The sequence below is a fragment of the Micropterus salmoides genome, unplaced genomic scaffold (assembly GCF_014851395.1).
Source record: "Micropterus salmoides isolate LMB-PRFRI ecotype aquatic unplaced genomic scaffold, ASM1485139v1 Ms_hic_scaffold_9, whole genome shotgun sequence".
In the NCBI taxonomy this organism is placed as follows: Eukaryota; Metazoa; Chordata; class Actinopteri; order Centrarchiformes; family Centrarchidae; genus Micropterus; species Micropterus salmoides.
In genome coordinates, this window is record NW_024044681.1 from 9,716,641 (window position 1) to 9,996,470 (window position 279,830).

At 39.8% G+C, this 279,830-nt stretch overlaps 3 protein-coding genes across 5 annotated transcripts; 1 reads left to right on the forward strand and 2 right to left on the reverse strand.

Annotated features, from left to right (window-relative positions):
* Positions 1–3,231: 3,231 nt before the first annotated feature.
* LOC119894808 (proline-rich protein 7) lies at positions 3,232–29,324 on the forward strand. Its single transcript, XM_038707481.1, has 3 exons — positions 3,232–3,502; positions 12,566–14,518; positions 27,713–29,324. The coding sequence occupies exons 2-3, from the start codon at positions 14,173–14,175 to the stop codon at positions 28,336–28,338; spliced, it is 972 nt and encodes a 323-aa protein (XP_038563409.1). The 5' UTR covers positions 3,232–3,502; positions 12,566–14,172; the 3' UTR covers positions 28,339–29,324.
* Positions 29,325–50,417: 21,093 nt separating this feature from the next.
* On the reverse strand, positions 50,418–199,187 carry dbn1 (drebrin 1). Of its 3 annotated transcripts, none has more exons than XM_038709614.1 (14): positions 199,051–199,187; positions 83,836–83,891; positions 79,276–79,388; positions 76,310–76,384; positions 73,577–73,720; positions 71,856–71,933; positions 70,206–70,357; positions 68,914–68,971; positions 66,936–66,992; positions 66,328–66,442; positions 55,499–55,624; positions 54,322–54,812; positions 54,133–54,232; positions 50,418–53,937 (listed from the first exon to the last, which is right to left on the reverse strand). In XM_038709614.1, exons 1-14 carry the CDS (start codon positions 199,131–199,133, stop codon positions 53,882–53,884), a joined length of 1,704 nt encoding a protein of 567 aa, XP_038565542.1. In that variant the 5' UTR covers positions 199,134–199,187; the 3' UTR covers positions 50,418–53,881. The 3 variants fall into 3 exon arrangements, with proteins under 3 accessions (XP_038565542.1, XP_038565541.1, XP_038565543.1); XM_038709613.1 differs by having other exon boundaries at positions 76,295–76,384; XM_038709615.1 differs by lacking the exon at positions 199,051–199,187 and adding an exon at positions 130,808–130,888 and having other exon boundaries at positions 76,295–76,384.
* Positions 199,188–219,062: 19,875 nt separating this feature from the next.
* Positions 219,063–267,257, reverse strand: zgc:77151 (uncharacterized protein LOC337153 homolog). The gene is made up of 12 exons (XM_038707636.1): positions 267,102–267,257; positions 249,953–250,105; positions 246,519–246,626; positions 239,740–239,920; positions 238,026–238,256; positions 237,255–237,361; positions 234,943–235,090; positions 233,511–233,563; positions 231,092–231,189; positions 229,872–230,061; positions 228,536–228,742; positions 219,063–226,815 (listed from the first exon to the last, which is right to left on the reverse strand). Exons 1-12 carry the CDS (start codon positions 267,120–267,122, stop codon positions 225,571–225,573), a joined length of 2,742 nt encoding a protein of 913 aa, XP_038563564.1. The 5' UTR covers positions 267,123–267,257; the 3' UTR covers positions 219,063–225,570.
* Between the last annotated feature and the right edge of the window lie 12,573 nt (positions 267,258–279,830).

Consider the following 279,830-nt stretch of genomic DNA (forward strand, 5'->3'; position numbering starts at 1 on the left):
CTTCGGCCAAGAATTTTCATGTTGGTACATCCCTAACTTGGATGGCTGTGGCAAAGGGGATAGAGAGGTCGTTCACTCATAAGAAGGTCTGTGGGGCATGCCCTTTTTATAAGAAATGGGCAAGATACTGAACCACCAACTCTGCCATTAGTGTATGAATGGTTGAATATGACGTAGTGTAAAAGTGCTTTGAGTGGTCGGAAGACTACAAAGGCGCTATACAAATACAGACCATTTACCACAGGAAGCAGCATATCACATATCAGGTCATAACTTGCTTCTAACTGCCCAGGGCTCTTCAGTGTGAGTATTTCACTTGCAATTGCCCCTAAAAATAAATCTGCAAACTGGAAAAATAATTTATGATCAAAGTAAAGATTACAATCACTGTAATCATTAATAAGAGGTTGGCATGCAACAGTAAACCTTTGAAATGTTGAACCCATTGTTATGCATGAATGGTTTTATGGTTTAAAATTAGAACCTAACCACAATGTAGACCATTTCAGTCTTGCACAAGGATTGAATGAAACAACCCACAAAGAAGTAAATACTGTATTGTCCAACTGGAATGGAAATCATTCTAGTGGTAAGCTATATAGTATACTATTATAAATTTATGATGGATATAGTAACATAATGTTATATTGTACTATCAATATACTGTTGTATTAACATTATACTTTATTTAATGTTATTAATATATTCAATAACATACCACAAGCCGCAATGCACCAGTTACAGTAGAGTTTTCTGTGACGAGTGTTTTAAAAAGTTGTGTCCATGTTTTAGGCGTTTTTCAATGGGTTAAAAGTTTTTAAAATATCAGCTTCAATGTTTTAAAAAACTTTGACAGTATTGTAAGGCCTCTGCCGAGTGTTCGGTTACTAGGGTCTACACTTCTCTAGCCCTGCATTGGTTTTCACATCATACTTGCACACAAGGAGAACACACACACACACACACACACACACACACACACACACACTTGTGGTAATTGTTTGTTAATAAACTTTGTTCTTGAACATTTTTCCCTGTGCTCCTTAATTTCTTTGTGTGCTCCAAAAGTTTTAATGTCAGAGCACATGTAAGTACCCCTTAGGGGAAAAAGGTTAGCGTAGAGCCTTGCTGCCATTTGCTAGTTAGCTCAGGTAGCCGTGCAGATAACTTAACAATTGTATTTGCAAGCGGGAAATGGAACTGGGCTCAGCAGCCTCCCAGTAAACTGGGACCAAACAGCCTTCGAAACCGACAGAGGCCAGTTTGATGACAGCGAATGCAAGGAAACCAAGCCAGGAGAGAAGGAAATATGTTATATGAGACATGAGACGTCCTTTCCTCCGAAGCTGTTTCTGAAGACGGCGGCAGCTTTTGATGGAGTTTGTGTCTGCACACGTGCACTGTTCTAATACTAATGAAGTCTCAGTCATCAATGCAGATGATTCTCTCTGTAGCTTTTACCTGTTCAACAAATACCTGCACATGAATAATTATAGTTTACTGTAGGCCTATGTCCTGCTACTGGCACAATGCTGATATTATCTGCAGTTATATTTATTGATTCTGAATGTAAATGAAAGTCACATCACTCATCACCGATCGATCACTGCGTTCCATTAAAGCAATCGAACGCTTTTTTTTCATCAGCTTTTCTTTCATTCATTCTTTCAATCAGCTGATACTGATTACTCGCGGAGCTGCCGGCTGCTTTCTTCAGATGCAGTCGGTGAGCTCGGCTGGATGAGCGGATTTATTTTCCTTTGCTTGCTTCATTAGAGACTTTAGTGCAGTTTATCGACTTGTCCGGCTAATAACTTGTTTAATATGTTTTATTGTTGTCTATTGGACTAAACACAGAAATGAGCAGCCTCACATGTGACTGAAAAGGAGATGATAAATGATGTAAAACATGTTTCTTGCTGACAGATTCTGACTCTCTCTGACTTTAATTGTCTCCATAATAAAAGTTGATGGGGGAAATAAAAGAAAAATAAAATCATTCTAATAGAAGAAGGCCAGGGTCACGACTGGGGGTTTGTGACATTTTAAACACTGCAGCAACACGACCACAGACAGCAGCTGGATAGCACTTTGTGTACAAACATTTCTATGAGAAATAAGTACACAGAAGTGCTAATAAACAGTATAAACTAGAGCTTTCACTAACTGTTGATACCCCAACAGTCATCTTAGATCACAAAGTCGGGGCAGTGCGGTTCTCCTGACTTCCCAAGTCGGAAATCCGACTTAAGGGGGCCTTCCCTTCCCATGTCAAATGGAGCGCACAATTAAATGTGAGTAGGAGCTGTAATGTGTGTGTGCGTTAACAGCGACGTGATCGATGTTTAAGGTATTTTTTCACTTGCGCTGTCACCTTATCTGGTTCTCTCCATTACAGAGGATAATTTTTATGCTACACTTTAAACATTTTATTACGATTTATTACCGTACTGTTGCTGTTTTTCGAAGAATCACACGTCTTTATTCTTTAAACTTGAATCCAGAAGGTGTGCGGTTGTATTATTCTGTTCTGACATGGAAAATAGAAGTAAGAATATTTCCTTTCTTGATATTTTGTTAACTTATCAGACTAGCATAATGTAGAAAACAGCCTGAGCTATACTAACGGACTATTGCCTCTTGTGGAACAATGTGGTATTACAAGACAGACTGCGTCTTGCTCCTTAGCATGATAACATCAGAACTGTTCACATTCTGTTGATAGTTAATGTTTGGCTGGCTGTATAGACTTAGAGTTTCTGGTGGTTGACCACCCTGTAAAAGCTGGCTGACCATCTTGACCAACAAAATAAGAGCATAAACTATCACTGGGTTTAAAATGGTGTTTGTCAACAGCCCTAAATAAGTAAATAATGTCTCAATCTATATTGTGAATTCTACATTTCCACTTGTAACCCACAATGTCAGAAGTAAAAGCAGAGATAACATTTAACAGTCCAAAACAACCATATACAAGTATAATCGAAATATTTTGTACAGCCTACACATGTAAATATCGCCCTAATGTTTAACATGTCTTTCGTCCTCCACAACGTCTGTCGTGCGTCCTTGGAAAACCCCTGCTGGCAGGTTGATTTGTATTCTCATCATCCAGACAGACAGACTGTCGGCTGGGTGTCACGAAACGCTCCTTCTCCTGTGATGAGAAAGGAAGGGAGGGACTGGATGAAGGAGAAGAGAGAGAGAGAGAGAGAGAGAGATTGGGAGGAGCCAGGCTGCCAAGGTGAACCGATCAACCTCTTTATTAGACATCCAAGGCACGACGCGCAGCTCCCGGCGGCACCGCGCAGGGAGGAGAGAAAGAGAGAGAGAGCGGAGGAGCTTACATCCTTTAACAGGAGATAATCTAATCGTTAGAAAGTGTTTTTTTTAACACTAATTTGTTTTGTTATTTCAAAAAAAAGGACTGAAAACTTACAGGCTAAATGGCACGGAGCGAGCTGAGTGCGTCATTTCGCCGGAGACACCAGAGGAATTGAAGGTGAGTTTTTCATCAATCACATTCAAACAGGGACCTGGAGTGTGTGTTTGGAGAAATAACCTGTGAGTTTACAGCGACGTGATTGTTATTTAAGGTATTGTATCACCTGCACTGTCACCTTATCTGGTGATATCCACGTAGAGAGGATGTCTTAGGCTACACTTTAAACATTTGATTGCAATTTATCGGCATACTGTTGCTGTTTTTCGAAGAATGACACGTCTTTATTCTCAGTCTCAGGATGAGAAACCCCCCCGCTGTTTCTCCCATAGAGGAAATTAAAGAAGGGACATTTTTTGAAGCAGCAGTGCGTCTGAGCGGTTGCGTAATGTAGGAGTCGTTCAGCGTGTTTTGGGTGACCTGACACCGAGATGATTCAGTTTCATTATTATTAAAAGACACGGAGCTGCTGAAACAGACTCTCCGTGTTTATTTTCTAGCAGTGAAGTGGGATACAGCCTGTCAAAACACAAGGACTTTTTGGTTTTGTTGGCAGCAGCTGTGCAGTTTATAATTTTCTGTAGCAACAGATAAGGACATGCAGGGGGCCCCAAACACCCATTAGTCCCTGGAGATGTTGCCATGTAGATAATTTGCAGCTGAAGTGGGTGACAGAATAAATCACTGTGTCTTAGACAAATCCCTTTATAAAATGTAATACACCAAAAACTGACTTCAAGTAGACCCTGGACCACCAGGTGGATATTTCATATTTAGCCCATTCAGTATTTCCCCACTAACTTGGTGGGCTTACACTTTTTATTTCTATTCTAATAAGTGTTTATCAATTTCTTATAAAAAGGACATGTCACTCTGTATTTTCACATTTAGCATTTTAGACATTTTGCTAATATGACTCAGTGTGTAAGCAGACCAGTGCCTTGCTTAAGGGCACTTTGGCAGCATGACGTGTTGCCAAGGACAAGACAACACATGATAGTGGAAGTGGCAGTGAAGAGGTGTTGCTTAAGGCTTTGAACATGTGTTAGTCATATTTACACATAGGACACACTACCAAAACAAAAGCTTTCATTTGCGGGTGTTAACATTCACATTGTTGACTCAACTCAAATAGGCTCAATTTCAATTTTATTTATATAGCGCCAGATCACAACAACAGTTATCTCAGAGCGCTTTTCATAAAAGAGCAGGTCTAGACCGTACTCTATGATGTTATTTACAGAAGCCCAACAGTTCCCACCAAGAGCAAGCACTAGGCGACAGAGGCAAGGAAAAACGTCCTTTTAAGAGGCAGAAACCTCGAGCAGAACCATGGCTCAGGGTGGGCGGCCATCTGCCTCGACCGGTTGGGGGTGAAGGAGAGAGAGAGAGGGGAGGGAGGCAGCCTACACATTATCCACACAGAGGTACAGACAGTAAAGGTGATGTGGCTATAGACTGAATGAAAAATGGTACAGATATTTATAGTAGTGTTAATGATAAATCAAAATAATGAAGATAATAATAATAATAACGATCCCCACGACCCTGTACGCAGGATAAGCGGTTGACGATGGATAGAATAATAACGATAGGACTAGTAACAATAGTCGTTGCAGTAGAGGGTGTCGAGCAGGAACACGGGGGCAGCAGGTGACCCGCAGCCACAGATCCAGACTCCACAGCTCCAGAGCCAGAAACACCTGCAGGAAGTGATAGGAGGAGAGAGGAGAGGGACGAGAAAGCACAAGACTACCAGAAAGGGGAGAAGTCAAGAGGAGGGAAACAAACTTCTTAGCCATGCTTGCAGGGTCTGTCATTCCAGACAGAAATATCTCAACAAGTACTAGAAGGATAGCCAAGAAGTTTGGTTCCCAGAGGAAGAATTCTAAAAAACATTTAATTTAGCCATCATCAGGTCAGAATGATTTAAATGGGCGATCCAGACCGGTCGGAACAGGGAAATTTCCAAGTTGAAATATTCTACTTCCGACCTCAAAGCCTGTCAGTTGCTTGACGCCAAATGTAAACAATAAACATGGCTGACCGTGACAAACGTAAGTTTCTTTGTCAAATTTATGCACAGTTAAACCCTCAGCAGTGCACTTGGCATAGGTGTCATTTATACAGGGGACGCTGGGGACATGTCCCCATCACTTTTTGGAAGTGTTTGTTAAAATGGTTCTAGCTTGCAACAAGAAATGTTAAATAACAAATGAGAGTGCTTTGAGAAAGGTTTATTTGCACAATAAGAAACATGTAATGCAAATATCTAAGAAACAAATGTGCATTGTCCAAGAAAGTAACTTTTATTTTTTTATTTTGTCACCTTACACCTGAATTTTGTGTTGACCTTATATGTATATATATATATATATATATATATATATATATATATATATATATACATACACACATACATACACACACACACACACACACACACACACACACACACACACACACACACACACACAAATTGAATTGCAAAACTAACCACGGCAGCTTTGTGTTTACTGCAAATTAGCAAAGGTTACTATGCTAACATGCTAAACTTTGACAGTGAACATAGTAGGAGTGATATCTGCTAAACTAGGGTGACCATATGTCCTCTTTTCCCCCAGACATGTCCTCTTTTAGGGGCCTGAAAAATACTTAAGGCCGGGATTTCTAAATCGTGTGAAGCAGAATGCATGGCCTGCAAAGCTGCTATGTATGTGTCAGTGTCACATAAAGGTGCTAGCAATCTAGAAGCCCACGTAGGCCCTATTAAAGATAAATGCCCCCCGCCGACATAAACATAGCCACCATGCCACCAATTAACCTTCCACCCACAGCAGGTGCACCGTCTGCCTCCTGCCCCCACTGTCCTCTTTTTTGGAAACTAAAACATGGTCACCCTAGCTAAACACAATCACGTTAACATCGTTAGCTGAAGGTAGCACTTCAATCAAGGCAATGGCGTGCCTTCATAAAGCCTTGTCTGTTATCTCTTAATCTCGTTAACAGAAAGAAAGAAGCGTTGGAAAGACATGCTGGTCAAATTTAACAAAAAGAAGAGAGGACACCGTAACTAGTCACACAAAAACCACCAAACAACAAGGAAAAACTAAATGTTGTAAAAAGAAACAAAGCCGTGAAAACATGATTGGACCCATCTTTGCAAAACTAGGTGGCTGCATCAAGAAACAAGAAGCAGCAAAGTCACAACAACCTGATGAGTTTGCTACTTTTCCTTATATAGACTTGCACAATGAGGCCAGATTAGAAACACTTGAAGAGGAAGGACGATGAGATTAGAAGAAATGCTACACAGGACCAACAGGGGGAGCCGTTTTAGAGGACAGAAAGTAACTGAATAACAAATACATACATACAACAAAGAATAAAGAATAAAGTAAGTAAGAACTGCTCCTTTACTGTGTGAAAGGTCAGAGAGATCTTTGTGAAACAAGTGTGTTGTAGAGTTTCAAAGAATGCAAACCAGGAAAAACAACTTAAAAAGTTTGTGATTTTAAGATCTGACAGCGGGCTCACGTTGATCCAGGGGCCATGTGGGTTTTCCGCTCTTAGTGAAATGTGATGACAGACATGCTGCTTTTCTGAAACCTCAGAGGAGGTAAAGTGGCCTGCCGTGGCCCGGAGAGTGTCCTTGAAGCAAAACATTGAATCCTCACATGTTCAGCTGCTGGATAAAGAGATTAGCCTGAAACTGGACAGTCACAGATTCTATAATTCAATTCAATTCAAATAAGCTTTATTGGCATGAATGTGTAACAACAATATATGTATGTATGTATGTATGTGTATATATATATATATCCCTGTCAAAGTGTGTGGGAGGAGGACATTTTCGTTTTTACAGGATAATTGAAGATTCAGGTGGCACTTTTAAGTTTATTTCTTTGATTACTAATCATAAAAACTGTACAGTACACAACGTACCATTTCCAAAAATTGGACCATAAGATTAAGATTTTGACATCTTCCAAATTTAGTGTTTATGATGATTTTTAGAGCTGCACCAAGTAGTCCACTAATTGAATATTTCTGAAAATAGATTCATTGGTTAGGGTTTTTCTAAAGCATTTGATAACATTAGGTTAAAATGGGAGGATCTTCTTCCTGTCCTCGTGTGCAACGTAATATTTCTGAGGATCTATCGACAGAAATGCAACATAAGATCAATAACTGTTTTCAGTGGTGTGTAAAGACTTTGCATAATAAACCATTGTGTTTTTATTACCATAGATTGAGACGTCACCACGTTGCATCGCCATGTTTCTACAGTAGCTGAAAACAGACAAACAGCGCTACAGAGCGCGTTTCGTCGCTACGTTTTTCTTGTTCTGCTTCTGGTAGAATTCAGGCAGTGCAGACACTCATCATTGTGTTGAATTTGTACGTTAAAAGAAGACCCCTAAGGCTTGAGGGTTCAATCCCACCTTGGGATAACTTGTTGTTTTGTTTTTTCCCCCTCTCTTCAACAAATAGATTCTGCAGCGAATGTTTCTGAGATCACGGCATGTGCTGCACTGTTTTAGTTTTGGTTTTTGATCCTCATCCATCAACCTAAGGACGCTTTTGCATTTCCCCAGGAAATAATGAACTGTGGTGCAGAAACAGTGACAGTGTTTCACACTCTTGGCTTACATTTTCCACGTGGTCTGTCAGTGGCAAAGTCACTATAACATGATTTTATTGAATAATTAAGTAAATATACTTTGTTAATAAATATACCTAAAGAAACCTCATTTCTTGACTGGCCACTCTCTGCTGTCTCAGAAGAGAAACCTTTTGTTCTATGTCAGCCACCGTAGCTGTCCTACGCTCTTTGAAAGGTAAGGGGGGCAGTGGTAGACTGGACAGATGGTTGCAATTCATAACCCTCACCACTAGATGTCACTAAATCTTACACACTGAACCTTTAAATTGAATACCGTTGGGCTCTTTTTCAGAGTTTTCCTATGCAGGTGGATTTAATTGTACCTTATCTTTTGAATATCTGCTCAAATCACATAGATCCTATCATGAAATCCTGTAGCTGGTCTATTCTGCTTTCACAACGAAGCGTACCTTACTTTTCAGCTGGCCTCAGTTCGTTTGATAGGTCCACACCAAACAGGTTAGGTGTGAAATTTAGTTGTTGCAGATCCCTGATTTGTTTGTATGGCTCACACACATTCACATCCTGCCATTCTGCTGATGGCCAGTCGGTGGGGTTAATGTGCTAACAATGAAGCAGTGAAGAAGAAGACTGCTAGATTGTAAACATGAACATAAACAATGCACAATTAAAAAAATAAAGGGTGGGTTATGTTATCACTATATAAATAAACATTATTTAATTGATATATATCACGATAAAAAATGTCTGATCTATGATCCTGATAGGCTGCCCTGAATATTTTGCTAGTCTGCATAATTTAGCCTAGTGGCTAGCAGCCTTTCCACTATGATTGACTTTCAGCATTACGTAACGAGTTGTCGTCAGCTGGAGCGATGTTTACTTCTTCTCTGTGTGTGCTGAGCACCGGCCAACCCAACTCTGCATATGTTTTGTGAGGAAGGAAATGCATTCAACATGTTCCTTAAGGTGAAAGCATTTCAGTGAGTAACTTTAATTAATTAAAATAAATTGTTTGTTTGTTTACAAGGCCAATTTTTGTTCTTTTGGGTCATTCAGGAAGATAAGAATGGGCTGATGACTTATTTTCTTTTTTCCTACAGTTTTATGATAAAACGTGTAACTGGTAAAGCACTTTGAACTGCTTGTGTTTGGGATTGTGCTCTGGAAGTAAACAAACTTAAACTTGAACTCGTAATTTGGTTAGGTTTAGGAAAAGATCATGGTTTGGGTTAAAATAAATACATTATGTAAGTCACGTGACGTAAGCTATCTACAAAACATTAAATAATTTAAAACATGTCTACTTTGACTCGAACCTGAGTTTACTTGACTCATCCATCCACCCCACCACCTTCTTACATGGTCTTTGACGCTCTTTATACTACATCTTCTTCTGCCACTAGAGATCGTGGCCTAATTAAAAACGTAAATATGGGTTGTAATTAGCTGCCGCTTAATCAACTTATATGGCTGTTTTGGTGTGGACGGGCTGTTGTTGCGCTGTCTATGGATAAAAAGCCCCAAGTGGCTTGTATTATACTGCAACATGCCTTTTAGATGTTTTAATCATATAATGTCCTTCACTATTACTGCCTTCATATTTTGCCTATTCACATTTATTGTCTGCCAGTTCTAAAAGTTCAAATTCAGATCATTCATACATTCCTCTGGTGTCCTTTAAATTGGAGAGAGGTCCGTTTTATTTCAGACTGTTGTGCATAAGAGAGGAAGATAAAAGACAAGAGAGGGATATAAATAGTGTGAGTATGTACTGTAAGTGTGTGCGGTTGTTCATGTGTGGGTGTGGAGGTTGAGGTCTGAGTATCGCTGAATGCTCCTCTTTGATGGCTGGATCGGACAGGCAGGAAGCGTGGGGTGTAAACAAAAGATCTCAGTGCTCACAGTTTGAAATACCAGCGGCTGTGCAACCTCACCAAGGCCCTCTGTTGATGAATCACCTCTGCTGAACAATTTCAAATTACAATAAACATAGGGGTGTGATTCCCAAACATTATATGGCAGCGGAAGATGAAAAAACATCACATAGCTACTCGAGTCGTGCTGTAAATGAAACTGTAAAACAGTACCCAGTTAAAAAAAGAACAGCACGAGAAAATTCACAAAGGACAGAACATTTTTGAAAATGCCATGTTTTTAGGTGACTCAGTAGCGATAGAATGAGATGCAGCTGCCGATGGGATGGGATGCCGATGGGAAAAACAAAAATTCCTCTCTTGTGATTTTACCATCACTGACAGCTGGAAGAACCACGACTAGTGGACAAAGACTCATTGAGGGTAGCTCCCAAAAGGTGATGTAGAGACAATCAAATTTAAATTGTTATTCACATTTCAATCTGGAGAGTCTCATCATAGAGGGTATGAAATGTTGTGCCTCACAGAACCCCTAGCATGGCTCTCAGTCTTGTTTAAACTAAGGGGGCTTTCACACCTGAAAGTCCGCACCGAGGTCCGAACCAAAGTTCATGCTTTGATACATTTTGATCAATTCAGTTAGTTTTGGTTTGGTTTCACTGCAATTCTGCGACCGCACTGAAGGACTTTACATGACAGACCTGCGTCCTGTCGTCATCATCGATGTGGGCTGCGTCTCCCTGTACTTGACATTGATTGGTTTATTAAACAGTTCAATGGGTATCTTTGACAAGAATGAATGAATAAAAAATGAACATATGCATGTTTGCCACCACTATATTGTTATTATTATGGCATTACTACCTGCAGCACCAACTATACTGAAGGCTTGTCGCAATTAAACGTCCTCGTAGTGTGGACATTATAACGTTGCCCACAGGACAGGAGGAGAAGACGATCCTTTTGCATCTCCGTTTCAGGAGAGATGCAGGAGAATTCAATGCATTTCTCCGTGCATTTGTTTGTTTCCGGTTTAGACCGCAAACGCCAAAATTCCTGTAAATAGTCTGAAAGTCCGAACCATCCAAAAAATGCTTTCACACCAGAACCTAACCGTGGTTCAGTTTGATCCAAACCCTTTTCGTCTTTTCGTCGGACAAAATATCGTCTGTTTGGTCCGGACCAAATTGAAAAGTCCGAAAGTCCGGACCAAATGAGATGCTGCACCAGACTTCATGTTAAAGAAGTGAAGTTTTAGGGGGTTTCACACCTAACATTTCGCTTAATAAATGTCAAAAATACTTCACTAAAACTTTCTATTCTTAACCTCCCAACCACTATTGTAAAGCATTTGTCAGCAGAAATCTTCAGACAGTTTCTGAGTGTCACCTCACAAGATGGGGGTCAGCGGTCTAATTAATGGTCTGTTTGGGGTCGTTGATATGAGAAACATGAGGACCTTCTCTTTCTTCATCTTCTCCACCACCGGATCCCATGTGATTTTACTGGAAGTCTGAAGGAACAAAACATCTTGGTGTCCATAGGAGTGTCTGTATCCTCGATGGGAATGACATGTTTTGTTCCTGTCACTGCAGTGAGGGATAAACACAATCATTTTGCAAACTCAGTGTTGGTCCAGCTAAAATCTTGCAGACATCAGCTGCTAATCAAGATGCAGAAATCCCACTCAGACGTAGCAAATGAAAAAACCATAAACAATGAATCTAACCTTGAATCTAAGATATAATGTTTAATTTCATTTCATTTACTGTTTATTTGACAAGGACAGTGCACAATTAAAACAATTGCACCAGAGTTAGCTAACAGCTAATTTGCATCTGTTATCCATGGGCAGGTAGACAAAACAAAAGACACAAAGCAACCACTAAACAGCAAATACAATACATAAAATTACAAAATACATATTATCCATCAATTCAAAATTTATAAAAACTGAAAATACAGAAAATACAATGCAATGTATATTGTGCTGATTTTAGCCAAAGTTTGAAGCTGGCTTTTTTTTCCTGGTACTTTTAAAATTTGTTTGTAAAGTGAATACATAGGCTTGAGCGTAGTCACACCTGCCTGTAACCAGGTTGTTATACAGTGGGACAGATGGGGAAAAATCATTGTGTTTGTTGCAGACAGTGACAGATGATGTTTCCCTTACCATAACCAAGAAGTTGCTTTAACCCAAACTATGATGCATCTCTTACTCACTAATCAAGTCATTTTGTACCTAAACCTAACCAAACTTTTAACCATAATGGCAAGAGATTTATTTTATTTCTTTAATGTTTTTGCACTGACAAAGTACTTGGAGTTCTTAACTATTAATACCTTGGCAGTGCAGTGTGGAAGGAATAACTGGAATAACTCCGTGTCTTTCACAACATCACTGTGAATATTTTCTCTGTGAGCTGCTCTCTGAAGTGTGAAACTGATACTCACCCCCCGAGGTCGGCGCCATAATCCTGCCTGAACAGCTGAGATTCATAAGCACAGGACCTCTTGCTGTTTTTACTGCTCCGAGTTCTTGCTGTGTTGAAAATGTTGTCTGAATTTATCCCCTGATAATCATGACGATGGTCTTGTCTCCTCCCCGTGTGTCTGTAGGGCAGCGTGAGGCCGAGGAGTCTGGCTGGGATCGGAGAGGGAAGAATTCACCGTCCCCGCGGTGTAGACGGACCCCCTGACTTTGGTCCCCTGAAGGGACAAGCTTGACTTTACGTAGACCGTTTTTTGCCGCTTCTCATTGGTTGTTGCGTCAGTTCATCTGTCCCAAAAGACGTTTCTTCCAGCTTCAGCTTTTTTTTTCTTTCCCCATGTCTCCTGGATTTGAGGTTCTGCCGGGAAAAAAAATAAAAAATTCAGGTGATGATGCCAAACTTTATTTTCCATCAGAAAAGTTGGAGAAGTTTTCAGCCTCCACAGCTTTAACAGCCTTTCAAGAAATTTGAGAGTCTGGATTGTTGAAAAGAGTCTGGTGGAGCCTTTTGGACAATTTAAATGGATGTTTGCTGCTGTGCCACCTTGTTGCAGCCTTATGGAAAACAGTGTGTGAATGTTGGTGTTTATCGTGGGATTCAGACACGTCTCCATGTAAATCAGGAGTCCTGCAGGGGAGCTGCATTCTAAACCACCTGGATGGATACAGAAGATTTACAAACAGAAAGAAACTGTTTTTTTAGATTTCTTGCAGGTTAACTTTTCTGATTCAATTATCAGATTTGTGACTATTCAGTAACTTTGAAATATATAGAGACTTTATAAATTAAAATGAATGTACCTTCAATATTTCAGAAAAGCACAAGATTTCTTTTAGTTGAATGCAACTCTAGCACGGCAGCTTTCTAATTTCCAGACACATAATTTGGACAAAAAGCATATATTTAATGCCCAGTTTCTGCTGTCACACCTTGAAAGTTTAACATCCTGTGATTTTATTTCACTCTAATCCAAGTGGAAAGCATCGGTTTTGGTGAACTAACGAGCTGCCTCCGCTGCTGTTTCCAAGGAAATTAACCTCATTATTAACTTTTTACATTGAAGTCCTTTGTGCACCTTCTTCTAGGAATGTATTTTTAATAATTTATGTATCACACATTTTATGTCCGATGTGTCTAATACTCAGACGTGTGACAGTTCTGTTCTGGAAAAGATGCAGATACAACTGAATCTATCTGTGTGAAGTGTTGAAATTTAAATCATCATCATTGTCTTTTTTTCTTAATGAAATGAATGCAAAAGCCATTTAAGTGACTGTTGAAATTTTGTATCTAAGTATGAAAGAACTGCCAATTTTAAACATACAAGTCACCGAACACAGATTCTTTTTTTTGTGATGATTTTGAACGATGTTGTTACTTTAACTGACTTAAATTCATCAGCATTCAAGTTAAGTGACTGAACTGTGGTTGCCAGAGAAGCTCTCTCTGATTGCCGTTGACACCCTTTATCACCTGCTTTTATTTTTTTTTAGTTCCCACCTTGGATTAAATCCTACAGGATGGCAATGACAGCATTTTAACTCACGCCACAGAATTACATAAATGTGCCAGAATTTGGCTTATTGACCCTGGAGAGTCGAGTCACAAGTTTCACGATTTCACAATAGCACCTAACGTGCATCCCATCTTGCGCTTCTGAAATCACCTCTTCCGACCTCGGGGGGGGGGGGAGGAGGGGGGGGACGACGACTCTCAGCCCGTCCCATCACCGCCATGGTGATGTCTCAGGGGACCTACACCTTCCTGGCCTGTTTTGCCGGCTTCTGGTTGGTCTGGGCCGCCATCGTCATGCTCTGCTGTTTCTGCAGCTTCCTGCAGCGCAGACTGAAGCGTCGCCATGAGGAGAGGCTGAGGGAGCAATGCCTGCGAACTGTAGAGATGGAGCCACTCAGCTGTCACCCCACAGGATACCCGCCTCTTCCTCCTCCTCCGCCCCCACCACCACCTCCACAGCTGCCCAGGGAGCCACCGCAATTCTGCCCTCCCCAAACCCTGTCACCGCCTGTTCCTCTTCAGGTTCCTCATCCCATGCCGCAAGCAAACTGGGTCACCTTGCCAGGTAATGTTGCATTTATTTGTTTTCTTGTTCTGTGCATCATTGTTGATTTTCCTTCCTCCAGAAGTCACAACAACATGATGTGAGCCCTGCTGTGTCTTTTCTTTAGACGGTTTCAGCAGATTCAGGGTTGTGGATCTCCACAATTTTTCATGCAGTAGTTTGTGTACTGTTGAATTGTTCTTCTAATAGTTTTGAACTATTTTATTATGAAATATATTCACCTCCACTCTCAGTGTGAAATGCAAGCAAAACCTTGTCACACAGTACTGAGCGAGATTGTAACACTGTTTAAAGTTGTTATGCTGATATTTCGTTCTCTGGCAGTTTGGTAACATATAAAAGAAGAGGAGGTGGGAGAAGGCGAGAGTTTGAGTCAGTGTGTAAGGCTGTGGTTTTTCCTCGAAAAACCTGCTACTGTGTACCTGGTGCAGATCCAGTACACGCTGAAAAAATCTCTAGTGACACAGGACTAAATTGGAAGCAAGAGAGAATGGATGGTTGTAGGTTTGATTTGCGGCCGGTATTAGAAGTGGAAATTAACATTCTGTGAATCAGATCACTTTGTTTAAAGGTGCCGTAGAATGGAAAACTGTATTTTCCTTGGCATAGTTGATAAAAAGAGTTCAGTGCATGTAACTGACACACTGTGAGCCTCAATCTTCTTGATTCCTCCTTCATATGTAAATCTTACAGATCCAAAATACGCTAGATGTTACGTAACATATGGGATGTTTACGCCCCCACAGTTACATAGACCAGCCCACGTTCTAGAGTGGCGGTAATTCAAGCTCACAGCGCTAAAGCTGTAGGTTGTGCAGTGTGTCTCACAGAAAGTGCTTTTACAGTTATGAAGGAAAGGTAAATATTTTCTAGTTTTCTCTCTGATGTCCTCTGGCTGCTCTGCCTCAACTCTGTGATTAATGAAGTTTCCTGATGGACAGATAGCTTTACATGTTGCTAATGCCACAGGTTGCTAACCGCTAGCTGTTTCTTGTGGCTGGCTCTGAACCAGCGGTCCAAAGCTTCTGTACTAATATTAGAGGTGTGAACACAAACACCCCCTTGGAGAACCAAGTTTCCAGTCGGGGCAGAATCAGTAATAGGACGGCTAGCTGCACGGCTAACTGAGTAGATAACTTAGTAGAAGCTGCTATTAGCAGTAGTTAGCTGCTGAAGTAACCTGTAACATATAACAAACAACCCTCAAGTCAACATGTGACCAACCAAAAACTATTTGTTTGGAACTGCGCACAAGCAAATCCAGCTGTCTTTGTCTTCAAGATATTCACCTCCTATTGTGAATGAAACAAACGTCGGTAGCCACGCAGCACGGTGTTTTCCTGTCAGCATTCAAACTACTGCATCCATTAGTCTCAAAACCAAAGTCTTCTCTTGAGCAGAAGATTAATCATCTTCTCTACTTCTGAGAATAAAATTATATAACATTACTGACAAATACCAAACCTGTCACATCTTATTTTCTCTTTGTTTATAGACCGAAAGCATATTTCAGTCAGACTCAAGACATAATTTGAACTCAGTCTTTCAACAACAAAAAAATACAACAAAGAATAAATGAATTCACATCGTTCATATGAGCAATTCAGATGACAGAAAAGCAGAGGACAGGAGGAGGATTACATTGTGCACTGTGTCAGAATTTTTTTAGACTCTTCGGTTCGCAGCTTCTCCCTGCCTGCCGGGCAGCGTTCCCCCGCGGGGCGTCATGGTGACAGCTGCTGCTGAGGCGTAGGTGGTGACTGCGGAGGCTGAGCGGTGAGGGAGCGAGCGCAACAACATGGCTGGGCTAAACTAAAAGAAACGGATGAGGAGAAAGTCAATCTAAGGGAGGGAGTAGAGTCAGCAGGAGCACAGCTGTGCGAGGGGGGGCTTCCCCCCGCCACCCCAAGTCTCTATCTTAAAGCATAGTTAAGATTTTCTTATAGGCCTATGTACGTCCATATTGGCCATGAAGCCTTCCCATCCTAATTACCTTGTAAGAAATGGGGACCTTGTTCTGTGTAAAATGGATTCTTAATTTCAGCTAATTAAGCTTCAACAGTCTGAGTTAGCCGAATCAAGTTGGTATCTTCGTCCTGATCATTTGCAGGGGGGGGATACAGAAGCGGTGTTAGCCAGCATGTTGTCATTCCCAGGGCATCAAATAGCTACGCTTTGTCACATACTTCGGCGTCTGGAACCAACGCACATGGCAACGTTTTGCATGACAGTTCACTGCACTGAGGGAAGCCCTTTAGTGTAACAGTAAACGCTAAAAGTAGGCCTACTATAAACAACAGAAAAGTCAGAGTAAGGATGTGGTTGTGGTGGATTGGTGGGTCAAAAACCGGCTAGGTCATCCAGTAAGCCACTGTTCATTTCTTGTGTGGGAAAAAAAAAAAGAGTCAGCATTGACAGGTCAAGTAAGTTACGTCGCCCAAACGATGATATTTTCCTAAACCTACTAAGTAGTTTTGTTTCCTAAACCTAACCAAATTGCGACATTTCACGTTTACTGCTATTTTTATTTTGAAAGTCTTAACTGGACGATGCTGGATTTATTCTTGTTAACTTGAGAGAGGAGCCATATAAACACAGAAATGATGCTCAAAGCGAAGCCAAAGGGTCTGGACTTCAACGTGTCTATGTTCTTCATCGATTGCTTTTTATTATTGTTATTGCAGCCACAGACTGACCCTGCAGGTCACTGAGCTGCTCTACTTGTGCAGTTGGCAGTCAAGTGCCTTTCTCAAGGGCACCTCAACTCTGCAAATTCCAAAAAGGAGTTTATCCTTTCCAACATTACACAACTTTGCAGTCCAGCACACTTCCTTTTTTCCCCACCCCAAAATCTTGCAAATTGCTTCTGAGCCCAAGGTCAGTGTATACAACAGTGAGTTTTGCTGGCAGAGGTAAACACAAAGCGACTTCTCAGTTCTCTCAGCTTAATTTTTAAGCTTGAAATAAGCTTCCACCACTTGAATTGTAAAGAAATCTGAAATGACAAAAAGTGCAACTGAAGTGAAAAGTATTGTCAGTGCTGCACAGCATTAGCATAAAGTAAAAGCACAGGCATATGGCAGTGGAGGATGAAATGAAAATCCTCCACGCTCTAAGTGACAATAGCGCATTGACATGTACAGCAGATTTGCTCTTTACAGAGGAAAAACAATAAAACAAAAAGCAACTAAGAGAAGAATTAGAAAGCTTTGATGGAGGAGGAACAGCGTAAATGACAGAATCAAATCCTTCAAAAAAAGAGGGATGAGGCAAAGAGAGGTTATTGGAGTGTAAAATGAAAACTGGAGTGAGTAAAAGAACATCAGCTGCTGTCAAAGATGGTTAATGAGCACAGACAGACAGTAAAGGATAAAACAAAAGGTTGCTGGAGTCTTGGTCACAAAGCAGACTGATGAAGAGGTTTAGTATCCAGGCAGCAGCAGAGCTAAAAGAGAAGCAGGTGCCGACCAGCTGAGCGCGACGGGACGGAGAGAGGAGCCAGGAGCTGTTTCAGTTTAATATACGAGAGGGGAGAGAGGAACGTGGAGATGTGGATTTCACTTGTACCCAATTGGGCATCGTGGGAAAATTAGATAGCTTTGCAGTATATAAAAAAAGCCAAGCGTAAATGCAACTAAGAAGCTTTAGAGATGGGCTGATAACTCACACCACTAAAGCTCACTAATTAACACACTGTATCTTATTCGATTAACCGCTCAGTTGACAGTTTATTAGAGAGACCTAGCTAAAACTAAAGCAACAGCCCTGCAATAAATCCTGCCTTCATAAAGGCTATAATTTCCAGATTTACCTAATAAACTGAATTTAAAAGGAACTTTAAAAGGAAAAAATGAGAATTAGGTTTTAGAAGACCATTTCTCTAGGGACCTTTTTAGCCCCTTTTAGCACATTGTTTTGATTTCACAGCACGTTTACTGTTTGGTTCGGTCTCAGTTCTCTTATCAATCCTGGTTTCTAGCTGCAGGCTGCTCTGATCCACAAATGAGCTGTGATAAACTCACCGTGCTCTACTTGCCCAGCACCAAACAGTGACACCAACCAAGTTGGATGTAAAAAAATAACAAGACCAAGAATCTACAGTCACGCTACTGGGTCTATGAGGGTGTACCTAGGCTTTTAGTTAAATGCTAATATCAGCATGCTAAAGCCCCTTTTCCACCTGATGGTATCAGCTCAACATGCCTCGACTCGCCACATGAAACACACTTGACGTAATCTTGGTGGTGGTTATTCGGCTCCTGGTAGAACGGTCTCTAGGGACCTTTTTAGCCCCTTTTAGCACATTGGTCAGTTGCTGAAGGAATCCTAAAACCTCACTGAACACCTAAACCGCGCTAACAGCAGCTCAGCTGTTAACACACCGCAGGACTAGCTGCACTAGCTAGGTTATTTCTGAAATGCATTTGTTGACAATTCTCTCTGACCAATCAGTAGCCTGCTGTGTTTTCATGTCACTTTTTGGTGTCACCTCAGCTCGCTTGGAACCTCAACGGAGGTGAAACCAAAAAAAAAGTACCAGGTACCAGATTTCCCCAATGGAAAACCAAAAAAGTAGAGTCAAGGCGAGTTGAGCTGGTACTCATAACGATAATGCACACAATGCTGATGTTTAGGAGGTGTGGCTGTAGGGATCCTTTCTATGATAACAATCTGAGTCTGTCAGGGGCAAAACAAGCACTTTAGTGGACGCACTTTGACAGAACACAACTGACCTTTTGCTAAGCCACGCCTCAGACACGTGGCTGGCCAATCGCAGCGCAGTATAGGACTCGCTCTAACTGAGGTCCAACACTTTCATGGCTGAGCTGCATTGAATCTAATGCAAAAGGCGTTGTTTCCTAGCTTTCTTTTGCTGTATTTTTCTAAGATCTTGTCAACGTATGTCACATAATAAAGCCCTACTGTTCTGCTTTTTAATTATTGTAATAGTGAATAGAGGCCGACCCAGCTGTACAAGAACAATGTTTATCCTTAATATGGCTGACCTCTTTCTCAATCGTCAGGTACTTATTATACAGGGGTTCACTTGTACTGTCTGATCGGTAGGTTTTAGCTTCTGTCTTTACTTTTTTCACGTCAGTTTGACAGCCTGAATACAACCTTCAAATGTATGATGCAACTGCAAAACTGTCTGCTTCTGTCTGAGATCGCTTTTTCCAAAAATTAGACAATATTTCTCCAGGGAGTGCTGTAATAGACAGTGGCAGCGCCGTGATAAAAGTCCGACAGTAACTAAGAGGGGTGTGGCTTAGCAAAGGGTCAACTGCCTGCAAGGATGACATTGCAGACCTGTTTCGCTGACGACTGTAGCAGTCTTGCTCAGTAAAGATCAATTTAATTTAGTTCATTTATATTTGTTTTCATACCCAGGTTTATTAATTAGTAGGCAGCACAAGATGGTCTTGAAAAAACTGTCTCTGTGGCACCATTTGCTCGCTTGCTGGTGATTTAGTCTGTTATTACTTTCAAGAGAGCGTTGGATGATTACAGCACAGAAAATATACTTTCAGACATTTTAAACTGTGAAAAGAGACGGTAAAAGCAACATACACACATAGAAACTCAGCTGTCATCCCACACAGCCAGCATGTCTTTTATTCTGACAGGCTTTGTGAAGTCCAGACCCACACAGGACGTTCACACTGGGAGCAGCACTGATAAATCACTCACTTCAGACCAGTAGTGGGTGATGATCCGTCCTCTGCAGCCGTCTGAAGCTACATATTTGTTTCTGCTCTCGGTTTTACCTTTCATAACATTAAATTGTTTTATTGAGTCGTTTTTTGGCAGCCACAGTAGTGTCATTAAGTACCGGTTGATCTGCTTAAAGTGAAAAAATTGACGACAATGATTATTCCTATGGGAAAATCATAGATGAGAGAGCAGGGGGATAGATGGAAGATAGGGGAGACATTAAATGAAATGAGCTGAGGATATTAAGAGATAACACATGATGAGACGAGGTTAAAAAAAAAAAAAGAGATGAAGGTAACAAAAGAGATTAACAAAAGAGATGTGAAACAAGGTGAGAAGAGAAGGTGAAAGATTAGTGAGGAGATGAGATATTAGAAAAAAAAAGATGAGGAGACAAGAGGGGAATGGGATAGAGAGAAGAAAGGAGGGGAGAGCATTAATGTTTCTTCACGAGAATTGTTTTCCGCTTGTATCAGGCTTGGTAATAGTAGTACAAGTATGACCCTCTTTACACCTGGCATTAAAATGCGTTATGAGTGATCAGATTGCACTTGACCTCATGAAAGTACAGGTGTACCTCCGGAGGACAGTGGCGCATCGTTACCACATCGAACCCAAGTTTAAATGCAAATTTGTTGTCAATCCACATTCAACAAGTATGTCGTCCGCAAATAAAATTAAAAGTTTGACGGTGCATGCAAGCAGCGTGTCCATGCAGTGTTGTGCATGAATGAGCTTAAAGAGCGCCGTTCGTTGAACGTGCTCCTGTTTTTGTTGAACATTGAACTGAATGCATCCGTTAAAGTGAAAGTGAACTTGTGCACTGTTGAGTTAAACTCGACATGAACTAATAAAGCAACAGAAAGGCGTACACCTTGTGAAGAAAGGTAGCACAAAGAAACAATGCCAGGCGGAGCTTAAATTTCACTGCCACTTTCTGGTCGAGCTGTTAGACCACTGATGAGAGAGCAAAACGTGTCTGTAATCGACTGTGGAAAACAAATGACTGTGTAAAGCCTGCTCAGAGGTGGTTGAGAAAGATTTTATACAGTCTATATAGTTACAGAGCAAACGAGAGGAGGATGTGACGTTTGGTTGTTTAAGCCGAGTGATCGTATGTCGACCAGATCTCAATGTGGACGCTGGAGATGCATATTAATACTGAGTGTGAATGTATGAGACGGTTTTTAATGCCAGGTGTAAAAGGAGTCAATAAGAAATGAAAGATGAGATAAGATGTGAATAGAGAGGGCTGAAAAGAGGATTTTAGGATAGGGATTAGGAGAGAGACAAAGCGAGGCGTAGAGAAGAAAAGAAGGTGAGAGGAGCGGTATGAGATTATATTAGGAAGGAGGGATAAAAGAGAAAAATTACTACTTTCCAGATAAAATAGATCCTAATCTCACTGTTGTGCATGGTTGGCACCTGAGTAAAAGGATAAATTTTACGTTCAACCACACACACCATGTTTCTGTGTAATCCTGTGACTCACATTGACTATACAATTATAATCACTTTTATAGTGTCACAGATTACATTTTCTGTCATATGTAAGGAAATCAGTGTATCACATAATTTATCCTCGCAGAAGTGGCTCCTGCTTTAAATGAAAGCCCTCTGATCAGTCCCTTGTGTTTCTGCTGACATTGTTTCTGCGTGGCTGATGTTTATTTAAAGCTGTCCTGGCAGCTGGTAGGATTGTTTACAGCACAGCAGATTGACAGGAGCGTTAAGATGGAGCTGAGAAACAATGGGAGTCTGAGCCTGTAGGTATCTGTGAGCCTTGATGGAGGAGTGATGGATGCTGGCCAGGTACACGCACACACAGAACAACACACATTTGCATCTATAAATACATCCAGCTCCATGGAAACAGTTCAACAAACAGCTGTTGATGTACACCCCTGTGATGTTTGTTGCTGTGGCTGTAAAAAGGTTCAAGCCGAGGAGTGATATGTGGGTTGGTTTTGTGTAATTGTCAGAAAGCAAACCCGAACACCAACATACTGTATGTCACAGCAGCTACAGCAACTCAGGAACACAGCATGAAAACGGCAAGGAGATGATGTGAGACAGCACGTGTGCATGTGGCCAAAAGATGTGCGTGAATAAGGTGGTTAGCGTTTCAGTCAGTTATGACACAATCCAGTAGCATTTATTTAAAAACATAATCATGTGCTCAAGAATCTGATCACGTTTCTTCTAGTGAAAAGCAGTACTTTCGTTGTACTGACTGTGTACTGCCTGATTGTACAAAGCAAAAATGACCATGCCCATCTGGGTAAGCTGAGTATAAATCCAGTCCTTTCTGTACCAAACTCTACGATGTGTCGTACATCTCAGCCCACTGGTGACGCAGTGCTGCACTTCTTTACCACACCTGGGCTCTACACTGCTAGCAAATCACTCCATATAAATATTTTTTGGGTCCTTACAAGTCCAACTCTGTTCTGACACCCAGACTGGCACAATACACAGATTTGTAAAGCTCAGACGCTAGCAAATCTATAATCATACCCAGCCTGTCAGAACCCAGCTGTAAGGCGATCACACGCATTGCAAGCACAATAGCACAGGACATCACACCGCCACTAAATCGGCACTTCATTCTGCTACCGAATGGGAACCTCAGGTACAGGTCCCAGAGGTGCAGAAGGGACCACATTGGCACCTGCAGCCATAGTATCCCTGAATAAGATGTCTCGATGAGGATAAAAATAAGTTCCCTCTGGGGACAATAAAGTCTGATCTAATGTAATTTTATTAACAGTGTAACAGGCAGCGCTACCTAGGAAGCAGTTTCTCGTGTTTAGCCAGAGCTAGTCCACTTTCACCGGCTTTCAGCTGCAACAGGTCAGATCAGCTGTCACCGATTAACATACTCAGTGTTTGAGGAAAAAGAAGCATGACTCTAGCTGCAATCACATGCGCCTCAGATGGTTCTTCCGATTTCTGTTTGTTCATGAGCTTTAATTGTGCATTTACGTGGTGTTGGAATATTCAAAAAGTTATTTCTCGACTGGGAAAATTCACATGAACACATCCAAAAAGCTTGATTTATACTCCTGCGTCAGGGCTAAATCAGCACGTAGCCATGCATTTATACTTGTGCGTCGGTGTCTCCGTCATTCTGCAATTACACCGCCAAAAGCTAGCGTCCACTGTGTTGACTTTTGCCAGCTGAACAGGCCAAGCCAATTTCCGGTTTAGCCCTCCGCTAACGCAAATGGGGGTAAATTTTATACGTGCGGCTGTGAATGGATCACATTCTGATAGTGAAACAAGTCTTTTCGCTCGGGTTGTGACGGTCAAATATATTGATCCACAGTGTTACAGCCACTAGTTTGGCTCGACGTGTAGTTACGTTTTTGAGGAGTTGCCTGTTGGGCTACGGCATAGGCGACTGTGTAGGCTAAGGGTCTATGCAGAGGTTAAGCCGTCAATTTGAAGCAGAAGTATAATTTGCACTTTAAAAGTCGGAACAACATCTCTGAAAGTTGGTACACAAGTTGCAGAGTTGCTGACATCATGCACGCAGAAACATGGCGGAACCAGCACCTTTAGTATTTAGATCAAGTAGCGCAGATACATATAGTCAACATTTAGGTATTGATTGGGAGACATCCTTAGAAGAAAGTCCCAACTGTCTTTTAACTTGTGGCAACGCATCTTATTGTGTTCGGTTCTGACTTGTGTTATTTGAAACTTCCTTCATGTTCACTCTGAACACACTTTGAAAAAGACAATGCCATTTTAGTTTGCAAGCTGAGAAAGTGTGAGAGACCCTGTAGGGAAACTAATAATTCTTATTTCCCACCAGCCTGAGTAGCAGGGACATCTCAACAACCACAGACCACTTTCATAATTTTGCAGAGAAACAGTTCTTAAAAACCACAGCATCAAGCAATGAGTTCAGATGCTAGTCATTTTGGAAAATAATAACATGAATGATTCTTGCATGGGGTAAAGACGTAGCTCTTAAGGGTGCAGCTCCCCCCGCCCCAAAAAAGCCAGTCTGTGTAAGAAGCTGACAAAACCAGTTGTTGTTGAAGGTCCAGCGATGTCTTAGAAAGCAGGAGAGCTTGTGCAACATTCGACAGATATTGATCACTCATCAGCCTGGAAATAGAAACTGTTTTCAGTTGTTCCAAAAAAACTGCTGTAAGACTGATGTTTGTTGCCCAAGACTTTTTATCCGGCCACAAATATTTTTATTTTATCTTTATACTGACAATACACTGAAATATAGATCCACTGTCTTATATTATGCCCACAGGCTCTCAGAGGTGTTTCAGAAATGTTCCAGGAGCAAACTTGTGTTTTGCACGCAGTTGTTTCTTGCTTTAATGTCATCCTGAAGAACATTTCTATTTCTATTTGTATCATGTGACAGACATGTCCATAAAATGCTACGATGCTATAATCAAACAAACCTGAAGTATAATGATTTAGCACTTTGCTTTCTCTGTTAGAATGTCAGCTGTAGCAGCATAACACAGGGAGTCTGTTGACTATGATTCATGTGTTCCTTTAAAAGCACCTAAATAGCTGAAAACAGCTGCAGGTGTTTCTGCTGAATACCCCAAACTTTCTTTTCTGCATCAGTCCTAACATTGCACTGCAGATCTTTTTAATTGGTTGCAATGATAAACAGAGTTTAGTGCTGTTCCGAGTGCTGCTCCGAGTGCTGCTGGCCAGCCCTTCAGTGTAATTAGCAACAGGTTCAATTAGTGGAGCGCAAGCAAATAATCTGCAACTGCTTGTGTATAAAGTATTTAGAGTAGGCAGAAAATATCGCTAGGATTTTACTTTGCTGTGCTCACATTGTACAACTAAGGGCAGACATCAGCAGACAAACATGAAAAATGTTCTTCTGTGTGAAGAAGTCAACAGATATAAAGAGGAAGGAAACCCACAGAAGAATAATAAAATAAGGCATTTTTACAGATATCCAAAACGACTCATTTCCAACTAAAATAAGCCGCAATTTTTGTCTGCTACAGCATACATTATCTGGGGCCTCATTTATAAACGTGCGTACGTACAAAACAGGGCTGGAAATGTGCGTACGCCACTTCCCAAGCAAAGGTTGTGATCTATACAAAACAAACTTGACGGGAGAATGTGCGTCCTGTAAGTAAGCTCTGAAACATGCCTATGCACATAAAGAGCAGAAATGAGAAAAGGCTACTCACATGGCAGAAGGATGAAACGGTTTGAAATGAATAAGCCTACTATTGTGTAAAATAAATCGAAATATTACCCCTGAGTATTACAGGCTTTCTGAATAAACAAACATCCGAATAAAAAAACCCAACATAATTTAAGATCATTTGCAGCGCACACAAAAAGAACCAGATTTAGGATTGTAAACGCAAACGGAGATTCTGTTTCTGCAAAAGAACGCCTCAAATAGGTTGTACAATTTAATCAGGAATCATGATAATTAATACTTGCATGCAGTGCAATTTATTCTCATAAATAAGGTGAACAGGAGGACAAATTACATTTAAATTGATGCCGTTTTCAATGAGTCAGTCGAGCAAATAGAAGTGCATAGTTTCGTATATTGTTATCACATGTTCGTTGCCATATCGAGCCAAACGCTGTGCGCCAGTGTGTGGATTTAATGCACTGCTTGTGAAAATACAACACTAGTTTATTAAGTAAATCTTTCAGCTATGTAAATCACTTGTCACGTGTTCTGAGAAAAAAAAAATCAGCAACCAAACTTATATTTTATAAATTTTGGTTTCATGATGCGTTCTGTCTAAGGCATAGGATCACACTGAGCCAATCAGCAGCTAAACAACACAACATTAGCTTTCCTGCTAACTTCTCCTTCTTATCGAACTTACAAACATGAACACACGTCTTCTCCTGCACCTAAGCAGCGCTAACATCAGTTTGCAGGCTCGACTGCAGCACAAAACATGACAACATTCACTCTTATTAGAACCATAAATCGAAGGTACTCTTGTAGAGAAATTCTGTCTGTTGGGTTCCTAAGAAAAGACTAAATCAATTTATGTTTGTTTTTTTACTCACGTACACAGTGCATGCAGCAAATTGAACAGTCTATGAATAATGTCTGTCTCATTGGAATTTCTTATCCTTTTATAATGAGTGACAAATACTTTGCATGTCTTGTGGGGCAGCTTGACCTTCACATAATTTAGATTTAATCTCTCCAAAGTAACTGCTCACATTGGTACCTGCACACTAAGGGCCTGTGTCCACCAAAGAGTTTTTTCCTGAGGCAACATGGTCGCGCAGCGCTTGTCACGGTCACATTTTACCCAGCCGTCTAATCACAGTGCAGGAGGGGCGGGACAAACACCACACCGAGCCATCTCAGCTCTATATATTAGCTCTAATATTAATCTTTTGACTGTGAAGTCACAATATATTCCCTTTCAGTCATTATTTTAAGCTAAATTTGCAAACATAGCTTTTAGGATGTGTGTCCACAGGGTGTCTTTCATGGGCCATTTATACTATTATGCTATATCTAGCACATTGTGTAGTTGTATGAAAAATCGGTATGAAATGAATCAGGGTACATTTCAGTGAAAATAACTTTACTGATGTCAAACCACAACCAACTCTGTCTCTAAAATAACTCCCCCATTCATTCAGTCACTGGTCCACACATAATAGAAGTAAATGGAGATTTCTCATGAATCATCATGCTGTGTCATTACTGACGCGTGTAGTGTTGCATGACTCTTACTTTCACATCTATAAAATGCATTTGATAATGGGTGTTAGCAGAAATTAGTTAGCATTAGTTATTTCCCCTAGTTTAATCATGTGCAGCACACAGGAGCACTAAAAAATGTCACTTGACGTGAGAACCACTACCTCTTCTGTTTACTGTCTGATCTGAATAAATAAATAATGAACGCATGATGAATGTGTATTTTATGTATCTTGTTGCCCAACATGCTGCAGTGCAGTTCCTTCACTAGAAGAGTAATGAAGTCGAAATAGAGATGCAGAAACACGGAACACAAGTGCGCCTGAAATAGGAGAGAGTGATGAAGGGAAATAAAATGTGTGTGTGAGAGAGAGTCTCTCTCTTCAGACCAAATGTGCTGTGAGGATTTTTATTCCCACAGCTGAACACATTGTCACATGTATCACTAGGACTGTGCAAATTACAATCGTTTGGGTTGTGACCTGAAAATGAAGTGTGTTTGTGCTGCACAAGTATTTTAGGCTGCATTGTGTGTGTTTTATGAGAACTGGATACCAGACTGCAAGATGGTGTCCATTCATTACAAGAGTTGTTAACCCTGCCGAACCAAGTCGTTATGCAGCCCACTGCACAGACTCATTAGAGTCTCTTTCCCTCTCCCTGCTCCCTTGTCACATGTAAGTTGGGATTTTTTAGGTGCACTTCTGCGGTTAGTTGTATGCAGCAAAAATTTTGGTGTACATTGTGATTAATCCAGGTCTCCTTTTTTTTCCCCCCAGACACAGATATATTCGGGAAGCCACCCTGCTATGAAGAGGCAGTTCTGATGGAGGATCCTCCTCCACCCTACAGTGAGGTCTTGGCCGATCCGCGGGGGGGCACCTTCTTGAAGCCCGCCCCGCCACGAGCCACAGCGCTGCCTCCTCCCAGGGAACACCAGGATCCTGCTCCGGTGTTCACATCAGAGACCAGCAAGCCTCCCGTGATGGCTGTATTCCCCGAGCGAGGTTACTCCTCCCTGATACGCCTACCTTCGTCCCAGCGCTGGGACTCCCTGGGTCACCTCCTATCCAACATGGACCTGAACCACAACAACCTCACACCACCGGGGGCCCGCTCTATCCAGGCTGCCACCGCAATGGCTACCATGCCCCGCAGAGAGCCCAGGACTCACCATGATGGACTTGGGCTCCAAGGTGGAATACACGGACTCCAAGGAGGCATACAAGGACTCCAAAGAGACATACAGGGGCTTCGAGGAGGGATCCCAGAACTGCAAGGGGGGTTACAGGGGTTCCAAGGAGGGTTACAGGGGTTTCAGGGTGTCAGTGGACTGAGGGGACTGGAGCCCGGCTGTGGCCTGCCAACAGCCTTCCCCCTGCTGGGTCGGAGCACTGCTGTCTAGACCTGGCTGTTTACTGGAGGAGTCTAACCAACTAATATGTTGGTCCATCTATGAAGAGCCTTCAAGCAGGAGATCTATACAGACAGACACATTTCCTGTCTGTGTGCCTCCTTTGCGGCTCAGTGTTTACAGCACAAACACCACTAGAAGTAGAGATTTAATTCCCTAAAGAGTTAAAAGAGTGTGAAAGTGCTGCAAAGATGTCAGGAGTTCAATTCCCCTTGCAGCTGCTGTGGGCGAAGGGTGCCGCTTACTCTGCTGGGATCAGCTCTGCGTGTAAATAAAGGAGAAAATTACACACCGTTTCAAACCAGTGTTGCTGATTCACAGAGGTATCCTGGTGTCATATCGAAGCTAAGCTTCTTTTGAACAGCAGAGGAAGAGAGAACACATTAACAAGGTAAAAGGATGAAATACAAGCCCTGCTGTTCCTCTACCTTTCACACAGACTCCCATGCCCTTATTTTCATCTCTTCCTCCCCTTTTCGTGTCGCCCTCTCGTTCTGCTCGTCCCTCCTCTCCTCTGTCTCTGACTGAGCCACCTATTGTACCAGTCTGCCGTTGCCATGGCTCCCGGGAACTGTCTGTTACCCACAACGACCTCTCCTCTTTTATCGGCTCTGATTTTTGAAGACTGTTCACAGCTTGTCTCCTCTCAAGGACTGTGAGTACTAACACTTACAAAAATGAACACGTGGTGACCTTCGACGTCACCGTTTTCGTGACATTAGAGCCCAAAAGGCCAGTTCTCCCAGTGACAGCCAAAAAACATACAAACAGAGTACAAGAAGCTAGTCAGAGAACCAAGTGTGCATGGATTGCATTTTGTAACATGCTTCATTGTTTTCAGTGTCGTAGTTTGGCCTGGAAATTAGGGCAGTTTTGGAGATCAGAGGATGGTCTGATTGTTTTTTCATGTACAAATTTATTATCATTCTTTTAAGCTTTGTGACAAATTCCTTTTCTCTTGTGAAATAAAGACATCTTCACCTACTAGGCTTCTTCCAATCATTTATGGAGTAAAAAAAAGGCCAGAATTAATGTTTTTATGCTCAGTGCCTGGAGTCGTATTTCTTGTAACCAGTAGGAGATTTGAGGAATCTTAAGGGGAGACCATAACTTTGGGAATATCAATAAATTGCTTTTGCATTATCTGATTTATTTGTTAACATCCTAACTTTGAGTGGATGTAAAACGTATTGCTTTAAATGCAAACAATAACACTAATTAAAAATGTGTTGCTCCCGTTAACGACCCCCTCCCAGCAATGGTAAGCATGGAAAAAGGAGCGTTGAATAAAGACGCTTATGTTGATTTCAGCTGTTAGTGTTTGTATGTGGGTGTTTTAATCAGATCAGTTTGAGAGGTACCTATGATCTCGTTCCACATTTTATTGTGTGCGGAACTGGTCTTGGTCTCGACTTGGTCTCAGCCCCTAAAATTCTCGGTCTTGGTCTTGTCTTGGTCTTGGTTTGGGTGGTCTTGACTACAACGCTAGCTGCTTGTAATAATCGCCCCAGCCTCGGACCATATGAGACATACTGGTTTTGAGCTGCCCGTGGGAAGGCTAAACATGTAACTCCGAAAGTCCTCTGACTCTGTCAGTCTTTGCTCAATCCTCTGCCGTCAACTTCCACTGGAATCGTCTCAGAAGCGTTTCAACAGCTGAGCATGTAACCTGCCAACGTTACTGACTTGTTGTTAATTTGTCATTTTTGTGCTCCCACTACCTTCTTCACAGCTCTCTGTGACCTCGTTTTGTTCCGTCATCTTCAGGCTGCATATCCCACAGGGAGCTTTTTGCCTGATTTTGCTGACATGTTTAGATTTCTTTGATTTGGCAGTCAGTGTATTTTGCAGGTTAGCCCGTCGAACTGGAGTTTTGTTGGAGTTAATATTGAGGGATAGCCAAGAGAAACTGTGTGAACGTTAAGCCAATTACCAGAGTAGTAGGTCTGATATGTGAAACTTTATATGAATTGGAGGGCTGACATAAAACTTAATTTAAAACCAGAGAAGCTTTGTTTGACCAATATTGCAACTGAAAATTAATGAAGGCAGGCAGGCAGTTGATCATTCTGCAATGAAAAAAAATGAACAAAACTCCTTAATTTAATTGTTAATTTTATATTTGAAAATGTCTTGGACATTGCCAATTTGCTGCTTACTTTTATACCATTTAAGGTTTGTCACTGGACTTGAACTACGTATAAAATATATCACAGGTGCTGCAAGAAGCGGTCACTCATGGGTTGGTCATTGTCTTGTTTTGTATATGATGATTATACCAGTCCCCTCAGGCTGATGATTCACTGATGATCAAACGTTACATGTTCACACCTTCAGAGAAATATTTCTTGGCCTTGAAAAAAAAACTGTGAAATGGGTTGCGCAACTGAAGAGGAGCATCTCAGTTTTAAGATGTGCATTTCACCACAGAGACAAACACCTTGATGATGATTCAGCCTGCGAGGTTATATAAAGAGAGAGAGTAACTGACTGTTTCCACACAAGCAAATGTGCCCCTGAGTTATAAAATATCTGTGGAGAGAGAAAGAGAGACAGCCCCTTCACCGCTTTTCAGTAACCGCTGAGTGACGTCTTCATGTGTTCTCGTTGTTTGTTGTGTTGTGGGGTTTTTTGCACAGATTTGAGATATTTTTGTACCAAAGACTGACATTCTTACAAAACCATGACTCGATTATCCCTCCACTAGTCTAGCATCTTGTTAATTATTGTATCTACTGTATCTTTTTATGAAAATGGCATCACCAAGTAAGTCAGATTTTCAAACATTTCAACGATATAAGATCAGACTTGGTTCTAAAATTATGCACACTCCTTTTTAATAATGTTAAAAGACGAGACCACAAAGTGGATAAGACACCTGCTTTTGGTGTGAGAGACCCGGGTTCAGTTCCCCACTGTGACCCATCCACCAATGTGTACCTGAGCAAGACACTTAACCCCTAGTTGCTCCAGAGGTGTGTGACCTCTAACATATATAGCAACTGTAAGTCACTTTGGATAAAAGCGTCAGCTAAACGAATAAATGTAATGGAGTAATCCATCACAGCGTAAAACATGACACTGCCAGTAGGTGGCGCTATGACTGAGGGAATATTGGCTCAGGGCGGTAGTAGTGTTATAGAACATAAATTTTTGTGCAAATTTAAGCATGTGGCCCGCCACGCCACAAACATGGCTTTCATCAAAAACTCAGATAGCACACTACCTTGAGATAGCACACCGAATATTTGAAGTTTGATTAATTCTGTAGGAGGAGTTAATGGTAAATGGTGAGTTTAGGGTATGGGCCCCTGAGGCTTGACATGATACATGTCCCATAAAACTTTTGTGCAGGTTGGTCAAAAGTGGCGCAGAGGGTGTTTTTCAAAAAAAAAATTTTTAAGGAGGCGCTGTGGAGCCATTTTTCCATGACGAGACCCATCTGGGGCATAAATTTTTGTGACTTCTGACATGCGTGTCATGTTTCGTGAGTTTTTGAGCACCATTAGGCCGCCAAAAATGCACTTCATTTGGGAGAAAGAAACAAAGAACTCCTTGCATTTCTATAGACCAACAGTATTGGCCAAAAGTATGGGCATGTCTTTTGCATGTCTGTCACATAATGCGTTACTTCTAGTGTTGAAATTACAAATGCTTTGGTATTGTTGGTATTTTTATTTCTTTTGTTTGCATTGGAAAAACAAGCAGAGGAAAAAAGCCAAATCTGAGACATTACACACAGTCCTACTAGAAAAAATGGACTGGACAAAATTATTAGCACCCTCAACTTAATATCTGGTATCATAACCTTTGGAAAATCAGTGACTGAAATCAGTCGCCTCCTGTAATCTTCAATGAGTTTCTTACAACTCAGTACTGGAATTTTGGACCCCTCTTTTGCCAACTGCTCATGAGATTTGATGGGTTCCTTCTCCCAACTGCTGTTTTGCGATTTCTCCACAGGTGCTCTCTGGGATTTAGATCTGGACTCATTGCTGGCCACTTTAGAACTCTCCAGCACTTTGTCTTAAAGGAGACCTATTATACTGCTTTTCCAGTCCTATATTGTAGTTCTGTGACTCCTGTATGGCAGCTTTGCATGATTAAAAAAAATAATTTTCGATCTTATACTGACTCTTCATACAGGCCTTCATTTCAGCCTCTGTCTGAAACAAGCTCTAGATGCTCCTGTCTCTTTAAGGCTCCCCCCTCTCAAAGCCAGCTGTCTTCTGATTGGCCAAGACCATGTTAACTATGTTACCAGGCTGTTGTGAGCTGTACAGACAGAGTTGCTGTGGGAGGAAATGACCATATATGGACCACCGGCTCCGTCTGGCTCCGTGTGTCGTAGAAAAAGCAGTTGAAAACAGAGCGTTCAGAACAGGAGGAAATCTGAGGTTTTGTCTCACAGGATTTCTTTTAAATACTTTAACCTCATTATTTGAAGCTTTGGCCATGTTTAACATGAACATCCAACATTGCAGATATGTCAAAATAAGGAAAAGCATAATGGGGCTCCTTTAAACCATTTTGGGTGCTGTTTGTTCACCACCCAAGAGATCAGCTACAGCACTGTGGGCTTCTTCACAATGTTGTGCGCAGTGGACACAGGAACATTAAGATCTCTGTACTTGGACTTGTAGCCTTGAGATTATCCATGCTTTGGTTCTAAAATCCTCAGACAACTCTTGTCCATGCTCAGTGTGGTAAACACAGACACCCAACACAAAGGTTGAGTCAACCTTTCTCCATTTTAACTGGTTGCAAGTGTGACTTCTTTATTGTCAGCACCTGTTGCTACATGTGAGCTACAAGCATTTGTAATTGCAACAAGTTTGTGTGAGAAGTAGTGCATTATGTGACAGACATGCAGTGATACCCATAATTTTGGCCATGACAAATTTTTTTTGTCAAGACATGAATTTAGCCGAATACAAGAGTGTTGGAAAAGTTACTTCATCAGAAAAGTAACTTTCTGTTACTCAATCTAATTCTGTTAAAAGGTAAGAAAACCCACAGATGTCACATCTTCTGTATTTAACACATGTAGAACAAGAAATAGTGTCATTGTGTTTAGTTAGTACAGTTTGGAAGTGTCCTACTCTCCATCAACAGCAACAGCTCATTATATATTAAAGTATGTGTTTGCGTACAACTTTTTTCATTGAAGTTTGTTTATCTATCTACAGGGCCTGACTGACTTAAATTTTACTTTTCCAACTGAATGGTCAAAGATTGTCTTTTACTTTTAAATCCGTCGTATCTGTCAGAAGAGTTTGTCCTGACAGTAGTTGGTGCATTGAATACTGCTTTGAAGTAAAGGGTGACCTCTTGAGCAGTGTTCTGAGAGTGTATGTGACACGAACAGCACAATGACTTTAAATATTTCTGTTCACGTCTCTGGGAGTAAAGCCTGAGGTGTGAGGTCTTGTCTTGACAGGTGGCATTTATTTATTCAAAAAGGTCAAGACATTGATGACAAAATTATGAATTTACCTTGGCAACAATCTGAAAGTTTGACATCTCCTCTTGCTGCCACTGGATGACATATTTCCTCCCAAACACCAAATAACACCGCTGACATTTTCCTGACTCTAGTCTCTACTATCGAGCCTCGGATGGTATCAGTGAGTGTATGTGTTGCCTGGCAACCTACTCAACCTTGTTTACATGTAGTAAAGCGAGAACATCAGCCCACCCCTCCGACGCTCTGTCACATGGCCAGAGCTCAGCACTGGGCTCCCTTCCTCCCCCTGCTGCCGTCCTCTGATTACAGTGCTGGCGACCAAATCGTCTGGCGGACCTTGCTGACTGTTACATCAGTTTCACAGCGGGAAGTGAGCCGTCACAAATATGCATAAGAGAGGAGGTGGATTGCCATTTTGTTTAATGACTCCTTCCAATGCAAAAAGATGTCTTATGGGAATTTTGTGGTTCTTCAGCTGAATTCCTCTTCTTGAGCTATTTTTCTAAATATCTCCAGGCCCCCTAAATACTGTGCAAACTTTTTTGATGACTTTGGTGAACTGCTGTCTATAATCTGTATTGACTTTGACTGTGTGGTTATTGTTGGTGATTTTAACATCCATGTTGACAACCCCCAGGACAGAGGGACTAAAGAACTGTGTTGTGTTCTTGATAATTATGGACTGACCCAACATGTGACGGAGCCCACACACAATAAGGGACACACTTTGATTCCTGTGTTTTCTCTGAGAGTGCTATCTGCGTGCACACAAATGTACAAACAGAGGTAATCACAAAACAGCATATCACTGAAAACACAAGTGAAAAATTTATTTTTTCGACACCCGCCCTCTCACAGGTCTCAGTCAATGAGCTTGTAGATAATTTCAGTTCTAAAATTACAAATGTTATTGATGCCATTGCACCAGCCAAGGTGAAGGTGGTCTCTGGTAAGAGAAGATCTCCATGGAGAAATGCCACGCTGGTTAGAACTCAAAAAAGAGAGTCGAAAAGCTGAACGCAGGTGGCGGAAAACAAATCTCCAGATTCATTATGACATCTATAAAGAGAGACTTCGCATTTATAATGTAGAGCTGAGAAATGCAAGGCGGTCCTTCTTCTCTGACATCATCACCAAAAACACTAAAAATGCACGTGCCCTGTTTGCTACTGTCGACAGGCTAACCAACTCTCCTGTTTCTGTAGCCTCTGACCTTCTATCCACCAGGGCCTGCAATGAATTTGCCTCCTTCTTCACAGACAAAATTCAAACAATTAGACAAGCAATCAGTGCCTCCATGCCCGTAACAGGATATGTCTTGTCCCTGTGTCCACTTAAAAACAATTCATATAGCATGAGACAATTTGATTCTATTAACCATAAAAACCTTCAAAAATGTTTCTAAATGCATGGCCTCAGATCTACTACAACTTGTAAACATGTCTCTCCTCTCAGGTTTTTTTCCCCACAGGCCCTGAAAATTGCAGTCATTAAGCGACTCTTAAAAAGGAACAATCTGGACAGTTCACTGATGAGCAATAATAGGCCCATATCAAATCTCCCTTTTTAAGTAAAATCATAGAAAAAGCTGTTTTTCAACAGCTTAGTTCTTTCTTGGCACTAAATAACTGTTTTGATGTCTTCCAGTCAGGTTTTCGACCACACCACAGCACTGAGACGGCTCTTGTTAAGGTCTTCAATGAATTTAAACACTGACAGTGGCAGAATTTCAGTCTTAGTATTATTGGATCTCAGTGCTGCATTCGACACGGTCGACCACAACATAGTACTAGATAGACTTCAAAACTGGGTTGGACTTTCTGGCACAGTACTAAACTGGTTTGAATCCTACTTAAAGGACAGGGACTACTTTGTGTCTATAGGTAGTTACACATCTGAGCTGACAAAAATGACACGTGGAGTTCCCCAAGGCTCCATTCTGGGGCCTCTTTAACATTTACATGCTTCCACTGGCTCAGATTATGAAAAACAACAAAATATGTTATGTTATATGTTACCATAATTATGCAGATGACACACAGATTTACATAACCATATCACCAGGAGACTATGATCCCATAGGGTGCTGAGTAACTGTATTGAGCAGGTCAACGATTGGATGTGCCAGAATTTTCTCCAATTGAACAAAGTTATTAAACTGAAGTTATTGTTTTTGGAGCCAGGGAGGAACAAATGAAAGTCAGTGCTCGACTTCAATCAGTAATGTTAAGAACCACAAATCAAGCCAGAAATCTTGGTGTAGTCATGGAGCCACATTAAGACAATTACAAAGTCAGCCTACGATCACCTGAAGAATATATCAAGGATTAAAGGACTTCTGTCTCAGCAGGACCTGGAAAAACTTATCCATGCACTTATCTTCAGTCGACTTGACTACTGTAACAGTGTCCTTACGGGGCTCCCTCAGAAATCCATCAGACAGCTGCAGCTGATTCAGAATGCTGCTGCTCGAGTCCTCACTAAGACCAAAAAAGTGGATCACATCACTCCAGATATGAGGTCTTCACATTGGCTTCCTGTACGTCAAAGAATTGATTGCAAAATCCTGCTGTTAGTTTATAAAGCACTAAATGGTTTAGGGCCATTTACATTTCTGATCTTCTGCTTCGTTACGAACCATCCAGAAATGAGTAGGTAACTGAGTGAAAAGATAATGAGAGTGAGATTGAACAGAGTGAAAGAAGTGGTCTTAAATCTCACGCCTGAGTGATTTGCAGGAACCTCTGTCCACCTGTAAATGTGCAGGTGGGTCCAGAGTATAACTGGATCAAAGTGACCTGATGACAGACATGTCCTGGTTTCTCTGTAGTGTCAGAGGGTTTTTGGAGTTTCAGTGGACCCAAAGATTGCTGTGGACCCAAGTACAGACTAGCTAGAGAGAGTAGATTAAGTGTACTTCTCTGTTTATTCTCTTTTCAAAATAATTGTAACTCAATTATTTGCTCAACCCCTCAGCCTGTTTTTATTTTCTATTTAACTCTTTTAACCCTGACTGTACACTACACTGTAAATTATATTTTAGTGTATTTTTTAAATTTCCTTATGTTGCTTTTAAAAAAAATGTATATTTCCCTGTTGCTTTTATGTTTCATGTAAAGCACTTTGAATTACCTTGTTGTTGAAATGTGCTATACAAATAAACTTGCCTTGCCTTCAAGTCAACTTTCCATGAACATGCTTTGATCCAGCACTCAGCGAAGAGCCAGCTCTTTCGGCTTCACCTTCTGTGGCTTATATTCCTTGTGGACGGTGTCACTGAGTGTCTTCTGGACAACTGTCTAGTCAGAAGTCTTCCCCATGATTGTGGTTGTGTGTACTGAACCAGACACAGAGATTAAAGGCTTTTCTCAGGTCGACATGTAATTCTTAATTCTAATATTTTGAGATATGGATTTTTGATTGCAATAAGCTTTAATCATAAAGATTAAAACAATGTGTAATGAATCTAGAAAATATGAAAGTTTCATTTTTTGAATTAAATTACAAAAAAAAAAGAGAACTTTCGATATTGTAATATCTGAGATGCACAAGTATAGTGTGGTGGCACAGAGGCCCAGTAGATAGAAATGTGGCCTCCCCAGCACGAAAGTCATGGGTGTGAACCCCAGTTGTCCCAGGTCTTTCTGCGTGGAGTTTGCATGTATCTCCTTAGTCTGGGTGGGTTTCCTCGAACATCAAAAACATGGTAGGTTCTCCAGTCAGTGCCATTGGCCAGTGACACTGGCACAGAATTGGAGTTGGTCCCCGGGTGCTGTATAGTGGCTGCCAACTGCTCCCTTGATGGATGGGTTAAATGCAGAGAATGAATGAATTTCGCTATGTGTATGTGACAGCACCTTTAAAAATTCAGACCAGAAGTACTACACCAGACTGTTAATTAAGAGTCCTGCATTGAAAATGTTACTTGAATAAAAAGTGTTTAAGTATTATCAGCAGGGATGACCGAGCACACCAATATGTATCTGTTAAACAAATTATATGCATCTGGATCCGTACTCGCAATGGGTGGGTCTTAACCCAGATGTGGGTGGGACTCACCCGGTGTTATTTATTTTAGCCTGAAATTATTGGCTGATCAGAAGTTGCTATATTTATTAGAAAACTATTTACAAAACAGCCTCAGAATTGAGATTCAAAACAATGTTTTGAAATTCAATGGTAAGATAACAGTTTTTTTATAAAGAGGTTCCTATATTTAGTTTTAGAAAACAGATATTGGCACATTTTACTATGATGATAGCCTACTCTCAAAAAGTACATTATCTGTACCGGATATTCGTTTCAGCAGAGTGTTTGCTCAACCCTAACCCTGGATTTTACTGCTGTAGTGCTCATAGCTCATTTTGAAAAATTCTTCATCAGACTACAATTAATGATTATTTTCACCATGAACTGATTGTTTGCTATGTAAAAATAGAACATTGTGAGTAACACAGCTGCTGCAGGAGGCCTCGTTTTCTTCAGCTCGTTATGAGTTGACAGTCGTTCGGTCTCCAGTTAATTATGGTGTCTCCCTCACACCTCCTACATTCAATCAGTCCTGCAGATGTTCTGTCCTGACTTTTTCCACTTTTCAGATGAGCCTTTGGAAGTCAATTAAATCCGAGTGCCTTGTCTAACAATCAAAAACCCAGAAATGTGTTGTTTTTTTTAGTCTTGCAGTTTTAGTGATTTCAACTAAGTTGTCTGTTTTTCAAGCAACAGCAGAAAAATCTGGAAAAATCCGGCGTGACCAGTAAGAAACTTTAATTTCAATCAAATTACGATCATTATCATTAAAATTATGTTTTTTGACTGGTCCACCCTGCTGCCATGACGTAAACTCTCTCTCTCTCTCTCTCTCTCTCCCTCCCTCCGCACACACACACACACCTGTGACCACCTTGTGGTTGTCTGTGTTGTGCTGGTTTGGTGTGTTCCAGGGTGAAAATGGTAATAATTGCGTGAATATGTCAGAGCTCGCGCGCCTCTGGAGCAACTAGGGGTTGCGAGCAAGTATCTTGCACATGGACACTTTGATGGACGTCACAGTGGCAATTGAACCCAGGTGTCCCACACCCATGGTCATTTGTCTTATCCACTTTTCCATCACTTTGGCTCAGGAGGTAGAGCGGGTTGCCTGTTAATCGGAATGTAGGCGGTTCAATCCCCGGCTCCTCCAGGCTGCATGTCAAAGTGTTCTTGGACAAGATACTGAATCGTTCCACCAGTGTGTGAATGTTAGTTTCTGTCTGAGCATTTAGGCTAGAAAAGGCGCTATACAAATATAGAGCATTTATGATGGCTGCCAAATCTGCCCTGGTGTCTTTTTTTGGTTTCCCACATCACCCTCCAGTGCTTTATTTTTGATATGTAGATTTTCCTTTTATACTCACTACATTTTACACTCACCCTTACTTACTCATGACACTCCTGATATTACTGATTTCCAGGACTGCCTTAAGTTTATGTTCATGCGTAGTTTGGTAAAATAAAACCGATAAGCACTATGTTTTTGTGAGATTCATCTTTTCCAAGCATGAGTCGTTTTTGAAGCAAGTTTTTAAAATTTCGATTTTTTTTTAAAGCTAATTTCTGTTGGTTAGTTGGGTTTCACTGCAGCACATGGGTTATTTAGGACTTATTTGAGCAGCTTTTTTAAACTGCTAATTTTTTCATGCTAACATTAGACATGAGTTAAGACTTTATATATCCTCGTGGGGAAATTGACATGTTACAGTGGCACAGAAAGACAGGTGGAGAGGCATAAAAACAGAACTACGTGAAATAAATTCATATAAATAAAGAAATTAGAGTGGCAACATTAAAAAAAAAAGTTACACAAATCATAACACCTTAGACTACATATGCAAATTGTTGAAAAGAATAATAGTGTTATGTTACGTCTTCTGTCAATCAGGGAGTAGAGAGCTGGTCTGCTCCCTACTCCTTGCTGAGGTGATTGGAGAGATGAGGGACAGGTGCGTCAGTGGTGATTGTAATCAGGTGTGTGAGTGAGAATGCCAACCAGGGAAGTCGAAGGACACGCATGCCATCTCCATGCTGAGCACAAGAAAGGAAAATGCAACACAGACAGACAAAAAAAACAAAACAACACAAAGCAATCCTCCCAGGCAAGGCAAAATAAATCAAAACACACACACTCTCATACCAGATGACACTCACGAGGTGTCACGGCCTCCCTCTCGTGACACCCAGTGAGTTTGCATTTTCCACATTCTTCCTGTAACACATTTTAAGAGCGACCGAAAGACTGAAATATCCCAGGAGATGGCCCACGATACATAGTATGACTATATGACAGTCCTGGATCAGGGCTAGGAAAGTTCGATGTTGTAAATGTAACAAGTTTCATAATATTTTAGATTATATTAGATTCTTTGTCCTTTTCAGGAAACAACATGTACATACCTAACAACATACTGCAAATTTTATACACAAATTGACACCAAACCAAACATGCTTTTTACTTAGCAAATACTTCTGTTGAGTAGGTCAGAAAAGGTCAGAAAACTTCTGAGGATGACGAGTATTATCCAGATAGTTTTGTGTAGTTCACCCAAAGCAATAGACAATACTGAACAAAAGCTAGACAACCAAGACAACTACACACACACACACACACACACACACACACACAGCAACAGTACAGACGTTGTCGTCGCAGCAGATCATGCGCCGGGGAACATAGAAAAGGTAACGTATGCCGTATAATAATAATAAATCATTTTATTTATAGGCCTCTTTGAAAACACTCAAGGTCACCTTACAAGATAAAATAAAAGAACAGTGTAGCAATAAATCAGTAAAACTAAAGACTAATAAAATTACAATGCATAAAATCAGGGTACATTAACAAGTAGAAATAAAAGATTACTGTGACCAGATGAACAGTGATCACATTGGATTGTCTAGTTTAAAAAGATGTGTTTTAAGTGAGATTTGAAAATAGAAAGCGTGTCAGTGTTACGGATGTCTAAACCCCATGGTGGTCAAATGGGCAGGAGGTGCAGTTGGGTGAATAGAAGAAGAATACCCAAGGGTACGGGTGGGTGTGTTAATGTGAAGGTGGTCAGTGAGGTACAGAGGAGCGAGGTTGTGAACGGCCTTGAAGGCGAGGAGCAGAATCTTGAAATCAATGTGGTATTTAACTGGGAGCCAATGAAGCTGCTGAAGGACAGGAGTGATATGATTAATAGAAGGTGTTCTGGTGATGATCCGAGCGGCAGAACCACTTGACATTTATGCAGAAATCTGAAGACCAATGAGAAAAGAAATACAATTATCAATGTGGGATGTAACCAGGGTGTGAACGAGAATGGCTTTACTAGTGGGTGAGAGAGACGGAAGGAGGCGATAAATTTTACGTAAAGAGAAGTATGCAGACAGAATGATATTATTAAGGTGACCTTAAAATAAAAGTGTGCTGTCAAGGATTACACCTAGACTCTTAACCTGAGGGGTGGGAGAAACTAAGGAGTTATCAATGTTAAGAGAAAACTGTAAAGTTTTTTTCAAAGTGGATTAGGTGCCAATGAGGAGAACCTCGGTTTTGTCACGGTTAAATTTGAGGATGTTGAAGGAGAACCAGGGTTTCATTTCCACAATCAGAGAGGCAATCAGAAAGGGAGGTGGGTGGGAGGGTGGAGGTAGGTTTGGTGGACAGGTAGAGCTGGGTCTCATCTGCATAGCACTGGAAGTGGATGTTAAATTGACAGAAGATATGGCCAAGAGGAAGCAGATAGATGATGAACAGAAGGTGCCCCAGGACAGAGCCCTGAGGAACGCCGGTAGTGACAGAGGATAGCTGTGATTTCAATGTACTCGGTTGGATGAACTGAGTGTGGCCAGAGAGATACCAGTATCAGTGTATCAGTGATACCAACAGAGACTAATCTGTCAAGGAGGATGTTATGAGAGATGGTGTCAAACGCCGCACTCAGATCAAGGAGGATAAGAATAGTTAATAGTACAGAGTGAGCTGCCATGAGAAGATTAATCGTGATTTTTACCAATGCTGTTTCGGTTCTATACCAAGGGCGGAAACCAGATTATAATTGTTCATAGAGGTTATTGTCACACGTGTTCATGAATCTGAGATGCAGTTGTTTTTTTTGTTATTCTTTTCTAGGATTTTAGAAAGAAAAAGTAGGTTAGAAACAGGGCGGAAATTGCTGAAATTGTTGGGGTCTGCACCACGTTTCTTATATGTATGAGTTATTGCTGCTGATTTTAGATATGAAGGAATAATACCGAGGGTGAGAGAGGAATGTATAATGATAGTTATTAGGGAGTAGAGAGACGGTGAGCAGGCTTTTTTTACCAAGATGGTAGGAAGACGGTCTAGCTGACAAGTAGTTGGTTCATATAAGGTCAGATATTTCAGCAACAGAAGGAACTGTGAAACTGCTGAGAGACATGAAAAGGACAGACTGTGAAAACTATTAGCAGTCAGTCGCTGGTAAATCTTCTGTATTTTGGCATTAGAAATTGATATTAAGGTGTTACAGTATGCAGTTGAGCACAGATGAGGCGCAAGACAGTCTGGTGGTCGTAGTATGTTTTTTAACTGTGGAGAACAGGGCTCTGGTGTTTCCTTCACCTGAACTAATTATACCTGCATAATGAGTGGATTTGGCTGTAGAAAGAGCATCATTGAGAATGTGATTATTGAACATTTCTTTGTGAACGAGTCCAGTAAGGCGTTCTAGGCGACAACCTTTTACTGTGAGCTGGCGTTGTTCGGCTGTAAACCATGGGGCAGAATGGGTAAAGGAGCTAAAGAATTTAAAATATTATGTTGGCCATTGTTGAGATGAGCATCCTGTTCATACTAAACAGTTTATACTGGGGAGGCAGTCAATTCCACTAGAGAGAGTGTTTAAGTTAATGTCTATGTTAATATTAATATAATATTAATATGCCCTTGACTTCAACCTTTGTTGGATAATATTAATATTAAAATATATTAACATGTGATCAAAAAAGTCAGCTGCAATGCAACCACGAGAAGTGACGCCAGAACATCATATCAAGTCCAAAACATGACCTGAACAAGTTTGTGGGAAAATGAATGTTGCTCCAATCCAACACTGTCCAGGCAAGATGTGAAATCCTTAAGTATATTAAAATACCCCAGCAAAATATTATGTGAGGGGAAAGAGAGCAAATATAGGTGGCATAAGCAGCAAATTAATTTATAAAGTCATTATTGAGTTTGGGTGGAGGATAGACAGTGGCCACTGTGGTAGGAGTAGGTCCATTAAGTTGTAGGGCGATGGATTCAAATGTTTCTGAGCAGGCGCAGAAACAGGTGAGACTTTCCGCTTCTCGCGATAAATTGTGGCAAGACCTCCCGCTTTGCCTGAGTCGTGGGATTGACATATGTAAACAAACCCTGGAGGAGTAAATTAATTTAGGTGAGCACAGACCATACAAACAACTTGTCAATCCACATTGTATAGCCAGAGGGGGGTTCCCGGGCAGGGAGAGCAGCCAGCAAGTGAGGAGCGGGAGCCAGGCAGTATGCAACAGGTAGGCTAGTCCAAACAAATACACCAGATCATCTAATCATTTTCCACTATGGCCAGATTAGTCAGTAGAGACAATGGGAGAAGAAATTCACAAAAAGGGAGCTGGGGAGTCAGCGTTCATTCTCAGGGCCACCATATATTTAGGGTTCCTTGTATTAGCATACCTACTAGGATACACTTAAAGCTGAGGGGAGCATTTTACTTCCTTGCAGGAATGGAGGAAAAGGGGAGGACAGTCCTCCCTTTGATTCACTTGCAGCCATCTTTCATTCTGGCCTTTTGGCATTCCCCCTTTGTTTCTGCATGTTTTTCCCCCTCGAATCATACGTTTAATGTGGAACCAAATGCAGTCCCCTCAGAGATCTGCAGGTCGCATTACGAAAACCACATCCATGTTTTTCTACAGTCCTGTTTTTCCTGTCACCGCCGCATCTCTTTTCTCTGAAGTCGTACTGTGTGAAATGAGGTGGAAGAAAACCTGCAGCCTCTCGAGCCTCGAGGCAGCTCGGTTCAGAGTCACTGTCAGAGTGTAATCAGAGCTCATTTCCACTGATTAACAAGATTAAAGGAGGCTGCTCACCAAGCGGCCGAACCAATTGATTGAACAACCTTTGGAGTATTCCTCTGTCAGTTTAATTGCAGTTAACGCATCCATCTTCCCTCTCAGCCACCACATCACGTGAGGATAAATGCCTTCTGCTTCAGACAGTAACTCTGTAGTTAAATGAAAGATTCCTACTTAAATAGTTTCCTCCCTTCTCTCTGATTAGACTTTGGCTGGTAAATATTTGTGAGAATTGCACCGTGAGACATCTTTTCTAAACATCAGCAGAGGGAAAAGTGCTGCAGAGGTTACAGATTGTCCTTTATGACAATCAAACAAGACTTAGTGGTGATGATACATCTGTACTGTATGTTGTTTATTAAGACCAGAGTGAAACGTCACAGAGAAGAGGACAGGAAACATCCTCTCAGGAGGTGAAGGTACAGAGGTGGTCCAGCGAAAAGGAAATACAGTGGGTCTATCTAGTGGTGGAGGTGGGAACTACAAGAAAAATTAAGTAACGAGTGCATAGGATGTGGAAACGAGCAGATTCTATGCTCAAAACTGACTTTCATACATCGACCAGCAGCACTTCTCAACTCAGCAGGAGCATTTAAATGCAGGAGGAAAAAACCCAGAGATATAAGCCACAGACTATCCAACAGGTAATACGTTTTTTTGAATGCAGAACATGTACTCATAAGATTAGGTATTTTCACACTGTAGTATTGCTACTTCTGCTTGATCCTGATTGGCTCACAGAGCACCTGACCTTGGAAAACCTCAAATCAGCAGGTTTTTGTTCTGTTTAAAAATAAAAAAATGTTTTTGGACTTTGGGGACACTACTGCAGCTTATTTCTGACATGGTGTCAGACTTGAGACGAGGTTGATCATACAGTTTATTGCAACACGGTGTGGAGGTCCATGGTGAGCAGCATGGCAAATAGCCAGGCTCTCGGGAGGTTGGGTTATGTGATTGCAAGGAAAGTGACAGAATCAGAACAAGTGGTAAAACAGCTCAAGGCCTATATGTACTAGAGTTGGCCGTGGCTTCCGCTTACATAAACTGACAAGCTGGCAAATAGTGCCGTACTGCTGAGTCTTGATTGCTGGATAATAACAGGTGTGCAGGAACCGATTGGAGCCCGAGTGGATCCCCACGCCCAGACAGACAGATAAACAACCAGGAGACGGACAGGAACATAAGGAGACAGAGAACAGCTGAGGACGCAGGGATACAAGGGGGACAATTCTGGACAATGTCATAAATAAATGATCCGACTACTTCTTCCAACCACTTCGGTATTAACACATGGAAGAGATGCTGTATGCTTTGAAAAATAAGGTTAAGAAAGAACATAATTTGCTGCTTTGTCTTTAAAAAGTGAGATTTACCATTTTTACCCATTGATCGGATAACATGAACGACTGTAATGTCTGTTTTGTATTTATGGTCATTTAATTTTATGGTATAAAATAACAAAAAGTTTTGATTGGTGGGTAGAAAACCAGCCAAGACAATAGGTTGTATTGACCCAGGTTATATATAAACTAAAATGTGGGCTGTGAACAGTGATGATCTACACTCTTTTTAAACTTCTTCGTTGCTGTTTGTGACTGATTGATAATATGTGTAGCCTATCAGTGTCAGGTTTATTATGCGATACAGAGTGAGAACACAATGAAGCACTGCCACAACCACATCTGAAGGATTATTCCTGTCTGGAGGATATTTATCCCTCCTACACCTACTGAGATTCACTAAGTGTACAAATAAGGAAATTTTTCACCCCTCTATACATGTGTGAAGATTCTATCCGATATTAGTTCAAATCAGGACACTTTGCTTTTCTACGTTGACCTAAAATCTTGCTGTGTGTCATTCAAGGCGCATACAAAACTTTATAAAGACAGCCGGTCAGTCTGTCTGTTATAAAACTAAATAAAAATAATTTCGACCTAGCAAAGGGACCACAGAGTGCATACTTATCAAGACAGCTGTGTTTGAAAACAAAATGAAAGAGTAAGTAACTGACTGCCTGTTTCTGATGAGACGTACCTCGACCCAAGTTTTCACCTCCTACATCTATCTGAAATATATTTAGATAATTTTTACGCTAATAAAATTGATTCTTTTCGCCATTTTTCGCATTTCACATGTGAACATGTTGAACTGATTGGTTCCCGGTAACTGTGAAGAAACTCATTGTTTTAAAATAACAATACCTTTAATACAAACGTGTGTTTAACTATGTGTTCTGACAGTGAAGCCAGATTTCTTCTTGGAGTCGAGATGTTTGTTGCTGCCTGAGCTGTGGAAATGTATTCTCCCCCAAATTAAATGCTAAAATGCGTAGTTTGTTCTTTTGATCTGAAGCCTCTATCCATAGGACAACTTTCTGATTTGCGTTCCAAACCTTTTACAAATCTCAACTGCAAAATAAAACCGTTTTCTGATCTTACACGCTTAGCGTTAAGGATAAGGTTTGGTTAGGCATAAATTTCCTAATATACTTGCATTTTTTTGGCATTTTTAACGTTTTCCTGAATACATTTAGTGCAGAGAAGATGCCTTTCAGAGATTGTTTAGGCTACCAGCTACCTGATAACATTGGCAAAATGTCTACATCAATTTACACGTGGAACAGGTTTTACTGGTTTTACTAAATTATAGTATTATCTTGCTTAAATACAGGCAAATATACTTTATGTGGCCTTTTAGTTGATGCTCTACCGGTTGCAGCGTGCGCTTTCATGGCAGCTGCCATTGTCGTGTGACGTTCATTTGGCTGCTTCTCATGAAGTCGGGGTACAGAGTTTACTAGTGGAAACTTCGTGTGGCGTTCCATGGTAGCCTACTTTTTATAGTTGGAGGAACGTCTGTCGTCTGATGCTGTCCTTTATCTTGGTAGAAAGTCTTTGCATTGGCTTCCACTTAATTTCAGTATTGATTGTAAGATCTTCTTACTAATTTATAAGTCCAGATTTGCTGTTACCTTATGAACCTACTGGAACCCTCAGGTCCTCTGGTAGTGTTTTTTTTTTTTTTTATATTCCTAAAGCCTCTCGGGTTGAAAACTCATGGTGAGGCGTCCTTTCAATATTATGGCCTGATGAGTTGAGGGAAGCAGGGAATCCGGACATGTTTAAAGGCAAACTAAAGACATAACTATTTAACCAAGCTTTTGACTGAGCTGTATTTATTTGATTTAGTTTAAACTTTATTTATTTATGATATTATGAGGGTACATCCAGGATTAAGACCTTTTTAATACCACCTAGGATGAAATTTTATACCAACTTCACGGCTGTATAATGGAAAATTTGTATGAATTTTAAGCCAAAATTTTTTTTTTACAAAGTTACATGAATTTAATAAAATATTTTATTATAATACATTCATATTTAACACACTATAGCTTTTTAGGGTGTGTTTATACTTTGATAAAATGAATCAAGGACATCACTTTGTGCTAAAAAGTGGGGGAAACATAGGGGTTCGGATTAGGGGTGTGACGATACACTTTGCTCACATGCACGATTTACAATATTGGGTTCACAATACAAGAAGATATTTTAACACTATTTGATGAAATATTCAATGCTGAAATATTCAAATGGGGTCCCCTAGAAAATTTTGAGCACTAAACACTTAATTTTCTGCATTCTGCAGACATTTTCTGCACCAATTTATGGTAGAATTGTCTTTATTTATATAAAGTGACAGATATAGAATATAATATACATGTTTTCTTATTGTGCAAATAAACCTTTCTCAAAGTATTTTCATTTGTTTGTTTTTTTTAACATTTCTATTTGCAAGCCAGAACATATTTAACAAATGCTTTAAAAAAAAGTGATGGAGACATGTCCCCAGTATCCACATTGTAAATGACAACTATGAAATGAGAACAATATTTGTGCAATAACAACTCTTAAGGTGTGAAATCAAAAATACCAAAAAATTGTGTGGTTTAAGTTCTGCAATTAGTTACACCGTGGCTATATAATGTAATGTGATGTAATTTAATATGCCAATTGTTTCAGTGATTATTAAATCTATTCTGTGTCTGCATCTAAAGGCTGCTTGAAATATAATATTATATAGTATTAGCTTGAAGGCAGCGGGATAAGAAGTTGGGCTCTGGTTTGGGTGAGGTAAGTTTAATGTACGTTAACGTTAGTTGGATGTTTCCACACAGACACGGTGCTCGTCTCATACACACCTGTCTCTCCGTTGCTGTTGACCAGTAACCTGCAGCGGGTCTTCCAGCTCCGCTGTTCCATAAGCGCTCGCCATAGTGTGACTGACTCACAGGGCTGGGCTAACGGCCGTTATATGGTGTGGTACTATAACATTATTGTAGTTTTTAAACTATTGTTTCTAAATGGCTCTGTATTGTGAAGCACTTTATGTTACATGTATTTGTATGAAAAGTGCTATATAAATAAAGAATGATTGATTGAACAGCCTCAAACATCAGTTAAATCCCTTAAAGGTAATTCAGGAATTTCATGCTGATCAACCTATATTGAAGCAACAAACAAAAACCCACCTTGCTTCACCTGGGAGTTTTGCTTCAGCTGATTTAAGCTCAAGTTCCTCCAACTAGATGTCACTGAAGAGAAGTCTGACTGTGGTGGTGATTTTGAAAGGTTTTGTTCCACGTGTTTCAGGGCATATTTGCCTTTAACGACGGCTGTCTCTGAAGCAAATCTCTGTCTTATTTTATTTACTAGAACTCTTTTTGTAGTCCATGTCCATTAGTGGTTCCGGGTTCTTGTTCAGCTGACTTTTCTTCTCCTGTTGGCCAACAACAACAACTCAAACCAATTTCAGAACTTACCAGGAACTCAAGCTGGTTTTTCACCCAGCTTCTGTTTTTTTGGGGTTTCATCTCATTCATTCATCACATGTTCACTGCCATCTTTCTTTTTAAAGGTTCAGTGTGTACGTTTTAGTGACATCTAGTGGTGAGGGTTGCAAACTGCAACCAAAGGCTCACTTACCGCTCACCCAAAGTCCTTATGGGTAAGTCCTGCCACTTGTCAGTCACCTTGGCAACGCCTCCGGGCAGCTATTTCGGACTAACAAGACCAGGCTCCTGTCTGAAGGAATGGGGATGGAGCCAGATCTGCGCTTTCACAGGTCACCAGGGCATTAAAAACTACATGAATAGAATCAGCAATAAAATCTAATAAAAACTGCAGAAAAAGTTTGATGACTTTGCCCCAAAATAAGGTTTAAAAAGTGTTTCTTCCAACCGGTTATAATTCTACTGCGCATGCGTCACAGTCGAAGTAAAACAGACCCTTACGTCTAGCGGGAGCGGCGGGCTTTTCCCCATAGAGTTGTATTAAGGATGTGATTGAGTGGCGTGTCTCCTCTATCCAACTTCTCTGGCTCACCCCTCCCTTTCCAGGCAAGAAGCTACGGTGGCCGAGATGCTCTGTCGGCTCTTGAGCTAAATAACACGTGTGGTTCATTTTTCTTCTTACTTTTCAGAAGTTTTTCAGATGTTAATTTTTGAATGCTTTCACCATACTGTCATACTGTCACACCTAAGTTCCCACTGGAGAATTCAGCTGGTTTTAGAAGTCACATAATTAAATTAATGGAGATCAGCTGTGTGTAGTCGAGGGGTTACAAATCCAAATGTATCTAGAAGGTCCAACTTTTGATGCGTCAAAAGGGGGATGGGCACAAGACAATTTCAGTCACTTAACATCCCCATGGAGTCCAGTTAAATCGATCATTAAGAAATGGAAAGAACAGGTTGTCCTCAAAAGCTGAATTGATCTTACTGGAGACTAGTGGGGGAGGACTGAAGGAGCTTCAGCGGGTCCGATTGGAGAGACTGTATATACAACAACAGCTGGCCGGGTGTCACAATTGCAGTTTTATGAGAGAGGCAAAGAGAAAGCCTCTCACGTGACGACTTGGCTACAGTTTGCCAGAGGGCACGTGGGAGACGGAAGTCAGCTGGGGGAAGCTTCAATGGCCTGATGAAACCAGGCAGCTTCTTGGAAGCAGCCCTGGAAGGTTTGTGTCACCATAACCTTCTATACAAACTTTAAAATTGACCCTAATTTATTCCACTTTTAACCAAAAAGATTCAAGATCAAGATTTCTTACTGCTTACTTACTTATTACACAGTAATGAACGATGAGACAAAATGGCAGAATAAAATAAAGAGTTGCATATTTATTCACTAATTGGGCCTCAGTAATACAGGATTTAATCAAATTTAATGTATGCTGGATGTGAGAATGTCCTTTTCCTGCTCATTCAGGATACAAAGGCATAAATCAAAACCAGGTCCCCCAAAAACCATCTGAACACCAGGATCAGCTGGTCTGTGAGCGAATGAGCCAAATAATCAGCAGATGCTTCCTATCAGGTGAACACACACACACACAAAAAGTATCCAGGTGCTCTACACACACACACACACACACACACACACACACACACACACACACACACACACACACACAGGTGTTATTATTGCCTAGGAGTTTTTATTTTCTACAGGAATTTACAGCAAAAAAAGACTAACACTGTTGTTGCTAATATTCAAAAAGGTCCTGAAAATAAATTCTAGCACACTTTTTGACAGGTATTAAAAAGACACACACCTCCCGTGTCAGCCCGCCCCCATCTCTCACTCCAGTTTCCAGGGCAACTAAACATCACGTCAAAGAATTAAAAAAATAAAAATGAAATACATACAGTATTTTCTGCAATGGCACAGAACAAAAGAAGTCGGGCAGCATCACCTTCAGTGTTTGTTTTAGGCTGCTTGGAGACCCAGATGTCAGGAAAGCTTTGAAAAATGTTCACATATTTTCCCATAGTTGCTGGAAACTTTCAGGCATTTGTTGTAATGTCCAGCATGGTGAGTCTCTCCCACCTGCACAGACGTTGGCTGGGACAGATGGGGTAGGACTACTTGCTAACTTTCCAAATTTAGATTTGCAATTCTGCTCATCAGCTCAGTGCCCTCTGGATATCTGCAAATCTTAATTTCCTCCTTAAGGTGCTATATTGGGTTGTGTATGGCATTAGCTCAGTCCATGGGGACTTGTTTTGGGAGCCAGAGGGTCCTACAGTGTCTGAAATCTTGTAAAAGCCTTAATGTGGTGTTCTTGTGATTCTGTATCAGACTTTGGAGAACTTATATGAGACACATTAATAAAATTGAATTGTCAAAGTCAGAGCAGAAGAGGCTGAGATATGCTAACTTTTAGTCACTAGCCGTAGCACATGAAGGATTCACAGGGCACTTCACATTTTACCATAAAAAAAGGGTTTCTGATTGCTGTACTTGTGAGCTGTGATGCTGCAGAGTTCAGCTGGTAGAAAAAGAATTAAACAAATCAAGCAGTTATCTTCCAAAGTTCCCTCTTTGTGCCTCAACATGCAGAGTCTGCTTGCTGAGGCACGAAAACGAACAAAAAGGAACACAGAGATGATATTTCATGCTCAAGACTCTGGGAGATAACCTCTTGATTTATCTGCTGAAGCCTCATATAACAATTTTACGACAATTAAAATGTGAATCTATCCTTTAAGTAAAAACTAAACCTAAAAAATACTCAATTTCAAGAAAAAGTCATGACTTGAAAATGTTATATTCTAGAGTCGTTACACATGAACTGAAATAAACCTTTTCGTTTTAATTTTGATGATTCCGGCTTGCAGCTCATGGAAATCAAAATTCTAGTATCTCGAAATAGGAGAATTTAAGAATAAAGAATTTAAATGTTGACCTGAGAAGAGATCTAATCAGCGAATTAACTCAACACACCTTAAAAGGTTTCTTGAGCCTTTAATCTCTCATTTCAGTGAAGTTTAAATGAACTTTTCCACAATATTAAAATGTTTTGAGATGCACCTGTGTTATTAGCAAAATAATACTTTAAATACTAAAAGTAAAAGCATGAAATTGCTCCCATGAGTTTTGTACTGACATACAGATGTATATTTTATTGTTAAATTATTAATACTGATGTATTAATGTTAAGATTTAGGGTGATCTATTGGCAGAAATATTAGCAGCAACTGAATGTAATAATCCTAAGTATGTTTTCATTAGTGTATAATCACATGACAAAATAAGAATAATTTTATTTCAGTCCAACTTTCAGATGACTGAAATCTGCAGCCTCACTGCTAGATGCCATAAACTGCATGTATACACTTACATACTGTTGGGTGCATCATATTTTATTAACAGATTATATACTGTAGCTCAAGCTCCACAAACACAGGATCCTACGCTTCCCATAAATCAGTCTTCTCTTAGACCCTTCTTGTCTGGTAAACAAAACCTTTTGCTATGTTTGCCATGTTTTAAAGAGTGAACACATTGTTCACATTGGAAGTTCATTGGTGCTTATAACCCCATAAACTCTCAGTTTCCAGTAACTTTTTAGGTTACGGAGTTTGTTATCTCTGTCTTTCCCTTCAGGTTTCTACATTTGTCTGTTGTGCAGACTGTGCAAAGCCCTCAATAAATAAAATTTACTTGAACATCGGGTTGTCCATGCAGATTAAAACAAAGACAAAAAAAATTAATACTTGCAAGCGTTGGTGGCTCCAAGTGATTCTAGTGGTTTGATGCCACCTTCCCTGTGTCAACCAGGATCTAACATCTGTCCCAGTGCAGCCTCTGTCTGTCCGAGTGGGACAGTAACTGCCAGAAATGTTAAATGTTAATGTTAAAAATCATTTATTTTATTAGAAAAGGCAAGGCATCAAGCATTCCCAAACATCTGTGAGCAGTAACCGTGCCAACTGCTGTCCATAAATGAAGGACCTGGTGAAAACTTCCTATTTTTAGCCTTTGGGGACATTTTAGAATAATTAGATTCATACAAAGGACGAAAGAAAGTATTTTTATTCTACTGTGCACAAGCTGAAGGAGGCTTCATGTTCATTACCATAAAGCCAAACTGTCCTAAAAAACTGTTAACACTTGGAAAAATATCTACAGTACAGTCATCTAGATTAGATGCAAAAAATGCTTTTATTTGCTCGTGTAAATATATAAGTGGGGTAAAAATTGTGAACTTTATGGAACCAGAGGGGAGGGCTGATTGAGACACTGCAGTTCATCCACAAGGAGGCAGAAGAAGAAATAAAAGTGCACTGAAAAGAAAGCAACCAGATTTACAAGCCGTTTAATCTTGAATTCCGTCTTATAATCATACAAAAGGGAGTGAAAAGGGTCAAAAGGGGGCCACAATTTGACTTTCACCTTGAGAAAAGATTGGATGTCTTCAGGATCCCATCAAGTGTTAGTGAAAATAAAAATTCAGATACACCAGAATAAATAGAATATTTCACCTTTTTCCAATAAAGTGAGGGCTAAATACAAGATTAACGGACTTGCAGAGGTGAACATTTTGGGAGGAAGGCAGAAGGAAGGAGGGAGGCGAAAAAGGGGTAAGAAAAGAAACAGAGAATGAAGATATACATAATAGCTGTAATGATCCACTGTATTAGTTAATAGGGTGTTATTAAAGCACTACAGACTAGGTGTGTCGGCTGCCTGCCACACTGAGCGTCATTGTCTCTAATATGCAGCAGTGCGCTACGTTAATGTGTAATAAATCATTTACACAAACAAAAATCCCCCGCTTCTAGCTATTACATCTGCTTAGCAAAAAAAAAAAAAGAAGAATAAAACAAATAAATAAAATAACAAACACAGAAAAAAAAAAACATAAGTGAGCTTTCAAACCGCATCTTTAATGATAACTCAAACCCCGTAAAATTTGATGGCTACTGTTTTCTTTTCCTCTAAAAGATAATACAGAAGTAGTTTTGATGCAAGATTTGTTATTACTTCTTTTTTTTTTGCTTGTTTGAGTTTTGTTTTTTAGAAAAAATTTTTTGTTTCTTCATGAAGCGCACTTCCTACTTCCTCTTGGTCCGGTGGTGGTGTCTGATTGGCCCCGTTAGTCATCGTCGTCGTCGACCACGGGGTCCGTGTCCCAGCACGTAATGTCAATCTCTGGACACACAAACATATTTTTGCTGAGTTACTCTAAGACAATATTTATTTCTGGTATATTGTTGAAATGGGGTGGTTATACAGAGGGGTGTTTCTGTTATTTTGTCTACCCTTGTTGATATAAATGGGGTGGACAAAAGAATAGAAAACCCTGTCAACACCTCTCTAAATATGCCAGTTAAGATGGTATCTCACCTGGTGGCTTGTTATAAAAGACCGGTGCAGGTTTAGCTGAGGACTCCTCTGATTGGCCAAATTCTTCCTCCTGTGATTGGCTGAAATAGCCCTCGCTGGCCTATAAAACCCAACGGAGAGAAAAAAACTGTTAACAAACAGAGAGAAAGACAGAAAACCTTTTTTGAATGCAGCATTAACCTGTCTGACCTGAGTCCCTTCTTTCAGCAGCGTCTCCCCATTGGTCATCAGCAGCTCCTGCCCATCCCCGGATGCATGCTGCAGTGCATGCTGGTAGCTGAGGGTCATCTGGTCGGAAGCCGTCACGTCCACCAGACTGGAGGGGTCGTCTTCGGTGCCAGCGGCCGAGCATAAGGTCCCGTCCATCATGTCATCGAAGCTAAGCAGGGGCTGAGGCTTGCCGCAGGCGGCGGCGGTGGCGGTGGCGGTGCTGGACGGGACGTCATCATGAAGGTTATCGGCGTCGCCCATCAGGTCCACCAGATTGGAGGACTGGGAGGTCTGGGAGGGGTTGGGGGGAGGGCCACAGTTGCTGTCCCACAGGTTGACCAGACTGTCTTGCTCTGACTCCCACACAGAGAAGCCGGAGGAGTCGCGGGCCTGCGGGGCGACGCTCTGCACGGGCTTGGTGGGTGTCGACTCCTGGACCGGCGGTTTCTTCTCCTGCTGTGGCACCGAATCTGTTGGAGAAAACAGGCAAAATACCAATTTTACTATTTCCTAATATTTTGTTTTAACTCAGTGCAGGTGCAAAACATAAACAGCTGCGTTGACTGGACTACATGTTTCTGAACGTTACTAACATTTCTTTCAGCAGCATTTCAGTTACTATATTTCGACTATAACACGTAGCTAGTACCTGCTTTCGACTGTTGCGGTCACAGGTTGTCATTTGTTACAGATGTTGGCACTGCAACATCACATTATTGAAATACATAAATAAAAGATTGACATAATATATAAAATATAAAAGAATAATAATACGTGCAATACGTTATTGGTTATATATAAAAACATCTCATACAGCCCAGCAGTTTTTCTTTTACCACAGACGAAATAAATGAAACAGCATAAGCTAAAAAGACAGCTTAATTTGTTTTCGGCTCTACGGTGTGACTGCACACTCACGGTCAACCCTGTTAAAGATGGTTTGCTGCTGCCTGATGGTACGAATTTGTGTGTCCAGGCAAAGATCACCAAACTCATCTCGAAAGCTTGATGTGGATTTACTGATCATGATTCCATACATGTGCTCATGAAAACGTTTGACCTAATAAATGCTGGTGTGACCAGGCCTTTAGGAAGACAGCTCGATCCCCGCACAGAAACCAACACTGAAGTAGAAAACAAACAGTTTTATTCTTACCCCACTCATCTCTGCAGTCCTCCTCCTCCCTGCTGAAGTCCTCTTTGATGGGCGTGGTGACTATTTTAGGAATGGGTGACACGGCGGCCATGTTGCGCTCTGTGCTCACTTCGTTGTCATCGTCGCCTGAAGGGACAGAATAGCACAACATCGAAAAGGTACAGAGCAAAAGCCTTCACCAAAATCCCCCTGGAATGACACAATTACACTCATAATCCAGCTGTGTTGAACTGACGCAGAATGTTGCTTCTTATCTGAAATTAATTACAGATGTCAATTTGTTTTTTGTCGCCACAGACACCAGATTTAAAACCTTTGGTAAACTGCAAATCCAGAGAGATTTACCTGGCGATGAGAGGCTTAATCAGCATCGTGAGAACTCGGGCTTGAATGTAATGGACGTTCATTTATATGTCCCCCCACTCCATCCTTAAGTTAAGTTTTCTTCTTTGAATATACCCTGAATCAAATTATACTGATTGAAGGCTTCAAAACGGTCTGATTTTCTAACATCCACGGTCATGTCCTGTGTTAATTCAACACCACAGTGCACAGAATCACAGCAATCACATCACTTTTGTCGTCACTCGACCAGCAGACAGACATTTACAGTCACAGAGCCTGTTTCCAGACCTTTGAACCGCTGAACTCTTACAATGCCTCTATAACTTTTCCTCAGTTGAGGAGCCAATCAGACTGTTTGTGGATGAGACTAAGTGGGTGACATTATGAGGCAGTGTCAGGCAGAAGTGAAAGAGGCAAAACTCCCAAAGTTTCCTTTTGCATACTGTAGCGGAGAACGAATCATGGTGCAAAAATATGAACTTTAATGTTCAGATGTTGTCCTGTGTGCAAAGGCAGTCTATTTCATAGATTTGTAGGCATGCTAGCAGCTTGGCTCTATGGATGGCAATGTCAGTCTGCAGATGTATTCAATTAAATTTTATTTATTAAGTAATCTCACTGCACTTCTCATAGAGCACGTCTAGACCGATCAGTCGGCTGGTCTACCTCTTTGGTCCAGACTGAAATATTTTGGTAAGGAGTATGAATCCTTGCTTTGACTTTTCATCTAACACCATCATGACGGATATTTCATCATAACAGTTAGTGAGATGCTAGTGTGCGTGTTAGCCTGTTAGCTTATCGGCAAGGAAGGTTGCATCTAAAAGGTAGGTGAGCCATGAGACAGGTTTTGGTAGTGACTCCTAAACCAAAAAGGTTCAAGGCTCAGAGTGGCTTTGTTTTTAATGTACTACAGGTAGAACACAATACAGACACTGCTAGCATCAATGTTAAAAATGATTTAGTCGCTTTTCTGACTTGATATTCAAGGATCCTCACTCTTTTATCGCTGAAGTACTTTGGCAGTAAATTGGTTTATGGCCAAATATCTGCAAAACTAATGACATTTCCATTAGCCTCAGCTGTACTTTCTGTTTAGTGCTAATTTGCAAGTGTTAGCATGCTGACAATAATAAACATCAGCATGTTAGCATTTAGCACACAGTACCGCTGTGCCTAAGTACAGTCTCACAGAGCCGCTAGCATGTCTGTAAACTCTTGCTCATGAAGGAGTGGTTTTGTTGCTTTGTCTTATTTGGTTTGACGTTTGTTTGAATATCATGATAGAAGGCCTGAGCAACCCCGGTTTAAAAGACGTAAGTGCAACAAACATGGGGCGCGTTGCCATGTAACACTTGTGAACTGATGCCTACTACACACACTGGACATGTCATAGGAAGAGTAACCGGGAAAGTTGAAGCAAACCGATACTGGATACAACAAACAAGGAAAGGGTATCCAAAACCAAGACACAATCACTTTAATCCAGCAAGTCACGAAACAGCCATCAGATATCCTCTGAACATTCATCATTATGCCATCACTGTATACTAACACTTTGTGGGTGAGCCACTGTCACAATACTGACACCACATCTAAGAACACAACTCAATGTGACAGACATCAACACAAGTGTCAGTTACAGTCAAGAGAATCACAATGACACTGTCACTCTTTTTTAGATGTTCGATGATTTCATGCTTGTTGAAGTCAGACGTCCTGTTCAGAGAGTAGAACAAGATTTCCCAGAGGAACATGAACACAGTAGACCACAGATGAAGAACGACAGTCACTTGAAACAACGGCTGACGGAGATGTATGATCCAGCTCTGCAGGGTCTTGCATGGGTGGGTTCTCCAATTCACCTCGTAGTGTTTCATAAAACTGATCTTTAACTGGAAACCAGTTTAGAACATTGCCAATACCCTTTTAATGTGAAAGAGAAGCATTGAATTTAGAGAGAACTGTCTTTGTTGACATGGATGAACTGGTTCTGTGCCCACCCAGCATAATATCTGCCATTACAGCACCTACAGACATGCAACAACACGCACTGCAGATCATAAAGGTTGTCTGCATGATTTTGCCCTAACTCTATTATTGCTGAACATTTTCCAAAACATTTCATATGTTTTTTCAAGTCTTGAGTCATCCCAAAACAACACAAGTAGCTTTAGTGGTGTCTAGCCATGTCGTTAGTTTGGGGGTCTTTTATCCAGGTTTTGAGATATGTCTCTCTGAGATGTCTGCCCCCATCCTGAAACAATGGACCACCTGTTCCAGAAACTGTCCTTGTTACACTGGACAATCCAAAGTAAAGGGATATCTAATTAAAAAAACACTTTCACCACTGTGTTGGTGTGGAGGCAGAAGTCTCAGAGGCTATCTATCTGCATGGGTAGCTACATTTATTTTGTTAACTGAGCCTTAAAACGAATAAACATTTAATTGCCTTGACGTTCATATTATTGTTTTCTACCGCAGTTGTAAGAACAAACAGTTTGGAAAACTCGTCTTGGTTGATGCATTTAGGGAATTTAGAACATCAGATATTTGGAACTTGGCAGCAAACATTTAAACACAAGAAAAAAAGTCAAATTACCCTTTTTTTTTTTGTAGGCTTTTCGACAGCATTTTGTAAAGCTACCATAAGTCAGGTTAAATGTAAAAACATATGTCATGGATGGAAAATGGTCTGCAGTAACTTCAGGTGTTTGATACTTTGACACTCTAAACAGATTGACAACTAGATCAACTCCACACAAGTCAAAGGGCAAAGATCCAAAATCAGTCAAAGGCCAACAAACAACGGTGGCGACTGACGGACGGTTTGACGATGTCACATACAAACATTCGTATGCAAACACTCACAGGTTGGTCAGTTGGTCAGGATTAAAAGCAGCAGGAGGAATGTGTTTTTGAGTGGGAGTGTGCAGGGAGGTGATGCAGTCCAGGATCAGAGCCATGAGATTGAGGGTCAGAAGGAGGTGAAAAAAAAAAGATTATGTAGTTGAAGTCACAGCTCTTTATCCCTGAGAGAAGTAAAATGATCTTGTTGGTAATTTAAACCATAAAATATCGGGGAAAAAACAGAAACATTTACAAAAATAATTCAAAATCAGCACCTGACTGGACGACATCTAAAAGGATGAAGACCGAGTGGATGACAACATCTATCACACAAACCGACAAACAGCTTTATGGTTTACAACCATAAAGAATATTTTATTATTTACTGGCAGTTAGTGAGATGCTAGTGTGCATGTTAGCCTGTTAGCTTATCGGCAAGGAAGGTTGCAAGTGGTAGGTGAGCCACGAGACAGGTTTTGGTAGTGACTCCCAAACCAAAAAGGTTCAAGGCTCAGAATGGGTTTGATTTTAATGTACTATAGGTTGAACACAATACAAACACTGCCAGCATCAATGTTAAAAATGCATGTACCAAACATTTTGTTATAAACACAAACCAAAGGCCAGATTTAGTCAGATTTAGTCGCTTTTCTGACCTGATATACGCTCTTATTGCTGAAGTGCTTTGGCAGTTATTTGGTTTTTAGTGTTTGATAAAGTTGTGAGCTACTGCTAAATGCTACAACTGTTACTGTACTTCCTTAAATGCTATTTGATATTGTCAAAAAATCCCATGGAATGACCAAAACCAAAAAGCACACAGATGTATAGTTTCATTCTGTAAAAAGACAAAGTTTTGTGCATTTTTAGGGGACTATTTTCAGCGGCAGATTACTCCACATTTGGTTCTCTAGTGAGTATTGAGCAGCAGGACTGTGTGTGTGCGACACACTACTACATTTTTGATAATAAACAGAGTTTTAAAACAAGCAATCTCCGTCCAGATCAGCATTTTAGCTGCGTATCAGATTTGAACTCTATATTAAAACAACTAAAAACACATCTGGTGGCTGTTCACGTACACTGGGCATGCGCGTGCCGATGTAAACATGAAACAGATTGTCTACTCCGCAGTTGCAGAAGATTTGGCGAAAGAAGAAAGTTCTACTAGAGATGGATGACCACACCAGATTTTTGAGGTGAAACTGTTGCTGAAAGTAATACGGGAGTCCAAAGCGACTGTGGGGTAAAACTACAGTGTATGTGCGATGAAGGAACACAGCACTCAGTGCAGCAGTGATGCTCTCTGATGAGTTTTAACAGTTTCTATGGCTCAGAGGAAGAACATACATATCTGGTTTTGGTTAGTTATGCATTTGTTTCTTTGTTTTCTGTTTACTTTTGTTAAATTCATCCTTGTTTTTTAAATTCATCCCGGTTTTGGATTGTTCTGCCGTGTTTGGTTTTACTTTTTTGGATTTAATGCTTGTTGGATTTCAGTGTCTTCTTGTTCTTTGGATTTGTTTTTCCATGGACTGCCTGCCTCCAGTTTTCCTGTAAGTTACCATGAATACCACTGAAATGTACCTGCTCCACCTCAGTGCCTCACACGATCCTGTCCCGAGGTTGTCTGTGCTATGTTATTTTGGCCGTGCCTTCGCTGTATTTTGATTCTTGTTTCTCTGTTTCTCGGTTTTGTTTTTGTTTCTGTTAGTCCTGTCATCTGTTCTGTTGTTTAGTTCTCTGTGAGTTTATTTATTGATCAGTTCGGTATCTGTTATTTAGTATGTGTCTTGTGTTCTACTGTTTTCGCCTTGTTTATTCTTGTGGGGATTTGTGTGTTGGTTCTCATCGTTTTCTTGTTTTACTACTTAGTCCTGAGTTCCAGTTCTGTGTCTTAGTTCATGTCTTAGTGTTTACTCTTGATCTGTGTACTTATGTGTTTGTTGTTAGTTTGCCCATCTCTGCTCTGTGTTCTGTTCTTGTCGGTTTTCCCTGTTAACGTTGTCTGTAGTCTATTTGTATGATTAGTTTTTAGTCTGTTGTGCGTTCAAGTATGTTTCTTCTCCTGTGTCAGTCGCCTGTGCATTGTGTTCAGTCTGCTTGTTTCAGTTCTGTTCCTGTTTGGATCTGTGCCGGCCTAAGTTCTTGTCTTATTCTGTTTCTATCTGGTGTTGCTTCATGCTCAGTTTCTGCCTGTCAAATGTTATGTCTGTTCCCCCAGTAATCCCTTTGCCTGCCTGTCTCTGTTTTCCTTGGTGTTTCTCGGCCTGCCTGTCTCGTTAGCCCTGATCCCTGTCACCTGTGCTGCTCCCACCCTGCTCGTTAGTCCCTGGTGGATATATGTTTGGTGTTTCTGTTCAGTCCCCGTCTGGTCATTGTCATTTGATGGGTGTTCTGCCTGTTGCTGTACTACCAGTTCTGTATTTCGAATTTTGCCAGTTTCCACTACCCGTAGGTTTTGTTCATCCCTGAACTGTATGTCCGCTCTCCAGTGTCTTTGTCATTTGGGCTCTCTCCTGCTTTGCATTCACCAAATCCTGACAGTGTCTGCATTGGGGCCCAAATCCGTTTCCAGTGTCTAAGCTTGACATAATATAACAATATCAAGCTGTAATACACACACAGTACTTGTTAGCAGGATACATTGCCTTTTGGTTTGGGTCTTTTTATGGGATTTCTTGACGAGAAGAAAAATATGAAATATCGCCAGACTTACTCTTTAACATCAATCATTTCAAATATGAGAATCAGCTACTTTAAATTGCAATGTAAGGAAGTCAGGGGAAGATGCAAATTGTCGTTCAGTGTAAGGGATCGGAGGGTAGAGTTGGGGGTAAATTCAGTGGGAGGTGGTGAGGTGATTTTAACGGGTAAATGTGTGAGAAAAAGTGCATATGTACTAAGTGGAGTGGATTATAAAAATGAAATGCTAAAACTGAGATGATGAAAATGCATGTGGACTGAAAAAGTGATAAACCATGTTGTGTCTGAGAGGCGTCATCTAGCGCAGTGGTTCTCAAAGTGGGGTCTGGAGACCCCCAGGGGTCCGTGAGGGGGTTCCAGGGGGTCCTCAGCAAAAAGGGGAATCACTTATTTTCATAAGTGACATAGTGACTGATGGATTTCATTCACTTTCTGGAATAAAACATCTAAAAGCCAAAATCCTACCATATGGGCGATCCTGGAGCAAAATCTTAACAAATGGGGGTCCGTGGTCTAATTTGGGTCAGTTTAGGGGTCCTTGAAGAGAAAAAGTTTGAGAACCACGATCTAGCGTTACAGCCTCTGTTTCCAAGTGGAAATACACACTGATTCCTGATTATTCAATATACTTTGGAGTATTTGGAGGTTTACCTGAACACTAGGATCCTGATGTGATCTGGTTATTGGTGTTTTCTGGTTGTGTTTTTGCATGTAAACATCATAACCTGGTCTATTAAACTGGATAGGTTTCGAGAAACAATGGGACTTATGCAAGAAGTTTTTCATATATTTGTATATTCTCATTCTCACATCTTATCCTCGCTTTTCTTTAGCTTTGTGTTCCAAGTTGATTTATCAAACTTGTTCATGTGAGATTTGAGCCCCTAAAACTGCTACATAAGGTTTCTGTTTCATTTCTAGATTCAAGTCTAGATTTTGTAGCATTAAGCCAGTTTTAATTTGCTAGTTTAGACATTCAGTATTAGTCAATTTCAAGTTATCAACAGTTAGCAATTAAAGATTAAGTTATTTATTTATTTATTTTAGAACAAAGCTGTTCCATACTGATGGGAAAAAAAGTAACTTAGAAATAATCGCCTGTTAAGTCATAACACAGGGCAGAGGAAAAAATCAGACTTAGAGAATGCATCTCCAGAATTTATTTTTCCTCACTTGTCTCTCAGGGCTTCTGTACATTTGAATTTCAAGGTCAAATATGTATTTCTTCCTGTGGAGAAAGCAGACTATCTGCACGACTCGTACGACAGGTTTCTAACATCTACAAATTTGCTGAATATGTCAAACTCTTTTAAATCGCTTCTACATGGCAATAGAGAGCCTAAGTCACTCGCTTCCGCTTCCCGGCCCATGGGACCTTATTTTGGAAACAATATGCACGGTAGTCAATGGTGAGAGACAACTTGTTTTTTGATCCTGTTGATGATCCTGTCCATGATGCTTTTGCGTTTGTGGTCTTTTGTAATTATGTATTTTCACAGTCTGATACCTCAAACTGTGGCTGTCTTGATTTTTAAATGTACATTTTAAAATCATCATCATCATCATCATCATCATCATCATCATCATCATCATCATCAAACTAATTGTCCCTTGCCTTTGACTACTGTACATATTTTTGAAGCAAGGTCCCATGGTGGTCCACCGGAAAGGGATGGACTTAGGCTCTCTAACAAATCTTTTCATACGAGTTATACTTGCATGAGGCCCACTGTCAGAGTACTCCAATGGATCACTAGACACCGTCTTGTCATGTATAGGATTTGTTTCTTTTGCAAAAGACACAATCAGGAACCAAGATTAAGTTAGAATCATGTATACAAGAAGACCAACAACAAGATTACTTGCGTTTCATGTCAACGCGAAGTCCTGAGCGTGATCAAAAAACAGAATAAGGCTCAAAACTGAGACACTAGTGTGCATGTAAACATGCTCGTTCACATTTTTAATTCACATGCGTTTCATCCTCTATTTGTTATCTTTTTTTGGTTTTTCTGCCTCCGTATTTACGGAGGGGATTCATGTCTGGGGAGAGATGTTCGACCAAGCTGTTGTCGTCCATCTGCCTTCTTCTTCAGCTGTTTATCGGTTATGTGCTGTACCTACCGGCTGCAGCGGCGGGCTGCGTCCGTGCATGTGGCGGGGTGCGGAGGGGCGACGCGCCCCGGGGTGGGGGAGTCGGACTGGGACTGCTGGGACTGTGCTGCTGCTTCAAGAACGGGCTGTCCAAACGGCCTGGCGGTCAGGACAACACACAGCCACGCACCCCCAAACACGGAGATTCAAACACACACAAACATGTAACAAAGACACGAAGCGACGCACCAGGACAGAGAGATGTGGTGAAGACGGACAAGACAAAGACGGACAAAAAGCAAGAGGGGGAGGGAGAGTAGAAGGACAAGGGAAAGGTCCGAGTCAAGACAAGAGGTTCAGCCCCCAGAGGAAGAAAGTTAGAAGCAGAGAGGATTGTGGAAACCCATGAAGAAGAAAGAAACACGTGGAGAAGTGCCAGAGAAGGAAATTAAAGAAGTCATTCATACAAAGTATTACAAAATGGAGAAATCAAAGAGTGGAGGAGTGGGTGAAATAAATAAATAAGGCAGGAAGTGAGTGGAATAAGAAAGAAGGAATGAGGATGGTGAACACAAATGTGGGGTCAAATGAGTGTAGAGGTGGCAGAAGAAAACCCGCAAGGAAGAAAGAGACAGAAAGAAAAAAGAAAGGACAGAGAAAGAAAAGTGGTTAGTGTGGCTTTCAACACACTGACTGTAGACAGCTTCCAGTTTGGCAGAAATTAACTGCTGACGGAGTTTGTTGAATCTCAGAAAAGGAAAAACATGATTTTGAGTCCCTGCTTAGAGACAATAGATGTTGGTGTTTGGACGACATGAATCTCCTGCTTCTTTGCTTGTTAGCAAATAACATGTTGTGATGTTGTCATCGTATGCTTTGCAAAATAACTGCTTCATGATTAATGCATGATTATTGTGGAGTAGGGATTTCTAGCACAACTTCACCTACTTCACCACCTACTGAAGAGGTCAAAACTGTAGAACGTAGAACAACTTATATGTAGCCTGAGAGGTGAAATCAAGGGCAAGAAAAAGTCTGTATTGCACTTACTGCTGCTCGTAAAGCTTATTGAGTCAGAGGACGCCGTTTGTAGAGATTTAAGTGAGAAATCAACTGTAAAAGTGGGACTGGAGGAGGGCCAGTTTCCACCCATCACCCAGTGGAAATTACACCCTCGCCACTCAAATTATGGCTCTCTGTTGGAAGCAGGGTCATGACAAACACTAACGCTGCAGACAAACAACGTACAACAATATAAATAAGCAAATTAAATTCAAAATCACATTAAAAACTGGTCAAAATTTGTTTGCAACAGTGAGAAAAGAGATTGTTTGGTGGTTTTACAGCGTGAGAAAGGTCGTTCCTCTTGCTCATGAAAAACCTTTTGGGATAAATGAAAAATTTAACGTCTGGTTCTAATAAAGCAGCAGCTGAGGAGACGTTGAAACAGGGCTGAACGATTAATCGTTTTCAAATTGAAATTGCGTTTTGAAGGAACCCAATTAGCTAATCGTGAAGACTCCGATTAAAATGTAGGTTAATTATACAGCGCATCTGACCCGTTTTAAACAGTCATGCAGTTACTGAAAAGAGTGTTTTATTTTGAAAATCAATCGTATTCTCTGTCTGACTTCCTGCCCGGTTCATCTGCTCTGTGCTGCTGACGTGGCTTCAGTCAAAAATAGACTGGCAGTGAATATTGAACTTTAGCAAAACTTCAATAAAAAAAAAAATTGCAATATCTGGCAGAAAAATTAATTTTCCCCAAATCATTCAGCCCTATGTTGAATGTAATTAATGGCGTGTTGAACTTGACAAACTCTCAGATCCACCCACTGCCTCCATCTTTCCGCCACTCCTTGAGTCTCCCTCAGGTGCTTCATCTCTCCATCACAGACTTCATGCTGAACCTGGACAGGAGGCTTTTCATGCACGCAGATCTAAGCAGTCTGTACTTTCAGCAAGTTATTAGTGGCCGGTGGTGGAAAGTAATGTACATTTACTTAAGTACTGTACGCAAGTACAACTTTTGAGGTATTTTTTGTTTTAATCTATCTCTTTTTGTATTCTATTTAAATGTGTTTTTATATCACTCTATGTTGCTTTTGTGTTTTATGAATTGCCTTGTTGAAATGTGCTGCACAAATTGACTTGTGTGTAGGTTGGGAACCACTGGACTAACCTAGCTAAAGTCATATGAAATATTATCTCTCTTTACTGCTCAACTACTACTTTGAGCACTTGCACTTCATGTCCATTTGGCTGACAAGACTTTTGTAGGTATGTTTTGAATGCCTGTCTTTACCAAAGTAAAGGATCTGAGTACTTCTTCCACCACTGGTGGAGGCAGATGTTTGCTTTTTTTGAAGACTTAAGTGCAACTCTGTTATCTCGCCTTGTAAACATATGACAAAAATGAACTTGGAATATGCATTCTTACAAAACACTTTCATTGTTTTGCCAGAAAATGTAAAATGTTTCAAGTAGAAGAGGATGTAAACGTGTTTGTTTACTGCCGACGTGTCCTTTCCTGTCCTGTTTTAATACCTTTTTTGTTTTTTTTAAACTGTGGATGGAAAGATGAACTCAGCTTTCCTTATTTTGAGTTAAGCTTTTTGCTCATTGTGATTGTTCTCGTTTTCTCCACAAGAATGTATAATTAGCATAAACTTCTTAATGGATAACAGATTTTAGAGCTCTATCACCCCCGTTGCCTGGTTTTCAAAAAGCCTTGTATGCTGTTTTTTTATTCTCTTTTGTTCAGTGTTTTGTTTCTCTCAGTTTTACATGGAATGCGTAGAAGATAATTGTTAGGTGAGTTTTAAAGTGTTTACCGGTCCTGTGGATGGACACGGGCGAGGTGTCGACGCTGATGGTCATGGCTCTCTCCTTCTGCTTGAAAAACTCTCGAGGGTTTCCTGACCGCTGAGCGATGATGGCCTTTGCCTCCTGGAAACACACACACAGATAAATATAGACTACACAGCAGTCTGTATTCCACTGATGTTTAGCACAAGGAACAGCTAATAAACAAGGCTTTATCATATCTTTACAGAGACCACATTCATCTTTTTATCCTTTAAACGAGTGGCTATTCCAAAAAGACATTGTTCCAGTCTGAAGTATTCGGTTGTCCTTAAAAATTATCATCAGGTGCAGTTTTATTTAGTATTTAGTTACTGTTATTTGTGTTTTTTAATATCAGAGGATCTCCAGCTTTTATCCTTTTGCTGCCTATATAAAATATTCCTTTTAAATTTTCTGCACAGATCAGATTAGTGTAGATTAACATCCTGCCACTAACTCCTTAAAACATTTGTCTGTAGATTTTGTTGCTGATTTTAATGAAGTAGTTTGCAGGTTTTTCTTTTGTGCATTTTTTTTGTGTGTGTGTGTGTTTTTTTAAGCTGCTAGGTTATTACTGTATGTCTTTCAGACTTACCTCCACCTCAGACTCCTTCTTGTCCAGGTTGAGGTCCTCGATGCTCGGCTCTGCTGCCTGAAGCGAAGAATAATACAGAAGAAGATTCAAAATAAACCTGCAAAACGGTAATTTAAGGATTTAAACCTAAAGCGGAGGCGGGATCATTCAGATGCGCTAAAACACATGACAAATGTTGAGACTCTACATGAATCCTGTATGACTGAACACAAATCCAGCTCATAAAGCAGAAGAGAGTGATCACAAGATGCCACCAGCGAGGGGCGACAGACGCTGCGTTTGTTTCTGCCAACTTCACTGGACATCACACGGAGGTGCAAAGATCACACAGAACACCACAGAGAAACTATAGAATCGACTGACGTGGAATGAAATCAAGAAGGAAGCTTTTCTGGGAGCAATTTTTCACATTTTCAAGCCATTTTGAGCTGTAACAGCTGTAATCTTTATGTCCCAAGTTTTAATGAAAATTAATTTTTTTACACACAGAACTCCTGAGGACGTGACATATTGTCCGACATCATTGACTTTTTATTTTAGACCTTTCTGAATACCAATTAGACTGCAATTTAATACCCGTTTCATGAACATGATATAGAACAAAAACTGGAAATCGGTAAGAATGGTGTGGCCTAGAATTAGTTATTATTAGATTTCATTGTTTCAGTACTTCGCAGTGGTATTTAACAATAATTCCTAATGATATAATTTAACTAACGCAACCTGGACCTGGATTAGTGGCAGTAAAGGGATCAATGGATTAACCATTTTAGAATGATTCATTAAGTTCAATTAAAGTATTTGCAAAATCAAATCTGCCTAGAGCAAGAGAAAACATTTAATACTTTTTTGAATTTTATTTTCGAGGAAACTAAATTTAATGCTTTTGAAGACTTTTCAAGACCTGTAAATAAAAGAAGCATCAAAACATTATTTTTCTGTAGTCTTTTAATTATGATAATTGTATCTTGTATCAAGCATCTTTCTTGTTGTGGTCTTTTTATATGAACTTTTGCCGATGTGTTGCTAGAAACTTCACCCGAACTTCTCTTACCATAGTTGTACATGAACCCAATTATTTGGACAAACAGTTCCATTTTAATCAAACAGAAAAGAGATGTATAGTATCAATTAGAGACTCTGCTCTCTTGTTGCAGTGCCCCTAGAAAACAATTATAGTTCCTGGTGGTGTGATTATTTGGGGAAGCAGTCCAGTCACTGACAACCTACTGGATTCTTCTCCACTTCCATCAATAACAAACAATGCATAAAATTCCTTGTGCAAGGCAATCGAACCTCTGTGTGTATGAACTCACCACAGGGATAGAGTTTAAGATGTTCAGAAGATTAGCTGAAATATCACAGCTGCGCTCTGACGCAGCAGGAAGCTGATTGCAAGATGTTTTAATGGTTTTATGTCTGCTTGTAAAAATAAACCACACACGCACACTGACAAACTGAATATACTGACACTGCCAGACTTTAAATTTTTGTAAAGCACACACTGCATATAATCACTCTCTTCAAAAACAAACCCCGCTGTCAGACAAATTGATTTCATTTTTGTGTCGCGGCGTGACTCCAGAAAACCAGAGCTGTGAAAGTAACGTCTTCATGGTCTTCTGGGGGCGGGGAGTGATGCTTTGATGGGCAGAGGAAGCAGAAACAGGAACAACTAAAATCAACTACAAAAACACTTGCAACACCAAGAAACGTGTCTCCAGAAATAAGGAGAAATTACTTTGCTATCACACAAGAGTAAGAAGGAACGAGTGTTATCTTGAATAAACTCAGGCATAAATGCAGATATGTGGTAGAACAGAAGTGTATATATGTTCTGGTGAGACGGATGAGCAAGATAAATTGATTAAACACTGAGTAAACTTAAATTATGTTGGACACAGCAATGAATTAATGACCAGCACAGTCATTATTACTGATTTCATTGAAAAAAAACACACAAAAGACAGAAACTTACCATGGAGATCTGGTCCCGCAACCTCTCTCTGGCCTCTTCCTCCTCCTGCAGCTTCTTCCTGTTCTCACACACATATACACACAGATTAGATCATACTTTACACTCCTGAGACTTAATCAAAACCTGATCATTAAAACACTACAAGTCATTTTTTAAATCGAACATGTGTCAAACCCAACCAACCCAACCCAGCGTCCCGAAAAAGTTAAGTCTTAGAGGTTAAGATAATTTTCTACAAGCAGTCTGCACGTTTCCCAAAGCAAATATTTAGAACAAGTGTATGCTGTTTAAAGTCAAGGATGCCGAAGATACTTCGCATATTTAACTGCTGTGCTGTATCTTAAACATACTGACATCACAAAGAGGTAACTGTTGTAAAGGCACAAAGACATGTCTTCAGCTTGCTGCTATTTATTTTATTTATGGTTTATTTTAGTAGGGACTGATACAGCCGACATAAATATACCGAAAACAGAAATCCAATGTTAATTTCTCTGTTAGACCTGCTGTATATTTGCTTGTGACAAACACCATCTACACATTGTCCTAGCTAGTGGTTTTTTTCCAGCATGTTATTACAACCCACATTTACGTTTACTGTGGCAGTGACCTTTAATGACTTTACAGTGGTCGCAAAAGAGGACGTCTTGTGATGAATTATTAATAACTGACTACTAATTAAAGCTTACGTGTCATTTTGGGAGGCATGGACAAACGCCATCTTTAGGGGACGCTAATTTAGGAAAATTTCCTAAATTACTGGGAGGTATGGCTAAACGGGATAAATGTATTGGGAGGCACTGATAAAGGTATTGGGAGGCACGGATAGGTCTTACTTCCTGTAGTCTCCAAATAAGGACGAGCGTCTCGTCTCATTCGCGGCCCTTTAAATTCATTGTTTATGATAAAAGCATTGACTTAAAAATGAACAAAAACAATACAACCTTCAGTGAAATTAAGTTTTTGGCTCCTTTTTAAGACACTCTCAGTCTCCTACAAGTGGGTAGGAAGCATTCTATACGAGGGGGGTTCAGATATGCTGCTGTAGGGAAATCAACTCCAACTAAACCACAAAATTACTCGATCATTCACTCTCTTGGTAATTCTCACAAGTAAGTTCAGTAATTAAAACAAACAGACTTGCAGCTTGTGCAGCATATTTTAGGTTGTTAGCTTCTCTTGCAAATTGTTATTGGTGAAACGGGCCCCAGTTTTGCAGAAGTCTGCAGATGTCAGTCCTGAAATAGATGATTTATTTTTTAGTATGATGTGTTTGTGCATCTGTTCCTCACCTGTGCTCCTCAATCTGCATCTCCCTCTCGCGGTACCTCTTCTCTCGGTTCTCCTGCTCTTTCCTCTCCAGCTCCATCCGCTCCTCCTCGTAACGCTGCCGCTCTTCTGCTGCCTTCTTCTTCTCCTCCTCCTTCCTTATCTCCTCCTCACGCTGGAAAACGCGACATAAGTAAGCTGAAGACTGCAACTAATGGCATAAAGGTTTCACTGTCCAACACCAAAAGATGAAAGATATTCAATTTACAATCATGAAACAGAGAACAGCAGAATATTTGGGATTTTTGCTTGTTAATGGTCAAACTAATTAATCCATTATCGTCCATAAGTTGATAAATTATCTGTCGCTTTGAGTTTCTGAAGCTGTGAAAGGCAGAGCCAATGAGTAACTTGCAGCTGGATGAAGCATGTTGTCATTTTGCATTTTGTTTGAATGTGCTGAAGGCAACACAGCTGGAGGACGCAGACATCTGACTTTGTTCTTTTCTTCGACTACATAAAATACCAGTGTGTGAGGTGGATGAAGTATTCAGATCCTTTACTTAAGTAACAGTACTATTACATCACGGTAAAATACTCACTCAAAATACATATCATCATCTCATATAATTACATTATTATTCCTTATGCATTCATGTAAATGTCGGATTTTACTGTTGTATCAGACTCCAATGATTATTTTCATTATGGATTAATCTGCTGATTGTTTTTTCCAATAATCGATTGTAAGAATTCTGAAAATAGTGAGAAATGTTGTTACAATTGCCCAGAGCCCAAAGTGACTCCTTCATAGTGCTTAAAATATACACAAAATGATTTAAAAAATAGTATAATTAAAAGGAAAAGCAGCAAATCTTCACATTTGTGAAACATGAAATGTTTTTACAGGAAAAGTAACAAACTATTATCGAAATTGTTGCCAATTAAATTTCAACTAATTTTCTAGCTGTACTTGAATAAACTTTTGGGCAGTTTAATTTATAAGAAAACATCATATTTTTAAAACTCTTAACATGTGTTTAAAGTAGCTGAAGCTGAAAAGAAACATGAAAAGAAAACACTCAAGTAAAGTACACTCTATACCTCTAATTTCTACTCAAGTGCAGTACTTGAGTAAATGTACTTAGTTACTGTCCACCACTGTACATAACCGGAATTAACATTGACTGTATTTATTTAAAAGAGTGATAACACTGTACGGTAAATATGAAGTTACAGCCAGTAGCAGGTTAGCTTAGCACAAAGACAGGATGTTAGTGTGCCTAAAAAAACATGTTCACAACTAACACCTTGCTTTGTTACAGGGGTTACATGCCAGACTAATTAATGGCTGGGCAGACTGACATCTTGCAGTCTCTGCGGGTTGTGTGGCAACTGCGCAGAGTCAAGTCATAGTCTATCACCCCCCCCAAAACACAGTAATGTGTTGGGGGTTTTTTTATACTTTTTTTGTACGGATTAAGAAAATGGGTTTATTTTGTTAACTTTGCCAGGCTAACTGTTTCCCCCTGCATACAGTTGTTGTGCTTAGCTAAGCTAAGCTATGTTTTAGCAAACTATTCGATTGAACTCTGCAACTGGAAATAAACTCCTTGTGAATGGTGAAAACTGTTTGTTAAATGTCATTGCCTCCTTTCAGATTCCACACCTACCTTGGCCTGCTCCCAAAACTCCTCTCTATTGATTTTCTTCATCTCGATCTCTGCGTTGGTCTTCTCGTACACCGTGCCCTGCATCGGGAGAGAAAGAGGGTAGAGAGAGCTTAAGTTTCTTTCGTCACAAGTAGGGCTGTACATAATCGTACATAACGATTATTTTTCAAGTCGATTAATCTAACGAATAATTTTGCGTATTCTAAAGAAAAAAAAAGTTGCCTATTACTCGATTAACGTACCAATTTATCCAAAATAAATATCAAAAACATGTCTAATCAATAATATGTTATTTAATCATCCTCACATGCACATTAGAATAATGACAATAGCAGCAAATCTTAAAATGAATCCAGTTTCCACGTCACTGATGTTTTGTGATAATAACAATAACAGACATTAATTAGACTACTTTACTTAAAACTTTAAATGTTTCTGACATGGATTCATTTCAATGTTGAGTAATGCGGTATGAGAATCAAACGTATTTCTGTATCAGTGTGGGGCAAAGAAAACAGATTGTGTGTACTGTTAGATTCAGCTGTTTTCTCGCTCATACGTGGCTGTTAAAGAAACAGAAAATATGAAACGGCTGAATGTTAGATGACACATGGTGTAACGTTACGTTACCATGACAGCAGCCTGGCCGGAATTACTTTTAACATGAAGGCGATGAAGAAATACTTTTTTTTCCGATTACATTTAAAAATACATTTTAACGGACTACGTGTCCTCGTGCTGATTATGTGCCGTGCCTGTGTGGAGACAGAAAGTAAACACGATTTGCGGTGCTGCCGTCGGCGCTATGGGATACTTTCGCTCCACGTGCTCATGCTGTTGGACAGCAGCTGTGCAGCACGTTATTGAGTGTCTGTCTAAAATGCTCCCAAACTTTAGATGGTCGAAGGCGCGGTCTGGTAGCTGGAGCTTGTCCCACTAACACCGAATGCAGCGACGCTTCGATGCACGTAATGCGAATCGCCCCAGCCCTAGTCACAAGAACAGCCAATAAGGCACAGTCACAAAGTTATTTCTGCATGAAAAAAAATAAAACATGTAGAAAAAAGTCCTAATTTAGCAGTATATTACATTAGTGGTATTGACATTACTTCAGTTTAAAAATGATGACATTCAAAAGTCCTTAAAGGCCAGTTTTCACAGTAATGACACAGCAACAGTGTAGCTACTGAAGCTAACGTTAGCTTCACAGCTCTGAATCCTGGAAATCCTGATGCAGATGTTCAGTTTTCACCAGCTGTCTGTCATTCACTAGACCCTCCTTGACCTTCTGTAGATAGTGACCCACGCTGTTCTTGGAGAGCATAAAGACAGAGTCCACTCTTTATAGTGACTGAAAACAAACACAAGTCCAGCTCTGTTAGTCCTCACTCCAGTGAATACCTTAGTATATGATCGCTTGTGTGGCAGCATTTTGGGTCCCCGGTGGAAACAATAAACAGCGACGAGACGCGAACAATATGTAAAGCAACCTTTCAAAATACACCTGCGTTGTTTGAAGAAAATCAATATTTTCCAGTCATATATTTTATCATTGAAGATTTCCTAAATAGTGTTAAAATATCGTATCGTGAGCTATGAGTGTCGTCACACCTTTTAATGCCGAGGGAGGAGAGGAAGATCGAACTTCACTTGAAAAGGCACTGGTCTAAACACACAAATTATTTTCTACGCGTGTGTGAGTCGACTCTCGTTGTTCTTACCACGTCTCTGTGCTCATCCTCCCGGGTTCTCAGGCGGCTCAGGACCGGACTCGCCACCACCACTGTCCCGTTGGTCAGGCGCTGCCCGATGGCTGACGGGTCGATGTCGTCCAGACTGCTGGCGTTGATAATGACCTCCACCCCCTGGAGAGAGAGAGAGAGGAGAGTTACCACATGAGGGAATCAGACTGACTGGCTAGATCTACACTAGCCCTCAGATTTACTTATTTATTTGTGTGTATATATATATACACGCACCTGATCCTCGCTGTTTGTGAGTTTCCAGAATCTATTTCTGTTTTACTAAATAGGACATCAACAGGAGGGAATTCACACGGCAGAACTAGATGAAGACCTATCAGGTAAAGTTATGTAGCCTATAGTTTTAACTTAAGTTAAATAGGCTACAGCAGAGCGCCTGCCGTTTACTCGTAGAGCACTTATATACAAACACACACAAAGTGAACTTCTGTTATGTTTAGTTTTTCTTTCTAATGCAAGTTTTTGCTAATGTTTTCAAATAGATAAGTAAAATATGATGTTGCAATAAGGTTTTAAAAGTACTTCCCTCCTTTTTTCTTAATATATCTGACTATATGTAAGCTAATATCAATATTCAAACAGTTAATCAACACTAATTTCATCTCGTAATTGTATTCAACACAAGATTTTATTAAATTTTATTTGTGATAGATTTAAAACACGGCACATAGATAAGGTGGTTTGGTGTGGGAGAACTGGGTTTGATTCCCACTGTGAGACATCCACCATTGTGTCCCTGAGCAAGACACTTCTGACATGTATAGCAATTACAAGTCGCTTTGGATAAAATGAATAAATGAATAAATAATAATAATAATGTAAATGTAAAACGATCTAATGTCTTGTGTAGTATATAAACTAGTACTACAGTAGTATTTATAATTTGTTCATCATTGATCATATTACAGATTATTCATGCCATTAAAGACTGTTGGGACTGTGTGTGTGTGTGTGTGTGTGTGTGTGTGTGTACTATCCCCAAAAGGGTCATTGAAAGCACCGTCGGTGTGAAGTTGAGGCTGTGTGGGAGACAGAACTGCCACTTAGAATAATGACACTTCACACACACACACACACACACACACACACACACACACACACACACACACACACAGACTTTGGCATATATATATATATATATATATATATATATATATATATATAAAAATGTCACCTCTGCTTTAATCTCGATCTTTTTATCTACTCTACAAATCCAAAAATACACACTCAGCCAGGTGTACAAGTGTGAATACACTGCTGTGTATGACACACACACATACACGCTCAGTGGGTGAGAGGATTGTCATTCAGCTCAGAGCTCTCAGCACAGAGAGATTACTTTAAAAAGAAATGGTATTAGTCATGCACTGTAACACACACACACACACACACACACACACACACACACACACACACACACACTATTGTTCCTCCTCTTTGATCCTCCTACAGGTTTAATGTGCTGCAGCTTCTTTTTTCCACGGAGAGTTGGTTGAAAACAGAAGAACATTCAAACATTCTTCATTTGACAAAAAAATACAGAAAATTGAAGCATATTATGAAACAAACACAGATCACATCAGATCTGCTGCATTAGTTCATACATGTACGTGCATCTGATGACACGATAACATGAGGCGGGAACCTGCGGGTCTGAAAAGGGAAGCCAATGCAAACACCTGCGTCCTCTCTAGCAGCCAGCAGGGGGCGACTCCACCGGCTGCAGAAAGAAGTGTGACTTTATCAAAATCTATGAGAAAATGTTTCTACTTCTCAGCTGATTTATTCCCTCAGTAAATACTTTCCTGATGAGTTTATGGTCTCAGTCGCTAGTTTCAAGTCTTCTTCAACACAGCATGATGTTCATTTAGTAAATTATGGTCCCATTTAGAGGAACAGAGACCACGAAGCAGAGTTTATTTCAGGGCGGGATTATCCATGATTGATAAGATGTTACCATGGCGACCTGTCAATCAGGATAGAGGTGACTCGTATCCGCTGCTCTGTGTACATTTAACCAGCTGTGTTGAAAAACTCGGCTATTAATTTTTTCCAGTAAGTAAATTTTTTTATTAAGCCTTTTCGCGAGCCAGTTAAAATCACAGTTAATGTGAATTACGGATGCTAACCAAGCTAGTGCCACCCACTTGTCCAAATCCCGCCATGTCCGGTGCCTGGTTGCAACAAATCAAGATGGTGTCAGCCAAAATGCCAAACTCGAGGCTTCAGGGTGACGTCACGGTGGCTACGTCCACTTCTTTTATACAGTCTATGGTTTCAACGTGACAAAGGGTTGCATTCATATTGAAGAGTTTGATTTGTGCTGTAGAAATCCTCTCTTCTAATGCACTTTAGGACCTCACCTCACTTAAACCTGACTTAAGTTTAACCTCAAATACAATGACCTCTCATGGTGTTCAGACTAAACCAAATGTGGACTTTAAACCTCAGCTTCTGAGGTTAAGCCTGCCTTAAACCTTAAACTGCAGCTAAGCTAATGGCAACAGCAATTTGTTATTAATGATATGTCATTATTTCATGAACCAAGTTACAAAAGCGGCAGCAGAAGCTAATAAGCATTCAAATAAATGAACAATAAAATAAAAAACATGCTAATACATATAAAAGATCATTTGCACACTTATTGAGTTTTTAATTAGTAATGTTTAAAAGTACCGTCGTAGGTCTGACCTGGAAGAAATCTGCGATGGTGGCGACGTGGCTGGCACAGGCACACTTCCTGGCATCCGGCACGTCTTCCCCGACCTGGGAGAGAGTGAGCGAAAGAAAGAAAGAAAAATGGAGGGGGGAGAGGGAAATCAAGAATCCAAACGCAGCTGATATGTTTTCTTTGCTGGTTTCTGTTAATTCAAGTGATCAGATTCACAAGGACAGTTTTCCCCCTCCGTTGTGGTCTCATTAGGGCTTTTGTTCAGCCGTGGTCATGTTCAGTTACTGACACAGTTGTATTATAACAGGCTGGATGTGATTCAATAATCACAGCTCATTCAAACCAACACAATGCAAACACAGTAAGCAGCAATTACAGAGAGAAAGGAACACGGGAAAACAGCCTCATCTCATCTGAATTCATGGCAATTTATCTCTCAATAGCAAAATTGAAGCACTTTATCTATCTGTGTGTGTGACGGACCGAAGAGGAGAAAGAAGCTTGGATGTTCTTGAAGTATACTTAAGAATTTGCGGTTCATTTTGGCACCATTGGGTGTATTTTTGGGTGTATTTCTGTTCATTTTTCACACTTTTTTTGTACACTTTGTCGATTTTTGGCCCATTTCTTAGAACAGTTCGGCCTGCTTTGGCCCAGTCTGTTTCGGTCTGGTGCTCTTTTGGCTGTTGCTGTGTTACATTATGATGGGACCCCTCTGGCTCTGCTCCCAGAATCATTTAAACCACCAAATGTCTCTTTCTTTCTCTCTCTCCCTCTCAATCTCCATTCAGTGCAATTACCGGATCTTTCTGTCGCTTTCTGCCCTTTTTTTCATTCAACTCTTTCTCCTAGAAATCCCATTTATATTCTACTAATTTGCAACAGCAAATAGCTTTTGAGAGAAACGTAATGCCACCCAGATTAAGTTTTTTAGCAACATAGTGATGGAACAGAACGTGCAATCTGCAATATGTCTACTGACAACATGTTTCATTATGTAATATCTGCTCACAGCAACAGAAGTATGATTATAATTTTTTAGGATTATGTTTAGGGAAATATAGTGGTTTTGGTTTGATATTGAAAAGGTTTACAGTGACTTCAAACTCTGAAATCACTGACCAGGGCAGGTCATGTTTAAAATCCTTGCACACCACCTAGGGAAATATGTCCAGTCTGAATATGCCTTTAGAAGTTACAAGTAGATACTGCAGGAAAATAAATTAAACATCTCAGTAAACAACATTAGCAAATGCAGCAAATCATTTTACTTACATTAATATAGATTATATAGAACCACCTCATTTTCGATAGGCGGGGCCTGGTTTGACTGCCAGTCGAAACCCTCGCAGAGGCGTTATGAAACGAGGATCATACTATTTGGGCTCTATAGGGGTGCTGAGAACTACAACTACCTGGTTTTCTCCCAATTAGTTAATATACAGATAATTTTGATATAAATATTCAACATTTCATGCTGTAAATAAACATGTAAAAGATTGAGGCTTTAAATAAATCTTTTTTAAAGAGTTGTGTGTGACATGTGAATCATCACAAAAAATCACAAAGAATATTATATCATATCATTATATATCATTTTTAAGCAGTACTAGTGCATGTAATTGCTACTCGGCGAACATGCACAACTGCAGAAATGCAGAAAAGTACCACCATTACACATTATAATTTGATTATTAGATTTTGTTTGTTGACAAAGAAAAAACACTTTGTTGTTACAAATTTGTTGTATATAAACTGAATTTTAAGGAGACCACGTTGTTTCATTCTGCCTCTGTGCTTCTCTTTTCACATCCCTCTCTCATTACGTAGGTGCACTCTCTCAGGGCGCTCCTGCTGTTGTCAGAAAGCAAAACATTCATCTTAAGGCTCTCAGATGAACTGTGTTTAAATGCACTCACTGCATCACAAATTATTCATTTCTTCCTGTTAAGCTTCTTTTTCATCATGAATTAAATGGTGGGCAATTTTCTCCGGCTCTGTTTATTGTGCAGTGACTTGATTCAACTTTTTCTCTGTTTGGCCGTCGCAGGAAGGTCACGAGTTCAATCTCTGAAACGCACATCAGGCTACATCAGCCCTCTTGTTAAAATCCCCATATAAAATCCTGTAAAGACGCCATCTGTGCTCTGGATCCCTGACAAGTCAATGACTGTCCACTCCAAAATGTTATACTTTCCTGTCGTCTGATGAGAAGTCTCGGTGTGGACACCCTGGAGACACTGTCTTCTTTTTGACATAAAAATGAGGATGGGGCAGTGGCTAAGAAACATTCCTTTGGTATGAGAGACCCGGGTTCAATTCCCCACTGTGACACATCCACCAATGTGTCCCTGAGCAAGACACTTAACCCCTAGTTGCTCCAGAGGCATGAGACCCCTGACAGATATAGCAAATGTAAGTCGCTTTGGATAAAAGCATGAATTAAATTTAAAAATATCAAGGTGTTTAAAATTTTTTGTACTTCCCAGGAAGCAATTTTCAATTTAACGCAGTCCAGTACAACACCGTCACTAACTACGACCTTAGCGCTAAAAAATATAATGGAATGAACACTTCCATAATAACATAACAGACATAATAAAAGTAGACTTAATAGCAGAACAATTGTAGGTTATGGATGGCATTAGATTGCACAGGTGTACCTAATAAAGTGGACGCTGAGTGAACATCTGCAGCTTTAAACTGCTGCTGCTGTTACTGTCTTTGCTGAGGCTGCTGCTCTGTGATTGGATGATGTAGACAGAGTCTGGATTTAGGTCCTGCACCAACATGGCATGTCCTTGTTAAATAAACTGTTGAATTAAAAATATGCTTTTACCCTTAATGACTCTGATATTTTCATTTAATACCTTTGAGGACATTTCAGTGTGTGTGTGTGTGTGTGTGTGTGCGCTGCCAGGGGTGTTTGGCGTAGCGCCATGCACCGCCCCTCCCCTCCAGTCTCCTGTCTGACGGGGCGACTCACCCAGTTGATAAGGATGTAGCGTGGCAGAGCGGAGGTGGGCTCCTTCAGGCTGCAGAAGCCGTACATCACCCTGCCGTTGTCAAAGGTCAGTGTGATCTCTGCCAGACCGCCTCCTGCACCACAGAACAAGAGACCTGTTTTGATATTTCTGTTAGACTGTCCTCTCTCAGGAAGACGCTGTGAACATCCAGTTAATCATCTTATGAAAGTAACTAAAAAGCAATCAGAGCTCATATAAGGTAACTCTGCCGAGACTAGACAATCCTTTGAATGTGTTATTTTGATAAACAATCATTAAATAAATACCTAAATCCTGTCTGGGAACATTGAGGCTTTGTACAGCGTTGAATTGCAAAACATTTGAAGATACAGAGTCAGATTATCAGCATTTAAATTTATCATGTTACTGTTGCACCACTTGTTTTGTGAAATGCCATCAAATTTCTCAGGATCACTCAGTTTAAATCAGAATCAGTTTATTTGATAATAAAAAAAAGGTATGTGTACACATACGAGGAATGTGACTCAGGATTGTCACGATGTGCTTACTCATACAATAATACAATAATAAAATCAGACACAGGCTACAGTATCGAGAACACATATTTACACACTATAAAAACACAAAAAATATAGACAGATTGAGACAATAGTGCAATGAGCGGAGTGCAAAGGATGCAGGAGTAAAATTATTATCATTATTATGAACATGCCAGAGGTGGATGTGATATAGAGGTGCACATACACATACATGCATACATGTACACAGTGTGATGGAGAACAGTGCAAAGGATGCTGGAATAAATAAGTCTGATGTGCAGGTGTACTTGAGGTAGGTGGATTTGATATATAGTATATACAAGATACAAAATGACAATATAACAGTATGAACAGCTCTGAAATAGAGATTGATGAATAAATGATAAGTGGTAACCAGTAAACAGGTGGCTGATTAGAGGCAGAGTTACTGGGTTATTGCACAGGAATTGTTCCTGACACGGTGAGTCAGAAAACAGCTGTTCATCAGAGTGATGGCTTGTGGGAAGAAACTGTTCCTGAGTCTGTTGGTTTTGGCGTACAGTGCTCTGTAGCGCCTACCAGAGGGGAGGAGCTGTTTGTGTCCGGGGTGAGATGGATCTGCAGTGATGTTTCCTGACTCTGGAAATGTATAAGTCCTGAATGGAGGGCAGGTTGGCACCGATGAGCTTTTCTGCAGTCCTGACTGTCAGTTGTAGTCTGCTCCTGTCCTTTTTGGTGACAGATCCAAACCAGACAGTGATGGAGGTGCAGAGGACAGACTGGATGATGGGGGGCAGAGGACAGACTGGATGATGGCTGTGTAGAAGTGGATCAGCAGCTCCTTAGGCAGGTTGAGCTTCCTGAGCTGACGCAGGAAGTACATCCTCTGCTGGGCCTTCTTGATGATCGTGTCAATGCTGGGCTCCCACTTCAGGTCCTGGGAAATAGTGGATCCAAGAAACCTGAAGGATTCCACAGCAGACCCAGGGCTGTTGAGTATGGTGATGGGGGGCAGAGTGGGGGGGCTCCTCCTGAAGTCCACGGTCATCTCCACAGTTTTGAGCGTGTTAAGCTCCAGGTTGTTCTGACCGCACCAGAGAGCCAGCTGATCAACCTCCCGTCTGTAGGCCGACTCATCACCGTCCCGGGTGAGGCAGATGACCGTTGTGTCGTCAGTGAACTTCAGGAGTTTGACAGATGGGTCTCCTGAGGTGCAGTCGTTGGTGTAGAGGGAGAAGAGTAGGGGGGAGAGCACACACCCCTGGGGGGCGCCAGTGCTGATAGTCCGGCTGCTGGATGTGATGTTTCCCAGCCTCACCTGCTGACTCCTGTCAGCCAGGAAGTCTGTGATCCACTGACAGGTGGAGGCTGGCACAGTGACTGTTTGAAGATGGCGTTGGAGTGGGGGAGAGGTGTGACTGTGGGCTTTTCAAACCTACAATAAAAGCCATTCAGCTCGTCTGCCAGTTGTTGAGTACCAGCAGTTTTGGGGGATGGTTTCCTGTGGTTAGTGAGTGTCTGCAGGCTTCTCCACACTGACACAGGATCATTGGCTGCAAAGCTGTTATTTAGCTTTTCAGCGTAGCATCTCTTTGCTGCTTTGATCTCCTTAGTCAGTGTGTTCCTGGCCTGGTTGTACAGGACTCTGTCCCCACTTCTGTAGGCCTCCTCCTTGGTCTGACGAAGCTGCCTAAGTTTGTTTTTGGTTGTTGTATGTGCGGAAGGTTTTAGTCGGCACACACCTCACAAAAACTGATGTAAGATGTCACAGTGTCAGTTAGTTCCCCCAGGTCAGTGGCTGCAGCCTCAAAAACACTCCAGTCAGTGCAGTCAAAGCAGGCCTGTAACTCCAGCTTTGACTCGTTGGTCCATCTTTTCACAGTCTTTACAACAGGTTTAGCAGATTTTAGTTTCTGCCTGTATGTCGGGATAAGATGAACCAGACAGTGATCAGAGAATCCCAAGGCTGCACGGGGGACAGAGCAATATGCGTCCTTTAATGTTGTGTAGCAGTGGTCCAGTGTGTTAGTGTCCCTAGTGGGACACTTAATATGCTGTCTGAGATTTGCTCTGTTGAAGTCACTAAGAACGATGATCAGGGAGTCTGGGTGTTTTTCTCCATGTTAGTTATCTGGTCGGCCAGGTGTAGTAACGCCTCACTAACACAGGCCTGAGGTGGAATGTAAACAGCGACTAGGACAAACAAGAAAAACTCCTGCGGTGAGTAAAAAGGTTTACAGTTTCTAAATAATGTCTCTAAGTGAGGACTGCATGATTTCTTTAACACTGTGACATCTGTGCACCAACCTTCGTTTAAGTAGAGACAGAGTCTGCCTCCCCTTGTTTAGCGATCCGCACGGAAGAGATTATATCTCGGTAAGTGAAGTGCGCTGTCCGGGATGTGAATCAGCTGACTAATTTGTGTTGCATGTTGTCAAGAGGTATTTACTTTTATGTCAAATAGAGCAAGCAAAGAATTTAAAATGTAAATAATAACTAAAAGAAAAGATTTATCATTTTTTTTCTGGATAATTCAGAACTCTTAGTTTAGTTTGGAAATTTCTGTGATTTCTTTTGATTTGGGGACATTGAGATAAACAGCTCAGATAATTCTCCTCTCAGCTGTGATTAAACCATCACAGAAGAAGAGTGCACAACGAGGTGACGTCATTAAAAGATGGAAAACCATGTGGGAAACATGATGGAAATATGACATTTCTGTTAGTTTCATGTATTAATGTGAGGAAGGTCTCCTCATCGCTCCACACTGTTTTTGTCTCTTCATGTTTCAGTCACATGCTTTATTCACTAATACTACTATACTTTCACTTTTTCACCTCAGCCAAGTAGTTTGTTTTTAGTGATAATTACTAAATGTTAGCATGCTGATAATAATAAATCTGACAGGAAACCAGTTAACAGATCACTTATTCCTGTGATCACCCAGATAAAGGTTCAAGGTCTAAGGATCAAGGTTAGTTTCAAAGTGGTCATATTACACTCATTTTTAGGTTCAAAATCATATGTAGGGTTTGTACCAAAACAGGTTTACATGGTTTGATTTTCAAAAAACATTGCTGCAGCTCCTCTTTTCAGTCTGTGTTGAACGCTTCGTTTTAGCTATGGAGTGATACATCTTGTCTCTAAATGATCTTTGTTAGGAGTTGCACATGCGCAGTTCCTAGTTAAGGACTACTAGCCAATCAGAAGCAGAGTAGGGCGGGTCCAACAAGTCGGTAAACACGGCTTCGGTTCAGCTGTACATGTTCCCCTGACCAGCTTGGCAACATGGACTGGAGCGAGAGTTTCAGAGTGGTGAGTTATTAATCTGTAACAAAAGTATCTTTCATCCATAAAGTTTTAACTGAGCTCTGTCTCTACATCACAGGAACAACTTTATGTCCACTGACTGCCTGGAGGGTAGCTAGTGTTTGGAAGGGAGAGGAGAGCTGTTCAGCTCAGTGTTTTTGAGGGCGTGTCGGACAAGACGCTTGGCGAGCGTTATATGAGGCACATTTTGCTGTGACGTCACAGGGATCCAAGGGAAAAGGCTGGACTACAAACAAGCTGTTTTCAGGCAATTCAGAGCCAAATTTTGTCTTCCAGTGTTTACATATATATATATGTACATATATATACACACACACATGTTCACACAGTATGTATTTTTGCCAATGCATGCGTACTTGTGATATTATTACATTCTGGAAAACTGCATGTGTGTGGATCAAATATGCGGGAGTCTAATTAAACTGTAATGATCATGCCATTAACTGTACTAATAATGAATCCAGCTCTCCTGTGGCCCAGTAACAGTAAAGAGACAAAGAACATGATAATTTTCCCCCCAAAGCAGCAGAACCTGCAGAGCTCATCAGAGTTACAACCGCAGTGCTACACCAGCAAATTACAACCATCTCCACACATAATGTTTATAGGCAGCCACGTTCATCAACACACAAAAAGAACAACGGCAAGGTGTCACATTAGGGGGAGATTACATTTTTGGATTCGACTGGTGACAAAAAAACATAAACTTACCTCCTGACGATGCGAGCGTCAAATCATTGCTATCATCCTCATATGTGTACAAGGCCCTGTTAGAAAAAGACAAAGAGAAAGAGAGAGTGTTAAAAGTAAATTTTCACCTTTATGAACATTACAGGATCATGTTTATAAAGGCAGAAAAGGCAGATATTCTGCGGTCTGTCAGGTCTGGACTCGAGTCATAAATCTGACAGTGGTGGACAGTAATGGTAAGTCCATTTACTTAAGTACTGTACTTAAGTACAAATTAGAGGTACTTGTACTTTACTTGAGAATTTTCTGTTCATATAAACTTTCTACTTCTAATCTACTTTTACTTCACTACATTTATCTGACAGTTTCAGTTACTTTACAAATTAAGATTTTAATACATATAAGGAATTTATAAATATGTTTTGTTATAAATTATACTACCCAAAGGTTTATATGAGCACAGCTGAAATGATTAATCATTAACTCAATTGACAGAAAATTGGCACTATTTTGATCATAGAGTCGTTTTTCATGCTTAAACATTTCATTGTTCCAGCTTTACAAATGTGACGATTCGGTGCTTTTCCTTTTAATAATTTGAAGAAATTGAATTTATTGTTTATATTTTTGATGGTTGGACTGTCTTTTGGACAAAACAAGCATTGTGAAGGTGTCACATGTATGTATGAGGAATAATAATCTAATGATGGAATGAGTAGTACACAGTCACATGGGACATTTGAGACATTGAGTACTTTTAATACTTTAAGTAGCCTACATTTTCCTGGTTATACTTACATACTTTAACTTAAGTAACATTTTAAAGACTACTTTTACAGTGGGGTATTAGTACTTTTACTTAAGTAAAGCATCTCAATACTTCGTCCACCACTGAAATCTGATGACTATAGACGTAACTGCAATATATTCCAGATTTGCATTTTTCTGTACCAACAATTAACAACATGCTGATGTTTAGCAGGTCCACAAATTTAGCACGTTAGCACAAACATTTGGTAATTAGTACTAAAAACAAAGTACTGCTGAGGGTGATGGGACTTTCATTACTGTCAAGTGTTTTGTCATACACTGAAGTTTCAGGGCAAATTATTTGATTTGATTATCATTCCCTCAAATATTGCAAATCAAGTCACATTATCAGTCAAAATAATTGTAATTCGTTATTGTTTCAAAATTGTTTAGCCCTAACAATCCGTCTACTACTAGATGGTATTTTACGGGATAGGTGAAAACCTTGGCCTGCTGTTGGTGGACGAAACATCAGGGCATCGCCAAAGTAATTTGGAATAATCCTCTGAGCACCATAATTGTTTGTTCAAGATTTCATGGCAATCCTTCAAATAGTTTCCCTGATATTTCACAAAAAACTAAAGGAAAAGTTTCTCTGTTTTGTTGCGTACTGGTTTTCTGGACTGTTCTGTAAGACAAAAAAAATATTGTGACCATAATTGATTTTAGTGCTAATTAGCTGGAATGCTAACATGCTAAATTAAGTTGGTAAACATGATACCTGTTAAACATCAGCATATTAGCATCGTCCCTGTGAGCGTTTTAGAATGAAAATGATCATTAGTATTTAGCTCAAATAACTGCTGGCCTTACTAGACTTTTTATTGTTGTTTTCACATTACATAAACACTTCTGCTATATCTCTATCAACACTCTCTGTGAATTTCGAAACGTTGGCAGTGTTTCAGACTGATCTTGGTTCAGTGCGTTGTCTGTTAACACTATGCTGCTACTACAAAATACAACCATTCTGCTGTTCACCATTCAATCACATCTTAACTGATTAACATCAGAGAGCAAATCAGCTGCTTCCCCGGTGGCCACGGCTGAGGACGAGTGACTCCAGTCGTCACCAGACAAAAGTGTTACAAACCTCTTTAGGATGACTGATTGAGCTGCATTATCTGCTCGAGTGTTTGTGTGTGAGTGTAAAGCAGATTACTAGGTTTGATTAATGACTGTGGGAACTCCATCTCGGCCCACATCATGAACAAACACCTACTTTCAAAGCACGTACAGTATATACTCACTGCATTATATAAAATCAAATATATGCAGGCCCCCACACATCACTCACACACCTTTGGCTGGGGTTAAATGAAAGTGATAGAGATTACAGTTTAGCCGACATCTCCAGATTAAAACATTTTGACCTCCTGTTACGACCCTGTTTCACCAGCGGTGGAATGTAACTAATTACATTTACTCAAGTACTGCACTTAAGGACAAATTTGAGGTTTTGAGATTTTTGAACACAAAACAAATGAAAAACTTGATAAACGTGATAAATTACACTATGCAAAAGTTTATATAAGTACAGCTGGAACGATTAGTCTAAAGTTTAAATGATAATTATATTACTGGATGATTATTACTGATGCATAACATCAATGCCGCCCCCCGCACTATTCTCATCCTCAAGGAACTAGTAAATATTATAACATTAATTACAATAAGTAAAATAAGTTTGTATAATATTAATATATTTACAGGCCACACTTTATTTGGATAGTCTGCCTGCCTGTTCCATTCATTAAATTATTGTGCAAGACAAATGCTCTACATGGTCGTTAGTCTCTGATTTGTTCACCATTCATGTGAGAACAAGTACAACATTTAAAAAGTTTGGTGATTGCGTCACTTTGTGTTGTAAAGTGGTGAAGACATAAGGGCTCAGATTTGGGGTGTGACGACTTTGAGCATTAAACACTTGATTTCCTGCATTCTGGAGACATTTTCTGCACCAATTTATGGTGGAAAAGTCTTTAATGTATGAAGTGAAACAAAATTATGGTGGCATGTGAAAATATTCACACAATGGAATATAATGCAGTAATCAGCTTTTGGACAATGTATTTCTTTCTTCTATATTTCAGTTGCATTGCATGTTTTCCTATTGTGCATTGTTTAATTTGTTATTTAACATTTCTTGTTTCTGTTTTTCAGAACATTTATAACAAAAGTTTTCAAAAATTGATGGAGACATTCAGATTCTGACTTGTCCCCTGCGGCCCCAAGTGAAAATGACACCTATCTGTCAATATTTTAATGTCCCACCCCATCCAGGCTGTGATTGGGAGAAGTCCTGGTACGCAAAAAAAATGGCCCGGTACGCCAAAGAGTAAAATATCGAGGTACTTCAAGCACTGTGTGTATTGTAATCTATAACAATATATTTTTAAGTAAACTGATCATATGTTTTTTATATTGAACCATATTCTAAAAAGAAACTGGTAGCTACAGCTGTCAAATCAATATAGCTGAGTAACACAAGTACATTATTTATCTCTAAAAGGAAGTAGAAGTGTAAATAAGCATCCAACGGTAAAGCACAAGTACCTCGAAATTGCACATTTACAGAAGTACAGAACTTTCCACAGCTGGTAGTATCTTTAGATATATTTCTATGGATTTGATGAAATAATTTATTACAATATTTTTAAAATAAAAACTCTTCCTGGATGAATGAAAGATATTCGTGGCCGACCGACTCTCCATCAAATCAGTAGAGGCTGTGAGGGCTGAAGACCAGCAGGAGGACATCAAAATTGATTTTTCTACATTTTAAATGCATACTGGGATTGAGGTTAAGAGAAATTACCCTTTAATCTATCAGGGTTTAAAAAGGAGATTATAAACTGGAGATCAGTGCACGGTCCATTATTGAAGATTATTATTATTGTTATTACAAACAGCATAAAATCTCCGAGCTGCTGCCAATGATTACGTACAACTATGGATGTAGTGTCTGCATGTGTCATTTAAGTGTGAGTGTTCATCTGAGACACTACAGCTTTGGCCATTTGTTTAAAATACCCTGTGCTGAGAATATCTTGGGGAGAAGGTTGCTGTCAATGGATGATGTCCAGGATCCTGTCCACACTGGTTTCTTTAAAGAATAATGAAAATCTTTTTTAAACAACCATAGTTAAACTTGGAAGAATAAATAAGGTCGTGTCTCTTGTCCCATGGAATTGTTTTGAAATGCATTTTTAAAAGTTTTAAGATTTTATTATTTATGTAAGAAAATATGTTGGTTAAAGGTGCAGTAGGATGTAAAACTGTGTTTACTTTGGCATAGTTGGATAAAAAGAGTTCAGTACATGGAACTGAAGTTGAAATTCAGAGCCTCTAATCGATGTAATTTATAAATATTTTCCTTACAGAAATTGACACTACACTGTACATTTACTGCCAGACTGACAACAAACTCGCTAGCTTTTTCCATCACGTTCTGCCGCTCGCTCTCTCTCATTCGCTCCACCACTCACTCGCTACGCAAACACACTGCACTCCTTCAAAGACCTGACGTTAACTCTGCAGCTGTCGGAAGCTAGCAAAACGCATGTTGCCGTGCTTGTACAGTGTGCGGGTGAAAATCAATAGTTCTGCATTGACATTAATAATTGAGTGAAATTTTAGTAACAACGCTCATAATTCAGCAGCGGCGATGCGCCGAATATTGGAGAACCATCTCTCCATAATGTGGACTTCAACTGCAAGCTGCAAGGTTAACTGAGTAGCTAGCAGTAGCTGCTAACATACAAACACACTGTAAATTACCCGAAGTGAAGGCAGAGCAGCCGGAGGACATCAGAGGGAAAACCAGACAATATTTCCTCCATCAACTGATCCAGTTTTAGTAAAACCAAAGTATAAAGTTGTGTTTATGCAAAGTAATCAGTGCCTAGTCTCGCATAGCATGCCTTGATTCAGTGTGGTAACGCTAGGCCCCGCCCCTTTTCTGTGCTCAGGAAGTTGGCCAATCAGAAGCCAGAGGGCTTTCAGGGAGGAAGAGACAGAAGCTAAAAAGGACTGTTCAGAAAGAGGGAGAAAAGAGGTGCTGAAGCAGTGGACAGTATGTGAAAAATAATGTGTATTTTAAACACTGAAGCAACATTTACTAGTAGAAACCCTAAAAAAAAAATAAAGTATGAACCTGAATATGAGTATTCTACGGCACCTTTAAAGCCCAGTATTTGAGATCCTGGGCTAGGGATTTCTCCACAAAATTCACCCCCATTCACGAGGAAAAATAACTGTGGAAGTGTATGCGAAAGCCTACTACAGCTACTGAAGCAAAATGACCTTCTTTAAACAACATACATTTACTGTAACATCCTAAATATTGGTCTATGGCCTTAAAAGTTTTATTAGAATAAATGACAATAAAGTTGATAGAAGTTTAAAGATAAAATGTGCACAAAGCCTTCAATAAGAAAAAGAGTGAGGCATGTTTTCTTATATTGTAACTGTGTCATTGAGACTGTGTGTGCACTCACCACCTGGTGAAACAAGGACTAAATGGTCGACCCGGACACTCAGCACGCTGTAGTAGGCTAGAGACATAGGTGTCATTTACACTGGGGACATGTCCCCACCACTTTTTGAAATAGCTGATTTTGTCCCCATCACTTTCTGAAAGCATTTGTGAGAAAATTCTCTGATAACTAAAAGTGCATGATTTGCACTAAAAGAAAACATGCAATGAAAATATAGAAGAATTAAATTAAGCTAAATAACAAGCTACTAATTATTGCATTATGTTCAATTATATGTTTAAATTTTGAATTGTCATCTGCTACCTGAATTTTGTGTTTCCATTTAAAGTCTATAAATAAAGACATCTCCACCAAAAATTGGTGCAGAAAATTTCTCCAGAATGCAGGAAATTAAGTGTTTAATGCTCCAAATTTTCTGGGGGAGGACCCTCAGACCCCCCCACTCATATATCTCAGGATTGATTATTTCTTTAAAATAGTGTTAAAGTATGTTCTCATCCTGTTCTTGTGACCCCCTATATTGTGCATCGTAACATCTTGAAGTGTATCGTCACACCCCTAAACTAAGCCCTTACGTCCCCGCCACTTTTCAACACAAAGCGACGCCCTTAGCTACAGAAGTAAACAAGGAACAACAGAGGTTAGCTCACGGGAATCTCCAGTTTTTTATTGTCCTCTCAAGGGTCACACTTCTCCCGAATTATGACAAGTGTTCGCAACTTTCAGTTCTTTTCATTACGGTTTCTGGCGCTGGACAACGCAACTGCCCCACAACTCTCTCCCTCCCTCCCTCTCTCTCCCTCCCCACTGTGTCCGCTCGGACAAATAGCATGCACATAACTCAGAAGAGAGCTTGTGGTCCGGTGGATTTCAGGTGTAAGAAAGGGAATTTGTGAGCAGATGATAGCGAGGTAGAGGAAGAAGAGAGCCACATGTTTAATTATGGCTTTATGTGAAGCTTTTTCATTTGCCGCGGCTCCGTCTACAGCAGAACTGTGACAACAGCTGCTCTACATTTACATTTATTCATTTAGCTGACGCTTTTATCCAAAGCGACTTACAGTTGCTATATATGTCAGAGGTCGCACGCCTCTGGAGCAACTAGGGGTTAAGTGTCCTACTCAGGGACACATGGGTGGATGTGTCACGGTGGGGAATGGAACCCAAGTGCTCTAGAGTGACGTCAAAGTCGCTTCAATTTCTGACCTGAGTGTCGCATTTAAAAAGATCCGATCTGTATCGGATTTGGACCACATTTGAAAGTGTCCCAATTCCGAACTGGAAAAAGATCAGATTCCATGTGACTTGGCCTGTTCACACTGTCATAAACAGATCGGATCTGAGTCACATATGAGCAAAAAAAAAATATCAGATTGGGGTCACATTGGCCTGCAGACTGAACGTAGCCTCAGAGTTCTCGCTTGAACGTAGCCTCAGAGTTCTGGCTTGAATCTCTACGACAGCGCGACACACAGATTCACAATGACCACACTAATTGTAAATATGTCAGAAATTCCTTTTAACGTAACAACAAAGCTTCCCGACCTAAAACCGCCAAAACATCTGGAAGACATCTTGAAGTAACTAACGGCAGGTTAGGGTTAACTCGATGCAGCAAAGGTCGGACTCAAACCCCGGGGGTTGCGATAACATAGTATCATGACACCCAAAATAAAATGGCTGTTGTCCTTGACTCCTTTTGGTATTAGACATGACAGTGGTCTTTTCTGAAGGGGAACCTAGCTTGTCTATGTGATTCTGAACTAAACCGACAGTAACACAAACATAGTAATGTCCCCTTATTTTAAAATTGCACTGTTCTGTCGTGTATGAAGTCCTGTTACAAAATAAAGACATATTGGGATCTTACAATGGTTCATGTACTTTTACATAAATGTAAAGTCTGTGAACTGGATGCGGCTTGTTTAACAAGTGAACAGCTACATGTGCCTTGTAGAAGTCCATGTGCCTCTGAGTGGTGTTAGTGTGTGACGGGTATTACCAGTTGGGCTGAGTCCAGATGACCTCATGTTGTTTTAGCCTGAAGCTAGTCTGGCCTCCGTCTGACTTTCTGCTGACCTAATCTCCCCTCCCTCCCGGCTGTCTGTTTCTGCCGAGTCACTCTCTGCTCCCTCCCCTCTTTCCTCTCCCTCAACGCCGGGCTGCGTATTTGCCTGCTATTAACATCACCGAAATCTCCTCTCTTCTCCAATCATCTCTGATTCTCCATCCCCTTTCCCACTGTCAGTCTGATTTTCCGCAGAGAAACAGATCAGACTTCTCTCTACATCCCCCAAATTCCTAAAGATCATACCGGGATATAATCAGTCATAAGCGAGGTACCTACAGGAACTACAAAAAGGATCAGAATGCATTGCAGCAATAACACATTACAGTTGGGGTATTTTGAAGTGAGGTTATATGAGGTACTCATCCATGGTCAGTGTTTTACCTACTATAGATAGGAGAGCAAATGCGTCCTCATACCTAAATGACTAAATAGGTCGTGTGACAATTGTCCCAGAAGACCATTCCCCAAAACAACATGTATGAGGGTTGGCAAGTATCAGTCCAGCAACAGGCGTACGGGACCTTAAGTCCCTTAGGTGGGTTAAAATAAGTACATTACGTAAGTCATCTACAAAATGTTGTTTAACTTTCACACGGGTCTCGAACCTCAGTCTCTTGAGTGAAAGTCCCAAGTTTACGTCACACATCCATCCATCCCCCTCCTTACACAGACTTTGTCGCCTGTTATACTACGTCACCTGACTTCTTCTGCCACCAGAGGTCGCAGCCTAACAAGAAATGTAAATATGTAATATCTTTTCCTTCCTAGAACTCACATTATCCTACGCATAAGAGCAACTGTTAAGATCTGAGTTACAGCGGGCCCAAAAAACACAAGCATGCACCATCTTTGAAATTATGCTGACCCCCGTCTACTGTAGGCAATACACTGACTACGTATAAGTACCTAATACAACCTCAATTTAAAATACCTGAACCACCTTTTTAAGCCGTAACATCAGGCCTACAATTTCAAACTCATGCTCTTCTTACAAGTTGAACAAGTAGGAGTCCAAACGTGCAAGAACATGTAGACCTAGTCTAACAGTTGAAATGCATGCTGGGATACTTGTCTACCCCCAGTCAGCTCAGACTTCACAAATCTGAGGTGGAACATTCAAAACTATTATGATAAAATCTGTTTTCAACAAATATAATTAGTTAATATTTTTTTCAGGGATCTTTTTCTCAACAAAATAAATATTTTTAATAGAAAAATTAAGAGCTAATTTGTCCATGATTCAAATGAATTAAACCAAATATTTATTGACAATATATTGAACATTTATTATATTGTTATTGAGGAAAATTATATTGCGATAATCATCATTATTGTTATATTGCCTAGCCCTATGTATATTCATACTCCAACTGTATATATCTAGATATTTATATTCATCTGTGTCACATTGTATATATTTATATTTATTTTCACTCTACATGCTCCGCACACCCATGTAAGTATTTTTTTATCTCGTATTCCTACGGTGTTTTTAATTGTTCCTGTGCTGTTTTTTAATCTGTTAACTTTGACCTCAATTTCGTTCTACAGTGCACTGTAGAATGACAATAAAGAAATTTTGAATCTTGAACAATTATAATCCAATAATATAATTACTTCAGTAATTTTGGTGATTTAAATAAAGTTTGATGCTAATACTATTTTTGCTAAAGTAAAATTTTAAATGCTGGGCTTTTACTTGTAACAGAGTATTTCTACACTGTGATATTGGTACTAAAGATCTGAGTACTTGAAGTCACTGACAACAAAAGTACAGACAACAATGCAGACTGAGACCTCATGTTACCAGATCCAGAAGAGGAGGCTGGGCTGTGATAAAAAAATATCTAGGTCAATATTGATCACAGTGCCCACTATTACTACTACTATTATTACAGTGACAGCAGCAGCAGCAGCAGCAGCAGCAGCAGCATCACACCCAACCAGTAAAAAAAAAAAAATTCCTTGATGCAGGACAAAAAAATGATGGGGGTCGGGGATTATAGACAAAAATAAAAACCAGAGAGAGCAAAAGTCAAGGATTAAAAAGAGGACAAATAATAAAGACATCAGGGTGTAAAAATTTTGGGAGGAAAGGGGATAAGAAAGAAAAAGAGGAAGCATTTAAGATTGAGGGAGTGATAGAGAGAGAGAGCATACGTCTCACTCGCTCACTTGAGGCTCTATAAATAATTCTCTTTAAAGCAGACAGCTGTTTATTATTCATATAAAGCCATCATGACCTAGAAACAGCTCTGTGTATGTGTGTGTGCACAGCTGGACATAAAAGATGATGAAGGAAGAGAGGTGAAGAGAAGACAGGAAGACAGAGGAGAATAAAAGAGGAAAGAGAAAAAAGGACTGAGAGAAGCGAGGGCAAAGAAGAGACAGAAGAAGACGATCAGGGGAGGAAATAGGAGGCGCGATGAAACGCAAGAAGATAAGGTACAAAGGGAAAGGGATGGCGAAGGACTGGAAAAGAGAAAAAGAGCATAAGAGGAGGAAGGAACGGGAGAGCGAAGAGGGCGAGGAGAGATGCAACTAAGAGGCAGGGAGGTTAAAAGTAGAGAGGACGAGTAGGAGGAGGGAGAGAGGAAGAACAAACAGCAAGCACAGAGAAGAAAGATTAGAGGAATAATGAGGGATTGAAGAGGACTCAATTAATCAACTAATCAGAAGTCCGGAGCTCAGATGAAAACAACATCAACGAGCTCTCGCTGTATCGGTCAGGACAAAGTTCATCTGGGTGCCACCCCGACCTTTCCCGGGTCTCATTCACACAACTGCGATACAAATAAGTGTGCGAGAACAGGGTGGAATTTTCCGCCCACATAGGATGTGATACATCTCTAGTAATCGCCTTCCTCACCAATCGGGACTCGCAAGTCTTTTGTCATGCTAGTCTGCTGTTCTCCGGCATTCTTACTGGACATATTAACTATGTTATGCTATGTAACTATTTTTTATTATTCACTGACAATGTAAAATAGCAGGCAATGGAACAAAAAGCTAATATGCTTTCCACAAAGGAGCGATAGAAGAAGACCAATATATTTCTGTCCACACGAAACAGTCTCAGTTTCCTTTTAAAATATAGATACTGCAACCCTTTCACATAAAAAACATCCGTATTAAAATTCCAGCTTAGCATTAATTATTATTCCTAAGTATTTATAATCATCTAACATTTCAATACTCTCTCCATCCCTATTAAGTGGTTGATCTTCCTGCCCTTCATGGGTACGAAAAATACATATTGGAATCCTTTGTAGACATCATTCGTTTCCCTTCAGTACAAAAGGTGAACGTCAGCTCACCTGTGTTTTGTACCTGAGCATGAGACATTGCTACTGTTAGCGTTAGCTGTATCTGAGGCGGTATTTTAGCTGGGCCATTGTTGGGCAACGCGTCCCAGTAACTAAGTAGTGTAACAGATTACTTTTCCAAAATACTAATAATATAACAGTTACTAATCCAAGTAATGCTGCGTTACTGAACGCACCATCCTTGATGTGAATGCACAACTGGACCTTCTGTTGTTCAAGTCTGCTGTTAGCCAAAAAGCTAAAAGGAAGAATGGAGAACGAAGGAAACAGACGTTCTTTCTTGCAAATGCAAAGATGAAAAGATGATTGTCGTCTGTTATAAACTTTATGCGACCAGCAAGAAGCTTTCAACCGCAACGCCAACAATTCTCCATCTAATTCATTGAAGCATCTGCTAAAGCAGCACAGCAACGTGAAACTTCTAGAAAGAAACTCCGGTTGCTGCAGCCTGTGATGCATGCACTTGTCAGGAGAGAGTGGCGTGCAACGTAAGAAGAAGATATACTTAAAAAGATACATCATATACTTTATTTAATCCTGCGAGGGGAAACTCAATGTTTTCACTCTGTCATTATGTTAGCGGACTGAGCTACTGCAGCCCCAACAACAACAACCACCACGTTTTTAAAATATACTGAATAATAGGCTACCGCTCTTATAAGTACATATGCTTCAAAAGTAGGGATTTACTTGCTTTATTATATTTTATAAAGAAATGTTAGGCTATAGATGATAAAGTCGGGAGAGACTGCTTTGTTTGGGGGTGAAGGGTGGGGGGTTGTAGTGAAAATAACAGTAATGTAACTAGTTACTTTTATCACCCAGTAATAAGTAAAGAAATATTACTTTTTTAACTAGTAATATATTACAATTTTTGAGTAACTTGCCCAACACAGAGCTGGCCGACCCGTTCACATCTCAGGCGTCATATATACACGACGTTTTGCGTACATTAGCCACAGTTTTGTATGTATGATACGCTGCAGTTTGCTATTGCGTTGCAACATAAAGGAGGCCGGTTCACATGCAAATATTTACTGACTGAGGTTTAGGCACAAACTTCTGTGAGGGTTAAGGTTAGGGTAAGTTGCCTCGGGTGACTGTCAACGCCTTAAACACTAACTTCGCTAGCAAGCTAGCTGGTTAGCAACCAGAAGCGCTACTAGCGGGTGTCATATACACACGCACCTGGGGCGTCTCCTTCACATGCAGAATTGACGTTTTTGCGTAAAATAAATGGCCACATTTTTCTCAAAGTGTGTATATATGATGCCTGAGCATGAGAACAGGCTGAGCTGGGAGAGCACAACCCATTGAATGGTTCAGTGAGTATGAAAATCATGTGAATCATAAGCTACAGTATGGCCTTCACAGTCACCTGAACATCTATGGGAAAAATACTAACATAACAGACTGTATAAAGTCACTGCTTGTGTATGTGTGTGTGCTTGCCCACGCTACCTTTGATGTACAGAAGAATCACTGTAGTGCTTTCAACCGGAGGCGGCACAACAGCTTTCCACTCTAATCTCCTCTTTACCGTAGGAGGTTGTCTGTGTGTTTCCTAACAGTACGAAGTCAACTAACAGTGACTTTCATGTAACTCATAATTTTATTATCCGTATTTAGGTTTCTCTGTAGCTGTGTCATCTTCTGGTGCTGCACAGATGTTAGATGATTATGTTAACATTAGTTTTTCACCTACACAGCAGTAGGCTACCAACATACAGCCTGAGAGAGGCGCAAAACGTTCACAAATTAAGATAAAGAGACAATTTGTCAATTCATTACGTGTTCTCGGCTCCTCAGCATACTGAGTCTGGACTTAATCAAGATCAGTGAAGACAGATTCAACACAACTCAGTTAAGATTTACTCAATTAAACAAATGAACCTGGCACTGCATCTTCAAGCAATTATTTTATACTTTTATCTTTCTCTGTAGTCTCTCGTACACACACACACAGCATGAAACTTAATTAGTGCTGTTGCACTTTGTTCGTGCTGTTGTTAAAACAACAGCATAAAGCTACAGAGCTGACTTATTTTAAGCCGACAGCTGATTAACACTGCGTCAGACAAATTCTCAGGACCAAGAGGCAACTAACAGAGCTGATTTTTAAATATTTCAGAAGATTAATAAACATGATTAAGATGGAGGAACAACAGCGACATGTTGAATTTCCTTCATAGGAACAGGACGTCACCAGAAGTAAATAAACAGCTCTATGACACAGTCTCAACAAACACAGAGCAAAGTAAACTTTACAAATCTGAAATGACTAAAGGGAAACAAGTTGCCCAACACGGAGTCAGAGGACTGGCAGCTCTGAGCAGAAAAATAAAATGCAAAGACGCCTTCGGCTGCTCATTTCTACCGTTTCTGTTACTTTGTCCAGCTCCTGTGTGTAGGATCAGCAGTGCACAACATAGACTTTGGTGCACACACACACCCATGTGGAGTGTCACCATAGCAACCGGGCAGCATCCCCCATCGTTATCACAGCAACAGCAGTTTGTGACCTGAGGCGAGCGGAGATGTTAAGATCTGGATGGTATCTGGGAGGCGTGTGTAAGAGAGCTAAAGGGCAAAACACACACAATCTGCCGGGTGTGTGTTTCATGTTTTTCATCTCGGTGGGGACTTTAACCTGAATAGACACCAACGGGGGGACAAAAATTAAGGTCCCCGCGGATAGAGACTTCTTTTTGGGGGTTAAGACGTGGTTTACAATTGACCCTTCACTAAGCCCCGCCCCCCTTAGTTACTGCTGCTAAGTACGACAAACTGTCGGCGCTGCCACTGTCTATTAATGTAGTGATGGCAAGTTCGAGTCTTTTGACAGACTCGTTCATTCAAATCTCGTTCATTAAAATTTACTAATCTTTTTTTGAGTCATTTCATTCATATGAACTAGGCTGGTTATTGCGGTGCTGCAGCCCTCTAGTGGGAACAGAGCCGTTCTCAAACACAGAAGGCTACTCAGCTTAGTATAATGCACAAATTCCCCTCTTGACTGTAGCTCATCATTATATAAACCCCCCTGGGCCCACAACCAAATTCAAAGCATGTAAAAACCACAGAAATATGTTCTCTATACACTACTCCGGCTAAATCCTTCCATTTTCACAATCTTTCCCGAGTAGTATACAACCAAACCAGCCATATAAAGGCTTATGTATATAATTATTATTATTTTAATTGTTTTATTATAAGATTATCTATAAAGTGCTCATTCATACAGCAGCCTAATGTCCTTATCCATGAGTAAAATATTAATATCAGATTTGCAGTAAATATATTGAACACACTCTTATTAAAATTCAACCAAGAGAAGACCTCTGAGGTAATTCGGCTCCAGGTAGAACCCTGTCAGGGCTCTACCTGACCCAACTCTCATCAGCTGTTAGCTGTAATGTTAATAACTAGCAGGACTAAAGTTACGGTGCGTCTGTGTTAAAACTATAACTTAGCGTTACTGCGCTGTAATAACGTTATGCTTTATAAAATGTCACATAATTAACAAAATAGCTATATAATATCAGTCCAGTGACTGTTACCTGACAGCCGACCTGCCTCTCATTCTCCGGCGCTGGCAGTCACTCAGCCTACCGAGCGAACGAAAGACTGAGGAGGACCCATGTCGTTCATTCCTGCTCCACAGTAGGAGCTGTCACGGGACAAATGAACCAACTCAAACAGACCCACAGTTGAGAGTCGTGAACTAATCAGTTCTGTTTCCTGTGCTGAAGGAGCCCATGCAGCTGTGAGTCCAAGATCCTTCACGCATGCGTGAACATGAACGAATCACTCACTGAGACAACCCGTTCCTCCCGAGTCATACACACGATTAGGTCTTATGAACGAAACGTTCTTTGAACGACACAACACTATATTACTGCACTCCCCGGAGAAATATTGTCAAATTAGTTGAAAAAAAAAAGTGATCTCAGAAAGAAACAGACAGTTTTGCAGTTGCATTACACATTTGAAGGTTTTATTCAGGCTGTCAAACTGACTCAAACTGACGTGAAGAAAAGAAAGATAGAAGCTAAAGGCTACCGATCACAGAGTAAAAGTGAACCACCGCATCCCCGACGATTGAGACAAAAGACAACGATATTAAGGATCAACACTGTTCCTGTAAAGCTGGGTAGTCCTCTATTCATTATTACATTCATTTAAAAGCAGAACAGTAGGGACTTATTAGGTTACATTGAGTAGGAGGTTAGCTAGCTTTAGCTAACTAACATTACATTAGGAACAATCCACAGCCGACATTTCTGGATTTATTTCAGGCTTTGGAAAGAGAATAAATCGTATATCTCCTTTAAACTTCTCTGGATAAATGGCAATAAAGCAGAGACCCCCAGAAATATCACAACTGATGCTTTTCGGGGAGCTGATGTCTAAGCGCCTCTTTCTCCCGAGCATGTTGTGTTCATCACCAGAGTTCGCATCCTCCACAGTAACGTTTTCTTCACGCACCAGGCGTCGCCGCGGTCGGCCAGCATTCAAAGCACAGGGAGAAAAAAATACCGCTGAATGAACACTGTTCAAGTGAAAATTTAGAGGGAGAAAATATGGCTTGTAATATGTTTTTATTTTATGAATTACATTTTAGTCTCGTCATTTTTCGTCAACAATATTGCATGTTAATATAGTCACAGTCAGCGTCGAATGTTGTCGACGTCTTCGTCTCGTTTTCGTCGGGGGGAAAAAAAGGTTGTTGACGAATATACAAGCATTTCGTTTAGTTTAAATTTCTTTAAAGTTTAAAGTATAGTTACTGTCTTAAACTGCCTCATCCATGTGTAAGAAGACCTTTGATAGTATTTGATACCAGCTTTCAGTACTTTAAAGTGATAATCTGTGCAACAACACAACACATTTAAGTTTGTACCAAGAAAGTGTTAATGTTTGATGCCCAGTTTTATTTGTGCTAGCATGCTACAAGCAAACAGTGCTAACACAGTTCTTCAAATTTCTCTTCTAAGTGGGGACTGGCATTTTGAAGGTTATAATTTTGTAAATTTAAAAGTTTTGTATGCCAGCAAAGTAGGCCAACATGTTAGAATGACATTTTATGTAGTTGCTTTGGGATTTATCATTTCACCAGCAAATGGACGACCTGTCCAGAAATTTGAAGATAAGTTCACAGAATTGCTGAACGTAATGAAATATAGACCAAATTTATGATGAATAAGTTTGGAGTACTGAATCCTGCTTTGAAAATAACAAGGGCAACACTTAAATGACCAAATCAGCGATGTGGGTGTAACAATTTTAATGTCACTAAATCTTATAAAAGAGTATCTGTGAAGTCAGTTTTACATTCCAACTGTGTAAGAATTACCCCAGCTGCCCTGACCACGATGGAAACTGGAAATATTTACCACTTTGTAGAGGTTAGAGAGCACATAAGAAGACAGTAAAGCCGCCAGTGTTAAACGTTCGCGTTTAACAGTGGAAGACGTGCACACTCGCTCTACTTTCGGGGCCTCTTGGACAAGCGTCACCAGACAGCTGATGTTATGAATCCTGCCAGAAAGCTCTTTGCTGCTCAGAGCTGCTGTCAGCCTTCCTACTGACTCAGTGAAGACAAAACACTAGAGAGAGGTCGACCACAGAGGCTGTTTTAGACAAGAAAAAAGCAGATTGCGTCGAGTCAGCAGTTAAGATGAGACTCCTTGAGCCAAAGAGACGTTAACTCAGTGAATGAAGGAGAGAGAAGAAAACACAACATAAGGTCACTGCTGGTCATCTCATCATCCAATAATCTGCAATGTTTCCATATTAAAAGACATCAGTCTCGCAACTCTATTATGCAATTAAATTACGACAGATACAGTAAAAATTGTGAAATGTTTCCCTTTATGCTGTTATTGCTTTGTTCCTCAATCCAATTCAACTTGATTTATCCAGCACCAATTTATTACAGAATCTCCTTGCCCTTTTCATACTGAGCAGATCTAGAGCGTGCTCTTTGTATTATTATTTACCATAAGAGACCCAGCAAATCCAATATTTATCCTCGGGGGTTTAGAGTTATGGATTCCTCCTGGGGTTTTAATGGCCAGGGGGAAAATAAAAATATGTGCGGTTGCAGAGATACCCAGAACAAAGACTGTAAATACAGAGAACGAGCTGTGAAGACAGAAGACGGCAGACAGAGAGTATTGTGGGATGAAACAGAGGGAACTATGGGGGATGATTAAATATCCTGGCAATGACTGTTACTCCTGTGGTCGGATAACATCGTGTGATTTATTGAGCAAGAGTCCTACATGGTGACTTAATGCAAAAGAAATGAAGCAAACAGACACGAGGACGGAGAATTATGGCTAATGTTTCAGAGGGAGTGGAGGAGGGCTTTAGGAAACAGCCGTGACTCCTGTTCCTGGCGGTCTGGGAATGCAGAAATCTGCACGCCGATCCAATGAGTATGACATGAGTGTGAGTTGTGTGAAAGGCAGAGATGGGAAAACAAGATCAATAACGTGTAGCCGTGCTAACGCCACCACAAAGCTGTTTTGCTCATTATAGACCAGAAACATGGAGGAAAGACCACGTTTTTACATCATCTCAGACTCCACAGGTCAGGGTTGAGCTCCGTGCTGTTAGAATTGGCTCAACCTTCATCTGTATAAGCTGAATTTTGTCAGCCTCACCTACACTTCTGATGCTATCTACTGAATGAGTGCAAAAGAGTTTGTGCAAAAGAGTTTGTGCAGTAGGAAACGGTTTATTGGCTGACGGATGCCCTCTCTCAGTAGGTAGCTGCGAGGTTCTGCAAGTTCATGAGGGATATCCTAGAGTTTGATGAGTCTGAGTCAAGCGGGAACCTCCGGGTCTGAAAAGTGAAGCCAATGCTGAAGTGCCCTAAACCTGCAACCTGAAAGAAGTGCAATTGTATAAAAGTCTATGAGAAAATGTTTCTACTTCTCAGCTGATTTATTCCCTCAGTAAATGGTCTCAGTCTCTAGTTTCAAGTCTTCTTCAACACAGCGTGATGTTCATTTAGTGAATTATGTACCCGTTTAGAGGAAAATAGACCATAAAGCAGGGGAGGCTTTAGGGTGGGGCTACCATGTGATTGACAAGTCTCTACCACTGCATCCACACACACACAAAAAAACAAAAACAAGATGGCGATGTCCAAAGTGCAATTCTTGGGGCTTCAAAACGTTTTTTTCCCGAAACCAACTGTATACTAATCTTCCCTTTCTATCCAGACATGTTATCATGTTAACAGTTAGTATGTTTCCATGCACGTATGGTAACATTAATTACAGGTGTTACAAATAATGAGGACCTCAAAAAGTCTAAAAATGCTGAAACACTTGCTGTACAATTTCAGACAAAGTAAAGTCATTATGATTCATCCTCAAGGGGGCATGAGTGTGTGAATATCTAATCTGCATCTATATCAAGAGATGTTGAGAGCAGACTGATGATGCCTCCCAAAAGTAACTTTAAATAGTAAGAATCATAAAATATAAGAGCTTTATTTTAACATTATGACACAAACAGTGGAAATGCAAAGGACAGAGAAAAAAAGTGGGAGAACCTTCCAAAATAACAGAAAGAGATAAATTTATCTCCAAGTAAATAAGAGAGTAGAAGAAGGACAAAAGGATGGCTTGAACATGAGTCTGCATGTGTCTGGGCCTGCATTCAATTATAGTGATGAGGGCAAGAAGACTTCAGTAGTAATGGCTTCCCTTGGGTATATCACCATTGCGCTGTTGAATGGTGCAGAGAGGTGGAGGCGTGACAAAGAACAATATATCACAGTTATTTACAGTTTGAAAAACAGACACAATCCAAAAAGTTCATCATACAGCCTCCTTTTTTATTTTTTATTTACTTTGTAAGATTCATTCATGATTTAACCTAAATAAAGGGCCAAAACATTTTCTAAACACAAGCAACTGTACCAGAACAGTAGCCATTATAAAATAATACAGTCTAAAACTGGAACTATCTTATCAACAGATAGGTAAGATTAGAAATCTGACCAGACTTGATGGTAGCTTTTGGTACTTCACAGATTTAGATACTTGGTACAACCAAGCGGAAATGTCCGGGTCTGAAAAGTGTCACCAATGCTGAGGGGCCTTAAACCTGCATTCTCTCTAAAGGCCAGCAGGGGGCGACTGGGGGCACTAGTTTCAAGTCTTCATCACAGCATGATGTTCATTTAGTAAATTATGGTCCCATTTAGAGCAAAATAGAGGAAAAAGTCACTACCATAGCGACTCTTTGTACATGTAACCAGTGCCGTTGAAAAAGCATATTAGGAGTCGGCTGTTTATTTTTTCCAGTAAGAAAAAAACATTTGCATACCGGTTAAAATCACAGTTAAAGTGAATTGCGCCATGCACCGTGGTAACAAGACTAGATAGCACCACCACCTCATCCGAATATGGTCATGTCCGGTGCCTCGTTGCAAAAGAAAAACAAGATGGCGACGGCCAAAATGCCAAGCTTGAGGCTTCAAAACGGTGGTCCATTAACAAACAGGTGACGTTACTTCTTTTATACAGTCTGTGGGTACAACAGACACAATTTCTGCCAGTACCAAAAAAAAAGGTTCTATGTACACCCTTAGTTTCAGGTTGCTCATCTGAAATACTGTATCTGTTGAAATGCACTGTCTTTCTATATAAGCACAAAACGCACAGACACAGATCATTTCTGCTCTGTGAGAGGTTATCCAGCGGTCACGTCTCAAACAGAGTCAATGTTAGCAGCTTGACACATGTTCTTTTACCCAGCAACAGTGAGACACGAAGTTCAGAAGAGACAGGTTTAGACAAATCTACATCCTACACTGAAAACAGATGTGGCCAATGGCAGAAACAAGCTTCCAAAATTAAATTGTATAAATTATTATTGTATGTTATCCAAGATAATTTTATCATCTGCAGATGTAGCTTTTGTCCTTGTGTGCTGAAAACAATTCTCATTTTGAATGTATAAAATATATTTTTGTATTACAAAACAAAACACTGGTGTCTGTATACTATTTTTGAGACTGAGCATGAAACGTTACTTGTTTGATGTCAGGAAAGCGGGCGAACAATACCTTTCAATGTGGAGGTCAAAGTGCAGCAGAAACTTGCTGTATGAGTGACTTTATGTGCTTTATAAAGAGTCTACAACTCTGCTGCACATGTCTCCCAACCCATCCCCGCCACCATCTTACATGCTCATGGCTAATAATGGATCCACCAGATGGAAAGTGAAATTATCTTGCCAAACCAGTAGCTGCTGATGAGGCAGAATTACTGAGGGAACATTTTCCATCAATACTCAAACAAGAATTTGGTAAGCAAACCAGCAGGCTTACCGCTCGCCTAACTGTCTGTCTCCATGTTTGGCAGTGGGTTCTTGTGTTGAGATTGGGAAAAGGCTGAGTTGTAGAGGGGTTTTTTAAAAGATACCGCCTAGATCAGCAGTTATTGTGTTGTTTGAAAGAGCTAAGTAACTTCAACAGCAGCAGCACTGCCATAAAGGCCTGACATAAACGTGTAGGTTTGTCATTAAAAGGAATATAATTTCTGAAAATACTGATCTGAACCTAAAATGGGTTACATATCAAATCTACTGGGCTTTCCCATAAAGTTCAGTAATGGAAAAGCAAGAATAGAAAGACAAAACAAGACATCTGCATTAATAAAACACAGAAGCTGAAACTGGGTTGTGGAGCGATACGTCTCATGAAAATGTGTACAGGCCTCCAAACTGAACTGAAATGAAACCAGCGAAACTAAAACAGAGAAGTTAGATGTAACTTTTACAAACAAAAGTGACACTGAAAAAAATAAAAAAAGGCAATTAGCTTTTGGTCCCTAAACAATAACTTTCATTTCTCTTTTGGGCCCCAGGCTTTTAGGCGGCCATCATGTGATCCTACATTAACTAAAAGCAGATAAACACATAAAGCTAGCTGAAGAGGAATGTAGAACATTACAGAACTGCATCAAAAGCGAGTCAGGAACCACAAACTAGGACTCCTTACAAACCCTTAATGTCAGCCAGTTCAACACTGGGAGTAAACAGCTTAGAGTGAACACAATAAACATTTCATCACGCAGGGAGTTCTACAATGTTTATTTCCCCGGAGCACAACAGTTTTGAGTTCTACAATATCTGCTGCCAATATTAAAAACTCTTTATCTCTCAGAGAATTGCAGAACACTTAAGGGTTCTGCAAAGTAATCCATTGGCAGAGATCTTGAATCGGTTCTTTAATTGATTCCTTATCATAGAGATTTGCAGAAACCTATATTGTCAAAGATGTACAGAAAAATATCAACATTGAGAGCTGATTAGCAATAATAATATAATAATATGCAAATAACAATTGTTTCAAATACAATATAATACATGCATTTTCTTGTGCTCTTCGTGCTTAAAATCGTGTAGTGTGAACTACGTATTAAAGAGGTGGTGTTCTGCTCATTTTCAGGTTCAAAATCCTATTTAGGGGTTGCACCAGAACAGGTTGACATGGTTTAATTTTGTCATACTGCACATTACAGCTCCTCTTTTCACCCTGTGTTGAAGGCTTCGTTTTAGCTATGGAGTGATACATCTTGTCTCTAAATTATCTTTGTTGGGAGTTGCACATGTGCAGTTCCTAGTTAAGGAGTACTAACCAATTAGAAGCAGAGAAGGGCGTGTTATGTAGGAGGAGGTTATGATTTTAATGACACATCATAACAATCTTGGACTAGCTCCATAAATTTCCTTTTTTAAAGTCTGCAGCTGACGTTCTTCTGTTTTTGAGTTAAATGGCAGTTGGCAAACCAACTGTGTACTGCCACCACCTGGGCTGGTGTGTGGAACAGGAGATTGCTGCTGACCTGCTGGTCAGGTCGACATACTGCCCCCACGTTCATGTGCTGAACTGCATCTTGAGGACGCATAGCGTTAATTTCTGGAGACGTGCACAACCTACACTCCAAAGGAACACAGGATACGCTTAACAGCCGCCCCCCCTGGCCCCGCGGAGGGCGTGCGAGTCGGCCCGGGCGTCTCGCCGTGGCTCGGGGGCCCGTGGAGTATAAATAAGCAGAGTTAGAAATTAAAGGGGCTTGCGGTTACGGAGATCAGAAATGAATGTATGTCTATAGGAATGTTATTTCATATCTGATTAATAGTGCCACCTAGAGGCGGATTGACACGAAATTTCACACAGTCTCTCGGGAGGGCATGCCACATAAGGTCCCCGAGTTTGGTGTAGATCGGCCATTGCAAACGTAAGATCTGACATGACATCCTGTTTTAGCGTTTGCACAAACATTTGTTAGCTTGTAATTAGGACGTTTTTTAGCGGATCAAAATTCCCTCTACAAACTTTAATCGGCTCGGTCCAGAGATCGTCCGTGCCAAGTTTCGTGGCGATCGGACTTGTGGCTTCGGAGGAGTTAATTAAAATAGGTTTTCCAGTTTTTGCGATTTAGCGAAATGAAAACGTCATCGCACAGAGGCGTTTCCGACACCATAGGAATCCTCAGCATCCCTCAAACACGTAGACATAAGATATTTTTATCCTATTACTCGATTATTCGATTAAATAATCTGTAGAATACTCAAATAGTAAAATAATTGACAGCTACATCTCTAAAATGTTTACCAGCGGTCAACAACGTTTATCTATCAGATCCGACTGGACTGCTTCTCTGAAATTCCAGACAGAAGGACGTTTTGTTTGTCCTAGAAGTCATCAAACACTACTGCCATTGTGGAGTGAGACAGAGTGCTACAGACGACAGGACAGTCAAAACAGCCTCAGCTGTGGCCCAAAAGTCTGTCACAGTCACTTAGTCGGCAGAATGGGGTTTTTTTTTCTTGTTCTGGGCCCTGAAGACACATCACCAACACCCACATGCACATATCACCATCCCTTCCCAGGTCCTCGCACACTCACCCTAATCAGCTCTCTAGGGCCAGGAACGAGAGTTTAGGTTTGTGTGTGTGTCTCTCTCCCAGGACTCTGGTTAACACTGACTCAGCAAGAGAGACAGCAACACACACGCACACGCTGTTTCTCTGACAATGTGACAGAGGCATTGCATTGTTTCCAAGGTTTCATTGAGCATTCAGTACTCATCCATCCTCAGACTACTCATTCTCTCCTCTACACTGAAAAATGCAAAAGTGCCTAAGGGAGAAGTCAGGATACTGGCCCATTATTCCAGAAATAGTCAGAATACCCTGACAGATGAGTTCAAATTCTCTGCTAAAGCTTCTGCTCGAGGTTGAGCAGTAAGAGTGTGTCTTTAAAAATAGTATAGAGGGGGGTAGTTCAACATGTGCAAAGGGTGCGGCAGTTTGCATACAGGTGGCAATGCTGACAAGACGCTTGAGGCAAAGTTGTGGCGGTTGATGCTGCAGAGTCACTAATGAAAAACAGTTTAAAAGTTTATGCTGCGCTGGGAACGTATAACAGTGCTGGCACTTTTTCCGCTTACATTGTGCAGACAGGATGTCGGTGGACAGTCTCACACTTCTCAAGTTAGATAGAAGGAGTTTCATTCCTTTAAAGTTTTGCATTACAATATCACAATAGCACAAATTACTGTATTAAACCTTTCCCACAAGTTATTGCACATCCAAGCTACATAATGTTGACCTTTGTTAAGGTTTTGTTTTGTTTTTTTTGCATTTACTTTTACTTTTGCATTTACGTTGATGCCGCTGCTTCTTTTCAAATTCAAATTCAAATTAGCTTTATTGGCATGAATGTATAGCAACAATATTGCCAAAGCTATATATAAAGGACAATTAATTTCATTAGATAAGGAAATAAAACAGCAAAAGTTGTGTTTGTGTGTGTTAATACGAAATAAAATAATAATAATAAAAAATATAATATAAAAATTCCGTAAAAATTAATACTTTTTAAAAAGTAAATAAAGAAAAAAATAAGCGTGTGTTAGTATGTTAGAAAATGAAAGTAATATAGTAGATTCAAATAAATCAGTAAGTGTGTGTGTGTTAAAAAAACAATAATAATATAAAAATGAGCAAATGACACAGTAACGTGTGTTATTATAATAATATATTAAAAAATGAAAATAAAAAGAACAGATAAAACCGTATGTGTGTGTATATTAATGGGGGAAAAAATATTAATTATTATTATCATTAACATAAATTAATTAATTAGTTCATTAACAAAAAGACAAAAAAAAATCACTATCAAATGTAAGATTTAAAAACACAATAATTACTAAAATATCAAACAACCAAAATAATAATAATTTGTTTATTAGTCTAAGTTTCCACTGGTTGTCCTCAGTTCATGGCATGATGAGATATATTTTGCAGCAATTATTTGACATTTGGGCATTTCTCCCAGTAAATAGGGGAGTTTCTGTGTGTCTGATATAAATTTGAATTCGGGCATGAGGTTAGAAAGTGCAGCTCTGTCTCTACCAGCTTTATCTGTGGCGACCCTTTTCTATGGCCAGGCTTTTCTCTTTCTGTGGGATTTCTGTTAGTCTGTTGTCCATCAAGAAGTATTTAACAACTATTGAATTTATTGCCATAAAATCTTGTACAAATGCTCTTGGTCCCCACTAGGGTTGGGCCAATAGACGATCAGTCTTTTTTGGCTCAGTAAATCAGGGGGCGAGTATTTAGTTCTGACTGATTGTATTTTTATTGGCTCTAGCTAAGGCTAATGATGCATTCCAGGCAACTGGGAACTGGGAAATTTCCAACCTCCAACTAGAAAAAGTACCGTGGAACGCCACCTGAAGTCTGAAGTCCTACATGTGAACTCAGAGAAAGAATATGTACCCTGACTTCACGAGAAGCAGCTGAATTACGTCACACAGCAATGGCAGCTCCTATGGAAGCACACAGTGTAAAAGGTAAACAATAAACTAAAAGGCAAAGTATAGTGTTAAATTAAAATAATACATACTAGTATCAAATAGTAAAACTTGTTCTGCGTGTAAATTGATATTTTGTCAATCTTTTTAGGTAACTGGTTACAGTAAACAATCTCTGGTAGTCATTAAAAGTTATGCGATGTCAGCTGGGATTGGCTCCAGCCCCCCCGCGACCCTGTACGCAGGATAAGCGGTTGACAATGGATGGATGGATGGTTAGAGAGGCTGCTGTCAGTCATTTAAGCATTTCCATCCGTAAAGTCAGAGCACAAATTGTGGGACAAAACAAAAAACCTGCTGTAATAAACAGACAGAGAAAACAGAGGAAACATAATTTAACATTTAGCTTCTATAATCTATGTTTAGACGCTCAGATGGAGCTCAGGATTGATCAGGCGGACGGTTGCTTTACTGCAAACACTTTCTCTGTATGATCCTGGACTGTGTGTGAGACCTTTTGGATGTGTAGAAGAACACAGAACATGAATTAACATTAAATCTTGACCGATCCGGTCGGCGCGTCGGGTGATTTAAATATTAATTGATGTTGCTGTGGCTCGTGCGTAAATGCGCACAGCGTCTCTGGGGAGACGCTTCATCATGCCAGCCGCTATTCAGTGTTCATCTTTATGATCCTGCTGCCCATCCACACATCACATTCAACAACATCAGTGATATCAAAGTTAAATGACATTAAGGAATGCGGTTAGAACGACGTTATGAGGCAGAACTTTTGATGGCGCATATGATCATTTTTAATAGGCTTAACTGATACAACTTATGAAAACAACAGCTCCGGTCATGGCCTGGTCCAGCTGCGTGTCACGCCTCTTTGAAACATCACAGCGGCTGAAAAGACTTCCGCAAAGTGTATCCTCGCTTATAGCACCTCCGGGAAGCCTCCTCCATCCTCGAGGTGAATTTTAGGAATTGAGGTGTCCTTCAAGATGGCGCGCTGAGATCGATTTCCGGGTCACAGGCTCGAGGAGGCACATATTTGGGAAATGAGAAAGGTCCCTTGAGTCCCCACACGATGAGCTCTACTGACTTTGGTGATCACCAGTCTTTTCATCTGGTCTGTTGCTTCCATGAACTATCGGCTGGATTGTCATGAAAATAGGTTCGGATGTCAGTGGTGATTATATCCTAATGACTTGGGTGAGCGTCACCAGCAGGTCACGTATCGTCCAATGTATGAGACATTCAAAATAAATTAAATTCCCATCAGCCTCATGTGTGCTCACTACATCTGGGACATTTACAAAAGACACCATTTGGCGTGCTACTATTATGCTTCGGTGGTGAAAACATGTACTGAGTGAGTTAATGAGTGTTATACTGAAAGTAATCGTGTTTAAGCAACTAAATGTTCTTTCAATCCAAAGTATGTATAATCAGATTTTCACCTGTTTTCCAATATTCACAAAGCACGGGGATACATTCCTGGCTTGGTTTTGTTTTATTTTGATTTTATGTGGCACTGGCAGGTCATTACTGCCTGGACTCTGCATGGAGGCCACAGCCGCTTTTCACAGCCCTGCTTTGTGCGCTGGACGGGTTACAATGGACTTCCTGTGGCTGTGGAGCCGCCGTCTCCTCTGCACCAATCAGATCTCAGCACTGACCAACACGGCGTCCAGCACAATGTTGGGCCCGTTGCCATGTGAGCAGCGGACGAGTGTAAACAGGAGGGAAAACAGAGAATGTTTGGACGGGCGAGGGGACGTTTAACTGGGACCTGATGGTTTGCAGAGATAGTCCAGGCCACTGAAAACAAACGTACACAAGTTTTCTATTCTAAAACATTTTCTCTTAACTGATGTATGAGCCTGAAACAAGTTGTTTAGCTGAGTTCTTCCTGTGCTGATTGTCATTTGTTTGTAGTAAACATTTACTTTACCACTTATATTGAAAATGCAGCACGTCTGAGCATTTTCTTTTTTCAATCCTGGAGGATAGAAATGATAACAATCCTGTTTTTTCCTTTTGCTGTCACACCCTCACAAAGGTGGCAAGTCACTCAGGACCAATGGCGTCTTCTCTAATATTTTTTCTAATATTGAAAGCTCAAAGTAAAACAACAGTGACACAGGATATCCACGGTATTAACACGGGAGACTGGCTGCTCGTGACCCGCAGTGCAGCAGTGAAATGTCAAGAATCATTTCTGACATTCCTGCTGAGTTTTGCTGGTCAGTAAATGTCTCTCAGACCCTCTGTTTCAGTGACGTCACACATCAGCCTCACTATCAAAACGCTCCTGTTTACTCAGGCAACATATGGTATTCAGAACAAAACGAACACCATCCACACGGCATGACACAGCTAGGCGTTAATAGGCGTGCACACGATATTATAAAAACGTGACGTTATTTCTCACCTTCTGTTGAAAAGTGGCGGGGTCAAAGGGGCCCAGATTAGGGTCGTGACGAGACACTTAGCTCACAAGACATCACGATACGCGGCATTAGGTTAATAAAAAACAAGACAAAAAGATCCTCAAACAGTGTTTTAAAGATATGCTGAGATATATGAGCGGGGGGTCTGGGGGTCCTCTGCATTTCCCGCATTCTGGTGAAAGTTTCTGAACCAATTTATGGTGGAAATGATTTTACTTATGTGAAAGAACGTGACATTTCAAAATATATAAAAATAACAGAATATAATGGAGGGAGAGAACAGAAAACTTTAATCAACTGAATGTTATTCCTTCATTTAGAGCATACATTTTAAAAGTGGCAGACAAAAAAAAAAAACTTGCCTGCCACTCAAAAAATGAATTTCAGAGCAATCTTTCAAAAAGCACCTGCGTTGTTTTGCATTTTGTGACTTGCAGTTGAATAAAAGTCATATTATTATATAGTATCGTCGCAGCCCTAACGGTTCATTATTCTATTCTATTGTTTACAGGGAAACTTAATCTAAATCATCCATCTATGTTTAAATCAACTTGTTGTTATTATTGCCAAAGGTTATTTGTAAATTAGGTACCTTTTAGAGGAATATTTTACTTTTTGTTGTACTTCATTCCTGCCAGATGCCACTGTCCTGTTATGATTGTATTGTATATTTTGTTTGTACAATACTCCACACCATGAAACCATAATCTTGAGTCAATAAATCTGACAAGGTGTCTTGTGATTTGGGTCCTGCTGACAACTCAAACTACACAACTCTTCTCCTGTGTTTTTTTGCCCCACTGCTGAGCTTCTTAACCCAGTCACCTCCAGTAGTAGGAGGAAAGAGACGCCCTCTGTACTAATTAAGAAACAATATCATCATCATTATTATAATTAACTGAAACCCTGCTAATTTCCCATTCAATGAGTCATCGTCAGTAGTCTGATGCTTTTCTTTCAGTGAGTTCTTTATGCTTCTACACTTCCCTCAGCCCCTCATTCTTTGTGAATGAATGAAAATGCTGCATGCTCTTTGTCATTAGGATTTACATAGCAGTTATTGTTGGTTTGCTTGTCTGCCTGAAACTTATATTATCTTTTAAAAGGATGCTGGTGTTACTCGATTTTTTTTTTGTATTATTGCCAACTAGGGCTGACCCCTAAGTCCTAAAAGGTTAATATACAGCCTATTATGATATAAATATCAACATATAATGCTGTACATAAAAATGTGAAAAGAAAGAAGCTTTTAATGAAGGTTTTTAAAGCGCGTTAGGAAGGCGGCTTCTCAAGAATAAAGCGGAGCTACCATGTGACTTGACAATTCTCATTCGACTTTGTAAATCCTTAGGACTGCCCTATTGTCAACAAATCAGATTAAAAGATTAAAACCAACAATGTGTTAGTCCATCTCTCTAAACTTTCTGACTTCCTGTCAGCTCCACGGCCTCCACCGAAGACGTACACCTTCAAAAACACCTCACAAATATATAGTTTAATTTAAAAAAAAAAAGGTTCAGTCATTTCCTAAAACAGCTGTATAGTTTATCAAACAGGAGGCCAGAGTTCATCCACTGAGGACTATTTTCTGAGGTGGATTAATTAACACTGGCTGCACCACATGTGTACCAGTTTTCTTGTTTTATGCAGATTTAAATCATCCAGTAAAATTAATATATAAATTGGTGTAACAGAACAGATCGTTTTTGTTCTGGTAATCTATACTGGACACTGTATGAAGGGTTAGGGCTCATCTGGCTGTGTGTAGTACCCTCAAACAGATATGTCTGTGAACACACACACACTTGTGAGGTCTGTGGTGGCGTGTCAGTGTGAGCTGTCGGCCAGCTAAACCTTTCATTCTGCCTCTCTCTCTCTCTCTCTCTTTCTCTCTTATGTCTCTCTGCCTCTAATTCACTCTCTCACTATTTAAAAACACACACACTCCTTTTTCCTTGCTTCTCTATATCTCCATCTCTTGCTCACCGCGCCTCCCCTCATCCTCTGTCTCTTTCTGTCTTTATCTAATTTCCGGTGTGAATGCGAGGACGGACAGGGACGTGCCAAAGTAGCCCACACATCACACATCACACACACACACACACACGAGTACACTGAACGCCGATGCTGAATGTGAAGTAGGTCATGATGGCATGTGCCTGCACACATTCACACACTGCAGCAGGAAGGGCAAATTAAAATACATTTCCATAAACATATTTAACATACAGTAGATGTTACGCAGCTTTAACTGGAGCGAGAGGCTGGAAAAGAACGGACATCCGATTCCCCAGAGTTTCCCCCGTAAAAAGGATTTCAACTGAATAAACTGCAGAAAAACACGATTATGTCTTGTGGTGCAAATGCTCCACTGAGGACGATATTATTTATAGCAAAGCAGAGGGCACGATGAGTATATCCATTTCTTTTATATAGTGTTTTGGTGTAGAGACAAGACAGTTGACTTTGTCGCAGGAACTTCAATGTAGAAACAAATTCCCTTTGATTGAAAATTTTACTAAATTTCTAAAGTTCAATCAGGTCTGTCTTTATTGCTCTGTGTTTCGTTGGGGTATTTAGACATCATCAGCACAAAGACATTTGTGCATTGGTCCATCATGATGGATACAAATGTGGCTGTTAGATCCGTGACAAGACTGATATGATCTTCCTACATTAATAAGGCTTTGACATCCTGTCTCCACCTGCCTTCTGTCAAACCACATAGTGAAATGATGTCAAGCTCCAGGGAACAACTGCACCCCCCCCCCCCCCCCACCCACCCACCCACACACACATAACTGGTGCACTCACTATCTACTGAAGGGTCACAAAAGACTTCTACCGAAAATCCTCTTTCTAAAGATGAATTTTGTGGCATTTTGTTTAAAGGTTGATTCTCTTGGCTGCTTGACAATTTTTAAAAAGGCATTTAAGGATCTGCGATTGAAATGTGTCTGTCATGTACTAAAAGCTGCCATCCAGTGCTTGCTCAGATTTGCAGTCATCGTTATTTATTTTTTGATTAGGCCATTTTTTTATTTAAATAAAAATGTTGCCAAACTGTATTTTAATTATATTAACTGTCTAACATGTTACTGATATCATTTTACTTGTGAAAGCTGATCGGTTCGGAGCCTGTGCTGCAGATTAATCTGTGTGTTTCTAAAAATAAACCTGGACGATGATAAAACTGTATCTTTCTTGTATAAGTGGCTCAGAGATGAGTAGCAGCTTTTGTCCAAAGTGGACCTACACATGTGTGTCTGTAGGCTGGATACAGCTGCTCTGCATGAGCACATGGATGACGAATGTGTGTGTGTGTGTGTGTGTGTGTGTGTGGGAGGTAGCTACATATGGGAAAAGGAAGAGGTGGAATGAACAAGGTTTTACATTCTCCTTTGTGTTGTAACACCTTTGTCTTTTCTGTATTATGCATGCGAGCTTTTCAGTACTAATATTATCATTACTGTCGTGATTTTGATATCAAATGTGTTCATACATTTGGATCCATCTAAAAAAAATGGTGGTGTTATTGCAGGTCAATTTGGGGATTTAATAGTAAAGTGGTTTATATTTTGACTTTGCATGTTTAATCTCAATTCATCTTCATCCCTCTAGAACATAAAGACACACACCCTGACTTTTGTTAAAGGGTCAAATCCCAAAATTTCCTCGCAGTTCATTGTTTTGAAACTTGACACAGTTCCCTTTCGAGTGAAACGCCAACAGGATTTCCGGGCACCACTGGAGTGGTTAAATAAAGCAATGAAAAGGCTCAGTAAATTCCCTAAAACAGCCGGGCACTGTAGTATTTCAGCAAACATCACTCAAACAGGAGGCATTTGTTGGGACATATTTTCAGTGGTGGATAAATCCATATTTGGTGCTCTAGTGAGTATTTGGGGTTAGCAGGACGGTGTACGTGGGACTAAGTCAAACCGCAGTGTGTGCTGTGAATATTACAGTGATGTGAAAGATGCCCGGATCCTAAAAAGTCCACCACAGTGGTTGGGGTATCACTTCTTCTTCTCCTCAGGAATTGTTTAAAAAGTTCAGCAGACAAACTCACAGTTGTAGCATCATAGCTGAACAGTCAATAATCGTGATCTCTAATGAAGAAGTGTGATCAGCCTCCCATAGCCTTGGCAACCTCCACATCAGAGCCTAACTGGGAGGCCAAACTGAAACTGGGATCTGTGTCCCCCCCATAAACTGCGAGTCGACCCAGATACTGTTTTCTTGCATTGTAGTAAATATATGGGGTGGTTTTCCTGAAATGCAAGAGCATTGGTTTAGTTTCAATGGTGGAGGGGACAAATGAAGAGGAGGGTGTGGCGGTCCTCCCCAAGGAGATTTTAAGCATTAAAAGCATTGTTTAATTTCCTGCATTCTGGCGGACATTTCTGCACCAATTTATGGTTTATCTACGTAACTGGAAACACAATATTTAGGTGGGAGGTGACAATTCAAAATATAAAAAATTAATAGAATATAATGCAGTAAGGCTCTCTGACATTCTGTAGCTATTGATTATATGATATGTTTTCTCTTGTAGATGAACTTTTCTAATTTTTGAGTCTCTTTTTGGGGAAATAACCCCAACCCCCACTCCTGGACTTTAATATCTCCTGTGTTTCTGCAGGTTTTCAAAACTTTCTGCACGTTCAGAATCTCTCCCATATACAGTATGTGCTCTCTGATAGGTCCAGAAAAAAATTGCAATATTACGAGACTAATGAATTCATAATATTTTTAATTCTACCTGGCCTTTACTCCACAGTGCATTAGGTTATTTCTTCGCTGGTTGTGGTTTAGACCATTTGACCGACACAGTTTAGGAAACCGAAACCAACCAAAAACACTACTGATCAGGCAGAAATCTCACCACAAATCCACACACGTTAACTTTAGCGGCTTTGCGATAAAGTGCAGCACACAGTCTCAAACACAGCAAGGCTGCGCTTCAGTTTTATTGCAAAACTCTACCAGTTCCTTCACTCTTTGGACTCTGGACTGATTAAAATCACCGGTTGATTCGCGCTCCCCCTGACTTTTTGCGTCCTAGGTAACCACCTATGTTGCCTATGCCACGGGCACAAGTATAAATGCTCATGCTCCCGTAGCTAACTGTGTTACGCCATAAGCTATGGCGTGGACTCAACTCAGAACTATATATCAGCCTTAAGTGCCATGGTGGTAAAACTGAAAATGTCGGTTCTCAAGTTAATAAACCATTTCACATCCCGTGTTTCATCCAGCAACAGACAAAATGGCTGCAACTGAACCAGTGTCTTGCCCTCAAAACGTGTTTCTCTTCATTCTGTTTCTCACAGGTATGCCAACAAGCGTGCAAGCCGTGTAAGGTTACAACAAGACAGTGATGGCTATCAAAAAGCAGAAAGAAGCAGAAGAGACAGAAGGAGCTGTGGTAGCCTGCCATCTCGCTGGGTTGTTGTCTCGAGGTGACGCAGACGGTGAAGAGCTGTAATTAATGGCCAGAGAGCGAAGGCACTCTGACATTCTGCCCACCGGAGAGAAAAACACACACACTGTCAAAAAGATGGGCCCAGTCTCCAATTACGTAACTCAGCTGGGGGTTCAGCCTCTACGCCTCAAGGTGTGAGTCTGTGTATGTTTGTGCTATTAATATATTTGACATAAAGCACATTTTGTATTTAAAGTCATACATTTAAAGGGGGGATTTTATATTAACACAGCTCAGGAGAAGACGTTACTCAACAATGAAGAGTGACAAATGCTTTAAAAGTGTGTGGTGACTGGTGCTCCTGGATATTTTCCCAGTGCTGCGTTGCTCCCAGAGGAACCATCTGTGGCTCAGTAACTGGAAATTCTGAATCATGACCGGTGCTGTGAATAACCCACCTTCTACAGTTAAATAACTTCAGGATGATTAATTAAATGCTGATCAAGCTGTGGCTTCGGTAGACGACTCAGCAGTAAACCCAAAAATGGTGCCATTGGTGTAGTGCTGGAATTGTCATGCTGTGGATGTCATTAGCTGGACACCTTGTATATTTATACTGTTCTTCAGCAGCAGGATAAATATGACTGTAATTTCGGTTAAGTTAGGAATGTCCCGGAGCCAATCTGTGGAATCGGGATTGGGCTCAGAGCCAATTGACCCTTTGCTAAGCCACGCCCCTTAGTTACTGTTGCTAAGTCTGACAAACTGTCGGAGCTGACGGACATTTATCACGGCGCTGCCACTATCTATTACTGCACTCACCGGAGAAATATTGTCTAATTTTTGGAAAAAGTGAGCATGCATTTGGATTGTATTCAGGCTGTCAAACAGACTCAAACTGACATGAAAATTTTTGGTTTCCCATTGTGGAAAAGTTGTACCTGTAGCTGCTTCAAGGTACTTTTTTTTTCATATCACCTCCGTCGAGGTTCCAGGCGAGCTGAGGCGATACTAAAATGTGACGTGAAAACACAGCAGACTGCTGATTGGTCAGAGAGAATTGTCACTATTCACTGCATCATCATTGCTGCACCAGACAGAGGCCATCAACAGCAAGTTTTATATTTTACAATTTTCATACGTTATTTCATCACTAAATCCACTTCAGATTAAGAATATTGGCAGTTTTACGAGTTTTCGGAGTTGAGGAGCTCCGCAAGTGGCGGCGGGGGAAGCCTGCGCCAACCCGAGGGAGTGGCGTGTGAGGCCGGCCAGCCGCTCGCTCACAGAGCCCTCTGCTCCCGCCGTCACACAGACCGCTGCAGCAACAACGGCAGAGGAAAACACAGCTGGAAGGTTTTCATACCGCTTATCTGTCTTTACATTCTGGGGAAGGTTGAAACGTTTTAACTTTAATCCAGAGACAGCTGTGTGCGGCGTCGCTATGACGACCAGCTACATTGAAGGGTACTATCTGCAATGGAAAATGGAACACGACCAAACCGAGTCGAGGCGAGGCGAGCTGGTAGTGGTAATGGAAAAATGGCAAATGATAGAAGCTAAAGCCTACTGGTCAAAGAGTAAAAGTGAACCACCATATTACCTGAAATTAAGGATCAACATTGTTCCTGTACAGCTGGGTCGGCCTCTATTCACTATAACAATCATTAAAAAAAGAACAGTGGGGCTTTATAACTTTACATACAGTAGAAAGTTAGCTAGTGTTAACTAACTAACATCACATTAGGAACAGCCGGCATTTTTCTGGATTTCTTTCAGGTTTTGGAAAGAGAACAAATCACACTTCTCCTTTTAACCTCTCTGGGTAGCTGCTGTAACTCTTACAAGTGTCCCAGGAACAGCATTTGACCAGATCTTGGAAAAATACAGCAAAAGAAAGCTAGAAAATGACTCATCCAACGAAGGTTAGAGTCAAAGGAGCGCATCCATGAACGTGTCAGATCTCAGTTAGAGCGAGGCCTATACTGTGCTGTGATTGGCCAGCTGCATGTTCATGGCGTGGCTTAGCAAAGGGTCAATTGTCCACATTGTTCTGTTCTTCAATCCAGATATATTTTGATAAAGCCAAATCCACATTATTCTTCTATCTTCTTCTTGTTCATGGAAATATATCTGTGGGACTTGGCTGGAATATCATTGTAGCCAATCTGTGCATCTAGGTTTTATAAAAACAAATCCTTTTCTATTCCTTCATTTGATTACTCCAAAGATTTACCCAGTAGCCAGAAGACAGTGCTATAAAGATACAGAAAGTTTAAGGTCGATGATACATGGATTTTTGAGAGTTTTCAAAAAATCCAATAATGACATATTTGTCAATATTCAGGTTTCCTAATACTTGATATAGATATAACAAATATTTATCAATAAGGATAACTTAAATTTCGTTATTATTACAGATGTTTGACAAAGATATGGTAATTTTAAAACTTTTTACAGTTGAAAAATAAACTTGCAACATACTGTATCTTTGATATTACTGATTTTCTGTGCTGCACATTTGGTTACTATATGACATATCTGTGATGTATAAGTTCAGCTGACCGTACCTGACAAATGTTTCAGCAGTTCTACTTTTACTTGAAAACGGCATTTGTATTTCACTATTTCGTTCCTTTTCCCGCACATATTATATAAACTCTATAGAAAACTAAAGCTGTGGGGTAGGTGTTTACTTTAACGGCAGAGGTATTCAACAGTCAGTTCAAATTATTTCAGTAATATACTGAACAGAAATGTAACTGATCAGTACCAGAAGATAATGAACATTGAAGAACTAAAAAGCCCTAACCAATTGCTGGTTCCAGCTCGACTCGCATGTACTCAACTTGCTTTTGTGGCCTCGTTCTCCGTTTCCCATTGCAGATATAGTTTCCTTTTGCAGATAAAGTACGCCTTCAAAGGATGTAGCTGGTCATCATAGTGACGGCATACAAAACTGCTGTGACCCACACACCTCTCCACATGTAGGACAATGGAGGATACCAAAGGGATGCTGTTTTTGATTCTCGGTATGTGGCTAAAATAATAAAGTACGGAGATTACCGTTACAATCTCGCAATCTCTGGTTGAACTATTTAAAAATGGTGAGTTTGCTCATGAGTTTTGCCCAATGGAAAACCTAAAAACTCGAGGCGAGTATTGCTGGTACCATCCAGTGGAAAAGGGACTTAAGATCTCTATTGGGGGATTACTGTAGCATGTAACCTCAAACGTGCATGTTGATAGAAGCTTTGCCAGTCCTGCATGGTAGCCTGGTGTGTGAAGAAGGGTGCTGTTGAGAAACAGCGAGGCCAAAAAAGTGTATTCCCTCAAAAAAATATATTTTAAAAAAGACAAAACAGACGGAGCAGGATCATCCTCTTGTTCAGGATGATCCAAGCTTGAAATAGATGCATCATTCTGCTGCTGACACTGTCCTGGCAGCCCAGTGATGATAGGGGATGGAGAGTCTTTTTCAATATTTAGCCTGACATGAAAGTCATCGCTCACGAGAAGGGTAAGAGAGGAAGGAAGGCGGTGATGGAGTCAGCGGTAGCTAAAAATAGTGTTTCTCAACAGGCATATTCTGTGTTATGTAAGCACCAAAATAATTAATTCCTGCTGAATCATATTTTTCTGTTTTTTCTCTAAATACTGACAGATATGGAAGCAGAAAGCCACAGTTAAAGCTTAGCATTGGAAACATATTGCTCATAGTAAACTTCCACATGAGCAGTGAGACAGAGAGAAAGAGGAGAGAGAGGCGACAGGAAAGGAAGTGAAAACCCTCCAGTGTAAACACTCAGGGAGAAGGTTTACAGGCAGATACTGGACCACCTGCTGTTTTTTGTAATACATAGCGGCAGCTTATTCTGCATGAAAATATTTACTGGAACAACTTGCTGACACATTTACTACCCTCTCCTGCTCATCCTCATGTTTCCCTTGAATCAATGTACTGGATCCAACGTCTTTTGGTGTGTATTGTCATTAAAATGGAACACAAATTATTCTAATTTGTCATAGCCCCTTAGCATCATTTACAAACTCTAAAAGCAGGTGTAGTAGCAGTTTGTAATAAATTAGCAGACAGAGAGTGATGGACTTCACATGACAATATTCACAACTTGGATTCATTTTTGCTGGGTGAATGCACAGACAGATTAATTTTTGTGTCAGAGCAATTGATTTATTGATTACTGTCGGGATGCTGTCAAAATGCTTCTGAAATAAATTGCCTACCGAAGCTTTAAAATCTCATGAACACCCTCACTCTCCAAGCTCCAGCCTTCTCTTTGTGCACAGCAAGAGCTAGAGCAAGTACTCTACTTTGTGTTGACATTTTTACATCCAGTAAAATTAGGTAGCCTACTCGCAACACATCAACGCTGTGGCTCCATAGCGCACCCTAGTGCTCCCAGCTAGGCGTTTTCAGAAGAGCAGCTGGTGTTTTCAGCTGGCAAAAAACGCTTTGGTGGACACAAGCCTTAAGTCAGTGGTTCTCAAACATTTTCAGTCAATTAAAATAAAACAAAAGCTTCAGGTTAGCAAAATAGCCTTGCTAGCATCAGAGCCCTTTCTCTTTGTTTATGAATCACATTCATTCACTGTAGTTCTTTTGCGACACCGCCATCTTGTGGAGTGGCAGTGGTAATGCACAGCAACACGAAGAAGGTTAACCCTGTCTGCTAGCACGGCCAACGTGAGGCTGATGTGCGCAGCTGTAGGGTTAACCGGTCGAAATGCATATAATCACTAACTTAGGTTTAGGCACACACTCGGTGATGGTTACGGTAAGGGTAACTGGCTTCGGGGGGCAATGCAAGCTAGCCAGCTAATTTGCAGTATCAAAGTAAACAAGGGTCCTAGAAAGAATTGCGGTCCTGAAACTGCAGCCTCCAGTACTGCAGCTACATACTATTCAACCATGACCACAGCGTCTGAGTCGACAGGATGGATATGTTGGTCACTTCTGATTGGTGAGGGCAAAATGCCCTGCTAAAACAGAAAGCAGCTTATATCAACACAGCGTCTGACTGAAGAAGGAGGTGAAAACAAAGAGAAAATCAGTCTGATTATCAGGCTACTGCTGAGCCTAGCTTCATCTTGGAGTTGGATGCAGTACCTTTGACATGATTTAGGTAACAACATAACCTTTCCTCTGGTGTCATCCTGAGGACAAACATTTATTTTTGCGCCCCACTAGTGCAAATAACAAAGTTTGCTTCCCAGCCAATCCACCCAATAGTTTTGTTTTCTAGTGGAGTTAACCAACAGAGGTGTAAAAGCATTCAGCCTGAACTTTGAGGCTCTATATGAACCTGTTCTCTCTCTCTGTCGGACTCAGCTGCAGTCCAGTTTCTGTGACGCAGGATTCAGGATGAATGAAAAGAGGCTGCCAGTGTTTTTGTTGGCTGAAACCTGCCGCTGGTGTTGGGAGTCCATTTCCTATGCTCAGCAGCACAGAGGACAGGACCAGACAGGCAGACCCCCCGTGGTCAACACTTTCAGCCAGAGTTAAAAGCTTTTGTACAGGTGGAGAGCTTTCATATCCGCTTTCCACCTCCTCCTCCTCTTCCACCATCACTCCTGTTCGCCTTACTACTTCCTCTTTTATTTCTTCCTTCCCTTTTGTTGCTTAACCTTCCCCATTTCCCCATTCCTGCTGCTTTTTTCTCCTTACCTTACATCTGCTTTTCCACTTAATGATTCTGTTCTTTCATCTTCCTTAACATCTTCCTCTCTTATCCCAGCTACTAATCTTTAAGGGAGGAACAAGCATTATTAATAAATAAAAATCCCATCTTGTTTCTCTATGGCCCAACAAATCCCATGAAAAGACCCAAACCAAGAATGTGTTGATGATGATTTTTTACGAAGCATATAACGTTTTTTAGCGCCACTGACTGAGATAAATTAAAATCATCTGTCTCTACTTCAGAACTAACTGTTTTGCACATGCATTTATAAGGGAAGTATTCAGTGCTTTTACAAAACACAAAACGTTGATTAACACCACTCTCTCCTGCCAAGTGGATGCATCACTGGCAGCAGCTGCCGGAGTTTCACATTGCTGTGCTGCTTTAGTAGATGCTTCAATACAAAATTATTTGCGGTTGTTTTTGCTGGTCGCACAAAGTTTACAACGGAAGACAATGTTCTCTGCAACTGTGAGTGTGACACAGCCAGGACAAATGGCAGTACTTACAGCTGTGGAAATACACCTCTCTCCCTCGCTCTCCATTTAGCCTTTTGGCTAGCAGCTGACTTCAACAACATTACCTTCGGCTTCACTAACCTACAGCATGTTCGCGCATTTTATATGAATATTCAAAATTAAACACAAGCAAACATCCATCTCTGAAATGGCAGTTTATTATTAAGTCAACAATAATTTACAAACAATGCGTAATCTATGATGATTACAGTGGTTGAATACAGTCTTCTGACCGGCTACCAAAGTGCTTTTGTTGTATACAAGGAACTGCTGCGTACCTTATATTGTAGTTCTGTGAATCCTGTATGGCAGCTTTGCATGATTCAAAGTTCAAAAAAAATCTTTTCTGTCTTATACTGGCTCTTCATGTGGGCCTTTATTTCAGCCTCTGTCTGAAACAAGCGGGAAGCTTCTGGTCAGAGAACATTGTCGAATGTGGAAGTCTATTAAACCTGCATTCTATTGATCCAGCAGGGGGCGACCACCAAGTGTGGTACCATTAGAAATGATGGTAAAATGTTGCCACTTCTCACCTGATTTATTACCTCAGTAAACTCTTTCCTAATTAGTTTATGGTCTCAGTCGCTAGTTTCAAGTCTTCTTCAACACAGCATGATGTTCATTTAGTGAATTATGGTTCCATTTAGAGGAACATAGATCAGGAAACAGAGTATGCTTCAGGGCAGGATTATCTATGATTGACAAGTTGTTACCATGGCGACCTGTGACTCATACCACTGTGTAAATTTAACCAGCGCCATTGTAAAAAATTATTAGGAGTCGGCCGTTCGCTTTCTCTGGTGAGTACATTTAGTTTTAAGCCTGTTGTTTGCTAGACAAAGTTATCAGCCCTGTTAAAATGACAAATGCACCTAGCTAAGCAAGCTAGAGCTAGCTCCACACACGGCCATTAGGCTCCACCATCTCGTCCAAATACGGTCACGTCCGGTGACGCTCGTTGCAAAAAACTCAACATGGCGCCATCCTATCAGCCAAACTCGAGGCTTCAAAACGGCAGTCCACAAACCAACGTGTGACTTCACGATGACTAGGTCCACTTCTTATATACAGTCTATGATCTGAAACAAGCTGTAGAACCTCCTGTCTCTTTAAGGCCCCCCCCGTCTCAAAGCCCACTGTCTTGTTCTGATAGGCCAAGACCTGAAGCATGTTACCAGGCTGTTGTTGTTGCTGGGCGGTACAGGCAGACTGCTGTGCCGTTGCTGTGGGAGCAAATTACCATATATGGAACACCGGCTCCATCTGGCTCCATCTGGCTCCGTGTGTTGTAGAACTGAGCGTTGTTAGAAAAAGCAGTTCAAACAGCGGATCACTTAACAAATCTGAGGTAGAACAATTAAAACTATTATGATAAAAATCTTTTCCAACAAATATGATTAATAGATCTTTTATCAGTCCCTTTTCATCAACAAAATAAATATTTAAATTGAAAAATTAAGAGCTAATTTGTGCTTGATTCAAATGAATTAAATCAAATATTTATTGACGATATATTGAACATTTATTATATTGTTATTGAAGAAGATTATATTGCAATAATTCTCATTATTGTTTTATTGCCCAGCCCTATTTGAAGCTTTGGCCATGTTTAACATGAACATCCATCCAACACTGTAACATTGTAGATAATTCATAAAATGTTGAAAAGCATAATAGGTCTCCTTTAATCTTCATTTGGTGCTCGAGTGAGTAGTTATGAAGGTCATGAAGGAACATGTTATGTTTTCTTTTGTTGTTTTTTTTGGACAACAATGAAGCTCTATAGCACAGAGGAAGAAGACATGTCAGGCTTTGATACACAGAAAATACTTACGTTAGTAGATACTATCACTGTTTGTTTGACAGTAAGAAAACTTTATAATATTACCAGACTCCTCCAGTAGCTCCATCTTGATTGTGAAAATTGTGGTTTAAATAAATAAGGTTATTATCAGGCTTTCTATAAACTGGATCCAGTTTAAGATGTTTTGGATGGTGTGTTTATGTTTACATATTGTACACACACTAAAGCAGCAATGACATTTCTCTCCTCATATTAGTTTCCTCTCTCCCTCCCTCCATGGCTGAGTGCAGGGTAGGTATTGATTGGCGCTGTCAATATAGGCCTGCCTTTTAACTCGGTTAACTTTGTTTATGGCTCGACTTAAATGGCTGGTCCCGCTGCTGCTGCTGCTCGGAGGAGAAAAACAACAGAGGGCATCTGTGTCCCCTTCTTTCTTTGAAATGGAAGACGTAATTTCATTAAACTGGTCTGCTGGACGAAGGCTGAGCTGTAACATACATTTCAATTCTAAAATGAGATATACACCATCTGAAAAATACTGACAATCTGATGAGATGATAACAGTTTTAGCATGTCAATATGAAATAATGGAAAACATCAACCCTTTCATTCTCTTAGCATCCTTAGGTGGGATTTTATCTTTTTATGTATTTGTCTAATATTTAGGGCACCATTTAGGGCAAAACCTATTGTTTTTGCTCAGATTAGTATTTTTTTTCTCCCCGGAGAACTCATTTTTGAAGGCCTTAGGATACTCGAATCCTTCCTCGAAAATTTGCACACACCTCAGGTCTGGTGGGTAATCCAATGTTCTGCAGTGACTGGGGTGGGGCAAGGCCATTGGGCTCAATAGTGCCCCTAAACAAACAATAGGTTTTGGACAAAGTTTCTTTGATCTTAATGAGATGTGGTGGGATAATTGCTCTCATTACAAAGTCCACATTTCTGCTTTTTTTATGATATTTTGCTAAACAGGAAGTGAGGCATTTTGCGCTTCCTTCCTTTTAAATTTTTAAAACAGATATTTGAGGCCTTTATGATGCTCAAACATCCACAAAATTTTGCTGCCAGACTCAAACTGGTAACGTTTCAATTTGATGTAATTTGTGCACGCTCGTCAAAACGATTGGTTTGTATTGGCTGATATGGTTTAGGGGCGTGGTTCTGGAAAATTGGCTCAATAGCACCCCCTACAAAATTTCAAAAAAGAAGCCCCGCCGTATGTTGTACCAAGCTGTACGAAACGTGAGTCACTGATGTATCTTCTCCAGACATAAAAATAACCCTCTTGGAGTCATACCCTAAACGCAACAGGAAGTCGGCCATTTTGAATTATTTACAAGTGTTTTCCCCCCTTCACAGGCTCCGTACTTTAACGAACTCCTCCTAGAGCTTTTACTCAAATGCCTTCAAATGTGGTTAGCCCCATCTTAAGAACCTTGCGATGTTAAATTGCAAAGCTGTTTTTGATTGCTCAAACGGCATGGCCACGGCGTGGCATTATTTTGATGTTTCGCCATAAATAAAACATTTTCATGGTCTTAGGATACTCGAATCCACACGAAGATTTGCACACACCTCAGGAATGGTGGGAGACCCAATGTTCTGCAGTGACTGGGGTGGGGTAAGGCCAGGGGGCTCAATAAACTCCTCCTAGAGCTTTAACCTGATCGTAGCGCCATCTTAAAAGCCTTGCGATTTGAAATTGCGAAGCTTTTTTTGATTGAACAAACAGTGTGTCCATGGCGTGCCATTGAATTGATGTTACACTATGTAAGAGGAAGCATATAAATGGACTAGACATGGTCAGATCTGTCCCAAAATTCACAAGTGAACCTTTTATAGACTTACATGTCAATCTCCAGTCATTGTGATAGCGCCACTTACTGGCATCTTGAAAGAACACGTTTTAAATTTTTTTTCTTATGCCTCTTTCATATTTTTTAATAATGTCCATAGTGAGGCATCTATGCTCCTGATAACAGGTTGACCGCATCCATCTCAAAGTTCTTGTCAAATGCTCTTGCCTTGGTGAGTAATTATTAAATTAAACAGGAAGCTGTTTTTTGAGAGTTATACCCTAAACCTTACCAGAAGTCACCTTTGAATTGAAAAACTAACTGACACCTCAACCAAACTTTCTTTTTTTTTTGCATCGATCCCTCAAGAGCAGTCCCAGCTGTCGCTGCACCCGAGGCACGCAAGGGGGCGAGGGCCCGCTCAACGCTGCTTGCAGCTCTACTTTACTTATGTGACTTTCTTTAATATCTTGTCTCAATAGAGAGCCTAAGTCACTTGCTTCCGCCCCATGGGACCTTATTTCGTAAAAAATATGTATGGTAGTCAATTGCGAGAGACAACTTATCTTTTTATCCTGTTAGAATTGAGCCCTGAATTACACATATGATGTTGGTCAATTTAAAATATAATTTTGCAATTCAAGAAAGTCGCAGTTTGTTGTAAATCAGTGAAGTTACATGTCGTTTTGTGTGAAACCCGTTCAATGAACTACATCTGTCGTCTCACACAATATACGTCACCAACATGTTAACGCGGTAATGCTAGCTAAAGTTCATTGCTTGGTTGCTACTAGCTAGATAACTCAGCTATGTTCCACACAGAAATATATCTCACCTGATATGTTTTATCCAACGACTCCTGGTCCTTTTTATCACATCATCCTCTCATGTAAGTTTTTTTGATGTTAGCTTCAGTAACTTTAGCTTCAGTCATTGACAGAAACAGTTACGACGTCACGTACGCATATTTTAGGTTTGTGGTCTTTGTAATTATGTATTTTCACAGTCTGATACCTCAACAGTATCACAACAAATTATGACTTCTTGACTTTAAAATAGATTTTTTATATTGACAAACATCATATGTGTAATTCAGGGCTCAAACAAGATCAAAATATTTGTTGTCTCTTGACGTTGACTACCGTACAATATTTTTCCAAAATAAAAGGCCCTCCCTTTCCAGTTGACTACCATGGGACCTTATGTCTTATGTAAAGCACTTTGAAGTGCTATAAACCTTATGAGCATGTCTCTGCGTTGTTTCACTGTTCTTATTTTTTATTACATCGTCTATTGCCATTACTTTTGTGAATCACTTTTGCATTTACTTCTAAAGTATTTTGAAGTGTGCTAACCTGTAAGAAAGGTTAGCACAAAAATAATAAATAGTTGCAGCTTAGTCTAAAAATGTATTTGCTTTCTCCTGAATTTCATCATCCACATACTGTCTTGTTGGGTTTGTTCAGTTCCTCCTCCACATCAGTCAGAAACCTCCAGTTGTACTTTGCTGTGACATTCAGCCTGATCCATTTTATAAAATATGTCTCCCAGTGTTCCCAGCAGGGCTGCAGACTGGACCTTTAAGTACTGGATCCTTGCAGAGATAATAAACACTCCTGCTGCTTCTAAAGCCACAGAATCTGAAAGCAGCTGGTAGTGTGTCTTCTGGTCGATACTGGTGAACAGAGCTGCAGTTTAATAACCCACCCGGCAGGAGAGACGGACTCTTAAAAATACTGCAGCACGGACGCAGAGTGCAAACAAGTAAATATCACAGCAGAAAGCAGCAGGAACACTGAGACCACAGAAAGAAAGAAGCCAAGACCTTTCTAAAACTTGCCTCTGTGGCGAGCTGAAGATAAGGCTTGAGCATAAGCAGAGATAGCGTGGGTGCATGGGGGCGGCCGACCCATGGCCCTGGCTAGGTAGGGGCCCCGCTCCGTGGGTCGCAAATGTGTTGTCAGTTACTTATAGACACAACCGCACAACAGAATTGCTTACAGGTATCATCCATTGTAAAATTGATGAATGCAGCCGTTCTTATCAAATGAAACAGGCACTTCATTCTTGGTTTCAGTAGTAAATGTAAATGCTCCGTACTTGTATAGCGCCTTTCTAGTCTTTTCGACCACTCAAAGCTTTTACACTACATCTGCATTCACCATTCACACACTGAGCCTAAGTGCTCAAACAGAAACTAACATTCACACTCATTCATACACCGGCGGAACAGCCGCCAGGGACAATTCGGGGTTCAGTATCTTGCCCAAGGACACAAGAATGACAACTACCAACAAAAACACTACATTCTAAGCAGACATGTTAAAACATAATTCATGAAGTCAATTTTGTATTTCAAACAAATAATTTTAACAAAACTCCCTTCACCGCCATGCATCGTCGGAATTCTGAGGGACGGACTTAGGCTGCTCACCCCGGACTCACAGAGGTGGCGTGTGCGCCGCGGTTTAGTTCTGTCCTCAACTTCCACTGGAAGCCTAATGTTTCAGCAGTGGAGCGTGCAGCCTGCTCACATTAATGACTTGTTTTTAATATGTCCTTTTTGTGCTTCTACTAGCTTCTTCACAGCTCTATGTGACCCGCTTTTGTTCCGATCTGCAGATCCCACAGGGAGCATTTCAGAATAAGCATTGCCTGATTTTGCTGACACGTTTAGATTTTGTTGATTCAGTGATTAGTGCTTGCTTTTTGACCTTCTACTATGATTAAGTAGGCTATGTGGTTAAACTGTTTCTGTTGATTGTTATTATTGTTGATATACGATCGGGAGTCTGCAATGGCTACTTTATTTTGAAAATGGCTGCGTATTCTCTCCAGAGAGATTCGGAGAGACACTTCTGGTGTGAGCACAGCGATCAGCTAGGCAGGCGTGACCCGCGACGCAGACGAACGCAGGTGGGCCCCGTGATGAAGCTCCGCCCCCACTGTGCTGAGAGTCTAGCTCTGAGAGAAACTATAATGGAAAATGGAGGAGCTATAAATTGTTTAAATTAAAAGAACAATCCCATACCTTATTTTTACCCCTCCCCCTTGTTTTTGAGTGTACACTTTGTGTAGCGTTTGAAATCTGAAATGGGACAACCCTTCAAGTACCAAACATGTCATCGGTGGTGGTGGATGATGGATGATGATGATGATGATGGCTCTTGTGCTGCGTTCCAGACTGAATGAAATTGAAATTTCTGATTCCGACCTCAAAGCGTTTCAGGTGCTTGATGGCGCATGATGCCGAAAGTAAACTAAAAACATGGCTGTTCTTGACAAGCTAATGTTTCTTTGTCAGGTGTGCACACAGTTGAACCCCCAGCAGTGCTTGGTGTTAATTAAAAAGAACAGTTTAATGACAAAAAGTGACATAAATTTACGTTGCATGCAGTTGGTAATCCTCATAAGTCAGTAAATGTTGTAGGCTCTACTTGCTAATTCTTTTTTACCCTTTTTTAACATTTTCCTGATTACGTTTTGTGCAGAGAAGATGACTCAGAGATTTGTTTACTGTAACCAGGAACCTGATAACACGGGCAAAATATTTCTACATAAATTTACATGCAGAACAGGATTTACTAGATGATTGTATGTATTATTTTAATAAAATACAGGCAAATATACGTTTTGTTGCCTTTTAAGTTTCTGGTTTATCATTTACAATGTGTGCTTCTATTGTAGCTGCCTTTCTTGTGTGACGTCATTGAGCTGCTTTTCGTGAAGTCGAGTTTTTCCCGGACTGACAACGTTTCCAACATGCCTTCCCCTGCTGTGGTGTCTCATGTGAGCTATAGGCATAATTCTGCGGTTGTCTGCCGCAAATCCGACACCTGCGAATGTTGATGGATACGTTTGTGGTATGAACAAGTTTATTGTAGTTAGCCTATATTACATTGTGGCTGGCTTTGCTAGATGTGTCACTGATAAGGAGACGATAACAGCTGCTTTCATTGCTTCATGTTGTCTCTTCTCTCTGAACAATCTCTACCTGCATCAGAAATGTGCACAGGGTAAATACAAGCAGCCCAAGCTGACCAATCATAGTTCTTGTTGTCCCCCACATGGTTTTCTCTGTATCTGTATAGCCGCATAAACTTTTGAGGGAGTGCACAGAACATACGGCATGGCTTCTCCTGTCAAATCACTTATCACCATTAAGCTTCCAGCATTTTTCACAAGTTAAAAATAACTTCCAGACTCAGCAAGTGTTTGCAAAGAAAGCAGGAACACAACACGTCTGAGTGACAGCCTAATTAATGCTCACAACCTGTAGTTATAACCTGAAAATAAGATCTAAGCAGCAGAAGAACATGAAACTGCTGCAGTACCAGGCCTGTGAAGGCCTCTTATTAGCTTCTACTACTTATTTATTCCTATCATATTTCATTGAGTATCTCAGGGTGAAATCTGAAGTTGTGTGTGTTTACCTCAAAATATTTCTGTTACATAATATTTCTCTATCATACAGCAGCAGCTAGAGCAGAACCTGATTAAAGCCCACTGAAGCTGGTCCGTCCAAACAGCACCACACCCTCAGCTTTCACTGGAATTCACCAAACTTCAAAGACCCCCAGATGTAATCTTCAGCTATGACAGCGATAAGCTTCAGCTGGGCTCCACCCAAACACAAGCAGGAAAGGTCAACTTCTCACATCTGCAACTTAGTGTGGGTGTTTCTGTGTGTGTTTTTGTACAAAATAATACAACTTTCTTACCTGGTAGGATCACACAGCATCACAGGACGACGGCAAACATGGGAGAGAAGAGAGAGAAGGAAGATCAGTCAGTTGAATGAAACCAAAACATGAACTCTGTCACAACGTTCTGCTTGTAACCAAACATTTGCTTTGCTTATCTTTATCACAGAGTGTATATATTACGCAGCTGACTTTCAGTAAGCAAGTATCCAACCGTTCATTTATACATTTACTCAAGGAATTTCGCTCTCACTTGTATCATGAAATAAACAAAACAAGACATTGAGGCAACAGGGACCATGCACTTCCCTTGAAGCTTAAATCCCCCAAATCTGAAAATACAATCTGGTCAGAGGTCTGTGGAAAACAAATGGATTTTTGTTGTAATTACGACTTCTGCATCTCAATTATTATTTGTCGCCTCATAGATTTCTCATAATAAAGAGATGCTAAGTCATAATAATATTTCACACTTCTTTCCTGTCATGAATTTGGCCATTTGGCCAACCAAAAGATAAAGAATTTAATCAAATATTTAATGGGCAGAAATCCACAGTTGTCCACCTGATGAGCTTTAATTCAAATCCCCCATTCGAACCACCCGGATATTTGAAGCCCATTACAGAGACTTTGTAATTCTAGTCGATAAGTTAAATTAAATTAAGTTTCTAATGAAGCAGTGACAGTTGGTTCTTCCTCTCATTAACAGAAAACGATTGTTCTTCAGGCCAAGCAGACTCATTATGGAGGAGTCAGCATTGTGTGAGTCCAGTTGGCATCTTTTACAGAGAACCAGCAGTTTTTTATTTAATCTTATCAATTCATTTAGAGAGCCTGAAGCCTGCCGGATGCTGCAGTATTTCTCTCTTTTTGCCAGAGCGGCTGCCTTACTCAGGTAATAACTGCATAATCATTCATAAATGTTTGCCAACGTCATCTCTAACAAACTGACCAATCACATTTCAGGAGGCAGGTGAGGACAACTGGTTGATAAATGACAAATACAGGATCGCTGGCATATATATATATATATATATATATATATATATATATATATATATATATATATATATAAAACCTTTAAGTCTGTTAGAGATGACTCTCAGCTCTGATCAAAGTCCACAACAGTCTCCTAGAAAATTACATGACCCTTGCCATATTCTGCACTACGAATATGAAGTATTACATTCAGGGAGATGCTACGGAGCTAGTGTATGTTAAAGTAACTGCTATAAGATATCTTTCCACATTTGTGCAACTTTATATTCTTAGTATTGTTTAGCATTTTATCTTTCTTGCAATTAGTTTGCAGTATTTTTCTACCTTGCTCTTACATAACAGAATCATTTTGTGTTTATCTTTGTTGTTCTTTGCATTACTCCTCTTTAAAACTGATTTTTGTCAACAATTACTGATATGTACTATGTCTACTTGTGCAATATCATGTTAAATGTTTAGAATAGACTGTGTTCATGTGTGACTCTGAAGTCCGTGTGCGGTTACTGCAGCGTTGTGTGGCACTTTTGCACAAGACAAATTTCCCTCAGGGGATAATAAAGTTTATCTTATGTTATGTATATAATAGTGATTTGTTTATAATAAACAGCAAACATGTTTTAAAAGAAAGGTAACGCCTTCCAATTATGTTTTTTATCAACATAAAAAGCACAGTACTTCCTTCTCTTAGTAGTCTAAACTTAACTGGACAAAAACATTTCCAGTAAACACTATCCAGATACCTTTCCTTTAAAACTAATTTGACCATTTAGTAGTATTTTTAGGAGACAGGGCTGCACAGTCCTGATGGCTATCAGACGGAACCAAAGGAGAGCAAGGAGGAAATTCTTCACCATCTTTGATTTAACTTGAGTTGCACTCTTTTCATCAGAGGAAGTCATAGTTATTTCCACTTGATGATGTGCTCCTTTCCTGAATTCAAATTTTCATAACAAATTGTATGAATGCCTGAATTACAGTTCTAGATGAGGATCGCAATCAAACAGCATGTTAGGTGGACAGTGACAGAAAGATTTAGGGGAGGAAATGGTTTGAGTCCTGAATACAGCTACAGAAAAGACAGGGATGAGTCTGCTATGCTGGGAACAACACAGTCATCACACTGACTCTGATTTCATTCTGACGTTCCTTTGTCGAGCAGCCAGGAAGCATTATTGTGCACTTTAGAAATAAAACAACAGTGCTGGCACGCTCCTAAAGGAAATCTGGAAATAAGCTGCACTGACTCCCAGAGTTAATGTGGGTGGATCGTTTAGCGACAGAGTGGCCTGCTAAGTGGGAGAAACTACTCAAAGATACAATATCTGTCTTAAATCAGCCTTTGTTCTGCTTTTTCATCCACACTAACAGACTTACTGGAAGCCTCCATTAACTGTTTCATCTCGAAATATAACCGCATTACGTTGTGGACACATATATTATTCTAAACCACATTTTTATGTCACATCGTTCACACAATTAACTAAAGTAAAACCACAGAAATATGCTTAACAACGGTTTAAACCCTTACAGGGTTTTTTGGGGGGGGAATTATAGTATTTCTTTTTGTTTACTAAGACAAAAAGTAGATTAACCCTTTGAACTCTTCAATACAACTGGTCCGCCAGTGCCTACTTTGGTATTTGTGCCTATCGTGATGTCATTTCTTGGAGTATCTTTAAATGCTTCAGATCCATAAAACACGATAGCTACCGCGGCCAGTTCGGGAAAAACCTCTAGCGTCACCAAGCGTTTTCACGCGGTATTCTACCGGAAGCAACTTAACGTGATGACGTCATCGAGAGCGAAAGACAAAAACATCATCTTTATAAACATCATCTGTAGCTTTGGAAGTTTTTATTTTATATCGATTTGAACATGATCATGTAAATAACATTCTCCCGTGGTCAGATCGAGGCCACCCGCGGCCGGCCCGTTTTCAAAGGGATAACTCATTACGGGACTTAATGTGTTTGCGTGCAGTTGGAGGTGTGTTGAGCAGTGAGCTTGGCCTTTATTAGCTTAGCTCATTTAGCAGAAGTCTATCGGATCCAGTATAGTAGCGCTGAGAGTATAAGACTTTCAAGAACATACTAAATGCTAACAATCCTAATTAGCTACTTAGCATTAAACACCATGTGCAGGTGAGGCTGATGGTGATGTTTTGCAGGTATTTGTCAAAAACAAGAATAAAAACAAGTACAAATATTGACCTGATGGTGGCGCTAAAGCAACAGTTAAGGGATCACCAGAGTTTTGCCAGTTTTAATGGCAATCCATCCATTAATTTCTGTCTGGCTGCCATGCTGTACTGTGTATTGTAAAACGGAACCAGGCTACCACAACAGCACGGCGGCAACGCTTCAGCATCTGACCAGAAAGTGCCCGCTTGACGTATCGAGCCCACGGATTGGACCCCAAATAAGGTAACGGTAAGGTTAGCATTTAACGTAAATCATGATTGATAGTTGAGATGAAGGCTTGCAAAGGTAAGGCACAAGTCTTAGTTTTAAATGTATAAATGTGTGTTTGTCATTGTTTTCCGACTGGTTAGTCAGTGAGTTTGGGTTGCACAGGTTGAGTTACACAGCTGATGCCGGTACCGGGGGCGCCGAGCAAAAATATTTCTTATCCGATAACTCGATGAATCGATGGAAAGATCTGTAGAATACTCGATGACTAAGATAATAAATAGCTGCAGCCCTAGTTTAGACTGGCGGTCAAATAAAACAAGCAATGAAACCACAAATAAAACTAACGCACACAAACAAAATTACTTTCTCATCAGCCTCGACTGCTCTTTGTGTTTAGTGATAATTAACAGCAAATAAAACATATCAAAGGTTGACATGCAAACATGCTAAACCAAGATGGTGAATATGGAATACATTAAACCTGCCTTGAAGACTTGAGAACATTTATTGGTATAAATTTAATGCAGTTTTACTTGTAACCAAGCATTTGAGCACACTGGACCTGAAACCTCCCAGCTGTAACCTTTAGCTACAAATCCTTCGACCAGACTGTGTTTGTCACAGCTGCAGTGTTTACAGCCTCGTCTTATCCTGCAGGATCAACATGCTCGATTTCATTAACACGCATACATTCACACCTCTGAGCTGCCATATGTAGACAGAATGTGCCAATGCAGATCATTGTTAGGGAGATATTTCATTGCATCGTCTCAGTTTCAGTAAAAATCACTATGAGGAAAGAAAACCGTGCCACTCCCGCTTTATAACGGATCACATCAACCATTAGCATCTTTGACAAGGAGGCACTCTGTGCTTCAGTTGTGCTGTTAGCAGAGTACAGAGCGTTGAAGAAATAATTCATCCCTGCTGAGGGAAGGAAAACCCAGGTTATTCCCCTGGCAGGGCAGAGTAAAGTAGATTAGAGCAGAAAGAGCCGGTGACCAGAAAAGGAGAATGTGTGTCGGGATGTTTTTAGCTGGAGCACAAAGAATGAGTCAGACAAACCTCGGCCTGCTGGGATATCACGTCTGCAGACACAGATACAAGGATAGAGGGGTGGAAGGAGGGGCTGGAGAAGGGATAGTTTCACCTTTTAGTGGATAGACAGTATGTGTATGTGTTCTTGCAGCTAAATGCAATTACAATATTTTATTGCAGCCCCACAGCATCACCATCTAATGGAAAAATAAGTGTTTTTGTTTTATTGTAGATTAGAGGCTGTCATCAGACAGCGTGGCCGTGCCAGGACGCCACATGGGGTCCCAACATGCTGTTTTCCCTGCAGACAGATGGCCGCTCTCGAGCGGACAGAGGGCCAGATCCTGTTTGTTTTCTTTCTTTACGTCTGTAATTGTTGACAGTGAAGAAGAGGAAGGGCAGCTGCTGGCCGGAGCCCAACATGACGGTATCCTGCATCGTTTGCTTCAGAGCACTACAGCACTGCTAAGATCAGGACAGGCTGCTGCATTAGAGCATCAACACATTTAACAGCAGCACAAACCACGGCAACAGTGCAAGCACTTGTAATTATAGTACCAGAGACAGGGACGGTTCTTTTGAGACAAGTCTAAAGTCAAGTTATATGCATTCAATCAGTTGACTGCGGATCATCAAAATGACACAGCTTTTTAACATGTTTCTTTCAAAGCGGTTAAGTGAGCTTTTATATTACTGAGAACAAGACCTTTCAATGCAGAGGCCCTATAATTAAATATTCAAGCTGTGTGGCTCTGCGTGGCCTGTCTGTTGCTATATTATTAATATTTTATAATAGCAGGCAAAAACCTGAGACTGCAGTGTTTTTGCCTTTAAAGAGTTTGTACAATATGTGAAAAACTTCACAGAGTAGAGGTGTGGCCTTGTGACGATATGAGGAAAGACATGCTACACTGACTGACTACTGTACAGTGTAGCATGGATAGCAATGTACAGTCACATGGTGCTGGTAGTCAGAATTTACCCAAAGCCAGGCTAACATCTCTCCTACCAGAGGAGCTCTCACTGTGTGTGTTTGAGTTCCCGTACATAATAGTCGTCACGCTATGTTACTGTTTGTCAGGACTAAATGTCTAGAGAATATTAAAGATATATCAGTTGCCAGTGGGCATGTGTTGCATTGCCTGCCACAGAAGAAACTACTTAGTATAATTTTTTTCCTCCAGTGTCTCTTGTACAGTCCTTCTTGTACATGCAAATGTCTCAGAGAGAGCTCCTTCTGCTTGTTCCATCCACTGACTAGAGCACTGAGCCAGATTTGGAAATCACATTATGTACTCAGATGTTGGTGACGTTACCAGCATTGTTTGAATCCATGCGTGATAAGTGATAAATAGACTTTTTTTGCATGTAGTTACTCTTTATGAAGGGCAACATTTTATGCCCGTAGCACACACTGGTCGTGACACACAGACAGAAAAAGTAGTCAAGGTACAGCAGCAGGGAAGCAAATGTGATGAAATCACAGCTTCTCTGGATGCGTCAGTGTTGCGTCTCTATGCCACCATTATGTTGAATTCATGTGTTTTTAAGCGAGTGTGATAAAACACATTTCAATGAAGCTGCTGCGTTGGCAGGATTGTCAGACAAAAACAGACAATGCCACATCATCTGTGATGGCCAATCAAATACGTTACATGAATATTAATTCTACAGTTTACCTCACAAATGATAAAATGATGTGATATAAAATATTGTCTTACAGTGTAATAACCCTCTGTACAGTGTTTTGGTGTAAGCTATCAAACCCATGGATCTATTACTCAAACTCGCTTTTCTGGTTCATATATTGTCTCACCTGTACCTGAAGTAACACGCCCCCATCAATCCAGAGCCTCACAGGGTTTTGTTTTATTTTAGCGCTGTTTTTAGTCTGAACAACAAGTCCAGTCGCAGAGCAGTCGAGACCAAGTCTCAGCTCTGGTAACAGCGGTAGTAGTAGTAACAGCAGTGGCAGGGGTGCCAGTAGTAACAGTAACAATGACATCAGGAGTGGTTTTAGTAGTAGAATCATAGTAGACGGAAGAATTATAAGCCGTTGTTAGTGTGCAATTACTTGTAGTGGGAGCCGCAGTACTGTACTAGCAGTCGTTGCAGTAAAATGAGAGCTGTCTGTTTAAAAGACTGTGTCACTCGTCCTTATGTATGTGACAGATCACTTTCTGTAATCTCCATAGTTCACTATGACGCTGTATACCCAATGAGAAACTTTCCATCAACTCTAATATCACTTAATGTAAGACAATTTATCTTATACCATAAAAATAACTATGGAAAACCACTCTAACTGTAATCATTGTGTCCTATTTAGATCACATAAAAGCATCACTTTAAAAGATAAAATGCATCCAGAGCTGCAGTATTTCGCTGAGGTCATATGGTGTGAGACACATTTAGAATACTGTCTGGCTTAAGAGAACAAGTAATAACATCGCTTTTACTGAAACTCACAATATTGGAGTTACCTAACTAAGCAGTTTTTTCATGTTTGACACAAGTCCGGCTTTGTGAAAGAAAACAACAGGTCTATAAAACAAGCCCCTAAAGCTACAGTAATTCCACAATGCAAGTAAAATTATTTGTTTCCTCCAAAGGGGATTAACCGACCTTTCTGACCACATTACACTTACAGCTGCTTTCTATTAGTTTACACAGATTATCTGATGTAACTCTGCAGAAACCAGGACATGACAGCGAGGTGGGCATGGGTGGAGTTAGAGGGAGAAACTGCACATCAGAGTTTCCGGTACAGTTGCTATTATTCAGGTTTAATCGAGAGGCAATGACTCTGAATGGAAAAACCATCACGTAGTTATGATTTGTCAGAGGAAAAGACTCAAATCACAAACAGATGTTAGTTTATTCAATATACAGAGTTGCGTTTCATGTTTTGTTTTATATACACTGTATTGACAGTTACAAATGAATTTAACGTCTAAAATGTGTAAGTCAAGTCACATATGTGACAGGACACAAATAAACAGGGGTTTAACACAAGTTTTAAATTAATATATGAGTTCTTGAGGTCATCAAAAGCAGACTGTAACCTGGTTCGCAGTGGAGCCGTATAATATATAAGAAGGTATCATCAACATAAAAATGGACATTTTCATTATGCAAAAGGAACATCAAAGCTCTGTGCTCCTGAAATACAAACCTTATCTTTTTTGAGTTTAGAACAAGCCTTGAATTAATAAGACTTCTCAAGTAGGGTAGGTTACTGAGAACTGGACAACAAGTCAGAAATGGTTCCCACATTTCCAAGAACCGTGGATTCGATAAGACTTGCATTTAGATTCCTAACTTTTAGCAAATTTTAGTGGCGTTCTCATTTGAAATGCAGTGAGCAATTTACAGTCCATAAAAATGTGTCACTGTCAATCTGCAAGGACCTGCTACACTGACCTAATGTCACTTCATTTGTTACACAGTTCACTAAAAAAGGGAAAGACACAGCAAAATGCAACACCTGCAGTAAAGAGGTTTGGTGCGAGGGAGGAAGCAGCTCCGACATGACGAAGCATTTACTTCAACACGCCGTGAATCTGAAGGAACACACAGTGCTCGTCCTAAAAAGACTTAAGATATGACTCAGACTCAAGGTGCGGGACTTGTGAACAATGTTTATTTTTAGGAAATGTCTGATGAGATAGCTGCCATACCTATAACTTCCCTATGTAACATATACAAGGTATCTGCTGCGCACGGCCACACATGAGAGAGGACAACAAACACCGGCAGCTGCTGTGCCATTAATCATAAACTTTGTTTTTAAAACTTTCTACGACAAGGCTGCAGCAGCAGGTGATACAACATTCATTATAATGACGAGTGACTTGAGACTTGACTTGGACTCTAGCTCAGAGACTTGAGACTTGACTTCAGAATCAGAATCAGCTTTATTGCCAGGTATGTGTACACATACGAGGAATTTGACTCATTGCTCGTGATGTGCTTACTTATACAAAATTACCATAACAATAATAATAAAATAATAATAACATAAAATCAGACACAAACTACAGTATGGACAACACTAATATACACACTATGAACAAAACAATATAGACATATTGACAAATAGTGCAGTGATCAGAGTGCAAAGGATTCAAGAGTAACCTATTATTCTCATTATGTACATGTTGAAGGTGGATATGATATACAGGTACACATACGTGCATACATGTACACATGTACACAGTGTGATGAAGCATAGTGCAAAGGATGCTGGAAAAAATAAATAAGACCTATGACCTTATGACCTGAGGTAGGTGTATTGGTATACAGTATATACAATATGACTTAGTATGAACAGCACTCACTTGGACTCTAGCTCAAAGACTTGAGACCTGACTTGGACTCTAGCTCAAAGATGTGAGACTTGACTTGGACTCTAGCTCAGAGACTTGAGACTTGACTTGGACTCTAGCTCAAAGACTTGAGACTTGACTTGGACTCTAGCTCAAAGACTTGACTTGGACTCTAGCTCAGAGACATGAGACTTGACTTGGACTCTAGCTCAGAGATGTGAGACTTGACTTGGACTCTAGCTCAGAGATGTGAGACTTGACTTGGACTCTAGCTCAAAGATGTGAGACTTGACTTGGACTCTAGCTCAGAGACTTGAGACTTGACTTGGACTCTAGCTCAGAGACTTGACTTGGACTCTAGCTCAGAGACTTGACTTGGACTCTAGCTCAAAGATGTGAGACTAGACTTGGACTCTAGCTCAGAGACATGAGACTAGACTTGGACTCTAGCTCAGTGACTTGTGAGCATCTCTGTCACAATATCTACCTTTGTCCAGGTTTCCACTGGAGTCAAAAATACACAGCAACAAACATTAAAACATTACTAGCGTTTCCTTTAAGACATACTTAAACTGTCTTCTACCAGTGCTATTAATATCTGTCTGTGAACATAGCTGGGATATTAGCTCAATATAAATTAGAGTGATTTGTAAGGGCAATTAAAAAAAACTGCATATTTCTTGTGTTTGTAGGTCTGTCTGGAGGCTGAAAATAGTTTCTCTCTTCTTCTCTCACACACTTCTGCTACTCTTGTACAGCTCTTAGGATATTTTGAATTTCCCATGTTTTTCCAGCTGTGCTGATGTGATTACTGTGACCCGGTCTGTTGCTCTTTATTGACCACCTCTTGTCCAATAGTGGGAATCACTGTATGTTAGATGATATTTACTTACTGGTGGATGTATTGAACAGTGTGTTGTAAGGTTTGAACTCTAACACATTTTAATAATTTTTACAAATGAATTATATTCTCTCTTAAAATTATTCACTGTAATAGGTAGTATAATGGTACAAAGAACCTGTTGCCTTGGTACTTGGTTCCTAGTACTACATAGCACTTTCACGCACCGCTAGTACCATGAAAATTTGAACATGAACCTGCAATATATCAATAAATATGACTTCTTTTCAGCTACCATGGCCTTTTTCAAAACGTGAAAACTTAAGAATATAGTTAAAAAAACACTAAGTCCAAATCCAAAGATACTACATTTGTTTTCATTAATGTGGACCACCTCCAAAAGGTGGGGGAGTGTTAAAGGAGATTTTGTTTGGTTGAGAACTACTTATTGTTGTAAAACAGTAACACAAATATAATAATATTTTCTATAGCACTTTTCTTAACATAGTTAAAGAGCGATTAAACAAATAACATGACAGACAGTAATCAAATAATACAGCCAAATGTAAAATCAGTTAAAATAATGGCGACTTGTCAATCAGGAAAGAGGATACTCGTATCCACTGCGCTGTTAATTTAACCAGCGTTCTAGGAGATTGCTGTTCATTTCATGTTTCTGTTTATTGTAATTTTAATGCAAATATGAAATAAAATAACGGTGACATTAAATTGTGTGTGATCAGGGCTGCTGGGATGTTCATACAGAACAACATGTGCAAAGTGGTAATGAAGGGGGGGATGGTGTGATTTTCTAGCATGTGAAATATGTGTGTGCGTGTTGCAAGCCACGCTTGAAAAGCTTTTCGATTGAGTCAGTGTGACACATTTATGAATAAAAGACATGAAATTGGAGTGACTGAGATGAACAGGGGAGGGCAAAATCTATCCATCCACCTCTTCCTCTCTCTAAGGGACAAATCCATTACTCCTTCAGCTCTGAAGCAAGCTACCATCATGTTTTATTCCACACAAAATCCTGAGCGGTTACACTGTGTTGTATATTTCACTGAGCTGTGCAGAGCTGAGCAAGCCGACGGTTTGGCTGCACAGTCAACAGAAGAAAAGACCAACAAAACAAATAAAAAAACAGCCCAAACCAAAACTCTCCTTCAGCAGCGGAGCGTGAAAACACCACGCTCTCCTGCCGCCTTATCGCTCTGCTCCAGACCTCCGAGATCTCCCAGATCTGAAAGCATCTTTGATGCTCGCTGCTGCATGAACTCCAACATGTGCTCATCATCTTCTCAGTGTGGCTGCGCGGTACAGTGAGGGTCAGAGCACAGAAAAGCAAGCCAGGAGAAACCCTGGAGCCTGAGAGCGACGGCTTCCACTGCTGCTGAGGCCTGTTTCGAAAACTTTACAGATCCCATATAAGTAAATCTGATAGATTTTGTTTCCGAATCCTGATGTTTCTCTTTTCCTCGGTGCCATAGAGCTCCATCATTGGCCAGAAACCAGTGGTGGACAGTATTTAAGTACATTTACTCAAGTACTGCACTTAAGTGCAAATTTCTTTTCATGATACTTTCTACTTCTACTCCATCTCAGAGGGAGATATTGTACTTTTTAATTCACTACATTTATCTGTCAGCTTCAGTTACTTTACAAATTAAGATATAAGACATAAAACATTTGAAGAATTTAATAAACATGTTTTGTTATAAATGAATCTACCAACAACAAGTACAGCTGACAGGATTATTAGATTGACATTGAAATTAACTGGCAACAACTTCGTGGATCGTGGAAGACATTTTAAGAACATTTCATGGCTCCAGCTTCACAAATGTGAGGATTTGCTGCTTTTCCTTTTAATTATTTAAATTTATTTGTAATAATTTTGAGCTTTGTGCTATTGGTTAGACTAAGCAAGCGTTGTGAAGGTGTCACTTTGGGCTGTGGGTAACTGTGACGGCATTTCTCACTATTTTCGGAATTTCTAAAATAGTTTAATATAGAAAATAATCAGTAGATTAATACATAAAAAAATAATCAGTTGCACTCCCATACAAAATAGTTAAAATGAGCTCCAGGTCAAAAATTACAACAGATTAGAAAAAATGAAGAAATAAATAATAATAATAATAATATAATAAATAATAGCATAACAATCACAGGACATGCATTTTTCTGCAATGAGTTCTTTTACTTTACTTAAGTAACATTTTAAATACAGTAAAAGTACTTTTATAGTGTGGTAGTACTTAAGTAAAGGATCTGAATACTTTGTTCATCACTGACACAGACACACACGATTATTAAAAGAATAACCTGTTTATAGTAAATGCCATTGATTAATAAATAGGAAAGTTTTCCTGTTGTATTTTTAAATTCTGCTTGTCATGTCAGAAACCTCTGACAAACAGAACCACGCTATTAGTACTTTTACTTTTAATACTTAAGTATTTGTTTATTTTCTACTTTTAGTGGAGTAATATTTAGCAAAGGTATCTGTACTTTATACTGAAGTACAGGATTTGTGTACTTGATCCACCACCGCCAAAAAGTATTATAAACTTATAAATGAGTCACAGTGCACTGGGTGACATGTTTCTAAAATGCATCCATGTTTAAGTTTGTCAGCCCTAATAACGATTTGTTGAGACGCACCAAGTTGTCTGTTGCTGAAACTGTCCAGTAGGACCTTAACAATATGTGTGTTACGTCAACAGAAAGCTTCTGTACAAGCGCAAAGTCAAACACCTAACCTCTGCGATCTCTCTTTGTCTACCTCCCTCCACCTCCAGTCCTCTCAGATCCAATCAATGACTTTCACTGAAACGTTTGAATGCTATTAATCCCCGAGGCTATTACAGAATCAAACAAAAGCACTGAGATAAAAACTACAAAGGGCAGCAGGATGCAACAGTGTCTGTCCTTGAAACAGAATGAGCTGAAGTGCCCCTGAGCAAGGCAACCGCCCAGGGCTGCCTTTACCCCACGGTGTCGGGGCGTTTCATCAGCACCTCTGTGTCAATACTGTCGCGTTATCTCACTCATAAAACACACTGACTGGAAGCAAAATGTCAACTTATAAAAGTAATGAGCCGCCAGACGCGTGAGATTAGCAGACATCTTCAAATCAGCTGCTTTAGCAGAGAGCTCCAGTCTGCTAATCCCTCCAAATCTGTGATTCCTCCCTGATAATTAGATTAATGGTCGGACGCTCTGCGCCTTCAGGCTGCTCACAGCAAAACCAGAGGACGGCTGGAAACAAGCACACAAGCACAGCGCGACTAGAGGAATGTAACTAAGTACTGCATGTACAATTTTGAGGTACTTGTTATTTCCATTTTATCGTAAACTTTTATCTTTATAGATTTTACATTAAAAAACATAATGATCTTATGAAATACGATACCTTGTTCGATTATGTAATACTGTTGTTTAAATGTGGCTCCACTTTGAAAATATAAAAATGCTGCCTACTAGTGTTCTGGTACTCGAGATCGGTCTTACCACTTTTTGATGTTCTTGGTTTCATCTCGGACTTGACCGCATTTATACTGTGTCTTGTCTCAGTCTCGAACATTGAGGACTCTGGTCTTTTATTTCAAGACCAGTCAAGACCATAACTTTGGGAATATCAATAAATTGCTTTTGCATCATCTGATTTATTTGTGAACATCCAAACTTTGATTGGATGTAAAACGTATTGCTTTAAATGCAACCAATAACCCTAATTAAACTTGTGTTGTTCCGTTAACGACCGTCCCCCCTTCCCACGATGGTAAGCATGGAAAAGGAGCGTTGAATAAAAATGCTTACGTTGATTTCAGCTCTTAGTGTTTGTTTTAATGGGAATGTGGATCTTTCAGATCAATCTGAGACGTACGTATGATCTCGTTCCACATTTCACTGTGTGTCATGTAATGTGGGGAACAGGTCTTGGTCTTGACTCAGACTCGCCTAAAAGTCTTGGGTCTTGACTTGGTCTCGGTTTGGGCAGTCTTGACTACAACGCTACACGTTAATGCATCAGTAATAATAATAGCACTCTGTATGGTGCCACTTTGCCGTACCTTTGCTGCTATCACAGCTGCACCTACTAAATGCAGGACTTTTATCCCAGTGTATTTTTACACAGTGGTAATGCTACTTTTACGTCAGCAAAGGATGTCAGAACTTGTTCCACCACTGCTGATTTCAGACACATTTTCCATCTAAAATTTGCACCTCTGTGTTTGCACTGCTGGGGTGCTGAATAACAGGGCTATGGAAAGCCAAACGGCTGGAGAATTCATGTGTTGTGGCAACTTTTAACACAATGCAGCATCACCCGGCAATGCATTAGCCAGTCGAACACATTTCTTTGTAGATCACTTTGTAACCAGTCTTATATCTTCTCAGCTGTACCTGGTGCAACAAACCCACACCAACGCAGCCTTGTGTTTATAACACAGCGCTATTTTCAGCCTGAACACCTGCTAAAGTGGCAAAGAATTTTTTCTTTTGCCAGTTTAATCAGCTTTGTGCCTTCCAAACATACAAATTGCTGCCATATATTATCTTATCTCATAAATGTATGTCTTTGATGGTTTTTAACATACCAACTATGTCATGAATTTAATATTTCAGGTGTTTTGTTCTTGCTGGAAATTAAGCTGCATTTCATTTCCTCCAGAACATATTTTCAGTTCTCCCTGATTGTTTTCAATATGTCACCGTCTCACACAGCAGATTGTTACAACCTGGCTTAGCACCTTTGCCTCTCAGTGGGAGTCTGTCAGAAATAGAGTCAAGTGTGGCAGCCTCCTGCAGCCTGATTCTCTGTTTACCTGCCTGTATGACTCCGTCTGTCACACCGAACCTGCTTGGACGGATTTATTAAGAGCTCTGTCTACTGATTCAGGTGGCTTCAGGTGAGAATGACGCCAGTCCAACTTGTGGGGCACCAAATAGAGATGCTGAGCTACAGGAAGGAGAATATAAACTGTACTAACAGCAGGAAATTACTTCACAACTCAAGGGTTAATGGGCAGTAAAGGACTGATGTAATCTGATAAGCAGCATTTCTTTATGCTTGGAAAGGCAAGCGAAAACAAATAAAGACGCGACTCTGTCTTACTGAACTTCATAGATGTTGGGGCTGTTGTGTTATGCAGGGGCAACAGACAAAAAAACTTGTCAATCTAGTGAACATATTTCCAATAATACCCTCCTTACATCTTCAACTCCACCCAAAATACATCTTCTGACTATACAACTAAAACAACTTCCATATCTCAAATCACGTGGCAGCATAATCTTCCACTTCTCTACTTTCCACATGTGTTCTTGGATGTATTTAGCCAAAATACAGCTACCAACCTTTGTTTCTCACAGACAAGAGTCATAATTTGGCGGCCACTAGAGGTCCTTTAAAGAAAATATAGCAGGGATGTGACTGAGGAGGTCGTTTTAAGGGTATTAACTTCAATATCAACTTTATGAAACAATCACTTACAACCAAGAAAAGAGTTAGAGGAAGTAAACTTAGATTCTTCCTGTGCTTCTGGAGAGAAGTTTTTCCAAATCACTTCAATGCAGTCTGAATTTTCTCAGACTCCCCACCCAGAGGCCATTAGACGAACTGCATCTTAATGCATTTGCTGTTGGCCACAGTCTTTCTGCTTTTATATGAACCCAATTTGAGATTCAGAGAAAAGAAAATCCTGCCTTTGTCTGTGTATCTGACCACTTCCCCGCCTTTCTCTATAACTGTCTCCTTCTCTGTCTTTGTCATTCTGGACCTCTAACTCTCCGACAGGAGGCGAAACTGAGAAAAAGGACTGGAAGGGAAAAGACACAGACCAAAAAAACCTTCTCATGTTCTTTTCCACCGCATCCATTTTCAATTACAGGTACCATCCTGCAGGGTTATTTTTAGCCTGCAGTGGATATCTATAGCCTCCTTTCTGAAGCATCCGTCACAGATGCTGCTGCTGGTCCTTCACCTTTTCTATTATTTACATCTCCATTTAAATTTCTGCTATTTCACTGATGCGCTCATGCAGATTATTTTACCCCTGCAAAAGCAAAATAAGCATCATATTTCTTTATTTTAGATAAAAAGCAATGATTCAATTGGTTTAAACAGGGGCATATTTGCAGTAAACCGACTCTACTCCCATGTTGTGTACCAACAGTGTGGATTGGTGCATTTTATATTAAATAATTTGGAGACCCAAATTCCTCTTTTCTCTCCCAGAGAGAAGGAGGAGGGAGTTGATTATCACACCTCTAGCCAAAGCGACCCCAAAGGAGGGGGGTTGAAAGGTTTCTCTCCCTAAGTGCTGTCTCTGAGCAGCCTGATCGTAAAACTGGCCACCTTTTGATGCCACAGCCAGATTACGCGGTGTTTGACTGTTAAACTGACAATGGAACACTGACCAGCGATTAGCCTTTTCCTGAACAGCCTATCAAAACTCTGTAACTCAGTAAGAGAGGGCAGGAAACCCTAAACTGACCTTCCTCTTCGTTTAATTACCTCACATCAAAGGAGATCCTCTGTTTCACAGCCAGATGCAAATTGGAGAAACTCCAGGACACCAGGGACAGCCCTGAACTTCTTTGTATAAACAAAGACTGCTGTCTCCCCAAGACTCAAAGCATCACCTTGTTTAATTAAATAATCTTTTAGTTACTTGGTTACGTTTGCCTCCATTTGAGTAGTTATGTTACCATGTTGTTGCTATCTGTTGTTGAAATTGTTGCTGAAAAGAATCTAAATAAGTTAATTTTTGCAGTGTTTTAATTTTCATCAAGGTTAATGACATTCCTTCATTTTATGTGTAACCAATGTTTTTTCACAGTACTTTCTGACAATTCCTTTAGAAAGGATATGATAAAGAAATGTCATCCTATACTCGATTACTTTGGCAGCTTGAATTTAAGGTTAAATAACTGAATTTCCCAGCTCCTAAGCAAAGATTGTCTTAGGGTTAATCCAAGCTATCCCCATGTGACCCGCAACAAAAGCTTTTGTTCGTTTCAAGCTACTCACGTGAAGTGCCGCGATCTCAGCTTTCCCTCGTTTCAGCAGCTTACTTGTTTTATTTGCTTTGGTTTTGTTATTTGCTTTGGTTTTGTTTTTTTAAAGTTATCAGTCCATTAAGTTACACTAGTTTTAATTCAAGAACGACCAAGTTTTAAGCTTTATTCCGTCAAGCTAACTTCCACTGATCCCTCCTCGGACCCAGGCACGTGGTCCGCCAGCAGTAACAAAGGACGACTAACACCTCTGACCCGAGATAGGCTTGGGAAGGCCCCACTGCGAGTTTCTCCATATAGCATATTTAATCCTTTAAACCCCTAGACAAATTTAACCAAGTTATCATCTAATTGCATTCATTAGTTGAAACGACAGATTTATAGATGAATATTTTTCTGAATATTAAAATATTATAATTGAGTATTAATTCTCATAAATTTATTAAATCAATGTAGTTATGCTACACCCATGATATATGAGTGGTTACGTGGGAGTGAGGAGGTGTTGGTGCATAAACAAGAGAAATTAGACAGAAGTTTTTTTTTATTTTTACTTTAAGATAGGAGGTTGTTAGAGAAAGTAAATCAGACAGCTGTAGCAGGAGGTATTCCGTGGGGAAAAGGTGAGGTGATTTGTGAAAAGATAAGAGTTCAGTGATTACATTATGGTAAAATAAAACGGTCAGAAACATGACGAGAAACACCACCGAGACAAAAATATTTCTGAAAAACACTAATTTGAATATTTTTCTCTGAACATCCCAAAACACTTATAATAACTGGTGCTGCGTTGCATTTATGGACCCACAAACAGGCTAGTGTATTCTTCTTCTACCCTACATGGCTCACTAATGCTCTTGTGGCTGAACTGGAGCAAATCCCTGCAGCAAGGTTCCAACATATTGTGGAAAGCCAGCCAAATGTAAACACAGTTTCAGAAGAAAATGTTTCAGCGAGGTAAACCATAAATGCAAAACATAAAAAGCGGCTGTCAAATGATAATAACATCGAGTGAACACATCTGAGGGAAATCAATCTCCAAGCCAAGATTTGAGAGCACATGAGGGCAGATTTATGAGAACAAAAGTTCTTTAGGGCTTTGTGACGTTTGTGTTTGAGAAATGTCTCGCTACAGAGCACATGAAGCATATGAGTGGAGCTACTGGTTCTAAAAGTACTTTTCTCGCTGTAAATTTGCATATGAAAATTGACTCTTAACCACAACCTCTGTGTCTGACAACTGAGGAACAAAGGAGTATTTGAAAAAGATATATATCCCCATCTCTGGTTTCAGTCTTTCCACCAGATGTTGAACTCTCAAATGTTGCAGCTCCCTTTCAGCAACAAGAGCGTTAATGAGATCCAACACTGATGTTTGGTGATAAGGTCTGGCTTTCGGTCGGTTATTTCAGTTTATCCCAAAGGTGCTGAGGTCAGGGCTCTGTGCAGGCCAGTCAAGTTCTTCCACACCAAACTGGGGAAACAATTTCTTTAGCAGGCTTTGTGCACAGGGGAACTGTCAACCACAAGCTGTTGACACAATGCTGGGAGAATGCTATTGTCTAAAAGAGAACTGTATGCTGCACCATTAAGATTTTGCTTCATTGGAACAAAGTGGTCTAGACCAAAGCAGGAAAAACAGAACCAGACCAAAAGACAGGGTGAGGACAATACTACAGTACCCATGAGCTTTAGCAGCCAAAAGACAATCACAGTTGTATCATGTTCAGAAAGCTTCATCACTGCACCAGGAACAAAAAACTACGGGGACTAAACAGCTTTAAATCAAAGTGGCGAACTATTTATATGCCGTCCCATGATATCACATTGCTGAAATAAGTCACTTTCACATTGCTCAGCAGGTCTTGGTATCAGATCCAATACTAGCCTATTTTGGTCTCCTCTCCGCTTGATATCCAACACCAGAATTTGCAACTGTGCCTAAAAGCCATCGAAGATGTCCTTGTTTTGCAATAATTTGACAGCATACACACTCTTTATCTCAAACAGCCGAAGTTTCAAACACAGAAAAGATGAACGATGCCCTTGTTTGACAAAGCAATTCTTAACAATTAAGTAAAAGTCATAACATGATGATACTGAACTCATCTTGCATCTGAGGCAGCTTTTAGTTTGATAATATCAACATTGTGAAGGTTGTGAAGGAGTCTATCAGATAACAGTTTCACTCCAGCATAGAAGTACAAAATGTTTGGTTTGACCTTAAAAATGCTGCAGATATCTCTTCATGCAGCGTGTGTGTGTGTGTGTGTGTGTGTGTGTGGATGCTGGAAATCAGGCACAAACTGTCCCAGAGTGCAGAGTAAGCTTCATATTTTACATAATAGCATTTTCCTCCGTTATGCTCCAGCTTCATGCTTTGCCAAAAAACCATAATCCCTCTCTGTGGAGTGGGAGTTTGTGTGCCAAAAAGCTGACGAGATGAAACCACCTTAAATGACAGCGAGAGGCAAGGCAACGAATTTTAGAAACACGTTTCCTTAAAGAACTGAAAAAAAAATAAATGAAATAAAATGGACAGGGAGGAATCTCTGAATGGAGAAACAGCTCCTAGTATTTTTTTGTTTTTTTTATTTATGCCCTTACCACTGATTTGCTGTAACTTTCTTGACTCAGAATTTTACTATTCGGAAGCTACAGGAAGAGGTTCGGAGCTTCAGAGCAAATTCAATCAAAATTTTATTAAAGACTCAGGGTCCAAATCCAACTAAAACAATACACAAATACATGCCCACATTCTTTACACACATTAATACATAAATATAAAAACACCATCACCATAAATCACGGTTTTAAAGATTTTTTTTACAAGACAATCAGTGTCCTATCAGCAGACAATTGTACCAATATTTCCACATACAGGATTGGTAGTTAGCCATTTGTTTGTCAAGCCCAGAATTATTTCATTTTCTGAACCTTTAGGCCCGCAAATGCATTTATACATGAGGTTTTTTAAGACAGCATGAAAGGTCTTTGCTCCTGCAGCCACAAACATCTCACTTGCACTACACCATCTTGGTCTCTTAAGTAATAATTTCATTGCATCGTATTATGCTAAGTGTCTGTATATTTATAATTATTATTCAATTTTCTATAATTTAAGACGTTTATTATTCAACATCGCCAAAATATTTTTATTATTTAACACGACATCATGTAAAACTGTGAATCTATCTCAAGTTAATTTATTTTAGATATACTTAATTTGATTGCATTAATTGTAACTTATTGGGCTGAGCAATAATTTTATAGATAGGACTATATTGCATTAATATAATGATAATGGTTTTCGCCATATTCTCCAGTGGAAACTGTCTATTAACATCCAGCCACCCAACACCCAAAAATTTCATGAATCACAATCTTTTAAGAATTACTTAGAACTATTATGCTCTCCTACATTTTATGACTTATCTACAATGTTATAATGTTGGATGTTCATGTTAAACATAGCCAAAGCTTCAAAAAAATGGTTAAAAGTTAAAGTATTTATAAGAAATCACTGCAAAAACCTCAGATTTCCTCCTGTTCTGAACGTTCTGTTTTGAACTGCTTTTCTACCAATGGCTCCGTTCTACCTAATATGGAGCCAGATGGAGCCGGTGTTCCATATATGGTCATTTGCTCCCACAGCAAGGGCACAGCAACGCTCAGTCTGCCTGTTCTGCCCAGCAACAACAACAGCCTGGAAACATGCTTCAGGTCAGGAGCATCTACAGCTTGTTTCAGACAGAAGCTGAAATGAAGGCCTACATGAAAAGTCATTATAAGAAAAAAAAAAACATTTGGTACTTACCCTTATTGTCTTTCTTGCCGTGCGTAAGATAACACATTTGTACAGTAAATATAAGGCTAAAACCATAGACTGTTTATAAGAAATGGACGTAGTCATCGTGACGTCACCCGTTGGTTTGTGGACTGCCGTTTTGAAGCCTCCAGTTTGGCCGATAGGACGCCGCCATGTCGAGTTTTTGCAACCAGGAAGTGCCCGGAAGTGACGACATGGCGGCGCTAATGGCCGTGTGCAGAGCTAGCTAGCTTGCTTAGCTAGGTGCAACTGTAACTCACGTTAACTGTCATTTTAACAAGGCTGATCATTTTGTCTAGCGAACAACAATCTTAACCTCACCAGAGAAAGTAAACAGCCGACTCCTAATACGCTTTTTCAACGGTGCTGGTTAAATTTACACAGCGCCGAGGGTACGAGTCGGCTCTAGTCTGATTCACAGGTCGCCATGGTAACGACTTGTCAATCATAGATAACCCCGCCCTGAAACATACTTTGCTTTGTGATCTATTTTAAAATAAATGGGACCATAATTTACTAAATGAACATCATTTTGTGTTGAAGAAGACTTGAAACGAGCGACTGAGACCATAAACTCATCAGGAAAGTGTTTACTGAGGGAATAAATCAGCTGAGAAGTAGAAACATTTTCCCATTATTTCTAATGGAGCCAGACTTCTTTTTGCAACTAGAAGAGTCGCCCCCTGCTGGATTTTCAATAGAATGCATGTTTCAGGGACTTCCGCATCTGCTTCATATTGTAGACCGGAAGCTTCCCGCTTGGCTAAAACCAAAAGCTGATTAGCTTAGCTTAGCATTAGAATTAGCAAGATTGCTTTTTTTTTAAAAATCTGTAAATAAACAAGTGTACTCAGTCTCAAGAAACAGCAGGAGAAGAAGGCAGTGAGGGGTTAAATCAGGCAGGATCATTCGAACTGATTGATAGTTGTGAGGTCTTAAAATGTCACAACTGTTGTCCTCTGGTCGTCCTTGTTTAGCCCCCGTTTGTCTTTCTGATAGATAAAGTCTCATAAATGTAATCTGAGTCCCGACAGGAGGAATTTTGTGGTGAGGAGAATCAGAGGACAGCACAAAGAGATTAAAGGTCACCATCACTGATTCAAATTTTGGCCTCCGCTCCTAAACTCCACTGAAGGCATCTTAGGGGTGAAATGTGCTCGAAACAGGATGAAAGGCTGATTCAAAGCTCCTGAGTCAGAGCGCTCGCAGACCCAGTCGCACATCCGTCTGTTTTAAGTTGTGAAACCGAGACCTGTTGGACATTTGGTGCAAGGCGTCACTCATCATCGCTGCTGCAGAGGAGGAAGTGACACGCTGACAGCTGAGGGAACCCACTGACCAGAAACAGTGCAGGAAAAAGGCAGATTTCTGGGCTGCGACTTTTAGTTCACTCTGAATACTGGAATAAGATTTTGGGCTCTGAGTGAGAGCTCACAACTGTGGTGTGAAGATTCTTAGTTCATTCTTAGTTCACAACTTGTATTTCTCTGCAGGTCTGACGGTTCACAGCAAAAAGACTTGATTCATGTAAAAAGATGGAGATTAAATACATGTAGGAAGCAGGGAGGACTGATTTTGCATGTTTTTGTCACATTAACTATAAATCACAGCATCGTAAATGCTGACTATTTTGTTTCTGGATAGATTTCCCACCATTCTTGCAACCTATGTTTTAACGTCATGCCAGAACCCTTTGAAAGATACATGACTAAGATATTGTACGTACAATTTCTCTGCAAATATCAGATGTATGTGAGAAACACACAGTTTAACATTTCCCTATTAAAAGTGACCATGTTTATTAAAAAAAAAATCTTTTTGATTGATTTCCAGAAAGCGCAGTTTGAGGATCAACCCCGTCTTCTAGAAATTATGTTTATATAAGCTACGTGTAACTTACAACATAAACATTTTAGAGAAAAACGTACTACTGTGACAATCCATGTAAGAGCTGTCAACCTCATGGTGGCTTTAGAGGAAAAAGTCAGGAGATCACTAAAGTCAGAAGGATTCATCCTGTGGAAACAGTGAATGTCCGTACAAAACTTCATGGAAATCCATCAAATGGTTGACGAGATGTTTTTGTCAGTACCAAAATGTCACTAGCATAATGTAGCAGAGACCGAGCTATTCTGACTTCAAACTCCAAGAAACACTGGACTACACTTCCCATAATGCAACATGACAGTGTCTTTCGTTAGATCGCATCAAAGTCCTTATAGAGTCAAGTCCCACCACAAAGCAGTTATTTCGGACAAACAAGATCAGTCCCGTATCTAAATGAAAGAAAAAGTTTGATGACTTTGCCCCAAAATACCCACAGGACATACTTCTACTACGCATGTGCAAGGTTTCACAACACAGACTTCATTTACCGCTCTATCCAGAGTGCCGGTGACAACCATGTGCTTACAACCGCCATCTTTGGCGTTACGGGCTTTCCCCATAGACTTCTAGTCAGGATTCTTTAAATGGTGTGTCTCTTTCTTAAATCACCTCTGACCGTATGCAATATAAAATGCGTATCTTCCATATATTATTTGAGCTCCTGTACTGTGTAAGTGCTGTGAAACTGCATGGCTGTCTTACACCAGTTAGCTTAGCTTAAATCCTTTCAGCTTCCATACAGTATTTGTCTCTGACATTAGTGCACAGCAAAGTATTTTGAAGCTGTGTCAGGCATAAGGAGAGAGAGGCAGCAGGGTTAGCTGTACCCCGCCAGCTCCCAGATGGTCTGAGAAGGATGTGTGAAGCGTGAAAGGAGGACGAAGGAAATACAGAGGGAGAATAATATCTGTCTCTCTCTCTCTCTCTCTGGTTTCCTTGGAAGTTTTGGTTCTGTATACATCTGTCGACCCTCAGAACTATGATGCTATTCTGCTCACAAAGGGCAACTCAATTAACCAGAACTCATATAAAAGATTAATACAAAATAAAATGTTAAAAGCAAAGGCTAGACTATAAGGATGGTTTATGTACAGAGAGCTGTAGATCTGTCTCCTCTGACTTGGACAGGACTTCTGTAACAAAGCTATGTACATCGGGCCACTATGATGTTCAAATAGCTGCGAGGCATCGAGCGTCAGGGGCTGATTTATTGGAAGCAAACAGCCGGAGAAAGCAGACCGCCGACTGTAAGGAGCTGCAGGCAGAAGATGTCTTCCTCTGCACAGTATGCAGGAAGAAGAAACATGAGGTTCCACCCCGCTGTTTTCTTTTTGTAGAATTGAGTAATGCACATTAATTGAACTGCCAAGTGGAAACAGCATCAATCTTTACAGTTTCACAAGAATGCCAAAACATGTTCACGCTTGCTTAAAAGCAGAAAACATTTTTCCTGTTAAATATAAAATGGGATAAATTGCGACAAGTAGGCTCATCAGATAAATTCTCAAGTATTTATATCCGTAAACACCACAGGAAGCTGACTCTTGATTAGGGGTGAATGGCAGCTTCGTTTGGGCAAATAAACACTTTTGACTGTTATTTTATATAGTATATTAATAGTATATTATATATAGTTTATTACTGACTGGAGGGCCAACACATCGTCAAAGTCCACACTGCAATGCTGTCAGCTGCATTACATCAGCAGTTCTAGGCCCACAGTCATGCAACTTGTATCTTGGTAGGATTTGGCTGCATCTTCTGTGGGCTGAACTGAAACATGTAAACCCACCACCAGACAGCCGTCTTGATTTATAAACGATGATGTTATCTGGACTCCACAAACCCAATCAACATTTCTCAAGCAAAGTACAGTGCATCGTGTTTCAACACACACTACCATACAGCTCCTGTCACTATATATTAGTTTTAAAGCCTGAATTAACTCCTTTTTTAGCCACTTGGGGCTAAGAGCAAAACACATATGACATATTATCCCCTAATAAATTTGATATAGCAAACTTGTTATGATACATGTGCTTATTTGTACGCTCAGCTGACACAGAACCACATTAGCATTTACATTAGTCAATATTTTTTATGTCTGGTTTGGTGTTTACCAACTCCTGAGGGAAATATCTGTCTCTGTAGTTACTGGATGTTCAACTTTCTTCACCAGTTAACTGTCTCTGCATGTGCATGTGTATGCTGTGTTTTTGCTGTGTTTTTGCTGTTTTTTTCCTCTGCAATTAGTTGCCTGCTGCTGCTGGAAATGAGGCTGATGAGAACAATGAGACTGAAAGTTGTTAGCCATAAAATTAAAAATAAGGAGGTAGTGAGAAGACGCTGAACACCTCTGTAAAGCTGAGACTGGTGACAATTATCTGTGGGTTCATCACTGTGGGCGGCATCTTTCACATGCATGTAGTCATTTGACAATGATAGTATAAAAAGTATTGATTATAGCAGCTTTGAAGATTTCAGTTCTTATTGATTTGGTGACACATTTGGATTTTGGTGCTAACAGCTGGTGTATTTTAGTAATCTGGTTACAAATGACACGTGCATGTCACTAAGAAAACTATCAAGTAGTGTATAAACAGTGCTGGGCAGTAACGCGTTACTCATAATATTACTTTTCCCAGTAACTAGTAGTGTAACTAATTACTTTTCTAAAACAGTAATATTATTAAAGTTACCAATGCAAGTAACGCTGCGTTACTCGCTACTGAACGCACCATCCTTGATGTCAATCCACGACTGTGCAGCAGCTCAGCGGCACCGGACCTGCTGTTGTTCATGTCTGCTGAGAGCCAAACACGAAAGGATGAATGAGGGGGAAAGGCCATTACTGTGTCACAGTCTAAAGTGCAATTTATACTTCTGCGTCAAATCGACGGCGTAGCCTCTGCATAGCCCCGTTCCCTACGGCGTAGCCTGACGTGCACCTCCTCAAAAATGTCGACGCAGACCGTAAGCTCTGTGATTGGTCTGCTGGGTAGCCTTGCAATGCCTCGAAGCTGACAGGAAGTGCCCTGTGCTTTGAAGTAACCTTTACTAGCGACCAAAAAGGCAGCTGTAGCACGGCGGCTCAATATATTTGTCCGTCGCAACCCGAGCAAAATGACTCGTTTCACTATCAGAATGTGATCCATTCGGTCGGTAACATTTGAAAAGGCTAAACCAGCCGCACATTTACAATTTTACCCCCATTCACATTAGCAGAGCGCTAAACCGGAAGTTAGCCTGATCGGCTGGCAAAAGTCAACACAGTAGACGCTGTAGCACTACTGCCGACTAGCGGTTGGGGGTGTAATTGCTGATTGACGGACACATGGACGCACAAGTATAAATGCCTGGCTACGTGCGTAGCCTACGGCGTAGCTACACACGTAGACCCTACGCAGGAGTATAAATCAAGCTTAAGATGTACAGAACATTGTCGACATTGTGAACATTGTGAAAGTTTTCAACCGCGAACATTTCTACATCTGATTTATTGAAGGATCTGCTGAAGCAGCACAGCAACGTGAGACTCACAGAAGGAAACTCACTGATGCTTGGATTCGCCGGGAGAGAGTGGCGTGAACATTTTGTAACTGCTCTTATAAACAGGCTACATGTGCAGAAAAATAGTAGTTCAAAAGATTTACTTGCTTTATTTTTTATTTCAGCTGGTGGTGTAAAGAAACGTTAGGCCTAGACTATATGCTCTGTAAAACCCACACTCCCTGCTGCTGTAGAATAAAATATTAGTTAAAAAGTCGGGGGAGACTGTTTTGTTTGGTGGTGAAGGGGGGTGTGAAAACAGTGTTTCCCATAATTAGCCTATAATTTGGATAATTATCAACGCTGACCAGCACATGTTGATTTTCTAATTTTTTTGTATTTAAAATCATATTTGATTGAGGAGCTGTATTAAAGAAGCAAATATTCGTGCAGCACCTCCTTGCTCACTCGCTCGCTCTTTCTCTCTCGTGAACACTGCTGCACAAACCTGTCCAAAGTTAGAATATACCCCCCTGCTTCTGTGGAAACACTGGAAAGTAATATAGTACCGTAACTAGCTACTTTTATCACCCAGTAATAATTGGAGTAATAAGTAACTAGTAATATATTACAATTTAACTTGCCCAACACTGTATATATATCCATGATATTCTTGAATTTGCTGTAATAGAATCAAAAAGTGGGCTTGGCTTAATGAAAACTGAGGATAATAACTTTACGAAGCATCACAGATGTCAGCTTTAAAAAGGCAGATTTAATGAATGGCGTTCAATGAAGAACATTAAAGCCTTAATAAATACTTAATTTACACTTAGTAAATACGTTTGCATGGTTGGATGGATCTATGTGGAAGGAGTGAGGATAATGTAGGGAGTAGAAGGAGGAGGATGAGACTAAAACAAAGACACAGAGGGAAGTGCAGCACACTGCTTGTATCCAGGCAGAGGCAGAAAACCTGTGAGGGAACTACCCAGAATGCCCCTGTGGACTCGCATAAGCTGCCACCCTCCCTCCGCTGAAACACACACACCAATAAGGCAGAGTGCTTAACTCAGCAAATTGCGGGCCAAGCTGCTATCACTCAGGTTTGTCTCTTGGCTCTCTTGTTTTTCAGTCTCTGTTTCTGAGTGGTACATTTTAAATGGCTTATTTTACATATTGAATATTGAACTGATACCCAGAGAGGCTTACACATTTTTGAGTTGTGCTTTTCATTATGCTGTTATTTCGATTCAACATGAGGGTCCATATTCTGATATATCCTTTGTGATTTTTGTTAGAAAGAAAAAGCGCACTGTTAAAACAAAAATAGTTCATAGATCATGTAGATCATGTTTGTGACCCTCAAGTCATTGCACCGTCATTGTATGCTTAGCCTAAATTTTAAGATATGTGTCAAACACAAAATAAAATGTTAGCCCGATCATATGACTGACTTGAAAACACAACTACTATCTGTAGACAGAGGGGAAACCCCAAAGACAAAACATAAAACAAGCCAAGTGAAACGATTGGAAGTTACAATTTATCAATAACTGGCTTTTCCTGTAACCGATCATTGACGTTTTTCGATCAAGCTTGGATTATTTGAAAGATCAGACTGACAACTCTAAATTAAAACTAAAGATTTGAGATTTAACTCGTGACTTTGGTTATTTCCCCTTCGCTTTGGTGACTCTGATGTGAATAGGATGACGCGGACGTTTGATTAGTGACTTGTACATGACTTTTGGAACTCGTACATGACTCGGGCAACTCAAAAATGGCTTTAGTGACTTATACATGACCTTGGTAACTACGGCAGTTCACTTGGATTCATCGTGAAACTCTTTCTGTGTCTCAACCACAGGACCCACACGCTGCTACTTTACGTAATCTACACATACGACCAATGCAGCGCCTCAAACGTTCAAAGTGGCATCTAATTCCTAACACCTGTTGTGGTTTTGTTGTTTTCCTGGCAGGACTTTCTTTTTCTTCCCGAACCACTAGTTGGTCGGATCCCTGTGGGATCATGCCGGCTGGTATTGGTTTTGAAAGTTTTGGTGTGCCACCAGCATTGCAGCTAGGAGCAGCAGAGGAAAGAATTTGATTTATATTTATCAGGTAGACAAACTGTTCCGTGCTCCGCTCGACTGAAAACCACACTGAAACAAAACTGAGCCGCTGGAAGCAAACAAGCTCACAGAATACACAACAGTACGGAGAGGAGGAAAATGGAGGGGGTTTCACCGTATACAGTACAAAATGTGAGGTGATATCTGAATGTGCTGCCCAATAACACTGAGATAAACACCAGACCGAGGGAGGTGGTTAGATTGACTGTAGGTCCTTTTCTTCATTAAAACAGGCACACAGATATCAAAAACACATAATTCTTTAAGCATTTTTCTATTTCTCATTTGAACTGAAGTTGTCAAGTGAATGTCAGGATCCTCGGGCTGCTAATAAAAGCCACAAATGTGAAACCACGACATAAGGTCCAGGTCTGACTGCGCCAAGACAAAAAGTGTGTTTTTTTCTGCTCATAATATCCAATTACTCTTTGAAAATGTTTGATAACCACTACCACCAAATGCTAGTGATGTTTGAAAACAGAGATTCTGGGCAGGACATACAACAGTTTCTGCTCAAGAGACACAAAAATGGAAAGCCACCAAAGAAAGGCAATAATGTAGTCGACGAGATCAGACAAAGTTTATGTCGAGCAAAGTGGCTAATTTTGATTTTGAAAAATTGATGGCCTTGAGCGAACAATTGATGGCCAGGGACAATTCACAAGAATGGAGGATTTTGTCATCAGTGGACTTGAAACCTCACATCAAACTTATGCTAGGACTACGTGGGGAGTATTGCGTAAAGACCGCGAGTCGTAAAGTTATTTGAAATTAAGATATGAGCATTCAAAGTAACAACGTTGCAGCCTGCCATACCCCATTAAACTACATGCATATCTGTTAAAACTTGTGGAATAGTTGTGAGAAGGAATAAAGAATGTGTAACTCACTGTCAATTTAAAAAAAATAAGTTTAACAGTATATTATACATATTTTATTCCATCCTGCTGTCATGTCAGCTGTGAAGAGCAATAGGGAGTAGCAGTCTTTTAAATAAAGCTCCTCTCGGTCTCCTGTCCTCCGGGGCTCAGAGCCGAAGCTTTCACCCCTGCTGCGACCGGGCATGTACAGCCAAATCTTACGCTGCACACGCACTCCGGCCATCCAAATCCCCATTTAACACCAGGACATGACAGACTAATGGAGAAGGGTGAGGAGGGAGAAAGGAGGGAGGGAGGACGAGGCAGAAAGAGGCCGACTACCCCCCAACAGTCACTGAGCCTTTGGCAGGAAACCTGAACAATCCCCTTAACATCAAACAGGGCTGCAGACAAAGCTACGAGGATCACAACTGCATCGCATTATGTGGGGAAATGTCTTATTAACATACTGTAAGACAGACCTGCTCGCAGTACATCCAAATACATTTTAGACTCTTAATGGAGTCTAAAACTTTCTGCGGATGACGCTCCTTTCTTTCTCTATTCAGCCATGGCGACTATCGCTGATCATGCTAACTGCTCAGGTCCAAACAATTTTGTTTTTCTCTCACATTTAACAATATATAAATAATGCATAACAGCCATTTGTTCACTCTGTGAGGACAGGGTTCACTTTTAAAATGCATCATGCAGTTTCTGGTGAAAGTGCAGATGTGTTGATCTGAAACGAGCTGCCTGCAGCTGAATCCACTGAGAGGGAAAGAGGGAGCCTTCAAAGGCTCTACACAATACAAAAGACCATCAAACACACACACACACACACACACACACACACACAGACACACACACGGCTGCACATGCATGCACACATGTAAGCGTCCAGGTGCATTTGAACTTGTGCGTGTACGTGACTGTACACACATATCCACAAATGTTAGAACCAAACACACAGCAGCAGCATTTCATCTGTCCTCCGGTGTGTGTTTTTGTTCACCTGAGGCCTCAGGAAAGCACTGAACAGTAATTCCCTGTTTCTCTACACTCTTTAGTCTGCAGGGAGAGAAAATTATCACCCTGCAGGCACAGAATAACAGGCGTAGAAACAAGAATTTTCTTTAGTATCCAGACTTTGTTTCATGGTCTGTAAAAATACATTTAGCATGAAATCAAACATCAGCATGCTAGGATTCATTTGAACCTTTAAAGGAAAGTAAATAATAAATTACAGTACATATATGCAAGTTTCATCTCATCAATCACGGTCAAATAAGAATAATCTAATCTTTTTTACAGCAGAGACAGACAGGCATGACGACAGGCAGACATGAAGGGGATCAGCTGTCTGGGTGCGCAAAGAGGCAAAATCAAATCAGGGCCATGTTTCCTTTCCAAGAGACAGCATAAGCTAAATCATGCAGATTCAGTCCCGCCAACATACTGGAGGCAAACTGGCGCTCATGTGCTCCACATAACAAACTAAACAACCTCCTGTCTCCTCGAAATGACATGTTCATACTACTAATTTGTTTCTGACATATATGTTTAGCGGAAAACATAACTGCTGAATTGGTTGGCAATAGGCCTGGGCGATATGGCCAAAAATGTTATCACGATAAAAACATTTCATATTATTCAGTATTGATAATTATCACAATATATTTCGTTCAAACTTAAAGATTGATTTTGCCCCTAAATGAAAATTGAAGGACCAGATGGTTAATTATGTGGTTTAAACTTTTCTTTATGGTCAGAACGTGACTTCACAGATCTGAGGTAGAACATTCAAAACAATAAAGATAAAATCTTTTTCAACAAACAAGATTAGTAAATCTTTTTCACAACAAAATAAATATCTTAATAGAAAATTCAAATCCAAAGGGATTACTGCACATATCTCACAGACAACACTAATTATGAACATAATCAAGGCACTATTACCTTTCTTACTAAACATATTTGCTGTTGCAAATTAGTAGAGATGTCCTGAACTGATCCAGGCCAATGAGGGTGTAATTAATAGCTTGGTATCAGCTAAAATAAACAGATCAAATCTCCTTTTTTGCTGGCACTGACCGTCTGCAAATTAAGAAAAATGACAATTTTCCACATGATCCATGAGGTTAAAGATCATATTTGTTTTGAAACTGAGCAGAGGCCCTGTTGTCCCGGAGCATGTGCAACAAGAGTTTTAATAATTAAAAGGTAGTGCACCATACCTTAGAGTTAAATTTTTACCCTTTTTACTTAAGATTTCATTAAACTCCAGATGAAGTTGCTATTTATTTTCAACAATCTGTTGTTCTGACAGAAACACAACAAGTATCGGGGGATGCAGAAGTATGTCTGCAGGGGTTTTCCTGTGTGAAAATGAGGCAGATGGTCTCCTCAGAATCCTATTGTGTATTGATTTAGTGGAGTCAGACAGAACATCAGTGCACTCATTGGACTGTAGCTCTTACACAGAGGAGTGCTGACTCTTTATGGACAGCACTCCAAGTTTGATAAGTCAAGCTGTGCTCAGCTATATGTGTGCCAGCGCGCCTGACGGGGCTTATGGGATTGGATGGAGAGAGACAGAGAGAGAGAGACCTTGACAGTGAACGTACGTGAAAAGCTGCAGGCTGCTTCACTCTGAGTGCAGTCAAACTACGTGAAAGCAACACTCAAAAGAATTACTTCAGTTTGTTTAAGTGGTTCAAGCTGCTCTGTGAATAATTATCTGTCAGGACATGTGACTTCTCTAACATAGACTCAACCGGATCGTGTTGTACCTGAAACTATCATCTCAATAATAATTTTGTGACTCCAATTCCAAGACAGCCTTTTTAAGATATAGTTCCAACACTTTGGGAAATATCCTTCTTTTCTTTCTGAGAGGGAGATGAGAAGATCAATATCACTTTCACTCTCTGTGAGTCATAAATATGGAGCTGGAGTCAGGACATGGTTAGCCTAGCTTAGCATAATGGCATTGGAGTTATTTTTTGACACATTTACTCTCAAAAATAAGTTTTCCTTTGACTCGTGCCAATATTGCAATCCAGTGGTGGGTGATGTATATAGATTATTTACTTCAGTATTAATAGTAATACTACAGTTTTAAAATACTTCTCTGCTGCTAAAATTCCTGCATTTAAAATCACCATCAACAGATTGTCAAAATAAAATGCATTTACTACGCAGGTAGACGCCTTTCAGAGAATAATATTATTACATATAATGGAATATATTATAGTTGTCGTAACCAACTAGGCTATTTAATGTTGTTGCTGGTCAGAGCTGAAGTACTACATATTCTGTATAACAATATATTGGATTTCATATGCGGGAAGCTGTCAGATACATGTGGTGGAGTAATTAAGAAATACTCAAGTATATACAAATACCTCAGAATTATGCTGTCATATCACTAGCAAACTCTGGCAAACACAAGTGGTTCCCAACATGAGGGTCGGGACCCATATGAGTTCCCTGGATATATCTGAGGGGTCACAAGATGAATAAATAAGAAAGAATTTTATTTTTCTATGTATTTTTCTGACTTTTCTGTAATTTTTGCTTTGTTTTATGAAATACTGGACACTTTTACCTCTTCAAATAAAACAATTTGAGGAGGATAATCACTCTTTGTATGCTGACCACTCGTGTTTTGAGTAGGCCATAACCAGCAATAAAGGTTCACAACCTTTATCATTATATAGCCTAATATATGTGATTGAGTAATTCCTGCTATATTTTAAGGGGCAACCAGGACAACCACTGGCATACACTGCTGAGTGATATTACTATACAGTAGGTTATAATAATCATCATTAAACAGCTGTATTCGTGAATGAGCCAACCTGCTCAAAATTGTTGCATGAACTAAAATAACACCATGCTGTCGCTGATGCCGAGTTAACAGCGCAGCTCTGCTCAGTCTCTCTCTCTCTCCTGATCCAGGCTAGAGGAATTAATCACTGACAGACATTTTAATAGTATTACCACATGTGGAGAGAGAGGGGGATGGAGGAACGAGTGAGAGAGTAAGAGGAATATGTATGAGTCAAAAGGGAGACGTTTCAGGCACAAAGAAAGGAGGGCAGCTGGAACCACGGCGGAACTAAACCACTGCACACTCTTCTTTCAAATCACTCCCTTTAACCCACATAACTGAGCAAACCGCTGGACCTGAGCCGCCATACAACAACCACCTGTGTCTGACAAGAGAACTGGCATGGCACTGGAATAATTCAGTGCAATATTTAAGCGATGAGATGCAACATACTCTCTTTTTTTTTTTGTGCAAAAGAAACATGTTTTGTTTTTGTTTTTTTTGTCCCAGTTTATAATTTGGGTTTAAATGAGGATATCAAGATTTCTGAGTCATCATTCAGCTAAAAGTGGAAGAGGTCCCACTGTGGTGCCTGGTGATGATACCACCCGGTGCTACTGTACTTTGTTAGCAAGAAGCTACCGAGAGAGATTATGAGCCAGGACGCTCGACTGTCATCTGCTCACATTTTTTATGAGCTGTTCACATTTTACTGTCCAGTACTGCATTAGATACTCATTTATCTCAGAGTAGGGTTTGTTTGTTTAAAAGCCTGAACAGCATCCTCTGCTTTGATCTATATGACATCATGGACCTCTTGTAGGAGGTTGAGGATGGTTAGGCCAACAGAGTGGGTGACTTTGACATGTGAGACCAACAAGTCGACACACTGTCTTGGTTTTGCGTGCGTTCTTACGATTAAAATATAAAATAAATAAAAAGCGGTTCATTTTGTCGTTATGTCTGTGGTATCCCACCTCAGCACTGCACCATGTAAAAATAGTTTTATTTCTGTCACTTGTTAGTTATGCACCCATCTAGTCTTACGTTTTAGTTTTTTGTGAGCAGCATAAAGGAAACTACAACCTAATGTCGTTATACAACCCTTTGTTGTAAAATGATAAATAAATCTACCTTGTACAACACTGTGGTTAAGGTTCGGTTAGGCTTAGGCATAAAAATACTTGGCTAGGTTTATGGAAAGATTGTGGCTGACTAATTTGTTATGATTTGGGAACCTTTGCCATCACGGTTACAGGAGTAAATGTCATGTGTTGAAGTCCGATGTTTTAGTGATCCATCCATTCATCTCGACCTCTTCGTCATGCAGACTTTGTTCCGCTCTGTATGAACGTCACCTTGCTGACGTTATTGCTCTTTTTGGACAACAGTCTCATGACACTACCGTTTGTTTCCCGTGTCCCACTGATCCGAAATTGGTCATATCTTTTCTTTTAGCGGTCATTTGTACTATTTTTTTTATTTACCCATGAGAGAAGATTTTTATTTTGCATGTGGACTGGTATTAAAATGCAGAGAAGGAGCAATAGATGAGCTCATACATATATATTTGTTTCCCTTCAGGGCTCCCACTCAACATGCTCTTACTCTGGTAGCTGTGTATGTCAGACGGTACATTGGTCTGATCATGCAACAACAACTACTGCCAAATCAGAGCTGCACTGCTGCCTCTCCACAACAGCTGACCCCCCAAAAAAGGGAATTAAAAATACTATGAAATGAAGAGCAAAACCTTAAACCCTCACTGACACCTTTCCAAAAATCAATTCAACACATCCTCAGTTACAGTCTCTCCTCCTAAAAACTTATCCTCTGCTTTCATGTCAATCCATTTCACAATAATTGCCTGTTAAACTCATTAAATAGCAAGTATTGCTTTTCTTTAAGAACAAACTATATTTTAAACACCCTGCACCTCTTGCAGAGCCTGTAAGCCGCGGCGCTCCCTTCCATAAATCACCTGATATCTTCTGTAAATCCCTAAGCCTCAGCCGTCAACCAGCAAACATATGATATGAGGAGACAGAGAGCGGCCTCAGCAGAAGTGAACATTTCATTGGTGGGGGATGGCTGCATGAATACGGCTTTATTTCTGTGGATTATAGCACATTTTTACACCTGGAGTTCACGTCAAGTGGAGGGAGACTTCCTCTACTAAAACATGATATTCTGGGAGAGAGAAACAAACATTGAGACAGAGATGGAGCAATCTGAATTTAATTACAGTGAAAATTAAGCCAGGCAAGAAGAAGATGACGTGGAGGAAACAGATGGATAATGATAAGCAATAAAGAGAGGAGGGAGATAAAAATAAAGAGAGAGCTCGGCGGGGTCCATGAGACTTCCAGGGTATTTTCTCTGTGCCGTTCTTCACAGAGCTGAGCAGAGAAACAGGAAGCTGTGATCCCAGAGCTTCACAGAGCCGCCACTAAATCACATGAAGGCTGATCCCCGTCTGACAGACCTAACAGGAGAGTCTGAGATGGATGGAGAGGAGAGGCACGAGAGGGAGAGAAACGATGCAGAGGACGACAGGTCCGTGTGAAAACACCTCGTTCATCACAGCTTGGTTTTCAAATAAAACCCTGACATACCAGTACCTGTAACCTGCAGGCTTTGTTTATCATTATCACCTTTATTGCTGTAGGTGTCATGCTAGTTTTCACAGCTACAGAAAGCCCATGTGAGCAAAGCTAATGTCAAGGTGGATGTCTGAGTCATAGGGTGCGTTTAAGTAAGCATTTGCCATGCGCTCCTCCACCTCCCCCAGCACCCCTGGAAGGTAACAGTTTCTTCAACAAATGATTGCAGCTAATCAAAGTCTTCATATTTATATTGTACTGTAATAACAAAGTTACATCGCTTTACAACAAAGTAAAAAATTACAAACTTTCTGGAGCACATCTTCATCTTGTCGCTTCTACCTGAAGCTACACGCCCACACCAAAGCAGCTCCTTCTGTGAGTGCTGATTCAGCATTATACACCTTTTTAAACATTATCTGAGTTGTGTTGGGGACACTACACTTTTGTTGGAAGTGCCGAAGCAACTCATATAAACAAGCTTAACACATTAAATTAGGGCTGCACAACATATTGTTTCAGCATCGTAATGAGCCCCTGTGCAATAGTCACATCTGAAGATGAACTGAAGAAGTCTCTTGGGTGAGGGACAAAACGTCTTCTAGTATCTTCAACTTCAACCTTCGTTGGATAATAGTCACATTGCAGGAAGTGCAATGTCAAACAAGTTAAATTAACTCAACCACCTCAACATTTTTTCTACTTGATACAAAAAGGAAAACTCACACGGTTCTCATTTTCCATGACTAATCTACAAGAGAAGTCTGACTGATGGAACTAATTTACTCCAATGTTCCTGGATACACAGAGATTTTTGTTAGTGATTAACAAGCAGGCTCACAGTGAAGCACCAATCACAATATTGTTCTTGATCAGTTTATCAAACAACCAAGGTAGGCCCCGCCCCCTTTAGTTGTCATCAACAACTTGAAAATAAGCAAGAAACAGGAGAAAACCACCAAAACAGTGGATTTAGTCCGTCAGTAAACGTGTGATTGCATTCCCCTGAATTTCCTCAGGGAAATGAAAATTGTTGTTCTTTTACTTTTAATGGACACATGTAATATGTTTTATACTTTCTGTGAATATAATCCAATCAATCTTGTTTCCATCCTGTTTAGACGCCTTGTTTTGAAAACCGGACGTTGTCACATGTGTATCCTCGTGCTAAATTCATCCAGTCCGACCCAGTTTGATAAATAATGTTGTATGTGGTTCTCGTACGGCGTAACATGAAGACTTCACAGCCACTCTTCAGGTAGGACTTTCATACTGCAACACTTGTCTTTGTAAAGAGACAAACTGACAGGATAAATTCTCTAACCTGCCTGTCAGCTCGCTCTGGGCCGTATCACTTACCATAAAGGCTTGAATACGTGTGCACTCCAAATGTAGGCGCGGCTAGCTTAATCACCTTCTTACAGACGAGTGATAGAAACAGACCGTTAACGTTACCGTAGTTACCTCGAAAGAAAAGTGGTTGTCTCAAGTCGAATGCCAAAGTGTGTGAGTGTGCAACCTTACAGTAGTTGCTGTTTCTTTTAATGTTATTGATATTCCACACATTTTTCTTCCTTGTCAATACTTGGTGCCTACATTACCCATAATGCAGCTCAACCACCAACAGTTTGGTCAGAGATTCGTAGCCTCGAATAGCTCTGCCTGCAGCAGAGATGAGCGAGCTAAAGATGTCTGGTAAGCTCACTTCTTTCTTGTAGTCTTTAGTCCCAGCCGACTCAAGTGAAAGTGATTAGTTGAGAACATTTATCAGACTCCCTCTGGAGGTACTAAAGGGTTTGTACCACTTTTCTACACACAAGTATTTTTATGCAAGTCAGTTATCGTACTTAAAGCCCGGTAAATGGCAAGTTGGCTGTAAAATTAATCTGAAGTCTGCTTTTTCGTCTCTCCCTTTATTTGAAACTTTCCATTAGATTTTTATATTTCTTTGTAAAAGTGGAAATGTTGGCCTGATGGTGGCGCTGCAGGAAAAGCCTTCAGTTGACTTTTGTATATTTTGCTTTGGATCAAAATGTCCAAACTATGAATGGACCAACTAACTAATTAAATATCAATACAGTATGAAAAACACTGATAGATTATACAGAAGGGAGGGAGTGTGAGTGATAAAAGATATAAACTAAAACAATAGAGAAGAATTGGATAGACAGGGGAGTAATATTTTTAGATTCCCATGAAGAAACCTTGTTGACTTCAGCCTGCTTTTAAGCTCTGCTGTTGGGTCAGACTGCGTTCACACCCACAGCATTGGTATTTCAGTTGTTTCAGTCAACCTGGAAGCTAAGCAACACATCGCCAGGAGTGTTAAACCAGCCTGCATCATTCATTAGCGTGTCAGTATTTAAAAAGGGATTAAAATAGGTCTGTTATTTCACAGCCTGGCAGTTGTTGTTTTTTTTTTTTTAAATAATCAGGCATCTCATGGAACTAATTAATATTTCGCAGGCTGCCTATTTTCTAACTACACCTGCCAGCCTGCACCACCTATTGGAAAGGAAAGGAAACTCAACTGCAGTTTATACCTGCAGGCGTAGACATGTCACCACCTACAGGCAAAGAAAGTTCCTACAGTTATTTCAACGCACGTATCTGCAGGGTTAAAATCCGATAAAAATTGTTACGCACAGAAACCTTGCACAGTCTGATGCGTTTCTGGATTCTGTTCTTCTCAAAAACCGACAGGAAATGAGCCAACAACAATTCTGATAATAACTGATTTGTTAAAGTAATCCATCTGGTAAAATGTCAAACGTTCTGGCTTCTCCAATGACTGCTGCTTTATTTCTTTTTATATCCATGTGTGTATGTATCAATGTATTGAATATCGTTAGGTAAATCAATTTGGCTCTGGGAAGTTGTTACTGTTTAGTGAGTTATTATATCAAAATCACATATCATGGTTTTGGGAATTGGTTTTTATTATTTTCTGGGGTTTTTTTAACGAGACTCTTCTTCGTGTTTCTTGAGTACTTTACTTCCTGTCTTTGAGTGTTTCCCTGTCTGTTTGATTGTCTGTCCTGCTCTAATTAGTTTCACCTGTGTTTAATTATCTTCCTCTTACTTGTGTATTTAAGTCTGTGTACTTCCCTTGTTTATTGCCAGTCCTCTTCGTCATTTTGTCAAGTATTCCAGCCATTTCTGGTGTTCTCCTGTGTTTTGGGATTTTTCTGTCCTGCCTTTTGGATTAGTTGAACTTTAATTATTGTCCCGGTCCCTTTTTGGATTAGTGGTGGAATAAAACAAGTACATTTACTCAAGTACTGTACTTGTGAAGGAATTTTAGGAGTACTGTGACACAGGTTTCCCCAGGTCACGTTAGGGTCAATTGCTGAGCTAAAGTAAGCCAACGGTGACAGCCAGTGACTCTCCAAAGCAATAGGTCGGTGTCTGTTTTGCCGACTGACTGACGCAGCTGTCTTGATAATGATGCACTATTATCCATTTGTTAACCCAAGGTCAAGATTATCTTTATTTTATTTGATTACACACAGGCTGATCAGCTCTTTTTAGAAAGTGTTGCATGTGGCTTTAGGTTAACGTACATAAGCGCAATATCTTGATTTGAACCAATATCCAATTTGGACACCTAGTGAATCTCTTTAGATCAATAGGATAAATATCCCCAGACAGGAGGTACCCTTGAAATTGGGTGTTAGGATTGCTCAATAAACAAATGCTCTGAAGGTTTTTTTCAGTTTCTGAAACTTCCATAACAGTACAGTATTTTACTATTGTTAAATATTACTTTTGTTAAATATTGTACCTTTTACTTCACTACATTTATTTGTAGGTACTTTTCAGATCAAGATTTTACATGTAAAAAGAGACCGATATATGAAGTAGCTCTACCTTGACAACATTAAAATGCTGCTAACATAAATGCATCAACAATATTACAATATAGAATTTGTAACACTGAGTGGGGTCATTTTGAATAATAAACACTATTTAAATATATTTTCATGCTGCATTTTTACATTAGTAAGATTGTGAATGCAGTATTTTCATCCAGTGGTATTACAACTTTCACTTGAGTAAACTAGAGCTTTAGCAGAGCTACAGGACCATGTTTATTTCCTACTCATTGTCTCTCACTCTCAGTTCAGGCTGATAAAGCACAAATGAAGATGACAATATGGTTACAGGTGGAAAAAAGGACAAGGACATCGCAACAAACAGGGCCAACTAATCAGTCTTTAATGTCGCAGATAAAGAGGGATCAGATGGAGACGCTTCTGGAAAGTAAACAGCTGTGTAGAAATTGTTAACACAGGGAGCGGGCAGCCGGCCTCCTCAGTCAGCAGGCCGCACACACTTCCAGGAAGGAGGCCGATCAGACTGCGATACAGTAGGTTGAGTGTGTGTGAGAGAGTGAGATGCCGGGGGCATAAGCTTTCCGATCAAAACAAAGCTGGTAAACTACGCCCATGTAAGGCCATTTCTCTCCGTCTCTGATTAAACATACAGCAGCAATTTGTGGTCAAAGCCTCGAACGAGAGAGAGAGAGACAGAGACAGAGAGAGAGAGAGAGAGAGAGAGTCTCTACACTCCAGACACGATTTAAACACTGCTCATCAAATCTTTGGATTATTATTTTTGTATACTGCATATATTCTTTATGCTGCAAACATTTCCACATTCCTTGTCCATGATTTTTGCAAAGGTCTTTGTTTTAAACACGAGCCTGTCCTCATCAGAAAAAACGCCCATATACAGTAGGTTGTTTGTTTGTTTAAGCAACTTATTACAACCCTAATTTATGTTTTTTGGTGGCTACAACCTCCAGTGGCGGTAGCAAAGAAGGAAGTCGGGTGACCTATTATAAAGAAAGAGGAGGTCTGCGTAAGGTGTACCATATGAAACCAAGTAAATGTTAAGTTAAATAGTGTTATTGACTTATGTCATATGACTTGCATAACGTACTTAAATTCACACGAACGGATGATGCTGGACGGGTACAGGAAACGTTCATGTGTTGTTTTTTGGAGACACTGACAAACAACCTATTTTGTCGTTTAGTTATGAGGACATGTTGTTACTATGACATAAATAAATGTAGAAATATATAAATATGGGGTATCATAAATGATGAAGAAATGCAACAAACCAGCTTCTTAACAAATATATTAAACATTAAGACGCTGGAGCCAGCACATTTCTGGCAATTTTTCGTAAAAACAAAGATAATTTGATTATGTTACAGATGTTAGTTTGTTTTCTTTTGGTCGACTAATTGATTAATACAGCTAATTGTTGCAGCTCTAAAATGGACTGTCGAATCTTTTGTGATGCCACATCCCCACATATCTCTTATAACAGATAGGAAGAGTAGCCTCAAACAAATCAAGGAAAAGTGAGTGAGGCAGGTTGACTGAAGGTGCAGACTGATAAAAATATATATATTTAAATTTAGATTTCATCAACAAAAATTCCTGGAATTCATCAAACACAGACTGATCAGGGGGGTGTTACTCGACAAATGTTCACTATTAGCCACAGTGTCTTCCATCTGAAGACATAACTGATGTGACACATGGTTTGGACGAGCACCATCATCTACACCCAAACTCCAATCCAAACAAGAATTTCCACATATTAGAGGCTTATTGGAGCTGTTGGCCGCCTCCCTCATGCTGCATCTTTGGCTGTGATTTTCACTCAGGTCCTCAGGACAATAAAATCCATCATCCAGAGACAAAACTAAACACATGTGGAAGAAATGACGGCTGCAGGCTGGAGGGGCGAGGCTCGACTCTCTGGGAATAATCCACAGCTGGGCCCCTTCCTCCTCTTCCACACACTGATTTACAAGATCCAACAATTCATCGAGTCCACTTAGCAGCCAGCAGCTAAGATTGCTACACAGTGAAAGTCAAGGCAGGTCACACACACAAAGTTTTCACACCTGTACAATTGTATTCCAGAGAGAGACAAATACAAATATAGCATTTATTTTACTGTTTGGCCTTTTGGAAAAATGCCTTATTAGAGATACATTTTATTTAACATATTTAAATAAGTATGGTTACATTTAAACAAAAAAATAAAATCAAACATAAATCATAAACCAAAATTAAACTAGTATAGTTTGTCCACCAGAAAGTACTCGCTCTTTTAAACAACCTGCTCAGTACTTCTCTTGGTAACAATTAGAAACAAGTCTGTGAAGGTTCTCAGACATCCAGGTCATAGTTATCCAAGGAAGATTAAAATCAAGGGCAACTGAACTTGGGGGAAGATACTTTGAGAGTTTTTCATCCGAGAGGCTTCATCGGTTCTGTCAGACTGGTTGGGAAACTCTTACTAACTCTTACTTACCTGTCAGTCAGAACTTTTAACCCTCCTTGGATAATTAGAAAGAAAAAATCTAAATCTAAGGAATCTATATCTAGATGGGTGATTGACATGTATATATGTTTTATAAACATTTTTAACTCCCAAATATGAATATTAGTATCGGCCTCAAAAACACCGCATCAGTGGGGCTATAAAAAGAACATTTACATTTTTGTTTCCATCTTGTAGAAAATCAGCATTCATCAGAGGTTTTGGCTCATTGGAGATTTTTCTAAGCTGAATACTGGCAGTGCTAATCAGTCAAACACACACACACACACACTCCTCTTGCCAACGGCTTAATCAATTCAGCTTGACGAACAAGAGTTTTGAGGACACAAACATTGTGTATTTAAAAAAAAAAAAAAAAAAACGTCTTTTGGAGCAACAAATAAATTTTGAATTTAACTCTTTGAAATGCCTTAAAGCTGCATTATTTTTTAAAGGCCAACAGGGGGCGACTCCACTGGCTGAAAAAAAAAGGTCTGATTGCATTGGAGTCAATGGCAAAATGATCCTACTTCTTGCCTGATTTATTACATCAGTAAACATTTTACTAAGGAGTTTCTGGTCTCAGTCGCTAGTTTCACGTTTAATTCAACACAGCATGATGTTCATTTAGTAAATTATAGTCCCATTTAGAGGGAAATAGACCAGAAAACAGGGGAGGTTTTAGGGCGGGGCTACCTTGTGATTGACAAGTAGCTGTCCTTATCCCAAACAATAGAACAGTTAACGTGAATTACCACGAAAATGGTCACTTCTGTTTCCAAAAATCTAAGATGGCGACAAAATGCCAAATTTGAGGCTTCAAAACTGTAGTGCACAAGCCAACAGGTGACGTCACGGTGGCAACGTCCACTTCTTCTATACAGCCTATGCTCTCGCCCAGTCACCTCTGCACAAGCTTTAAATGGTCTGGGTTCAACATGTAGTCCGACTTTTCTCTTGCCAAGGACAGGACAGGAATTTAAGGGATGATGATCTCCTACTCTGACATGAGGATCATCTTGAAAGACAACAACCATCATTATATGTGAAGAACAAAACTACAACCCATGTCCAGCCACCATTTGAGCCAACAGCAGACTGACTTGGAGGAGAAGAAGCTAAATGAAGTCCCTCTCTGCCATGTGTTAATATTACGGCAGGGCTTTCCTGTAAACCTACAGACTTTCTTGTGAACCCCCACTGGAGGTAATTCAGTTCAAATTACTCTAAACTGGTCCAGCTCCATGTGGCTGGACAGGGAGAGAGAGACAGGCAGATAATATTTCTCATATACAGACAATAAATCCCTCACAACCTTCCTTCAGCTTCTGGCCAGAACTGCACACTGAACAGTTTTGTCTTCCAGTAAAAAGAAATCTCAGAGTCTGAGTCTCACAGGACAGAAAACTGAACATAACAAAGATACAGTCCTTAAGCCAGACCAGAAAATGCCAGTCTAATCTTCACAGCCAGGGGTGAAGGGTTTTAGAAGATTTCCAGAATGAGCCTGGCAGAGACATTTGGCCGTTAAACGCTCCAAACCAAATCCACCGGTCCCTGAATTCCTCACCAAAAACCAGTGGGTTGGTAGACTTTTGTTTCATATTTTGTAGGAATTTTAAAAAGCGCAATAAGAAAGATATAAAATATATTATACTGTATACACTAAATATATACCAAATCCCAAAAGATACTTGAGTTTTGATGATCCCAAGATGTTTCCTGATTGGAACAGCTGGAAAATAAACTTGCCTACAGATATTACTTATCCAGACATCTGATTGAATCACCAGGTATCTTTAGGCCATGTGATGTTTGTAAATAACCAACCTGCTACTGTTTGAGCTTGGCAATGGCTGAGATTTAGTTGGAGATGACGCCACTGGATGCTGCCACTTTATGACTGCACTCCCACTCAAGCTAGCTAACCATCAGAAGTTGATGAGTCTTTAATCAAAATGAAAAATGGGGACCAATGGACAAACAAAAAGGAAGGTAGGTATGCACTTCAGCCATTCTCCTCAACGTCATTGTAAAGCAGGAGTGATTTAGAGAGCCCAAGTTCCTTCTGCTTCTTCCCCATGGGACCTTATTTCAGCAGACAGTGAGAGACAACTTAATTTTCTAATACCGTTTGCAATGTGCAATTGTTAATTTAAAAGATAATCTTAAAGTAAAGTAACATTTAGTTTTTTGTGAAAACGCTTAATGAACTATATATCTCTCATCTTGTACAATATACATCACCAACATGTTAGCCCCGTAATGCTAAGCTACCGGTCATTGCTTGGTTACTACTAGTTAGGTAGCTTAGCTATGTTGCACACACATACGTGTCTCACCTGCTATGTTTAATCCAACAACTCCTAGTCCTTTCATCGCATCATCTACAAATGGAAGCTCTTTGACGTTAGCTTCAGTAAAGTTAGCTCGAGTAACATTAGCTTCAGTGACATTAGCTTCAGTCATTGAGAGAAAAAGTTATGATGTCACATATGCGACTTTTGGGTTTGTGTCTTTCTAAAGTACGTATTTTTACAGTCATTCTTTTTACAACAAACTGCGACTGTCTTGAAGTTCAAATTTATATTTTAAATGGACCAATGTGTAATTAAGGGCCCGATTCAAACGGGATCAAAAAAGGCATTGTGTGTCTCGCTGTTGACTAGCGTATATATTCTCGCTCTCTATAGAGGAGAATTGTTGCTTGGCTGACTGTGACTGTTAGCAACACAGCTAAATATGTATGTTGTAGTCAAGGATTAAATTTAACACTATAAATGATTAAAGAAAAACCCAACAACACTGGAATCCATGCTAATTTCTAGATACAGCATAGAGATTTGAGTTAATTTTATTTAAGAGTAAAAATTGTTAGCTGTGACAATGTCAGATACTATTTACTCTAAATTGTAGTGAAGAGAAGTGAAAGTTAGGAGCTGGTCAATCTAATTAAAGATTGTTGCCTTGAAATGTCTTTTTTACAGTGCAATTCCCTTTAACATGATGACATAATGATTGTCTGACTTGTTCAACACGCTGCCTTAAAGGATTAAAGAGTTTGTTTGTACATAATTTGCCATGGTCAAAGTGCAGCTTAGGAGTTGCTACATAAAAACATCCTCACTGTAAAAAATCTCCACATTAACGACACATCATCTCACGCAAAAATGTTTAAGATAACTGAATTAAGATAACATTAAAAAAAATAAAATAAATTAAAGCTGCAAGCAGCGTTGGGCGGGCCCTCGCACTAGTAGCGCGTCCGCGCGTGAGCCGGCCGAGTTGCATATTCTGGAGCTCTGCCGGTGCGGCTGTGAATTTCCTACGCGGTTATGACGCCGCATGAATGTGCTATATGTCACTTCCTGTGTCCCCTATGTGGAGCTACATAGCACTTGCCGCTATGAATATAAATCGGTATTGACGTGTAGATGTCTGCGGGGTGGGAGAGTTATCAAGCACGTAAAGTTTGTTTCAGATGTGAGCATGTACACTGAACAATAATGTACCCAAACAATAAAATAAATTCCTTTTATATTTCCCTGCCTTGTTGTTTATGTGTACATACAGAGGAAGAATGTGAGAACAGCACACATTTCATCGTTACTGTGTGTTAGAGCATGGGAGAACAGTAGATACTTTTAATACAGCCCGCACCCCTAATACTGTGTAACTATAACAAGTAGAGAACAGAAGAAAAAGATGTTCTTTCTTTACAACTGTCTGCATAGCTTATTCATATTGTGTAATGAATGAAAATAAATAGGCCTACTAGGCTCCTCTCTACTTTGACATTTAAGATTAGCTTGTTTGATCCACCTTCATACACATGTGACATTACTGTACAACTTGAGAAAGGTGAGTTGTTTTCTGCTCTAGCCTGCCTAAAAGAAAAGCGTTTTGGGGATTAAATGGACTTTATTAGCTGCTGCAGTGCAGGATGAACTCAGAATAGACCCATTTCTCACCTTATTATTCTAAATCATGCAACGAAGAAGAAGAAATGCATAAGAAATCCTGGGACAAAATCTGTCCACAAATACTGTACAGCATGTAGTCTGATGATCAAGACTTGTGTTATAGCTGACTTGGGCAGTGAAATGTTTTTTTAATTCATGTGGTCATAGTTGTCCACAACTCAAATCAGAATATAAGAAGAAATGTTTTATACCACCTCAAGAAGGCTTCCTATCAGAAAGGTAGGAAGGTATTTCAAATGTACAACTGCAGTACTTAAATCTAAGTAAAGTAATTTCCCTGACATTTTTGTGTTACTTTACTTTTAATAGACCCATGTAAGAGGTTTTATACTTCCTGTGAGTATAATCCAATCAATCTTATTTTCATACTGTATATCCGTTGTGTAATTTGATAAATTGTGTTGTATGTCGTGCTCGCATCTCAGAGAAGACTCTGACTGCAACATGCGTCTTTGTAAAGAGAGAAACGGACAGAAAAAGTCTCTAACTCTGCCTGTCAGCTCGCTCTGCTCCGTTAAAACTGAATTTACCATACAGAATTGAATACGAGTGCACTCCAGATTTAGCTGCAGCCAGCTGACCGTGTGCTTCTCCCTATACCGCAGTTCTGTGTCCATGCATGCAGCAAACTGAAAGCACTGTCTGTCGGTGCTTCTACGTGAAAAGAGAAGGAAGACATTGCTGGTAGTATTGTCTTCAGAGTTGTTAAACACCTCAGCGCACTGAAGGAAGCCATCTGACTGTGTGAGGGGCAAGATCGTTGATGTCTGCAGGCAGAGTAGGAGCTCTCCTGTCTGACTGGTCCACCAATAGCAGAGAAGATGACCCCTTGAGACACAGCCCCTCCTCATTTGCATAATGAGGCAGAAATGCATACAAAATTTAAGACAGGCAGAAATAAATACCATGGGTGAAAATAAATAAGGTAAATAAATACAAAGGAAGAATAAAACAGACAAAAATATTAAAACACACACATAAATAAATACATTAAAAAAATTAGTAATAAATAAAGTTGAATAAACAAATAAGGTAATTATAACAAAGGTGAATAAGTAAAGGCACTAATTAAAATATATACATTTATGTCTCCTTGTATAATTTAATTACTACCTACATTTATTTATTTACTTAATTTTTTTGTGTATTTAATTGGATGCTTATTTATTTATTGAGCATTTATTTATTTCTGTATTTATTTCTGACTGTGTCAGGATCGGTCCTCCATAGCGGGGTGGGAGAGTTATCAAGCACGTAAAGTTTGGTTCAGATGTGAGCATGTACACTGAAGTTACAACAACTTCCTGTGTCATGGCGAAGACTTGATCTCTGACGCCACGCCACGGACACACCCATTGACGAAAACTCGCAAATAGCACAACTTTTCATCTTCAATGCCTTTAGAAGGCACAGCACAAATTTGAAGTCGGTCGGACTAAATCCCTAGGAGGAGTTCGTTAAAGTACGAAGTGTGTAAATCATCCAAAATTTGACGTAAAATTCAAAATGGCCGACTTCCTGTTGATTTTAGGGCATCGCTCCAAGAGGCTTTTTTGTGCGTCTGGACAAGATACACGTACCACAGAAAATTCGTGCACGTAGGTAAAACGTGCGGCGGGGGCTGCTTCATTAAAAGTCACTTCCTGTTGCCAGCAGGTGGCGCTATGACTGTCTGTGAATGTCAGCATGTACATGTGTTCAGGGCGGGACTCTCATCCTACATGTACAGTTTGGTCCAGATGTGAGCATGTACACTGAAGTTACGACAACTTCCGTGTCATGGCAAAGAGCTGATCTTTGACGCCACGCCACGGACACGCCCATTGACGAAAACTTGCAAATAGCACAACTTTTCATCTTCAATGCCTTTAGAAGGCACAGCACAAATTTGAGGTCGGTCGGACTAAATCCCTAGGAGGAGTTCGTTAAAGTACGAAGTGTGTAAATCATCCAAAATTTGACGTAAAATTCAAAATGGCCGACTTCCTGTTGATTTTAGGCTATGGCTCCAAGAGGCTTTTTTGTGCGTCTGGACAAGATACACGTACCACAGAAAATTCGTGCACATAGGTGAAACGTGCGGCGGGGGCTGCTTCGTTAAAGGTCACTTTCTGTTGCCAGCAGGTGGCGCTATGACTGTGGGTGAATGTCGGCATGTACATGTGTTCAGGGCGGGACTCTCATCCTACATGTACAGTTTGGTCCAGATGTGAGCATGTACACTGAAGTTACAACAACTTCCTGTTTCATTGCGAATCATCGACGCCACGGACACGCCCATTGACGAAAACTCGCAAATAGCACAACTTTTCATCGTCAATGCCTTTAGAAGGCACAGCAGAAATTTGACGTCGATCCGACTAAATCCCTAGGAGGAGTTTGTTAAAGTACGAAGTATGTAAATCATCCAAAAATGGCCATAAAATTCAAAATGGCCGACTTCCTGTTGACTTTAGGCTATGGGTTCTTGAGGCTTTTTTGTGCGTCTTGATACGATACATGTCCCCAGAAAATTTCGTACATGTAGGTTGAACGTGAACGAGGGGCTAATCATTTCCAATTTTCTAGGTGGCGCTAGCGAGTCATTTTGCCACGCCCATGTGCGAAACTTGTAGAATACGAAATTTTTCACCGGTTCTGACATGTTTGCAAATTTTGGTGAGTTTTCGAGTATGTTTAGGCCATGTCATTTGGGCCTACTTTGCAGAAAAAAAAAAAAAAAAAAAAAAAAAAAAAAAAATAATAATCCGAGCAATTTCAATAGGGACCTCGCACGGTCGTGCTCGGGCCCTAAATAGACTTGAAATGGAGATGATCCCAATAGGATCTAACACACACACTCACTAAGTCCTATTTGGCCCCTTGTCAAAAAGTACTTCAGTATTTACACCCCCCCTCCATTGACCTCTTTAGCTACTAGTTTCAGTTTCTATCCCTTCCCAAATCCTCATCAGCTCCCTCTAAATCTCCTCTCTCCCATCCCCCATCACTGCTAAAACTGATTCTGTCTGCAGTTCTGCTTTGATTTCTTTTTCCCTTTCTTTGGATTATTCATATTTTCACATTCCCATTAAAATATAGTCATTGCTATTGCTTTTTCTTTCAGACTTGCATTGACAATGTGTCCCATGCCAATAAAGCCCCATTGAATTGAACTGTTAAAACAATGATTATGTCAATCTAGACGTCTAAAAAAAAAAAGTTAACCATTCAACCAATTTAATCCAGTTTTTGAAGAATAAAATCAGTTTTGCATGATAATATAATAGCTTGAGGTTTTATTGTAGTACTATTCTTATCGACTGACCTTTCCTCCTTAGTATAGTATAACCACCTGAAACATTTCTTGTTCCACTACCACCTTTATTGCTGTTTTGCTTTGTTATTGATATAGCATTGGGCTGCGTCTCTCTATCTATGCAAATCATTCCTTGGCCTTTGAAAAAAGTGGTGAAAAAAGAAGAAACACTGGGCCACTTACTAGCTTTTTCCCTGGATCTTTGGACTCCATCTCACGGTCTGTCTTAGACCAACCCCAAACATATATTTTTCAACCTGTAGGAATCAACAGTTAACGTGGAGAAGAAACCTTTACTTTTAATCGGTTTGGATATTTAATCCAAATATTACTGGATTGGATTTTACTCTCTCACAGTAAACTGTTGCACCTGTGGTCAGTGCTTTGATGTAATTAGCAGCAGGTGTGCAGATTAGTGCAATTATTGTAAACTACATTCAAGGTTCATTGACACTAAAACCAATGAATTAATGACTTCTCCATAACGTAAATCCTGTTCACATGGGCAAACATTCTGTGTATCCGTACACTTTATACTACCATAAATAAGGCAAGATATTGGTGTACTATCATATTGCACATAAATATTTATTAAGCTATTTGTCGTGACATTTAAAACATTTTGGATTAAATGTTTTAGTAGTGATTTGTAAGTCAAATGACTAAGTGATGAATTGCATGTCAAGAAACTGAAAACAACTTCAGATACCACCCTGATGAAGGCAAGATGGCTGCAAACGTTTGTGAAATGAAGCATGATATGTTGAAGAATTCAACTAATTATAACCACCTTTCCATGCTTTCATTGTGAAAGATCCAAAAATCTTTGAGTGTTTCTCAGCCTCTCTTTCCAGAATCCTTATGTGTCCTTTAAATAGAGGGAACTGGACTCTATACTTATCTACAAATATAAGTTTTGATTTCAGTTATCAGTTTGTGCTGTAAAAACGCTGCGTTCCAGACAACTTGAAACTCGAACATTTCTGACCTCAAACTCAAAAATATCTTCTTGTCTTGTGGACCCAATATTGTAAATCGTGCATGTGAGCCAAGTGTATCGTCACACCCCTAATCCGAACCCCTATGTTTCCACCATTTTTTAGCACAAAGTGATGTCCTTGATTCATTTGATCAAAGTACAAATACACCCCAAAAAGCTACAGTGTGTTAAATATGAAAAAGAACCCACTCAAAGTGGGAATTCCTACTCGGAGCAAAAACATCAACCCTGAACCCTGAAGAGGCAGCTGTCTTCGCATCACACAACAATGGCATGACCCATTGCACCCAATGCAACATAAAGTACATTTGTCAGTATTTAATCAACATAATACATACTATCATATAGTTAAACCTGTTCTAAATTGATGTCAATATATGTTGCCAATGTTATTAGGTAGCTGGTTAAAGTAAACAAGTCATCTTCTCTACAAAAAAGTTATTTACGAAAACACTTAAGATGCCAAAAAATGTAAAAACATTAGTAAATATACAACATATAGTGGCTTTTGCAGATTACCAACTGATGTAGCTTGACAACACAGTTAATGACTAACGTTAATTTATGTTACTCTTCATTAAAACGGCCATCTTTTAACCTACCAGTCAATCAGAACTGACAAAGTCTCTTGGAGGGGGAACAAAACGTTTTCAAGTGTCTTCAACTACGTCCAATTGCCCTTGATTTTAACCTTCCTTTGATGTCTATGACCTGGATGACTAAGACCCTTCACAGCCTGCTTTTAAATTAAAACCAAGGGCGCTGTTGAGGGTTCGTCACAGTCAGTCGTGGTTTTTCATTCACTTTTGGTGTCATGAACCATCATGCACCACGAACGCACTGAAGTCCTAAATTTCAACTGGGAAATTTTCTGGTTCGCAGGATAAGTTTGTGTTTTTTTTCCTCGATGTGACAGTCCAGATAGGACGACACATTTCTGACCACAGCAGCTGCCCACCTGCAGTTGCCGTCATCGTCCCACTCATAAGCTCTCACACACATACAAAAAAAAAAACACAGAACAATCAAATACACAGAGATAAAAGTGATGTTGTTTCCATGGCTCTCTCTCCCTCTCACAATCCCAGGCAGTGTTGTGGTGACTCAGAGGTCCATAGAGGACAGACACTGGCCTCCGTCCCTCCATCCATTGTTTACACAGAGAGGGATGAACTGTGTGTTTCAGCTGCTTTAGCGTCTGTAGGTTCAGTGTGAAAGGAACAGAGAACCATGAGGAGTCTCTTTTTTTTTTCTTAGAGAGAGGGAGTAACAACAAAAAAGATCCAAAAATATAGATTTATCTTTCAGTCATCTTTCTGAAAAAGCAAGGAAATAAAGGAGGGGCGTTGACAAATTTATTTTTAAAGTACAAGGAGGGGAGAATTTGAAAAGAAATGACAAAGAGGAAGTGGAGAAACATGGAGGAAGAGCAAGCATCATACAAGCTGCTACCTAACATAATAGCCGCCCTGTTGAGATTGAGACACCCGGCTCTCACCAACCCCCCAAAAAATAAAAGTATACCTGATAAATAACTTTACCGAACAAACTTTGTGTGATGCAGGATAGACGACAAGTTGTACGTTGACCTTTGATGCCACCAATCGTTTTGTCATTGTCTGTTATCAACACAGCAGAACATCCCTGAATACAGTTACAGATGAAGCTCACTGTGTACAAAGGTTAACTGGTTTAAAAGGTCAATACATTCGATCCAGAGGTCAGAGGGGGGCCGATTGCAGGGAATAGAGACTGAACGTCATTGACTTCCAATCTGAATCCAGTCAGACCTCTGACTGGCCGCAGCGGCTTCAGGTCTGATGGCTTTTTATTCAATAAAACTACAGACAAAGTGCTATTAAGTCCCATAGAGTCACAACTGCCACCAGTGTTTAAATATATGACGAAGTTACAATCCTACTTCTGATCTGTCTCATGTTATAATGACTAATCTTTGGTCCAGTGAGAAAACACTAGAAACATGAGAAAATAGCAGAATAAAAGATGGGAACCGAACTGTAATGTTAGTTGACAGATTTGCTAACTTAGCTGGGTAGCTTACAAACATTTGCCTGCCAGCTTCCTCTCCTCCTGAAAGAATATGACACTATTACTTGTCAACAAAGTGCACGTCACCCCCTTACTGCAAAATGTTTTTATATTTACAAGATACGTCTTCTTAAGCTAGAAGCTACCAGCCTCAGAGTCATCTGAAAATTAATACCGGATACATTAACACAAAGCAGTGATGTAGTGGAGTCAGTTTTATGTAAGGTAACGTGAAGCCGGCAGTCAAAAAACTCAAGTCCAAAAAGTTGCTGAATTACATCTGTAGATTAAATATTCGTGAACATCCAGGCTAGAAACCAATCAATCGATCAGACCTCTGTCCTATTAGGTCACATTATGCCTGTAAGAAAAGCACTTTTTTTTTCAAAACTTGAAATGACCTACTGGGAAATTTAAATGCAATAAATTCAGAGGTAGATTTACACATGTATCGAATAGTGGTTAAATGGCACAGTTTCCAGCTAAAATAAAGTAACAGAAGAGTGAATTTTATAATGACATCGACAAGGAAACTCTTTAATGTGAATCACTCACAACCATCCAGCTGGGGACCCTTGTCGTACGTTAGCCCCCTCACTTTCCTCATGTTCTCTATTATAATAAAATCTCATATCATACGCTGTGACAAATGATTGTTAATCCTTTACCACGGAAAACTAACAGGAAGACTGAGAAACATGATGCCAACAGTCCACTGAATATCGTTTGTGGATTAAAGTGAGGAGAGCTTCTCATATCTTACTGTGGTTATTACTCGGAGAGCATACAGTAACATAATGAATTTTTATGAGCTCTGTCTTACCCTCATTACTGCTTTTATCCCATTCTGATAAAGACAGCTACAGTTGACTTTTGTCTACTTTTAAACAAATAAAACTGAAACAGACAAACACGCACACACAAGCAGTCGTCTTTTCCAGTCTTTTATTCATCAACAGCCTTGAGCGGGGCTTCTATTACCATTACTCTTACTCTCTAGGATGACTAAGGCACATTCAAAGAGTGTCACACACTTGAAAATCATTTAAACTACCTAAAAAGACACTTGTAATCACAGCTTTCCTTCATCCGGCAAAGTCATCCCTCAATTTTCTCTCTTGTAAGAGTGGCCTGTCGGGGCCACAGATGAATCAGCCAGAGACACATATCATTATTTCAAGAAGGCTCTACAATACATGATTGGCAGTGCTTCTGATTTTTAGTCTGAAAAACACTGAACTTTTTTTTTTTTTTTGGCTAAACTGGCAACCAAAACCAGTTTCACAATCACACCTGATTTAATTATCTACAACACCTCTTTTTAATAAATGCAAAGGAGGTTTGGGAGTTTGAACAGGCAACAAGTCGGGTAATAATCTAAACAGTTGCTGGTTGGTTAGTACACTCAGGCTGTATTCGAAACTGCCTGCTATAGTAGCAGCACGTACTGATTTGGCCTAAATGTAGAATATAGTATGCAGTATGCAAAGAACAGCAAAATCTGCAGGATGCCAAAAATACCTGGATGTTGTACTGATTCGGAAGAAAATCTCCAGTATGCATTGCACCAGTCAACCTCGTGTACTGTGTCCCATGATCCAAAGCGTGAACACAGTCATCACAGCGTCAGTGGTGGACAAGACGATATATACAGTATCTCACAAACGTGAGTACTAGGGATGACACGATTACCGGTTTAACAGTAAACCATGGTAAAATTCCCGACTGTTATTAGTACCGTACACATTTTAATTACCATGGTAACCGGGTACGGTTAACCTCGCGGTTATAATCTCACGGCAAACACTTTCCAGCGTCTCCCAGAAGCAGGCGCGCATGCGCAGAATGCAACGTGGGTTTGTTTGGGCCACGGAGGAAGGCAGCGCTGCAGAGATTTTTCAGTCACTCTGAAGTCCGGTCATATTTTAGTTTTTATGAGAGCGCTGAGGGAAACTTGACAGAAGAAAATAACCTTATAGTGAACGCTGAGCTAACTTTTAGCTTTGGTTTGTCTCTCTGACTTGCTAACAGCGTGTAAACTGAAGCTCTCAGTGTTAGCAGCTCTTGTAAATACGCTACATGTTGTTCTGTTGCTGTGTGCGTCGTGTGTCGGCTGAGTCTATTCGTCCACCAACCAGCGTATCTAGAAACGCTACAGACTGCTCTGTCAGTTTTTGGGCTCATTGCAGTTACTATCACTGTCTTCTAAAGACTTATTTGTTTTCATGTAATTATCCACTGGGGCCTTGTATTATATAAAATCTTGATAATGCACACTCCGATGATTTTCATATGTTTTCAAAAGGTATTTGCTGTTATTTTATTTTTTATGCAAACAAAATGACAATAGTATTTGTAGTTTTCAATACAAAATGGTTTCAGTGTGTGTATCAGTACTTTTTAATCTTTTTTGGCACATTTGTACAATACCGTGCTAATACTGATAACCATGATAATTTTGGGCACTATAATCGTGATATTAAATTTTCATACCATTTCATCCCTCGCATGTGTACTCACTTTGTGAGAAACTGTAACTGCACTGTCCTTGATAACAAAAAACATAACTCAGTGTCAGATGTTATGTATATTGTGTTGTTTTCTTACTGACAGCTCGCTATGGTTTACATTGCTGATATCAAACGTTAGCTTAGCAGGCTTATAAGCATTATGGCTTTGTTATGGGTAGTAGGACGAACGCAGCGAGCTATGTTAACTCGTTACAGATCAGTTGCAGTCCTTGTTCTCCTTACAAGGTTAAATTAGAAAAGAAATGGTAAAAGTTAAGTTTAAAGTTCCATTTATATTCCTCCTATTGTTTACTTCCGCTTTCCAAAACCAGAAACCCGCCAAGCCTGGCCAGGCATACTGCAAAATAAATCAATTTAACAGTTTCATACTGCATATTACTATGAAACGCAGTGTGCAGTATGTAGTACGTACTGCATACGTTTTTGCAGCAAAAGCATGATTTCTTCTGTCTAATGTTTGACTACGGTCTGTAAGTGTGTACTATATGTGTGCTGTGTTTGTAGAGTACTACATTTGGCAGATTAACTCGCCTGTTCATCTAAATCAGACTCGTGCTGTGATTTATTTTTTCACTGAGCGCCAGCTCAGAGCAAAGAAAAGTGACATTTCCAGCTCTGATCTGACTGCAGTAATCAGGATCAGTACAACACACAACATTTACAGAGCCAGTGGTGGAAAGTAACTAAGTACATATACTTAAAGACTGAACATAAGTACAATTTTAAAGTGCTTGTGCTTTACTTGAGTATTTCCATTTCATGTTATTTGGTATATTTACTCCACTACTTTTATTTGATGAATTTAGTAATTAGTAACTTCAGAGACAGTTTATTAATACCAAATATTATCAACAAATAAAATGTGATATATCCTTTTTTAGGCTACACAGCAGTATATAAAGCTTGTAGCTAGCATGAACTCCACCTTCAATAGTGGCAACATTAAAGTGATAACTACATTACAATCCAATAATATATATTATTTTGAAATAGGCCATTGTATATTATGAGTACTTTTACTTTTGATTCTTAAGGATTTAATCCTAACACTTTTGTTTTTTACTTTAAATTTTGTTTGCAAGACTTTTACAAGTGACAGACTATTTCTACACTACATAAGAAAAATATCTGAGTTCTTCTCCCTCTACTATACAGCCCTACAGGAAGTAAACCACTCACTTCTGGTTTTTAATGGTTATGAAGTTCTGTTTTGGTGTGAATGTTGAAACTACAAACCCTGAAAAAACACTGGCAACTTCAAGGAGAAAATTCAGTTTTAATTTCTCATGTAGGCTCATGTAAAGACATAAATCACGAGTTGTGCTGACTGTGTGTCAATAAACTCAAAATCTGTCCCATTTCCATTCTACAAACTATCTGAAGTACTGTGTGTGCCATTTGTCACAGTATAAAGGATTTTCTGTTAGTATACAAGAAACCAATGTACTTTTCAATGTTTTACTAAGAGAAATCATGTGCACCAACTGATTTAACTATTAGTTTTTGTTTGTTTTCATCAGTGTTTTAACAGCGTACATCAACAGCATTTAAATCAATGTAACATACATTATATGGATGTACCTGCAAAGCAGCTCCATAGATGAATATTATAAGAACTGGATGCTTTGTTCCAAGATGGTGTCACGTTCATTCCAAAAGAAATTGCTCACTGGAAGCTAGAAAGCTTTTTAAGGCTTCCACAGGTTTACATGTATTTGGGCCCACAGAGCGTGCTCGTTAAGAGTCCTCTGGCTGAGCTGGCTGACTTCCTGCTAACTTCACGCACACACGAATGACACTGAAACATTTCTAATTTAAAAATAAAGAATATATAGAGTATATATACTTGTAGCCACAACGCAGCCATGTTTTTGTACGTGTGAAAATGATCTCATCATTTAGGAAGTCAGTTTGACTAGACTATTTACCACGGTAACTTCACATTATTGTGGTAAATGTTTGCCTCTTCCTTTATTGTGTTTATGAAAGTCTAGTTTAAACTGGGCTAAATTTGGTTAATTGGACTGCGTTAGATACCTGCTGCATGTTTAAAGCTTTGATGAGTGTTGACACGTCTCTGCGGGACGAAATAAAGGATCAACATTAGTTCTGACTCTTACTGCAAAAGAATGAAAAGAATAAAAAGGATGGGTTCTGTAACTCTGGTTGTAATTTAAATGTGTTGTATGTGTGAAAGTGAAGCTAAAAATAAGAGCCGACTGACTTCTCTTTTCTTGCCAATTTAATCTTCCTCTTCTTCTTCTCCTCTCTCTCTCCCGCTATGAGTGGAAATGATTCACAGAGAAGGAAAAAAATCCCAAAAGCTTCGAGGTTAAAAACGGCAGGCTCCCTCTTATGCCAGAGCACTCCCTTGCTGAACTCAAAACCTTTGACAGCAGCGGCAAAGTGACGCTTTCGCCTGACACTGCTTTTCAATGACTAGTTTTTATAAAGTGGACTGTTCATTTTACTAAACGGTGGCTTTTCGCTCAACAGGCTTTTAAAGATTTTCCTGGGTGTGTGATATACCGTAAAGGTCCACTCTGCAAGCAGGTTTTACGATACATATTTATGTTTGCTATTAGGCCACCGCCATCAGGCAGACGATATAAAGTTCTACCCGGAAAAACATTTACAAGAAATCTAAAGGAGGAAGTTAGCTGACATAGTATGAAGAGCGGGAAAGTCCGTGTTAGGAGGTGGATCGATGGGTCAAACAAACACAAGACTTTCACCCAGCAGACAGGGTTTGTGTGTGAAAACAAGTCAACTTTGAGTTTTTAAGTTAAATAACATTATGTAGGTGACTTACATTAAGTCAATTAAATTATGCTGTTTACACCACGTAACTTACGTAATGTCCTTATTTTAACTCACACAACAATCTTTTCCTAAACCTAGCCAAGTGGTTTTGTTGCCTAACCCGAACCAAACTATGACCGTTTCACAATGTTATGCTAATGTTGCTAGTACTGTCCGACCTGTCGGCAATGGTCATGTGTGTTGTTTTGGAGAACGGTCATAGTACGTCATTTTAGGAGTCGCTGGCTATCAACCTATTCTGATGTTTATGTATGACGACATGTTGCAATGGTTGCTTGGTTGATAAAGTCACAATTTGGGCTGAAATGATCAACTGATCCATAGAGCGACAAAAACTATATTTAAGATTATTCATTTATTTTTATTTTAATTTTTAGTTTGGGCTCTGGGAAACTGTAGATGTAATTATTGAATTAAAATAATGATCATCATCATAATGAATCACTAATGGAATAATTCATCATTTGCAGCCCTAAATACAAAGAGAAATATTCTTAACCACTTTTGCGTTTTGCATTTCATAAAAAAAAAATGTAAAGTACCCTGTGAAGTTTTGAGCCACTATACAAGTTCCATAAGTTATTATGGCAGAAAATTATTTCCTCTTACTTTTAATCTTTTATGCATGTTCTTTTACTATTATTATTACTATTATGGTTGTGTCTTATTACCTATCCTTCTTCTATTCTCCTAATGTTAGTCTGTCCACATTTACTAGGGTTTAGGTCAGAGCTGTGAGATTGTTTTGGTGTTTTCCTTTCTTGCTGTTCCTCTCCTCTGCTTGAATGTGCATTCAAGGACGGGAGAGGATCTCTGTCCCCCGAAACATTATTAATAAATTCTTCAAAGACAATGGTTCACTTAATTATTTGCTTAAGACAGAGACCACCAGACAGCTGGTGGCATTAATATGGCAAGAAACAGCCAAGAGTAATGAATCAGCAAAGGTAAGAAGAAGAAAAAGAAGAAGAAGAAGACTGCTGGTTAGCAAACATGGACATTAACAGTGTTTTAAAGTATTCAATTTTGCTATTTTCAATGAGGAAGGAAATTAATTCAGCATGTCTGTTAGGCTTTATTCTAAAATGTAAGCTATCCAATGACAACAGAGGTAAACGAAAAAAGAAATATGAAAAGAGAGTTTGGAGTGAGGAGAGCAGATGTTAGGGAAGTACCAGGGGAAGAAAAACAACACAGCTGACCTTCAGGTTCAGCAGGACAGAGAACAAAACAATTCAATAAATCTTTTCTTTATCTGCTTGGAGGAACAGCCCTTTGAAAACATCCAAATACACTCACCACTGACATGAGAGCCAAGTTTCATCGGAGTGGAGACCCTCCAGATGTAAACCTGATATGTGAAACGCTCACAAAATGAAAAATTAACAAGCTCTGGATGAATTTTCTGTCCTGTGTGCTGCACCAGCCGCCAGCTGCACAAGCTCCCTGCTACATCTGAGCTCCATGCTGGACAATAAAAACAGAAAACCTTGATTATTTGTTGCCTCAGGGGGAGTTACCACCAAGTCCACCTGGGTCAGATCATTCTGACACTGGGCAATGAATTCATCATCTCAGCTAGCATGCGCCCGGGGTCACAAACTCATCCTCAGAACTGAAAACAGCAGCAGCAGAACGGCTTAATGAATCTGTAGGACGAGACAAAACACCCCAAATGTTTGTTTTGGGTCTCCATATGGCAAAGAGCATGTCCAATGAATAAATAAAAACCTACCTTTAATAATTATATTTAAGCCTAGATTAATGTAAAAGAATGAAAAGGGGTTATTAACACATTTAAAGGGTTAGTTCACAAAAATAACTAAAACAATCGTATCTAGACAGTTTTGATGTTACTTTTGGTCTGATTTCTGCCTCCCCAGTGAATTTTTTTGTGGTCCTGAACAAAGTCCACTAAACTGTCCAGAGCGTTTCTGTATTTGTCAGTAAGGTAACTTTCTCTGCTGAGGAAAATGTCAGAGTAAGTCTTTAAGCGTGAGAGTGTCCCTATAAGGCCTAAGGCGTGTCTGGTTTTGATTAGCTGGTTTCATCGTCTGGACTGCAGCCTAATGTCGCCCTCCTCATTCCTCATCACTACGATGACCTCGGCATGACACGCCGCCGTCCGGCCCGAGACATTTACGGGAAGGTTATGACCCCATTACGGAGCCGTGGCCGGAGGAGAAGGAGGAGAGGAGGTGAGGGAGAAAGAGAGATGCACAGTTGTGAAAGAAGTATTGAGATCCTTAAGTACTTTGAACATACTCCACTGCAAGTTAAAGTCCTGCCGCTCAGACTACCTTAGGCTCTCTAAATTTAACATTGGTCTTCATGAATAACAGCAGACAGAGTAAATTATGAAATGTTTTAATCCTTCCTAAGACATACGGTGTAAATAAACCAGCCTCTTCCTGACTAAATATATTTGTGCTTATGAAGAGAAGAAACTGTAAAATGTAAGGTAGAGGAGATTAATTCTACAAGGAGATGGTGTCCAAATGCGTTTCTCAAAGACGACGTGATGAAAGTAAAAGCCTGTTTTGCATGTTGTACTACTGACCCTGTTCTATATTAATCTGAGAGAGTGCAGGCTGTACACAGAGAGCTGTCAGCGCGCTGTGAAGAAAAAAATCCAACATGTCTACTAACCGCATTCAAGATGGTTTAATACTTTCTGTGGCTTTAAACTAGAAATGGAAATAGAGCAGAGCAGAGGCTGGTGCCGCCGAGACGAGGAGGAAGAAGAGAAAGAAGGAAGGAGAATGACTGAAGTGAGAATGAGATCACTTCATAGGATTGTCCTCAACCAGGACAAGAGGTCAAAGGTCAAACCTGGACATGTCTGATCAGTCTGAACAGACGTCCTGTTTGCTTCCTGACCTGCTGAGTGCTGTGGCACGCTGATGGAGAATCTGTCATTAGCTTCAGCCAGAGGATCCATTAACAATATGGTTTATCTCTCGCTGGCACCACCAAGTCTGCACCAGAAGAAATAATCAATGACAGGGAGGCGGTTTCACAAAGTGTCGCCTACCCTGAAGATTTTACTACATTTACATATGAGCCAGCGTTTCAAGAGTTTATCCTGTCTATCAAAGTTATCTGATGCTTTATTAAAAGGGGTTTTCATGCTTGTGATTGTGGATCATCATCACATCTAATCAACAGAACAGTTCATCTGTAAGGGCAGTCCAACAGGACTAACAATCTAAAGCGTTGCTTTGAGCTAAATGCTAACATGCCGGAAGGCATCATTTTTTTTACCATCTTTACTGATATTGCAAATAAACACAAGGTACATCTGACGCTGATTGGATGGGTTGTTGAGACATTTTACTCAAAGCACTGAATATCACCCGAGTCACTTTGATTAAACGTCTGGGAACCATGAATGATTTTTTTAGGTCAGTGTCATAATTGTTGTTGCTCTCAGTAAATACTCAACCCGCCATTTAAAGAATTGTAAGAATTCAGTTCATTGTCATGGATATGGACGAAGAACAGCGGTACATGACGCTGCGCTATGGAGAATTCAGCAGCTCTTATCAAATGAAACAGTCTCTTCACTCCTGGTTTCGATGGTAAACAACCACGAGAATGACAACTATCAACATAAACACTAGATTCTAAGGAGACCCGTTTTAATAAACATACATGATAAAGTAACATTTGTATTTCAAACAAATGGCAAACTTATTAGCACATTTTAACAAAACTCCCTTCACCCTCATGCATCATGGGAATTCTGAGGGAGGTCGTGAACAAATAGGTTTATGTGTAAATTAACCTGTTTTTATTTTCTATTTATTTATATTCTATTTTTTTAAATTGTACATTGTCTTTTTTTCCCCCTATGAGAGTGACTTGGAAGTGAGTGGAGCAGTATTTATTCATTACATTTACATTTCATTACATTTATTCATTTAGCTGATGTTTTTATCCAAAGTGACTTACAATTGCTATACATGTCAGAGGAGCTGGAGCAACGAGGGGTTAAGTGTCTCAGGGACACATTGGTGGACGTGTCACAGTGGGGGATTTGAACCCGGGTCTCTCACACTTAAAGTACATGTTTCCTGAGCTCTGTGTGCTTCTGCACTCCACACAGACCAGCTACAGCAACCCCAAAGGGTCAAAACTCAAACCCAATATTCCCACTGGCCTAAAAATACAGTTATCAGTAGGAAAAGAAAGGGCAGCACAACGCTGTGTCTCTGAACAGTTATTAATAAAATGTGACGTACAGATTAGACTCAGGTGGTACACAGCAATTTGTATTTGCAGTAAAACATTCAGTGAATTTGTATTTTATGTGCCTTTTATGAACAAATGCTTTGATAATATTTTTTCATAGTTGTTCTGTAGTTTTATTTACAGACTGAGCAGAATTGTGCTGATTTCTAACACTTTGAATTTGCAGCAAATAAATAGTGAACTTTTTCACGAGCATTTTTTTTATTAATAGTTCGACAGATATCGTGATGTATCACTTTAGGAATTGTCGAGCGATATATCGACTATCGCAGAATTGCTATATCGTGATATTATCATTATCGTGAGCCATGTATGGTGTATCGTATCGTGAGGTACCCTGTTATTCCCACCCCTATTGTGCAGCCCTTCCTGGTACCAAAAGTGAGTAGAATAGAGTCAAGTTGAGCTGTACCATGCAGTGGGAACACAAGTCTGGTGTACTGATTATGGTGGAGAGGAGCACCGAGTCATTGCTCCAAAATCTCCCATAGGTTCAGTTGAGATCTGGTGACTGTGAAGGCCATAGCTTATGAATCACATTATTTTCATCCTCATTTAAAGCATTGGGTCAGCCTTTGTACAGAAGCATCCGTACATGTCTTCACTCATTCATTCAGGGTTTTCCTTTCATTTATTACCTGTCTAGGTGTGGCAATAAATAACAAATCCACAACCAAAGAACACCGTGAGCCATGCCTGCATGAGACTGCCAAAGCACATGGCCAGTAGCTGTTTTATCTTGGACCTCAACCAGCTCTTCAGTGCTCCAATGGTTGATCAACCTTGACTCCTCAGTGAATGCTTTCCCTGCTTTCCCAAGGGTAAATAAAGAAACTGCATTAATAAATGACTAGCAAGGTAGACAAATGTGAGCAAGGAATAACAGAACCAGGTTTGGTAGTAGTTCAAAAAATGAGCAGATGCTTCAGACCTGAAGGGCTTTAATTAATGAGACATGACTCAGAGTTCGCCGACCCTCCTGCTCAGCTCGTCTTACCACCAGTTTCTTCTTCTTCTTCTTTTGTCAGCCTGGCAGAGGTGACTCGTCAGAAAATGGCTTCCTAAAACAGCTGGAGGCGGGTCAAAAGGTCACATGACTGCAACCTCGTGCCAATCAGCAGCCACAGAGCGCTCAGCATTCCTGAACGTCTGCGGATTGTTTGATATTGGATAACCCTGATTCGCTCACTGCCCTTTTCACAATGTCACCTTCACTACAGTCTGACATTTGTGGTTCAAGAGCCGACATTCTTTTCTTCTTCCTTCGGGCACTGGGTGAAATAATAATAGCAGGCTGCGAAATCAATCCCATCTTTTCTTTGTCGCTTACATTTTGACATTGAATACAGCAGCTTTGACATTAAAAACAGGCATCGCTTCTACCTGCATTGTTTTGAAGCAGTGAACGTAAACCACTCAGTTTTATCAGTGTAAAACCTATCCACTGAATCTTCATCTTTTGGACACGGGCTGTCGGCATGGACCCTCACAACTATGCAGATGTGGAAAGTACAGGATGATTAGCACTTTAGAAAGATTTTCCACTGTTAAAAAGAGAAGAGAAAAGTGAGGAGGAAATGCAAATGAGCGGCTGATTATCCCTCATAGAAAATGATTACAAGACTACGAGTCTGCAGCCATGCTAGCAGCTCAGAGAGGCTCCACTCTGACACAGCCGTCGTGTACAAAGGTAAAGTTTGACCTGATGATGACCCAAGATGAAAAATCAGGGGACCACCAAAGCTATTTTAATTCATCCTGAGGTGAACATGAATGTCTAAACCAAATTTCAAGACAATCCATAAAACAGTTGTCGAGATATTTTACTCACAACCACAAAAATCAACCTCACGGTGGCGCAAGCGGGAAAGTCAGGAGATGACCAAAGTCGTTAGGGTTAATATTCTAGTAACCACGAATATCTTTGCAAAATAGTTAAAAATAAGCCTCATTGTCAGGATCATTGTCCGTGTTAACGTTGGAGACGGAGCTTCATCCTCCTCCCCGGCTGAATACAAGACGACACGACCGCCTCATCTGGATCGCCTCCTGCTTGTTATCACTTCAGTTTCAACCACTCACAGCTAACGGCGTACCGGGGGCCGAGCCGGTCACGCCAGACGCGTCCATGTTCCCCGCAGGCGACAGCGAGAGTCGGGCAGAACTCAAAGTTTAGAGTAACAAGCTGCACGTTGGCAGGATCGCAGGGCTGTGGACGTGTGAGTGAGCGAGGCAGAAGATAAGGCCTGTTCACAGGGGACGCGCATTATGTGATGGATGTCGAGTACTTAATGAATAAACCTTTACACCTTTGTGTTTCTTGAAATGACTGATTCTACTGCTGCTACAGAGAGAACAGGAGACAGAAATCAAACCTTTACAAGATAAAGAAGACAAAGCAGGAAATGAAGATGAAGAAGAAAAGATAAATTACACGACTAAAACAAATTACATCTCCAATTAAAGGGCATTACATCTGTAGACTTCTGCTTCCCACAAAATATTATTATTTTGAAAATGTTACTGACGATCACTGAAACTGCCTCTAACAAAGAAGTTCTGGTCTTTGCTTTAGGCCAGAAACTAAAGATCCTTTTCATAACTGATTAACAGGAAGATTATTTTCTCTATTAAGCGATTTGTTGTTTGGTCTGTAAATTGTCAGAATATGTCCACCACATTTTCCCAAAGTGTTTGGTTAATTATAACTGAGGACAAATAATCAGCAAAATCCAATTAATTATCTGTCGATCGACTAACCTTTAAATCGACTTTCAGGTCTGTAGCAAAGACCTGTTAGCAGATTCCTGAGGTCTGGGTCCAGACTACTACTGCCCTTACTTATCTTTACAAAATCTGGCACATGTACTTCATGACAGTCCGTCACCAAAGTAGATCTGGATGTGATCCATTTTCTATAGATAGAAAATGATAGATAGATGAGTATATCATTATTAGGACAGAGGGGGGTGGAGGGCGTTTGGGGCCCTGTGTTGTTTGGGGTCAGCCGTGTTTGCAAGTCTCTGCCTTTGTTCAAATCTCATCAAGTGTGAAAAACGGGGGCAGGCCTGAGGCCGTCCGCATCATCTCTCGGCTCCACCAGATCATCCGACAGGAGAAGCAAACATCTGAACGCCACTAAAGGAAACATTAACCTTTGTGTCGAATTTTGGCAGCTCTCACTCACAGGAACAGGACGTCGCAACCGATACAAACAAACCGAGTTATGATGCAAGACGCAATTTACACCTTTTACAGGAGGAGCCCAGAGAGAAAAAATAAGCATCATTTCCTGCCGAGATCAACAACTTAACAAGCAGTTAACGATGACGTCTTCGCATCCCTGAAGAGCTCAGTGTCAGACCGTTATGACACATACATGCTCAGGAATAGTGAGAGAAATGAGCCCAGGATCTTATTATTCTGTGTGGGTGTTATAAATTTATTAAACTGTTGTCAATTAACAAAAACACAAACCAAAAATAGGCCTTTAGCAGCGTTAGAAAAGGATTTAATTCAAATTTTCTATTATTATATTTATTTTGATGAGGAAAAAGGACCATTTTCTTTTTAACTTAATTTCACTCACACATATTTATAGAAAAAAAGAGTTTTATCATAATTGTTTTGAATGTTGTGCCTCAGATTTGTGAAGTGATCCACAATTTGGCAAGTGTTAAAGTGCATAAAGAAGAGTTTAACCACCCAATTAACCATCTGGTTTCTTCAACTTTCACTCAGGAGAAAAAAACAGCATTTAAGCTTACGTTGTTATTATTATTACTATATCGTCATAATTAACATTATCGAATTATATGAAATGTTTTATCGCGATAACATTTTTGACCCAGCCCTACAACATATGTCAGATTTATTTTGCTATATTTGTTATACACAAAAAAAGGGTTTTGTAGGGAAAAATGTTTTATATTAATCAATATGAGGTTACCAACACTATGTTTTATATATTTGCACTGGTATCAAAAACTTTAAAAATCTAGCATACAAGGCAGGCCTGATAAGCTTCCAATCCTGCCTTTATTTGTTATGCAAATCCCTGTATATGTTATTTCACTCCCAAACTCCTAATTTGGCGTAGTGCATCCAAAATGTGCCGTGTCCCCAAAACTCCAACCAGCTCAGATTTTGGGATGCTATTGGGAACTTTCTTAATTGTTCATTAAGAAGTTTGCACCTAATGATGATTTTCATTATCGATTCATCGGCCTCTGGTATTATTTTGTTTCCACAGAAGAACATCCTTAGCACTGGAGATCAAAATGGTGTCCAAACCAGAGACAAAATATGGAACCAAAACCAAAATCCACCCCCACAAACCATGACAGCAACAAACTGAAAGCAGAACCGCTGTATTCAAGGCAATCTGACCTCATTTAGACTAATGACCGGCAACAGATGGCCCAGGTTCACATTTCATAGTTAAGACGGTGACTAGATGATGTTTGGCTCCAAAGAACTCAAAACAGGATCTGTAATATGAGCTTAAAACACTGCGAGACCTCCAGCGATTTCAGCATTAGTGGTCACTCATCAATCAGCTCTTTTGCACAAATTGTGATTGATTATTTGATTAAACAAATGAGTCTGCTCACGTATTTTCTTACTCTGACGTATGCACTATACGCCATGCAAAGCAACGGACATGCATCATTATTCAACAGCAAAGTAACCGTGGAGGAGATTCAAGTTGCCAATATGGCCTGGACTTCGTCGTTGGTCCATCGATTAATTTACTCTCTGTAAGTTCTTCTGTTGATGTGTCAAGCTCAATATACTCCTGTACAAACTCCTTTACTACGTATATGCTGAGGATGACCGCAGACTCAACCAATCAGAAATGTTCAGCACTGCAAGCCCCGCCCCCCCCGATGAAGGGACTTCTTTGGGGGTAAAATAAAGTCCCCATAACTTTATTTAGACCATGCGGTGGAAAAGCACTGAAGTCTTCAGAAGGTTCCTGCAGTGGAAACGCAGCTAATGCTGTGATCATAACTTGTTTCCGCTGCAGTAATTGCAGGTTTAAAGTGGGGAAGTGTTTACCAAATGTTCTCTGACTTTGTTATTGCTGGATTTTTGTTGATAGTGCAACTGTGGTGACTGCTGGCTTATCGTGATCAAGGACAACAGGTTACAGTTTAACTTTAAACAGTCCTGCTCAAAGTCAAATATAACCTCTTCTAGTGGCTTTTAACTGGTTCATTAACTCTTAAAAGTGCAACAGTCCTTTAAACAGAAGAAATCCTTTTCACTTTCTGTCACACACAAACAGAAATGAAGCAGAAGGGACACGCCGGCAGCAACACCAAACCAAGTTAATAATCCTATAACATTCCTACAGATAATGGCACTATTTTTCTATTTCCTATTTTAGCATCACTTTAATTCACCTATGACATTCCTATCCTGGGTTCACATGCTGGTGGGAAAGTCCGACATCAGGCACTTCCTGAATGGCAGCACAACAGTGCTGCAGTCACTGTGGACACAAATAATAAACCTGGTAGTCCAGAAGGAAAATATTAACTACTTACGCTGCTTTAGTACAAAACACAAACTAAAAATTCATATTATGTTTTTGGATACATGGGCACAATGTGCTCAGTCCTCAGTTGCCATATTTAGAGACCTGGTGTAACTTTATTATCCAACTATGACTGGAATAATAATTATTTAAATAATTCCCATGTGTGAAAGCAAAGGCAGGGTGTTTCTTAACTCAAATCATACTTGTTGGCCTTTTATAAATCTTGTTTTATGAGGAACTATGATTAAACTCTCTGGTTTGAGCAGAGTAATTTCACTTTCACATTCAATATTTCAGCAGGCTTTTCTTTGCCACCTCTTGCACTGAGGAAAGACCACAAAGGGTGACGATGGAAGCCCCCCTTCCCTCTTTCCCCTCCCACCATGCACCCGGCCTCGCCCCTCTCCTCTCCGCCCTCGTTTAGGGATGCAGGGGCTCATCAGTATCTCTGGACCAGGCCCGTTTACCTCTCCTGAAGCCTCTCTCTCTCTCTCTCACACACACACACACACACACACACACACCGCTGCATCGCATTACATAAAAGCCCGAAATTGCTTCCAGCTGGCTGCGACTAAACCTGGTCCCGACAAAGAGGACAAACTGAGAAGAAACAAAGCGCTCCGCTTGCACAATTATTTGTCCAGTGCGCACACGGTGTTGCACAGCAGCGCACATTGCCCCGACTCTGCAGTGCAGTTCAGACTCGAAAACCTGCTGCTCTGTTTCATAACCCCCCCCCCAAAAAAGAACCAAACTATCACTTTCACCGCTTTGAAGCTTCCTCCAGCTCATAGAAGCTTAATGCGCTTAATTACGAAAAGGCAAAGCTGCGCTGAGAATTTCAGCTGGAGATAAACTCGTGTGTCTTGGCCGCATGTGCAGCAGTGATGGATCTGCTGAGACTTTAATGCCCGGCCTGTATTTCTGTAGTTTACACCAGTCCGGGTATGATGCTGCTGCTGCTGCTGCTGCTGCACGGTGCGCTCCTGTCCTGCCCTGCGCATCCTCAGCGCGCACCAACTCGGACAACAAAACCCAGAGGGGAAAAGCAGGAGAGGAGCAACGCAACGAAACAACGGGGGAAGAAGAGAGAGAAGGGGGAGGAGGAGAGAAGAGATGGCCGGCCGAAGGACTCACCAGTCGGTGTCCGAGGTCTCGTCAATGACGTCCTGGTAGGCGGTCAGCAGGGCCAGTCTGTTCTTGCCGAGATTCACAGCCATGTTTCTGTCCCTGCAAGCATCCAGACCGCTGCTGATGGAGAGAGACACGGAATGAGAGTACAGGGAGGACAGAGGGGAGGAGGAGAAGGAGGAGGAGGAGGAGGCTCTGACTGGTGGAGACAAAGAGACGATCCCGGTGTCCAAGCGGTCCTAGCGCCGGAAAGTTGCCGGAGCTTCTTCTATACCTGCACAATGACAGCATGTGGAGGCAGATAAATGTAAAATCACAATATCACAAACACAAACAAAGTTTTTGGGTGAAATATTTTGTGACTGATTAAAATTAAAAAATAGTATTTTGAATGAAGCAGTTCATTGAAGGACATTCTTATTTTCCTTATAATTATTACAAAAGTAAAGGAGACTTGCAAGGAAATTATTCTAAAATAAACTTTATTCACCTTTTACCAACGGCGGCGCGTCTGATCAGCTGCAGTCACAGATTAACACAGACTAGACATCATTCTGACACCACTGTAATTCCTTTTTATTAGTTAACTATAATGGTCATTACTGAAATGTAGATGATTTAGGGAACATACTTTGATGACACGGTGAGGTTTGACAGATGACTGAGTAATGATGCCCACACACTGTGGTGGGAACGCCACAGCGACTTCATCATGTGGAAATTCATTTGATTTATTATTGGATGCTGTGAGGAGAAAAATCATCAAATCAGCTGTAGCTAATAAAACAGACTTTGTGTGCAAAGTCCTTTTAGGCTCTTAAAACGTCTCTGGCTTGACTCAGCATTTTACTTTACATTACATTCATTTAGCTGACGCTTTTATCCAAAGCTTCTTACATTAGCTGTTTACGTCAGAGGTTGCACGCCTCTGGAGCAACTAGGGGTTAAGTGTCTTGCTCAGGGACACATTGGTGGATGTCTCACAGTGGGAATCAAAACCCTGGTCTCCCACACACCCCACACTTTCCCCCATTTTAGATGTCTGACACACACCATGAACAGTATGCAACAGATAACATCTGATATAAGGGAAGGAGAGATGAGCAGGGAAACTAAATGTTTTTTTAAATGATACAGTATTAAGACACAGACTGCAGCAAAGGTTTATCCCACATTTGACATTATGATCAGATGCCAAGGTCCAGGTAATGGTTGCTGACACTCTGAATTGGTCTAGTGTTAGTGTGCTTTACAAACATAAAAGCAACATAGGGAAATAAAAACAGACAAATACTATTTTTTTTAAATAAAACAGATGACACTAAAAGATACAGTGCAGTATAATACATTAATCAACAACCTTCAATTTGATTTAATTAAGAAGTAAGTCAGTAAAAATACACATGTACAATTAAAGCAATCCGATACAACAGATCTTCCAAACATATGAAGATTACAGCGTTCAGTTTTTAATGTGTTAATTCAACTAAATGTTTGTATATTGAGGTTCGTGGTGGTGTTGTACAGAACTATCTTACACTGAAATATTCTTCCCACCTCATGTTTGTAAACGTGGTTGGACAAAACATTTGGCTATATCTCAACATAATGCAATCCACTTCAACACCACTAGAAATTACAACCTCAGTAATAAACAGAGTTAAATTAACACTTCCCTGACAGCGTCTATCAAAACTGAACATTATTAAAAGCAGAATCTATGGCTGAGCTGTTGTACTTGATTGTATTAACTTGTGCAGTTGTGTTTCATTAAAGTCCTTGAAATGGGAAAAAAGGGATCATGTGACAAAAAAAATTAGTTTATTTGTTGTTAATAAAATCAATATGAATTAACGGGAATGTCCCAAACACCGTTGTCGTGTCACTCTTGTGATGTTAGCATCAAGTTTAACTTAGTGAGACTACCATTTCATAACAGATTATTTCCAGAATTGTGCAAAAATACCAGCAACTTAGCCCTTTCAGCTAGCAGGTAGCTTTACGTTTAGCTAAACTTAAGCTATGTTAGCTTAAGCTAATGTTTTTTTAAGCTAATGCTTTAGCATTGGCTAACAATCATCTTTGCACAATTTAGTGGCATTGAGAAGGGACAAAATATTATGTGTTTGTTTGACGCTGATTAACTAAAACATACATTGTCTGCCTGTCAAGCTACTTAAGTTAACTTTTATGTCCCAGTTTTTTTAGCATCTTTCCACTAGCTTTGATAATGCGTTTTTGGGTTTCTTTTATGTTTTTCAAAACAATTTTACATGTTCCTGGAGATTTATTATGTCCATAATATAAACTCAACAATGGTACTTGATAGCAAAATCTGATCAGGTTGTCAGGTAACCAAAGATAATCTATTAGCCTATTTGGTTAAAATCTAAAACTTTAGCTTCAAGTAGCTCTAAAATTAATGTCCCCAGAACAGAAACAATGGGAAAACATCCTATGTTTACAAATAGGGAACGTGAGGAAATCACCACATCTCCAGCATGTATCTATATGTTCCAGTCCCAAGGGCCTGGTATTGTGGATCTGGCTCTTTTTTTTCTGGCATTTTGGGGATTAATGTCTTCTCTCTCCACATGATGAAAATATATCCAAAGAAATACATGCAATTTTCCTCTTCCTCCTTAAATGTAGTGCATAGATACTAGAGCTTTAACTGATAAGTAAGACAAAGCGTGCACACTGATTCATGCAGGAAATAATTTCAATGTGTTTCTTCAGGATGCTTAATGTCAAAAGCAGATCACACACAGGTGGCAAAACATGAGCGCTGAACTGATTAGTCAACGAGATGCATCTGGTGCAATTAACAATGACAACAAGAGGATCTCAGCTTTGCACTCAAAGTTTCTTTTCCCCATATTCCTAAATACAACTTGACTAGTATTTTAGTCCCTTAGAACAAATTATGACTTTCTCGTGACTAATCATTGAGAGAATACTTAAGACAGAGGCACGACGTCTTAAAACTTAGATCAACTGATGCAATTCATCACTGGCAGAGACACAAGTCAGCAGTGTGTACTTTGGTGTCTTTTTGCTTGTGAACTCTCATTAATATTCAAATGAATCCCTTCTGGATGTTAAATTCCACTGCAACATACTGTTTCACAGGACAGACAAAGGAAAGACAATGATTACAATCTCAGAACAACTAAATAGGAACTCCTTTTTGTGTGTTCATCGATACGTTAATTTATGTCATTTCCACATTCTTAGACGCACCTTCTGGACATAATCTATAGTTTCTCTGATGTCTGGGATTCCCTCAGCTGTAACTGCACCCTGACCCTGAACATTTTGGACACTGCATTTTGTTAGTAGCCAACAGGAACTGAGAGCAGCGCCTCCTCTGAACACAGACAGATAGGTTCATTTTTCATTTTCACTGGGGACACTGGGGAAAGGTCAGAATCAGAATATCTCCATAACTTTTAGAAAGCTTTTGTTAAAAATGTTCTGAAAAACAGCAACAAGAAATGTTGAGTAACAAGTTAAAAAATGCACAATAGGAAAACATGCAATGCAACTGAAATATAGAAGAAACAAAAGTGCATTGTCCAAAAGCTGATTACTGCATTATATTCCATTATATTTTTATATTTTGAATTGTCACCTGCCACCTTAATTTTGTTTCCCTTTGTATAAATAAAGACATTTCCTCCATAAATTGGTCCAGTGTTCAGAATGCAAGATATTAAGTGGTTCACTTGACAAAATTGTCAGCCCTGTTAAAATGAAAGTTAACGTGAATTACAGATGCACCTAGCTAAGCAAGCTAGCTAGCTCCACAAACGGCCATTAGCTCCACCGTATTATCCACACATATATGTATATATATATATATATATATATATATATATATATATATATTAGTGTCAATTCCAGACACTTCCTGGTTGCAAAAACTCAACATGGCGGCGCCCTATCGACCAAGCTCGAGGCATCAAAACGGCAGTCCCTAACAGGTGACGTCCACTTCTTACAGTCTATGGTTCTTGCTCACCCCTAATTGTGTTTAGCCAGTCATAGAGATGGTTTCAGTTTTATGTGCCACGTTTTTGACACATCCACCTCCTGAAACAGTTTTCCTCTAAACTAATTTCTGCCTGAGTAACTGCAATATTTTTTACTGGAATATCACAATGCTTATTTAATGTTTAATGCACTTCAGTTGTGTTAGGGTGGAAGCAGATTTTGCAAACATGATAGCTCAACATCAGGACACGACTAGATGCCGCTAGTACATTCTGTAATTTGCATGAATTGTGACTGAGGCCATGCACTGAACAGCAGTTTGGAGTATCCAGCCTTCCTGGAGTGTCTGGTTGGGGTCCTGGAAAGAATACTGCCTAGAGATTATATAGTTCTGCTGTGGGACTTGGACCGGGGGGGTTGATCACTTTCACTTCTAGCCTAGTTTGAGACTTCTGAAACACCACCCACATTTCCACTTGTTTTATGGGTCAAATGTCTTCAGTGCTCATGACTGACAATGTCTGATTGTTGGAGGAATAATCGACCAAAAAGGTCCTTATAAGATGAATTCAGAATGGGGTCATCTTCTCTAATACTAAGCTTGCTTATCGAGCACAATGGCCACAAAAGCTGCGACATTGTGGATGAACTTGAAGCAGCGTTTGTTGTAAGTCGACTTACAGATATAACTCCTAAATCAAACAGCAGGCAGACTCTCCTCGGCTTCTCTGGGAGCAGAAGTTGTCTGTCAGTCTCCCTGCAGCCTTTCAGAGAGCAGTAGCTCCACACTGGGGGAGATTTGTCCTCAGAGAGGAGAAGGACGTCTGCAGCATGTAGATTCTGGCTACAGCTTGTTGTTCCTGCAAGACAGACAAGCAGCTAATTAGGATCTAGTTCCTGGAGCAGCTACAGGCTGACTCCACTGCACTGAAATAAGGTCTTCATCGTGTCCAAGAAAGCACTGAGTTCCCAGCAAGTGCTTTCACTGAACATCAGCATTAATGAGCGCAGAAATTCACAGATATTGTCTTTAAGAGTGTACACGATTTTTTATATATGTGTATGTGACAAAGTAAAAGTCTGTAGCCATCTTTATTCCTCATCACATAGTAGGAAATGATTGATGTACGGATCAAAAATGGAGAGAGAAATTTGTGCTTACGTGCTCTCAGAATACAGAGCTGCCGTCTGTCCAACACATCCTCATACCTAAAACGACAAAAACAGGTCAATTTCCCAAAACGACATAAGGTCGTTTTCCATAACAAAATATGCAAATGTTGGCAAGTACCAGTCCAGCGTACCGGACCTTCAGTAAATCACATGATGTTTAACATGTAACACGTTGTGAAACGGTGGCAGTTCAGTTAGGTTTAGGCAACTAAACCACTCAGTGAAGTTTAGGGAAAGCTCCTGGTTTAATTAAAAAGGCGGTATTATGCTCATTTTCAGGTTCAAAATCTTATTTAGAGGTTGTACCTGAACATGTTTACATGGTTTAATTTTCAAAAAACACCATATTTTTCTGTCATACTGCACATTGCTGCAGCTCCTCTTTTCACCCTGTGTTGAAGGCTTCGTTTTAGCTATGGAGTGATACATCTTGTCTCTAAATGATCTTTGTTGGGAGTTGCACATGCTCAGTTCTTTGTTAAGGACTACTAGCCAATCAGAATCAGAGAAGGGCGGGTCAGTGAGAAGCCGGTAAACAGCTTCTGTTCAGCTGCACATGTTGCCGACCAGCTTGGCAACATGGACTGGAGCAAGAGTTTCAGAGTGGTGAGTTATTAATCTGTAACAAAAGTATCTTTCATCCATAAAGTTTTAACTGAGCTCTGTCTCTACATCACAGGAACAACTTTATGTCCACTGACTGCCTGGAGGGTAGCTAGTGTTTGGAAGGGAGAGGAGAGCTGTGTGCTGCAGCTCACTGTTTCTGAGGGCGTGTCGGAGTAGCCGCTTGGCGAGCGTTATACGAGGCACATTTAGCTTTAGCTGTGACGTCACAGGGATGAAAGGGAAGCGGCTGGACTACAAACAAACTGTTTTCAGTTCAGAGCAGAGTTTTTTCAGTCATTTACAAAACATCTTCAAACACGTCAGCTTTGACTTTTCTTTCACGCAGGAATCAAACCTCAGTCTCCTGAATGAAAGTCCTGAGTTTACTTGACTCATCTATCCACCACCACCTGTGTTATTTTTTTTTACTGCCGGAGTTTTGACAGCTTGCATTAGACGGACACCATCTTTATGATCATCACCTGACTTCTTCTGCCACTAGAGGTCATGGCATATCATAATGAGCTGCAGCATAATCCACTTATATGACTTTTTTTTTGGTGAGGACAGGCTAGTCTGTCCCCAGAGTTAAAAAGAAGTCAGCTGGCTGCAGAGCCTTTTCTTATCATGCCCCCTAACCTCCCTGCTGATATTAGACAGTATGACTCTGTTAGGTCTTTAAATTCAAACTTAAAACTCATCTTTTCGTCTTAAACTTTAGTTAGCAGCTTATTTCTAATTACCTTTTCTGTCTGTGTTAACATTGACCTTCTGGTGAGTCGGTCGGTTTTTTTGAGGACTTTTTCCTCAACTGAATTGAGAGTCTAAAGGACAGAGTTTGCTGTACAGATTGTGAAAGCCCCTTGAGCCAGATTTGTGATATTGGGCTGTCTAAATAAAACGGACTTGACTTACCATCCTTACCATCAGTATGGCAAAAAAAAAAAAGTAAAGTTTGTGCTGAGGGTGGATTCAGAGGACAGATCATGTCACCTTAATCAAAAGGGTTTATTCTCAGTCGGGCTCCCTGGTAGCCTAACGGTTATGGTGCCACAATGCCCACCCTTGTTTCATGTCATACCCTTCTCTCCCCACATTTCTGGTCTCTCTACACTGACAATAAAGGGGGGAAAAGACATTTCAGGCTCAGCTAGTCAGTCTTTGCTCTTATTTTATCAGATTTTCATCGTTCTAACCTGGATTTTCTCATCCTCAGTTGTACTTATGCTGCCTTCTTATGGGCACACATGAAGAGCCGTTGACAAATACAATAATACCGTATAGTGTTATATACTATTTATTAAATCTTTATTTACTGCTTATAAATGCTAAACGGTGGGGTTAAAGTTAATTGATAGGTTAATTAAACATGTTTAGTATTTAAAAGTTTGCATTTTAACATCCTCATACTTCTCTGCCAAATGAAGACTCAGAAAACTTTTAAAAGTTCCCCTTTAATTTCTGTTTATTACTTTACTAAATGGATGATTAATGTTTCAAGCCCTCATTGGCTCATAGTAAAATAAAGTACAATATCACATCTTCTTTGAACACTTTGTGGGACTTTGTGTCACAGCAATGCATTGAAAAATTGTTTTTCTCTCAAATAGAAAACTCAGATATAAAGCGTGCACTTAATCTTTGTGGACAGTTAATGGCATCCAAATAAAAAAAATCATCATCAATTCCCCATGATCATTTTCTTAAAATATTATTGTCACTTTCTGATTGTTCTTGATGCAAATATCTATAAAAATGATCCGAGTGTGAATGGGTTGATATTTGTACTTTTAGATTAAAGGTTGATAAAGATAAAAGTGTAAATAATTAATTTCAATGACCTGATGGTCCAAGAATTCCTCTCAAAAGGCCTTTTGTAGGATTTAAAAAAAAAAAAAAAAAAAAAAAAAACACCCTCATGAAACGATAGACTGAAAATGAGCTTCTTTTCTTGTTTCCTGGAAAAGTTGACATTAAGAGGTTTCCCCCGCCTGGCAATGGTGGTTGGTTGCTGTGGTAACCTGCCCGCCTCAGAGCGTTGAACCCCACACGGGCAGCCTCGGCTGTGTTGTTTCTTTCGACTGGCACTGAGCCCACATACCTTCCCCTCTGCTCTCACAGCTCAACACTGGGGCCGGAGGATAATAGAGGAGGGGCGGAGACGCTTGTGGACGCTTTAATTGGCACAAACAGCGATGTAGTACAAGGTGAACCTGCTGAAACTCACTTTGCCCGCCACTGCATAATTTAGCTGAGTGTATCCAGCCCTGTCGTCCATCCATCATCCATCCAAGTTCTATTTATGTACATGTGAAGTCACTCCTACCCCTTTTTTTTTTTTTTTTTTTTTTTTTTAAAACAAGTGTTGCATCCTTTAACTTGAAATTCTTCCTGATAAACAAATAATCAGAGGAGGAAGGCTGTGCAGGCTTCACACATATTCCAAGTGAGTCATGTTTTTTCTTTCTAAATAAATAAAAAGCCTTCACAACACCAGTATATTTTCTGTTCTCACAGTAAAAGTGCATCAAGCTTCCAACAAGCTTTTCAGAAATTACATGTATTTGGGTCATTTTGTACGAGTAATTGTTCCTTAGCAACAATGATCGTAATATATAAACTTTGTTGTTTAAGTGAACAATCATTGCGAACGCCCATCACTACTAATCAAATACCAATAAAAGAGTCTAAATACTGAGGTTGGCTTGTAAAGCCCTGTAGCACCAATTTGTGATTTTTGACTATATTAATGAAACGATTTGACTTGACTGAAGTTTATTAAAATTACCAGAAAAAGAAATTTTCACCTTGCTGTATTCAAGCATAATCTGGACCTTGCTATCTGTTTTGTGCAATACTTTCTGTTTAATAATTAATGTACAATATTCTCTGATGCAATTCTGCTACTATTTATTCACTATTATTGTTCCCCATTACAATTCTTTAATAATGTAAATACTGTACATATCCACACTACTATTTCTTTTCTTTTTTTTTTAATACACTGATATTTATATATTTCTTCATCTACCTATTTCTATTCCTTATGCCTTGATGTGCAATGTGTGTAACTGTGACACAAGAATTTTCCCTCAGGGATCAATAAAGAATTTCTGATTCTGATATGAATGCTGGAGTTTTTTCTGCACTTTCTTCACCATGAACAGCGACTCTACCTATCCTTCCCGCCAGACGACCCCGCGGTCTCGGCGCGGATCCCTGCCTGTCTCTCAGACATATCTGCATGGATGAAGGCTCACCACCTTCAATTAAACCTCTCTAAGACTGAACTCTTGGTCATTCCAGTCTAATAATCTATCCACCATAACATTAAACTACAAATTAGCTCCTCAACCATCACTCCAACCAGGGTGGTGAGAAACCTGGGTGTGATGATTGATGACCAGCTGTCCTTTTCAGACCATGTTGCTGCTGTCTCTCGGTCATGCCGCTTTGCTCTGTACAACATAAGGAAAATCAGGCCCCACCTCGCTCAGTACGCCACCCAGCTTCTGGTACAGGCCATGGTTATCTCTCACCTCGACTACTGCAATGCCCTCCTAGCAGGTCTTCCAGCTTGTGTGGTGAAACCCTTACAAATGGTTCAGAACGCAGCAGCGCGTCTGGTTTTTGATCAGCCCAAAAGAACTCATGTCACTCCATTACTCAGTGACCTCCACTGGCTCCCTGTGGCCTCCAGAATCAAATTCAAGTCACTAATGCTCCATACAGAGCTACTCCTGGGTCTGCACCATCTACCTATACTCCATAATACAGATAACAGAAGAACAGTGAGCTTTCAAAAGAGTAATTTTGAGTCTGTTTCACAATTTAAAAACATTTTCATCTGCCTCTAATTCTATCATTTTGGATTTACAAGGATTTAACAAGAATTAAGAATGACTTTTTCAAGAGTTTCAAGTTCTTTTGAATCTTATTCCATGCTGAGGGTGCAAAATACTCAAATGCCCTTTTTTGCTTTGAACTAAATGCTAAGGTTAGCATGCTAAAATCCTCACAATGAAAACGCTAGCATGCTACTCTGCCTCTAATCCGCCACCTGTTTACAGGCTACCACTTATTATTTATTCGTCATTCTCTATTTCAGAGCTGTTCATACTGTTCATATTGTATATACAGTATTCCCAATCCACCTACCTCAAGTACATAACACCTGCACATAATACTTATTTATTCCAGCATCCTTTGCACTGTGCTCCATCACACTGTGTACATGTATGTGCACCTGTACATCACATCCACCTCCGACATGATAATAATTTTACTCCTGCTTCTTTTGCACTCTGCTCATTGCCCTATTGTCTCAGTCTGTCTATATTGTTTTTGTTTATAGTGTTTATATTTGTGTTCTCTACTACTGTAGCCTGTGTCTGATTTTATTATTGAATTATTGTATAAGTAAGCACATTGTGAGCATTGTACAATCCTGAGTTAAATTCCTCGTATGTGCACACAATAAAGCTGATTCTGATCAGTGTTTAATGTTCATGAAAAAGTAGTTGCCTGCTCTATCAGCTGCATTCTCTCACTGGCTGAATGTGGCTATCGAGTCAGTCCAGATATTTAGCGTGCTAGATACCTGAGAAAACTATTATTAAACTACAACATGTTCTGAATGCGGCAGCTCACAAAGACCAGAAGCAGAGCACACATTGCACCTATTATATCCTGGTTGCCTATCAGTTTTAGAATAGATATTGAAGTCCTTTTATTGATATTTAAATCACTAAATGCACTAGTACTGGAAAATATCTTCCAGAACACACACACCCTGCAGACCTCTCAGATCTTCTGGCATTGGTCTTTTAGTTAAACCTGGGGCAAGTACAAAGAGATACGGGGAAGCTGCTTTTAGTGTTCATGTTCCTCATGAATAAATAGCCTGCCAGTAGAGTTTCTTAACCAGCAAATAATTTCAAAAGAAATCTTAAAACACACCTTTTTAGCTTAGCGTTTCCCTAACCCTCTTTTTAACTTGCTCTTATGACTCTGTTATGTTTGCATGCGTAGCAACTATTGTTTATTGTGTCATTTCTTTTTGCTGTTAAGCTCCTTGCATTGTTTTCAAGCATGAAAGGTGCTCTATACATAAAGTTTGATTGGATTGATTAACTGATTGGACCAAAGTGGTGGACTGATAGTCTGCTAGTGCAGCATGTAAATTTTCTCCCACACACTCCTTCCCTCTTCCTGTCTGCCCCATATTGTCTCATCCGATGACTCTCTAGCTTGGTCTTAACCAACCCCCTCACCACCCTCCAACACACACACACAAACACACAAAACCCCACCGGCCCCTCCCCCTTCTGTTAAGTGGGTTAGTATTAATTAATTCTCTTCACCCTGCAGGTCCCCGTTGTTTCCTGCAGACACTGTTTGTTTTGTTTGTTAGTGTGAATGTGTGCGTATTTACGGTGGCCTGTAGTCACCGTAAACATTTCCTATTACTGATTATTCTTTATTATCCTGAAGACAACCTCGAACGTTGCTCAGAAAACGGGCGTCTCTTGTTAGATGGAAATGACCAGTCCCTTTTTTATTCTGTGAAGAATGAAGCAGCTGTACTGGATGAGACCACCTCTAAATGAGATCCAGGCCTGCAGCGTGAGCTGACACTAAACTGCCTTCTCTTAATGGAGGCTCTGACTGGGCAAATTAGCCTGTCAGGGCTGAACGGTGGGGATTACACAGACTCTGCTTACAGCTTCAGGAAGGAATAAATAACACTTAGAAAAGCGGCGATTTTTAATCCACCAAATGGCCACGAAGAGCAGCAATAAGTCATATAGCATTAGGTTTGAGCCTCTGCTAAAAATAGATTACTTTTAATTTCAGTCTAGTGATGGGCAGAGCAGTTCAGTTTCAGTGTACTGAATCATTAGACTCAGCTCATTAAACAGATTTGTTCACCGAATCATTAAGTGCTTGACCAGGGCTCTCAATGTGTTGTCCCGCTCACAGGCGAACATTAGCGTTGTGTCGTTCAAAGAACGTTTTGTTCATTTGACCTAATCTTGTATATGACTCAGGAGGAACAAGTAGTCTGAGGGAGTAATTCGTTCATTTTCACACATGCGTGAATAGTCTTGGACTTCACTTGTCACACGGCGGCTGCATGGGCTCCGTCAGCACAGGAAACCAAATTGGGTTTGAGTCGTTCATTCGTCACATGACATGCGTCCTCTTCAGAGTTACTACCAGCCGCTGGAGATTGAGAAGCAAGTCGGTTGTTAATTATGTGACATTAAATAAAGCATAACATTATTACAGCGCAGTGATGTTGTGCTGTAGTTTTAAACACAGCCGTACCGTAACTTTAGTCCCGCTACTGTTTACAGCTAACAGCTGATGAGAGTTTTCAGAAATTTCAGAAATTAGCTTGGAGATCATCTCCTCTCCAAAACAAACGGACCTGGTCATTAAAACATTAAAACACAGCCACATAGCAACTTTAACGTTAGCCCTGTGGTGTTTATGGTCTCAGTCGGTAGTTTCAAGTTTTATTCCAGACAACATGATGTTTATTTAGTAAATTTTGGTCTCATTTAGAAGAAAATAGATTATGGTTTACACGTGGCTGTTGTCTCGTTACTAAAGAAAGTATTTTGGTTTGTTTTTTATTCATGTGACTCGTATTTTATTGTAATGTTGGAAGTTATCTATTTACTTTTTTTAGCTGGACGTAAATAAGCATTTATGTAGCATCAACACTGTAAAGGATGAAAAGCAAAAGACTTAAAAGTGGTGTTAGTTTCACTGTCTGTTACTGCTTATTCTTTGTTTTATGAACTCAACTTGCTCCTCCATGGCTGAGGGGTATTGACTGATTTTATTGATCAGCTTTTAACACTGGGGTGTCTCTAAAGGAGGAGGCAGACAGGTGGACAGATGGAAATGTAAAAGAAAAGGTCCATTTCCCATCTGTACTCTTTGTGTAAGAATGAGTGAATGTTTTCTTTGTTGCCCACCCCCTTTGTTTTCTAGCAATCAGTCTCTGTTTTTTTTCCACTTATTGATGCATTCTCAGCAATAAATCAGTATATGACAGATCAAATTAAGGCTCCAGACATTCAAATTCGCTCTTTTAAGCCCGTGTTGTCAGAGGATGGTCTCAGAGTTAAGCCTGGTTCAACAGCAGCTCACAGTTTAATACCTCTTGTATTTTATCCAGCTCTCATCCACACGCTGTCTGATTCTGTCTGAGTGGAGATAAAGTGAAAGGAAACTTTTTAATACAACTTGGAATTACATTTAATGTCAACTTCACGGCCATACTGGCAAAAGTGTTAAAGATATAATGGAAAATGGATTTTAATCCCTAGATTTACCAAGTAGGCTTACTTGAATTTAATGATCATTTTGCTTTATGAGGTGTGTGTACTCTAATAACATGAAGTGAAAAAGAAGACTAAATGTTGCATTTAGGGGCCTTCGCTATGGCCACACACCTTTTGGTCACAAAAGCTCCTTTTTGAACGGATGCATTGTTGTGAGGATACAGACGTTTCATAGAGAGATCTAAGTATCTTAAGTGGCTTAAGTCTGTAAGTACACACACTTCACTGATAAACCGCAGAAGGGTAGCGTAAAAATAGGCTGCATGATCCTACACACCAGCATACTGTTCCCAGATTGTTACCCCTCGTCTCCTACCATTAAGTGTTGTCTACCATTCAGTGAGCCCTGGTGCACAGAAGCATCTGCATTTGATATTTATCCACTCTTTTATTTGTCCCATCTGTAAATACCAACACATTCTCATCTCAGGCACATTGAGAAAGCCTGAAAAAGCATCTGTATTTGACGCACAAGGTACCCTTTTGCATCCACATGAAACGCCTTTAGGTTTAGGAAAGGATCATGGTTTTGGTTAGGTTTAAATACCAAATCTACTTGGTTAGGTTTAGGAAAGGATCATGGTTTTGGTTAGGTTTAAATACCAAATCTACTTGGTTAGGTTAAGAAAAGATCATGGTTTTGGTTAGGTTTAGGAAAATATCATGGTTTTGGTTAGGTTTAAATACCAAATCTACTTGGTTAGGTTAAGAAAAGATCATGGTTTTGGTTAGGTTTAGGAAAAGACTATGGTTTTGGTTAGGTTCAGGAAAAGATCATGGTTTTGGTTAGGTTTAGGAAAAGATCGTGGTTTTGGTTAGGTTTAAATACCAAATCTACGTGGTTAGGTTTAGGAAAGGATCATGGTTGAGGTTAGGTTTAAATACCAAATCTACTTGGTTAGGTTTAGGAAAAGATCATGGTTTTGGTTAGGTTCAGGAAAAGATCATGGTTTTGGTTAGGTTTAGGAAAAGATTGTGGTTTTGGTTAGGTTTAAATACCAAATCTACGTGGTTAGGTTTAGGAAAAGATCATGGTTTTGGTTAGGTTCAGGAAAAGATCATGGTTTTGGTTAGGTTTAGGAAAAGATCGTGGTTTTGGTTAGGTTTAGGAAAAGATTGTGGTTTTGGTTAGGTTTAGGAAAAGATCGTGGTTTTGGTTAGGTTTAGGAAAAGATCATGGTTTTGGTTAGGTTCAGGAAAAGATCATGGTTTTGGTTAGGTTTAGGAAAAGATCGTGGTTTTGGTTAGGTTTAGGAAAAGATTGTGGTTTTGGTTAGGTTTAAATACCAAATCTATGTGGTTAGGTTTAGGAAAGGATCATGGTTGAGGTTAGGTTTAAATACCAAATCTACTTGGTTAGGTATAGGAAAGGAGCATGGTTTTGGTTAGGTTTAAATAACAAAACTACATGGTTTCATTTAAGATGGATTTATGGTTTTAAGTGAAGGTTCTTAGTTCATCCAGGCCATGGTTCTGCCGAGAACTGAATTGAGGGACGAAACGTCTTCGAGTATCTTCAGCCAAGTCCAGTTGCCCTTGACTTTAACCATCCTTGGATATCATGGTTTTAGTTAGGTTTAGGAATAGATCATGTTGGAGTTACTTAAAAAGCCATCTAATAAGGACTCTGAAGGGTAGGACGTTGTGTATCAAATACAGACACTTGTCAGGTTTTCCAAATGTGTTGGTATTTGACGCAAATGAGACCGGGCTCTTTATACAGGACTTAGGTACATAAAAACAACAAGTGACGTTATCGAACAAAAGCGTAACAACTGACTGTAAAAATTTACACTATATGTATTTTTCAACTAACAGGTACGTAGAAATAATATGGGGTACTGTTTGACCTTCTAAGCAACAATGCTAGAAGTCTATCAATGTTGTTTTCTTCTAACCATGATCATTCCCTACCTTTAACCACATCAATATTATAACCATGACAAACCTTAAGCATTCAGTTGTCAAACTATAAAACTGATTTATTTTGTAAGTTTTTGCTGTTGAACTTGGAGGACTTGTTAAGAGTTGTGTCTTTTGCTTTTTTTATAAATTATTAGAGGTCTGTCTGTACATGTGGGTTTTCTTACAGTCTGAGCTGAGTCAACTCTCAGACAAAGAGGAGAGACTTCAAATGAATGAGTGTCAAAGGGTTAAAAGTCTGTCAGGCTGTGCAGGAAAATACAACTCACATACCAAACGAGTGAGAAAGAACCCCACGGTGAGTTCTGTAATCCAGAAAACAGAACCGGGCTAGACACACGCAATACTGAACCCAGCTAAAATAAACATGATTAAAAGTCTGTGGCCACTTTAGGGTCTCAGTGAGGCTGTAATCTATATCACACTCCAGAAATACAATATCTTAAAACGTTGGGTGTTTGTAGATATTTAGCACAAAACATTTCAAGTCACTATAAAGAGCGAGGGGAGCTGCACATTGAGCTGATAATTCTCTCCGGCTTCATCACTACAAAACGACACCTTTCACAGTGTTTCTATTATAGCAATATCAATGCTACACATCTGACAGTTAAGAACCTTTTCCCTCACAATAATGATGCTGAATTAAGAGAACATGTCCTGTTTGGTAATTACCATTCTCTCTGGTATTTCTGCTGGGAGGAACTAAGACGTGACGAAGAGATGCGAGTGATGAAGCGAGACAACACATCATTAAGGCCAATTTATACTTCTGCATCGAGGCTACATGCCATCGTGAGCATTTGTACTTATGCGTTGGTGTCGCTCTGGAATTACGAGCCCGTTCTCATCTCAGGGCGTCCAATACCGACGCTTTCAGAAAAAGTGACAAAGCGTAGTTATTTGAACCTAAAGGCCCGGAAGTTCATGTTAAAGGTGTTGACAGCACCATAACCATCAGAAATGTTAGCGCCTAAATCTAAGTCACTGACTTTAAGCAAGTCGACCGTCTAACCCTACCTGCTAGCACATCGGCCTCTAGCAGATAGGGTTAGCCTCCTTTGTGTTACTGCAACGTACCAAACGGTGGCATTTCATACGAGAAGCTGAAGGGTCCCTTTAGCGTAACTTGGTCCTGCTGTCTGAAAGCGTCGGTAATGGCGCACTGAGATGAGCACATGTTGGAACTATGCCTACAAAACGCTTGTGGTGGTCGGGTTTCTATGTTCCACTGTGTTGAGTTTCTTCTTCTTTGCTGGTGTAGGCAAACAATGGTGACGGAAACTGAGCGGATCATGTTGTAGGCAGAAGAAGACGGACGGACCGGAAATGCGACGCTACCAAGCTGACCAATTACAGTTTTTTTTTTCTGCGTGGTCGCGACAGATTCAACGCAGAAGTATAAATTGTGCTTTATTTTAATCTTCTTAAAATCCTGTTTATGTTGTCTTTTTATATTGCCTGGTGCTTTTATATCTTTTCTTAATGCCTCAGTGAAGCATGTCCAATTTCCGTGCTGTTGAAAGGTACTACACAGATAAACTTGCCTTATTGCTCCTGCCCTGCTCATTTTGGACGGACGGACACACGTACGGTAACAATGTTCCTGCAGCAGACTGAGGAATGTGTTCATTTCCTCTTTGGTGTGAATGTTTACACTCTGGACATTTTCAAAATAGGCTTGAGAATAAAAGTCCTGGAGAGAAGGAATGTATGTATGTGTGTGTGTGTGTGTGTGTGTGTGTGTGTGTGTGTGTGTGCGCGCGCGCGTGTATGTCTCATGTTCTGGGGACATAAATCTGTAAACACAGTCACATTATGGGGACTCTGACATTTTGGGGACAAAATGCAAATCATTACATTTTAGGGTGAAGACCTTTTTTAACAATAGAGTCAGAGGGGCATATTGCCAATGTGGGAGGTGGGTGTTGAGCAGACCTATAATTGCATGAATGTGATTCATGTGGTGGCATAAACAAAATAAACGGGGCTCTGATGGAAGCAAGGCTATTTTGCAAACCTGAATGTTTTGTTGTTCAATCACTCGTGTTAATGATTGATAAAAATGAGGAGCTTTTCAGTTTCTAAAGGTGGCATGAGTGTGACAGAAAATGTTTGGGAACGGCTGGCTTAGACACGTGAAGTTGTAATGCACTGGCACTAGTTCTTCTTTTTATATTATGTTTTGAAAAAAAAAAAGTGGTTTATAAAATCTGAAACCAAGGGAGTACAAGAAAAACAGGTTTCTTCCCCTGTATCAGGGAGATCTGAGACACCACCATTTATTACAAAAATAAACTAATATATATATATATATATTTTTTATATATCACATGTACACACACACACACATATGTTTTATAAACCTAGTTTTGAACTTGTTTTTCAAGGTAATGTTCAGAGTAGAAGTCCAGAATAATCTACAAATCCCTCCTCACTGTAACATCTCTGCCTCCATCTAGTGTTCACTTTGAGGAATCACAAGTAGTTCAGAAAAGCAGCTTTCTCTGGTCCAACTGTATGACCGTTACCTTAGTCAGTTTAATTGGTGTTTTAAAGTATTTTATCTTTAATGTATGCACAAGAACCTCATAGTTTATAAACTGTCAATCCAAAAACCTCAAATCTAATATAGCCGCAAGTGGCAAGGATGAGGATCCAGACAGGTTGTGATGATATAGGCAATAGTTGACATTTTTAGAGGAGAAGACCAGATGCAGGTGACTAACGAGATTAAAGTAATAACTCACAGCATCAACTTTAGGTCAAAGATTAGTGGGTGAAATGATCAAACCGCCTGCAAACAATTTTTAGCAGGAAAAAAATTATAAGAAATTTAGACAGGATCCAAGTAGAACAGGAAAACTTAACTCAAACACACCAGACAGAAGAAATATCCATTCTTGCTAAGTGGGACTTCGTCAACTGGGGATTTGAACCCTGAACCTTCAAATCAGCAGGAGGTACTGACTTACTGACTGAACCACTAGTGAGAATTGTTTTCTATTAACCTTCTCAGAAGTTGAGGCAAATAAATCACATATCATAGATATTTCTATTGTCACTTTAAACTTAAAACAGTCAAAATGTTGTTGATAAAATTCTGAAAAAAAAAAAAAAATCACACATCATTCTGCTGGTTTTGGGTAAGTTGTCACTTGGTGTTTCATCCAATACTGAGCACAAAAGAAAATGCACACTGTACAAATTACTGCAAGATATTGAGCTCTCTCTCTCTCTCTCTCTCTCTCTATATATATATATATAAAATTCTATCTATCTATCTAACTGCAGATTCACCGTTTGACTGATCTGAAAACCCTTTGAAAAACTTCATATTGGCCATCTACAAAATGTCTGTGTTGATTTTGGTAGCGTTTGCACAAAGACTTGTGGAGATATAGATGTTCGGACTTAAGGGTGATTTTCTTAGATTTTTTTAAGATTGGAAAGAGAAATCTGTGATGGACTGGCGACCTGTCCAGGGTGTACCCTGCCTTTCACCCGTGATAAATGTCTACAAACTAAACATTTATTAAAATGTATTACGCCCACTTTCACAGATCATTACCAGATTTTATACATCAGTTCAGCAGTGACCCTACAATCCATGCAGCGAATTAGTTGGTATAACCTTTTTGCATTGGAAGAATATCCCAGGACAGCTCAGAGAAACTCTGACTGAGCTTGTGATCAGAAGCTCAAAATTTGAATACAAAAGCTTAAGCAAATTTAGATTAAAAAATAAAATTCAGATATATGAAAAAAAATTTTTTTATAAAGATTTATGTATCAAAATTCGTTTGATAACATTAGATCAACGAAGTCCGTAAATTATCCTGTCAAAGTATGTGTATGTGTATATATATATATATATATATATACACACACATACACACACACACAGTTTTCATTGCTGAATAAAGACCTTACATAATGAACCGTTGTGTTTTTATTACCTTAGAATGAGCCATTTCTATTTAAATACACTGCTGGTCCCCTTAATGGACGTCACCATGTTTTACAGTAGGCCAAACAGACAAACTGCTCTACAGAGCGAGTTTCATTACCACGCTGAATACGTGCAAAGTAGTAGTCGTCGTCGTCTGGTTTGTAAGAAATAAGAGCTTTATTTAGGAAAAAAGCCGACAGAGCGTGTCGGCCACCGTAGCTTTTACTACGTGCTTGCAAAGTGAGGGGTAAGAGGAGGCTGGGATGTTGGTTACAAACCTTTAATTTCAAAATGTCTTCTTATAAAAACCTCAATATTTGTTAGTGCTTTATATTCAAATACGATAAGTTAATCTTGTAACATTACAACTTCTTTCATAAAATTATTATTACAAAAATATATTTTCTTGATGATTTTATTCTAAACTATTCTCACTAACGCGCCTTAAAATTGACTTCAATTACTTTTTCTAATTAGTAATAAATAAAATAGTTAAGACTAAGACTATAACTTTACAATTACAACTTTAATCTGATATTTTCACTTTATTCTCATTTCTTTACAAAATGGCAACTTTATTCTCCATAATACGTCACTTAACATTTCAAACTATTGTTTTTTTATTACCAATTTAAACTTATCACATTTCAGAATTACTTCATATGTTAGTGCTTTATATTCACATTTCTTTCCTCATACTCAATTGTCTCAACATTTTGTAACATTACAACTTCTTTCATAAAATATACTACTTTTATTTTAAAATCATTTACTCTGATATTTTGACTTAATCATATTATGACGTCTATTAAAATTAAAACTCAATATTAAAACCAGCATTTATTTTCCTCAATACAATTTTCACAATTTCGACAAAATTCTCAAAATCAAAATGTTCCTCCCTCCTTGAGGTGGCCCTAATGCTCCATGAGTAAAGCGCACTAAATTTTAGTTTATCCATTATGTAAAAGAGCTGACAGAAACGAGGGAAAAAACCAACACCATCCAGCATTTATTAACAGATTACTTTTATTATAAATATACAGTGTTAAAATGGAATGGTACCTGACACTGCCAGCCGTTCACTGCTTATAGAAACAAACAAACAAAAATGGAACTGGAGTTTGTGGTGCAGATCTGCAATCATCAAATCACACATAATGCAACATGAAACAACAAAATTCCCATTCAAGTCAAACACCTTGGCGGCCATTTTAGATGCAAACGGGCAGGCGATTATACCAAAAGTTCTGCACAGTTTGTGAAGAGAAGACCATGTGGTCGAGCACTCTTCTGTTTTTAAAAGATGATCCGGGGGTTTTTGTTTCAAGGAGAACAAAAAAGGAAATGGTGTAAAGTGATTAAAAAATGAGCTCACAGGAAGATGTGACCAAGACATTCATTGGTACTTTAACATCCAACAGTTCATAAAAAAGATGGCACATGCAGCATTTTTAACATCAACTGATGTTTGTCACACAATGGAGACGTTTGGATCAGCAAGCAGCTCTTTTATGGCTTGTTTCTTCAAATTCAAACTACATTTCCCATAAACCACTGTGTTGCCTCTACTTCTCGCTCCCCAAAGAGGATAAATGTTGGTTTTCAAGAAGCAAAAAGTCATACATTTAAACTTAAACTGGAACTACTGACATCGGACTCGACTGGCCGGCAGAGGCGAACTCCAGAAATAAACATGGTCGTTTTCAATCTTTTGACATTTCTAGAACTGAAAAAACTTTTTAATTAAATTGATTAATGACCAACAATTTATTCGGAAACAATTTAAATTATATGTAAACTTAGTAAAAACGCATTTGATTTCTTTCGATTATGATAGTAAACTGATCTGGATTATCTTTGGGTTTCTGACTGCTGGCTGGACAAAACAGGACTTTTAAAGACGCCGCGTTGGACTCACAGAAAATAAAAAAAGGTTTTCACTATTTTTAGTCTGGTTTTATAGACATTTATTTTCATTATCAAGATTGTGTGCGACTACAATGTAAACACCAGAAACGTTTGGTGCGTTTCTAGAGCTTAAACCATCTGCCGGTCTGCAGAAAGGTCAGACTTTAACTCAATTTCTTCAAGCAAAATGTCACATTCACTAGTTCCTGCATATCAAAAAAAACAAAAACAAAAGGCGGTTCATAGTATTCAGTGCAGAGAGGAATCTGCTGGACCTTCTTTTGCAGTTAAATGTTAAAATGCCACATGTTGCACCTTTTTTAATTTGATAATTTCTCTTCATGAATGTTGGTGACTGCGTGAACCACAGAGTGCTCTGATGGCCACTAGGTGTCCCTGTTGTAGAGTCTGGTAGGTCCAGTTTGCTCCGGCAGACATTGTGGAGCCGAACTGTTGCTTTTATTCATTTATTTTTTTTAAACAAAGTTATATCCCCTTATGTAATCAAGGCTTTTGACACAATCTAACGTCACACAACAACAGGAACCGTTGTTCAAGTCAATGGCATGAAGACTAAATGAGCAAGTTTAACTTTCATTTTCTTACAAATGTCAACTCTAATTTTCTCTTTTTAAGTATCAGGCACTTGATTTTAAGTACTTTATATTGATGAGCAGTGCCGTTCTAGACTGATGCTGAAGTAGTGTGCAAAACACTGGGTATAACAAATCTGTTTGAACATGCATAACAAAATGTAAACATTTAAATCTTTAACTTTAACAAAAGGAGAAAAAATGATACCTAAGGAAACCTTTACGAACTAAAAGCTTAAATAACCCAAGAGAAGAAGGAAAGAAAAAAAAAAACACTATTAAACTCTCATACTGGTTTAACATGCTGCTCAACTCTAAAGTAGAAGATCTCCGCGCCCCCCTTGAATGAAACACCAGGCGGTCAGCCCTCAGCGGCGTAGCGTCATTAACATGAAAGAAAGGCAGGAAAGATTTAACTAAAAAGCAAAATGTTCAGGAGAGTCAGACTGAGGGGCACGGAGATAAAACTGGTCCAGTGGAGCTGTGCTTTGAATGGGAAGCTCCCAGTGTGTGAGTGTTAGGAGCCGGGCTGTACTTGAAGGTTGGTACGATGTGCCGCATGAAGGCTTAAGTGTTACAGTCGTTTGTGTGGTGATAACAGTTTCAGACTCGAAGACTTTCATGTCGCTGCACATGTTCACATGTGAAGTGGCAAACAAAGTCAATAAAGATTTTATATCTATTAAAAACTTTCCCAGAGCCTTCAAAGCTATTTATTTTTCCCCTGACGCCATCTCAATTTAAAAGTCTAGCCACCATTTATCATCTGCAAAGTTTCCGTCCAAATGTGACGCAAAATTTAAACAAATATCCAGGAAATCCTCAGAAGGATGTGAATGATTGCTCGTTTCCATCCACTGCTGCTTCGTGAATACGCTCCGGTCGCTGCCATTAAACCAACCAGCAGAAGAGGAGGACACAAAGGCTACACCTACTACGTCTTCCTTTAAAATAAAAAAAAGCAGTTTTAAAATGAAAACGATCTCCGTCCACACTAGTGTTTTTATCTGCATTTCATAATTTATCTCCGCCTATCTAAACGGTGTGCATGCGCGTGCCTATTACGCGAGACTATTCTCTGCACAATGCAAAATATTTTAATAAGAATACCAGTAGATTTATGCGTTGGCTTTGCACGACTCATAAGAAACAATCAGAAAGCCAAATTTGAGCGTCTGCGTCATCGTTTTTAAAGTCCTCCAATGACAACTGGGTCAGCAGCAGTCTGGACAGGAGGAGCAAACGTAGCAGCAGTTTTTAACGAAAACGTAGCAGTGGATGTAGCTGAAGAGACGATGCCAAAATAAATTTACTCCATGTTTGTACAACACCGTCTAAAAAGCCCAATTTGTGCTGTGATTGGTCAGTTTAGACTCAAATGATAGCAGTTGTGTGAAAAATGGAAAAAGAGCGTGCAACAAAATGAACGACTTTGAGTGTGCGCTGCCGTCCGCCCGTTTGAACAACTTCAAGACAAGTTGGCGGCACGTTACTGAACGGCGTTTTACTGCCGCCTGGCGAACCCCGAGCAACCCTTCACCACGGTTCAGAACAGCTACAAGCACTTAACTTCAGCCGTGGTCATACGAACTCTCTCCTTCGAAGCAGACTGAGGCCTTTCACTGGTCGAGTGCGACGCAGGGCAGCTCTGCACGGTGCACTGAGCACGCTCAGAAACCGCCCTAATAAATAAAGACTTTAAGGACAGAATGAAGCAGAGCAAGACGCGATATACATTTATCTTGTAAGATTATCAAGACTCGTTGATGAAAAAGATTCAAGAAATATTCACCCCCCCCCAAAAAAGTTAGAAGTATCTTACCATCTTCTGCTTGTTACTGCTCATTTCTCCGCTTGAGTGGAGGAGAAAACAGACATTACCGAACAGGATTATCTGCCATCGCAGTAAAATAATTACTTACAATATCCTGAAATACTATTCTTAACTCTGACTTCATCATAAAGATAAACATTACAGAAAGGAGGAGCTCTGGTGGGAGAACATACATGTGCTTTGGTGCATCTGCCCAGCTATTATCTACTGGAGTATACATGTTCCCTACTCATGCATTCATTAACAAACAATTCATGTTTGTCTCACATGAAGCAAACAGTCAAATATATCAGGAAAAAAACTGCAAATATTTTCATAACAAGTCATGGTATTCTTTTAATTTAGTTCTTTAAAATATTTTCTTAAAACTCTCTGGACAAATATCTGCTGTGAGAAACGTTAAGTCTGGTGAAGTCAAGATTTAATGACTTGCTGAGATGAAAACAATTTGCAGCTTTATTAATAAAAACAAAAACAACAATATGGCAATAGCTACATGACTAAGAAACAGCACCAGTTAATTTCGGTGTCGTAGTTCATTCTACTACTCTGGTAAAAATAACAAAACGTTAGCAGAAGGGGAACCCCCCCCCCCCCTCAAAACAATGGCAAATATAAATATGGAAAAACAAACGATGCAAGTGGGTACAGTAGGTGTGCAAATCTGAACCAACGTCCGTCTGTGGCAGAAAAGCAAACAGAGATGAGTTGAAGGAAAAAAGGCTGCAATTAAAGGGATACCTTGATATTTAAATTTTTTTCAGCTACACACGGGTTTTCTCACAAAACGGTGTCTCATGTTGGCACTTCATACGAGAAGAGGAAGCCACTTTCATCTGGCATTAACACTGGCAACGTTTGAGAAGCCAGCAAGAGATGGCGACCGAAGGACAAAAACAACAAAAAAAACACACACCCTCCCTCCAAAACACATGTTCATGCACAGGCAGGCCAGCCAATCCCGTCACTGTCAGAGCATTTGATCTTTGATCTTAATTGCTGTCGGGATGTAAAGAGAATTTCAACAATTATAAATGCTTAGGAAATAATTTGCCTTCTCCAGCTCTAACATTCAATCTATATCTGGATATCTTATCTGATCAGGAAAGAAAGATCATGTTGATGCAGCAGAAACAGTCACGATATTATCAGATCTCAGCCAGTTTGGCCACAATCTTAAAGCCATAGACAGGCACTTCTTCACTTTCTTGCAGAGAGTTAGATGAGAAGACTGATGCCACTCATGTCTGTTAGCCTAGCTTAGCACAAAGACTGGGAACAAAGGGAAACAGCTAGCCTCTCCTAAAATTAACAAATTCGACTCAGCGGATCCTAAAGAGCCCATTGATTTAAATGTTACAGTCTCGTCTGTTTACTCTGTAAGAAAAACAAAGCATTTTATGCAGGGGGTTGTGTGTCACCACTCCTGAAAAAGTACAAGTTGTCATTTTTACAGCTTAAATTTAGCTAGCTGATATTTATCTTCTCATCTTACTCTTAAAAAATAAGGTCAGCTTACGCCCATCTCTTCCCGCTATCTCGACTAACCAGGTTCGCCAAGAGCGCTTGCTGGTACCAGAAGTATCCAGATACAGATTGAAGATTAAAAGGATATTTCTGGTGATATTCTACATTTGTCCCGTAGTCGTCAAATTCATTTAAAAGACCAAAAACGAACAATAAATGTGACAGGAAGTGAGAAAGCGTGACGAACTAGGAAGAGTGTTGTTTTCGGTCTTTCCATATAAATATAGAACACCACCAGGAGCCTTATCCTTAAACACCAAGTGGCAACGGGGTTCACGAGTGTCTGTCTGTGTTTATGGGCCAGCATCCAACCATGCCGTCTGACCAAATGCATGCTGGGATAGGCTCTACCGCCCTGAAACAGATAAAGCAGGCATAAATAATACCAAAAAAAGAACCTGAGGTAGTCTGAATGTTTGGGCTATGTATGATCTCTACACACAGTTTTTCCTCCTGCTCTGATGTGACTTCTTATTGGCTGCCAACACATCGCCACAGTGGTCTTTACGATGCGAACACCAGGGTTGAGTATCAAACGAAATGTGTCAGCAACACTGAGTATCAAAAGATTCAAGTGCTGAGAGCTGGCATTGAACGTTTCATCAGGCTCGTACTCTTCTTTACTTCCTGTCTGATCAGAGATTTCTTGATTTAAACCTGCATTTTACCAGTTTTTAGCTGCTAATATTGAGAATTTTGCTTCGTAGTTTATCAGAAACTCAGGTATCGTATCCACACAGGTATTTCCCAACAGATACCCAGCCCTACTGAGGAGTACAGGGAAACTAAATCAGGTCCAACATCAAGGTATCTCTTTAAATAAATGTATTTAAAGCCGGCGATGAAACAGATCGCAGGCCATTTAAGGCACATGTGTGTAAGACAAGTTTATATAATTTGAACTAACGAGCAAGACTATAGAAACGCTTCACTTAACGAGCTATAATGTGAAGACTGAGGAGCTTTTCACTCAGAGCTCCAGATAACATCTAGACACTTTATCAGAAAATAACTCTCTCTACAGAAGTAGAGTACAATTTAAAAATGAAACTAACAGACTACAGTACACTCTAGATGCTAATTAATGAAGTCTTGATGCATAGCATCACCCATAGATGTAATATTGATTTTTATTCTAAGTAATATGGATCTTATTCAATATTTCACCGTAACATTGAATAGTGGAGTTAATAGTGTTATGGAGGGTTATGGCAGTGTTTGTTAAAGAGTCACAGTCTCACTCCTCTGTTTCTTTTTTTTTAACCTTATAAGAAACAAATCAACAGAGAAAGGAAGAGAAACTGATTTATGATTGTCATGAGTCTGTGTGTCGTCATTCCTCTGCAAAGTCAAATGAACGACGTGATCGAAGTACAGAAAACACAAAAACAGGAAACAATAACAACAGGAGACAAAAAAAAGAAACAAAAAGAGAAGTTTTGAGTTCAAATGTTCCCAAAGATGGTGAGAAGAAACATCCCTGTTTCACGTATTCAGGCTTTAACCTGAGCCGGATCAACAGCTGAAGCATCCAGCGTCTAAAACCAACACCAAGCCCTCCGCGGTGGACACAACTTTCCAGATTCGAAAATCGACAAATCCGGGACTTATGTGAAAGTTTTCTGCTCACATAATATCACAGAGGGAATAATTCTAAAAACAGTGTGTGTCAGTGTTTGAGGGCCCGGCTCTCTTCAGCTCTGCTGGGCCAGGACCGGAGAGGTGGATGGGATCTTTCGCCTCCTGCTCCGACTTCTGTAGTTTGTTGCTCCTCTCAGTTTCACTTCGCTCCATTTCAACCACCTCCTCCTCCATCTTTACTTCTTTCTTGACCGCCACGTCTCCCTCTCCGTTCTCTGTCTCGGTCCTCTGAGGTTCAGCTTTAGATCCCGGAAGAAATTTCCCAAACCTCGTCCCATTCAGATCCTCCTCAAATTTCACCTGGAAGGGGGGCAGCCCGAGCAGGAAGGCCCTGATCCTGCTGGGGGAGCTCAGGTCTGCGGGTTCCTCCTGGTTCTTCATCTCCACGTCCTGCTCTGTTACTCCTCCACCTACACTTTCTGCAGAGCTGGACCGGTCGCCCAGGCTGAAGTCCTCTGGCTGCTCCGTGCAGCCGGTTCTGGGTCTCTTGGATGGCGGTTGATCCGTGTTTCCGTTGATCGTCGCTGGACTCGGCTCTGGTCCCTCTGTGCTGGGTCTCTTAACCGTGAAGCGTTTGCTGAGGTTGAGAGGCAGCGCCTGCTCGGGGGGAGGGGTGATGGGAGAGCTGGGGGGTTTGGTGCTCAGGTCCTGAGACAGCGCCTCAGACAGTCGGCGGGTGAAGGTCTGGAACTGAGACGAGCCCAGACGAGTCCTCATCAGCTGGCACACCTGAACGCTGCAGTCCAGGTTCAAAGGCAGGACCCGGAGAGGGGGCAGAGGAGGCCGGCTTCTGACATCCCGACTGCCTCCCCTCTGGGCTCCCTCGTCCAAGTTACACCCCGAGCACCGGTTGTGTTGCTGGTGGAGCAGGTGGGGCTGAGGCTGAGGCTGGTCCCCGCTGGGATGAGGGGTATCCGGGCTTCCACTTTTGGGCTGGAGGGTGTAGATGGTTGGATGGTGCTGGCTCGGGTCCTGGGGCGTCAGGGCCGGGCTCTCCAGGCCTCTGTGGAGGCTGATGCGGCTCCTGAAGACATCCAGAGGACACACGCCTTTAATGGGGCTGAAGCCTCCCAGAGATCCTCCAACAAAGTGGCGAGGCAGAGTGGAGAGGAGCACACCCGGAGCAGGAGCCACGGACTCCACTCTGTCCGGCTTCAGCTCCTTTGGCTTGGGCTGGAAGGGGACGAAGGAGACCGACATGGGGGAGAGGTCAGGGGTGAGGGGCATGTTGCCAGGGAGGACAGCTGGCTGGATGGTCTGCAGGGAGGGAGGAGAGAAGAAGAACAAGGAGGTCACGGGCAATGTTTGCATCTTTTGTAATCTTTAATTTATTTTAAAAGGCTTCAGAATGCATTTCAAAAATTTCTTTCAGTTGTTCTGTACGTTTCTCATCGTCAGCAAATCCCAGCTTCTGGTACAGGCCACGGTTAAATCTAACCTCGACTACTGGAATGCCCCCCTAGTGGGTTTTTGATCAGCCCAAAAGGACTCATGTCACCCCATCACTCAGTGACCTCCGCTGGCTCCCCGTGGCCTCCAGAATGCATTAAAAGTAATAAATGATTAAAAAAAAATTGTAAGGGAAATAACTTTATTCTTCAATCTATCAATCAAATCTGTTGACTTCTAAACAGTGTGTTTATGATCAAATTGTTTACTAGAGCGAGTGCAACATTCTTCATAGATCTAGTTTCTTAATTCTGCTTAAAAGTGCACCAGATTACTTTGCCCAGTACAATATAGATTTTCTCTCTCTCGCTGGACACTTATCAAAGATCTGAAGTTGGAATTTGATTGCACTGCAGCACATTCCTCTCCTACGCCAGCAGGGGGAGCTTCACCTGCTCCGTCCTCTGCACCAAACAGCACGTTTTCCTTTAAGCCCTCCAGTAAACGTGAAGTGTTCAATGCACATGAGACCGTCAGCAGGTGGAGACCAGTCTAGATCCTCATCTCAGTCTTACCTCAGTCAGACTGGATTTCTGCCTGTCGGGAGGTGGGGGGTTGATTTTAACATGACCTACTGTTTTTCTGTGAACGTTTGTGTGAAAATGGATCAAGTCAAACATGTTTTTTTAATTTCTGATCTATTTGGGAACCAATAAGATGACAGAAAGGAGAGCAAGGCCCTGTAAAATAAGGTGACCAGATCTCTGAAGTGAGAACCGGGGACATTTTTGGTTCGGTGGTCAGTTTGTCATTAAAACATATGTTATTATATCTGAAAATATAACTCCTCTGAATGAAATCAATCATCTTTTTGATGCAGAAACTTACTTCCTGTCAACAAACAGAGGCTGCAATCACTTTCTCACTAGTGGAATACTGCATTACATGGGTTGTATTGACCATTTAAAGGCATTTCAACACGTAAAAAGCAGGCTTTATTTGCACGTTATGTCTGTTTGATCCAGATAAAGCAGCTGCAGACGTAAAGAGACTGGGCGATACAGCTTTAACATGCTGTGCGGACTCGAGCGGGCGGCACTTTTCAGCACGACACTTGTCTGCACGACACTTGTCTGCTCTGTTGTCCAGTCTTTCTGGACACGTAAAATCTGATTTCAGGTCTGTCAACGCCTTATACAGTCTATGATTAACACAATTAAAAACGGGGACATTTCCGGGGACAGGCCACCAAAACCAGGGACTGTTAAAATCAAGGGCTGGTTGAAGATACTCAACCTGGGTGACTGAGAACCTTCATATCTATTAAAAACCTTTTAAAGGTTTCTAAGCAGATTTACAGACCCCCCCGATGGACATCAGAGATTGACATCTTTGGGAATGATGTCAATGGGTTCAGATCTGATGTAATCTAACACTCATTACTGGTAAGATAGCAGCAGTGTGGAAGGCAGCTCAGATCGAGCCACTGCACAAAAGGTGGATCTACTGACAACATGAACTATTACTGTCACAACACCCGCCGTGAAAGATCATTGAAACTGCAGTACAGTAGAGTCTGAGGTGTTACCCTGTGGGCGCTGCTGGGCGTTGGTCCAATGGCACCTCTGGCTGGAAGCAGAGGACTGCTCTGCTGTTGAGCCTCCGCCGCTGCTTTGGCTTTAGCCTGCTGCTGAGCCAGCAGCTTCGCCTGAGCGATCAGCGTAGCCTTGTTGCGTGTGCCCGGCGGCCGGCCTCGGCCTCGCTTCACCACCACGGTGCCGTTTGAGTTCACAATCTGCTCAGAGAGAGAGAGAGAGAGAGGAAGATCAGCGGCCATTCCTGCTGTCTTGAAGCCTATGCTGGTTTTTCTTAATGGAGGGTGGATGTTTTTGTCTTGGTTTTTTGTTTCTTCCTTGTGTTATTATATTCTGCACATTCAATTTATTGTTTTGTATATTTGAATGTAAAGCAAACATTCCCTTGGCTTGCTTTCATATATCTGGAGCCTGCTAAATGGTGCTAAACGTTTCCTCTTGATGTCTTTTCATTTAACTGCCACAGATTAACCGCCAAAGATTTCATACAAATTATTACGGCTGTATATAACAATTATTTTTATTGTCGATTAATCCGTCAATTAAGTTGTTTGGTGTACAAAATGTAAGAAAATTGTGTTTTAATGTTAAATAACATCCTCAAATATATAGTTTTGTCCACAACTGTCATAGAAAATCTGAAAATATTTGCATTTATAAAGCCAGAATCAGAGAAATTTTCTTATAAAATTACTGGTTAATCCATTATCAAAATAGTTGGCAATTAATTAATCCGTGCAGTTCTATCAAACATCACACATATTCAGTAGTTAGGGATTGAATCGGCATGAAATATTTATATAAGTTTATCCAGATGTAGCAATTAAACCAGATTTATTTATTTATTCAATTGGTGATTTTGTACACTAAAATAAACACTAAATGGGTATTCAACATTTTGGGTGGTTTAATAAGATAATCAGCTATTTCTATTTCCAGAGTCGCAGCAAAATATGCTTTTAAAAGTTATTTATCATTATTTCAAAACTTTGTCCTAACTCGGCCATCGCTACTTTTAGCTACCTTAGGATCTTTTGTGAATACGACACCTGAACTGTTGACATGTTGGCCAGGATGTCAGCAGGTTTTTATCAAAGGTTTTTTTCCCAATTATATTTGGAGTCATTTAAAAGTTCAATGTGAGATTTTGGGTCATACACTCAAAGGTTTAGGTCAGTGTTTCTTTAAGACCTGAAATGAAGACCTGATTTCTGAATGAAAAAAACAATTGCAAGAACAGGAGATAAATAAATTCATAAGAAATTAAATGTTTTGTTTCTAATCATTCCATACAGACACTGTACATTCACAGTCGGGTCAGACACTTACAGTATGAGGAGGAGGAGGAGGAGGAGAGGGATCTGTAATCTTCTTCTCCTTGGCTTTAGGTCCTGGTTTCCTGCCTCTCTGAAGTGGTTTCCTTCCCCTTATCCCTCTTGGTTTTGGAGGCATGGGGGATTCTGGGATTTTGAATTCTACTCCTCCTGCCCTGAGGTGCTCTTCATAAGGAAGCATCAGCCTGAAACACACACCAACGCACAGGATACGCATTGCGTTACATCTACGGAGGTCACGCTGCCAGAAATTTAGTGGTCGATTCCAAAACCAGGGAACTCCACGATTCGATACCCAAATTGATACCGTGGTAAAAAAACAAACAATAAATCACATACACTCCTTTAACAAAAAAACATTTACACGTTACAAAGAAGATACAATAAGATATTCCTTTATTAACAACTCACATCTGTGAAAGTTGTGACAGGATGTCCAGGTCAGATCAGAGGTGGTTGAACATTATAAATGAGAAAACTATTGAAGTTACGACCTTCCAATGTCCATAATTAATTAATAATTAATACATTGTCATAACTTTTGTTTGTTTTTTTGTTTTGTTTTTTAAACAAACTCATCGGTGTGAAATGTTTAAGGCTGGCCACTATCTATATTGTTAGTTAATGACATTTGAAATCGTACTGCACTTTTACTGTGCTTCAGACCAAAAGCAAAGATTAAATCTTTAATCTTGTTGCAATTTAATTGCAATAAATGGATCAAAATGATGCCGAAGTTACTACAACACGATTTGTTAAACATATGAATTCATGCTTTGTCAGGTCAGACAGCAGGACAACAACTTTTGAAATGTTTGTTTTCTAAATGGAGTTTGGATCGATAAGGCTATGCTAACTTCTTCGCAGTAAAGTACAACGATAGCTTGATTCAAGTAACGGACACACATTATCTAAACTCACCGTGTAGTTCAACTTCCTCACTTTCTTTTCTCCAAGCAATGTCCAGTTCTGTCAGTTTTTTATATAAATATGAAGTAGTAGCATCACAGAGCTCTGGGTGCTCACTGACGCTAACAGTGGAAGTCCGAAAAACATTCGGTAGGAGTGAAGATTAATCAATGTTTTAATACAAAAAATTAAAGTAAAAATTTAATTTAATAAACGCAGTTAACTCTGAGTTTGTCAAGTTTGTGCTGCAAACTGAATATTTGGTGATTTTGAGTCTAAATTAGCTCTCAGTTTTCTCTGTCTGACCTCTCATAGTGTCTCCTGGTGCAGGTGGCAGCGCTCGTGCTGCCGGGGCATCCTCCCAGCTCGTTATAAACCACTTTCCACAGACGGTCCAATGTCACCTGTGACACACACACACACACACACACCAAGACAGATGTCAGCAGCTGGAGCGGCGAGATGGAAGACAGCAGGGAGGAGATAAAGAGGTTGTGGGTTTAGCTAGCTGGATATTCAGCTGCATCAGGAGCTTTTTTGCGTTTTTCATAAAATCAATGTGCTCGTCAACTTCACTTTTCGTCAACTGACCAATCACAGCCTGGATGGGGCGGGACATAAAAAAAAAATGAATGAAAACATGAAACTGCTTGTTTGCCCAACTGGAATTAATACCATACTGGTGGTGAGCTATTAGAATACTATTACATAAAATGACAATGCATATAATAAAATTAAATCATTAATATATTAACATACTGACAGTATACTATTAGATTAAACTTTTTATCTAAATTTTTTTATAATTATATAAATGCTATTACACTCATTTAAACTAGTTTCTCCTCCACGTTGTTTGAAAAAGCCGCTGCAGTGGAAACGTGTGCCAGTATGTGCTCCTTCTAGCCTTCTCCTGAGAGCAACACGTTCCCCTTGTTCTGTTTTACAGCCGTTTTCCTAAAGTTATTCTAACACTGTTCAGTAGTCCTGTTTACATCAGGCGTGGGTTGTGTGGGTGCTGCTGGTGTATCGCGAATCCGTCCCTGGTTCAAAAACTACACAAGCACCAGTTACAGTGAAGTTTTTTGTGACTGATCAGTGCACAAATTTTTAAGACATCTGTTTCAATATTTTAAAAAAGCTTGGACACATTTTTAAGGCCAATGCCAAGTGTACAGATACAAAAAGGTCTTCACTTCCATAGTCCTCTAATGATTTCACACCAGGGTTGAACACAAGGAGAAGGAGCACACACACGTAGCATAAATATGTATATAATGAATAGTTTGTTGAACTGTTACTTGATAGTTTTTCACTGTGCTCCTCAATTTTCTTCATTTAGGAGCACACACGCTCCTTGGGAAAAAGGTTAGCGTAGAGTCCTGCACCTGCTTGTACTCCAGTCTGTTTGCTGAATTTGTAAAAATGATGTAAACAGTCTTATGGACCGTTCAGACACACGGATTCAAAGCTGGGAAAACATGTTGTTTGGAATTAATTCGAGCTTTACTTTTTCAAAAGCCCTAGCACTGAGTAGAGTGGTGCAAGAGTGTGTGTGTGTGTGTGGGGTTCAAACAATTACATACATTATACAGTTTTTCATTAGGGCTGTAACACTATGTAGTATAATACAGTATTGTTCAGTACAAGGCTCAGTTCTGTACAGCGGGTGAAACAGGCCTTTTGTTGCGAACGGTCCGGCGCTGAGCTGAAACTGTTTATGTCCTGCCTGATTTCATTTATTGTAAAGCTGCTTTTGTTGTGTGTTTATTTACTGTAAACTGCTGCAAAATGGCTGGTTGTTTCAGGCTCCTCTGTTTCAGAGACAAATATTCATTTTGCAGTTGAATGTTGCACTTCATTAAAAAAAAAAAAAAAAAAAAAGCACGTTATTGGATAGTAAAGACTTTTCTGAACTGAAATTATCAAGTCAGGAATTTCATGAATCGCCATCTTTGATTGTGACAACTGTATCTTCGATTCTGCAAAGGTATAGTTTGAGATTTTGTTTTTGGCGGGCCAGGGTTATACTAGAAAAGCAATGTGTGTATAGTTGTAATGAAGGGCCACACTGGAAGGGTGGGTGAAAAGCCGACCGCCATTAGCCGCTTTCACACTGCCTTATTTTCCCAGAGTATTGCGCCATTATGCCGGCTCGCTGCACTGCATGAAAGGAACAGAGCCGGAGAGAGAGAGAGGGGTCAGATTTGACCCGCCTCTGAGTCGGGAACGTTGGTACTAACAGAGATGGAATGATGTCTGTGTTAAAAACCACAGCTGGCATGCAGTGTATTGCACGCAAGGGTCTTTTTCCGGCTTAGGGTTAGGGTTAAAGAGACAGGGGCTTAAAGAGACAGGAGCATCTACAGCTTGTTTCAGACAGAGGCTGAAATGAAGGCCTACATGAAGGGACAGTTTAAGTTTTTAACCAAGTGAAGTCTGTGCGTGCGAGTGAACAAATGCAGATAAGACGTACGCTATCCCCCCCGCGTGAAAACATGCCTCAAAGTCTGTGACCCCGTGAGTGTGAGGATCGGGATTCAGTCCACCTACCAGCACCTCTAAAGCTCAACAATAAACATGTTTTATGCCAATAAAAAATTTAATCTTCTCAGGCAAGTTGCTTGAGAAGATCTAAAATAAATGTTTATTTCCTAAAATGTCAAAGTACTTTTTTTTTTTTTAATAAAAGGTTAAATGAGCTAAACAATCTGATGTAACTCACCTTTTTGTAGCCTCCGAGCCGCTTGACCACGGAGTACATGAGGAAGAGGTCGACTGAGGAAAGAGAGAATGAAACATGTTCAGACCAGCAGCAGTGCAGCAGGTGGAAATGGAAGCGACATGCAAAAAGCAGATATAAGTGCAAATCAGGTTGTAATTGTAAAATATGCTTAGCATGTTTATCTCTCGACAGTTTGACTAAAGATATAAAAACTACACAGTACTTCAGGTGCATGATGTTACTTCTCTCCTTCTACAGATGAAAATGAACTCTCATGTGTTTTTATATTTTTAGTTCAGCTGCTGCTTTAATTAGACGCACCGGATCAGATGTAAATGATCAGGTGAGCAGAGAACAGGTTTGAATTACTAGAAATATTATTTCATTATTATCATTGTTATAATAAATTTACAGGTGCATCGCAAAAGCTTTTATATATCGTGGAAAAGTTATAGTGAGCACCAGAGTGAGAGATTAAATTTTCAGGAAACCTTTGCAGGTGTTTTGAGTTTATTAGCTGATCACAGCTCTTCTCTGTGTTATAAATGTTTTGAGATACTGGATTTGTGCTTTCCATGAGCTGTAAGTTGCAACCATTAAGATTAAAACAACAACAACAACCTGATCTGTAATGAATCTAGAATATATTAAAGTTTTTGGATTAAATTACGGAAGAAAATTAACTTTAAGTTTCTGTTTCACTAGCCCCCACAATACATACACCATTTAATGTTCATTAGTAGTAGTACTCTATAATTTATAATAAATCATATTTGAAAAATGTTTTCTGTAGTTTTATACATTTGACTCTTATTTATCAAAACTTTAAAAATATATTTTGTTGTACTTTTGTTCAAAGTACTATTTCTAACAATACAAGTTTATTTTTAAGCTGCATAATGTCATGATATCTTGGTGAGATCTCAACATAACAAATGTTAGACATAATCTTTGTTTATGTGAAGCGTTTCTTAAAATAAGGGGGGAAAGAATGTCGGCCGATAGATCGGCTATCAGATTTCATATCGGTCGGGCTCTAGGCAGCAGAGATTTAGATGTAAAGTCCAAACACACACAAACCTGTCGAGGAGGAGTTTAGAGCTGCAGTTTCTATTACGTCACCTATCATACAACGAATATCTTCTAGATTTTACCGTTTTGTTAATTTGTTATCTTGTGATATATATTTTGCTGTTTGAGGTTGTAGGTCTGTAACTGGTTGTTGTTGCTGCTGCTGCCCCTCTTGAAAAACATTTATCATCTCAATGGTAAAAAGAAACGTCTTCTGACAAGGACGATTTAGCCAGAAGCAGCGCGCATGATGGGGAGGGACTGAACCTGTGATCCCTTCATTGCTCAAAATGTCAAGAGCACTGCGTTTGATTCACCTTTTAAAAGAAAGAAAGAAAAACAAAAGAATGGAAAGACTCACTCTTCTTGAAGCCGAGGTTGGGGACTTTGTGGATAGGCAAGCCTTGACGGTCCATGAAGGCAAAGAGCTGATCCAGGAACAGCTGTTCTTCGGGGTGGGGGAGCCAGCTGCCCTCACAGCCAACCTCCACGCTGCCCATCACATTCTCCTGAGAGGGAAAAGGGTGTTTCAACAGAAACGCACATGATTCACATTGAATACAACTGTAACTTGGATGAAAAGAAACTAATATAAAACAGTTATTACACAATTTTTCCTAAATATATCAGGCAAACGTCCATGTTTTGGCCATATTTACTGTTTATATGTTCACTTTTATTGGGAGTTTCCTTCAAAACACTATTTCTGTCCATACAGCCACGTTCCCAATAACACAATGTCCGAAAGCACTTTACAGGCGCACACCTTGAGAACAGAACATCCTGCTGAACATCCTTCTCTTCGTCTTGAATCAGACGAATCGTTTGGCATATCGGATGTCTCCGATATGTCTCCTTTCAGTCCCGTTTTGTTTCAAACGAAACTTAACAGCTCAGATTGCACAATGGCGGCCCGCAGCGGTCTTTACACACAGTTTTTTTTGGACTCAAAACAGCGAAAATGGCAAAAGTAAGCCAGCGATTGTAACCGTAAATATATATATGTGCGTTTGTTGTTGTTATTATCCGGCTAATAACTCTGTGGGTTTAGTGATTTGAGTGATACGAGTTACAAAGCTGATCATAACTGGAGCCGAGCTTTAAGAGTGGTCGGACTGCTGTGTAGGATGAGATGAGAGATAACTGGATGGCAATAACAGCAGCCATGTACAGTGATCACACAGCAATTTAAGTTGTGATATAAGTTCATTTAGATGCTTGGTGTTTGATGTGGATAAAAGTGGTTTGACGTTCTTGCTGAGCCTCCTAGCTTCACGGAGGTGTGTAGCATGGATAGGGTGACAAAATATTTAGGATATAATAGGATCAGACATGGATTTCTCATTTGCATTTTGGGTTGCAGATGGGTGGAAAAGGATGAATTGTCTCCCCATTAAGAAAGACGCTGCACACATTTATGCACAAGGTACAGCAGCATAACTCCACTGATGATGTAAATTTCCTGACACTGACAAGATTGAAAACCGTTAAAGAAAACACATATAAAATTGTATTTACGTATTAACCATGATGATAAAGATACAGAAACACAGAAATGCATGGCAGAAATAGCATATTGCATATATCACAAATCATGTTTTCAGGGGAGCTACTGCCTTATTAAGAGGAGCTGAGCTCGTATTTTGCACCCTGCCTCCAATCTCAACCATCAACCAAGTTCCAGCAACAGGAAATAACGTTACTGTTTCACTCAGATTTTAATTTCGCATGCAAATGCATTGTAACGAGACTCCAAGCGAGCTGAGGCGATCCCAAAAAAGCGGTGCGTTTACAGCTGCTAACGGTTAGCTCAGTGTAGGTGTTTGTTTTGAGTTGGGGATTCCTTCGGCCAAATTACCACAGAGGTCGTTCTCCTCTCCGAAACAAACTGACCTGATCATTAAAACATTAAAAAACACTGAATAAAGCAGTTCCATCCCAAAAGATTAGCGTCTCTTCAGCATTATTGACAGGGTAAGAGCTGTTGGCTGGTAATGTTTTAATGTCAGTCGGCGCTTATGTAAAAACAGCTAGAACGCAACAGAGCGTATTGGAAACGGCCATCTATTTCCAGGAAAAACGCCTAAAACAACATATCCAAAAATAATCAGGAATAACTCAAAAACCATTTGGCCTAGATGCATAATTCTGGTCTCCACTGAAAGGTCAGAATATTATTATTTTACTATTACAGACTATATAGAGATGCAATAAAGAAAACATCCTCGCCTGGTGAAAAAACAACTATATTTTAATGCAATAATCCATCAAAACCATCATAAGATAGATTATAATGCAACTGAATATATTTTAATACACCTGGAATGCAATTGTAACTGTAAATTTGATGAAAATACACTAAATTACGACAGTTATACAATATTTTGTAAATATACCAGGCGAATGTTCATATTTTGGCATATTTACTGTTTAAATGTTGACTTTTATTGAGAGTTATCTTTAAAACAGTATTTCAGTCCATACAACCAAGATCCAAATAACACAACATTGAAATATTGATAAAAACAGTGAATAATGATCAACATTCCTGTGACCAAAAGCTCTCCCATGCTTTACAGGCCTGGAACATCTCGCAGTGTTGGGGGAGGGGGCAACACTCGATACCAGCAATGGGAAAGTGCCAAAAGAGTAATTTCTAGTTTAAGGACAAACCTTCATCCTTTCGATCCAGGAATCTGATTGGCTGGAGGTCGGAGAGTCTTTGCCGTCTCGGGCTTTCCTCTTGCGAGGTCGTCCTCGAAGACTGAGAGATGGACATCCTGCAGGAAAAACAAAACAATATACATTAAGATTCAAAGAAGTGCCAGAGATAACAGGAACATTTGAGTGTATTCTTTTCATGACACTTTCTACTTCTACTCCACCACATCTCAGAGGGAACTTTTTACTTCACTACATTTATCCGAAGATGTTAACATACTGAACATATGAAGAGCTTATAAAATATGTGTATCTGTTATAAATTAAAACTACCCAACAGTTTATACAGGTACAGCTGAAGTGATCAGTAGACAGAACAGAAATTAAAAATTGGCCAACTATTTTGATCGTTTGTAATTTTTATGCTTCTTTCCTGCTTTTCCCTTTAATAATTCTAATTTATTTTTAATAACGTGGAAGTTTTGGGGTAATTGTGAGGGCATTTTTCACTATTTTCAACAGTAAAATCCTGCTTTTACATTAATACATAAGTAATTCTAACTAATCATGTAATATATGATGTATTAACAGTCACAGGAAAGTTTTTATTCTGTATTTACTCTACTAATAATACTTTCAATACAATATTCTGATTATACATACTTTTACTGTAGGACTACAGGAGAATTACAGTGAGGTATTTTACTTAAGTAAAGGATGTAAATACGTAATCCGTAAAACTCTTGATGTTGTTTTATGGACCGCTTTCACCGAAACACTCACTGAACTGCCAGGAGAAGCTGGAGTTGTTCTCCAGCGTTGGGTGGTTGAAGGTGTCCCTGCAGTACATGAACCTGGTGTTGGGCAGCGCCTTGACGCCCCCAAGGGCCAGCAAATGGGGGTCCTGCAGTCCCGGACTCCTCGCTGCGTCCTGGATGCGTCTCTGCAGGGAGCGGAAGCGGCAGTACTGCGGATAGCTGAGCACTTTGACACCCTGACGCTCCATCGGGTCATCTGAGAGGAAAAGATACGAGACGTGTGTGAGCCAGTTGCAATGATATGAGCAGCTGATCCCAGAGCTGTGCAGAAGAAAAGATTGAGTCCCTAAAGCTGAGGGTAGGATTATAAAACGGGTCAGACGCTGCAGATGCCCACATCTACTGTAGAAAGCAGAGAAACTGGGAAACATTAAGGTGGATTATTGTTGCATTGTTGCAAGCGGGAGCTTGGCATAAACCCGCACGTTCGGGTCTGAAAAGTAAAGCCAATGCAGAAGTGCCTTAAACCTGCATTCTTTCTAACGGCCAGCAGGGGGCGACTCCACTGGTTGCAAAAAGAAGTGTGATTGTATAGAAGTCTATGAGAAAATGTTTCTACTCAGCTGATTTATTCCCTCAGTAAACACTTTCCTGATGAGTTTATGGCCTCAGTCGCTAGTTTCAAGTCTTCTTCAACACAACATGATGTTCATTTAGTAAATTATGGTCCCATTTAGAGGAACAGAGACCAGAAAGCAGGGGAGGCTTTAGAGCCCTAATTGTATAATTGACATGTCACTACCACGGTGTCAATCAAGCTAGAGGCGTTGTTGGAAAGCTTATTAGTGTCATCAGTTAATATTTCCATTAAGTACATTTTGCTAAAAGCCTGTGTTTCGCCTGCAAAAATTAGCATCCCAGTTAATATCAAAGTTAACGTGAATTACAGATTGTTAAGCAAGCCAGCTAGCGCCACCCCTCTCGTCCAAATATGGTCACGTCTGGTTGCAAAAAAATAAAAATAAAATAAAATGAGACGGTGACGGGCAAAATGGCTTCGAAACGGTAGCCCATAAACCAGCGGTAGCTGTGACCACGTCCACTTCTTTTGTACAGTCTGTGATCATCGTCTTCAGGTGGTGCAGGTGAGAGCATGCAACGTGACTGAGGATGATCCAGCAATACCAGGACGGATTTATTAATTACAAATACATTTGACAACATTTCACTTTTTAAACTTCAGCTGCAGAAAAACAGACTTTCAATTTATTCTGATCTGCTCTTAATTTGCTGTTTATGCAAACACAACACTTCCTCTATGTTTACATGTTGATGCTTGTTGATATTCATTATAATCTACATTTCCACAGCACTGATTCCATTAATACAACAACAGAGTCATGGCAAACTCAAACACCACTTGTTAATCTCTGGACTTTGCTTTATGTCTTTACATCCTGACACTTCCTGCAAAGATGTTTGACGTTAAAAGCCTTTCAGACGCTCAACAGGGACACAATCGCTGCTTTTTCTGGTAGGCTTAAATCGTGAAACACCTGCAGGAAGTGTTTAACTTATGGAAGCCTAACACTTAAGTATTTCTACGCTTAATTCAACAGCTGTTAAAGGACCATATTGATGAACCTGTACCACACAAATCTGAAGTTTTCAACTCGTCTACTTGCAAGCTTCTAAAATCACCTTGGGGTCTCCAACAAATGTGTTTCAGTGTTTCTTACTCTCAGTTTTGGGCGTGTTGTTTCCGTTTCCCTCGCTGCTCTGCAGAGGCTTGTGGAGGCCGTTGGTCCCGCAGTGTGGCGGCTTCAGGCTATTGCTCCAACCTGCCGGCCCCGCACACGACCATCGCACCAGGTCCTCCACCCGCACCACCATCTTCCTGGACACCGCCAGAACTTCATCCTGAAACACATAAAGAGGATCACTCCATAGTTAGCCTTCAGTTTATTTAGAGCACACGGTGAGATTTGATTTGATTATTTGTTTAGGAAGTGGGGAAAAAAAGTTTGTCAAACTCTCATTAAAAAGTGACATTAAGGGATTTACTGGACCAAAAAAAACAAAACAAACAAACAAAAAAAACAAGAACATTTACAAATGGAATATCTGAACGAGGGTATGTTGAAAATGTTAAGTAGTAACATTAATTTCTTAAGCATATCATGAGTCATCTGTGTTTTCCCTAGGATGGAGTTGAGTGTGATATTCTGAAGATTTTCCTTGTTTTCTGTTTATGCTAAAGCAACATTTCCTGAATGCTGACGTTATTACCACTAGTAATGTACCCCTCACTTACAAAACCCTGCTTTTGCCCCACTAACTTTTGTAATTTCAGGTTGATTTTTGGATTAAAATGTCTCTAAATGTAGTCAATTTACTATCCAGCAAAAAACGGAAAACACAGCTAGCACTAAGCTTATTGGCAAACTTTTTTTTGCCCAGGGTTTTGCATCTCACACTCAGTGGTGTAAAGAAAGTACAAATACTTACTGTATAATTACTGTACTTAAATTTTTCCCTGACTTTTTTCACCTCCTTGTCTCATCTTAACATACAGTCCCAAATGGTTCTGTGTCGGTCCGATGGTCTGAAGGAGATACCACCACATCAGCAGAGTAGGGCCGCAACTAACAATTACTTTCATTATTGACTAATCCGCTGATTATTTTCACAATTAATCCACTAATCGTTTAGTCTTTTAAAATAACAGTAAACAGTCAAATAAGGCTGATATCTGAAAGTACAAATGGGAACTCAGAAGCAAAAACTAAAACTCAGAGATTAAGATTTACAAAAAGTAGTGAAGCGAAGCAGCCAACTGACCCTTCGCTAAGCCACGCCCCCCTTAGTTACTGCTGCTAAGTCCGACAAACTGTCAGCGCTGCCACTGTCTATTATTGCAGTCCCCGGAGAAATATTGTCAAATTAGTTGGAAAAACCGATCTCAGAAAGAAGCAGACAGTTTTGCAGTTGCATTATATATTTGAAGGTTGTATTCAGGCTGACTCAAACTGACGTGAAGAAAAAGATGATAGAAGTAATGATAATAATGATAGTATTGACAGAAGCTAAAGGCTGCCGATCACACAGTACAAGAGAACCACCGATTCCCCGACAATTGAGACAAAAGACAACGATATTAAGGATGAACACTGTTCCTGTACAGCTGGTCGGCCTCTGTTCATTATTACAATCATTTAAAAGGAAGTTAACTAACATCACATTAGCAACGATCCCACAGCCAACATTTCTGGATTTATTTCGGGTTTTGGAAAAAGAATAAATCTTACTTTTCCTTTCAGCCTCTCTGGGTAGCTGCTGTAACTATTACAAGATGCCGCAGGAACAGCGTTTGACCATCTCTTAGAAAAATACAGCCAAAAAATTTTTTAAAAATAGCTAGAAAATGATTCGTCGCATCCATGAAAGTGTCAGACTTCAGTTAGACCGAGTCCTATACTGAGCTGTGATTGGCCAGCTGTATTCAGGGCGTGGCTTAGCAAAGGGTCAATTATCTGGCAGGATCTTTTATCTGGTCAAAGAAGCTTAAATGTACAGATAAAGACGAGCTTTGAGTTTCAAAATTTAATTAATATTCACTTCAATTAATATTTAAAGTATTAAAAGCAGCAGAAAACACTTTCTGTAGTCCTGAACTACCTTGTCTGTCGTCCTTGTAAATATCCCGGTTTTTTAAATACAGCCCTGTGTTCCTTTAAGCTTCCTTGAACACAGTTAACATGTGTAAAAAAAACACTGTTTTCCCAGTTTCCTCCCATTCCAGTTTGTCAGCTCCGCCTCCTCTGGGCTGCAGCCAGGTGTGAGCTAATTAACACTGCAAAGGGCCGAGGAGTTTGTACACAAAGCGGTTCTGTCTTGAATAAACATCTTTAAAGCTGACAGACTGTCACTTAAGTGTGCTCTTAAAGTCTTGATTTTGCTGACTAAAGCCCCCCCTTCACTTGGCACAATGGTGATCAAACCAGAGTCCCTTTCATACATGGGATAAGTAACCGTGCTGGCGTCTGTTAAAGCGATGGCCTTTTGTCATTCAGACAGAAGTGTCTTATCTTAATGTCCCTTAGGGCTTCATTCAGACATGACAGCACACAGAAAGAGAATGAGAAGAGATGCTCGTGCGATATTTGGCACATGGTGCGTGAAAGGGAAGGAAAAAGTAATATGAAGGAAGAAAAGCATTCTCAGTTCTCTCACAGGCTGCATAAGTGATTTATCTGAACCTTTTCTTGCAGTTGAACTCTTAAATTAATGACCATTGTGACGCTTGTTTCTCTCGTCACATGCTCAAATAGCCTAAATTGTCTCAATTTAGTGACGTGACATAAGATGTCACAGTTTATCAAACTGATTTTTGTTTCTTTGACCATACAAGACAAGTAATTTATTCGTTAAGGCACCCTCAATCAGGCAACCAAGAGGTGCGTTAAATTTTGGTCTGTGGATTTAACGTGCTGCGCATGAATCTTGAGTTCCTTCAGTTCAAATTTGAGTCATGCTGAGGTCAAGCAGCAACCTCTGGTTCTGAAAAGTTAAGTTAAATGGCAGCTGCCATAAACCTGCATTCTGTCTAAACGCCCAGCAGGGGGCGACTCCTCTTGTTGCAACAAATACCAAACACACACGTCTGATTGCAGTGGAGTCAACAGCAAAATGTTTCTACTTCTCAGCTGATTTATTCCCTCAGTAAACACTTTTCTAATGAGTTTATGAGTCTCAGTCGCTAGTTTTAAGATTTCTTCAACACAGCATGATGTTCATTTAGTAAATTATGGTCCCATTTAGAGGAACAGAGACCAAGAAGCAGGCGATGCTTTAGGGTGGGGCTACCTTGTGATTGACAAGTGCCTACCACAACCCTTTCACTGTGTGTTTTCACGTTCATGAATTTTAACATTTTGGTCGCCTAAAAATGTCTTGTCCATCTGTTGGTTGTACTAAAAAAAAAAAAAAAAAGACATTGGAAGGAGTCAGCTGTTGATTTTTGCCTGGTAAGTACATTTTGTTTTAAGCTTCTTTTTTGCTAGCCCAAATTAGCATCCCCATTAATATCACACGAGGTAAATTACAGATGCACCTTGTTGACCAAGCTAGCTAACTAGCTCCACTCTCTCCTCTGTACATAAAATCGAGGCTTCAAGATTGTGGTCCACGACCCAACAGGTGACGTCACAGTGGCTACATCCACTTCTTTTAAGCAGTCTATGGCTGAAGTGTAACAGGTCCAAACAGGTGCGTTTACATACAAAGTCAATGCAAAGACACTGAAAGCTGCGATTTCCTGTCGGGCAGTGAGTTGAAAATCTATCAGCGTTGAGATCCTGACGTCACCGACGGCTTCAGAGCATGTGTAGAGAGGACCAAGCAGAGCGGAGAAGTTAAACGCCACTGGCCGACGAGGAGCTTCTAAGCTGCGGGGAAAAGCAGAAGACCGAGCCGGGAGCAGCGCTGCAGCTTTTGGACAAATAAACACCTGTAGTCTGTTTGGATTCTGCTCTGGCAACTATACTGTTTACCCGCGGGAGGAGTTAACTGCTTTTATTAAATTAGCTTTTTACTTTAGTTTTTGGGATTAAAATGTTCTCCACTGGAGCTTCTCAGCAGCTTGCGTGCACATCTGGCTCCACTGCTGTTGTTAGATGGCACTCAGTTCTGCTGGACTTCGACGAAAAAACCCCGACAAAACTGGACATTGCTTGGAGAAAAGAAAGCGAAGAAGTTGAACTACCTGGTGAGCTCAGAAAATGTGTGTCTGTAACTTTATTCCGGCTGTCGTCGTACTTTACTGTGAACAGGTTAGCATAGCCCCGATCGAGCTGAACTCCATTCAGAAAACAAACATTTTAAAAGTTGTTGTCCTGCCGTCTTGCTGACAGACCTGACAAAGCATGAATTCATATGTTTAACAAATCTGCATCATGTTGTCGTTATTTCGGCATCAGTTAAATCCATTTATTTCAAATCAAAATCACAGCAAAATGTTTGCTTACTGGGTTCCTATAGCTGTAGTAATCGCTAGATGTGTTTATTCGTGTTATCGCGTTGTGTGTGTGAACACTTGGCAGTTGTCCAGCAATAAAACCCCCGCGAGGAGAGCGTTGTGAGGATTAAATGCACAGAAAGGCTATATCCTCACTTGCGTTCTAGCTGCGTATCACCATTGATCTCTGTCCAGAAATTTTCCATCCACTACTCGATACGAACGTCATGGTGGAATTGAAAGTAACACAGGAGTAACAAAAAGGTGCCTGACGAATCAGGGAAGTCTATGCCATGACTCAACCAGACCCAGTCAGGAAGCCAAACATGACCGTCTGCGTCATCAGTTCCCAAGTCCTCCGTTTTCGCCTGTCCTCTCTAATTCGCTACCTTTGAGTTTTAAATACTAAAACGGGGACCGCTGCATTTTAAAATTCTTCAATTTAGGTGTTTGGATTCGCCATTTTAGTCTGGACGGCAGACGTAAACGCAGCAAAAGCACGATTTTAAAGAGCGGATGAAGCTCACTAATTAACACACCATGTCTCGTTTGCCTTACAAAAATCAAACCGTATCGGAAAAGCTGGTGTTTCAAAACACACATTATATTACAGATCATAGGATTCTTGTTCCTCTCCCAAGGATATTAAAACTGATTGATCCTACAGGTCTTTAAAAAAAAAAAAAAGATGGCTTTCAGATGACACAAATGAGACAAAGTATTTAGAAATAAACTCTTTATATTAAAAGGAAACTGGGCAAAATAAAACTACTTTCAGAGGGCTCATTTTTCCACCAGGAAAAATTAAACCTCTATATAGAGACTTGAAAAGTGGAATATCCAAGTTCAAAATGTGGAAAATTTGGTTTCAGACAAGTCATAGGATTTACATTTGGGTAATACATTAGTCTCATTTCCAAAGGGGGATTTTCATGTGAGGGCTGAGCTGCAGCCTGCACGTGAACTGTGTTAATCAAAAACACATACACATCTGAGCCTTATTTTCTTACTCTGGTCATGTGAAAATCACTGATTGTTCTTGTACTCAAAAGTAACTTAACCGATTCTCCTACCTAAAGAGAAGGGATTATTAATTAAAGCAGAGTATTTAATGACATCAGAGAGTAGATGTAAACTGTTTGTTCGTCAGTGCTCATTATTAAAAGCACAAGTTATTTCAGCATGAGGGGGAAAGGCGATAGAAGGTCAGGTTAAGATAATTTTGATCAACAAGAAGAGACTTTGACTGAAGGTTAAGCGGTTCTTGGCTGAAGATATTTGTGAGGCAGTGTTCCTGTCACAAGTTATTAATAGATGTTCTTAAAGCAGATTATATTAGGGAGACGTTCACTTCCATTACCAGACGACAGGACTTACAGAAGACATGTTATGTACTGTTATTTTATGCTTCACATTATGTAGAGTGAACATTTACTGAAAGTACTGTACGTAAGTACACTTTTGTTGTACTTCTAGCTTACTTAAACATTTGCATGTGATGCTACCTTACACTTCAGATTCAGATTAATAATACAAAATACCACCAACAAAGTAGGGCTGAACGATTAATCGTTTCAGAATATAAGACCGTTTTGCCGGTCTGATTTTGCCAACTTGTTCAGATTGTGCTTATTTGTTCAGTTGTCCTTTATGTTTGTACTACACACTTATATTGTTTCTTTTTGTCCGTTTTAACTGTGTTTATTGTTGATGTACCATCGGGAGTCTGCAAAAAGGTGTTTTATTTTGAAGATCAACCGGATTCTCTGTGCCGTTCTGTGTCTGACTTCCTGCCTGGTTCATCTGCTCTGTGCTGCTTGACGCGGCTTCCGTCAAAAGTAAGACTGGCAGTGAATCTTAAACTTTAGCAAAACAAAAAATAATAAATTAAAAAAGTCAATCAAACCGTAATATTTGGTAGAAAAATCACAATTAGATTAAATCGTTCAGCCCTACAACAAATCCATTCTGATGCGTTATTGTTAGGTTCATTCACATGCTAAACTAAGAGGTGTTTCAGTTATTTAGGCTACCCTCATTGTTAGAAATGGGATGAACAAAATATCAGGAACACCTTCCAGTATAATACAATGCAGTTCAACAGCACCACAAAACTACAACCTCCAAAAATGACCACATAAACCTCTCTAAAACGCTTTCAACAAAAACCGAATATGGACTTAATAAAGTGGCAACTAGGTGTCATGTGTAACTTTCAATTGTGATTAAAATGTGATATAGTCTAGTTCTTATTATTATAGTACACAATTATCATTAACTACATTCAATATTTATTTTGCCTCCAGTATGTCATATCCTGTGGTGGATATATGTAGTTTCTTGTGTTTGTTTGTTTTTTGGTGGTGTAAATGGAAAATGGTAACAAATGCCACATGTAATTTAAATTAAACAAAAAAATACCTCAATATAGTATTATTAAATAATAAACAACAAAAAAAAAACCCCAAAAAAACAGAAATAGCCCCGTGACCTTTGACCTACCTCTCCGTGCTCCCTGGTCCGGCCCTTTGGCGTGTCCTCTGGCAGGAAGTAGAGTCTGGCGCTGGCCAGCAGGTGTTGCCGTGTCTGGTCCTCCCACAGTAAGGTCAACTGCAAATGTAGAAGAAGAATACAACGTTGTTTAAAAACACAGATGCCTTGAAGACCTTTGGCCGTCTTGCTGCATCACACATAACTCAGCCATTAAGCATAACTTACCAAACCTCAAATCATTTCTTATCTAAATGAATATTTGTAACCTTGAAGAAGATGTTGGAGACAGTGCTGCTGTGTTTCTGTGTGTGAGAGTGCTCTGTATTATGAATTAAAGCCAGACTGAGAGTCTACATCCATGCTAACAGCTCTGTGAGGCTGAGCTAAACGTTAGCGTGCTAATGTAAAGTGTTTTTTTTGCCCTCCCTATCACACAAAATTGTCAGATGACAATTGACAAAAACAAAAGATTGACAGATGAAATGGTTTACTCATACTCGCACCGTTTAATTTCAGTGTTTTTAATATTGTTTTCACTTAAATGCTTCAGTTTTAAATAAATTTGACTTTTTCCCCCATTAATAACATGAGCAACAATTAATATCCTATTGTAAATCACTCCTGTTTGGCTGCCAGACCGAAGTCAGGAAGCACAGCGGAGATTTGTTTCTCTCCAGGGCCGAAGTCGACACCAACTTTGGGGCATTCCAGTTGGCAAGCAACACACAGGAGCTCCGCTTTAGTCTTGAGAAGCTGCAGTCTTTATTCACCGGCCACTGTGTTTTATCATTGTTGACAAAATACCAGAAAATATCTTGATATCACTTTCTCAATATTACACACCTCTAGTTACATAACACTGAAATTGTTGTTCTGTCGGGAGATGCAGTGACTTGAACCAAACGGTGAGTGATAAAAGTATAAATAAAACGTATTTTGTTAAGCTAAGAGTAGAGGAAAAGTCTTCCAGGCTAATTCATTCAGCGCAAAATGCAGTGGGGTTATGGTAATAATGGTGACGAGCAAGTTATACCAGTTATAATAATCCCCGTCATGTTGGCTGGCGCTGAACATGCCACAGCCTGGCTGAGTCTGAGTTTGGACTTTAAGGGAGGGGCGGGAGCGCCTCGATGCAAAGGAAGGAGGGTGAGCTGCATTTATAACACAAGACAAAAGGTAAGCGAAACAATCTTTTTATCTTGGTCATCTTGTTTTCATTATGGTTGGAAGCCAAAATCATAATTGAAAATGAGATTCGATTAATCGTCCGGCCCTGCAGGTCGATGAGTTGGGAGTTACAGATAACATTATCTGAACTGAAGTGGACCAGATTGTGCAGATTTGTAGGTCAGACGTGATTCTTGGAGACGTTTCAACATTGCTGCTGCATCTTCTTTGTATGGTTTTATTTATTCATCCAGAAGGAGTTTGACTGAGCACACAGGCTAAAAAAAAAAACCTGCCTCTCACCTTCAGTCACACTTGGCCACCATCCATTTTCCAGTGTGCAAATATTAAAATCTGCTCTTTATGTGGAGCAGAGAAATAAAAACATACAAAAGGATTTCAATTTGTAAAGTAACCTTTCACTGCTACATGCTGTTAGCAATTATAATAATGTTGCCTGTAAAAAAAACCAAACAAAAAAACAAAACACCAGCCTCTTTGCACAAAATAGGCTGACTTTATCAGCAGGGGTTCTTCATGTACAGAAGCCCTATTTTTTTTTAAATACTCTGTTTTCCTGTGATGACGGGAATGATGGGTGAATGTTCATAAAGAACTTTGTTGAAGAGGATTATGAAAAAGATAAATAAGAGGATAAAACATACAATTCTTAGGCAATGAGTCCTGTGCTCTACCAACTGAGCTAAAAAGCACCTTGATGATGGCTGAATGTACTGCGGGTTTCTGCAAGTTAAATTTAGACTTCAAGACCTTTTAAAGACCATTATCAATGCAATTTAAGACCTATTTCACATCCATACTGTGGAAACATCAACACAAACCAAAAAAAAAAAAAAAAAAAAAAAAGATTTCTTCTCTTATACTGGCTCTTCATGTAGGCCTTCATTTCAGCCTCTGGCCCTTAAAAGCTGCCAACTATAAATAGCTGTAAAAACAATAATGTATGAAAGTGACAACGGAGGACAATGTGAAAAGGTGGCAGAGAATAACCAGCTGAACCTGAAGCTCCCCTCGGCTTTAACAGAGCTTTATCGTGAGTGTTTGATCAGCTGTCCAGCACACAACTGTAACTTTTTGGTTCACTTTCACTGATAAACTTGGGTGTCTGTTCAGTTAAGTATCTTTGACTTATTTAATACCCTATTTCTTTGGGTTTTCTTTTTAAAACTTTCCCTGTATGCGACAAAAATCCTCTGTACAGCCCTGCATCATACATCATGGGCCTCCACGCGCTGCTGACTTCACGTCACTGTTCAAGCTAATGTTCTACATATTAAATACGCACAGCTAGGTTTTTTTTTTTTTTTTAATTTTTTTTTTTAGAAAGGTTAAAAATACGGGAGATTTACACCAAAAACGGGAGGGTTAACATGTATGATAATGTTTTCTAGGTTTCTGCAGATGCCATTTAAAAATCAGGGTTGGAGTTTGAAAGACACTGGTGTTTTCCAGGGAGGGAGGACCTACTCAAAGATGCTATCAGGATATATTACAGGAAGTGTAGTATTCAGTGTATTCAGTATAAGTTTTTCAGTATGTTGCAGTAGCAACAGTATCCACAGTTTCCTAACTCACAACCTAGCTGATGTTAATTTAGGGCTTAACACAATAATAATTATAACAATATAATCTTCCTCAAAAACAATATAAAAAATGTTGAATAAATCTTTGATTTAATTAATGAACAAATTAGAACTGACTTCTTTTATTAATATATTTATTTGTTGAGGGAAAGGGACCGAATAAAGATTTGATCAATAGTTTTGAATGTTCAATCTCAGATTTGTGAAGTGATCCACTGTAAAAAAAAGTGGTTTTAAAGAAAAGTTTAAAACCACAATTAACCATCTTCTACTTTCACTCAGGAGCAAAAATCAGCCTTTAAACCTGAAAGAAATAATGATTTGACATTTATTGTGATAATTATCAATATCGAATGCCCAGCCCTAAGTTACTAACATTACATGCTGTGTTGCTGGCTCTTCAGCTGCTAAATGCTCCACTTTATTCACCAGCTATTTGCTGTTTGGTCGTGTACAGAACATTCTTAGCGCTTTTTTTTAGCTGAAAACAGCTGCCTGCTGCACCTGAAAACTACACTGATGAGAAAAGTTTACTTGAACCAAAGTTTGTGGGTCAGAAATCAAAAACAAACAAACACATTAGACCTTGTCATGTGAGCCATTGTTATCATAAGCTAGCTACTTTAATCTAACGGAGCGCCAGATGAAAAGCCATGTGAGCAGGTATCTCACCTCTGCGATGCACACGGGATCTTGCGGTCCACAGCGGATGAAGTAAAACTCCCCGAGCTTCCACACCTGGGCGGGCCCATCGGGTTGAGTTCTGCTGCTCACCGACTTGTAGAAGGCATAGCTGCCTCGCTGGCAGGAGGGAGCACCCAACCACTGACAGAAAGACAAGAGAGCACAGGAACATGATGACGAGGAGTTGATGATCCCTGTGTGGATCCCAAGGCAGCCATACCGTGATCACTGTTAAGAGTTTGGCTTTTAATAAGCTCTGCAGAATTTGGAGACAGAAATAACATCTATGGTTGAGAGAAGTTTCAGAGAGATAGCACACCTCAATGTAGCTGGTTGTCATAGCGACGCCACACACAACTGCCGCAACGTAATATTCAATGAGATACACACACACACCAGCGACCCTCACAGCTTTCTCTTGATTTAAGTTAAAACGTTTCAGCATTCCTCATAATGTAAAGACAGATAAGCGGTATGAAAACCTTCCAGATGTGTTTTGGTTGTTGCTGCAGCGGTCTGTGTGACGGCGGGAGCAGAGGGCGCTGTGAGCGGGCGGCTGGCCGGCCTCACACGCTCCTCCCCGCCGCCACCTGCGGAGCTCCTCAACTCCGAAAAACTTTAAAGCACATTTTTGCTCCGCCATCACTTCTCGTAAAACTGTCAATATTTGAAATCCACACAGCTGATTTCTCACCTCAAAACTTCACAGAAGTGGATTTAGTGATGAAATAACGTATGAAAATTGTAAAATATAGAACTTTCTGCAGCTGGCCTTTGTCTCTGATGATGCAGTGAATAGTGCCGTGTTTTAACGTCACATTTTAGTATCGCCTCAGCTCGCTTGGAACCTCGACGGGAGTTGATACGAAAAAAAGCACCTGGAAGCAGCTACAACTTTTCAGCAGTGGAAAACCAAAACAAGGCGAGTCGGTCGAGCTGGTTACCATGCAGTGGAAAAGGGGCTAAAGTGAAAGAGTTCTGCTCCGTGCGAGAGAAAATCTCATCAAAAATCACATTTATACAACACAAAATCAAGCCCTACAACGTACCGTTCCTCAAGAATATGTTGTGTGCTTCACACCACGCGTCACTTCTTAATTTTACAATACATTGTTCTGGTAGCCTGCTGAAACAAGATGCCAACGGGTGATGTCACGGTGGCCTTGTCTACTTCTTTTTCACCGTCTATGGTTTCAGCCTTTTCTACAATTTGATATTTTTATGCATAAAAAAAAAAGAAAAATAGAGAAAACTTCAGATATGAGAAACATCTAATTAAATTGTAAATGCCTCTAGAAACAAACTTGCACCATCTTCTAGTATAAACAGCACTGAGAGCAGCATACTGTAATATATTAAACAACTCTGAGAGGAAATGTTAAAAATTAACTCCTCTGACTGTTTTGCATTGCAAAGGCGCATCAGCAGCCAGATACTGACTCAAAATATGAAGAAAATTATGCAGCTTTTAACTCTGATGCTTTCTCTTACAACATGACTACTACCAGTGTTACTAATAATTCTGATGGAAAAAGCCTGGAAACTGAGACAAGCATAAACCTGCATGATCTTGATTATCTGCATGTATCACAATTGTTTTCCAGATAACCTCAATTTCATTTCTGAGCATAAAAATAACAGCTGACTTTGCAGAACAGCCAGCTAGCTTCCTGTTGTCATTACTACAACAACGTGGACACACTTCCTGTAAAGCTGATTTCAAAACGCCTGTGCACCCTTGTTTATTTGAAAGGTATATTAATAGAAATTATTTTGCTGTTAAACTTTTAATTGTCACCTGGCTGCATGAGTAAGGCCACACAATTCCCAGAAAGCTATCATAAAACCGTGAGCTGTAGTTAATCATTCAGTATCTGTAATGTTTTGCAGAGGATTCAACTTGTTCATCAGTAAAAATAGTGTGATTTGCTCTTTGACAATCACTTTAAAATTCCACTATGTGATCTCTTTACAAGTCTGAATTTGATTTGGGAGTGATTTTAAAGTTTCAGCTTAAAAGTAATGTGTATGTTGTAATCAATGGGCAAATATTAAATTGCTTAAGTGTGCTGGGTAATGTGACCTTTACTCTGCAACCATGTTTTCACCTCCCAACAAAAAGAGGTGGTGTTATGCTCATTTTGAGGTTCAAAATCCTATTTAGGGGTTGTACCAGAACAGGTTTACATGGTTTCATATTCAAACAACACTGTATTTTTGTCGAGGGTGGTGCAGTGGTTAGCACTGTCGCCTAAGTTAATTGGTGACCCTACATTGTCCTTAGGTGTGAGTGTGACTGGTTGTCTATGTGTGGCCCTGCGATGGATTGGCGACCTGTCCAGGGTGTACCCCGCCATTTGCCCGATGTCAGCTGGGATAGACTCCAGCCCCCCCCGCAACCCTGTACGCAGGATAAGCGGTTGACGATGGATGGATGGACCATATTTATGTCATACTGCACATTGCTGCTGCTCCTCTTTTCACCCTGTGTTGAAAGCTTCGTTTTAGCTATGGAGTGATGCATCTTGTCTCTAAATGATCTTTGTTGGGAGTTACACATGCTCAGTTCCTAGTTAAGGACTACTAGCCAATCAGAAGCAGAGAAGGGCGGGTCAGTGAGAAGCCAGTATGTTGCCGATCAGCTTGGCAACATGGACTGGAGCAAGAGTTTCAGAGTGGTGAGTTATTAATCTGTAACAAAAGTATCTTTCATCCATAAAGTTTTAACTTTATGTCCACCGACTGCCTGGAGGGTAGCTAGTGTTTGGAAGAGAGAGGAGAGCTGTGTGCTGCAGCTCAGTGTTTTTCCATCGCTGTTTCTGAGGGCGTGTCGGAGTAGCCGCTTGGCGAGCGTTATGAGGCACATTCAGCTTTCATCCCTGTGACGTCGCAGGGATGAAAGGGAAGCGTCTGGACTACAAACGAGCTGTTTTCAGGCATTTCAGAGGAGAGTTTTCTGTGGGAGATGGGAACTCCCTTTGGGCTGGACTTCGGACATAATATGACCTCTTTAAACATTTCTTCCAATTATTGACAATGGAGAGGTTGTTTAATCTAAAAGCATTAAAAAAGAGCACTTATATCCATATCACTGAGCTATTCTTATCACTGGAAACAGCTCATCTTTGTACCCTCTAATAGAACATAAACTGGATATTTTCAGCCAGTATGTTTGTAAAGCTCTGATTCATCAACTTATTTTTATATTCCCGTAAAACAGGAACACTCCCGCAAATGAGAGCTGGCTGTATTAGAAGCCGCCTACTATACTAGTAGTACGTACTGATTTGACCTAAATATAGTATGCAAACAAAAGCAAAATCTGCAGTATGCCAAAAATACCCGGATGGCGTACTGATTCGGGAAAAATCTCCAGTATGCATCGGACCAGTCTACCTCGTGTAGGGTTTCCCATAATGCAAGGCACTAGAACTGTAACAACAATAGGGCTGCAACTAATGATTATTTTCATAGTCGACTATTCTGTTAATTATTTATTCAATTAGTTGACTACTCACATAATTTTTGTCACCCCCTATTTAAGGATCTTTCAAGCGAATTACTGATGTCCAACACACAGCCTAACTAGCTAACGTTACCATTAAGTGAACGAGGTTTACTATTCAGAATGAACACTATTATCAACACCAGGGGGAATATAGGGAAGAAGACACCGTAGGATACTCCTATAAGTCATTAATTTACTATTGCACTTAACGTGTTTGCTAACACAACTAAAAGATCGTTCTCTTAGCCAGCATCATCCATGAGACCTCAAAACCAAGAATGCAAAGAACTATGGAGAGGTTGCTCCAAGATAACAGCCAGGCTTTATCACTCAAAACAATCTGATTTATTGCCAAGTAGGTTTTAACTTAAAACTTTTAACTTTTTAACAAAGACTTTTGCTTTGGAATTATATAAAATTTAATTAAAAGCAGCTACTATAACCACAACTGTACACCATTTAGCACGCTTTGTCTGATGGGAGGCTCGCAGTCTCAGATTTTGAATACCCCTGATTTAGTCACATCAGAAAATACTGCAAAACAACCTAAACTCCAAGAGTCCAAGGTGACTTCTTCAAATGTCTTGTTTTGTCCGCTTAACCGAAGATGTTCCATTTACAAACAACAGGAAGCAGAGAAAAGTAAATAAATCCTCATATCACATACTGTAGGGGGTCTGTTTTTAAAAAAGTCACAAATAAAGTACAGTACTTAACACAGGGACAGACTGTTACTGGAGTCCGCGGTGCATGAAATAACAGTGCCAAACTGTGCAGTAAAGACAAACAGCAGCAGCCACTCAGAGTTCAACAAGCATTAAACTAAAACACATTTCAGCTTTTTCATAAAAATGTTTTACTATTAAAGTGTCAGATCAAATAAGCAATCTGTGACTTCTTCCTCTTGCATAACTGACTAACCTGTCACACATTTAAATTTATTTCGTACCAGAACTGAGGAGTGGTGCAGTTCCATTCCCGGTAAAATAAAATCTTCTACTTCACAGACTCTGAATGAGATATGTATTGATTGTTTTGCTATTAAATGAGCATTTGACAGATTCATCTGCACAGAGGTGCTGTGAACAAACCTCCATTTTCATTTTCGAGTTTATACCTCCATTTCATGCGACTTGAGATAGATTTTTTGACACTGTGTCTGTGTTCATTTTCTGATGCAACCGGGTGTTTTGTTGTTCATGTCTGATGGAGGGAAACAACACGGGAACTAAAACCGCAAGCAGCTATATAATGCATCCTTTAAATACAAAAATACTAACCAGAAAATACCTTTATTCACCTAACATAAGCAGCAAACTGAGCGTTGACAGAACATTATTCATACACCGTTTCCCTCAGTGATCAGAAGAAAAAGGTCAGCATTGATTTTAATTCTGCACACACAAAAGCAATTAAATGTATTAAAAACTACAATTTCCAAAGTCAAGAACAGAGACAGTCCGTCCCCTTCAGGGTTTTTAATTTGAGAATAAAATATGTATGTATGTAAACGAACAGAAAAACTGTGCCGTTATGTTTTGGTGTTTACAGGCGCTGCCTCTGTCCTCTCTTCCTCAGTGTTACAGCGAGGGCGGGGCTTAGCGCTTAACGTCCATTCTACACACGAAGACACACATACAACACGTGCTAAAAAGACCTCATCACTTCAACAAACTCTCAGAAATGAAACCACATTTGCAGATCCAAGGCGCAAACTCGTTGTAGACTTCGTGGCTGTGTGGGTGGAGTCAGTTTAAAAAGTTACGTCCGGTCAGGCTTTGTAAACAAGGAGCGCTGAGCGATTAATTGAACATTTCACCTCGATTACAATTATTGAACGATTTTTTTGTTTTCTAATGTTGTGTGTTTTTTTTGCCCTCATATTTCACTGACAAGGTTTGTACTGTAAATATGTTCAACTATTAAAGCTGGGTTTATTTACTCACAGATTTCACAAATCCATTATCTAAATATTAATTTATAAGCTAATCTTGACGTGCACATGACAGGGATACGTTTCACCTAGGCCTGGGCGAAAAATCGATTGAATGAATTAATTCAAATTTTTTGTTGCGGGCGATTTAAAAATAAGTAAATCGAGTTTTTGTGTAATAGCACATTTTTGGCTCCCGGGGTTTCCGTAGTGTTCGTTTCCCATAGCGACAACATCATACACTAAACAGCAACAGCAAGCGACAAAATGGCTACCGGTGAGAGCGGGAAGTTTGTTCCCAAGAAAGGAATAAAGTCATCTGTTGTTTGGAACTGGTATGGGTTTGCTGCGACAGATGTGGAACAACAGACACCACGCTGCAACATTTGCCTAAAGCCTATCGCAGTGAAAGGCAGCAGCACCACAAACCTATTCCAACACCTGAAACAGAGACATCCAGCCGAATATGAAAAATGCCAGTCTCTCCGCGATGAACAAAGCCGCACTGACCAACAAACCTTATTGCTTTCCTTAAGTAGGGGGGGAAATCGGAAAAAATCGTAAATTGAATTAAAGTAAATAAAATCGGAGATTTTATTTTTAGGCCATATCGCCCATCCCTAGTTTCACCTATTTTTCGCCGCATCGCCGCTGCTAAATTATGAGCACTGCTACTAAAATTTCACTCAATTATTTAATATCTAAACGGAATCTGGCAGCAAATTAAAACGGATTTCATGGGGCCCTAATCATGGTCTCATTGGCCAATATCTGAATGTAGCGTAACTGTATCGAGCGCCATCAGGAGCTAGAAAACTTGGAGAACGTGACGAGCCTAAACAGCCAAAAATTAAGGTGTCTATATCGACACCACGTCTCCGTAACACGCCCGCTCTGCGACACAACTAGTTTCGGGGATCGACTATCCCTCCTGAAACAAATCCTAGTGGAAAGACTGTAGTATAATATTATAACATTAAATAAAAAGTACAATGTTCAGAATGTAATTTATTATAATTTCACATAATATTAAACTATTTTACCACTAGTTGAATATTAAATCCAGTTTCAGCCGTTTCATGTCTGTGGGTTGTTTTTATTAATCAATTTCTTGTGCACGGAAAATGCTCTTATTGGTGTCTAAGTTGTTAATGCTATGTAATAACTTGTCAATCATCATCTTGTTCAACATTTGAAAATTTGTTGTAGTAGTTGGGGTGCACAACTAATTAACAGTCGTCGAAAATCGATTATTAAATTTGTTGCCAACTAATTTAATGAATCGATTTGTTCACGATGTCATTGGGCCGTAACATCCCCGTCATCTTAACGGAGTAAAGTGATGTGATCAGTAAAGTTACTAAAACAACACAACATGAGCGCTGCAGTATCACCTTCACAACCTAAGACCTCCAAAGTGTGGGAGCATTTCACTCTTCACTCAGCTAAAAAGGTCATGAACTGCTGCGTCTGCAAAGCTGAGCCTTCCTGGAAGCGCCGGAGCGTCTGAAGAGGAGGCACGTAACGTTATTGCTGATGAAGACAAAATCGTTATTAGTGATCCCCTCTTGTAAATTTGGCAGATGTAACAAAGTTATTCCTGTCTTTGTATAAATATAGTGTTAGTTGGTGTGTTGCAGTGCCGGCGTGTAAACTGCTCCGTCACTGAACAGCAGATCAGCTGCTCAGATCAGGACTCGATTTCAGTGGAACTTTCTTTTGCTGCAGCAGAAACGTTCATTAAAAGATTTATTTTTGAAAGCAGTATTTATTTTGTCTTGACTGTTGTAGCACATGCCTAAAACAACCTCAAGTTTAATTTAAATTTTGCGATTCATAATCCCAAGAGTCGATTTATCGTTTCAATAATCGCTAGATTAACTGACTATCAAAATAGTCGTTAGTTACAGCCCTATGTAGTACTAGTGTAGAAGGGCTAGCGAGGCAAAACCAAACCTTTTTCCATCATCTCCCTATTTTATGGCCTTACCGCGTCACAGAGCGACCGGCCCACCGCCATTTCTCAAGGTGCTCCAGTGGCCAGTCCGGCTATGTTTTAGCTACAATGTAACTACGATTAGCAGCGCTGCCTTCCGCCGTGGCCCAAACAAACCCACGTTGCATTCTCCGCATGCGCGCCTGCTTCTGGGAGACGCCGAACAGTGTTTACCGTGGGAGATTATAATTGCGTGGTTAACCGTACGCGGTGATCATGGTAATTAAAATGTGTATGGTAATAATAACAGCCGGGAATGTTGACGTGGTTTACCGTTAAACAGGTTATCGTTTCATCCCTAGTGGTCTTTCTGTAAAAGCAGTTTCCCCTCTTTGTCCCTAAAATGGCGGATGTTTGACAAAAAAAACCCCTCTCATGTAGAGTTTGTCTTTATTTAAATCTACAGCTCAGTTTACACGGAGCTTCCTGTGTGTTTACACTCTGGATGCACTTGATCCGTCTTACCTCACAAGCAGCTAACCGCTCACTGTTTGCGGGTGTTTACATGGAACAATAAATCGAACACACCTCAAATGGGTTCATACACACTGAAAGCGAACAATCACCTCTGCTGCATGAATAAACCTGCAGTTTTGATTTCACCATTCTATAAGAGGAAGTGTGAGGAGCCTGTGACACCCAGAGCAGCTTGTGGGAAAAAGCTCAAGAACTTAAAAAGAACTGGAGGCAGTTTTTCTAAAATCCAAGGCTGTTTTGAGGCAGTGTGAGGCCTTCACAGGTCTGGTGGTGTTTCAGTCATAAGTACCAGGCCTTTGCAGGTCCATTTTTAAACAGAAAATACATTCTCTTTAAGGATATCTTTAAAGTATGTGAACAAAATGGTAATCTCTGTATCTATCAGGAGGCCGGTTGAGCTCTGCTACAAACATTATTCACAGATAACCACAAAATCCACAAGCCGAAGCGACTCAGACCAGTTCTCGGCTCGGGAAATCACACAATGTGGAATTGTTTAACCCATATTGAGTGCATTTTATCATAAATAGTTTATACAAGTCTGTTATATAGTGACATTAAAATATAAAACAAGACATGAGAGATGGAGCACCTTGTTTAAATTAGGATAATTTTTAAAATTTTTGCTTGTAAAATGCTGCAGATTTGTTTTATTTAATAGGGGTTTTTTTACCTTCCAAACCTTAAGTGATTAACAGCAGCTCATAAATATCTGTGTTTCAGTTTAGCTTTCTGGGCTTCAGGTCGAGTTATTTTGGTTACAGTTACACTGCAGTTTTACTACAACATGTTTGTTTTTGTATAAACAAGTACAAATAAGTGCAGTTAATTTACTGCAAAATGACGTTTTGTTTTGTCTAACCAACAGTCCAACAGCTGTTTACTATTTAAGGTTCAGTGTGTAATATTTCTGTTCATCTACTGACAGAAATGCAATTTAAGATCCATAACTATGTTTTCAGTGGTGTAGAAAGAATAAACCATTATGTTTTAATGACCTTAGAATGAGACATTTATATGTACATAACCGCGGGCACCCCCTTCATGGACGTCGCCACGTTGCATCGTCATATTTCTACAGTAGCTGAAAATGGACAAACAGCGCTATGGAATGCGTTTCGTCACTACGTTCTTCTTGGCACTCATCACTATTTTGAATACGTACATTAGAAGAAAAAGAAGTAGTACTAACATACTGCAGAGGTCTGCAAATAAGTTTTGAATCGGAGCAATATTTTCAACCATTAGATGGTGGTGGATGATGTGTCGCCCCCCCCCCCCTCTCTGCAACAAATAGATTCTGCAGCGAATGTTTCTCAGATCACGGCACTGTTTTAGTTTCGGTGTTTGATCGTCATCCATCAACCAACGGACGCTTTTTCATTTCCCCAGTATCTCCAGGCAGAGGACATTCAGGGGAATCACGTTCTCTGACGGCTCTTTCAGAGGTTACTTAGTGTCGTTCAGATTTCTTCAAAGTAAAAGCTCAGTTCAACTTCAAATCTAAGATTGCGCTTTTATTTTGTAGGCAAAACCACTAAAGAGGAAGTGATTATGTGAGTAACTGTTGCTGGCATGACAGATCTATTTTTAAGCAAAGCTATCAAAGTATTTATTTATCTATATTTTTTGCCCCTATCAAATCACCATAATCTGGCAGCGGGCCAGATATTATTGTTGTTTATATCTGGCCCGTTTTGGTGAGGGTCCATAATCACAGAGAGAATGAATGTGTTCCCCTTGTCAATGTTTGTATAAACTTTATTTAATACATTGCTTATAATGGACTGTGGTGCAGAAACAGTGACAGTGTTTCACACCCTTGGCTTACATTTTCCATGTGGTCTGTCAGCGGCAAAGTCACAATATGGTTTTACTGAATAATTAAGTAAATATAATTTCTTAATAAATCTACCTAAAGAGATCTCATTTCTTGACTGGCCACTCTGCTGTCTCAGAAGAGACACCTTTTGTTCTATGTCAGACACCGTAGCTGTCCTACACTCTTAGGGGGGGGCAGTGGTAGGCTGGACAGATGGTTGCAATTCACAACCCTCACCACTAGATGCCACTAAATCTTACACACTAAACCTTTAAATTTACTATTATACATAGAAAAGCATTAAAAAACCCACAATAAAGACGCTGGAACAAGATTTGTGCTAAAATAAGTGTAACGATTAATCAAATAAATCGATAAGTTGTCAACTATTAAATTTAGCCCACAATTTAGAGAATCTATTGAATCATTTTTAAAAGAAAAATTGTCAGATTCCAGACTCTTCACTTCTCTTTGTCATTAATCGTTAGTTGCAGCCCTAGTGAATGCTCTGTCACATCATTCGGTGTCTTGTACCGACGCACATGGCACCCTTTAATGTCATTGTTTAACGCTTGGACGGGTGGGTCAGAAACTGGACTTTAGTAAGTAATGTAGTTATTTTAACCAAAACCTTTACCTATATTTAAACCTAACCAAGTGGTTTTGATGCGTAAAAGATTCTTAATGAAAAGACCCAAATTAGCAGCGTGTTAGTCCGTGAATCTTTAGAATGGCTCACGAATATTTAGTTAGATATTTTTAAAGGCTCGGTAATTTCAGACTAACAGAGTGAAATGGTGCATTTGTTGGGGACTATTTTCAGTGTTGGAATAATCTACATTTGGTGCTCTAGTGAGTATTCTGGGCAGAAGGAAGGTGTATGTGGTACAAAATAAAACTACAAATGGCACTCTATGGCACAGAGGAATATGGTATATAGATCTATCCATCTTTCGACAGACAAAGATAAAATCAAAGGAAAATATGCTGCTTTTGTGCACAGCAGCCTTGGTGATCCATTTTTCCCCTCCCTGCCCTAAAGAAAATGGCACAGCCATGAAAATGCTGTGTTTTCTGATACTGAATCCATCACCCAGACTCTGCTCCTCTGTAATCCCCTGTTTGGAGTTAGAGGCGAGAAAAGACTGAATTACAACAGCTTGACATGAAACATAATACGCAGCCCCACAGCTGCAACACACAACCTGCAAATGACCCAAAATCTTCAAAACAACATATTTCTCAGTGACAAAAATTAAAACCTGAAACAAGTTATTACTTTCACTTAGTGCTGCAACCAATGATTACTTTCATTATCGAATAACTAATTGTTTAATTTGTCTATACAATGTAAAATAAATGACTGAACAAGTTTATCAAAAGAAAATGAATAATCGATCGTTTAAGTAATTTTTCAAGTCAAAATGTCAAACATTCTCCGTTTCCCCCATCTCCAGATGTGAGAATCTGCTGCTTTACCTTCTCTTTACTTTATAGTAAATAAAAATAAAAAAAACAATACATTTGATGGACACTTTGTAGTCAAGTTATTGACTTATAAAGATCAATAATTTTAATTTACTATGGTATTAAACAGCAAATCCTCATGTTTGAGAAACTAGAAGCGTTGAATGTTTAACATTTACGCTTGAAAAAAAAAAACATAAATAAAAGACTAATCCAAACTAAATCAATCAAAATAGTTGCAGATTAATTTTCCGTGGATCTCATCAGTTCAATAACTTAAGCTCTAGTTTATTTAAATGCTATGAAAAACTAACTCTTTAATTGAACTTGCAGTAAAATTTAAATAATGTTTAGGGATGCAACTAACGATTATTTTCATTATCAATTAATCTGCCAATCATTTCCTTTATTAAAAATCTGTTTTTCAATGTCAAAAAAATGTGCTTTAAAAGTTCAAATGTCTTGTTTTGTCAGAACAACCCAAAATATATCCAGTTTAGTCCCAACATGCGAGAAGTTGGGAGCCTTTGGGAAACTTTTTGGTTTTATCAATTATCATAATAGCTGCCGATTAATTTTCTTTAAATGGAGTTATCGATTAATTTGCACCTCAAATGTTCTCGTGAGGCACGGCTGAAAGTGCATGACAGATTTTTCAAATTAAATCGATTTATAACAACCAGGCAGACGTCACATTCAGCTTATTATCCACATGAAAATAAAAGGCCTAGTGTACAAGCTGTGGGTGCGGCCGGCTGTGCAGCTGCTATCCATTTACTCAAGATAGATGGGACGTGAAGATTCACAAAATAAATGCGTATACTGTATTTCCTCCCCTTTCTGCACCAAGAATAGTCTTCTTCTAAAGCAGAGCTGTTCTGTAGCTGTTTGAACACAGCAGCTCTCCTGCTTACCTCCCGCCCGCTGCCTAAATGCAAAATATTCTCAAATTCTCACTCCTGTGTTGATCATCCACAACCCCCCCCCCACCCAGCACACCCTCCCCCACCCAATACCCATAACCCACCACAGGCAGCCCTCCCCCTGCTGTAGCTCTGCAGACCAGCTGCAGCAGGCCCTAAGATCAATTTTTAGAAATAAACAGCAGCAAATATATACGTATCGGCTAAACGCAGAGCCCAATAAGAGCATTAACACCACTGCATAACATAATGCAGCGACATGATGTATCACAAACACACTTTTAAATAAAAAAAAAAAGGCCTTTGACAAAACTGAAAGATGTGAAAAAACAAGCAAGACAAGCTCACCATCGCTCAGACACTCCAAATCTCTATAAGAACGTGATATTTGCCTTAGAGTAACATTATGGTGACAGAGAATGCCACAAAAAAATGGACAAGGTCACTGTTGAATGTCAAACACGCTGAATATGCTCTATTTATATTTATAGGGACTGAAATGATAGAACCACAGGAGATTAAATAAAAACACAAGAGACCCTGTGGAAACATTACGGGACTATTATAATGACAAAATGAGAATGAAACATGTTTAATTTGATCACTTAATGGCTCAATATTAACCCCACTTTGGTGAAAGAACACCACAGAGTAAGATAAAGTCATTATAGGACTAAATAACTATTACATCAAGCCCATATGCAGATATTCAGATATTTTACTGATACATCAGTGATTAAAGATAAAACACAGAAACATAACACTAACAATTAAATACTGAGTCTCAGAGATACAAATGGCTGCTTCAAAACATATTTATATGTGTAATTATACTCATCCAAGAAGGGAGGGGTGGGGGGATTAAGTTTGATAAAACCACATACCGATAGTTATAGGAATATTTTAGAATATATAATTAAGTAAGATAAAACTGCACTGAGTACAATAAACAAAGTATCAGACCCTAAAGAAGTATTATTGGAATATTAAACAGGTATATGAGTTGAATTAAGAAGGAAAAAGAACGAAATAAAAGTAAGATAAAGTCCCTATAGGAAAATTATAGTTTAGGTAAGACACTACGGGGTACTATAGACATTAGTGTTAGCCACTAACATGGAGTATTAAATGATTATTATTAAGTATTAATGGAAATTAATAGGAGAACAGGAGACCAAGTAAAATAAACTAATAACTAAGCTCTACAGACACAATAGTACCCACAATGGGAACATTACAGCTATAGTTCAGGTTTTTTTTAAAGTAATACTTTGATGTAAACACTACCAAGTCTCCACTTAGTCACTATAGGAAAATTATAGGTTTATCTGAGCCCTATTATACTTGATACGATATGAGGAAGAATATAATTATGTTAGAATTAGACGGATAAATATATTAGTCATCAGAGGAAAAATGAAAAGGTTTCTAGGACACAGAAGGGGAATAAAAGTAAAAGAAAATAAAGATGCAATCATTATTAAGCTCCACAGACACAATATAAGCCATGACGGGTAAGTTATAGGTATATTTGATGATTACTATAGTAATAAACTCAAACTAAGAATACCATTGAGTCAGATAAAGTCTCATGCATGACTATACTGTAAGACCCTATTTAATATTTTATAAGTATTACAGATATTTGTATGGATTTTTATACTCAATTCAACACAAAGTTTAGAATACAAGTTTAGACAATTTGGAATACTATTGAGAGACTATCAGCCATTAATTGAATATAAAACATCTACCTATAAGCGTATGAGGAACAAGACTGAATAAAATTATTAAAACCCTGGTAGAAAATGGATAATATAAAAGATAATTAAAGTATTATTATACTTAATACAACAAAAGAAAGCCTATAAGAAAGTAAGACTAAAATGCTAAAGTGAAATAAAATCCCTATTGGAGGTCTATAAACACAACATTAGCTCCATTAGTTACATATTTAAAAAGGAATAGTAAAAGAGCAGCTGCAACTTATGGTTAATTTAATTATGGATAAATCTGGTGGTTAAATTCTTTAATAACTCTTTAGTCTATAGCATGTCAAGTTGACATCATGTACTATACCTAAATGTGCTTTGTCTGACCAGCAGTCAAAAAGCACAAACACATTCAATTTACTATCATAGAAGACTTGAGATAACCAGCAAACATTCACATTTGAGAAGCTGAAACCAGAGAACCTGGCATTTTGGCTGATGTATTTAGTGTCTGTCTACAGGGCTGCAACTAATGATTATCTTCTCGATTAAATCGATCCATGTTGTTTGATCTTTTACGACATATTCACACGACTCAAACTGATCAATCGAATATAAAAACAGTTGTCCATTAGTTTAGTAGTCGACAACTTATCAATTAATCGTTGCAGCTCTATCCATCAACTGATGGATTAGTAGTTTGAGCCCTAGGTTGTTTGTGGGTATATGAGCAGGACAAACAAGGAAAAACAACAAAGTGAGCTCAAGTCACTATTTAGCCCACAACTGCTTAAAACATTTGTGACAGATTATTACATTTGTAAGTTTTTGCTGTCCACGACTAATATATAACTACTTTTGAGAACTAGTTCTGTCAATCAGCAAGCAAAACACCACAACAACGTGAATTAAAGTCACTACTTAACTCACAATTGCTTATCTAATTGTTTATTTTGTACATTTGTAAGCTTTTGCCATTCACTGACTAATCTATAAATACTTTTGAGCACTGTTTCTATCAATCTATCTGCAAGCACAACAACACAACAAAGAGAGATCAAGGCCCTATTTAGTCCCCAACTGCTTAAAACATCTGTCACCGATTATTACATTTGTAAGTTTTGCCATTTACCGACTAATCTATATGCTTTTGAGCACTTTTTCTATCCATCTGCAAGCAAAATGCCACAACAAAGTGAGATCAAGTCACAATTTAGCTCACAATCACTTAAAACATCTGTGATCGATTATTAGCCTACATTCATAAGTTTTATTACATTTGTAAGTTTTTGCTGTCCACAGACTAATCTATATATCCTTTGTATCTACAGTATATATCCATCTATACATCCATCAAGAAGCAAAAATGACACAACAAAGTGAGCTCAAGTCACTATTTAGCTCACAACTGCTTACGTAATCGCTTATTATATACATGTTTGTAAGTTTTTGCCGTCCACTGACCAAATATCACACATATATTTAACTTAACCACAGTGAGAATGTACAATAAGTACTACCATCAAGTTGAGTATAGCGTATGGTAAACATACTATTATGTACTATAGGAGTGTTATATGAATATCACAGAGCTCCAGTAGTTTCCTTTTGGGCTGGCCTGGGGGAGGGCCAGCTGAGGCAGTGCTTCAGCCTAGTGGTGGATATGAGGCAGGAAAATAAAAGCCACATAATATAATCTGAGCACTGAGAGGCAGCCCAGTGTCTAAAATGTGAACACACACACAAGAATTTAAGATGGAAACCCTTAATCTGCACCCTGCCTACGTCAGTTCTCGTGATATTTCTGGGAATATTGCAGCATATATATATATATATATATATATATATATATATATATATATATATATATATATATATATATTTTTTTTTTTTTTTTACACAGTTTTCAGTTCAGGAAGAGGAAGGAGAAGAAAAAAAACAAAACACCCACAACAACCCCCGACTAATATTACAAATAAAAATGTCTCCTCCTGTTTTGGACAACAATTATATAAAAAAATAAAACTCCTTCCACACACACACACACACACACACACACACACACACACAGAGTGTACAGTATTGACCTTGGCTATATCCTGTTATTGAAAAAGGCTCACAAGTTCACCCACTGAAGAAGAAGAAGAAGAAAGAAAAAAATTCTATGCTGCAATAAATTAATATTTAAACAAGAGATATTATAAAAATATACAACCACCACTGGGATATTAAACACATCCCCACGCCACACATGAAGCATTTCTGTCAAAATAAATGACTCTGTTCCGTTTTTTTTATATAGTAAAAGCTCCTCCTAGCTGGTGTTTGTCCTCTGGATGTTTCCTGGCGTTATTTTAATGCAGGACTATTAGTGCTCGCTATATAATTATATATATATATATGAAGTAAAATAAAACTCCACGTTTCCCCCTTTACACACACACACACACACAATATTAACATTCCTCCTTAAACTGTGGCAATTACGACGGAGACAAAATGTCGGGAGGGATTTGATAATAATATCAATATGCTTCCTATTATAACCAAACAGTAACTGCTGCTCCACCTACTCCGTGTCGAAAATAAAATATTTAATATCACGTCGGCGTTTAAATTCATTACGAGAATCCGCGTTGAAAAATGAACAAAATGAACAAAATGTCGATGCAACGACTCGCTGCTAGCTTGGTGTTTTTTTTTTTGTTGTTGTTGTTGTTGTTGTTGTTGAAAAGACTGACTAGCTTAAAAGTTTCCTGATATTTTCAGGCAGGCAAACGTCCAGAAAATTAAATTTTATTTAAGCTAATGTGTTGTTAAGTGTGGGTGGGGGTTGGTAGCCAGAGGAGAAGCTTGAGACTGTCGACGCGACACACAAAGAAATTAATCATTAACACGGTGAAAATATCAGAAATATTAAACTGGAATTTAACGACCGAGTCTCGGATATCAAACGAGGCGACTGCTCGGTGTCACAGCCGATTGTTTCCCCCGTAAAAATACAAATATAAGCCATTTATTTGTCCTCCTCTTCGGGTTGGGAGGAAAAAAAAAAGTTGAGCCTGGTTGAATAAAGTTGTAATTGCAGTCAGAGCAACTCTCGGGTGCTGGGGGGTTTTGGCTGATATGAGAACACAATCAATACGACATGGTCAAACTAAATGAAATAAAACGCGAGCTCGGGCTTCATTTCACAGCGACACACGGTTAAAATATTCCCCCCATCAACAGGTCGGAAAACCCGCCGGGTGTAAGTGACAGAAATCGACATTTATGTGGAAATCATATCGGCTTTTTACCTGTATTGCATTGTGCTCCATTGCAGTCCTGCATTCCCCTCTCTGAGGCCCCTCTCCGGTTACACCGCCGGGACTCGCCGACACACAAACAAACGCACCAAAAAAAAAAAAGAAAAAGGGGGCCTGCTTTTTTTTTTTTTTTTTTTTGTGGAAATGGGACAGGATCTAGGTGTGGCCAAAGTTTGCCACAGAGTACAACTTAATGTTAAAGTCACAGTGAAACGGCAGTTGGAGCATCTTTAGCTTCAGTAGCGTGACGTACTTCCGAGTGACACGGTTTATATGTGGGCGGGGTTTGATTGCGAGAGGGGTTTGAATCAAACCCCCCCCCTAAAATATATATATATACATCATTAAATTGCCAAAAAAGTGACTGGAGTTTGGCGAGCGTAGCTGTGGAGAGATATGGGGCTGTTCATGCATGTTTCTGTTGAAATAAAATACATATATGTATTTATTGTGGGTTATTCTTCAGCAGCTGCTTTGGGTGAAAGTTGCATATTACTTCTCAATCTCAATCATAAATACTTTATTGATCCCCATTTGGGGGAAGTTGTTGTGTTTTAGTTGTTCACTTTCACAAATCAAGGCATTAAAGAAATAGAATTAATAATAAAAGTAGAACATATAAAAAAGAAAATATAAAAATGAAAAAATATAAACAAGACTGTAGGATGTACAGTATCAATAGTGGTTAATAATGAACTGATAAAGTTGAGAAAATGATTGATATATTGTCTCAGCTGTACATTACTAATCTTTTAAGTAAATTGGCTAAATAGGATCTTCATAAATGCAAATTTACATATCATACATCTGCCTTTCAAAAGAGATTCACTTTACACTGATATAACCAGCAAGTTATCACATTTGCATTGAGGACATTTTTATATAACGACTTCAAACTGTATGTTGGCTTGCTCCGCTTTTCTATAAATCCTTAACGCTATTGAAATTATTAATGCTTGTTTGATTAGAGTTGCAAAGTGGGAGAAGCTGCTGGTTCCAGAAGTGTTTTCTCCACTATATTCCCATTTCACTTTCTTCTTTTAATAATATTCTCAATTTTACTGAAAAGCTTTATTGTCCTTGTAGGTTTACACATACAAGAAATTTGATTTGGTATTTTGGTTAGGTAGAAAATATAACAGCTGCAGGTCACAAATCATAAATGTAAAAATATATATAAAAAAACAATAAAAGAGAATATGCACAATATAGCTGTTATTTAAATTACAGTTTGTGCAGGTATGTGCAAAATATTTAGATGGGATTTACATCCTCTCCCAGATGATCATATTGGTTTGCTTTAGGACTCTTTGGTTTGAACCACAAGCTGCAATTACTTCAACATTGTTTCATCATTTTGGCTTGGCAGATGGCCCTAAATACTATATCAATGAGTTTCAGCCGCCGTTGATATGGAGAAGAATACATTCAGAGTGGTAGTGAATTCAAAATACTTAGTTGCTGAATTACCACTAAGGCAATGAACTACATTTTGGAGTTAACTTCTCCCCTGAACATTTTATGTGCATACCTGCTACTTTTTATCATAGAGCTCAGTCGATTGAACCGGGAGAGGTAGGATTTACCACATTAAAACAAACTTTACCAAAAGCACCTCAAACTATTACAATACAGTTTTGACGCTCAGGTGGAAGATTCTCAATAGAAACAGACTTAGCGAGGAAATTAAAAGTGACATAAAATGAACAGCTGACAACATCAGACCTGTGTGGAGCAATTACATTGCATTTACTCATTTGGCTTTTATCCAAAGCGACTTACATTTGAGGGACAACATACAAGCATCAAAAACAGATCTACAACTGACAATACATACTAGTAAGAGCTCATAGTACTTATCACATCAATGGGGTAAATACCTAGGGAAGGAAGTAAGAGTTAACAAAAAGTGCAATCAATACAAGGTAATTGTAGGTGATAGAAGAAGAAGAGCACAGGAAGTGCATGTTAGAGGTTAGGAGTTAGAGGTTTTATAAGAGGAAGTGTTCTCAGAAGAGATGAGTTTTCAAGAGCTTCTTGAAGTTAGAGAGGGACGCCCCTGCTCTGATGGCGTGCGGTAGCTCGTTACCACCATCGTGGTGTCACAGATGAGAATAGCCGGGACTGGGATCGCTTTGTGTGAAGGGATGGCAGAGCCAGACTGCGTTCGTTGGAGGAGCGTAGCGGCCGAGAAGGAACGTAAGTTTGTATTATGGAGTTTAGGTAGATGGGTGCAGACCCAGTAGTCACTCAGTTTGCAGCATTAGTGACTTGAATTTGATTCTGGAGGCCACGGGGAGCCAGTGGAGGTCACTGAGTAATGGAAAGACATGAGTCCTTGTGGGACACGCTGCTGCGTTCTGAACCATTTGTAAGGGTTTCACCGCACAAGCTGGAAGACCTGCTAGGAGGGCATTGCAATAGTCAACACGAGAGATAACCATGGCCTGTACCAGAAGCTGGGTGGCGTACTGAGTGAGGCGGGGCCTGATTTTCCTTATGTTGTATAGAGCAAAGCGGCACGACCGAGAGACAGCGGCAACATGCTGGTCATCATGACACCCAAGTTTCTCACCACCTTGGTTGGAATGATGATTAAAACATGACTGCAGCTCTTTTAATTCCTCCTCTTCTGCAAAGGCACCAGCCTGAAAAAGTTGAACCATCAACTGTTTATCTCGACAAACCTACTCCTAATATTTGCATAACAGATGTGGATGGAAATGCACATTAATTCACATATTGTCTGTGAAAGTTCTCAATCGACTAGGTCATCGTTTTCCAATGAAGGTTAAAATTAAGGGCAACTGGACTTTGTTGAAGATATTTGAAGACATTTTGCCTCTCATCCAAGAGGCTTCTTCAGTTCTGACTGTAGCGGGTATTCAGCCTCTGTCAGGTCGTTATCAAGGTGATGGATAGCGCTTGGTTCATTCACTACTGGCCGTTTTAGTTTACAAACGAATACGATCTCCGTCCACACCAGGCGTTTTAGAGTTGATCTCCGTCTACATTAAAACGCACATGTAGTGGCTGTTCAAGTTCACTGGGCATGCGTGTGCCGGTGTAAACATGAAGCAGATGGTCTATTCCGTAGTTACAGAAGATTTGGCGAAAGAATAAAGTAATGCAGACGAACAATCAGATTTTATTTTGCACGCATCAATAACGAGCTGGGACTGTTACTGAATGTACCACTGTAGTGTGGCGGCGGAAAACAGACTGGGAGTTGTCGCAAAGTAAATGGCGACATGCACAGAACAAGTGTAGACAGATAAGTGTTATTTGCAAGGTACAGAATATTTTAATAAAAAATACCAAGTCAAAAACACCGTGTGTCTGTGGGGCGGCTGTGGCTCAGGAGGTAGAGCGGGTTGCATGTTAAATCCTCCAGGCTGCATGTTGAAGTGTCCTGGGGCACTGAATCCCGAATTGCCCCTGGTGGCTGTTCCACCAGTGTGTGAATGTTAGATTCTGTTTGAGCCCTTAAGCTCTGCAGATGCAGTGTAAAAACGCTTTGAGTGGTTGAAAAGGCTCAAATCGCATTTGATCGGACCCAATCAGAGAGCCAATCGTGAGCGACTGCGTCATTGTTTCTGAAGTCCTCTGTCTGAATGACCGTTGTTGGCATTGTCACATGAGGTCAAATGTGAGTATTTTAGCTTCCTAGGAATAGATAAAAAACAACAGCATTGGCGTCTCAGACCTTCTCCCATATTGAGAGATGGTCTCTCCACTTACATGTAAATGGCTTCTCTGATTCCTCTTTCAAACTATCTTTGTGACAAAGTGGGTTTGCGCACCACTTGTCCCATACAGGTTATTATCTATTACACCTTCTAGTTTATACAAGTGTTTATTTTTTGTAATTTACCATAGCTTGTACTTCCTATCCCGGGTTGTTTGTGTTTGCATTATGTTACAGTCTACAGCAAAGCATATGATAAGTTAAAGTAAACACACACACAGTCATAAGTTAGTTTCAGTTCCATTTTATTAGGTTGCAAGTTTAAACCTGGTTTCATTGTTTTCCTGTGTTAATACTTAAAATTGTTTGTTCCTTTATTCAGTTCGACCGTGCAGGCCAATTGTTTGGGGAGGGGCCGACCTAAGCATTTCCTGTTTTATAGGAATAGGGTGGTCATGGATGACATCACCGGGCCAAACCAAGTAGAGGGTTTCTTCCTTTATAGGAATGTTTCTTTTGGTTGTTTTTGATTATTATAATAATTATGTAAATATCCTTGATCTGTTATCTAGTCAGTTGGAGCGGAGTGAACTGAGTTTCAAATGTTAAGAGATTTCTAGGTAGTAATGTTACAGAGTAGATCAACCTGCATCAGAATGGGATGGGCTGAAGCAGTTTGGGTGTGAATTGAACACCCTATATAAATGGAGGGATTTGTGCTCTCAAGGAGGAAAAAAAGAGGTGAGGCTGTGCTGCTGTGAACACGTGCCTTTTGGTAGCATTGCTATAAGTTTAAGGAGTTATTTTTCTTAAGTCCTTTTGTTTGTTTGTTAAGTTATCTGTGTACTGCAGACCACTGTAAATAAAACAATCACCTCTGTCTGCCTACCTACCACCTTCCTAGCCACTCAGGTCAGGCTACACCACAGTCTGTCATCCCCGTCTAAATCCAACACATCCTCATATGGAAATGACAGAATAGTCAGAAGATAGTTGATGTCTTAAAAACAACCTAAATGAGTGTTTTTAATGACTCCCAAAACGACACACTGCAACACATACGTATGCGCAGCTGTAGGGTTAACCGGTTGACATGCATGCAACCACGGTTAAGGCACACACACCTGTAATGGTTAGGGTAAGGTGCTTCGGGGGCCTGTCAATGCCTTTAACGGTAACATAGTTATCTAGCCTAGAACTAACATTTGTTAGCTACCACTACCACTAACGATAGCCTAGCTAACTGTACAGTAAAAGCTCACGCTAGCTAGCTAAGGCTACATGAAACGCTACAAAATGCTTCCTAAAGTGCTAAAAATAAACACTAAAAAATGCACAAAACCCCACCAAAAGTATTGCTAACGCTAATACTAACATAAAAAGATGTTAGTTTTATTTTGCTCATGGGAAATGAACTCCGGTCTCCTGGGTGAAGGTCGCCTAAGTATCTAACCATCCACCCTGCCCAGGATAGGATTTTTCAGGTTATTTGTGTCGCATACCTGGTGTTTTACCTGAAATTTTACATGCACTTTGTCACACAGCCGCAAAAGGTTGTTTTTCACGTAAAATATGGTCGTTTTGACTATGTCTATGTAGTCGTTTTCTGGGTGAGGATGGGCTGTCTAAAACATGTGCAGTGTTGTTTTGTCTTCTAGTATCTTAAACCAAGTCCAGTTGCCCTTTATTTTAACCTCCCTTGGATAATTTGCAGATTTTCTCAAAATTTTGTGAAAATTTGTGTAACATTTGGATGGAAACTGATCCATGTAATTATTATTATTATTATTTTATTATGTGAATATTCAGAAAGAGGATTGTGTTTCTAATGGGACCACATTTAGTCTGCACAGCTTGGGTTAAAAATATTATGGAGACACATATCAGCCTGTCACAGCATCCAAACACTAGGTCTAAAAATATATATCTTTTTAAGCTGTTGTATATACTGCTCTTAAGCTTTAATTTATAATATCCAAATGGCATTAGTCCCTGTGGGAATATAAAGCTTAAATATGAATTAACATAAATAATCAGACACATAACCATGGCAACAAAAGGCTCAAATGTATGAAAATATCAGGTTATAATTCATGTCTGTAATTTATGCAATTTGCAGTGGTGGAAGAATTAATCAAATAAGTAAAAGTTCTTCATTCAAGATCCAGTAAAAGTACATTAGTATTACCAGTAAAATGTACTTTAAGTACCAAAAGTAAAAGTACTCATTTGGGCTCCTTTAAATGTATTGGATAGTTAAACTGAGGCACCAGTGTCAGAGCAGAATTTTACTATTTTAGCTGCTTGAGGTGGAGCTACTTTTAACTTCTTTAAATACCTAACCTAGGGGTTGGGCTCCTCCAAAGGGTCACCAGATAAATCTGAGGGGTCATGAGAGGATTAATGAGGGAGGAGGGAAGAGGAGACAAAGTTCTGTTACACAACTCTGTTTTCAGTTTTTGGACTTCTCTGTTTTGTTTTGTGAAATGCTGGAGCTCAAACTGTTTCATTTAAATTAAACCATGTGAGAAGTTTAGAGGTGAAATGTCCCTCTAACAACCCAGAGAGGTAAGAGGTCATAAGGCAAAAAGGTTTAGAGCCATTGGTTTAATCTTTATCAATTGTATTTTTAATGTAAAATCTTTGTCTGAAAAGTAATTAGTAACTAAAGCTGTCAGACAAATGTAGTGGAGTAAAAATAAGCATTGTTACCTAAAGCAACATTATGTAGTAATTTTATCGTAATATAAGAGCTTCAAAATCATTTTAATGGTAGCAAGCAAGCTATAAGAAGGAGCAAATAGCATATAATGTGCAAAGCTAGCTCGATATTGTCAATATGGATATCATGGCAGAGGCTGCGAAGAGACCGAAGAAGATGTAGGAGGAAGAGAAAAAGAGAGAGTGACAGAGCAAGAGACCGGACAGGAGTAAATATCAGACTGACTTTTACTCGTTGAGCTAGAAGAGCTGAGATGATGCAGGACAGATGGTGGCTGGCCTTTATGTTGGATGTTTCAGTAAGAACTTATTAGCTGGCTTGCTGTGGCTTGAGTTGCTGCGCTTGCTTGATGTTTGGCAAAGTTGACGACTTCAAAATCACTTATTCATTTAGTATTTTATATATCATATTAATGTTGCAGCTGGTGGAGGTGGAACACATTTTAACTACTTTACATACTGTTGGACAGTTTAATCAATAGCTCAGTGTCATATTTTGTTAAGTAAAAACTACAATATTTCATTCTGAGTAAGTAAAGTACTCAAACCTCAAAAAGTACAGTACTTGAGTAAATATACTTAGTTACTCTACATGTTCTGCCATATCTGCATGGGTTTCTTCCCTAAAGTCTTGTTTTGAGGCAGACTGGGAAAAACTCCCTTAAAGGGTTAAAATTTCAGGATTCTGCTCCATATACACAAGAGAAATTATTAAATATAAATACATATATTTATTTACATGTGCACACACACACACACACACACAGTTAAACCAAAGCTTTGTGATACAAATATTGGAGATAAAATGTAAGCAAAGCCTGTCAGGACGGCTGATTTTGTAGAGAAACCTGACCACACATGCAGCCTGGGTGTGATCACATGCAAGCTGCTGATACCAGCTGTTTCCAGTAGGTGGAGGAAGCACGTGTCTGGCTCAACTTCCACAAAGCACACACACACACACACAAGCACACCCATGAGGCTCCAGCATGACATTCATGTAGGGGCAGGCCTAAATTTGTTAAAGCTTTGTGCTTATGAAAATGAGCAGTAATGATTTCAGTCTCTCTGCTTTTGTGAAACCTGAAAGTAGAAATCAACAGAGACAGAGGCGGAAGAAGTACTCAGATAATACTATTACTTATTAGGTAAAAGTAAAAATACATGGTCTGAAAATGATCCATTACAAGCTCAATTCCTTAATTGAAAATGTTACTTAAGTAAAATTACAACCACGTTATCAGCAAACTGTACTGAATATATCAAAAGTAAAAAGTAGGCACTGTGCAAAATGCTAAATTATGGATATATATATATATATATTAAAATCTTTTAAAATTTAATTTATAATTTTTGTTCACAGGTTATCGTTGTGTGCAGCTTCAGTTGTTCTCCTGGGAAATTTACAACTGAATCGTTTTTATTAGTGCATAATTCTGAGGAGGCAATCCATCCTGAGGAGTTCAGCCCTTATTAATTAATAATATTAATAATAATAATAATGTAACATATTTAAAAACTCGATCATATCAGTATCTAAGTGCAAATACATGTTTGTTATGTAAATATGTATGTTAAATTCTGACTATGTATGACATTATGTTGCCAAATAATTGCCAGAAGATCGAAACTATAGGTACCGAAAATAAATTAACAACCAACCACTGTGGCTTTTCAGTCCTCTCTCCTAACATCTCTGCCCAAAGAGGAAGTAAACTAACTGGTGCTACCTATACTCATATTATTTCCCCTTAACATGCTGAATAAATAATATTAGAGTTCTAGTTAGATATAGTTAAATAATTTAATTTTCACTGCAGCCTTTTGCAGAACTTTTGTTTATTCACCGTTTCCATGGATATATCACTGCATAACTCATAAATGTTCAAACAAAAGTAAAACTTTTTTCTTTGTGACGCAATTCAAAGATATTGCCGTGTCCATGTTCCATCTAATTTGGTTGTGGATTTCCGGATTTGGTAGTTAGGGGGCATTTAGGTCAGAGCTGTTTGGTTCAGTCACACGCCTTCTTGCCTTGCTTTTGACGTCACATCAAATTCCACACTTTTCCGTACTGTGTGGTTGAAACCCTGTCATGTTTTAAAAAATGTAAAATCAAAGTAAATATAACATTATTAAACATAAGTACCAACATTACCTTCTGAACTGTAGTGAAGTAGAAGTAAAATTGTACTTCAGCACTTGAAATTACATGTACAGTAAATGCAACACGTGTTAGCTTTAATAAATATGTAACATCCGGTTAGATTTTCAAAATAAAACAACTGGTTAACGTTGTCAAACATAGCAATTTGTTTAGGTTTTGACTTTTTTGATTTACACAGGAAACAAACACCTGTGTCCTGGGTGAAGGTCCAGTTTCTGGTCCACCAATCTACCACCAACCACCTCAGTACTTTAACGTTATTTACTTCCTACACCTACTTTTAGCCTTCATAAATGCTATGACGCTAAGGGGTCTTGACCATGCGTCTATATTTGACGATTTGGGAGTGAGAATGTATGCTACTAATTACTAATAATTTGCAGCAAACACTTGGAGTTGAAAGACACAAACGTCTTAAATGTTGTCAACACCTTCATCATTCATTCTCGTGGTCTCTGTGCTGAGAAGCAGTACTTGAAGTGGGCCAGTATACCAGTACCACTCAAAGTAGAGAGAAGAGAAAGTGTCCAGGGTTTTTGACGGGAATACAAGGAACAAAGTGCAACCTTATCGGTGCCTTTGGTTGAAACACAGCAGTATGTGAATAAGGGGAGTACTGCTGACTACTGACGCATGAATACTGCAGCCTGGAGCCGAGCAGCTGGAGCGGCTCTTGACTTTCAGACCCGAATCACCACCGGTGTGGCAGGAACAGGTTGCGGCAGTCTGTCCGCAGAAACACAACAGGCTTCAGGCTCCACTTTGTCCTCTGCATGTCAGTGAGAGCTGCAGCAACGCAGCAGCAGGGGCGTCACCTGATGGCCGAGTGGCTGTTTGATGAAAAGAGCTATTCTGCAGTGAAGCACTCAGGTGATATTTTCTCCCAGAAATAAAACACATAAGTATTAAAAGTAATAATCAGGCAAGGAAGTGCAGTCAGAAACTTTAAAAATGCCAACAGTTAGATAACAGGAGGAAAGGTGCTAACATTTTTTGTTCATGTTCCACATAGTCAAATCAGAAGGAACAAGTTCCTCTGTCTTTTCTTATAGACAGTTTGTCTCATCTGTGTTTCTGACAGTAGTGGACGAAGTATTTAGATCCTTTACTTAAGTAAAAGTTCTAATATCACTCTGTTACAAGGAAAGGTCCTGCCTTTAAAATGTAATGGATAACAAAACACATTTTAAAGCCTTTTCTACGTTTTGTGTGCATAAATTTTATTTTGAAAAGTAAAGCTAGAATAAAGCTAGAAGTAGAAGGAGGCATGAAAAGACTAAAGTGAAGTAGGCTACAAGTACCTCAAATCAGTACTACAGTACAGCAGTTAGTACATTCTGGTTCTCTTTAATATCCTAGCAGTTTGTAATGAATGAATACATTTTTTTGTTAGGATTCAACTTCTCTAGCGCCCACAAGGCTTTGACAGTGTATCTGCGGCAAAGACTGTAGTTGTTGAAGGCTAACAAACAAAACAACAAAACGGCTTTTACCAGCTTAAAGAAATATTAATATTTCACAGCCCATTACAGCAGAAGATCCTCATTTATCTTTAAAGATGAAGCAAAAACCACAGGAAGTGATGAAAGAGGACTACTTGGACAGAAGCTAACCTGGACTTTGTGTCTCTCTATACAATACAGCAGTGATGCATTGCGCAATGATAAGGATATAATTTGTCCAGCCAGCTGTCACTAGCACTATTTTTTATTTATTTATTTTACATAAAATGCTTTTTCACAAATTTGTTTGTTTTCTCACTTGGTCAGAACAAATAAATACTTTTAAGTAAAACAAGCTCAAATCACTAAATTACCACAACCAAGAGGAAAATACTTAACTCTTAAAATAGTCAGATCACCAAATTGCAAAAAAAGAGTACATAGTTTGATTCAGTATCTGCAGAGCGTTTCCTTAAACTGGCAGTGTATATTAACTGGACTAACACACTAACTGGCTCTATGGATCAATGCGAACATAAAACTTAAAGCAAGTTAGTGCAAAGAGTAGTTCAGAAAAATAAACCCCACCTTGACCCTTACAGGGTGTGGTACATCTTGTTGCCTGCAGGTCGTAATGTTGCTTCATAATAGTTTTGAAAGCTCATAAAATTCAGTTTGCAGACCACCTCTCCTTTTTCTTATGCTGCTTTTCTTGCACCTGCACCTGAAACAGGTTGGCTTGTCAATAAACATTCTACTTATCAACCACCACCAGACCGTTTAAAGGAGCATCAGCAACTTCCCGAAGCGAAAGAGAGAAGCAGTGATGGGAAGTAAGATTCCACAAAAGTCCACAGCTTGTTTTTTTTCATTACAGCCCAGAAACAAAATCACTAAATGGAGAATGAAAAAAGGCTTCAATAATCTCAAATGCTTAAAACTAATGGAGCTAAAAAAGTTTGTTCCCAGGGTGGTGCCAGAAGACATTGACACCTAAATCTAGTGTATATCCTCTGTACGGTGGCCATTTTAAGACATCTCAGCTCTACATCGTTGTGAGAACAATGATTTGTGTTGACTTACCATGCTAACAGAGAACACGTTAAGATGCATTTTAGCAACTACTGGGTGCTTATGTTTGATATTTGCATGCTGAAATTACATGCACATTTTAATTTGTAATCTTTTGTAGCTTGCTGAAACACCTTGCTCCCTTTGGTGTAAAAAGTCAAGTCGGCAATTTTACAAAACATGCACAGAGATTGATTTAATGTACGTCTTGTTACACCTTATAAGATATCTGTAACACATGTATTATCTCAGTCATACTAAATCAGTTTAATAAACTAGATAACACTGTGAAATTTGAAGTTGAGGAGATCCAAATTCTCATATCTACGGAAGCCCTAAGCTCAAAGTTCAAAGAGATAAACCATAGCTGAATACAGGGGTTTTCTGGTGGATAACTGCAGAATACTTCCTCGTGTGACCGGTTAGCTCAGTTAATAGAGGACAGGACTTAAAGTCTAAAGATTGTGTATTTGACTCCTGCTCTCAGCTATTTTTTTTTCTTCTTTTGTGTGTTTTTTATTATTCTCTTCACCAAAGTTGTTATGAACAGATTCAGGAGAATCCAATCACACATTTCCTGACGGCTAATAGCCATCAGGTGCGCATTGATTTTATTCATCATGTGTAAAGTTTAGTTGCGCCAGTCACTCATGCAACAGCTGTCTTTTTATACTGCCCTATGTTGCTTTAATGTTTTATGAATCTCCTTGTTGTTGAAATGTGCTATAAAAATGTGCTTGTCCTTAATATTACTATTCTGCTGCTTGAACTCAAACAAATGATCATTTATCCAAAGTGCACGCCTCTGTGTGAGGGTCAGAGGAAACATTCAATCCAGTCAAGTAAACAGGTGACAGCATTTCAGTGATAGATTGTTAGATCCAAAAGAATGAAAGGTAATTTCAACTGTGATGAAACTGCATTTGTCACATAGATACAAAAACACAGCAGGCAGTTCATCCTCAATGAAAAATATGGAAAATATGGATAATTGATAAATGGTACAGATAATAAAAATGGCATTTAAGAAAAAACAAATGATTTCAATTTGAATATATCAAATTATTTGACACTTCTATTTTCACCCATACCCCATGTTTAATATGTGATCTGCAAATTATTATTATTTGTTGGTGAAGTTGCTCTTTTTCATGGGTTGCAGGTGCCATGTGGAGTTGACATTCAGTGCTCCTTACCACAACACATTGTGTGTATCTTTAACGTCTAACAAATGTGTCAGGTGTATTTCCCTCCTAATAAAAGCTGCAGTCTTCTTTTTTTCTGCTTTTGCTGGCACATTTCTTGATGTGTTACCACCTCCTGTAATTCAGTGTAAGGTGTGACACTGTTGGCAGGACTGGGTAACGAATCACCTGCCTGAACACGTGCACGTGTGTACTTGTGTGCAACAAAACAGGGTCCCTATGGCAAGCCGTTTGGCATTTATTTTTTATAACTTACCAGTCGCTCTTGTTATTTACTAATACTTATTCATTAATTACTAGTACTTATTTGAATAGTTACAGTCATCATTTCTATCATTATCTATTATTTCGATACTAGTAAGTTACTAGTAACTATTCCAAAAGATACTAGAACATTTGAATTCTTACTAGTAAATTTTCTTTGAG

Coding starts and splice junctions, on each gene's coding strand:
- LOC119894808 (XM_038707481.1), top strand. CDS start 14,173: ATGGTGATGTCTCAGGGGACCTACACCTTCCTGGCCTGTTTTGCCGGC. Junction 14,519..27,712: donor AAACTGGGTCACCTTGCCAG/GTAATGTTGCAT, acceptor TTTTCCCCCCAG/ACACAGATATATTCGGGAAG.
- dbn1 (XM_038709613.1), bottom strand. CDS start 199,133: ATGGCTGTGAATCTCGGCAAGAACAGACTGGCCCTGCTGACCGCCTAC. Junction 66,993..68,913: donor TGCGGGACCAGATCTCCATG/GTAAGTTTCTGT, acceptor TCTTCGCTTCAG/GCAGCAGAGCCGAGCATCGA. Junction 66,443..66,935: donor AGAAGGAGTCTGAGGTGGAG/GTAAGTCTGAAA, acceptor GTGTGTTTCCAG/GAGGCAAAGGCCATCATCGC.
- zgc:77151 (XM_038707636.1), bottom strand. CDS start 267,122: ATGGAGCACAATGCAATACAG. Junction 239,921..246,518: donor GGACCAGGGAGCACGGAGAG/GTAGGTCAAAGG, acceptor TATGTGTTTCAG/GATGAAGTTCTGGCGGTGTC. Junction 238,257..239,739: donor CAACACGCCCAAAACTGAGA/GTAAGAAACACT, acceptor TTTTCCTCTCAG/ATGACCCGATGGAGCGTCAG.